The sequence below is a fragment of the Phalacrocorax carbo genome, chromosome 6 (assembly GCF_963921805.1).
Source record: "Phalacrocorax carbo chromosome 6, bPhaCar2.1, whole genome shotgun sequence".
Taxonomy (NCBI): domain Eukaryota; kingdom Metazoa; phylum Chordata; class Aves; order Suliformes; family Phalacrocoracidae; genus Phalacrocorax; species Phalacrocorax carbo.
The window spans coordinates 4,053,936-4,342,293 of record NC_087518.1 but is presented as its reverse complement, the minus strand read 5'-3'; the positions used below and the strand labels follow the sequence as shown (position 1 = coordinate 4,342,293).

At 42.1% G+C, this 288,358-nt stretch overlaps 1 protein-coding gene across 6 annotated transcripts; it reads left to right on the top strand.

Moving 5' to 3' along the window:
* The first annotated feature begins 125,336 nt into the window (after positions 1-125,336).
* CHL1 (cell adhesion molecule L1 like) lies at positions 125,337-268,935 on the top strand. Of its 6 annotated transcripts, XM_064453443.1 has the most exons (29): positions 125,337-125,411; positions 126,456-126,682; positions 159,738-159,818; positions 208,248-208,437; positions 210,463-210,568; positions 212,173-212,363; positions 221,064-221,186; positions 222,277-222,447; positions 224,199-224,246; positions 226,175-226,295; positions 229,347-229,531; positions 235,797-235,928; positions 236,557-236,694; positions 237,372-237,483; positions 238,195-238,361; positions 239,885-240,050; positions 241,217-241,341; positions 244,113-244,214; positions 244,428-244,625; positions 245,497-245,567; positions 248,072-248,294; positions 250,813-250,928; positions 251,096-251,300; positions 251,534-251,656; positions 252,970-253,149; positions 259,963-260,124; positions 260,829-260,960; positions 261,807-261,879; positions 263,794-268,935. In XM_064453443.1, the coding sequence occupies exons 4-29, from the start codon at positions 208,347-208,349 to the stop codon at positions 264,008-264,010; spliced, it is 3,678 nt and encodes a 1,225-aa protein (XP_064309513.1). In that variant the 5' UTR covers positions 125,337-125,411; positions 126,456-126,682; positions 159,738-159,818; positions 208,248-208,346; the 3' UTR covers positions 264,011-268,935. The 6 variants fall into 6 exon arrangements, with proteins under 6 accessions (XP_064309513.1, XP_064309516.1, XP_064309517.1 ...); XM_064453446.1 differs by lacking the exon at positions 224,199-224,246; XM_064453447.1 differs by lacking the exon at positions 259,963-260,124.
* The last annotated feature ends 19,423 nt before the right edge of the window (positions 268,936-288,358 follow it).

Here is a 288,358-nt window from a genome sequence, read left to right as displayed (position 1 = left end):
GCAAGAAAATTGTGCATAGGTAAATAATTGCAAACACAAATGTCTGACTGGAGTAGTCATCTGATGGTCCCCAGAAAAAAAGAAATCCTGTTTCACATGGATTTAGATTCAATTCAGTCCTAAAAAAACTAGTGGAAGAGAACTTTCTGCACAGCATCTGCAAAGCCACCCTAAAACTCCTATCTAAGCTTGGGAGAAAGAAACCCCACAAGGACTTCAAGAGACTTCTAAGTTACGCAGCACTTAAGCAAATGTCCAACAATTTCTTTGACAAACTGCTTTATGAAGAGCTTTCCTCAGTATTCCAGTTCCTGCTACCCATATGACTGTGTTGCCTCCTCAAAGTAGCTTGTTGTCTTTTCCTATCCATGTTTAAAAATAAAAGTGCATTCTTTTCAAGTTTTGATAAGTAACCTATTAAACGTGCTACATCTTGGTTTTTAAACTCTCTCATACTTCATAATCTCAGAACTCCCTTTGAATGTTACTGAGACGAGAAGAGGAGCTCAGCTGTACCTCATCCTCTGCTGCTGCCTCCCAGAAATCTTTTTAGGGAAAACTGCTCTCTGAGTTTCCTTCTTTGTTTTCCTTGAGGAAATACGAGTCAGTTCCCTTTATTCTTCTTCAGTGTATCTCAGCTGAAATGACATAATAAATTAGTATTTCAGTTCTGTCTAAAACGCAGGGGCTTTCTTCTTCCTTTGCCGCATCTGCTGCTTTGTATTTCTGTTTTCACTGGCTCTGCCATTGGTTTTTAACAATACAAAGATTCTAATGTTCAATTTTCTATTAAATAAAATGCCTCAGGTGTTAATTCATGCTTCACTGGTATAATCCTCTAGTTTATCAGTGCTAAATATGGATCATTGTCTGACTGCATCCTTTTTGATTAGATGGTTTATTGTTCTGGCTTGATTTGATCCACCTTATTGGACTGGAAATAATGACCACAGCCTGATTTATGTCTAAACCCAGACTACAAGGAAAACTGCTTGAACTTATGCATCCTAATTTGGATCCTAGAAATATTACTTTAACCATGTCTAACATTTCCAAATTGTGAACTTAATTTTATGTCGGAGCAGTTAATTTTCAGTGGAATAGAAATATCATTTCTACTCATTATTCCTATCTTATATTTTGCAGCTGAAATTCCAGGTTCTGCAGTGGAATAATAGACACAGTTTATTCCATTCCTTATCTTGCAGAACTAACTCCTTTTATTCAGTGATTGCCATAGTGTGCCCCCAATAGTACCTTATGCACTTTAAGTTACCTTGTACATAGTGCTGCAATTATTTTGCACCTTGTGTTGCTGCAGTATGTGTTACGGATGAGCAAGCATACATGGATCCTGCAGAGACATAATACTTTTATTTATTTGAGGGAAGTAATAAAAACTTGCCAACATAATAGTTGAGACATTTTATAAATATCACATTTTCTAAAAATAAAATCTGAAAACAATAAAAACGTGTTTTTAGGAAACCATCTGTTTGTCTAGGAGCTCAAATAAAGTTTCTCTCACAGTTCAGTGCTAAGGCTATCTAGTCTTTTATTCCAGTTTTACCTCTGATACTGGAAATATTCAAGCAGAAACAGTGATTTTATTCAGAAAAACTAGACAGTTTAGCTTTGGCCCACTACTGGTCTATAACATCTTTACTACAGAATTAATATTTGTTAGATAAAAATGAACTATCACCAATATTTCCTCTGATGTCAAGAGAAATTGCCCTCAAAAATGTCCATCAAGCTGTATGTCTTGGTAGAAATGTGCGTATGGGTACATATATTATGGAGGTACCAGGATTTTATGGTTGAAAATACGTTTTACAGCATTACCGTGCCTTCTCAGCTCTGGGGCGGTTCAAGAACAGTGCAGCTTCTGGACTAGTTTAGTAGCTAAGGGCCTGTTTTATCTGCTCTTATACAGTGTCAAAGGCTCTTTTAGATTTTTTCCATGTTATTTTATACTTTCCTTAGTCATCGAGTCTGTCTCTTCTGGCGTCTGACGTGCTCTGCTAGCGTTTGGCTGCAGGAGTCTGATGCAGCTCAGGAGGAGTGAGTTCTCCAGCTGGGAGAGCGTTGCAGCCACATGACACAGCTGGGCTGAGGGATTTGTAACGCTAGTTTTTACTAAAACAATGTCTTTCCGTTACTTTGGACTGAGAGTGATTTTTCTTTCCCTGGGCTGTTTACATGGGGAAAGAGGTGAGGTAGGGGAGTTTCTGACTGCATCAGTGACTTCTGCTGCTGATGCTGTAGTTGAGGGATGAGTTATTCTGCCTGTTGCTTATGCACGGTGCTCACCTGAACAGGACGGCGCTGAAGGGAGGGGACACCAAGCTGTCCGTTCATAGGAGGCAAATATATCACAAGGCAGAAAAGAAGGCTTTTCGCAGCTCTGACTTCAAGTTAGCGGTGCCTATGAAAACCTGCATCGCACAGCAGTTGCTGCACAGTAGTACCATAGCAGAGCTGCTTATTATTCTAAAGCCTTCAAGTATTTCACATAAGATAATGTAGGAAACAGCAGCCTTTGAAAGTGGCTGTTATAGTACAGCATTAGGGAGTTCCACTTGTTTTGATGCTTCCTAAAGTAGAGTTATTTGTTCCCTACATATTCAGAACATCCTCTTACAGAAACCATGGAGATCTTTCGTAATATTGCCTGAGAATTCACTCCCAAGATACACGCATTTGTATCAGCATATAGTAAGTGGAGGTATTAGGATGAAAACACAGACACGCCTGGCTTAAACAGAGTACGCGGTACCGAATTGCACATTTATGTTATACCCCCCCACCCCCGCCCCAAGTCCATCTGCTTTTGGTTTGGGTTTTTTATTTGTTGTTGTTGGGTGGGCTTTTTTGTTTGGTTTTTCTTAAACCCTTATCACATTTAGCATCAAAAGAAGTGCTTGTATTTTAGAATGCAGAGCCTGCATGTATTTAGCTCTTTTGAAAATCCAGCTACAAGAAGAGACACTGGTCTGTGCCTCCCAGCAGAGAGCTGTAACTCCCTGTCCACGAGGTCAAGTGGTTGCTCCTACACTCAGTCACTATATAAAAACTGGTTTAATCTCTATCCTACAGCTTTTCTAATAGTCATCTTGTCTTCCCTCTGTAGCACACACATATGGACACACCCACTCCATAACCAAGGATGTCTTTTCCAGTGACAGTTGTAGATTTCTCTTAAAAAGTTAGCTTGATATATCCTTGTTCTTCATTGGGCAAAGAATGCTCTCTGCTCCTTCCTTGCCCTGGGTACTGGACCGTTGCTAGCCTGGGGTAAATCAAAATGCTGACTTCAGCCTTTCTGAAAACCTAAACGGGAAAGTTCTTTCTGACAAGTTAACCTTTTGAAAGGCTAATGCAAAACATTTCCAATGGCAAGTTTCTTTTTTAACTACTTAAAGTTTTCAGAAGAGTCATCTGGGTTCATTTATGTGTATGTAAAATATTTCCAGCACATTTTTCTCATTTTTCTTCAACGTATTTTTTTTTCTTTTAACCAAGTTTTCTTTTGCTGGAAAATATAAACAGAACTTACTTTTATCTGAATGTTCTTTCCAAGACAAGAATCTCTATAAATAGTTACCTAAGAATAAGGCGAGTAATGATACAGTCAAAAGGGTGTGGGCATCAAGATTTTTACCTCAACACATAGCTAATGTAGAAGAATATATCAGTTTTAGAAAAAAGCAGTCAGGTTTTCAGTCTGGGTATTCATGGTAACAAGTTTTTCAATTTACTTTTAAAAATGGAGGACATGTAGGAATCTGGCTGTCTTCCAAAATATAGGGCACCATGTGAATGTTCACTCCTCTGAAAATGCTCAAGTTTCCCACAACTCTGCCATCTTCCATCCCATATCTCTGAGTGAAAGCACCGTGATGTCTCTATCCTGGGAGACAGGGTCTGAGGTAGCGTATCCCAGAGCCGCTGTGGTGACTTCATGGCAGTAACGCCTGCAGAGAGGCAAAGGAGCTAGTGTAGAACACCGGGCAGCCCTTGTGGTGGATAGGCAGTCCCCCGAGTTCATGTGTCTGTTTTATGGAGAGTATTGTGTTATTTTTGCGTGATCAATATCGGTATTCAGCGGTTGTCACTAACAGGTATCTGTATGATAACACTGTTGCACTTATTAGTAAATACACGTTCTGTAATAATCATGCTGAAATACCAATCCAGAACCTGCTGCACCGCAGGATGTGCTGAACATCTACTACAACAAACCTGTTGCCTCCCTTTTATATTTTTAAGCAGCAGAGAATCCTCTGTATTGTAGTTCCAGGCAATAATTAGCTTACATACATTTTGCCTGCTGGGCATAGTGTCAGTCAACAAATTGAGACTGCTGAGGAAGTCATCCTTCCAGGTGCTTTGATGACTGCTCTTTATACTGTGGCTGATGTGTTCGTGCTCTCTGTTAATTTCTTTGGAGAAGTAATAGCTTCTGAGAATCATCTGAAAGAGATGTCTTTGTGTTTGTGTATAGCTGCAGCTGACAGAATAATTTAGAAGCAAATGGGTTGCATATCAACTGCTGTGTCAATCAAATCCTTATTATGACCAAACTCAGTGTCAGAATGAAATGCCGTTACTCCTCTCCACACAGAAGTGCATCTTTCTCTGCCCTGGGCTTTGTTAAGTATTTTCTGCGTTTTTTGCTTTATCCTTTTATGCTTTATGTTCCTTGTCTCTTTAGGTGATGCCAGGGAATCGCTTTGTACAGGCACCACAAATAGAGTCCACAATAGAAAGAATGACTGTATTCCTGGCTTACAGTATAGATAAGATTTTGTCAAGGTAAAGTGTAAAAAGAGCGCAGGATGGGTTTGACGAGGAGATAGGACAGTGCTGTGGTTGCTCATCCCTTACAGGAGCGTTCTGAGATGAGCTATCTGCCCAAGTGGTTCGGGTAACTGGGCTATGATGCACTTCTCCAGAAATGCCAATGAGAAAAAGTGTCTCTACACTCCTGTGCATAAGAAACCAGATAAACCTTTTCTAGAAATCCTAATTCCTGAACCGTAGGTAAAACCATTATCAGGCTTCAGAGAAATCTCTGCTCCATGCCCTGAACAGTAATCCTGCTCTGTATCTTTACCTTAGAAATGTGAATCATACCTGCAGCTCCCATCGCATCCTGCAGACTGCTGAGAAGTCCTGTATATTTTCCTTATGACTGCTATCCTACGAGACCAAATTGCTTTAAAGAGCAAAATTCTGAGGCTTTAAAGCTTTGTTTTCACTTACAATAGCATGTTTGAAACTTTCATGGATTTAGAAGCAACCACAGGGAATTGCTTTCAACATTAATTAGTTTTCCAATTTTTGTTAAATATCCGTACTGCTCCGTGCTTTCAGCAGCTCCATCCTCAGCTGACTGACCTCAGTAAAAAAGCACAGACTTTAAAAACTTCTTGGCCAGCCGTGCTGCAGTGTGATGTGCAAGATATCCAGTGTGTCCTGGATGAAGCTCTCAAATTTGAGACTAGATTTGGATCATTTTCCAGGTTTACCACAGAAGATCTGTTGTTTCCTCCACTCATGCCTGCGAACCGCAGTGTGCCTGAGTAAAGGCTGGAGGAATGACCTGCTTCAGATACAGGCGGCAACCCTGGCCTTGACCAGCTGCCAGCTTCAACAGTTGAAGCCCATGTGTTAAAGCCTAGGTTAAAGCTCAGGTTTTAGAGCAGCTTTGACAGTCGTATCCTCTGCATCTCAGACACACTGGAAGACCCGAAATACAGCTTCATTAGTATTTTTCTCTCTTACCGTATGATTTTAGACTTTATGACAGATCTACAGAATCTGAACTCCGGTGGCACAATGAACTCTAAAGGGATGGATCATGGATTCAGGGGAAAAACTCTGCACCTTACGATGGACTTTCATACAGCTGTACATGTTTCTGTAGTATTGCATAATCTGTAAGAGATGCTCTGCGAGACAATACTTTTAATAACTATTCAGACTATTGTAACTCTTTTTACAGGAACACGCTGTGCTAAGTTTGGAACAAAGTGCCTTCCATAAATGATTTTAATAGCCAAGATAAAGAGCGTACTAGTTAATAAAAAACCTGGAAAACTGTTGAACATGAATGTCAACATTTTTAATGGATTGCCTTTTTTATTGTGTGCTGCATGCTTTTGTCAGGGGAATACGATAATTATAAACTAGTAACAATAACGAGGTTTTGAATATTCATAGGCAATTAAAATATGTCTCTGTGCATTTTATTGGTACCCAGTGGGAAATGTTGCTCATTTTTTCAGGAGTAACTGGTTCACAATCCTTGGTGAAAAATGCAGGACAGAAATCAAAACAGCAAGCAGGGCATAACAGTAACAAAGTTCAATTGATTGGTAAGGAAAAGCAAATGTTACAGCATTGATTAAAAACATATATTTGTAGTCCTGCCATCTCATTGACAGTGAATTCTCATGTGGAATAAGAATACTGTAATTTAGGTTTTAAAAGGTGTAGGTACACTTTCCACAGACTCTTCTATGAATATTAGGTATCTGTGTAGGATTAAAGAATAAGTGTAAAAAACCCAACCAACCCGCCAAACAAACAAAAAAATGGGATAACCCAGTAGGAGGCAAGAAAATAGTAGGGAATCTTAAAATTTTAACTAAATAACTTGTGGATGTATGCACTAAAAAGCTTTGAAGCAGCTTTTAAATCTTTTTCTCACAGATTTATCTTAGTTCAGCTAAAAGTTATTGTGTTCATCACGTAACTAAACGAACGAGTTGGCTTTTGTTATGTAGCTTGTCAGATTATTAGGAGATGATAAGGATTGTTTTGCTGCTGAAGATGTATGAGTCCATGTTTTTCATGGCTGTACCTACATTTTTCCGTGGCTTTTTATAACGTTATACTTATTTTTGAAACTTAAATAGGGATTACTTTAAAATTACTTCCTCTTGCCTTTGGAAATGTATTTCTCATGAGGTCCTTTTTTCTGATTCAGTGTACTGGAAATATTTATGGCATGTTCGTGTGCTGTGACATTGAGTTGTCATGAGACCAATTTTGTTGTCATGCATATCAACGCATAATGAAAGCGTTTAGTAAGTTCATTAACAACTCTTAGCAACTTTTCAAGAGGGATCTTGAAGAAAGAAGGCAGCATCAGCATGTACATTTTGGCAGAAATCTGCCTGGCTCCCAGCCTGACAGCCCCTATTGAAACGACACCAGTTTTCCTGGAAACAACATTGCCTGAATGGCAAAAAATGCAAAGGAAAGGTTAACCATGATATTACTCCAGTCTCAGATTTGATTGATGAGCCTGCAGAATATGTTGGAGAAGAGTTTTCCACAACAGTTGCTATAATCAGCTTTTGAGTGCTACATTTCCATTGAGGTGTGTTTAAAAACTATGCCCTCTCCAATAGAAAGAGGTGACTGCAATGAAAATTTGAGCATCCAGAAAAACAGAAGGCTGTTGTGAAAACTGATAATAAGAAAAACGTAACTTTCTAAAGATAATTAGAAAAAAAAACCTGCAGTTATGCCAAAAGAGTAAATAAGGTAGCTTTGTCTTGACTTTACAGCTCAGCAGCGTAGGGCAGTACTTGTGCTTAGTACTTCCAAGGTGATCTTAATTAGTCTCTTCTGATTATAGAGAGTTCACTGGCACCATGATGAGGCAGGAGCCAAAACCAAAATGACACAGAATAAAACAAGCACTACATTTTCTGCTATGAATATTTCTGACCTAGGCTCGCACTCCTACCCGAAGGCCAGGTGTCTCTAAATTGGGTCTCCTTGCAAGATGTGGGCATCTGTCTCTGTAACAGCCGTGGCCGCGATACCTGTATTCTGGAATACATATCCAGAATACACATCTGAATATCTGGAAACATGCAAGGTAGTGACAGTTGTACGGTGTCTCCCGTGGTACCAGCGGGAGAGCCTCAGGTGTTTGGGCAGCTTTTTATCTTCGTATTTTATTTTTACTTAGATAAATCCAATTTTAAAAATGAGATGCAGAGAGCTGAAATGGCTTGTTGCATGTGGCAGAAGAGTTTAAGCCTGTTCTTAAAAGAACTATCTTTTAAGTCTTTCCCACTGGACTGCTCAGACTGGAGCCAAATCCAGTTCTTCTCCAGCTGATTGAGTTGTAACTGTGCCTTCCTTAATCCAGGATGGACTTTCACCTAATATTTCCCCTTTTCCTTTTTTCTTTTCCCCATTTTGAATGAAAGACGTGAATTTTTTGGACCTCTGTTTGTGCTGCTGCCATGTGAGGGAAGTGAAACACTTTTTTTTTTTTTCAGTCTGTCTGCCTTTTGAGTCATACAATTTAAGCTTTTATTTGTCGTTTCTTTATGGTCAGGTTCATTTATTGTCTTTAGTGGGATTATTGTAGTAAGTTGCATGTGACTATGTAGGACAATGACAAATCTCTCAGCGCACAGAGGTAACACTGGTCCAGCAAACATTGCTCTAATATTTTGCTGTTTCTACATTAGCCTGAATTCAAAGTATGGATCCAAATACTTGTTAAGTTTGGCTCTCAAAGTATGGAGCTATATTGTCTTTATATCATGTCCATTTTTTTGTACCTTTTACCTAGGCATGTAGTAGGAAAAAAATTAATGTATTTTATAAATAGCAGATGTAATTCAGCTGTATCCTTGATCCAAAATGAAGCACTGGCATGGAGTATGAAAGCTTTTTTGTTTGTTTTTTTCTCTGCCATCTTATTTAATAAAGTACAGTAGGAATCTTTACACATCCAGAGAAATTTTAGTCAGTTCAAGCATTTTATTTAGAAAATAGTAGATCTATGTTTCAATATTTTTGACGCTTTCAGCATTGCTAAAGCAACGGATTTGTCAAAATCGATGTGTGTGTGAGATATTTTGGCATTGCCAAATTTGCACTTCTTGATTTGGCAATAATCAATAGAAAAGTATTCCTGGCTGTAAAGCCAATAGAGTAGCATTATCAGATTATTTTTTTTGTTCATCTAGCCAATTGTATGTTTGTATGTAAATAAATATTTATATATACTGTTTGTGTTTGTGTTTAGGATCCCCAGCAGTCCCTTTAGCTTGAAGTCAAGAGTAAAAATAAGTGGATCTAGGAAGCTCTGACCTGAGAACTGTGGAGGAAAAAAAACGCCACAGGCAACATAGATACAAAAATTGAATCAAACCAAGCTCTTCAGATATGTCTTTGGGGTTTGGCAGATTGTAATTTTTACTAGAGATGCCAGAACAAAGACGGAAATGTATTAACATAGTGCAGTCTGTGTACTGTCTCCAGCTTTCCTTCTTATTTTGTGATATATATAAGCAAATTATTACAAAAAATATAAGGCAAGTCCAAATACTGATAAACTGTTTTAATTTTGTTCTCTGTAACAGTTTCCATCATATATAAATAATAAGCCTAAAAGCTGTAGCCATTTGCTTCACAACTTCTGGGAAGTAATTTTCTAGCTCACCTTTCTTTGCCTACCGCAAGTCTGAAATCATCTGCAAAGCCAAGCTTTTACATTTTGCTTTAAACTTTATCCTGGATGCTTTGGTGAGGCAGCTCTGAAGAAACTCTCATTTTGTCAGCAGAAATGGTAGCGCTCTCTTAGGAAAGAAGCAGATACTTATAAACTCACCAGGGACTAATTTCTTTAATATATTATAATACATTTTTACATGCCACAATATTACATTGTTCTTTGATGTCCCAGCATGTAGCAAATGATTATAGTTTCATTGTGGCTGTTTGCAAGATTGTGAGTGATAAGGTAAGCTGTATGCTTTCTACTTTTTTGCTTCATAGTCCTTATAAATAATTCATGGAGCGAAATTACTGTCCCAGAAAAATGCAGTCTGTTTCATCAGCCCTTTCACACTTTATTGATCAGCACATATAATTTTTTAATGTGCAACATCACTGGAGTTTTGAATACTAGTGAGTTTCTTTCTCCGTTTCACAGAATGCTCCGGCAAAGGCTTCAAGAAAACTAGGGCATTTCCATGCAAATATTATTTTAGGCCAAAGAAGAATACACCCAGCACTAAAAATTATGCTGTTTAGGATCCATTTTACCGCTTCTTGTTCACCAGATAGTACAGTAACATAGGAAAAATCCGATGAAATGGAAAGAGAATGATAGAGAAGAAAATTGAGCTGTTTTGAAGAATAAGTGCTAGATTCGTAGCTGGTGCAAAACTTCACGCTTTCCGTACCCTCAATAGCAAGATGCTGATTTTTACTAGTTGTGAATCTGCCCAACTGATGTGTAAAAGTAGTGCGATCTGAGACGAAAACAGAAGGAAACTGTTGAAAATGTTTTCAAGTCATGCATGTTGGCAAGACTTTTTAATATGCTGTTCTTAAAAGCTGTTTCAAGGCAAAAGCCTTATAAGCCATTAGCTTCTGAAACTTGCTCCTAAACTTGCCCCTTAAATCCATGCTATGTCTTTTCAGCCATTCTGTTCAGCTTGTTTGAGGTACTGTTTATTTAAAGAGGAAGGTTTATATGCCGCTTTTATTTATATGGTTCCACCATTTACTAGGTGCAGCACAAATGAGTGAGATTGGTTCCGTAATACGGCAAACAGATCATGCCTGCTTTGCCCAGAGAGAGCAACCAAATCCAAGGCTCCTTACAGCAGCACCTGACAGCCTCGGTAATTCTGTGGATCTTCAGAATATATTCATTTTTTTCGTATTTACCAGGTAGAGCTGTATTTCAGTTATTCCAGTGGATCAAATTCTTCTACCTCTTATTTGTGCTGTGGCCCCTTAGCCCACAAATCATCAGTGGATCTCCTTACGTGGCATAAAATGTTCATTGTTATTAAAGGAAGAAAACTAGCTCCTTTGGGCTTCCTATGATTGATCATTGTGCAAGTACTGAAAGAAAAAGGTAACCTACTTTCAGATTGTTGCATTGTGTGAAAATGATAGGAAATGTTCTCCTAGGTATTATTCTTACCTCTACAGCATTCTTTTTGATGTGCTAGTTAGGAGCCTATTTGAAAGGAGATTTCAGATGCTTTGGGGTGATAGTTAGAAGGTTAGGTGTAAATCTGGTTAGAGATGTTTCGACAAAGTCTTTCATTGAGAAAGAAATGGAAATTTTGGAAGGGAGCATTCATTTTGACAAATATAAAATGCAAAAATTAGAAAAATCTCAGAAGTGTCAGGATAAATGTTTCTAGCATTTTCAAAATTAAAATAATCCATATCTGTTCTGGAACTGTTTTTATTTAAAATGTAAACTCGTAATAATATATACTAAAGAAAAAAAACCTTGGAATGGTTGAAATATTTTTCTCTGACCCAACATTAGTTTTTATTCTCTATTGCAGATTTTAGCAGAAATCTTAGTAGAAATATGACCATTTTAAACATACCAAATTTTTTTTACTGGTTACTAAAAATATTTCTCTCCAAATGTGTCAACATGCTTGAATATATGGAGCTATTGTGTTTACACTTTGATTTATGAACATTCAGAATATGGGTTATGGCACTTCCTTTACTAAAGTAAATACACTGATAGTAAAAATTAAAAAAAAAAAACAAAACCCAAACCAAAATCAGAGTCGTCTTCTCTTCAAAATAGTGTGTAAAGCGTGGATCGTTCAGTTACTGTAACGATGTCTTTGCAGCTCTCTGCTAATATCTCCATTGTGGAATCACTGCTGTAAATCTTTACATCAGCATGTAGTAAATGGGGAAAGGATGAAATTTTTATGATGGCTGGTGTAGGAGCAATAATAGAATGGTCTTGGAAGTTTCTTTCAATTCAAAAAGGGAAGGTATTCCTCATTAATACATTCAGTCTCTAAATGAGAAGGGAAGATATTAAAAATAAAGACCACAGTCTCAGGACTCAGTGCTGAGCAGTTAATAATTGCGCTCTAACTGCAAACCATAACATTTTATTTTTGGTAAGTTTCTAGTCAGATAATTTTTTGAAACATCTGGAAATAATAATAATTAGCTAAGGAAGACTTCAGGCAAGATAGATAATGCGTATTGCCGCTGTATCTTTGGCGTGGGTACTGACAAGAGGGTTAATTCCTCTAACAGGAACCCTTTTCCCGGGTGCACCAGAAGTATGTGATGTCGGTTTACTCTTGCCTTTTCCACTGTGAGCCGAGAAGAAGGTGCTGTTTCTCTCCCTGAAACCCAGACGGTCAAAAACCTTGGGAATAGAGGTTAACAAGGCTGCTTATTTTTTGTTGTCTCTGTGGTCCATGTGGGCATAGTCTGGGAATGACTGAAGTGCATTTACTTTCTGGCAAGCATAGTTTGATTGAGAGCAAAGTGCCCTCCTGTATTTGGAGTAAGAAAAAGCTCAGTAAAATTATCTGCAAAACTTGTCAGGAGTTGGAGGAATTCAGCTGATGGTACTCCTGACCCGGCTCACTCTGCTCACTGCTGCTTTTATCAGCCATGGGTATAAACTCATAGTCTGCCTCTTAGAATTTGATTAGATGGAGGTGCTGTTGTAGATTATACTGTAATATCTAGCTTTTGCACCACAGACAGTCACGTAATCCATAACGGCTGGTTGTCAATAGCATTACACTGCGTCCACGTTCTTCTGTAGTTACGTCAATAGTTTTGCCTGATGAAAGCCCCCCTCAAAAAATATAATCGTGACAATAAAGTGGTGTTAAACATTTCACACTGCGAAAACATTAGGGGCAAAAAATTGGTAGGTGCCAATTTGTATGGTGGATACACCACAGATAAATGCCTGCATACCTAGTAACATATTTGCAGAGTTTATTTCACAAATGTTAGTATTGTGATGATCAGAGATTTACATTCCATCAAAAAAAACACCACACAAAAACCAGAAACCCAACGCCTCAAGCATGTGTGGATTATTTTAGGCCTGTTAAATTTATTCTAAGAATCTCCAATATGTTTTTTATTGTGAGAACCATTTGCAGTTTTTCTAGTTTTATGTCAGTATCAAAATTGATACCCATTAGAATTTGATAGCAGACTGGAAGATAGAATAGAGTTGTGTCTAAGTAGTAAATTGGGCTATTAATTTAGTATTTATCATGGTATAATAAAATATTTTAATTTATTTTTATTCCCTTTGCAGAATCCATCACTAACAAGCAAACGTTGTGGGTCACTTTGCTATTAACAACAGTGACGTACTCTCATCCAAACTTCTTGCAATTAAAATTTAGTTCTTCAGTTTGATAAAAGCAGAATGAGTTGACTGTGAAATCCAAAGTTTTATGCTATCACCATCTCAGTAAAATTAATCGCAGGGTAGTGGAAGTCATCTTTATATATCTGTAGTAGCCTCAGTAGAGGTAAATGCTTGCAACGTCATTTTACAGGGTATATATAATCAACATCAAGAAGACAACTTTATTTTAAGTATACAAAGCCAAGAAATTCAAATCCCACAGCAACACTAAACCATCAGCCCTCTTTTTTTACTGCAAAAAAAAGAAAAAGTATAAAAATCATGTGTTACGCATAGCATGCTCTGTATTTCTAAGCAGAGCATGAACAAATTTGTAGTTTATTCTAGATGTGTTTAGGCAAGATTCTGTTAGTCTAAGACTTAGGTATTTATTTAGAAGAAAAAATTTATTCACTAGGACTTCAGGACTTTATAAAAAAAATTCATGTAATTCTGAAAACTAGAGAAAAAATCTGTGATTGTACTATGCATGTAATAGGCTTCTTGTGACAAAGCATCCGTCAGGTAATACTGTAACCCTGTGTCATGGTTTAGCCCCAGGCAGCCGCGTGCTCACCTGCCCTGGTGGTTGGGGGAGAGAATCAGAAGAGTAAAAGTGAGAGAAGTCATGGGTTGAGATAAAGACCGTTCAATAGGAAAAGCAAAAGCCGCGCACAAGCAAAGCAGAGCAAGGGATTCACTCCCTCCCTCCCACGGGCAGGGGGTGCTCAGCCATCCCCAGGGCAGCAGGGCTCCATCGCGCCTAACGGTGACTGGGGAGAACAAACACCATCGCTCTCGATGTCCCCCCTTCCTCCTTCCCCCAGCTCTATGTGCTGAGCATGTCGCCATACGGTGTGGGACATCCCCGGGGTCAGCTGGGGTCACTGTCGCAGCCATGTCCCCTCCCAGCCCCTGGTGCCCCCCCAGCCCCTCGCGGGTGGGGTGGGGTGAGGGGCAGGAAAGGCCGTGACTCCGTGTAAGCCCTCCTCAGCAGGAACTGAAACGCCCCTGGGGTATCAACGCTCTTTTCAGCACAATCCAAAACAGCCCCACACTAGCTGCTGAGAGGGAAATAAACTCTCTCCCAGCCAACCCCAGCACACCCTGTTGAAGCAGGCATTTTCTGAAATGATTAGTTACGTTGTGCTACGCTAGTTTTACTCAGTTCCCCAACCCAGTCTAATACTGCATCAATGAAGAATAGCAGTTCTACATATTCCTTAACTGTTGCCTTTATGATTCTGATTCTTTTTTTTACCATTTATGATTTTGTATCATATTTGTATCACATTCTACCCCACATCCCCCTATAAAATTTGTTTTCCTGAACATTTAGACAGCTGTTAGATTGCTGGTTTGGTAACGGCAATCTATATTACCTACTTAGGTCTTCATTTATTATTTCAGTGATGTGTGGGGTCTTTCCTTTGTGCACCTGGAGTTTCCTATAGTAATTAATTTCTCACTGCAAATTTATTTTTAATCATGTCAGGACACGAAGCAAATTAATGGTGTTTGCTGGTAAACAGCTGTATTCCATGGTATGTTGGATTGTCAGCACCTACCTTTAGCAGCACCTGCGTGCTATTGTTTGGTATAAAGTGCTGCTATTATATTTGATCCTGTTTAAGTAACTCAAAATTATAAACAGTTTTGAAATGTTATGGTAACTTTGATCCCCTTGCAATACCTAGAAGTGTTACAGAACTGTAGCAGGTCTTTGAAGACCTGAAGTAATTGGATGCTATGCACCACTTGTTTATTTTTTATTTACCTTTGATCAGGCTATAAAGGTATAATAAAATTAAATATAAATAAACCGCATTAAAGTAACAAATATTTGACATTGTGAAGTTCAGACTTGAAACATTTGAAAATCCTCTCAACTTTCCCTTAATGGGAAGGAAAGGCAGAATGGGTGCTTTCTAACTAGAAGACATTAGAGAGAACAGGTCTGCACTATGTGACGGCTGCTGTAATATCCTGCTTTGAATTAAGCCATAGCTTCAACTATCGCTTTCAAGGATAATCTCATGTTGAAGATGAAATTTTAGTATAGTGCATAATATTTGATCCCAAGTACAAATTTGTGTTCTTCCACTGACCATAACGTTCAGGCAGCCCTACTTATTACTGTAATGAGCTTTTATTCTCTTTTTTAAAAAAATTTCTAATGCTTGGGATTTTTTTTGGTATTTCATTAGCAAGCTCAAAAATCAGCCTATTTCTACTGAGGGGTTTAACTTTGTTCATTTTGATGTGAAATTGGAAATGTCTCCCTGTGCATAAACCAAATTAATTGCAAGTGAGCAAGACATTTCTGATTTTAGTAATGCTGTTTCAACTCAGACTTGAGTGGAAACATGGATTTTTGAAATCTTTTTTTATGAATTTTTTTTTGTAATAACAGTAATACATACCAATAGGGGGTTTTGTTCAAAGATGTCTTTCCTTTAAGTTTTGGATTTCTTCTGGGTTTAGTAATTATTAATTGATTTTGTCAAGGAAGAAAAAAAATTGGAAAGACAATTAAAGGTAGGAAGAGAAATAGAAGTAGTGCTATGGAACTGGTTTTGTGTGTTGCTTACATCTTCCTTTATTAGAAAATTGAAAGAATAACTAAAATTATATACATTTGCTGAAGATGAGCTGGCTGAAAATGAAATCTCGCACTCTGTCAGACCTGGTCAGATAACAGAACAGCCAGAAGCTGGCCAGAAAATTCTCTCATCATAATAACTATTATTCTCAAGAAACTCTTTTTGTAGTTCAAGAAAATGTAACAGGTATATAACATCATAACTAGTGTATGTTTTCTGAAGGGAAATTTTCCTGAACACTTATGCTAAAGACTAAAGAAGCTCTATAGGCCTGTTGTAAAAATCAAAAGGGGAAGTCTTTATTTGCTGGGGTTGGGGACCCTGATGATGTGAGTCACTAATGACATTCTAACTCAAAAAAAAAAACAACCCCTTACTAACGTTTGTAAGTGTGGTAAAAATTTGATGGCAAGGTTGCTAACAAGTAGTTATGACAATGTTTTTTACCTTTGGGTATTTTTTTGCTCCTGGTCATGCAAGGAGTGGACTTTAGTTATAGTGTGGGTCACTTGTGTTCTCCTGCCAGACATAAAAGTAGAAAATTCCAATTGTTGATGTAAGTGAATATAGCTCCATTGGAGTCAGTTCTGACACCCATTACATTCTGTGTTCTTTTTGGAACCACTTATCATACCATAACTGAGAGAGGGCATTGAACATCTGTAGAAGATGGTTTAAAGTCTTTGTAAATAGTTGGCTTCAGAAGGCAATTTTGGGTGAGCGGCTGGCTTTTTTCTAAGCTTGGGGGTTTTTTGCTTTTGTGGTTTGTTTTTTTGGGTTTGTTTTTGTTTTTTATCAACATGATTTGACAAGACCAATTCTTTCTTTGTGATTAGGTACATGCTAAATTAATTTTCAACTGATCAAAATTCCTATGGGAAATCAACTGTGTCAGAAAGTGTTCTCTGGTTAACGGATATAACTAGATCTCATTTTGAAATGCGTGAAATGTTTCAGTCCAAAACCAAATTAAGTGTATGGTGATCACATCTTCAGGTAGCATATTTAGTATCATATTTCATAAAGAGTGCTATTTTGAAATCTACTGCCGGTTTCAGAAGGAAATATAAAAGAATGAGGAAACATCTTTGGCACAACACAATTCTATTTAAATAACTAAATATATCTTAAATAGATAATGACTGCAGTTTAAAATCTGTCATGGGCTCATCTCTGTAACTGAGGGATGTATTTGGCTTCTGAAAAGCAATGGAGTAGTAGTAATACATTGCTGTTATAATGATCTGCTTTTTCAGAACAGCAATGTAGAAGGTTTTTCTGGCCTTAATTTCAGTTTTAGTGTAATCCAGTCCTGTACTTTTCTCACCAGAGGCTTGGTAGAAAGTCTGTGACTTTGTCTTCCTTCACCTCAGTTGGTGTAGCTTTTTGGACTTTCCTCTTCTCATCTTTTCTTCCACAATCACTTACTCTCATTTTTCTCTGCTGTAGCCCTGACCCGAAATCTAATTCTTAAGAACCTGCTGAGGAGGTTTTCTTTTATATATTGATTTATATATTGATGCTTATACATTGATTCAATTTTTTATCTGATAAAATTTATGTAATCCTTTTCCATGTGTATCCCTGATTTAATTCTGTCCTGCTGCCCTACTCATTCTTGATGTTCTTCAGAGCGTGTCAAGCCAGCAAACATAATAGTTTTTTTTATGGGGCGGTAACGTTTCTAGAGAAGCTTTGTCTGTAGCCCTGGTTAAACACGTTTCCTGCACTTGTGACCCAAGTGAGCAACTTCAGATCTGCAGCCTGCGGGGTGGGTCGGGGCAAAGGGCAGGCTCACCAAGCCTTGCTCCTCTGGGCATCCCCAGGTCTGTGCCGTTGCCCTGTACAACGCGAGCTTGCTTCACTACTGAAAATTTCAGAGCTCTTTTGTAGAGGATTGGTTGTAGTTTGGCAGAGAGTCTTTTATATTGGTTGTAAAGCACTACGTAGTGATAACGACCTGCTCAACTGTCACTGAGATTCTGTTTCATGTGGTTTTAAGATGACCATAACTGATCATTCATAATTTATAAAGTAGTGTTCAGCATTGGTGCCAGTTATGCAGGTTATATACTGGCTCAGTATTTCTAGCTATGATGACTGACACATTCATGCTTTAGCCATGCCAAATTACATGACAGTTATCCATCATTTTCTATTTAATTTGCTGCTGATCGCATGAAATGTTGGCATTTTTCATTAGTGGTAGCACTAAATTTGTAGTTAAATCAGCAATACAAGAAAACTACAGCTTTTCTTACTCTTAAAGTGATGAGAAAAAGAAAACTGTTCAAACTGGGACAAGTATTCTGTACAGCAGATAGAAAACAAATGTTTTCAAAATAAACGGATGACAAATCTCGTTGTGTTTCATAGTATTTCAGACCCTGAAATCAAAATTGTTATCGCTGGTGGTGTGGTCATCAGGTATGCTCAATCAGTACAGGGGGAAAAAAGGTCCTGTTTGGTAACTGAGGGTAAAAATAGGTAAACAGAGTGTACATATTTCTAATATAGGTGATATAAAGATTACCTGGCTTGAAATACCAAACGGTTGGTTTAGAGAAGTTTTACTTTTGAAGGATGCCGCTTACATATTTTTAGATCTACTGTTTCATCACTGTGTGAACAGGGGGGAGATTGTCAGTGTCTAGACTACATCTTCTACAAAACCACGTCTCTCTTGATTAACGACTAAAATCCGTAGGTGAATTGTTTGAATTTTGTCCTTGAAAACTGCAAGAGCAAGGTTGCCAGCAGAAAATGCTATTTCTTCCTGTTAGACATGATACTTAAAAAATCTGATCTTCTTCTGTAGTTACTGAAACAATATTTCTTTTGATTTTATTGCCCATTTATGCCTTTTCCTTGAATAAATGTGTCTAGTTCACATTTTTCAAGGAGAAGGCATAAATAGGTGAAGCACTTTTAGTAACACCTACCTAAAGTTGTACCAGTCTCATCACCGGACCTTTCACATGATCACCTCAGCCAGGCAGAGTAATCAAAGTAGCTATCAAATCTAATGATTAGAACTCAGGACATAATATTTCAAAAAACTTAAGATTTATTGAAGAATAAAATCCCTGAAGCTTCAAGCATATTAGAAACTGGTACTGCAATGGTGTGAAATGGATAAAGATCATGTTGCCACTGCTATCCCATAAATTAGTCTAAGGAATAGACCCTTCCTTGCAAGTCTCAGTTAATCGGGGTTTTTTAACCATTGCTTTCTCAATATACTAAGCTTTTTCAGCGAGAGTATAAATCATTCTTCTGATACAAACAGATTTCAGTTAAACGTCATGTTCAGACGGATTATAATGATCAATGAAAAATTATGCAATAGAAAAAACTCTGGAGAGGAAAATTCATATAATGAATTCATGCTAAGCTCATGTTATGAAATCAGAACATGAAATATGAAAGTTAACCTGTTCTTCATGATGGAAAATCTAGTATCATTCCAGGACACCGCAATGGAGTTGGTACATATAAATTGCCTAATCTCTAACCATTTACATACGAAGAAGGGAAGTCTGCATAATTCTACTACCACTGTTGTTAAGTAACGCTCTAGGGATGATTTGATTTAGCCTTGTCCTCAGAAAAGAACCAATTATAGCTTTTTTTTCATGGCAAAATTAACAGGCACAAATCAGTAGTTTTTAAGGGCTAGAGCATAATTTATGTTTGCAGTTGTGTATCCTGAAACTCTTCCCGGCTAAGAGATATTTCAGAATACAAGTAGAAATACTCATCAGTTCTGGCAAAGAATTAATTTATAGCTCTTTACTTATACTCTGATCTTTTATCACTGAAATTTCAAGTTAAGAGACTTGTAAATCATTGTACTGAGTATGTGTAGCAATAGGAAAAATTGCCGGAGTTGATGGTTTCTATATGCATGTGTGCCTCTGAGAACCGTTCCTGAAAACACTCCTCTGAGTAAAATCACTGAAACACAAATACAGTATCTTCTCTTGCTGACTTCAGTTAAGAAGTAGTAACAGATATTTTTCCAGGTATATTTGTTTTGAGTAACCTTACTGCTAACAGCTATGGGTGGAACATTATTTGCTTCTCACTTCTAGGGAGAAAACACTGTCCCACATTTTAGACATGATTATATTATATGTATTACTGCAGGTTTAATATATATCTGATAAAGAAGGGTCCAGGCAGATTAACACAAACACTTCTACAGATGTTTTGGTGTCAAATGTGACTTAGTCTTAGATCCTGTACAATCTACAATTCTTAGCCACTGCTCCACTCTAATTTATAGCATCTTTATAGTATCAATTTCCACCTAACAAACAGTGATAAAGCTCTCAGATAGAAGATTAATGAGCATAATTCATGCACTAGTGGACTGAAAATGTGAAGCAAATCTGGCACTTGGGTATTGCAATTATAGAAAGGAGAAGTTATAAATGTTCTTATAAATGTTTTCATCTGACTTACAAACTTCTACCAAAGTTGTAGCTCTTTCAAAAAGCATTTTACAATACGTTAATATTTCTTCTCATGGATGACATAGATCGTAATTCTCTCTTCTTAATTATACATGGGGGCTATTTTTGTGAATAAGTGGGGACAGTTATGCCTGCCAGCTCATTCCCTCCTGTAGAGATGTCCCTGATCCCGAGGATGGCGTTTGTGTGTGCTGGTGAGGCAGGACTGAGTGCTGACCTCCCAGCCCTACCAGGACTGCTTGGCTCCCACCACACATTAATGGAGCAAGCCGCTTATCTGGAGGCGTTTATCAGATCTGCTTTTCACTATTTCAGATTTTAAAGGGGCTAGGAAGATATTTTCCTGGCTTTTTAATGACGATTTCCCTCATTGCTCCTTATTTAGAGTAAAAGTTTGAGTCTAGATTTTAATAATCTGTCATTTTAAGTTTTAAGGATAAAATGTTGAAAAACAAGTGGGGAGGTCACCGCCTTCATGCTGGGTGAGCCACTGCTGTGCGAGAGGTCTGTTTTTACACACACTACCATATGCGGCTGGTTCGCCACATCCCTGCTCTCCTCTTCTTAGGTAGTCCTTTTCAGAGCCTTTCAGAAACAGAACACATATTACTTGATCCAAACCACTGACAGCTCAGTAGGTTGCAGAGAACTGCTGTGCATCCAGATGATTTATCTCCATCATTCCCAGTGCCACTTCTGGGTTTGTAACTATTTCCAAAAACTTCGTTTTGATTCTCACTGTCATTAACAACTAATTATCCTCTTAGGTACCACTCATGTCTTTAAAATATTCAAGTATATGTTTAAGCATATTCAGAACTTCTTAAACCTTTTTTTAGCATATTTGTATATGACGAGAGAGAGAGAATAAAAAGAGAAGGAACTTCTTTCGTTAGGGCTTAAAAAACCATACCCCTCCCTCCCTCCGTAGGTCCATTGGGGCACCTCTTGCTACGCGCAGAGGCTGCGAGCAGGCTGTACACAACCAGAGAGTCCGAGGCAGGAATTTACTGGCTAATTCTCACCGCAGAGCTGGGACTAACAGGCTGCTAGGCTAAATCTCTTATGCACACCACCTCCAGGAAGGCACCCGGGTGATCCTTGCTGGCCAGGCAGAGGTGAGCCAAGCGGGAATGGGACACAGTGAGTTATCTCTTGGAGCCGGCTCGTTCTCAGTGGTGGTAACCTGCTGTTTTCTGTCCCCTGTTTTTTTTCTTCAGGGTCTTGTATCTTTTCATCTCAGTATTTTTCCCTTCTGGTCCTTGAGCTGCTGACTATTCCCACCTCAATGACGTTTCCTCTGCCTGCAGTGCCACCTCTCCCATCTTCGTGGCTCTGCTCTCTACTCTCCCATGGCTCTTTCTCTCAAGTCAGTAATCTCCTCGGAAGCCTGAGCCAGGGTTGTGCAGCAATGCTGGATGAGAACCCGGCCTCCGATTGCTGGCAGCTGGACCCTGTGGGGAGGATGGAGGGTCAGAAACATTTGTTCTTTATTACATCGCTTCTGTGGATATCATTCTGCATTGTGACAGCCTATTTTCTTTTGATTCTTATTTATAAATAATCTGTCAAAAATATTTAGAAATCTTATCAAGGTTCAGTGGGTTCCATAATCCCATTATATGAGAATCATTACTTAGTAATAAGCAGACAAGCAATAAAGAAATCAATAGCTATTCCAGAAGCACAGGCTATGCTAAGAAAATATGCTTTTCCCTCTCATCAGACTAATAAGAATGGTGGAGTGTGTTTTGGTAGCTTTGTCCTGCATGTCAATTATAACCTTTCTGTGAAAGAAAAACCCACTGTGAAGCTTTCCTGTAATAGAAAGATGGGGAAAGGTGAGGTGTGCTCATCTAAAGCCCTCCCTGTTTACTTTTTGCAAACATTTGAACCAGCAGATTTGTTATTTTTGCATACAAATGGTCCGGAAGGTCTGCAGTACTATAAATGCTCACTGAGAGACTACACATTGCTTTTAGCTGGGCATAATGAGCATTAAGTGAAAAGGGAACAGACTGATCAGCATTACATGCATCTTCTCAAAGACACTGAAACAGCCACCCATTAAATGCACCTTTTTAAATGGCGGCACGGTTGGCAGTCCTGCCAAGAAAGAAGGTGTAGGAAATGGAAAGGAAACACCCTGAGAGCATCTTGTGTTACAGCCCTGGGGCGTGCGACCTGCCTGAGAGGGAAAGCACTGAGCAAGGGTTTCCAGTGACGTGGGAAGAGTCAAAGCTCTCCTCTTCTGCCTGCATGTGTTGTCTCTGTGCACTGAAGAGCAGCCATTACCTGAAGTTATGGCTTAGCTCTTTGTCTCACAGAGGAAGTTAAATTCATTTCATGTTATTCTTACATCTTTTTTTTTTTTTTTGGATGTAAGTCACAAATATATAGATGCATAGAAATTAACTTGATGTCTGACATAAAGGATTTGTTAGAAGCCAGTATATTTTAAGGAATACATAGTTTTAACTGCTTCATAAGAGAATAAAAAGGATATAATTATTTTCCTAAGGTTTTTTTTGTGTTGTTCTTGATCAAAATTATTTGTTGCTTGAAACATTTATATGTTAATTTATGGTTAGTTCCGATAGGGATGAAGTTTTTTCCCTTGTCAAAATAAAATCTGTTTTAAATAATAATGAGATTGTCACTTTTCCTATTTTCCCTTTGCTTCATCTTTTGTTACTCCTTTTGCTTCTCCAGAATTAATGTTTTCTGATACTATTATTAAATACAAAACTGAGCACACAGGGAAAAAATCAATCTCATTAATTATATGACAGCTTGGTCCTGAATATATTAACTTTAATATCTTATTTTTCTTTCTGCATTTTACACAGATTATTTGCATTCATGGAGATTCACCAACAAGTGGTGGCTGAGGTGGGATGCGTAATAGAAGTGACGCTGACCTTCTCATATGAAAAAGAATTCAAACAAAGAAATGGTGAAGTAGCCATGTAATGAGAAAACTGATCATCAGCCTCTGTGTTCAAAACTGGCAAGATATCTATGGCCATTGTCTTTTGCTTTGTCACAGCATTCAAAGGAATCATTTAGAGAACACTTATTTTGATACCTCTGACAAATTGCCTTCAGCAAAAAATAATCCTTTCTCTTGGTTCTTTTTTTTCTTGGTAGTTTTGGTTTTTTGCAATGATTCTGACCTTCTCTTTAAACACACAGGACTTGGAAGTTGTAATTAACATTTCTGTTAAATTAGTGTCCGTGTTCAGTTGAATAGTCGTGTTAGAGGTCCAAGCCCATTCTCCTAGGTGCCACAGCCACCGTCAGGATAGGTGGCTACAAATATAACACAAAGTGAATATCTATATCTGTCAATCTTATATCAGCACCACAGTCAGAATGGGGAGTTAATGGCTGAATCTTGAGTTCCGTTTTTTTGTAAAGTTGAGGACATTTCGCAAGGGTGATCTTTCTGATTTTCTTATTTTAAGGGACACGTTGCAGCACACAAGGACATGAAGCTGGTTTTATTCCTTCGCAGGGCTCAGGGAAAATCTGCTCTGGGGCTGATGAAGAACACAGCAGCTCTGCCTTAGCTGCCTGATCACCATCTCCTAATTAACTTATCAGCTCCAAATGTACTGACTTACACGGACTGACAGGTGTTTGAGTTCATAGTCTGAGGAAACAATTCTCCAGTGCTTCTAGGATCTATACTCTGGATCCTCTTTGGACTGAAATCCCAAGTAGAAAATTAATCTGTGTTTTGGGTTGGTTGGTTGTTTTTGTTTTGTTTTGGGTTTGGTTTTTTTTTTTTTTAAATATTCAAGGCATTCTAAGGCAAAGACTTGTCTTATGTTTGTTTCCCCCTAGTTCAGACGCCATTATGTTGGCGTTTGTATTTTTGTCCAAGATCTATTGTTCCCTTTTTCACTGTTTCTTAATATTTACTATACATCTCATGTACTATTTAAATTAATACATATTAATGCTCCTTTATTTTATTATTATTATATGTTACCCAGATATATGGAAAGTTAAAACCCAGTAAGTGGATATATTTTTGGTTCAGTGCTAGTATGATTGTGACATAAATGCTACAGATCCCATCCTGTAGTATCATCCATTTTCAGAAGCCAAATTCCATGGAAAAACACTGAAAATTTGTTCTGTAGAGCCTTTTGCAAAATAGCTCCAGTCATTATATCTTGTGCGTTTCCTTTAAACGCTTACTAGGAAGACAGACAAAATTCATACCTCCATCTTGCAAAGATGAGATTTTAGGTAACAATAATAATAATACTATTACTACGACTACTGATCATACATGTCCTTTCTTAAAAAGATTCATTTTTATTTGGCTATCTTCAAGTTCTTTGATCTCACGATTTACCTAACAGTGAGCAAGGTTAATGCTTAATAAAGTAGGATGCCCTTTTTATAATCACTTCATTAAAAGTGAGTAGCAAGAGGTACATTAAATTAAAGTGTTTGTGATATGGGATCAATTTTGTGGAATCCCAGAGGTCTCTGTGTGCCTCATAAAGAGCTCTCTACTTTGAACATATCTGTAAGTGACCCACTGAGAATTTCTGTTCTCTTTAATTTGAGAAATTTAAATTGCTTTTATTACCTGTAATGGTGCTAAGTACCAAATGAGGGATAAATTGTCCAGGAAAAGAATTAGACTGCAGGTCTACAGCTTTAATAATTCATACCCTCACAACATTTATAAAATAAACTACGTGTTACTGGGAAGAAAATTGATAATGATATACTTTAGGGAAAAAAAGTTTCCTTTCACCTCTTATAAGTGGTTAGGTTTTACAGGGAGACTGTAGAGGTATCAATGAGCATATTCTGGATTATCCCTGAATTGAATAGAAATATAGGAGCCAAGATTCCTTGGTCCACACTGAATCCTTACACCTTACCTCTTGGACCCAGGATCTAAAGGCTTTTAAGTGACCTGCTGTTTGCTGAGCAGGCAAGTTAGTGCCTTCCAGATGTTACAGTAGTTTTTTGACCTCTTAAGAGACATAAAATAAAAGCAAAACAAAAACACATTGCATGTCTGTGGTCATGTTGTGGTTTGTTGGGTTTTTTTTAAAAAAAAGAAATAGTAATCCACAGATTGATGCACACATATAATAGAATCAGTGCCTCTCTTCATAGCTCAGTTTTCAGTAAAAAATATGTTTTTTTCCTTGCAGTTGAATCACTTTTGGTATATGGAGCATTAAAAGAAAAAGCCAGAGTACAAAAGCATATCTCTTACTTATGGCTCTGTGAACCATGGAGTTTCTCAGTCAGGATTTGACATTTATGTGCCTTGAGTATATAGATATGCAGCAAGAGTTTTGAAACTAAGTAGAAAAGAGTGGACTGTAGTTACTCTACAGAGAGTCTCTCAGCTGGTTTATGAGCAAGTGCGATGGACCATTTCAGGCTCTGCTACTTCCGTGATAAACATTCACCTAATGCTGTCCTGTAATTAGTGGCATTATACGTACGTACAGCACAGTACACTTTCCATTCACAAAGGTAGAGGAATCTGTCTCGTCTGTTGTTGCAATATTGCCGTACCACAGCTCATCCTTATTTCTGTAATTAAAAGTACTTTAGATGCTCCCTAGTTTCTTCTGGGTATTTCATATTGGAAGGCTCAGATAACTAGACCTTGCTTTGGCCCTTTATATTTTCCACTTACTCATTTTAGTTATGACTGCAAGATGTAATTTATCAAATGCACAATGAGAGGTTATCAAACTCTTGTTTCAGTAAAGGAAAGAGGAACATTACCCTCAAGAGATAAATCTTCCATTAAACTTTACAAAGACCTTAAGCAGTTTCTACCCTATTTATCTTTCCCAGTCTTTTTTCTTTATGCTCCAGCTGCCGGTGTTTAGAAAGCAGCACAAGGCAGACAGCCAAACTAAGAGCTGATTTCCTAGCCAAATGGATAAATTTCCTCTTCCATAACTAACATTTGATGTCACCTTAGGAAAACGCTTTAAAAATTGCCTAACTTTCAGAATTTATCTTTTTTCATGTCATGAATAACTAAATTATTGGTCCCATACAGGCCCTTATTTTTAGGACACAGAGAAGGTCAAAGAAAATTTTTATTAGAACACTAAAGATGAATTTGGTGAGGAGTAAATTAATCTGATTTTTTTTAAGTTTTGTTTTTCACTTGTTGCACTTATTTGGCGATGCTTTAGGAACTTAATGCCTTTTGACATTTGACAGAGGAGACATTGTCTAAGGAATTATATCAGACAGCCTAAGTAGGTATGGAAAATAAGTACCTTCTCACCTACTCAGCCTCTGTGAAAAGCCAGTTCTTTTTTGATTATCAATGCTTTTTGAATTGCAATGTTTTTTTTTCCTTCCTCACTTCTTAAAATATGTTATTGAACAAGAAGGAAAATAAAAAAAAAACAAACTAGACAAAAGTAAGGATGGCAGAGGAAGCAAAATCATAGAGTTTGATTTATCCAAGTCCGTGGCTGTGATTAAATATGAATTTGCTGCTTCTTTGTAGAAAGAGGCAATATATTTGGCAAGTCCTGACTCAGGCAACACTAAAAAACAAGTTTTCTTTCAGGTCCAGTAAGTTTCTTCTCATCCCACGTTTTTGGAGGGGGCTTACATGACATCTTTTTACTTGCGAATTTCAGAGTTTCCTTGCTGTACTTTACACATTGACAAATTTTTCAGCCATGAGAAACTACACATACATTTTTACATGCACAAGGACGCACATATGTTTTACGTCACCTTATTTACTTATTGCAGTTAGTCTCCCAAACTCTTTGTTACGCTGGCCAGTGTCTGCTCAAAGGCAAAATGTGTACTGATATCACTAAAGAGTGACTAATGCTCTGTTTCCACCTTTGACTCAATCTCCTATGAACCCGAATAGTGGACTAATTCTTTTTTTGTGTGTATAAGCATTAAAGATAATATCAGTGGGGAAATGAGTACAATGTAAGCTTCATCAGAGACTGAGATACGGGATGAGATTGCTTCTTCTCGCTGGCCACAATAAGCATTCTTGATTTCCCATCAGAAATAAGACTTTCTGTACAGTTCTTCTCATTCTCCTTTATATATAATCCAAGGTGATTATGTTTGTGCGTAATGTGGATTGGAGTGAATTGCAGAGGGTGCCCTCTCCTCTGCTGCACTTTTGCCATGTCTAATTGGATACTTGATATGGACAATTCCCAAGCTAATGATCTTTCTTTGCAAAATTTATTTTCCATACTCTCACATAATGATGAAATATTTCATGGATCTGTATCTTCTTCTTTCTGTATGGGCTCTATAACAAGTGTCTGAAATTATAGTTGGCTGATTAATTGATTCTGTCATGAAGTTGTATGAAAAGAAACGTAATTCCAAAGTCTCCTTTTTTTTTCTCTGTTTAACAGTGATTTATTTAATCGCTGTAATGCATTCTGGCAAAATCCATTTAGTGTTGTAATATCTATATTGAAATTCTCTAATTTATTAATAAAAAAGAAGGCTCTCCCTCCTTCCCAAGCATTTCAGTCAGAAGACAAATGAAGCTTGACCTCTGCTTCTGCATTAAGCCGTTTCACAATCCATAATAAATTTTAATATTTAAGATGAGAAATGTTTAGTTTTCATTTAGGAAAACATTAAATAATCTAGCAATGGTTAAAGAGAGTAACTAACATTAAGCCATTTTCAGTACTGTAAAGTCCAAGCCAAACCGATGCCATACCGGTGCCCAAAACACTACGCTCATTTCAGCAGGAGGAATTATAAGAATCAGAAGCATCAATTCCTGAAAAGTTATTCTCAGGAACCTTTTAAAATGAGGCTGTTCAATGAGGTCTCTCTTACAGCATCTATTTTACCAAAATTCAGTATAGTTAAATTGTAAAATCGCAGGAACAGGTTTCTAGATTTGAGCAGCACCAGGTACAAAGGCGTTCTGCCGAGGGGCCGAGGTGCCCCGGGCGTGGGAGTGGCGCAGTCTGCCCTTATCGCTGCTGAAGAAGCAGCAGGCTCACAGTGCAAATTGGGTATGATGGTCTCGTCCTTACTCTGCTGAATATTTTGCCACTGACTTCACTTGGGAGTTAGGGGAGTTAAGCCAGAGCTGAAAACTGGGTTCCGAGTTGCACAGTTTTAGCGTCGAGTCCTCAGTGGGATTAGTTGTACCTTACCTTAGGTGTGGACTTGTTCAACCAAAGCAATAGGAGCGATGAAATAATGCTGAGTTTGTTTACAAGCAGTAGCCGCAAGAAAGGTTGAGATGAAATCTCTCACTTTATTTGTTTTTTAAGTGGCTTTAATGCATTTTTGAAAGTGACCCTAATTTAAAGTAACATCCAAAATAGCGTTTCTACTCTGACTCCCCGCTCTCCCTGTGCTTATCAGAATATACTTCTAGCTACTTTTTTATGCCATTTAGATAAAAAGGTGTGCTTTCCTCCATCTGCCTCTCTAGCTTGCCATGTTTACTGGACAATGCTTGTCTCCTGAACGGCATCAAATATTTTCTCTGCCATTTGTTATGCTCTGGAGGGACTCCCACAACAGAGCACTGGTTCCGCAGGCAGGGATGGATGCACGTCTCTTTATGCGAACTCATAGTGATAGTTTTAGTACTTTGGGAACAGACACAACGGTGGCATAATTTAAGGTATGTTTGTATGCCATGGCTTTCCATAATCTCAGTAGATGGTACTTTAGTAGTCGTTATTATACTTGGTTTGTCCCCAGGGAGTAAGAGTGAGGTTGTTGCGTTAATGGTAAGAGTCTGAGGAGCGGCTGGGGACACCCTACCATTGAGTCACGATGTTCAGACAGGACCCCCTTGCTTTCTAAACTCCTTCTCAGAGAGGCGTCTAGGTGCGGCTAAGTCCAGTCTCAGACTCGGTCAATGGTTTATTTTCTAAGGGTTGTAGAGGTAACCACTCATCAGAGTATTTGTTATTAGTAACTGATTTGCCAGATGCCCCAGCCGGTGGCATTCAATGAGTACCATTTATTAAAGCAACAGATTCACAGGTTCTTTGGATTACTGGTGATAAGATTGCTGGTTACAAGACACACAAAAATACTAAGATGATGAGTAACACTGCTAGGCTACAAAATGCATTAACCAAATATGAAGCATTGGAGATTTAAAGTGAAGCTGAAGAGAGGTTTCTAGGTTTTCCCGGGGAAACAGCTGGTATAACCAGATGTTTTGATCTTACCCAAAGGCGTCCCAGTGAGGGGGGAAGAGAGGCTCAGCCTTCAGTCCCAGAAGTCAGAGTGGTATGCAATGGTATCTTCCCCCAACACCCCCTTTCTCTTCACACGTTTTATTCTATTTTTTATCTTTCAGGTGGAGCTTGAGTGACTCTAATCATACATACCTTTATTATGATTGCTGTAAAAGACTGGTAGCACCGCTTTTGCCATCAGGGAGTGGTGAATGTGGAAAAGAGAGCTGGAGTGAGGTACAAGAGGCCCACAGAGCCTGGCAGTGGAGCTGTTAAATAAGGGGAATTTCTATGAATGGGAGGAAACAAATTTTGAAAGATCAAGTCTCTTGGGAGGCTTTTATCTACATGGTGGTTTGTTTTCAAATTCTTACAATGATCTAAGGCAGTGTGGTGGGATTGTAGAAAACACTAAGAAATGTCTTCTCTGATGCTTTCTCACTCCTTTCCTCTGGGAAGTCAGTGGCAAACCACCCCTGACTTCAGCTAAAGTCACAGACCAGTGCTGTGCTTTTGAAGGTTTTCCCCTAAGAGCCCAAGGCAGGTGTAATTCACCGAAGATAACTTTGTAGTTGGTCTTTGTGAAAAGCTTCCGTATATTTTCAAGTATGAACTAGACAGCAAGTAGTGATGCCTTGGCTGGGAGTCATTTACATAGAGGCAATTCCTGTTTGTAATGACTCCCAGACATATTAATTCAAAATCCAAGGACATTAAGGAAAAGTTTGCAGTAAGCTTTAGAGTGCTCTGAATCTCGTTGAGTAATGTTTTGCTTGAAAATTTGGTACTTGGAAACATTTTTCTGTGGAAATGTATGTATAAAAGCTCAATTTAAAGTAGTGACTTCTCAAAAGGAAGCTGACAAACTTTGTGTACCATGTATTTTTTTTTCCTTAGGCTGTGAAGTAATTTTTTAACTTGAGTCTTTTTTGTCTTGGTGCTGCTGCTATGTATAGTTCCCAAATAAGCTGAGAACAGCCTTATTAATACCTGATTAGACAGCTAGCTCTTGAGTTTGTACTGAAAAGACTTAACAAGTGCAGGAAGCCAGCAAAAACTTCAGTGGAGTTCAGAGAACAAGTTGAATGTTTTACATAATGAGCTTCTTAAATAATATCAGAGGTTTTGCCATTGTCAAATTAGGCCTTATTTCAAATGCAGGGTATGTAAAATATTGCAGGTTTCAATTACTGAGTCCTTTTCATATTCTTTTTCTTAAAAAATGGAGGGTGGATCTACCTGAAATAGGTTCTTTGGTTATAATTAGTTACAAGGCAACTGCCGCAAATCCACGCAAATAGAAGCACAAATCCATTAAATATTACCTTCAAAAGTAAACGACATAAACTTTCCCAAACTGCATTTTTGTGTACATCTTACTATTTTTTTAGTCTTGCAATGCTGATGGCATTTTTTATGACTCCTGTTCATTATTCCTTCAGCAGTAAAGACCTAGAAATGTTGCCATCAATTTTAACATATAGCTGATATTGTTGGAAGGAAATGTCTACATATACCTTTTTTAGTGTTTCAGATAGAATGGATGAAACTTGAATATTAGAAACCAGATGTCAAATTTAGTAATATTATGGAACAGATCTAAAAACCATGGAAATAAAAATATAATTTTAAGCCCTGTGTGCTAAGAGATTTTGTGTATATTTGTGTGTATCTATATTATTATTTCTTAATTTCGCCTGTCAATGTATCTCATTGCCAACTACAGAATACAGTGGCTTATACTATTAATTATGAAAACTGATGTGGAAGTGTGTGCTCCAGGACAGGGGAGAACTGATACTGAAGCCAGGGAGTGGTCAGGCTGGTAAGATCCTCCCCTGTATTTCTTGGTGACTTTTCAGGGAGGCCTTAATTAGTGATCATGAGAAAAAAAATTGCACACAAGCCATTTTTCAATGCTTGTGAATTGCTGGCTAGGTTTGTAACTCCTCCCAACGGTAAACTGAATGCTGTTCATTTTTTTGCAAGGTGGAATCTTAGACTCTACTTCAGGAAAACAAAATAATCAGTGTTTCAGAATATCGGGATGAGAAGGGAAACTTGAATACTATCAGGGCAGCTCCTCTGCAGTTCTTAGAGTATTGAAGCTCCTACTGATTATTTTTTTCCCCAATGGAAGCACTGAAAAATGGAAATACCACAAACTCCTACTTCTGCAATTTTGGCCTTAAGAGTAAGATACCATAAAGACACTAAAAACACTTTAATTTTTCACTTTAAAGAATTCATAAACATTTCTTGTGAAGCCCAAGAAGACAGATGAAGATGGAAGACCCAATGGAGTAATCTATGGGCAGCCAACAGCCTGATGGTTCAGAGTGGAAGATCATGCAGGAGGTGAAGTGGGTGGCTATTATTTACACATTAAAAATGTAAATAATAACAGTATATAAAATACAATAGAAAATAATGAAAATATATAGAATATAAAAAGTCATAGGTGCAAAAAATAAAATGTGACCCTTCGGAACACACTTTTTCTAAGCAAACAGTATTATGGAAATTTTAAAGGATAGTTATCCAAATAATTTGAATTTTTAAAAGTTGAGATGAAACAGGGTATAGTAGGCAAATGCTAAATATAGAATTCTTTCCCTTATATTCAATTACTTTCCTGTGATACTCAGAACTAGTACTTGTGCACCTGTCTTCCTTGGAAGCTGATAATCAGGAGATTAATTTTTATGTACTTCAGCTGAATTATATACTTTGAGATTCAACTTCGGCAAATTGCAAATGAAGGTGTAAAAGACCAATTAGTGAGGACTTTCCTGTAATTCTGCAGTGCTAATTCAAGTTGCAGTGTTTTTCCCAATGGTGAAATAATACTGTGTAGTACAGAACTGTACCCAAGAAAGAAAATGTTATAAAAATAAGAAGTCAAAGTAGGTTTAGTATGGATTCCAGCTCTGCAGATAGTCAGGAGGAGATTTGAGCTGGGTGTTTTACAGCATATGGAGACAGAAGCAAAATAGAAACATTGGAACCGGCTTAAAGTTTGGATCATTATTTCTGTCAGTATTTTCACATATTTTCTGAGACACCAATACGAATGTCAAGTGTGTATTTATTGGCTATTTCTGAAAGAGTTGTTTATTTTTCTTTTCTGTGTTTTTTTTTTTTTTCTTTCTGGGTATATCCATGATTACTTGTATCCTTTACTCTCATTTTTAAGGAAAAGGAGAACATTTTGGTGTTCATGGAGTTCACTTGTTAACTCACGGGTATTTGTACAATTTCGTGTTGGGTTTGCGTTGGTTAGATGTACATGAAAACAACATATCTTGCCAGAGGTTGTAGTCTCAGGCCTTCAACTTGCAAACCTGATATTCATTCTTAATGTGAGCATTCAATTGCATGCAAATGCAGGACTCAGTTGATGAAAGAAAGAAAGGTAAGAAATGTAAGGAATGTTGTGCATATTCTAAGAAATGATTGTGTTTAAGGATTTTTGATTCAGCTCTCTACTTTGGACTCTTGGTCTAGAAAGGTATATTGCCTAGCATGGCTGAGAATTTACCTAACACTCCCTGTAGCGATTGCCATGGGTAATGCAGACAGGGTTACAGATTTTGATTGCCGGGGAAAAGAGGGACAAAGAGACTGAAAAATGCATCTTTGGGTTGTTGGGTGCCTGGCCAAGAACGAATGGGAGAGCAGGGCAGTATCCTGCCAGAACGTGGAGGGGATGTTTTTTTTACCAAAATGTTTTCAAATCTTGGCTTGTTCTGCTGCAGAGCGAAAAACTGAAACTGCCCCATTTATGGAGCTGTTGTTTTCTGGCCATCAGTCTTCCCAGTGTGTTTGTGTGTGTGTTATGGCATCACAAAGGAAGAGTGCAGAACACATGTACAACACCCACAGTAACATCCTCAACTCATTCAAAACTGGGCTGTGTGGAAGCCCGTACTTTAAGGGTAGAATATACAGGCTTTCAGCCCGAGAGGAAATTTGGCCGTAAATCAAATTGCAGAGAGGCAAAAATTCCTACGGTGCATATTTAATTTTGGTTTTAGTTCTGTGCATGTTTCATGCATTATTACATAGTCTGCTCTTGAAAGCTACAGAATCAAATAGGCTCAGATTTTTGCTACTGCAAGATGCCAATTTTATTTGTCCTATTTTATTATGCCATAAATAATTTTTACAAGCAATTTAAAAAAATATAAACCTTGCATAATGTGCTTAACATCTATTATCTCCAATGAAAAGTTTACTGATTTGCATTATGGGGATTATGCAAATTAATATATAATCAATCAAAATCAAACTTCCGTTATGCCCTTCATGCAATGCATCCCAAAGCACTTTAGAGGATAATAAAATTAGTAGCTTGGCTAAGTAGGAGTAAGCTAGGTCAAACAAATAAGTCTTTAGCTTACACTTAAACAGTGAAATATGGTGGTCATTGAGTAGCTTAGGATAAGCTCTCTTATATTTATTTTCTACCATAATTAAAGCTCTCATTATAAAAGTCTTTCATGCTCGGAGACTAATCACACCAGAAACAGAGAGACCTAGCAATATTAATGCAGTGGCAGAACTGTCTTGAATTGCGATCATATTAAAATAACGGCTGCACAGCTGATACTATCTTCTGGTTTTGCATGTCATTTTTCATTTCAGTTCACTTGCGGTTCTTAAAATGGCATAATTTTTAAAAGGTAGTAATGCATGTAGTTATAAAATATTGCTAGAATAAAGTAATGGACCTAAGAATAGTAGCGTGCCTGTAAGCCCAGCTGTGCTGTCTAGACACTTTGCAGTTGAGCATAACTTTCAGTGGGTGCCTTAGTGCCATTACTTTCATGCTATTCAAATAGTCTTCACCTAAGTGCATTACTGTTTGGGAAGGATTGAGTTAATACAAGGTGCTTTTTCATGACTTGGAAATGTGTTGCATATGAAGAGAAATACTATAGTTGGTAGAATCCTACTGTTAGTGGGATCGTGCCTTTGAGAGGTTCTGCTTGTGCAGTTTTAGTCCAAATTAGAACATATCAATTGAAATTTCATTTATATCAACTAAACCTCCCTGACCTTCGAAGACATGACTGCTCAACAAATTTGGACCTGGAGACCTGACTCCAAGTCATGGTCTGGACATGTGTTTTATTACATAAATAATACCATGTGTTGTGATTTAAGATATATTTGTGGACCAAAATTGGTTTTTCCTGTTTTAGTTGGCTGAGGAACTTCTGAATAAAATCTTGGGTTTAGAGGTATAAGTTTGCTCTAAATGAGATAAGGATGGGGATTAGTCTACAGAGCCAGTAGAGGTAAAAACCCAAAATGCCTCTACTTGTCTCTGATCATCTTGATTTAAACAGTCTCAACCTTGTTCTTCGTACTGGGCTTCATCGATTACATCGACCTGCTACAGAAATGTGATGCTACAAATCTTGCAAATGTGTGGTTTGTTCTCCCTCTTGTGTTCATTCACAACCTGTTACTCTAGTTAGGTCAACTAAGTTAATTTTTGAAGCTGAAGTGCTATTCCCACTATAATTAATTTCAAAATTCCTATTGAAATGGGTAAGACAAATATAGTCAAATTCTTGGTGAGTTATTTACATTAAATAAAGTTTCTAAAACCGGATGTACAAAACTTACAGTAGTTTTCTATATTAAATTATTTTCCTGCTGAAGGAAAATAATATAAAGAAGAAACCAGAGGAAGGCATATTAAGAATCTGCGCTCATAAACACTTTCCGTCCATCTTTGTGTTTTTCACTTTGTTCCTGCACAAATAATGGTTTATAGAAATGAGAATTCGCATAGACGCTACATTGGGTACAAAGTCAGCAATTTGTTTTTGTTTGTTCTCTTAAGATATGTAGCTAAAAGGAATTTCTGTTCCTTCCCTCCCCCCCCGCCCCCCCGGCATTTATTGTATATGCCTTTTAGCTGGCTCGAGATACCATTTACTTTCTCTTCTTTCTCATTGCTTCCAATCTCCACGTGGCCAGCCTGGGAAGCACTGTGTAACAGCTCTGGAGTGGTCCATTGAGCAATGCATTAGATGTCAAGCATTCTTGACAGATAGAATTCTCCCAAATAGAATAATCTGCATTATTTCAAGTTTTCATTAATCATTTGGGATCTATGAGAGTATTACTTTAACCTGATGGTTTTCTCTCACAAAATCTAGCACTGTCCTGAATAATTATGGAAACGCAGCCTGATTAAAAAATGGGAGAGGAAAGAAAAAAAAGTGTGTTTAGTGTTTGGAACATTTTCTCAAGAGAAATAATATCTACCATATATATTGCATATTCCTTAACTGGAGAAGTTAAATCTGTAAGTTTTAAAAAATACGAAAAAAACCTAAATCAATTGATTAAGTGAACAAAACACATTTAAATTATTTCTGTGTTAACTGATGGTTTGCTGGATCAAGTGAAATTCTAGAAGTAATATAGGTACAAATAAGAAGCATTCAAATGAGAATTTTACTGTTATGCATGATAGCAAGTAAATTAGATTTCCAGGTGTAAACCCTGGGAAATTTTGTTATTTGTTTGGCAGAAAAAAAAAATAAGAAAGAAAACAGTTGTTGGTGACAAAGCTATTAAGCTGAAGTTGTATGTAATAAATGACCAAGAGGGATTTAGTACACGTCATAAAATCCTGTATCCGGGGCCCGTGACAAGGCCAATAATGTCAGAAGAATGAGAGGCAATAAAGCTAAGCTTTAATTTATTTTTTGCAAAACATCTGCTCAGATGTGAAGCATAAACCACAGGGCAGATGAATTAGAAAGTGTGTGGGGTGCAAAGGCTGTAATGAAAAGGCTAAAATTTGGTGTCTTGGATCAGCGATAAAAACTGTTGAATGAATCCCAATAATTCTGGGGTACGGCCGCTCATTTCAGCTTGCTTAAGATTGTAACTACTAGTGCTAAGTGGGGTCTAGGTTTGGTTTATTTTTAGGATTGCTAAATTCTTTGTTTCTACTATTTCCCTAGCATGACTGATAAATCTGGATGTTTACTCTCGTTACCTGTGTTAACGCGATCACTCAGGCAAAGGACATTTTATCTGAAAAAGAGGTATGAAAAGGTTTATAGGTGAGCACATAAAGCTTCCCCCCACCAGAAACAGATCAAGCATAGGACATAAACCTTTTTCATGATTTGTATGACAAAAAGCATCCACAGCAATGGTGCTACTCCCTGGCTATTATTTTACTCCATTGTAAGCAGGGTATCCCCTGCAGAAAGGACCGTGACAGGAGGCATCCTTGTTCAGGCACACAATGTGTTTTATTACCAAGCCATGAATTTGGACAGGATTTCAGGAAAATTTCTTATCTGGTCACACCATGTCCTGAGTGTAGTGGCAGAGGCCCAAAGCCAGTGCACTTGCAGGGTTTTTACTTTTATATAACTGCTTTAGACGTTAGCCTGGATATATTTGCATACATCAGTGTTACAGTCTGAATAGTGTAGGAAGTCCAATATGTAAATGGTATTTAAGAGCAGAATCCATCTCAGGTTGTTACCTGCTTTCCATAGCTGTATTTTTATGCTGCATTATTCGAGAGTTATGTAAATGTCACTGGAAACACAACGCGCATTTGAAAAGTAAAAAAATGGGGAAAAAAATATTCTTCAGCTGAAACACCTGAAAATGTTGTTTGTGTTAAATGGCAATGTTGAAATAGAGACAACAACAGATATTTTGGGTGGAAACTGGTTTTATTCCCCAGGTGTTAGCTGATAAAACTAAATCCTGAGTTTAGAAAAAATATATTTCAGAGCTCTCTATGAAAGGAGGCTTCTTAGAGCATTTATTTTCTTCTTCAACTTTGGGGGATCATGTGTTAAGGAGATGTTTCTTATTTCCTTTTCCCCCATCCTTTCTACCTATTTCTGTGTACTTGTTAGACTCTGGTGAATACAGTGCAGGTAAGGGAGAGAATTATCAAGAATTGTGAAGGTCACCTTTGGAGAATAATTAGTATGACAGTAATTGCACAATTTGTGCCTGGAGCAGGAATGGTTTGAGAAAAAGCAGTTTCATTTTACCGTGTTTTCCTCATTCCCTGCTTGCCAGAGCCTCTGAAGTTACAGTTTCAGGGGATGTGCTCCAGGAGCTGAACCCCAGCCTGAGGGGAAACATTCCAGAAATAGGAATGAAATAAAACCTTCCCTGCGGGGAATTTATCTTCCCCACAGAACTTCAGATAAAAACTCGTTGATTTGAATTCCTCTCATCCCACTCCACACGCGAAGGTGGACTTGTGGCAGTTGTAGGGCTATGGAGATGTTAGTTGGAGTCTGACCAAGGTCACAGAAGGTTTTGGATGGATGGAGAGCTTCAGCTGATGGGGAACCTCTTGATTACCCCAGTGGTTTTTTCAGCTGACAGATCAACCACACTTTTAATGTTGTGCGTCTAATTCCTGCTTTGATTTTCTCTGACTTTTAACTTCCAGCCCTCATTTATTTTCCATAGCAAACAAAGACCCCCCCCATAGGTCCTGCCATTTTCACCTCATGAAGGTATTTAAGTACCATGGCCAAATCATCCAGCTTCTTTTGTGATAAATGAACAAGACTGAACGTCCTTAGATTCTCCCTGAGAAGTATTTTTCACGTTCTTGAGTAAGACAGATATTAATGTTGAAGGTGGTACTTGCTGAATGGATGAATGACAATTTAAAATTCAGATAAGCAGGAGGGCACCTGAAATGATGATGGAAAATGACCCACCTGCCTCAGAGCGGCGGCGGCACGGGGAATACAGTTATTAATACTGTGGGTTCTGTTAGTTCGAGCTGTGTTTTTGTTGCTGCATAGAATCATCAGCAAAGACCGAAAACCAGATACTGAACATGTAGATCTCCTGCGAGCCAGCCCATTGAGCTGAAATCATTGGTTTCCCATAGTTTTGGCTCGCTGGGTGCAGGCAGCCCATTGCACCACGCGTGTGGCCCCAGGCCCTTAACCAAGCGTGCTTGGTCCCTAGCGAAAAGTCTGTTAGTAAACTAGAACCAGCTTCTCCAAATGCCCTCAGTACCTCTGGCGTAAAGTCAGCCTTACTGTGTTTTGAATACGTGCTCATGTAGTGCTGAGGGTTTTCCAGTTTATTTCTCCTTTCTCTGGAGATCATATGACAGTAGAGACAAAGAACATTACTACTTTTGAAACGTGGTTTAAAAGTTTAGTGCTCAAATCTGTGATTGTAAGTGACTTTTAAAATGTTGTTATGATTTGCACTTTGGCTATAAAACCCTGGGAAATCAGTAAGATTATCTTTCAGGTACCAACGTAGCAAATACAGAAAGAAACTGTAGATTTAAAGGCTTACACTGCACTAATTACTCTTTTTTTTTTTTTATTTATTTCACTTATTTTGGTTTAAAATACTTGCTAATGTAGAGATATTAAATGTTATGCTTAAGTTTGAGCTCCACTTTACATTTAAAATCTGACCATTTTTTTAGAACTAATGTTGGATGAATGCTATCTGATTAATATAAGTATTGTATTGTTTATATGTTCTTATAGCCCTTTCTTCAGCAAGTGGAATCTAAATAACTGAAAGCGATGCTCAAAAGTCTAAAATAACACTAGACTCCTGTGTTACTGCACCTGAATCCTGTATTTCTTCAAGTGTTGTTTTGTTAAGAGGAGGTTGATTTTCATAAGCCACACAGAAAACACCCCTGACAATAGAGGAATATTGCTCACTGATCACCAGATACCAATGGGTGCTGGTCACCCTGCATCCTCATATTTCTGTATCTTGTGTCTTCTGCCCAGAACAAATATTGCCATACAAATTCTGGCTAGCTCACAGTGAAATGGGATGGTCTTCCTCACATTCCTCTGTTTCTTTTGCCGCTCTCACATATTCAGAATTATACATAACATCATTTCAAAAGATTTTTGTTTGAATGGTGTCAACATGTAAATGTAAATTGTATGTAACAAGAAGCTGTGTTAAAAAGATACCCTGTTCTGAGCAGATACTTTACTCATCATCCAAATCTGAAAGGAAATGGGAAAACTTCAGGAAACACATCTTCCATACAGCATTTCAGGTGATATGGAAATGGGGAAGGGGTGCAAAGAGCTGGTAACGGTAACCTTCCGGTTTTCCCATTGCATGACAAAGGACAGGTCTATTAAAAAAACTAAAGATGTAATACTATCAGAGGAAAATGACCGTAAAGATTTATCTGTAAATATTTAAAAGGGTTCAGTTCACTGTATTAAACTGTTGGTCAAAAAGTCTTTACCATCTTTTTGGTAGAGAATAGTTTGGTTAACAGTTTAAAAGAAGTTTTATATAAACAACTGACAGCTCCTAGTATGCCCGTCCCATGTCACAGACATCAGTTAGGTGTTTGCTTTGTATATACCTGGCACGTGGCTGCTCAGTGCTTGTAGGTTTTCTTCGAAATGGCTGCTGTCAGAGAAGTTGGAGATAGGTAGAGAAAAATGGAAAAAGATGCAAAGATTACAAGAAAATTAAGAATTCTGAATGTGGCCCAGAAGAGAATAGATTGCAGGGGTGAAATGTAACTCAAACCGAACAGCATCTTGTTCTACAGTCTACAGCCTTCATCATATAAAATACTATTAAGGGTGATTTAGGGTATTGGCTGGTTGCCCTGCGCTCTTTCCTTATGTCAGTACATGAACTTCTGTAGATGCAGAGTCATGCGTACATTGCTTTTACAAGTCTTGAAAGATAAACATTTTTTCCTTCAATAGCGCTAATCCTATAGGAAGAGATAGCTGCTCTTACCCTGTAACTACCCTGTCATATGCCTTTTTCAGTGGTATATGCGCTTATTCTTATATCTAGTCTTGTACCTCTCAAAGCTGTATTTTATGATGCAGATACGTAAACCAGAAGCAGCTGTGTTTTCAAAGGATAATTGGGTGTTAAGATGCAGAGGTGAACTTCTAGGCAGCTGTGAAAAGTCCCGTCTGATGCTTACCTGCATTCCCTCTGCACCGAAACATTTTGAAAATCTACTCCATAGTAAATTGTACTGAGATGATGGCAGAATCCAGCAGTGAAAGTCACAGAAGGGCAAAGAGGAATATGTAGAAAACAGCCAATTCATCGAATTTTTATTAATTAAATTCTTTAAGAAAGATTTGCCATCCTGAAATAGATGTTTGACAAGCGTAGTATAGCCTGCCTTTATGAGGTTATTCTCACTCTTGCACATTGCACAGGCAGCTAATGACTACGTATTTCTTCTGGTTTCTTTCTGTAGGAGTTAGGGTGTTAGGACTGGTCTTGCCCATCCTGCCTGGTTTGGGAGGGACAGGAGGAGGATGAGCTTTTCCTGATGAATCACTGCTCCAGCTTGAGGAGTTATACATCTGCAGGTATAACACAAACCTGCATTTTTCTAGTCACTGATCTTATAGCAGAAGGAGGGAGGAGGGAGACACTAAGACTACAATGAGCAGTATAATCGTTCATATCAATGCGAATTTTAATTTCAGTGAGCACAGATCCAGCCCTAAAAGCTGTATGCAAAGTGCATCGAAGTCACTGGTCGTATTTTTGAATCCGTGTATTGGTATAAAGCCCTCAGGCCCAAGCAAATAAATTACATTTAAGTATTCTTATTATCTAATGTTGCTCCTTTTCTTCTTACCATCTCTTCTCCCACCCTCTCGTATTAATTGTTTTTCCTTGTGTCTTCTATTCAAAAGGAAATCTCACCAAGGAGAGCAGTAGATTTTTGTAAGGTTATATCTGCAGTAGACGCAAAGAAAGAAGTCCCCATTATTACTGAAAACAATTCCATACCATTTCCAGAGATCACAAGAATATTATTCTTAGATGTCACATTCTTAGTCAGTTCTGCACTTTATATATCTCTAAGTTAAAAAAAAACACTTGGCTTAAAAAGAATAAGAGGTATTAGCATTGCTGCTGACAAGGAGTGGGTCAGAGTTACCCCGGTCTGTGTGCCCGTACACTCCCGCCCCACCCCGCACGCTCGTGTCAGTGTAGAATTATACAAAAAGGGAAAGGTGGCCGTACACGTGTGTGCGTGCACTTATATTTAGATGCACATACATACAGCCAGGCGCTCAGCGCCTGAGGGCCAGGTCTGCAGGGTCTTTTCAGCAACAGCCATGATGACAACCAGTTCTAGAGGCAGGGAAGGGTTGATACCCTGGGGAGGGCAGAGGTTGTAGCTGTAAATATCAACACAGCCTTTATTTTTAGGTGGGTATAGGTACATTATCTCCTGATTTTCTGTGGTTTCTTCCCCTGAGGTTGTCAGAGGTTGCTGTCAGAGGCTGGACCATGTGCGTCAGGGATGTCAATGAAAAAGGCAGCTCCTGTGTTCCTCCCGATTCCAGCTGCTGTGATCAAGGTTATCCGCCTCCTCTTTGCTGCCAGTGGATTGAAAAAGAAGCCACAGGAGGGCATTTTTTAAATCCACTGAATCCTGACAGTTGTGTCGGCTCATTGCACCAGCTAAGCGGTGCAATTTAGTGCAGACTTCAGGCAGCACTATGCTGCACTGAACCACCAAAACATCAAAACATGCAAACACCATGCAAATGGGGAAACTATTTTTCTGAGGTTTTCCCTTAATTTACAGTCTACAACAGAGGAAAGCATATTACATTTCTGTTTTGCAAACTGATGAACTCTTTTCTTTGTTTTAACTGAAAAAATTAGTTTTGATAATTTTGAAGCATTTCATTTTCTTTTGCTATTCTCTTTAATCTGCCATTCTCCTAGTTAGCTCAAATTTTTAAGGGAAAGGTTGAATTGAAATAGGAAATCATATTTTAATTTTGAAAATGGCAAGATAGTCCAATAATTTTGCCACCTGAAGAAAAATTCAGACTTGCAGAACTTGTTGGAACTGGTCTCTTTCTGCGGGACGTTTTGATTTTGAGGGATCAGTCATTTTTCATGCAAAAAAGCTATTTATTTTAAAGCTCATTTCCAGAGTGGTAACTTCCATTTTCCTGCTGAAATGACAAGCCACGAAGTTTTAAAGAAGGGTCTCAAATATGGTTGTTAAGGCAAGTGGACATCAGAGTTTTAGCAGAGTCCAACTTCAAAACAAGGCAATATCTTTATAGTTTTTTCTACTATTTCCATACAGTTACCTGTTTTTTTCTTTGTTCTGGAACATTCAATGTACTTTTCAAACTCTTCACAACTCTCATCAGATTGCTTTGCAAAAAGAACTGAAGAACACACAGATTTTTGAAAAGGAAATACTTTCTCTAATTGGTGCTGCTACAGAAAGATCCAGGTTTATTAGCATATGATTGCATTTTGAAAGTCTGAAGTGCCCTATTAATTGGGAACAAATTTGACAAAGAGGAGGACAGACCCATTATCTAAATTAAGAAGCCTTATTTAAAACAGAGAAATAAATATACCCAAAACAAAGTACTGATGATGTTTATTTGTGGTAGGAAATACACTGATCACAACCTCATAATATTTCAAAGAAAAGGTATTGCTGAGAAGTACCAGCTACATTGCATAAAGACACTATTTAGAACAAATATCATGTTTCCCATAATATATAGGCTTCATAAATTTTCTTTTTAAAAATAAAATGTACTTGACCAGCATTGCTATCAAATATCTACTTCTCTGGCTGCTTAACAGGCGCAGTATGGATCTGTCCTCGCTGCTGAAATCATTGAAGCTATTGTTATTGGCTCTGTTGGAAGTATACCAGGACCCCTGCCTGGGTCCAGGGAAGTGGCTCCCACCACAGATGTGCAGTGGTACCCAGCACATGGGCTTCCTACGGAATATACCCTATGGAATCAGTCACAGCTAAAGAAAAATGCCCCTAGTCATCTTATCTGCTGGTATAAATCAATTGTGAACCTGTTGAAATCAATAGGGTAATACTAATGGAAAAATGGTGAGACAAGCTTTAAAATTAAACTGTATGGCCAAGATAAATGTGCCTCGAAACCTTGGGCTTTTGCCAGATGGTGTCTGAAAGATACTGTAGAGTTATCCTATGTGTCCAGAAAGATGAAATACGTGAATATTTTCCCTATAGAACAACACATCCCTGAATGTTGCCCATACCGACGGATCAGCATCCTAAAATAGGGTAAACCATCTCCACCACGGTGTTCTATGGAAAGCTCTTCTTCCGTTTCTGAGCTATGGTAGCAAGGAAATACATATAGAATATATCCTCTCATATATACATGTATTCATGTGTATGTATGTGTGTAAAAAAGCCTTCAGGAAAACTTCTCAGAGAGCGATTGAACTCTTCTGGTTTTGTAATTCATCACACTGGTAAATACAGCACAGAAAAACTGAGTATTCCTTTTAATATCCAAGCTATTTTGCTTTGGTCATACGAGTATTTTAAATGTTTGCTTTCCAGGCATGTCCAAGAAATCAAATAATACTGACAGAAATGGTGAGAAGCAAAATTCAGACTAGTCCATAGGATTATGGGTGAACTGTAGGGCAAGACTCAGTGTCTGTCAGACAGCTACAGTCTGAGGTTGCCTTTGAATTCAGCAATTCAGTGGCTTGTGCCATGTGTGGGACCGGAGTGGATAACCACACTCCCCTTCTGGTTTTAAAACTCCCTGTATTTCCGAGACATGCACATAGCCGCAAACTCTCACGCAAGGTTTCCTGAGTGCTGACCGCTGCTCATTCATTATTATCTGTCCTCCCAGCATGTGTTTATATACGTGAAGCCAATGGATGAACATGGGTCTGACATCTGCTGAGCCTGCGTCAGGTGTTGAGTCAGTTCTGGCTGCCCCGTTGGTTTCATCCGAGGAGCACACCCTGCTCTGCGGCAGTGTAGCTTTTTACTTAAAACCAAGTCAGACTTGATCATTTTGATAGTATGGGATGATGATGATGATGATGATTATTATTATTATTATTAAATTTTATTTCCTCTTGCAGAACTCCTCACAAAGGGAAAAGCCCTCACCAGGTACGGGATGCTATCCTCTCCCTGTCAGCAAATTCTCTGTTTCTACAGGATGCTGTGTATCATTTCAGTTAAAGTTTGTGCAGGTACTCTTTGATATTTACTATTTTTAAGAATTCTTCAGAATAATTTTTCTTTAGCTGCTTTCTCATAATATCTGAACACCGGAAAATTAAAGCCTAGTCCTTAGTTGTTCTTTCTCTGGACTGGAAATAGGAGCAAGGAGGGGTACAAAATATTTTTAATGCACTTAAGTATGCTGTTTTTCTGGTGTTGTCAAGCCTACAATATCCAGTTTGCCCCAGTGTATCTTCTGACTTCCCCTGTGAAACAGAGGTAGCTGCTTGCTGCAGTCAGCAGGACATTGGGCAGCATTTGTATCAGCCAGAGGTGCTCCTTCTGCAAGGTGAAGTTTGAAGGGAAGTTTTCATCACAGCTATAGCAATGGCAAAAGATGTCCTTAACATAACAAAGACATCTAATCTGTCATTTTTATTTTATACTCAGCTAAGAAGGGGTTCAAGTGTGACAGTTGGGTTCCAGTAAATCTCTTGAGAGGTTCCCCTTGATTTCTTTTGGTCAGGGTTTCATCCAAAATGTTTTTCTACAGCCAATGAGTTTATTGTTTACCAAAGTCCTTGGATCTAACCCCATTCCTAAGAAAAAAGAGCTTCCTTTTGCTCAGGAGGATGAGTTAGCTGCTGTTTCTGGCCCTGATCAGGGTCTTGTGGGAAACGTTTTTAATTTTGGTGTATTTGAGTGATTTAATTTAAAAAGTTAACTTGAAAACTGATTCTGATTCACCTTCTGTGTCCAAAAACAGACTCTAAAATTATCTAAAAGTAGAGATAATTGCCTTCTGCCTTTCCAGTTCCTGATTCATTAAAAGAATTGATTGACTTTGAGTGCCTGCAAAGCTGACAGCATGTAGTCTATTAATGGATTAACTCTAAAAAGGTCCTGCCCTCCGTTAAGTAACTACTGCTGCCATTTAATGGGACCTGTGGCCATGTCACTAGGAGCAAAAAGAGACCCTGGCAGAACAAATATCAAGTGAGCTCAGCATTGTGGTCTGCAAATCCAGTTATTCTGTACAAATGGTGAAGAGTCAACAGGCTAAGATCTGCCTGGACTAATCCTGTTCCCGCACTCACGGTGCCAGTGCTTTTGCTGACCAGGTATTGTGGGTATCGTTCTACACGCTTGTGCTATTGTATTTTTTACGTGGTGTCTTAGCCCAGTAAGGAGTAAGAAAATACGAGCAGTTGTGGAAAGGCACTCCCAAGACTGATTCACAGAGGACAGGAAGGGAGAGCTGCTTGCATTGGTCACCTTGGAAAAGCCAATGCTGGTATTTGTAGAGATGCCTACTATAGAGCTGACCCGCAAGGCAAGCTGCCGCACAGTTTTTTTCCAAGGTATCCACCATCAGATCTGGAAAACGTGCCAGAAAGAGGCTCACACATCTATCTTTGCCTCCATAGAAAATGATTGCGGCTCACTGTGATTTTGGAAGCCCACTGCTTGAAAATATCCTTAAATATTGCATGGGTGTTACTCCTGCAAGTGCCGTTAAAGCAGAATAGCATGGCTAGTAAGAGCCACAAGGAATTAGCATAACAGTTCCTCTTTGTCTTTTTTTCTGTGGGGTTTTTTTTGTTTTGTTTTTAAGAAAAGAAAGGTTAAAAATCTTCCAGTTACTCCAAACTTTGGAAAGTATGCAGACAGATACAGAATGCTTTGAACTTTTGTAAAAGGCGGCTGTTAAAGTCAGTCTCTGTTATAAATTTATTCTACAGTGGTGGCTGTGAACATCCAAAGCTAGACTCAGACTAGATTTATGCGTAGTCATACATTATGTATCAGCTATAAAAAAAAAAAAAAAAAGGCTTTATGATATAGCACTAAATTTTCAGAAAATAAAAATTCTGCTGAAAAAGGAGCTGTGCAACATTAAAAATGCTAGGCTTGTGATCAACACTTACTCCTCCTCTCAGCTGGCTTTTATACGTTTCTATTTAGACTCGTGCTAGTATGGGTTGTTAAATTTACATTTCATGTCGGAGTCAAAAGTCAACTCCAAAAGCTGTGAAGTTAGCGTTTAATTATGAAACAGTTAGAAAAAAAGTCAAGAGGAGTAGGATTTCAGTCTAAGTAAGTTGAAAAACTAGAATCAGTTATTGGCAAAACGTTGATTGACTGGATTCCATTGTGAAGACATTCAGCACCCAGAATTTTCCCTTCCATGAACATCTTTGATCCTTCGGTGTCTTTTCTGACAAAGATGTTTAATTTAAATTAAATGTTTCATAACATTTTCATTTAAAAGTTACTAATTGATAATGTCATTAAAATATTATCCTAAACAGAAACAGTTGAAGATGATCCATACTTGGATCAGATATTTCTTTAAGTTAAAACAAGACTAGTCATTTTGAACTTTACGGCAGAACTCAAAGCTGTAATGAGGTTTTGCAAGGGAAAAGCTGGATGTTTGGCTTTGGTTTAGAGTACCTAGAAATAAATCAGTGCTATAGGTCAGGTTTGACAGCACTAAAATTTAATTAAATTCTGTAATTTTCTTTTCAAATTACAGAAAGCCCCATAAATTGGGTAATTGTACAGCGTTTCCACTATGTTGATTAGAAATCTAAATACACAAAGGAATTTATATTAAGCTGAAAGCAGAAAACTAGAGAACAGTGGCAGAATAACAAATGTGAAATGTTTAGAGTTGGGGAGTAAGACGTGTGAGACCCAGCACGTGGCAGCGCGCCAGTGCAGCGTGGCTGTTGTGCTCTGCCGTAATCGTTTCCGCAGTGGCTTGGATCTGCTTGCCAAGACTGGCTGATAAGTTGTCTTACTGTAAATAACGCCACTTGATGTGAAAGCTTGAAAAAAAAAATTCAGCTTTATTCTAGAAATAAGCACCAAAAGTCGTGCGGTTTTCTCACTTGGTAAGCGAAACGGAAATTATTTGTATTACAGAAAAATAACACAACATGGGGATCTTCAGTCTGTCTGAGTGACATCGCTTGCTCCCCAGGCCAGTGTTTAGGGACAGTGACGGCAATTGTCCTGGTAGTCCCACCTTCTTGTTTCTTGAATTTCTAATTTCATATGTATTTGGAACACTGTGGCTAGAAGTTTCACCAAAAACACTGTAAATCAAGCTGCCAGTGGTTTTCACAACCTACATGGAACAGTCCCTGAAGCCACAGACGTTCATGGAAGTCATGGAAAGGGTGCAGAGATGCCTGTTAGCCTCCACTCTTCTCGGAGTGTTTCTGTCATTTCGTATTTTTAAGACTGCATGGCTCCCTGGTGTGTTGGTAAACAGCCATCTGTTTTTAGGAAAAAAACCTGGTGTTATACTGTTAGAAAGTGAGCGTACCGTTCGCTTTGACTGTCTGTCATACATTTCTTAGGCCACATGAGCACTGCTTTGGCTGTCGGATTGGGTAACTTTGGCTCTTTAAAGCATTGAGCTGAGGAATATTAATATGCAGCCCTTAAAAATAATGAATAAATTTGTTTGAAAGGGAATCTCTATTTCTACATTAAGCTGTGTCTTTTGCAAAGAAGGGTTGTTTCCCAAGTGTTCCCGTGAATTACAACCACTCGCACAAAGTCTTACCAGTGATAACGGCAGGCATGAATATCGATAATGTGAGCGCTTAGGATTTGAATGCGTGTGACTTGTTTTTGCAGCACCGTAGCCCTGAATAGTAGGCCAGGATGGTAGGCCCTCCTACCAGGGTAGGCCAGGATTTTCTCTGTCCTAAAAACACTTAGAAACATTAACCAAGACAGCAACCCTATAATATTATTACACAGGGAAAAAAGAGGACTGAAATTGGCTTTCTCAAGGTGATATTTCTCAAATATTTGAGTGCCTTTTCCTTAAAGATGTGTGTGTTTGGTCTCGGTGGTTTTGCACCTGCTTATTCATTCAGAAATATATAGAGGTGAGATTACAACCTTGGTGGCAGTGGTTCGTCTAAGCGTTTCCTAACTTTTTCTAGCTTTGAAAACATTAAAAAATGGAGAAAAGAAAAGTAATTTTGAGCCATTGCTTCCCCAAGGAAAAACATTTGCTTAAAAATATGGAACTACCTTAAACAGCTGGAATGAAAAATCGTTTTGAAAAAAAAAAAATCAAAATATTTCCATTGACATTTTAAAGTGGGTCTTTCTCTTTGGAAAACTCTTCAGTGATAAAAATATTTCAGTTCCAGCTCTAGGTTTTATTTGGTCTCCACAAACATGCCAGCTACCATCATTGAAAGGCTTTGGGCATCGTTGCACTGTCCTTAAAGGATATCAGCCACGGTCCTGTGGGCTGTTGTTTTGCAGTTGTTTCTGGACATGCGCTCCTCTGGATGCCTGAGGAATAGAGGTTTGAGCTGGATCTGGCGCGGGTGTGCAACTGTATTCCTTTCAGGCTAGCACAGGACACAATCCAGCCGTTACACCTACACGAACGTACGAAGATGAGCGGGCTGCAGTATGGCTATGAATGCCTGGTTCAGCACAAAGCCCGCCTTTAAAAACTTAATTGTTTTTGGAACAGGATTGAACACAAAGGTCAGCACTTTATATCATCTTGTTCTGATGATTTAGATTCAGTACTAACGCCAAAATCCACTTTTATGGACTTATCAACCTCCGCCTGAGTATCTGGTAACATCCAGGCAGCTTAAACCGGGAACTGCCAGACCCGTTTCGTCCTCACTTAATTTTCAGAGGAAGGAAGACCTGGGCCCACAGGAAAGGGTGATAAGCTGTCTCTCCAGAAGCAATGTTGGCGTTGCTCATCTGCTCTGCATTGCGCTGTAATCGCTCACTCTGTGCATGAGACGCGGGCACTTCAGGTAGCAGCAAATAGTTCAGAGGCGCCGATGAACACCTGCGCTTCAGGCCGCCTATCTGAAATGAAACTTTCTTTTTAAGCACTGGGTTTTATCACTCTTACATGAGAAGGCCGTGATCTTGCTATCTTCTTGCATAATTAATGTCTGTGCTGCTTTTGGATCAATTACCAAAGAAATGAAATAAGCATATTAGACCAATTTATCCACGCGTCCTGTGTGCGTAACAGCCATTGAGTGCTGCACGTGGATAACACTGGGGGGGGTCTCATGCACTGCTTGCATTTACATCCCACTGGATTTTAATATGGGTGGTATTTGCTAAGGATGTATTCTACTATTAAGAAGTGCTCAAGCAGTTTACTATGGGAATGTCATGAAAAAGAAAAGACGATAATAACCCAATAATGTTATACTTAGAAGCTGCCTTTCATGGAAAAGGGCTAGCAATTTTCTATCCTCTTTGTTTTACAAAAAGGAAAGTTATGTCGGATTTGCGATAGTCTAGAAATATAAACTAATGAAAATAAAACTGTAAAAAAATGTTATGTCTCATATGTACTTACCGGAAACCTTTATTTCATTCCTGCAGTTGTTGGCAAGTTATTCCAGAGGGTAATTGCTATATTGTTTAGTGGCTGGTTCTAATTAATTTTTACAAATTATGACTTTCTCAGGCTTTTCACTGGGTGTAACAAATCTGCATTGCTTTTTCTGTGCCCTATATATTGCAGCTCACATAATTACTGCTCCTCCTGCTGGGCAATTAGCGGGAAGGAGTCCCAAAATTAAACTAAATAGAACTTTATAGTTCCTCATGAATTCTGCCATGTTTCTGCAGCTGATATTAAGCGATGCCTTTCATCAGGACAGCAAATCCTTACACATCCTTAATATCAAAACTGTGGGCTGGCTCTTTAGAGCTCCCTTAATATATTTTTAAAAAACAGTGAATCGTTAGGACTTTGCACATACTGTTAGCAGCAGCATGCATACTTACACTGCGCAAAGATCATAATGTTTATGCCTTGTGTATATATACCGTGCAGTTTCATTTGTCGTGGTTGCGGCATTTTTCCATAATTGTGTAGAGGTCTGAGGTTAAGAGCCACTTCCTTTGCTGCCTCTGAGGGATCAGACTCCAGGCTGCCCTGCGTGGGTCAAATTGCTGTGCAATATAGTGCAAAAATGCGATAAGCCAGAACTGTCCAAAAACCGGTGCCAGACTGCTCAATCTCAGCCTCCCACTCCGCCTGCCTTATCCCTGCCAGCGAGCAGCCCCAGCAGTTTGCTGCCAGGGCATGGCTGATGCTGATGGACAAGACCATGTACAGCAAATCTGTCAAAATGGCTTTGCTGTGCACACGCGGAGGATTTTGTATCACTTCTGCGGTGGTTCAGAACCACCGCTCTGAATTCTGCGGCTCATGCAAACAACTTCAAACAGATTTCATGTGATTCAGCCTGTCACACGGGCTTGGGAAGAGTGGCAGCCTCCCTGCTTCCCAGAATGACCCTGCGGTGGGCAAATCTAAAGCTTCTGGATAACCCACTGAAATGCAGTAGGTGATTTTCCTTTTCTTAGCTCTGATGCATTTGAATTGAAGAGACAAGCAAGCAAGAGACAGCAAATTATTTTTATCGCCAGAGGTATTCTCTTGTTCTTCCCTTTTTTCTTCTGGTTAATAACAATAAAATCCTTACTTGTTTTTATCATTTCAGGTTTGCCTTTTTTTCTTAACCTGATTCAACCTGATTTGACTCTAACTGAAAATACGCTGTCCGGGAAAATATGTTCTAATAGATTTGGAGTTATAGTAATGAGTATACAGAGAAAAAAAACACACAAGGCTGAATATATAAATGTGTAAATTGGGTAAACTTTTTACCAGCTAAAACGACCTCTTTTTAATCTAATAGGCTGTTCAGTTTGTTACTTGCCAGCATTCCCTGAACAATATTGGAGATTGACTCACTGCGTCTCTTTTACTGTCCAGAGATTTTGTATGAGGATCTTGGATGGTTTTTACATCCTGTACTGTACAAAAATAAATACATTTATTAGATAAAAATAGATACAGAATTTCATTTTAATGTATCTCTCTAAAAAGCTTGTATATTCTTCCCATGTTTACCTTTTAGCTTTATGGTTCTGTTTTTCACAGTTTACTGGCTGATACTTCGCTGAACATTTAGTGGAAGGAGCTTTATGGATGCATAAAAGTAAAGCTAGACTATTTCTTTTGAACTGGTTATCTAAATAGGAGCGGGTATCCCCTAGAAGATCTCAAAAACTTACATTTAAAAGCACATCTGTGAATAGCTTTGTAAAATATATTCTCTTCTTGTATGCTATCAGTTTCATGATGTGTGGAGAAATACGGGTTTTCTTTTGTTTTATTACGTGGTTCAATTTTCTACCTGAAAGCCTGATCCCCATTTGTGGTACTTAGATTCCATGTTGATATCCCAGATGGGGAATAATTTTAAGGTGAGGTGTGCGTTCTGAAGAAAAGATGAACTCCACAGTCCAAACCTGATTCTTCAGTCATTTCAGTATTAAAAGACACATTAAAACCCAAGAATATTTTAAGGTAGTAACTAGAGCTGCCAAACCCATGGCTGTCTCACTTTTCCTGGCTTTCTATAATGACTTCTGCATCTCTGCCTTATAAGCCAACACATCCTGGGTATAAATTTAAAGTATGCTTTAGGCTTTATTAAAGCCAAGCTCTTATTTTAAAATTAAAGTGGTTGACTGATACTTGCATTTGTAATACTCACATATTTGTCATTTATTTCAGTGCAAGCCCATGTATGAAAGTACATTTATAAGTAAATTTAAGTAATTTATAAGTAAATTCATATTTTTTCACTTCTAGTATACTGACATTGGCTTTTGCTGTTTCTGGGAGTTAGAAAACATGGTGCCGGGATTCAGGAATATCCATCTGCAAGGGGAAGTGGCTGTTACAGAAACTTGGTGTAAGGACCCTTGGAACACGCTGATGGAAACCCATTGTAGATGCTTATTGTTTGTTCTCTGCTTCCTTTAACTCTAACCCTGGAGGTAGCAGCCTCCCTGCCTCGGGGACACGCGCACCGATCGTCCTGCCTCGGAAGGGCTTTTCTTTGGGGTGGTGGGTGTTCTACCCGATACATTAAAAATTCCTCATTCTGGCTCAGGGTGCCCACTAATGATCGCTCAAAAACAATACACAAGGGTCTCAAGCAGTGATTAGAAGAAATGTGCATGTTTTTGTTTAATCCCCCTTGAAGACCCCTGATGCTGGGGAAATCAGGATGTATCTGCTTCACAGAGAAATACTGGGGAACATAAAATGCGACAGCCGGTGCAGCACGTAGAGGCTGTCAAACAATGACAAAAAAAACCTCAAGCCAAATATTCCTCTTGCTTTTGAAGAGGAGTGAAGAGGCACACAGAGACACGCGCGCGAGGTGATGTAAAACCCGGGGCCAACTTACCTGGTCCCCCGAGCCGTGCGGTGCGTGACAGCAGGAAAGGCTGCGGTCGGTCTGGGCAGCGTGTACTGTTTGTCACATTGAGCCCTCAATTATCTGAAGTCAGCTCCTTTGAAATTGCCTTATTATAATAGGAAATTGGCTTGTTATTTCACTAATTTTCTCTGACAAACTACTTTGTCTAATGAAAAGGATATGCTTTCTCAGTTACAGGGGAAGTATTAATAACTGTAATTGCCACTTATTAGCAATTTTACAAGATGCTGAGCACATAAGTACGCTTTCTAAGTTGTAACAGTCTATAAAAAAGAACAGCATTAAAGATAATATGATCACTACTAATCGTTTTCTGGCTGGAAAACAAGATTTTTGCAGAAATAATTGAACATTTCACATATGGTTGTACGGTGATATGGAATGAGATGAAAGGTATTAGTATTTCCAGGACAGGAGGAGAGTGAGAGGAGTCGTTTGATATAACTAAAAATTCTCCCATTTAAGCCTTTCTGCATCCTCACCTGACTCAAAGCTGGGACTTGAGCGTTGCCCCTCCGTGTTGCCTGGATGCTCTGTCAGCCCCTGCCACTGGAATCTAAACAACATGCTCTTCTTGACAGAAGCAGTAGTACAGACATAAACTGAGGTATGATCATTTTAAAAGCAATTTGGCACACATTTTGCATGAGCATTTTTTTGCAGGCTAACTCGCTCAATAGAGGTTTTTTTGTTATTTGGGGATATTCTGCTTTTGTTTTTTTTCACTACCAGGTACCTATTTCTTAATGACAATTCTGTAACATGCCTCTGCACACAAAACTTACCTTTTATAAAAAAGTATTTTATGAATTGGATAAGAGTTGTGCTTTTCAAGTCCAAATGTCTATTTTCTAATAAAATATATGGTTTTGTGCTGGAAAAAGGAGATATGCTAATAGGAGTGCATGTAGATATATACACTATATCTCTCTCTCTCTCTCATAATACCAAGCTCTACAGAACAATATCTTCAGTGGATGAATAGATTCTGATACAGATCTTTCGTAAATGGATTTGCCTTTGCAGTAACACCAGGCATGGAAAATTTCTCTAGAAAGTTATGAGCATGAAGAAGAAAGTGTTGTAATAGACACTAAACTGTGCCTCGCATGCGTCTGCTGCCGGTGGAAGTTGTATATCTGCTACTATGATCTACGATGGTTCAGACCCGCCAATTTATCCCTTATGGCCCATCAAACACGATATTTCTGTACACAAAGTTTTGTGGTCCTTTTAAACGGATATGTCCTTGGCTCTGATATAGCACTTTGTTACCTCTTAGAGTCATACTGGAAGAATTGTTTCATTCAGAGCCTTTTGAATAGAGCACGTCAGTACAATCCTTTACGGTCCTTGAGAACTGATAATGTGGGAAAGGATCCTTTATGTCAAAATGTTATGGCTGTATTATCATTATAGAAAAATATATTTTCCAACATTGATTCAAGTTGGAGAACATTTCAGGAAATGTACTTACTCCATCAGATGAATAATTTATTTTATACTGGCAGGGTCGCATTAACGTAGGGAATTTCAAAGGGGCATAAAGGAGGTAGGCAAGCAGTCAGAGAGCTGTGTGCCTAATGAATTTAGCTATTCAAATGTCCAGAAGTATATTAATGGGTTACTTGCAAAAATCAGTAGTGCTAGTTGTACAGATTGATAATAAATTATGTTTCATTACAGTGACCGGTATTTTAAGATTTAAAACTAAAACTGATTAAATCAAGTACAATACGCGTGTAAATTGTCATTATGTAGATGGATACACCTCACTATATTACATTTGGATTTTATATTTGCTCCACACTTTATTTTGCACCCTGTTTTTTATGATGGTTCATTCCTTCCACATCACAGATTATAAATTCTGCTGTATTTTAGTTCATGGTAGGCTTTGGACATAATGGTTGTGGGGGGTAAACTTTGTGTCTCTCTTTTTTTCCCATTTTCCTGTGTCAGTATTTTATACAAGGTCAATAACAAGCTTCAGTGTGTTTACAATTACCAAGAGGATGGGATTTGTTATTGTGCACAGACAAATGTGCTGATGCTTCCATTACTTACGGATAGGAGATAAAAATCATGCAACGTACTGAGACAAAAGTAAGGTGTATGTGTTATATCTATATTTTTGATGAGTTCTCTTAATAGACATCGGGCAATGCATGGCTCTGTGACTGTGTAATGTAAATTTTTCTTTGTAGTAAAGCTGTCAAAGCCTCGTGGGGGTTTTTTTGACTCACGTTTACGCAACTTGGAAGTAAACATCTTGCTTCCAATAGTATTTAACGCCAGGACTGATTGTTTTGAACCGCCTGCAGTCCAAAGGGGTGTGTAAAAATAGGACAAACATATTCCCTTAGTACAGAGGGCATTTTTAGGAAACTTTTGCTATGAGAATTGAATTTTTTATTTTAAAAAAGGGATAATTTATGTTAAAAAGTCCCTGAAATGTCCTCAAAATCCATATTGCTGAGGTCCTTGGGTCAGCTGGCAGTGCTTAATTACAAAATGAGTGCTTGGGAAGGGCTCTTGGTGAGCCCCCTTGGGCCTGGGGGAGGTGAGCCAGGAGAGGAGCAGAACCCCGTATTGTGCACGGTTTTAGAGCATCCACCCCGGAGAGGGATGTGAAACTGCTGTGAGTTGGGTCTCAGTCACCTCCCTTCCCTGCTGTGACAAGGGGGGATCAGTATCTCCTGCACTGGATTCCTGTCATCTGGGGTTTCAGAAGTCTCTGTCGTATCACTGCTTGTCTTTGGGTCATCTCAGGGTCCAGCGATGAAACAGAAAAAGTGCAAATTCTACCGTTCAGAAATGGGTTTTCTTCCAACCAGATTGCATTGGGTGTCGATGCAATAGCCCTTTGCCTTACCTTGATCCATCCCATATGATGTTAACAGGTTTATTCTTTCTTACTTTATCTTTCAATCCCCACTGTTTTCAGCTGGATGTTAAACTGGTTTGACAGTTCTGTCTCCACTAATCAGTAACCCCTAGAGGTGCCAGGGCAACAGGCATAAATAACAGGGGAGTATATTTACCTCCTATTTGTAGGCAGGTCTTACAGCCATACCTAAAGTTCACAAAGAGTCGTGATAGAAAATAACCCTTTATAATTGGTGGAATGAGAGGGGTTTTTCTCCAGGAGAAACTCAGAGCACCTGCCTTAGATTTGCATTTTGAAATGTTCCCGGGGGAGTCTCCCTCCCTTTTCCTGTGAACTCAGGGGGAACAGAGAGTGCCTTGTCTCCTGCACATCATCGTGGCCAGAACTTGGGAGGTATGAATCCCTTCTTGTATGTCTGTGTGATGAACAATTGTCCTTTGATCTGCAGCTTGTAAAGTAGTTAAGAGTGGAAGACTTATTATGCTGTGATTGCACAGCTGGGTGATGTTACTTGAATATAGATCTTTCCCAGAACTGAGGATTTGTTGCTTTACCTTCCTCCTGCTCTTATCGCAAGCTGCTGATTAGATCCAAGCAATGCTATTCTTTTTGTCTTTATTATGATATGTAAAGATAGAATCTAAATCGTTCCAAATTTTTGTTGAGAACTTATTTTGTACTACATATTAGCAACCTGTTTTAGATGAAAAATGTTTGAAAGTGTAATTTTACTGAGTTTTGCTTTGTGTTAAATTCACAACACCTTACTTTATTCGTTCTTTAGCTAATCTGAATAGTGAAAACTAGACTGACTTCCAGGATCACACAAAATCTCTTTTAGACTGTAAGCCATTCTTGAGTGTTATCTCTCACAGTGGAAGGTGGAAAAGGAAGAAGACATCTTTCTTAAGGCAGGGAGAACATTTCTATAATTGAGCAGCAGCCTCTATTGAGAGCTGGATGTGCTTTCGGCAGAGTTGTTTTAAAGATTTTGAGAATAGCAGAATTTTTATAATCAGATCGTGACTGTGCATTTTGCCTAGAATAAGGCTGTTTATATGCCTTTTTTTTCTCTCATGCCACTGCTAGACATAGGCAGTAATTATGTTTGTTTTAATACTGCCAAGCTATTTAAATTTTCCTTTTCTTCATCTCCATCATATGTGCTTCATATCTACCTCAACTGGTAAATATACTATGCAAGAGGGATAGCATAGTTTCCTGGTCACTCACTCAGCGTTGTACTGAGGGCATCTAAACGGTTCCTGAAAGCATGTACCTGTCCTTCCAGACCAGAAAACAATCAGCATTTAAATACCTTCTTAATAATTTCTATATTTTTCTGATGTTGGTCTGGTGTTAGTGGGAATTCTTTAGCTAGGTTCCCCGCAAAACAACCCCAGAATAAAAGCTTACTAAGGGAACAGGTTGCCCAGATGGGTGGTCGATGCTCGAGGTCAGGCTTGGACGGGGCTCTGGGCAACCTGACCTAGCTGGGGATGTCCCTGCTCGCTGCAGGGGGTTGGCCTGGATGGCCTCTAAAGGTCCCTTCCAACCCACACCTTCTATGATCCTATGTTTGTAACCTTTATTTCCAGTAAAATTTCTCTGTTAATCTCGGTGCCCCTGCAGAAGGGAGGAGGCACAGGGAGGGTGATGGTCTCAGGTCTCTGCTGCTTCAAAGGCATCTTTGAAGCTGAAGGTTGTGTCCAACCTACAGTTTCGGTCGAGGTATGTTCTCCTTGTATTTTTGACCCACAGAATCGTTACGTTCCTGAAGTCCCTGTAATAAAGGTGTATCTGGAAAACTGCTGTTACTGCACTGCGCTTCCCCTCTACCCAGGTCATCGGCACGTAACTCCGTGTAGGATACACCACCAGCCACGGTGCACAGGGAGACACTTAAACTCTACCTTGTGTGAAAATGAGCACAGTGAGGCTTCTGTGGAGTTCTTTGGTGGTTTGGTTTATTTTAATCCCAGTTTATTAATGCTCAGATGAGGCTGCGCAACTTTTATGTAGCCCAACTCTTAACCTGTCAGCTAAAATATTCGTGATATCTGTGATGATGGTCTTGAAGTGTAGAATAGAAAATAGGTATGCATTTTTAGTCTGATTTATGTAAAATCAGTTGTTGGCTTATAACTTCTAAGGTAAAGTTAATTCTCCTTGTTTGGTGCAGTTTCCTAGAAGGAAGGTTAATTTTGGTCAGTTGAGTTTAAAGCACTGATTTTTTATTTTTTAAAAGCTCAGGAGGGAGCTCATATCTGGCATATCCATTCAGCTTTTGCTGCATGGACTCCGCTTGGGAAATACATGAAGAACTGAGCTATTCTCTTCAAGATCCACTATATCCAGGTAGAAGATCAGACTTGCATCAGATCTCTGATATGTTTAAGGTTTACTAATAATTTTCTGAGCTACAAGTAACAACTGTAAAAAACATGCATTCCAATAGGGTATTAAATAGTGACATATAAAGACCTTATTAGTTTTAGAATTAGTGGCTTATTCTATTCAAGTTTAACTTACAGTATGGGAGTGAAATATTTCAAGTGGAATAAAATCAGGTTTGAGTATTGCTTCTTAATAATATATTCAGTGCATTATTCACAGGTTTAACTTTCTGACTACCGTATAGCCATTATATTTTATTTTTGTAATTACATATGAACATAATCTACTCAGTAAAACGGGTGCACTCAGTATTTCAAATCTGCCTTTGGATATATAATAAGGAATGTAATAACGACGGGAAGAACATCGGTGTAGCTTAACTTTTACTATTTGTTACTATCTTGTTATTTTTACCTTTACAAGTAGCAACCTTGTAATGGTACAGGGTAATTCCTCTCTGGTTATCTGTAATCACAATAATTGGAAAGACTGTACCGTCATCTCACAGGTAGGATCTCGCTACCACTTGAATACGTACCTTTCTACTTGAACTTCAGTGGTATGGAGGAGTAGGAATTTATCTGATCCCTTTGTACTTCTCCAGCCTGCTTTTCCCACATCTCCATCCGAACCGATATTTTCCTGGCCCTCTGCAGCCTTTGGGGGTCTACAGGAGCAAATCTGTTTTCAGAGCATGCTGTGTTTAAGGTCTTGTTGATCAAAATGGTTGTCAAAATGCCCATTGAGGTGAGGAAGCATAATAAAAAGGCCAAACACAGTAATTCTATGTTTCTTTTTTAGAAATCAGTGTGAAGGCACTACATTTTCAATATGCTTCAAGGCTTCTGAACTGAAAGCAGAAAATGTAGGAAAGCAGCAAGAGGAGGGGAAAGGAACCAGAGATTTTATTCACTGGGAGAGGTAGCCTGAAGATTAAACAAACAGTAATCATTATGCAAGCATTAAACATTGCTAATTACTTAAATCAGCATCTGGAAGAGGCCTTGGATAGAATATATCAGTTTGAAGGCGCCTCAGCTGGTCTGTGGTTCTCCTTCGTGGCCCCGTGCTGGGTCAGTGCTGCCACGTGCCAGCCACGCGGCCACTGCCACAGGCAGGAAAACACTCCTGGAAGCTTTATAAATCACGGCCTACATCTTGCCTTACAGGTGTGGAAGGGTCGCCAGAGAATAAAGCTAGAAACTTGGATCTAGTAGAGGCCTGTATTCTAAAGGCTTTAATTCCTTTTTCTCACTTCATACCTGGAGGGCTGTGTGTCGCTTTGCATAAGCGGTAGAACACTTTCATGTGCTGCTGCATTTTGGATGTGTGTTTTAGACATTCCCTTTAAAATACATTTCTCTAAAATAAGTCTGTCCATTAACACGCACATTTCAGGCACGTGCTTCTGTAAAATTCCCAGTGAATACTCTAAGTGCGACAGCTTCATTTTCTTTAATTTTTCCTTCCCCTCTCAGTTCCAGTTTGTGGCCAAAGCTCAAGTTTCACTCATTTATAGACTGGAGAGATGTGCTGTAGAAACCCCCAAAATTAATATTTTCTTCCTGTTCCTAGAACATATTTTGCTTATATATTCATGGCAGAAAAAAGTTCTTGGTACTGGAAGTTTTTCTTTAAGGTTAATTATTTTTCCTTATTTATTTATAAATAAATGAACTTTGAGTTGTTACTTTGTAGCATAATAGAGACGATGAAAATTAGTGTGACAGAAAGCAACCTTCCTTTTATAAGACTTAAGAATCTGTCATCTAAATATTTTAGTAATTTAGAAGCACATCCTCAAACTGTCAGTCGTTCTTGTGTAGGTCTGTCCCATTAACACTTAAATCCAAAGTTCATTTGAAATACCGAGGGTATTCCCATTAATTTTAATGGGTTTAAACTGAGATACTCGCTGGCAAATCTCCTGTCTGTAGCTACCTCTGGCTGTTGCTTCTTGCAGGCCCACTCTACTGTTTCCTGCCCTGTATCTAGAATTACAATTAGTGCTAGACAATGTGTACAGTGTTTTCCCTCGCTGAGATAGCTTTGACTGTGGAAGCAGTCCTCATAATGGTACAGCCGCGCGTTACTGACGGAACACCCGAGGAAAGCACGCGAAATACAGGTGACTTCAAGTCTGCTGCAGTCCTCAAAAATCATTTTACCAGCTCATCATTTCTTTTGTTAGATTTGTGGGAGTTTTTTATCAGATTGAGTTTCCAATCAGCCCTCACACCTGGTGAATTATTTAGCTGCAGCTTATATTCGGCAGGGTGATTACTGTGTAAAGCTTAGCCAGCTGGTACAGCATTCACTGGGAGCTTTACCTACATTAATATACCTAAAACAGGCCAGCATCTCTTCAGAAAATGAATATGACACTTTTTTCATAAATTTTTTCATAGTATCAGGATCTCATTCTCCGTTAACTTTCTCCGTTATGGTGTAACTCTTTATGGCGGTCAAAACTCTAGTGTTGATATTTTGGAAAGGTTTGGGCAGCACTAGAGGTAACGAAGCAGTATCATAACCAGAAAATAGATATTTTTAATCTTTATTGCTCTTCCATTTGTGAATATTTGGTTGAAAATTAAGGGTCAAGCTGAATTAAACAGTGGTCAATGATAATGCAGAAAAGATATGTGTACCTGCAATTAACCTAAATAAATAGTCAGGATAAAAAATGAGACCCGCTTGACTTGTTAACGGCTCTGCTTCATGTTTAAAGAAAACAACCAAACAAAAACCTGAAGAAAGTCTGTAAATTACTCCTCAATATACAAATAACTATCCAAATTCTACTTTTGCTGAGCAGGGATGAAAAGGGCTCTTCAAAGACTGACACAATTTTTATGCCTTTCACTCTAGGAAATACTATTTATTATTGAAAGACATTTATATTTTTTTTGCCAGCATTGCAGCAAAAGGAAAATGAGCTTCTTTGGAAAGCAAATATACTCTGTAATAAAGATCATTACAACTATCTCATAATAGAAAGGTTAGTGACAAAGTGCAAGAGGTTATAAATGTATGCTTACAAACTTAAAAAAATTAGTCATTCAAGCATTTCCTTGTCACAAGGAAAGCAAACTCCTTAAATTTATAGAAGCAATTCTTCTAGTAAAATGATGGTTTAGACCTGCCATCAGTTTTTCCTAGCTATTTTTCAAGCCTGTCACTTTGTGCTGACTCAGATGTGTGCAATGCAGTGTTGCTACTGCAGAGACAGTTAAAAATGCCTTGGGCTGGGTGGGTGGGACGACAGCCTAGTAGCATCCCAGGGAGAAGGAACACGAGCAGCGTGCATTCCTCAGTCGGGCAGGCAGAGCCTACCTGGGACTGGAAATGGAGTCCTGTCTTCCTGCTTTGCTTTGTTGTGAATTAGATGCCAGGCAAGCCCTGCGAATCCTGCAGAGCCTCCCATCCGTCCTGGGGGTAGCAAAGAGTTTGGTACCTCTCTGTAGTAAACCCTTTACTGGTGAGTAAAGGTGGAATAACAACTTTGGAGAGAAAAGTCTTTTTTTTTTTTATTCTGCACATCTGTTACATCATTGAAGCTTATGTGGATTCAGGAAAACAGGGAAATTATCATTGATCTAAAAAGTGGATCGAAATAAAATTAAGAATACAGCTACACTTCTGCAACTTCCCCTGGCAGCCTCGGTAGGATCTTCAGATGCATATATACTAATATTGTCATTAGAGTGATTTTAAAAAATGTGTGCTCTAGAAATAACTTAGATATGTGGGTGTAAAACCAGAAAATGTCTGTCTTACAGTGCTGGATTTGCAAATGTTATAGCATGGTGATCAATCAAATTAAATCATACAGTTAGATGACTGACTCATCCATAAAGAAACCTAGTAATTATAGTCTTGAAGTCAATGGTACTGAAATCAGTCGCATGCAGCAACCATAATTATAGAATATGATGCTCACATGATGCTTCATCATCAGAAGAAAGTGTCCCCTCCTCCACCTCCCAGAAATAACAGGAAAGTTAACAGAATAAAATGCAGGTAAATTAATGAATCTTTATCAACCACTTACGAATCATTTTATATCATGCTCACAAGGTCAACATATCTCTCTCACAAACAGTATATTTTGTAATGCCAACACAAATGGGCTGGAACTTCAGAGGGGAAAAAAATCAGTTCTGAAGCAGTGCGAGATATCTGAATTATTCATACCTCAAGACATGTGTTTGTGAATTGTTTGTTTTTTAATGCAGTTCACAGATTCATAAACTGTCTTAAAATCCAGCGATTTTTTTGGTATGTCAAAAGTGGTCTCAAACTTGGCCGAGAGCCTGCATTACTGGGCCTGACAAAAAGCCTGGGTAAGAGCATGGACATTTTGCACAGGAAACAACCTGCGGGAAGCAGAATAAAGGGAACAGAACATGAAGAACCTTCTAAACATTTATGAGACCGCATTATGCTTTTACAGCATAAAAGTGATAATTTATGTTTGTAATTTATCCTCATTGTAGCTGATGGATTACAATGTAGCTTTTGGGTCAATCCTACCATGTTTCAAATACTCTGGACTAAAAGAGAGAAAGAAAGAAAGAAGAGAGATTATGATAGATGTATCAGTATATTGTAGGACAGGGAGTTTGAAGAAAATACAGGGTTGGACTTGGATCAGAATGAAAAAGTTTTGGGTTTTTTAAATAGCATTTCCACTTTCCTGTTGAAATAGGTTGGACCTGAAAAATACCTTTAACTGCTTTTTCTGGGGAAGGCTGCTGATGGAGAGGTTCCCGGGCAACAGCCCTGCATCTGCTCAGCATCGGTCTCTGGTCTCCTGGGGCTCTGCGGTGGCAACCGCCCCGTTGGCGGGCTGGTGGCAAACTGGGCCGGCGTTTGTACCAGGCAGGCTTCCCTTGGGTCTTCCCTCCCGTTTCCCTCTTTGCATTTAGCCTGACAGTTCCGTAATAGGGATAAGCTATCGGGCAGAACGTGGACAGCCCTGTTGAGAATTCAGTCCTGTGAAACCCGTGCGACAGGCAGGACTGTTCAGCAGGGGTCTTCTGGTGGTTCCTTGTATATCTCTGGAACATGCGGACCTGAGGACTAACCTTAACCTTTTCTCAGGCCTCAGCCTTGATATTAACCTAACTCAGATGTTATCACAGCAGTGATGCTGGAAGAGAAGGGGTGACAGCTGGGAACATGCCTGTCCCCGCCCAGCTCCTGGAAACTGCAAAATGCCAAGCACCATAACACTCCTCTTCCAATGGCAGTGCAGTCCCTAACGCAGACCCGAACCTCCCATCCTTCTAGGAATGCATCTGTAACCGAAAAGACACAACAATTACTCCAAAGCTACTAATTTCAGACCCTGTGGCTCCTCCCTAGGACATGTAAACTGCTGCCGTCATTCTGCATCTGCAGTCTCTGGCTTTCACAACCCCCCAACAAACCCAAACCCTTGCCTTACCCTCAAACCTGGGCTAGTATAATAATACGTGGCTGCCAAAAATTGAACAAAACCTTAGGAATATTCCTCAATATTGAGAAAAAAAATCCTTCAACAGAGGAAAATGGTGGTGTTGGGAAGAGAGAATAACTTGGAATGTATTGATCAATTGGGGAGTTGCAAATATCCAGAAGTTATGAAAAATGTGCAGTTTTCCTAATCCTAACCCAAACGATAAGCCTAAAGGGGGAGCCTAGGTCAGCCCAGGGCATGCTGCTGCCTGGCGGGAGGAGATGGGAGCGAGGGGCCCGCTTCAGCCACAGCCAGCCATGGCAGCTCCCCACAGGGTGCCGTTAATCCAGATCGGGAGTCTCTGCTCCTGTACTGACGACATCTAGTACTTTGTTTCATGAAACACACTCCTATTTCAATTTCCCATCCCATATTTTGGTATTTGTTTAATTTACCTGCTTTCCTTCTATTTTAAGTTGACATGCAGGTGTGTTGGGGCTTTTCTTCTTTAGCTGTCTAGTGCAGCGGGACCTCTAGATGCTGCTGTGGCGTTTATAAAGAATAGGGAATAGTAAGAGGAAAGATTTAATATCTGTTTGCCTAGCTCGGGAAAGACAGGACTAGTAAAACAAAAGAGGATCAAGGTAAAATGTAATGGAATGTATTTGATTTCCCAAGTCCAATAAAGATAAAGCCGTATCTTCCTCTTGATTTGTGCTGCTGGAGCGGCTCTAGTGAGCTTGTTCTAAACGCTTTAAATCGGAATTCTCGGTAAATACAGGAATGAAATGCGGACAGAAGATAAGATCTATGAAAAAATGGGGATTTTTTTATTACTATTTTTTTTTATCAAAGCCCTGTGATGATCCACCAGTCCAGTCCCGGCACCGGGAATGCAGACAGAGCTGTTCTCGCCTGGCATCACTAGAGGGCACTCAGCAATTGCGTTTCGCTGTTCTGTCATCCATTTCAGAGGCGTTAAATGTTTCTCTTTAAAATAAAAGACAATACGCGTATTAAATACGAAGGTTTCTCAGGCATCACCACAGGATTTATTGCTGATAAATAATTCTCAATAGAAATGTAAAATAAATGTTGTGTATAAATAGCGCTGTAATACAGCACTTTGGGGAGCGAAGGAACTTTTAATTCCAAATAACAGGTATTTATTTATGTCTGATGAGAGATGGGATGCTCTGAAGTCATCCTTCCATGATGACTCCTTCCAAACATGCTTGTAGCTGAGCTGGGCAGGAAGCAACCCCGAGCAGAATATTCTCCAAACAGAAAAATGCTGGTAGAAAAGAGGTTTTCTGTCTGCTTCTGCACTGGAAGTGTGCGGAGGGAAGATAAGGTGAGAGAAGAAGCAGGCGGGAGGGTGGCATGGCTGCAGCGCTGTGTGCCTGGGAGCACCGCTCCCCACAGCGGCTCATGGACTAGCCCTTCACCTTCAATGCAAACCGGTTAAATATAAACCACTCCGGATAACAAGGGCAAAATTAACTTGCGAGCACCAGCCAGGTGCCGTGCTCGTCTTCCCTTAAACCCAAGAAGGACGGGACCAAAGTTGTCTGGACAAAGGCTTGATTTTCATTGTGTGGCTGAAGTTGTGCGTAACTTGCAGTAATGGTTTCTGATGGGTGGGGAGTGCTGCTGTTCGAGGACAGCTCGAACTCTGGCTTCCTGACTTACAGGTAAGATACTTATTGCAAATGCAGGCTGAGCTGTCATCCTGAGCCCAGCTGCCCTCAAGCACCGAGCAGGACTCCAGAGCAAGTCCCCTTCCAGGTTTTTCATAAGTCCACATCTATTTTCTGGCTAAGAAATTGAGACCGAACTGTTTGGAATTTCTTTTATCTCTGTTTCCATATGCCGTAAGCTTGGTGGTGAGCTCTGTTGTTTAAATTAAGCCCCTCTGTTTTCACCAAAGGCTTTCCCAGGGCGAGACACGTGTCCTGGCGTTCTCCTCCGTCCTCCTCGGAAGAGAAGTCCTGAGCAACGAGGTGCGATCTGAGCGGCCCTTCCTTCTCCGCTATCATCAGAAAACACAATATGCTTAGCAGGCACAGGGCTGTGAAATTGCCTCAGCTATTCAAGCCTGTGGCAGAGACCAAAAGCCAGGTACAGGGACTCTATGTCTGCCTCTGAACTTGGCTTAGGATGCTTTTGGTGATGCCTGGTTGAGCCCTAACGCTTTAAAGCAAAGTCAAAGGCATAAATGCAACATTTTTTATATGTAGGGGAATATTATCTTCTTTTGTTAAAAGTCCGTCATTTGGCCGCTGCCAAAATGGATTCTAATTTTTTTTTTCCCCCACAGGAGGCCTGTTCTAAGAGAAATGCATTCTTCAGATGAGTGTATTATAAAAAGACAGATATTGTGTGTAATCTTCTGAAGGCGCTAAAAAATATGTGTGCAAGCCCTGACCTCAAAATGAGAACTATCCTTTTCCTCGATATGCTTGATACTTTCAAGTCAACTATATTAAAAAGATGTGGTTTGTCTTTTCAGGGAAGAAAGGGGAGCTAGAACCTCATTTATATTGAATTGTGTTAATGGCATAGAATATTTTATATCCTTAAATGCTGTAAACTACACTAAATCTGAGTGAGTGAAGGGCTGCAGTATTGTTTGAGGTCTCAAACTTCTATTAAAATGCTGCCACTTCATCTTGTGCCATCCTAAAAACCACAGACCTCTGCTCTGAACAGCTGCAATGACATGGAGAGATGAATATACGAAAGATGTTGGAAGGATAAGCTCTCAAATAAAAAAATTTTCTTGACAAAAGTGCATATATCAGTGGTTCCTCTTCAGATCAAAAATCACTGTGGCTGCAGCTAAGAGTTGCCAGTGCTGAGATGAGTTTATTCAAATGAGGTTGCTTCATACTAATGGAGGATGTGTCTCTGCTCGGGAAAAGAGCGAAAGGTCAGGCAAGTGTTTGGAAAGAAAAATCCGAAGTGCTTAGTCATTTCGTATTATTTCCGAGAGCAAAGGCATTCTTCCCTGGTTTTGTAGGTATTGTATAGCCGAACATCAAACACATGAACCAAAGGACAGGACTGATGAAAACACAAAGGTAGAGAAATCAGGTGCTGAGCTACCAAGAAAAAACCTCATCCTTTTAAAACGACATTTCTATGACTGAGTTTTGTTACGATTTTTAACTGAACATAATGAGAAATAAAAGGCAAACATTTGAATTGGCCAGCGAGGCACAGCATCACAGGGCTTGAATGAGGGCCTGGTGTAGTTTGTTTTAAAGGGGATTTCTTTTTGTGACAGTGAGAAACACTGGAGAAACATAAATTGTTGGGTGGGGGAGATTAATTCAGACCATTGTGGTTTTCCTGAGAAAGGGTTCAATAAGAGGTCGAAGGTGGGAAGGTAAAGAAGAAAAAATTTGAAGGTTTGTCCCCAAACTTGGTGTCTCTCAATATCAGAGAGGCCGTAGGTGTTCAGCAAGCAAAGTTCTTAAAATTTGGATTGTTGCATTTCATCCGTGCTCCGTAAATCTCCTTCTTGAGATTTCTCTCTTGTGCGACATGCAGTAATAGATCAGACCCTCAACTCTCTCCAGTTATACCTTGTCAAAAGCTGGTTTTCCCACCTGCTACAGTTAATAATCAATAAAGGAAGACAAATAATTTGATTTGGGAAAATGCCTCATGGAAAGAAATCTTATTTAGGGATCTTGTGTCTGTCTCTTCTACGTGGGCTGTAGCTGCGAGAAATAGCAAGGTAGAAAACTAATGCCATGATATACTAATGAAGTTTTCTTTAGCTTTCCTAGGTATCTCACCCAGGGAGCAATATACTCTCCAATTTGACTTCCATTGACATAATTATAGGTTGAGGTCTCGTAACAGCTATGGTCACAGCGCTTGTTACATTAGCTGTTATCTGGGTGCCTGATGATGCAGTTTGACAGCTTCGGACACAGCCATGGGAGCTGGCGGAGGCGGCCTGTGCCAGCCTGACTCGCCTGTATGAGGTAGATACCTAAAAGGTAGACTTTCTTACTCCAAATATTGACAGATAAACAGTGCGTTAGATTGATTTAATAACTGCTGCAGAAAACCCAGCCATCCTGCTGCCTTAAATCAACCTGTGAGCATTTAACGCCTTCAGAAATGAGATCGTTTTGACTTTGGTACCTGTATGTAGATTTTAGGAGCCTGACTTTAGGTATGTGGGCTTCAAGACTTTGGTAATTTCAGATGAGTAATAGCAGATAATTTAAAGGAATGTTTGCGTTTAAAGGAATGCCTCATTATATTGTGTTTTGCATTGCCACAGCAAGAATTTCCAGTGTGGCTGCAGTGATAACAGCAATGAACTAGCGCAGAATAGCATCTCCTAATAAAGATCAGAGAAATTAAAAAGACAATTACTTCTCTTTTTCTTTTTTCCCTGCATCCTAGCATGATGTGAAAATTCATAGTAACTTCCCTACAGAGAAATCAAATCTAATCAATACATTTGAACTGCAGTCCCAGCATCAACCAAAGCACGTTTCAGTGTTAATTTTTTCAGCTCTGAGATTCAAACAGACTTCCTCTTTGTGTTATGTATTTCAGTATGGAAAATGTTGTATTTCAATAGGAACTGGATTAATTCATTATTCAAGTTAATTAAGATGGGTAATTAAATGCTACAACTAATGTATTATGTATTTTACTGTTTATTTACATGAAAAGTGATTTTTAAGTACAGCATAAATGAATTATTTGATATTCTAAATCAGCTTTTCTAACTCTCTTTCTGGACTCCTTCTAGTCCCCATCACACCAGTATTTCTAACTTTGACACAAGAATCAGAACAAGCATTTGTGGAAACCAGCGCGAGTTCACAAATTTCCAGTTACTTATTTTAGTAATGGTATTTTAATTCAGTATTTTAGTTCACCCTTTTTCAGTTGCCCAATATACTGTAAGCAAATTATCTGAAGCGACTTACCCATATTTTCTAATTCTTCCCATAAGCATCTTTTTATATGCTACTGATCTTGGTTTGGGTTTTTTGGGGTTATTGGTGGTGGTTTGTTTTTTTTACTTCTACCTTTACTTTTCAGAACAGAGCAATTACCTGGTTTTTCTTGTAGATAAACTATTAAGAGTGTTACCGCTGTCCTCTCTGAGAAAGGAGAGGTCAACGTCTAGCTCAAGCCTAAAGCCATTCTTTACTCAAAGAATAAAGGAGTAAAGGTTTCAAAACAGCATCGGAGGGAGTGAGTGTGAAATCCCAATGACAACGTGATGGGCAAGTGCCATCGTGTCACCTTGGGAAGAGTGGGTAGCTTTGGGTTCATCTATTTCTTAATGTCTTTTTCTCTTCCTCGGCTGTTTGAGCAAGGAGACTGGCCCGAAGTGCAGAGTTTCAGGCAGGCTTCTGTTTCTGGCTTCTCTTTGGCACTTGCTAACAATGAGTTAAAGTTTAGTAACTTCCAGCCAGATCCAAGGTCTCTGTGGCTACCAGGGGCTCAAGCTGTGTTCTAGATACAATACAAAATTGGAACTATGAAATATTGCAAAGTTTCCTTGTGTTATGTCTTGTATGTAGGACACTGAAATCCCTTCACTAAAGAAATGAGAAATGCTTTAAATTTTTAATAAAACCCCCTCAGAGATCAAAGTTAGGCTGGGATGGGGGAGTGGTACACTGAAGGAGGAACGCTCCCAGGATCCCATGTGATAACAGAAGTATCTCCTGAAGTTTCCTCCTAGGATTTTCCCACTCTATCACAAAACTGTCCCGTTTCCATAGTGGCCGTTATACAACTGCCAGTAAACTGGTCTTTGGCACATGGCATTTATAACGTATTTCAGGAAGAACATAGGAAGCCGGGTGCTTTAATAAAAGGAATCTTTGTAGATGTTGTAAGACAGGTTTCAATGTACTTCACCGCACAGTGTATCACGGCAAACATGCTCTCCTTTTCTGCCGACAAGGATGTTTGCTTTGCATTGTACAGCTATCACCCCCTTGGCTGACAGAAGCCGTGGTGACAGTATGGTGCCTATCCAAGTTTTAAGGCTGGAAAGCAAGGCTGATCTCTTTTTGCATGAATTGGGTTTCTGTTTGAATTTTGGCCCACTGCAAAGTTGGCTGCTCATTTTACTAAACCAAACCCGGAATACTAAAAAGGTAATTAATTTATGTTCTTTGCCAAGAGTCAAAAGGCACTGTTCACCAGGCATTGAAGACCGGCAACAAGCTTCATGAAACCAAGCATATAAAAAATATATGACTAGTACATTACTAAAATTTGTATGCAAACTACATAAGCAAATATTACTATGATATTCACATTTTATTAGTGCCTATATTTTTCTATTTGCTTGCTTTAAAATGTTCTTTGTGGTTGCAGTTGCGTTTGTTAATGGGCTACAAAGCACTCAGATGAGGTTGGGATGTCTGTTTTACTTGTGCTAGAGCAGTTTCTTTCTTGCAAGTGGAAGAGAGTGAGGCAGGCAGCATTAGGAAAAGACACTGACTTCAGAGATGTAATGAATGACCTGTGTGTTTTCTTCCTAGTAAGATGAACCAAATCATGCCAGATTGCCCAAAAAACCCTTCTCAATCCAGTCTTGACTATTTGTTCTTGGCTGTATTTTTCTGTTGTGAATCTGTTGAAGGAGAACAGAGGGGAGAGCGTCTCTGGCCAGGCAACTGTTTGGAGAACTGCTCCTGCCTGCTGTGGGGCTGCTCAGAAAGTCATGAAAAAAGGTGAATCATTGCCAGTCAAAAAGAGGAACAATTTAAAGAGCCGCAGGCAAGTTGGCCAGTAAGTGAAGCCTTTGGGAGCAGACCAGGCCTGCTTTGAGCTACATGATGAGGGGAAATCTCAGGCTGATTCTGGCCAATGCATTGAGCTGAAGAAGTTACTTGCTCTTCCAAGTAAAAGAGTGAACTGGACGTTTGAAGAGGTGCTAATAAGGGTAAATGACCTTATTACATGGCCAGAGTTTGTAAGTTAAGGACTCCAGTCCTCTGAAATGGTAAATTAAAGACCCCAGGCTGAGGGAGGACTTCTTGTCCAAGGCACAATGTTGTGATAAGATAATTAGGTGGTTTCATGGAAAGAAACTCAGCCACTTGGTTTGATTCCTCCCTGAACTGGTTTTTCTAATGAAGCACCCCAAACACCTGCTGGCTTTGTGCTATCTGAGTTGTTATATGGCCATCAGGCATACAGGATTAAAAGGACAAAAGACAACTGGAAGTCCTAGCTCTCTGAAGTGCCCAACTTTCTGCAATATTTGCCTCAGCTGGGAGAGAGGTGCTGACAAGACAAAGCCTCTTGGAAGCACAAATGATCCGAGAGAGTCTGTACAACGTGGCAGTTTTTTTCAGAAAAAGTCAAAACTAAGAAAACTCATACTTTCCTGCTTAATTTAGGTTACAGGCTGCTGTTTCTTGAGGGTGTGCTTCCTTGTGCTTAACACTCAGGATTATTTTGACATCCTCCAAAGTGTACGTGCATATTTTTAGTACCGTATTTTTATCAAAAAGGCTTTGGCTGTAGTAGTCATCTGCAGGCACCCTGGCACAAACTCCAGTCAAAAAGAAAGGCAAAGGAGATGCTAGAAAGCAGCGAGGAAGTAGCAATCCAACCCAATGTGTTCGGGAGGCACCGTTATTACAGCAGAGAAGAAAGTAAGAGATGAGCCAGATTTGCCTTAACATTTTAAAGTACTAAATGTTGAGGAAAAGTTGGCAGCTCTCAATAAAAAGTGCTTTCTATTTCACATCGTTCATTCTCTGAACTATATGTGCACTAAAGTATTTATTAATCTGCCTTAATAAAAAAAAAATTGTTGTCTTAAAACATCACTAAATATCTGAGGGAATATACAAACTAAATTATGCCCAGTATTGATCTAAGCTTGTGAATATATACTGATGTCCAGTCACTTAAAATGCATATAATTGACTATGTAAGTGCCAAGTGCATTTCTGGAAGATAGATTAATGATCTGATGAAGTGATCAAGCACTTGGTGGCTTTTGGCTGATAAATCATGTCAGCTCTTTCATATATCTGACATTTAATTATGGTCATTTAAACCACTGTTTATTGTTGTGCCATTCTACAAACTCAAGCAATCAAAGCATTAACTCAAACGCATAACAGAAAGTTATTGTATCCACAGCCTTATAGTTTCTGTATGAGCAACGCTGCCAGTTAAATCAGGGCAGATTTGACTTTTGGAGAAGTTCAGATTTTACATAGAACTTGTAATTTTGATTGGCTGCTAGTTTTGGGAAAATTCTAAACTTTCTACCTATTTCTCTGCACACAGAGTGATCTTCCTGTTACAAGTTTATGCAAAAATACCCAAATGAGGAATTGAATAAATGCATCCTGCACCCACTGGAGAGGCTGTGAGGAATGGCTTTCCCACGGAGCTGCAACCCCTGCAGCTGTGCTGGTGTCCCACAGCAGCTCTCCTGCAAGTGCAACCAAACCAGCTGCTGCCTGGCCACTCAGGTATGAATTTGGAAATATTCCCCCAATATTCTTCTTCTGTAGACTGAGAAATCTTGCACTGGAACCAGTAGATTAATCAGTTTTAGCCCATAAATACTAATTCGTACTTATTTTTTCTTCCTCCTGGAAATCACTTTGATCTTCTGCGCAGCACAGAGCTGGTGGCAGGTTTGGCCCTTCCCCAGGGAGGACCTGCCTGTGCTGGAGATAAAAAAATCCTCCTTCCTTACCCATTTCTTAATTCATATTTGGGAAAATTGCATGCTGGTTTAATTTCACTGCTTGTTTTCTGCTAATCTCCACCTTGTAAGAACGTGTAATGTTCAGAGGAATGACAGAGGTTTATACCACCGGTGTAAACTGAACAGCCTCGGGGTTTTTTTTTGTTTTATTTTTGTATTGTGTAGATAGTAAATGAGATTAAATATGGCTGGTGGCTGCGCTAGCAGCTCGGGTGGCGAGAAGCCAGAGGCAGCCTGGGATGCTCCACTTGTCGCAGAACACTACCTCTTTATAACACCACCTAATCATCAGTGTTTTGATAACCTTGCTTGAGCAACCTTCAACCGGCCGCTCAGTGAATCAGGCATTCAATTATTCTGTCCCCTTTTTTGTTTTTTTAGAAGGAAAAATCAGAGTAATTGCTGAGGCTAAATGAGATTATTCCACCCAAAAACTGCACCGGCACTGCTGAAATCCACTTTGAAATGAGAAAATGTTATGTAATTCTCCTGGTGTTTTGGGGAAGGGGGGGGAGATGGTGGCGGTTGTTTTTATGGGGCTAACCCAGATGCCAGTACAGCCGGTGGGAGGCTTTCCACTGACTTAAATCACTGTTGGAGCAGGCCTAGGAGACTCTTGCCCATCAGTCAAGGACTTCCTGATGGCTCCTGATATCTCTATACAGCCAGTGCCAGTCGCCTTCAGCAGCCCCAGCTCCCTTTTGTTTTTGTGCGGTGGACTCGGGTGAACCGCAGCGGTGTTGCTGTGCTGTCCCTCGCCTTTCCACGCCGGCGGGAGATGGGCTTTCCCTCCACCTTCCCTGTGTGTGTGTTGGCAGGGCATCTGCTTGTTGAACTCATCTCCGCAGGCAACCGAGGGAAAGCAAACGCTGGACTTCTGCAGTGAGTCTTCGAAGTGCCTGCTAATTATATAACATTTGATTTCTTATTTTCATATTCTTTTCAAAGTGGATATATATATATAAAAATAAGCAAAACAGGCAATGCCACCATGAATTCTTTGGTCTTACTGAGTCCCCTTCCAGCTGCACCCAGGAGTTGGCCCTGAGGTTTGGAGGGCACCGAGGAGACCACGCCAGCAGGGGAGGGAGGCTCTTGGGAGAGGAGGGGTCTGGCAACGAAGCCTTGAGCTGGGTTTAGCTGGTGCTGTCTCGCATTAAATCGTGGATTGCTTTGCATAACCTTTTGCTGAATGTGCCCTTATGCTAGGAATCTGCACTTAGCACTTCAGGGCTGGTAATATAAACATTATCTCTGGTCCTTCTTAGGTCCACGCAGAGATACCTTCATGTGCAAGCTGAACCCTGCTCCAAACCCTGCTAAAGTTATGTGCCGAACTGAAGGATTACAAATTGCAACTGAATATTTGATGAGGGGAAAAAATCTCAAGGATTGGGATGGACTAAAATAAAGAAGGCCAGATACGAATGAGGGGCTGTCATATCTCCCTTTCTCTTGCTTAGGCCCTTTCATGGCTTCTCTTACATGGGCTCTTACTATTAATTTCTGCTGTAAGCAGGGGGAGGAGCTGTAAAAAGCGTGGCTTTTGCTAAAATGTCATCGCAAGCTGTTACTATTAAGCAAGGCTGGAAGAGGAACGAAGGGAAACAACACAGTGGTGGTGTGCAAGGCACTGCAATGCTTTTGTTCTGTGCTAGCGCAGCTTTCTGAGCCGAAGCAGAATTTCAGCCATGCTGCGGTGACATTTGTAAATGAGAACATGGCAAGGCCTTTAGTTTGGCTGGAATAAAATGCTCTTTTTAAGGGGAGGGAGAGGGCGTGAAGAAAGAGTCTGGCTTAATGAAAAAAGGGAATCAGTCCAGGGGAAGGGAAAAAAAAAGGGGGTTTAAGAAGCAGAACAGAATTTAGAAAGAGCACGCAGGCCAAAAAGTGAGAGTAATCAGCACAGGAGAAAGGGCCTTGCGGAGGCAGAGTGCATAGGGCTGGCAGGGGAGGGACAGCAGAGAGGGGGGAGAAGGCTTCTGGAATGGCACAGAGGCTTAGAAAGCTAAAATGAAGACAAAAGGCCAAGGGGGAACATTCAAATGGATATAAGGAAGAATGAATGGCTGTAAGGCATCCCAAGAATGTGTGTTACAGTCTCTGAACTGAGGATCTTTTTTAATTTGTTTGTTATGAATTTTATCCTACATTCTGTTTTGCTATTTGATACGAGACTGTTATGTGGAAAATACAACCCCCATTTCAGGGAGCTGACATTATTCCCTTGAATTTCATGGGTCTGTAACATTGCTTAACATTTCCTTTCATTTCACTGGAAGGTGACAGATTGATTGTGGGCATCTTTGACCCCCTGTTTGTGCACAAGGTCTCTCTCTGTGCTATAACAAGTGCAAACTGTAAAACATATAAGCAAATTTTTAAAATGGCAGGCATTCATTTAAAGACCAAGATGAGCAGCTCCCGTGTCCCAGTAATAACCCAGCTGGTCCCATCTCGCTGGAGACGGGATAAGGAGCAGCGGTGGGCTATTACCTTTGCTTTTTCCTTCCTGACTCTTGCTGCCTCTTGCCTAATGAGGCACTGGCTATTTGTGAGCGCTGAACTGCTCAGGCAGAGCTTGAAGTCTGCTGCAGAACTGACTCTTATACATAGCGGTTGTCAGTAAAGTGTGGAAAAGGCTATAGAGGAATGCCAGCACATCCATCCTGGAGGCAGGGTAAAACTAACCCATTAGAAATAACCCCTAAGTTTTACTAGATTCCACATCAAGGGGGAAAACACCTGAGGCTTTATTTATCCTTGCTCTCAGAGGGGGTTTGCAGCCTCTCTTCCCGTCAGCAGAGCTCCGCCAGATGAGGTGCTCGCCCTGTGGGCACGGCGGAGAGGAACTATTTAACCATCCATGAAATGGTTCTCGAGTCTCTGTCAGATTTGCTGCTCCAGACATTCGTGGGTGACCCCGGCTCCCTGGTCCTGCTGTGCTGGTGGGCCACGAGATGCAGCTTTAGGGCACCCTGTGTGACCCGCATTGCTCCTCCATCCTCCCAGGCAGGTTGTCCCATGGGAGAGGCTGGAAATTTGGGTAGAAACGGAGTCCTTGGAAATTTTTTTCTGTCTTAATGAGGGTTGGAAAACATGTCTTTTAACACTAAGCCTTACAAGTAAAGGCTTTGACTGTCAATATAATAATAGCCTGAATTGATTATCAACTTATTGCATTTTTGTCGGATTGTGCTTTGATGTTTACTTACAAGAGCCGAACGTGTCACTGGTCTGCGCTGGCCGGGGTTTTTGTAACCAGGTCTTGCAGTTTCACCACAGAGATTTACACAGTCACCCAACAATACAGTGATTTCATTAAATACGAGCTTTCAGTAAGCCTCCAAAATGAAATTCGTCTGCTCTGACATGGGATCCATGCAAAAATGGGGCACAAGGAAAACAGTACATGAGATTGGGCTATTAAGAATAATTAATACTAAATTTAATTGTCAATTACTTAGCGAGAGTGATATTTGGCTTTAAAAGGCCATCTCTATTTATGGTGCTACACAGTACAATAAAAAATAACAATCTGTTTTACTGAGATGAACATAAAGCGGTAACAAATGCAAATGTTGGTCTCCTTTTATCTGCAGGCAGCGCTTTCTCGCTGAGCAGCGCAGGTAGAGGGTGGCTCGTACGCGATGGCTGGCACACGTACGTTAATCAAAACTTCAGAAGGCATCTTCTAATTGTTTCTGCATCAGTACAGGCTGGATTTTAATTCTTTTGGGAAAGGAGGCAATAGCTTTTTAGGCTTGGCGGTATTTACATATAAAAGATTCATCTGTTCGTGTTAACAGGCTGTGTAGCGTAATCGCTTATCCACGGGCAGGTGACTCATATAGGCTGTGTATACACATACATGTATATTCTTTCCCTGTTACTTTGTGATGCCTTCAAGTATTTTCTATGTTGCTTCAGTGTTTAAACACCGATCCCATACAACCTCCTTTGTTCCCATGCTCACAATATTGCTCCCGAGACACTACACCTTCCAGCACATCACTTTCTTACCCATTGGCTCTTTTCCCCTCTGTGAAGCGTTTAGGTATGGGTATAAAGGAAAGGAGATAGAGATGAACAAAATAACTAAAGAATATGTAATGGAATGTATTTTAAAGAAAAACCCAGCACATAAGGGATCAGTAACTAATGAGTAGGAAGTACCATACAGTATGTCATTCATTTAGCCCTCTCTGTACAGGGTAGTACCAGATGGTGCCCTGAGGGACTTGGATGTTCCCATCTATGCTGTAACGCTACTAAAGAGGTGAGATGAGAAAAGGGGATGAGATAGATAACACCAATCTGCCCAGCAGAAAAAATGATTATGATTACATAACTAATGACCCAGGGAATTAGACAATATCAAAAATAGGAAGCATGCCAATTTGTGCCGTGACACGTCTGAGCAGCAAAAGCAGCGTGAAGAAGGTGCACAAAGAGTTTATTTGAACGTATAGTGGTTAAGAAAAGAAAAAGTGGCGGGTGTCTCCTTGTAAAGCAGTCAAAACCAGTCTGTTAATTCGACAGCGATTTCTCTAGATGTTAGCTGATGAAACTCCACTGTTGTGTGTTGCTGCAATAATAGTAACGAGGATGCGCATTCACATGTTCTGTTTTTTTGCGGTATTAAGTTCAGCCGGGAACTTGTTAGAATCTGATTTTCCTCCAGTTCCGTTAAATAGTTTCCCTGTTGAACGCAGGAGTAACAGGATTGAGACCTTAGCGCTGCTACTGAGGAAAAGCAGCTTGTGCCTCATCTGTACGAGAACTGCCAAACTGGTTCCTGCTCTGCTTTATGGCAGGCAGTTTAATGCTGAGGCTCCTCTTCCTACAGGCTTTGTGGCAGCAGGGAATAGCTGGAGGACTGTGTGTCATGGAAGTGTGCCTGGTGTAAGCGGAGGTCTTGGTCGTAGACCTTAGGAAAGGATGGGGTCACGGCACCACAGGCAACTGAAATATTCCATGTTGGAATATTTTGCAGAGAAGAATATCAGATGAAATTTTAAGCTGCTCAGAAAAAGGCTTTGTTTAACCAATTTCCCTCCCCCAGATGTTCTGATTTTTATTTTTTTATTTTATTTTGATGTCCGGGAAGGGGTTGCAAGCTCTTTGTTTCTGCTGTAGCATCCTGATGCTACGTGTCTAAATACATGTCTATCAGATATTTTCATTTCTAAAACTAACTTTGGTGTGCAGCCCTACAACACGGGTAGATTAGAGTCTGGCTATAAAACGTGGAGCAGTCCAAAACGATATAAAATGCAGCTTTTTACCATCTGTTGGAAAATGTTAATGAGCTGGTGATCTCATTCCATATTTTAGACAGGTGTCCACATCCCCAAAAATGTGACTAGAAATGACATCTTTGTTGACAGTCTCATCAGATTAATTGGACTTCAGGACTGAGCTAATTCTCACATCAAGAGGCTTGAGAACATACTGTCGGAGCTGTGTGAAGAACCTTGAACTCCTGTTTCTTGTGCTGTCGCCAGATCATAACAGCTTTGATGGACTGGATTAGGAAATCAATATACACACATTGACATGCTAATCCCTCCAGGGACACTCATTAAATAACATTCAGATAAAGGGGCCATAACAGCACGCGTAGAATCAATGACTGCGGCAGAGTATTAGATATTTTTTGGTTTGGTTTTTTCAAAGAAGTTAACATAAATGCATATAAAACATTAAAAACACGTATTAAACACCTGAAAGCATGAAATTTGGCATTAAAATGGACCTAAAGCATGAAAAGTATGAAAAAGGGTCAGGATTTAATTGTACATATGCATTAATGTGAAGAAACTCCTATGAGTGAAAGGGATCTGCTGGGTCACGAGTTCAGTTCTCTGCTATAGGAGATATCCATGCTGTGTAATACCATCCATAAAGTGATCAAGCACCATTTTAAAACTAATTAGAATTTTTATCCCTTGGGACTCCGCTCTGTAACCTTTCTCCAATAATGGGTAGAGACCTTCATCTAATTTCAGACTAAATTTATTCCTGGCTAATTTATATTAATTTTTTCCTCTTACGAATCCTTTCTTTGTGTTGTTCACGTGGTGTATTTACAGGCAGGGGCGTCTACTCTCAGTTTTTGTTCCGTAAGGCTGAACTGGCAAAACTTGGTGACAGTTGCCTCATCAAAGCGTTCCTGTACCTCGTTCATCACAATCGTCCTTTTTTGCACGTGTTCCCGTAGTTCAGCCTTTCTGAACATCAGCGATGCCACGGGTTTTTTGTGCTCCACATGGCACGTCGCCATCATACTTCACCATCTTCAATTCCTTGCCTTGTACAAGGCACCCTCATTTTTATAGGTCTGCTACAAAACGAGAGCTGAAAGACCAGACCTCTCCGGTAGAAGGCAAAATCTAAACCCAGGGTTTTAGGCTAAAGGCACTGATGTCTGTTGAGCCGGGGGTCCGGGATCCGCAGCTCCTGCCAGGGTCTGCAGGTCAAAGCTTCCAGCCTTGCTGCAGGACAGCAGGTGTTTCTCCAAGGAGCCTGCCAGGGAGGTGGCTGAAATGCTGCCAGTACAAGGGGTTTGGTAGTGCTATGTTTGCCCGAGGCGTTCTGACTGCAGTGAACCAACATTTATCAGTGGGGAGAGGGAACAAAAACCAAATCACTGAAATACTCTGAGTAAACTCTCATTTATATTTTAATTTTTGGACTTGATTTTCAGTCTGTCATAAGCTGCTGACCCTGTATTTAAATAAATAGAACTACCTTAGTCTAATACCATTCTAGAACTTGCAGCAGAGATTCAAATCATTGTTAATATTTAAATATTTTGTAAAGAAGAAATAAGCAGCATCAGATTTTCAGATGGGATATTTTAGCCCCTCAAAGCATGCATTTTCCCCCAGCCCATTTATATGGAAATGACAGTGTGTGTGATGCTGAGTGTGTCAGTTTTACTCGGTAAGTTACACATAATTGATATTTTTTTCTTTTTCCCGTGGAGAACACTGGTTCTCATACAGCTCATCTGAAGTACCCAAGGTGACTGAATGCCATATTTTGGAATTTATTAAAGGTTGCTGACCAAAGCCCCAGGGTGCTGCTCTTAGGTAGGTGTATGTATTGGTCTTATCTAGTGACTTGCTTCCTGTTAGGTAATGATAACTGCGAGTCCCAGCTAAATGAAAAAAAAAAAAAAAAAGGATTTAAGATGCTTTGGGAGCCAAACAGAAAAGGAAAGGACAGAAGAAAATTTGGAAGTCTTCATTCTAGTTCTTTACCCAGTCTCATGCTCATAATTATTGCTTCGAATATACAACCAACCAACAAGGCTTCTGTGGCGTAGTGTTCCACACCTCTGTATAGCTTGAGATTAAAATGTTGTAATGACTAATTATTCTAACTAGGTAAAAAAAAAAAAGGTCAAATGTCACCTATTTAGGAGAAGGCAGGGTATCCCAACACACAAAACCCCCAGATGTAAAGTGAAAAGGGCCATAACGTTTATTTCTTTGTTGCATATGCACAGAAGCTGCACTGTTCTTTGTAGCTGCCTTCCATGGTGAGAAAGACAAAACAAGATCTTCCTGAGCTTACAAGATGAAGTAAAAATGAGAATATTTTAATTCTTCTCTCTCAATTGTTAATTGTTGGACAAGGTCTGATGATAGTAACATATAATGGGGGGAGGGTAGGGAGGGAACAGAGAAATAGTGTCAGGAGTCTGAGAAAAATAAAGAGCTAATCAGGATGCTTTGGCCATCAGCCCCGAGCCCCCAGTTCCTGGGACCATGCTGTGTACGGTGGAGCATGTGGCTCTATCTCTTCATGTAGGCGCTGGACAGTAAGATCCTGCTCTTACAGACCCCGCTGTGACTGAGGGCTGCAGCCAGTCCTGCACCTTGAGCGAGGCACCGGAAGGCTTTTCTCAAGTAGGAGAGGACCAGTCTCATCCCTCCAGGATGCTGATTGTTCCTGTTCTGTGGGATTACATTATCGGTTTTGACTTCAAATAAACATCTTACAGAGTTTTCCCAACTGTAAATTATATTTTTTTTCCTTCATTTGATCTTTCCACTCCTCCTTGATCCTCAAAGTGGGCATCACATGACTCCATTTAATTGATTATTTTGCTGTTATCTGTTTCATCTAGCATTATTAGCAAGTGCCTTCTTATCTCATTTTGGAAGGTTTGTTAACAGAGAGATCAGCTGGATCGATACCCACATAATAGAGATGCTAATTACTTCATCTACAGCTATGTTCACTTTTAGTCCTCCTTGCCAATCTTGCACGCCACTGTAGCGTGAACTTCTGATAGACTCTCACATACGTTGCATATTTTAACTCGCTTTGTTGCTGTATATTGTATATGTAAGATTTAGCCTCAACTGAGACAATCCCCAGAGTTTTGGAGAAAATCTGAAATTTTGGGGTTCTTTTCTGATATAAATAACAGGCTCGATCTGCTGCTGTCTTGCCTCCTGTAGTACTGAAGTGTTGCCAGAGTGTTATATAGAAAAATAGGTGATCCATCTTGCACTCTATAGTTCTGCCCACTCTATTTATGCAAGTTTCACAAAATTGTTTTTGTAGGGCCAATGTAGTTAAATCATTCTTGATGGCTATGTAAATCGTCTTACTCTGGGTTTAGGAGTGACTTATTTTAATAAATATATAGAAACTTGCACTCGTTTTCAACCTGATTTAAACTAAAGTATAAGAACCTTCCTGCATGAATTATGTTTAAGTAATTTTTCTTTTTTTAGAGTATATCTTAAATGTAGTTCAGGTAAGGTGGGCGAGGAAAATTGTTCATAAAGTTTCTAGCAGCCTGCCATGTAAGTAGTAGAAGTTCACTGTTAATCCTGGTGAGATGCATTAATTTATGAAAGACAGAGATTATTTTATTTATCTTTTATTTTATTAAGGAGAGATTTGTATGTGGTGAGGTAGAATATTTGGTAGAGAAAAATAGTAGATTATTTTAGGTACAGGTGACAGGATGACAGATGTTATAGAGAAAGTTGTGTAAATATTAATGCAGGTGCAGGGAAAGGAATAGGAAAAGCCGAACGGAGAGTCTGGAGGAAGAAGAATAGATAAATGGGCCAGGTCAAGAGCGTGACAGCTCTTACGTGTGGTGACAGAAATTTTTTTAATGTGTGGAATAGTAAATCACTGGTGAAATCAAAGAAGAGGTGATAGAACCGCAGGAGAAGGATGTGACTACTTTGTCAGCTCATGTTTTTTTATTCATTCTCTTCTTTTTATCTAAATCTCTCCCCTTTTACACTAGTTGGAAACTCATCAGTAAGGAGTTTAATTCTGAAGTAAGGGAAGTATTTTGTTATATTAAAAAGGATGGATCAACTGATTATACTACAGGTCTAGGAGAAAATAATAGAAATCCCTACTTAAACTTGAAATATTGCAATATTATCTCGATACCATTTGCGATGATAGCTTTAATTGCGAAGTGCCTCTACCTTGATCTTGCCTCCTCATAACACACCTGGGATCTCTGAGTAAGTATGAATACAGGGAACACTGTCTTTTTTAGTTTGTGTTGTGTTTAAACAACTTGGTTTTTTGCCTTGATACAGAACAACAGCTAGCTTTTAAAGAGGGCAGAGAAAGCCGCAGCATTAGCTTTCCTCCCTTTCCCTGTTTTCTCAGGCCTTAGGTTTGAATAGAAATGTGTAAATAATTGGTCAATGAAAGGGAGGAGGCGCTTACTGACAGTCACGCGTAAGCGGTCTTTCAAGGTCAGATCTGGAGAACAACTAAAGAGATCTCCTGTGAAGTTTGTTATCTATCTGTTCCAACATTGCGCTCTCTACTAATTTTTTACTGCCCCAGGAAAATGGCAGATGTAATTTTATATATAAACATGTGTGCGTATTTGTGCAGCGCAAGGCTTGTGTACACGTACGCTGGAGACAGCGCTGAACCAGTGATTGACTTGATAGACTGTATCACAAAACACGTATAAAACACCCCTTGTTCTTGTAAATTATAATTGTTTCTTTTTTTTATCTACCCTGAATAAATTGTACAGACACAAAGTGTCATTAAGTGCTCCTCTTTTGCAACTTACCATTTTCACATGTCCAAATTTCAATATTAACATTGTATTCCTTTGTGAATTGAGCTTTTATTCATTACATTCCTTTTTAGTCTAATAGTTATTATTATGCTGCTCATACTTATCTTCAGAGCTAATTATAGTCTTTGGCTATCTCCTTCTGGAATATAGATACTGATAGATATTAATAACACGTACCTTGCTCTCCAGCCAGCACTTAGTTCCCAAGGATGCTGTGATTTTTGTTCTCTTACACTGCTTAAATGTCCCAATTCTTTTTGCATTATCATTTTACCATACTGCATACATAAGCATTATCTACTAGAAATCTCTGCAAAGAGAGATCACAGCCCCTCCCTTCCCCCTGTCGTTGGGAATCCCTTAATATAGCCATGTACTGTCAACTTGCACATAATGAAAATGTCAATAGTCCTCAGATTGGAACAGTTAAGGTACTGAACCAGATGTAGCCCAATACAAAATAAATCTATGGAGCAGATGAAGAAGGAGATGGCTTGGTCACACAGTCATCAAAAATAATAATAAAAACAACCCTCAAACCTAAATTAGCCATGACAATCCCACTAGCGAGATCACATTGCAAACAAAGCAACGCGATAGACTCGGGCCCAGAAGAGTCTCGTTTAGTGTGATGCTGCAGCTCGGATCCAGAAGGATCGAAGGGAATGAGATCTTAGTGCCCGCCCCTGCTGACGGATGGCAAGCCTTGTAATTCCCATTTCATTTCTCAGCTCTCCTGACCGGAATACAGGAAAGGGTTATAGTTTTGTTCAACCTTCACCTTTCTAAATCCTTTGAAGGCAGGACAGAAGTTAGAGAGAGAAGCTCTGGTACACGTGCTAATTACGGGCACAATTCTAGTAAAGCAGCTAAGAAATGTTTAGATAAAATTATTGAAACTGTGGGTACCACTTTTCTCAGTGTGTATCCCTGAACTGTGAGCAGGAAAACCTAAGCTTGTCCTTTCGGATAGCATTCGTGCTTTTGGATTAGCTTCTTCGCATTAAGATGGTGCTTAATAAAGAGACAAGGTCAACACCTGAATCTGCTTGGAAAATTTAATACCCTCTAAACAATGTTTTGAATTTTCATTTTTTTCCTATCAGGTCTTTGTAGATCAACGTAAGTAACACTCAATTGGCTAATACTTGCAAATAGTTACAAAATTACCTGAAAGCTGCTGTTCAATAATCAGCGGACAAATAGCTCCCATTAAAGTGCCTAGAAGGTCACACACATCCCAGGATTTATGAGCAGGGTAGTATTCACACAATTTATGCAATTTAGAAATTTCAGGGAGTACAGAGAAGACTCAGAGAATGGTAAAGTGGTTAGAAAATTTGCCTGTCAGTGGGAGACCGCAGGTGCAAAGTGAATACTAACAATTCACCAAATCAGTCTCTGCTTTTCCCTATGAGGACCCAAATCTGGATAATCAGCTACTTTCCAAAGTTACTGTAAGATGCTTGTCAGGAGAAAAAAAAAAAAAAAGTCGTGGTCTTAACAGGCATGGCAATTAACCTTTTCATCAACTGAATATTTTGTGTGTATTTTCTCTCAATAGTGATTTTTTTTAAATAAAATTATTTCACCTCCTGCAAGGCCTGCTTCAGCTCAAGCAAGGATTCATTCAAAAGGCTTCCAGGGCCAGTATTAGCCCACGAGGTAAAATTAATGACTAGTGTAGATACCATCGAGGTTTCTAAACTACTTGCAGTCCTACAGAATTTAGCAGTACTCATGAATATAGTGAAGGTCCTTCTGGAAAGACATCCTATAAATTCAATAGTATCTGAATAAAATTGTGGTAGGAGGCATTGCTCGTCCAAGTGTTTACAGCACATGTGTTATTTACTTGACAGAAAATAGCCACCATCACTAAGGATCTTCTAAAACAAATGTATCTCAGGCTCACCTCTTTGCAAGTACTTAAAATGAAAAGGGAACGCTGATCTTGTTTTTCCGTCATTTCCTAGCTCGCCTTGCCCGCACACGTGCCCCGAGATCGCGATTTTCCTCAAAGTATCCACTCTGAAATGACTGAAAACTATAGACTGTTTGTATTTACCTTCTCAATGGCCGTTTCAGGCCACATTGTATGTCATATTTATCTTTGAAATCGCTTTTAATTCAATATCCTCATCATTCTATTCACGTGGTGACTGCTTTGTTTTCCTATGAGCTGTGCGGCGTTGATATCCTGCAAGGAGGTCTAGGAAAGACACAGGCCGTATCTCTATTAATGTGAGGTAATCTTATAATGAATTAGAAAGAAGTTGTTCAAAAGGTAACAATTAAAAGACCAGTGACACTATAAAGAAGTGTAACAGCATTGGGGAGGTTTTCTTGTTGTCGTCTTTTTGAAGAGTATTTACAGGACTTCTGGGTAGCAGTAAGATTAAGTGACTCTACCACCAAATATTTCAGTTCTGTGGATGGTATGTGTTACTCATGAGTGGCATTCCTGTAAATTAGTCTTTGCCAGATGCTTTGTCTTGTGGCCTAAATTGCTGTAAAACCCATTAAGATATATTATGCACATAAAAGGGATAGAGTAGTTGCAGAATCATTGCTATAAGGGATTATACGTTACTTGATTGCTATCCATTAAACAAAAAGAATTTCATCATCCCACTTGAAGCTTGCTTTATAGATGCTTGTGTTCGAATCCGCAATGAAGATTAAAGGCTATAGTCACAATCTGCTAATGTAATTCCTTGTCTTATATTATTGTTCATTAACAGTGGTTATTCCTTTGTGGTTTTGTTTCTGTAAAAAGGTATCACGGAAGCCCTGAAGTATCTGCACCCATATTTACATCAGACGTATCTGTGCAAGAGGGCAGCTGTTGCAGAAGGGGGTCCTTGACCGTGCCCCCGACCCTCAGACGCTGCCCTTGCCCCTGCCTTCACCCGTGCGGCTGTACCATCGCCTCCTCAATGAAACACACTCCAGACTAAGCAGGACAGAGCTTATTTATTAGCAGATCAAAATGATGTCGTATTTACTTTGAGATTCAAGGCTCCAGTGTGGCCTACGTTACATGTCTATCACTGTTCTGCAGGCACTTGACTGCAAGCTGGTGTAGGCTGGCATTATTTAGAAATTACTGGGACTTAGATATTCTCTCAAGAGCTGAGTCAGCCAATAACACTGCTAACCCTGGGCTTGTGTACAATAAAATTGTAACCCAGCAACAATATGACCTTAGCACATGCATCCTGTCTTTTCTTTCATTTTTCTTCTTTTTTTTTTTTTAAGCTACACTATTTATTTATTTACCTACTTGGTATAGATTGCAGTAGTACAAATAACATTTTTAAAGTAATCTTAAAAAATATTTCCCAGCATAATTTCTGCAAATATCAGCTTTCTTCCCTGGGAATCCATGCTAATTACTTCCTGTTATGTTAGGTTTTGAGTCCTTGGTTCAGAGTTAAAAACCTCAATGAGTAGGAGAACATGAGTGAGTTTAACCCACCTTTGATCTATTTGCCCTCGTTTTCCTTCAATTTGTTTTCACTTGAAGGTCTGCAGTTTCCTTCCTTATCATCCTGGCATTGTTTAGCTCTGAAGAATGCCTCTGGGAATGGACAGCGGTTGCTTTTGCAGGTATTTCAAAGTATCTTTTTTCCGTGTAAACGGTGGCTGAACGTTTCACCAAGTGTTTCTGAGTTGCCACCAATTTGGCTGAGCTCCTGCAAGGGGTGATGTGGCTGAGAGGGTGAAGGACTGGACCCTTCCAGGCTGTTTCTGCTATGAGGCAAGTCACTTCTTTCAGTAAAAGAGAGCTTGCAAAAACTCACGGGCTCAGATTTAACTTGTTCTGCAGATTCTGTTTCTTATCTGTTTCGGAAATGGTGGAAAGCCACATTTCCTTGTTTCTGAAGGATGACTGAACTCTCCTAAAATCAGTGTGGGACTCTCTGGGTCCAGCTGGGACGCTTGGGCTGCTTGGGTTCCTAGATAATTCAGGTGAGAAGGATTCAGCTTGACTAAAAGCCACGTGGTCAGGTACCTGATCGCATCATCCTGGCACAAGTAGTCCCTTTTTCTCATGAAACTACTGCTCCGGTTAGTCTGAAAGGCAGATACTGCCTTTAGCATCCTGGCTCTGTATATCGGTGTGTCCAAGGAGGATGAAATCTTCCTTTGCCTTTCTCTGTGGTTCACTTTTCCCCAACTAAATTTTCCTTCTCTCTACATTCTTTAAAGAGAAAAGTGGCAACCCTACACTCGCTGGGGTACCTGTAGGGCTGGGACTGTAGATGGGTGCCAGTGTCACACGTGTGTCCTTGGTAATGCAGCCTCAGCAGTGTGTGAGTATTAGATGTGATGGCCTTGTGTCACTGCACACGCTAAGAAAACGCTATGAAGAGAGTGTAGATTGAACCACTTTCCTGTCCTTTCAGGTAGAAAGCAGATAATACCTCAGGGCTTTATTGTTATTCCATTTTTCTAAGAACAATATACTAGGAGATGTCTGTATCTGCTGTAACGCACCTCCTTTCAAGTTCAGTCTTGGATCTCTGTTTCTTTGGGGAGAAAATGAAGGTGTGGGGATTGGTTTTAATATTAATTTATAATCTCAATGTGGTTTCTTTTCAAACAGAAAATAGCTCTTATGCTGAATGATGCTGAAATGCACGCAGGGTTCAGAAAACAGGCTCTGGTTTAAGTTTGGAAATGGGAAAAAAAATTGAGAAATGACGACTATGTAGATTTCCTGAGTCTTTTTGGCATGTAAGTCCCTTAGAAGATTAGATGTCGGTGTGATTTCATGCTGTGTAATATCATGTCATTGGCAGGGCTTCTTTTTGGTAATAGAATACGGATTTTATGAAGTACAGCAGCTGCTAAATCAGACTGCATGAAAAGCCAGGTTTTAGTGACACTTTTAATAGTGACACTTCAATGAGAAGCTTAAAAACTCATATTAAAGGTAGTGCTGCTGCCTAGAAGTGTGTCTCAAGCTACAAAACCATGGGACAGAACTGCCAGTGGAGGAAAAATACCTTAGAAATAAAATCTGGTCACTTAGTATTTATACCAACTACATCTATATGCAGCAGGATAAGATCCTTTCACTCACACGTGAATAATTAGGAGGAAAAACTGGTGACTGCTCTTTCTTTCATTTTGACTCACTATTAAAAGTCAGCTTTCCTAGTACAAACGTAACCTTCTTTGACTAATATTTTGTGGGCTCTTTGCAGAGGTAATTTTTACGTCAGCATTTGGGGACTTGATGATAAGTTCCCATTTGTGGGAAAATATAGGTCACTTCAACTGAATTTTTAAAAAGCTTGGGAACTGTACTGAACATGGAGACGGGATACATTTGTTTTCTAGGATAGCACTTTTACTGAAACAGTAGTGAGATCATTGCAATTATTCATTATTATTTTTGGTTATGTGTTGATTAAAAGCAAATGCAAGCTTGCATGCAAACAACTGCCTAAACCTCCCAAGTCTTAGGGTTTTTCCACCAAAGAGTATTTTACAATGTTCGCGAGTGAGGAGCTGAGGTTATTTGTGCATGTGCTGAGGACGGGGTGATTAGTCGGAGATCCTGAGTGTGACCCAGTTAGAAACAGATGAAGAAAATGTGACAAAGAAAATGTTCGTTTCTGCCATTTTCAGGGAGATGGAGTTTAGTCACCTTCTCTTACAGGGAGAAAAAAGCCACAAGCTGAATGCGACAGGCTTTGAAACATTACAGAGATGAAATAGTTGTCCCAGACATACCCAGACAGGACAAGTGGATTCATGGTGGTGTTGAGCCACTTGGTGTGTCTGATAAGTCAGGCTGGCAGAAATGCTGCTTGATGTGCTTTCTATTTACGTACCTGAGGTTTCTAGGCTGGGCACATATAGACTGGATACATGCAGCTTTAGATTTGGGTGTTTGTTCTTGGGATAAATATCTGTCGTGGATCCCCAAGGCCTCAGCCTTCTGTTCTATGCCAACTGCCTCTCATTAACCAACGATGTAGGCTGAATTAGCGTTGTTATGCTGGTGCTGTGATGATACACATCACCTGTATTCATTTTACTTCCTCGCTCAGCCCAGGCCGTTCGGTGGTCCTGGTCCGGCACGGGCTTTGGGCTCAGCAGCACTGCTCACGGCCAGGCCCCTGCAAAGGGTGTTTGTGCCGGCAGTGGTACCTCTTCGCATCCTCCTGCGTTGAATTCGAAGCAGGAAGCCTCGCAGACAACAGGTGTAGAAGATTGTTGTTTCTAGGATCACCAACACTGTTTTATTTTCATATGATGCTGCTCAAGCTAGAGGAAGCAGTTCTGTGACTCTGTGCTGATGCATGACTTTTGCCTGAAGGTATTCTTCTCTTTAAATTTTTATCATATCCTGCAGATGCTCGTATGTGCTCTCAAGTGGGTGGTACAGGCGTTTTCTTACATTTATGCAGAGCTTACGTGCTGAGCCGGTCATTGCTCTCCACAGCAAATGCATGTGACCGTACTTATCCTTACGACCTGCAAACAAACCCATTGAAATTCTTGGGACCAGTCATTTAAGTTGAAATCATTCATGATCCCCTGCAAGACTGGCATTTAAATGTTTATGTAGTGGGCTGAAACAGAGGTTTTCTAGCATATAGAGTAACACTTGTGGAATGATGGCATGCAACCCCTGCCCTGACTTGAGCAGAGGAGTTGAGTAGGTAGGCAAAAACCTGAGAGCAGGATGTTTCCTCTGACTTGGTAAAAATGATGCTGACCAAGGTAATAATAGTGTGGTCGCATTTTCTCGGGCAGAACCCTGCTTCACCGGCCTGGGCGGGGGATGCATGGAAACTGCAGCTGCCTGGGGACAGTTTTCTCTTCAGGATGTCTGAGAGCAAGTAAGTGCAGAGCTACGGCAGGTTTGGGTGATAAATACAAAGCTACTAAAATACTTGTGTTTCCTCTTTCCTCCTTGCCTTTCCACGATAATTTCTGAAGGACTCTGCCGGCTAGTAGATGAACTTCTTGTACTCTCTTAAAGCCTTTCCAGCTCTTTGCTGGGAAGGGGGGGGATGAGAACTGAGGGAGGCTGTGGTTCATTTGAGGTGCCCTCAATGGGCACTTACAATTAACAACTGAATGCATCGGTTGCTTTAAATAGCCTGACTACAGTCATTCATAAGAATAACAAAAGGCGGCGGACTGATTAACATTTGGTGGAGTTTGAATGTTGAACTTTTTTTCAGATTTATGGGGGCGAGTTAGGAAGTCTTTCTCTCTCCCACACACACATCTGTTTGCAAGTTGGGGATGGCTATTTAGGAAGAGTGACACGGAATTTTGCCCAGACTGCTCAGTCCAGTAAGCTTTTGGCTGTTTTATCTGCTTTTATTTGGAACTGAATTATCAAAGCGAAACGAGCAGAGAGCAGCAGCGATCTGGATTTGGGCACTCGCTGGTACCCCTTTCTGGGGTAAAATCAGTTTGAAGGAACTGGCCCATACTTAGAGCTGTCGAGCTGTGGGGAACAGCATTGAACAGAAATCTCAATTTTAAACGAGCTTATACAGGACAGAAAGGTTTCATTCAGTGGGAGAATGTGGATAACAAACTTGCCCTATTGGCTTGCGTTGCAATCTGTGGATTAGATGGACTCCGTGTGTGACTAAATATTCGCATATGAACGGCGATGGTCTGAAATCAGAATCCTGCTCAAAATGTGACTACATCTGAGCACTCTCTGCAAATTCGAATGAAGGAGGAAATGCAGCCGTGCACTCGGGGCATGTACTTGTTTACAAATCAGACTAAACATAAGTAAATAAATAGCTTATAATTAGGTTTTGATGAGAGGGGTCCTTTTAACACTGCCTGTGAACAATTTTGGGGATTGTGTTGCTACATTTCCGGTGATGAAAGTGCTCGTGAACCGAGGCAATTTTTGAGCATGATCATTTATTTCAAATGAACGGATTAAAAAAGCTTTAGGAAAGCAGAAGGTGTGGATTTAAATACAGAATGTAGGAATCGCTGCTGTGAAATCTACAATTCAATCTTGGTTTATCATCCGAAGCAAAAGATGGATTTCTAGTAATGGATTGTCAGCTTTAAACTGCACCTGTGTCTTTTTGTAATAAGCACAAGTAGATTCTTGTCAACTCAGCATGCAATATTTTTCCACATAAATGTTTTTCCTTGTAATATTCTGTACTGGTACCTGTAAGTTTTAACAAGAGATCGCATTTTGTGAGGGTATTTGCTCATATCACCCATCATGAGTGGAGACGCACTGGACGTAAAATTCTTTTGCAATTAAATTTATCCAGTTTCAGTTGAAATCTTCTTTATTTATGCAGGGCAGAAGATTATCATAATTTATTCAGCAATTTCTTTTTTTTTGTACCTGAAGACAGGCCTTGCAAGTCAGAGGTTATAACCCTGGAAAAAGAAGCCAGTAATTACACCTGCCAGCATCTCCCTCTGGCCACGGGTACAATTGCCCATCAAGGATAATTGACAGCTAGCTAATAGGATAAGCTTTTGTTTGTTTGGGTTGTTTTTGTGTGTTTTCCCCCTACTTAACAAAGGGAAGCTATTAACTGGTGAGGCTCCATCAGGAGTGTGCTCATGGGCACAGTATTTTAAGCAACTTGAGAGGGAGAAGCATTTTTGAGGAGCCAGGACAGAGGAAGAAATAAATGTCTTTCATCTTATCTTTGACATCAGAATTCCCAAACCACACACTGCTGCACATGGCTGGAGCTTCCCCCAGAGGAGCAGGCAGCCATATGTCCCCCACCTGAGCCGGCTGGGCTGAGATGGGCAACAGGTCATCTCAGGGGCCAGCTCAACAAGCGCCAGCTCTGGTGGTGGTCTTCCAGGGTGGTGGCGACAGCAGTAGTTGTATTCTGTAGAAAGACGCAATGGTGAGACAAGATGAGACACCCTAACCACTGCCTTGCTCTGAGAAGCATAGACTCCGCATCCCAAGAGCTCAGGGGTGAGGAGGAGCGTCCATCATCTTTAGCAGAGGTCGGTTCACAGCCTGTTCGGAGCAAGCAGCACTCACTGCTTGCAGTTGTCACAGCAAAGGCTGCGAGTCCCAAGGCCAGAAAAAGGGGGGAAGTCAGAGAGAGAGAATAAATCACGACTCAGGGCACTCACTAGGACATGGGGGATCAGGATAGCCAGCTCCAGCATCGCTGACTGGGTTTCCAGCTTACTGACTGGAAATACGCTCTCCTCTGATGTGTGTTAGGTCCTCCGCAGGCAGAAGGGGAAAGGGAACATGGAGCTTTCACTTCTAGAGGCCAGCAGCCTGTAATCAGATTCACAATCTGATTACAGATTCACCAATCTGATCAGATCCACACCAATTTCTCGGCATTCCAGTCAACCTCTGAATATGAAACTGGCCCCAAAACCGCAAATGCAAGGGGCATCTTTCAGAGTGCAGCATGAGTTCGGTCTGTGTTTAGTGGCTGCTGATGGATGACTCAGAAACCACATTTTGATCAGCCTCTGGAAGTTTTTAATGTATTTTGCCAAATGCCTGATTACCTTTACGCACCTTCACTTCCAGAGCCTACCTCTGGCGGCTGGCACCGCAGTGAAAGTGTCTGCATCCTTCATCGACCCCCAGCTGCCTTTATTCGAGTGTAGCTGTGCTCTCCAGATCTACTTCGGGACTCTCCTAAGTGGCCCATTTCTCCTGTGTCTGTTCACTAGTGATTACAGTTTTGTTCCATTGTAATCTTTCCTGCACAGCTAGATGTCTGTCTCTCAAGGTACATTTAAATATCTGAAGGGATATTATTAACTCATATTATTTGTATTTAAAATATGCAGACCCATTAACCCAAATTACCTGCTGTTTTCCTGCTGAATTTAGTTTTCAGAACAAATTCCGTTACCTTTTGAAAGAGCACAAAAAATTGCGTTCTAAATAGCTTCTGTTATAAAAATTTAAAACTATGAATAAGGATGTTTTTAAACTCTTTAAACCATCTGCACGCTGCCAGCTTACCTATTGTGCTTTAATTTAAAAGGAATGCTAAAATAAGTGCAAACACTGAAAATTATGGCTCTGTGTGGAATACTAATCCGCAATATTTGCATGTTTCTGACATTTTCAAATTCCCCAGACTCTCATTCTTCCAAGTTCCCATTACGGCACTTGTGAGGACGTTTTGTAGTTACGAGTAAGAAATGAAAGCTAGGAGGATCTCATCAGGGCTGCGCCATGTGACTTTGAGAATCTTATGTAATTTTGGCATTCATCAGATTATAATCAATATTTCTTCTGTTAATATTGAGGAAGCCTATATGAACTGTCATTCCAGCAGGAATGCAATAGTATTTTCTTCACTTGTTCTCTTTCTATGTCCTGATTCACATCACCAGTGAAAAGGCCATTTTTCCTACAGCCATCTCCTAAAACCAGAAAGACAAACATGGTTCTTTCAGATTTTGGGTATCATCACCTGCCGTCAATATTTTACCATTGGAATTTTATCGCCTGTCCTACCAATGGCACACAAATGAGAAAGGCACGCATCCCCCGCTTCTTGAGAGGGCGCTGAGGAGTCAAAGCGAGCACACCTTCGTTAGGTGACTGATGTGGTTTGGAGTTGTGAGGCTGAAGGCAATCGGGATCGGGCTGTAGCTGTGCTCAGCTGTTTGGAAAATGCCGGGATAGCATTGCCTGGAGACCATGAGGTGAGAATTTTCAGAAGAACTTGGGACTTGTATTTGAGGCCAGATTTTCCACGGTTTCTTCTGCCTTAGGGCACTGTTGGCTACAGAAAGCACGGGTTTTGTAAGAGTTTGCTGTGGACAGAGCCTTTCTAAAAATCGGTGCTTCCAAAATTTCCTCCTGAAATATCTTTAGCCACATGCAAAAAATAATCCTTTTGGACTCTTACTATCAACTCCGTGTATCCTGTATCTGGTGTGCAGGTCGGCAAGGACCTTGGCTAGACGTTGGTTGGTTGGCCTTGCTCGAAGGTAGAGGTCATAAATTTGCATAACTCGTTTTCTGAGGAATCCAGGGTGTATCATAAAATGCAGCATATGAGGAAAGGGATTACACTGTCATTCTGGTGTCCTACTGTGAGTGTGTTTTGAGGTGTGTAGTGTAGCGCGCACCTAGCGTTGGTCCTGAGACTGCTCGAAACTGTGTTATATGCAGAAACCAATTATGAGAACAACGAAGTGGTATCAAGCCGTGTTTGGCAGTTACGCTGGCCCTGCTTGGCTGGAGTGAGGTATCTTGCCTGAAGAACAGCTTCCAAGTTGGAATAGAAATATTTATACCTGTTCTGCTCTCACTCTGCATAGATGTAAATGATGATAAAAATGAAAGGCAAAACAGACTCACTGTTTTGGAACTCGTTCTAAACACTAAGTCCATGCGGTTGCAAATATTCCTCATTTTACCCATTTATTCCCACTGCAGAATAACCAAGGACTAGAACTTCTGCTGTCTGAAAAGACAGTTTATTAGACCTTATCTTCATCGTCCTCTCCGCTAGTTCAGAAGGATGTGACTATAAGCAATTAACATCTTGATGCACTTCACGACACAATTGCTAGCTTTTATTTTCTTCCCATTAAAATCATTGGCTCAGTTTACAGATGGTTTGGTTTTTTTAAAATCTGGTCCTTCATATTGTACCAGAATCCATTCAATTAACATTGTGTTGGGTGGAGGGGAATATCAATTATTAAGAAATGCCTATTTGCACTGGCCGAACACGGAGCAGGGGTTGCTTTTTGCTCTCTTACAGACAAAAAATTTTGAATTTGATGTTGTTAGGACTGAATTCTGTGAGCAATCCAGGTAAATAATGAACTTCACTTAGCTGTTGGTGTGGGTAGTCTCTGAGTCCCAAAAAGACAGCTTGGCTTTGGGTTGGGTTTTTTTTTGGAGGGGGTGTGTGTTTTTGTGGGGTTTCATTGTTTGGTGGGGGTTTTTGGGGTTTGTTTTTATTTTTCTTTTTGGTTTCTTCGTTGAGTCAACCTTGTTTTGTATAGCAAAAGCACCACAGAGAAAATGTGTTTGAATTCTGCAGCACTTCATTGTGAGTAAATGAATGGCATGAAAGAATAGCGCAGAAACCAGTGAACCTGAGGTGGACTTGAACTTTCTGGACATCTTTTGTTGTGGATTTCTTTTCATTACCATGGGAGGCATCTTACTGTTGGCGTATGTTCCTGCAGTCATAATAACCACCCTGAATAGGCTCTGTCACAGCACTTGAGTGGAATCAGACCTTTGTTAACACTGGAAGGAAAATATTCATAGAATTTGACAAGGATAAGGAATGTTCCTTCCCAAGAGTGAAGGAAACACAGGAGGGGAATGCCAGCCCTGGGAGATGCCTGGGGTTGGGGCACAAACTTTTAGGGGGTTAGCAAGCCTCCTTCACCACTGCTACCTGACAGGCCGTCTCCAGCTGACTCCCTGTCCTGTTCTTTTTTTTCCAGTCACTTTGGAAGGGGTGAGGACCATGGCAAATGTCCTCTTTTCATTTTCCTGTAGTTCTCCTTTGCAGAGCAAGCAAATCTAGCAGCTCAGGTATTCTGGTACTTTGGAAAACAGAAATGTAAGAGAGGGGAATAAATTTGCCCTGCCTGAAATCTTATTTCAAAACAAGGTATTGTCTACCGTTTTAGTAATGACATGGGAAGGATGATATTTTTCCTGGGGAAAAAGAAAACAGCAGACAAACTAATCAAGAAAGCTGATAGTATAACATAATGCAAACTATTTTTTGTTTTCAAAAGTCCTGTTCAAGCCAATCTCAGCGCATAATTTGGAACAACGTCACATTCAGACCAAACACACAACTGGTGTGCGTTTCAAGAGGAAACCACACAAAATGGTTCCTATTTGTAAATCGTAGTAAAATCTGGGGTGAACATGAGCTGATTTTCAGTTTTTTCCATACCATCACATGGGCTTGAATTTTTTGGTTGGAACGTTTCGTTGCCAGAGGGGAAAGGGAAAAAAAAAAAAAAAACAAACAGCTTGTTCAATTAAAATCAATGGAAATTTTCCCAGTGACTTCAATGAAACCTAGCATGGGCACAAGATCTGTGGAGACGACTAGAAATGGTCTGTGGAGAATTTTAAGGCAGGCAGCTTTGAACTGGGTATAAAATAAATGGGCGACCAGTGCAAGTGGCTGCCAGTGGGGCTGCGATAAGCAAATGTGCAAACACTTCCTCTGATAGCACTGGAATTAGCTGCAATTAAGTATGATTTCAGTGAGGAACACATCGCATTTCCAGCTCATCGCAGCGAGAAACGTTTGTGTAAAATGACAGCTGCAGCTAACTGTTCATGAGTGTCTGCAGGCGCTTCCTGAAGTTGGTGAGCTAGTTTATTTGTGTGTACAAAGCTAGTGGAAAATCAAGCTCCCAGCAATGGGAAGAAATTGGGACACACTAGAGCAAAGCCCAGTAGACCAGAGCGCTGTCTTTAAGTTCAGAGTGCGCTCATCTGCCCTAGTGCACACAAGGTAGCCTGGAGGTTATGCAGATGCCTGCACCCAGCCAGCCCTTTCACCTACCCACGACCCACCTGTAATGTTTTTTTTTTCACTAAAGCTTGGTGAAGGCTTTAGAGAACTAGAGGAACATCCCTAATAGAGGCATCTGACTTCATCGGTCCTGCTTTTGCATGTATGCTTTTTTGCCCCCTATTATTATAAAAGTAGAAAATGGCACATCGGGAAAGCAATACCTCAGCTACGGACCTGGACCGCAATTTTCCCCACAAATGAGGTTGATGAGAACAATGAGAAACTGAAAAGTAAGGAAGTGTCAAAACCTCTGTGAGAAACAGAAGAAATGAGGAAATACGGAGGGCTGCAGACTGAAACGTGGCAGTGTCCCAAGCCAACATCTGTCCTGGGCAGATGCTGTTTGTAGGGCAGCCACTGAGGGACCTCACTGGTGTCTGTTTTACTGTTACTTTCAGAATTATGCTCTGGAATAGCATATTAACAGAAAAATCAAAGATTTGACCGAAACAGGTAGGTGGGTAGATGCGGGAGCATTTCTGTGCGCTATAAAGGTGGTATGCACTGCAAATACGGGACTACAAGAATAAGACTTTCATATTTCTTCTCTCTGTGGCTTTGTTTCTTCTCTTTCATCCCTATTATCTATTATTTTGCTGTAGGTGGGATGGTGTTTTGCCTCACTGATTTAACAACTGCTCTGTTTGCACGTTTCTGCTTATGCAGTGCTTAACTTAGGGGATAGTATTGATCCCATAAGGAATTCCCTAAAAGGCAACCTTAATTAATGTTACCAGCTGTATGGAAATGTATCTGCCCCTGGCAATGTAGGGGAATGATGCTGAACGGTGACGTTGTCCTTCTCTTGAGCATAATAACTCCTGATCTTTCCTGTTTCAGCACATGGAGGTGCCTGTCTCGTAACGTAGCTACACTGCGTGCATTTGCTCACCCACATAAATTATATCTGTACCAGTCATTTTCTCAGTAATTGTGCTTTGGGAAAAGGTGAATAAGTACAAGCACACAGTAACGGCTCTAGACCAGAAGCATGGTGACCATCAAAGGTGTCCTCATTTTCCTGATTTTTAAAAAGCCTTACAGAAACTGCGCCACGGCATTTGCAGTTAGAATTTCATAGAAATGAAAGCAGTTGAAATATATAGCATGAATATAGCCAGGAGTAGCTGTACAGTGTTACTGGCAGGATGGCTTATCAGCATAGGTGAGTAATAGCAGGGGAAGCTTGCCCAGCCGCTGGAACTGATTTCTGCCCTCAAGGTACTTGTCAGAAAATATAGTCAGCCGGTTGCACTTTGCAATGACAGGATTTGTCTTCATTCCCCCAAATCGTGTGCCTGCGTGTGGGCGCGCGTGGGTGTGCGTGTTTTTAAAACAGGCTGGAGAATATTTTATTTTGTCTCGCAAATTATTTTGGTTCATTGGTTTCGGTTTCTTTTTTGGAAGAAGATGGCAACAAAAATGATGTTGCCTAAGTCCAGACTAAGCCTCTAGATGTCGGGTATTTTGGAGCTGAGCTGTGACCACACAGCAGTCGAGTTTAGGTTTGAATGAACCTGCCGACACCGGGTGATCTCTTCATGTCCTGTGGTACCATCGGCTGTTCACTCCGTCTCTGCTGCTGTGACAAGCTTGTTCACATGTGGTGGTGCTTTTATTCACGGGTGGCTTTTTGTTGAGAATATTTGCTGTTTTCTGCCTCCTTTCTCTTCCTCTGGCCTCCGACAGCTGACTCACTAATGCTGTTTCTTTTTCCTTGCCTTTCCTAGCCATAGTAGTGCCTTTTCCTCTGCTTCTGTTGTGTTATGGAGATGGGCTCCGCTGCCACTGTCGATTAAATGGGGATTGATGCAGACTTCCCTTAGCATTAGGCTGGACGTTTTTGTGTGTGAATAAATTGTGGTTTTACTTTAGCATTAGTGCTTCTGCAGTCCAAACTGTTCCAAAGGTGGGGAACAGACGTATGGCAGTCATAGTCTTGGCAGGGGTTTACCTAAGCTTTAATTCTGCGTACCACGGAAGCCCTAAGGAAGCTGGAGGTTGGGTATGTCATATGTACAGGTGGACACATGTAAATCTGCGTGTTTGCACTGGCAAAAACCTGCACGTGGATGTAGTAATTAGTAAAAAGTAATTAATTTGGGCAGCTTAAAGCTACATAAACTGAAGTTGTTTCCTGGGATGAGCCGTGCCTGTGCTAGGAAGGTATTTTAGGACAGTTTTGTAGTTTAGACAGCCCTACATGGAAATGATGAGTTAATACAATCCCCAGAATTTCATGCAGTCATGCGCACGATTTAATCTACGATTTATGGTCTGATCCCAATCCTGCAGCAGCTGCAGACAGTGAGAAAACTTTTGTTTCAACCTTCAGTGAGCTTAGGAGTTGTTTAGTGCTTCCCTTTTGTAACTCACCGGTGTGAAAACCACTGGGGAAAGTTTCATCTATAAATAGCTGGAGAGCAGCGTGGTCGCTGCGTGGTGACGCTCAGTGGTGGCTCTTAGTTTGTCTCTGCAGGAAGGAAGAAAACCAAAACCCCGCGCTCTGTGCGGCTCAGGGCGACAGTGTTTTCATGACTTGCTGTAAAGACTTATAACTCCTCAGTGGAGATATTCAGGAGCTTTATAACAAAATGCCTTTCAGGGATACGTAATTAGGAGCTCAATCCCACTGCTTTGATTCGGTGAGATTACTCAAGTGAGTAAGACCTTCAAGATTTATCTTTCTTGCTTTTCAGTGACAATATAATTGTATGTGTGTTTTGGCAGATCCATGGAGTGACATTCAAAACAGGACCATTTTTCCTAGGCTGAAAATATCTTGGCAATAATACTAAAAAGAAACAATAAACCAAAACAGGAAAATAATAAATGCTGACATTCTCAAGTTAAAAAAAAACCAAACCACGCATATTTTCGAGAAATCCTTTCACCGAAGCCATGCAAGGTAGCTCTTTCTTGAGAGATACTCAGCATGAACTCCTTGTCAGGAAACTGATTTTTCTCAGGAAATGTTGATTGCCTTTTGAAAACGGTCTTTTCAAAGTGTCTAAGATAAGGTCACCCATTAAAATCGGCAAGCTGGCACCGTAATTCCAATGCACGCCATGCATGCCTTACTTCTCAGAGAGTTATGTTCACTCTTCCTTGGTATTTTTTTTTCTCAGTGGAAAGGCGACCCCCAAGGCAAGCGGTGAGGGGTGGACATGCATGGGCTATACTATACTGCTGGGACGGTCTTGTGCGTGACTTATCTACGGCAGGATAAATTACACGTCTAGCTAATAGGGTTGCGTCTGCCCACCAATGGGAAAAAGGTACAGTGGCCGCTTTCTCGAGAAGACGGATGTTAAATATTGATGCCATTCCTTTCATGCTGGCAATATTGCATAGGAAATCGTGTTCAGAGCCAATGTTCCTCATAATGAAGTTCAGCGACAAAGATCTGGATCTCTCGCAGACAATATTATCAGCCTTTCTCGGAGGGAGAGCGTGCTGCATGTCTGTCTTACAGCAGTATTTCCGTGGTTGCTGCTCAGTGTTGCTCCCCGTGAGATGTCCCATTTTTGTCCAAGATTGCTTAGAAGTTTATGGCAAAAAAAACCCCAAACCGTAACATCTGATCATCTGGGGATGAGAACAGGTTGAGTGTTTGCTGTGTAAAGTCACAGCACTGCTCAAAGTCGGCTTTTACCAGTGCAATACTTTTTGATTTGTTTAGAATGAGATTAATATGAAAATACTTTTCGAGGGGGAAGATCAGCTGGTTCACAAAGCCTCAGCATTTGGCAGTACAACAATTTTTATTGGTAGCTTCGGGCTACCTATATTTTTCCTTGACAATTTATATGCTACTCAACCCAAAGTGTGTGACATAATCCGTTTGTAGATTCATGGATAGAAAGAAAAGTTGGCTTCAAACTGTATCTCAGGGCTTCACAGAGGACACTTCCTCTGGTCTGGTGCAGTGTTTTTCATTTTATTAGCAGATCTGAGCTGTAAAACTCTTGGTTATAAGAAGCATTACTTAAATTCCATTTTCACTGTTATTTATTGCTGTTTCTAATGCTATTATTCGATGCATAGTATGATTCTTACTTTAGACAGTCAGCAATCCTAAATACCACTGACACATCTAAGCATGAAAATGTTAACATGCAAATAGCTTATACTGGCACTGAATATGTATGTTTAAAACAAAACTCTTTGATACACTTGATAATCATTACTCTTAGCTCTAAAACCTCCAACTGTTTAAAAGACAGAGTTCATTAAGTTAATTACAGTTTCTTGATGGCAAATAGTCTTGTTGGCAAAGTCAATCTCTATAGGAAACCTAAACAGATGAAATGTAATCAGATGCTGCTACAGAAAGTGGTTTAAAAAGGCAAAGTGATTGAAATTAGCTCATGTTTAGACTCGGGGCAAAGGCAGTGTGTGCCAATCCTGGATTCTCTGTGTCCTTCCTTTTGTCAAAGAATTGATTTTTGTGTATTGTTTTTAAGTCGTCCAGTACAATAGGTAATTCATCATCACTGCGAGATATAAACTCAAGCAGTCTTCAAAAATAATTGAATTTTGCAGAATTCTCTAAGGGGGTGAAAAATCCATAACAACCATTAAGTTCTGCTCTTTGTAGAAGGAATCTGAAATATTACAATTATGATCAAGTAGAAAAACCTCTTTAATTTTAGTTGCTGAATCTAGCAGGAATAATTTGGTGTTTTGTTATGCTGTTCTACTGTTTCACTAGAATTTGTATGAAAAAAATGCCATAGCACATATCAAAAGATGTAATTTACTCTGGGGGGGGGGGGGGGGGAAGCTGTTTACGAATTCCAGTCTGACAAATGCAAGAGATTTTAGTCGTGATCTGGAGCTACGCTCCTGTCTGCACCTGAACTGGAGAGCACCTTGTTGCTACATAAATTAGGAAGTGTTTTGTGCCTGCTCTGTTATTTCTTTTCTGTGGGATCTGTCATTTTTAGAGCATCTCCCAACCTTCGTTAAACTGTGCCTGCCCAGGTGTGGTTCCCACAATCAACCCCTTCATTACACAACCTCAGGCCATGTGAAAGAGCAACGCTCATGTTGGAAAACCCATCTGCTCTTGGCAGCACCACGCTATAGGAATGGCACAAAGACCACGAGTAGGATTTAGGTTTGAGCTCATTATCAAGTACATATTTCAAGGGTAGAGCAGGCATTATGGAAGAAACTTTCCAAAACACAAGAGGGAATTAGGACTGCATCTCCCAGGGATTTTGTTCCCTTCCTGGTAACTGTAGCATTATGGCTTGCTCATCATCCTCAAAGGTGGATGAAGATTCTTATTAATGCCAGTGTGCATTGTTAAGACTTCAGGTCTAGTGGTCATATACTGAACGTTTGCTATCCAGGAGATAGAAAACGGACCTGTGTTTTTGAAAATGGACTTACATTGGCATGGGTTAAATGGGAAAGTAAATAGATACTGTAACATAAATATATGCTGTGATAATTTATTACAAGATAGTTTTTTTTAGATATGCATAATAGTGTGCTGTAAAGTAATAGATCATATCAGATGAAGCCGTAACATGACAAGATGGATCATTTAATATATTAAATGGTGCTGTTCTGTGTACTGTTGTTATCCAAAGTATATTAAAAAAAAAGTATTAGACAGTATATTTTTTCCAGTCACTCTTGTATGCTTAGATCTGGCTTAGTAAATATACTGCATCATTAGCTTCTGCCTGAATTCAGCTTTTAGAACTGTAAAGCATTCTGAAACCATTTCATCGTAAATTGACATTTTGCTGGTGTTTGTTAGGGAAATAATCATTTGGGAACAAAGGAAAGAAGTGACCATGCTGTTTAATAGGATCTGCACCTAAATCTAGCAGGAAAATGGTGTCGTTTCAGTTTACATACAAAGATATGATTTTGTGTTGGTTATCGAGATGCTTCCCCTGGCTTCTGTGAGGGTTTTCTCTCTGTCGCCTCTTGGAGAGGGGAGAAAACCACAACTGTGTGTGGGGCAGGGCGGTGGCACGCCGCGGCAGCGCTGCAGTGGGGCGCCTGGCCCGTGCCAGGACCCGCCGCCCCTGGAGGAGCGACAGTCCCTTTCCTTGTCTTCTGACCATGCTCCATGCTTATTTCTCAGTGTAAATGCATTTTTAAAAGCATGAAGTCAGGGGCACAATACTCCGCTTATACTCGGTTCCTTGGGATAACCTCGCAAAGCCCCGCCCGTAACCTCACTGCTCAGGGTAGTAGATGAGGGTTGTCCCAAGCTCATGAGAATAAATGGCATTATTTGAATGTTTCTGATCATACCCCTTACAGCAGTTCTCTGGACGTTAATGTGATCCGCGTTGCAATCCGTTCTCTTTCCACATGGTCCCATGGCAGTAAAAGGCAACTTTAAGTCTTTGTAACATATGAAGGTGCTTATCCATGTTTTCCTTTCCTGGGCTAAAATAGAGCAAGCAGGTTGCTCCAGACCTTTCCAAAGCACACAAAATGGAGTTCTTAATTTTCTTCCTCTGCACAGCTCAAGCCAGGATCCGAGATAATTCAGTGTCTGTATTAAACTCCAAAGACACCTTAGGATTTTTTGTTTCTACAAAGGTGAAGTAGAAAACAGCCTGGGACCAGACATGGAGAGGGAATATTACTGCACCGCTCGGGGGCATTTCTAAATGCCTACGGAGCCCCTGAGGGATCAGGAAAGGTGTCGCTGGGTCGGTGAGTGCGGTTGCTCACTTGCAGCTGAATTGATGCATCCCTGATGCCTCCTGACAAGCACACATGTGCCCTGCGAGTCACTGATTCCCTTTGTGAGCTATAACTTTTGCTTCCACATACGTATGGAGACGAGACAGCCCTTCTTACTGAGCTGGGTGATGAGCAAGCACGCTTGCCAGGTGGGAAGGAGGGCAAGGAGAGAGGAAGAGAAGACAAGCTGGATGTCCAGGGGTGTCTCAGGTGGCAGCTTGCAGCCCAGGGAACTGAGAAGAAATCAAGACCACATAAAGTTTGTAAAGGGGCTATAGGTGCCCTGAGAGAAGTGGCACAAAGGAAACCTGCTCAGGACAGAAAACGGAGAGGCTGATTTGAGAAATGAGGGATGGAATGAGTTTTCTAACGGTTAACGTCTGATTTGGGTTCTTCATCACATCTGACTTTGCAAGTTCTCTGTGCAGCTAGTCTCTGATTCTTGGTGGGGTATTAACTGATGGCCTGGTTTAAGGCCAAGCTGCATTAGCTCCTGCTCATCTCCATTATCACCTCTGGTAATATTTAGCTGAGACACATTGCTGCTAGTCTGCGCCCGGATGTTACTGATACCTGAGGGCAGGGCCTCTGAGCTGGGTATTGCTGTCACCAGCATAAAGACGATGCCACGGTGGATGGTCGTGGCTATCCTAACAGTTTGTTTAACCAGTAGAGTTTCTGGTGTGAAAACAAGACTGCGGAATTATTTTTTTTCACAACCCACTGGCAACTGCAAGTATTAGCTGTCAGAATATGCCACAATATTTAATTTAATTTAGACCCAGCCTTATTTGTATGGTAGCTAAGACAATATTCACTGAGTTTGGTATTAGCTTCCCAGCCTTTCCCTAATAGTGGCCCTCAGTGCTGTTCTGGAGGGACTGTCACAAAGGGAGGTTCACTGAGCTGCCCTCCTTGCTGCCCCTGGTAGGAGAAGGGGAAGAGCGAGTGCTAGTAATACCAGTGATTTTATGAAGTGGAAACATCCTTAGTCACAAAGGGCGCGGTGGTCATAAATTCTAGGCAGTGCTGACGGAGGAGATGAGCTGAGTTAGTAACCTGAGGGTAGAAAGCACTGCGTACTTCTGGCTATCCAATACCCAACTGAGCTTGGTTTTAAGACAATGAATCTTTTCTCTTTAATAAAGCTATGAGCTCTTATTTTTGGCTTTTTCCAGTTATTCGATGACTGCCTTGCCCTTTATTTTCCTGCTTCTGTCTTATAGCAGTTTGTATATCTGAGATGCATTATGAGAGGCGGGATTGTCTTCCACTGAAGAATTACCTACTAGCCAATGTTGAAAGAAGGATATAGGATTTCATGGACCAGTGAACTAATACGATGTGAAATCCTATTTTCCTATCTTCCAAGTGTCTACAGAATTCCAAGTTAATGTACTTTATATTATATGGTTGCCACCTGTTTATATTATCAGTAGTTTGAATATTTAAGCATTACACACTCCATTTCCTAACAATTTGTCTGTATTTCAAGAATGGTTTCTCCTAGTGTTTCCATAGTTATTTTTTTTCTCTCTCCAAAATGAATATTGTGGCCTAGCATGATTACATTTAAATTTTCATTAAAAAATTATATAGTTCACAGCACAGATTTAATTGATCACACTCTTACCTGGTGTAAATCAACACAGCAACATTAATTCTAACAAGATTTTTCACCAGCTGAGGATCTGCTTCTGTGTATTGTTATTCTCAAAGCTCAGATGAGCACATCTTCAGAAACTATCTTTGAAGCTGGTTCACTTTTAACAGTTCAAAATCACATTTCATTATCAGATGCACATTTGAGAGACATCATAAATCTCACGTAAACAGCCTATAGTTTCAGTGCATATATTTAAATATATGATGATCCAAGGTCCTATTGCATGCTGGCGCACAGACGTGTGGGTGGGTGTAAACTCATCGACTCATAAGGGGTCGTTGGATCATTTCTGCATCTGGACTAATAAATGGCAACTGCAGTTAATGGAGAACAATGAATCTTGGAACAAAGAGAAAAAATAGCGCATCTGCTAAAAGGAAAGATGTGTTGAATACTGATGAGGAAAGAGATCTGGGAGTTGTTGTAGAAAATCTCTAAAGCATTCAGCTTAATGTGCAACTGCAGTGAAAAGGGCAAGCAGAATGCTGGCTTGTATTGCTAGAGGAAGGCAATATAAATCAAAGCAGCTGGCTTTGTTACTATCAGGCATTGTTTTGACATCACCCAAAGAACTGAACTTTATTTGCTGTTGGCCACTACAGCTTCAGAAGAACGCATTTTTTTACTGGAGGGGATCTTCTGTAGAGCAAACTAAATTACCATCTTCTGCATTTTAAGATAACGCAAATGAAGGAATAGAAAAAAAAAACCAGCTCATTAAGAAGTAAAGTGTATACTCCGATTGGCGCAGTTGTTTGTTGCCAGCAAAGAAGAGTCTGCAGCTTGACCCGAGTTTCAGTTTCAGAAAAAAAGATGTGGAAATATTACCTAAAACATGATGAATTCAGATTAATAAATAAATGCTTTGTTAAAAAAACCTCTCTTTATGACAGCTCTAAAATGCTGTGAGTTATCACTACAAAGACAGCAAATGATGAAAATGTGACTGCTAGTGAATGAAAGGCACAGGCATAATGAGCTCAGCGCACTTATCAGCTTACGAGCATTTGAATTTTGTTATGTTTTAATTTTACAAGATTCTCACAAAGACCGGAGGAGGCGTTAGGCTTAAAAAAACCCGAAGGAACACAAAACTTAGAGCAGAACCCGTTGCAGCTTTTATGGGCTGTTCTCTGTCAGCATTGCCATCTTGGTTCCCTGCATACAGAAGTTGATGATTCAGCCATAAATAATCACTGCTCGTTGGAAACCTGGTATGCAAAAGCCTAGCTAGAATAGAGCCATAGAGTCTGTAAAAAGATATGTAAAGGAGGAATTCTAAACAACAACAAAAATTTGTCACTTATATTACATTCCATGGGAATAACTGAACCTCTCAAAATATTTTTATTGGATTTAGAGAAAAAAAAAAAAAGATCTGGAAGGTTTATCTACTTTCCCTCATTATACACTGGGAACTTGAAGTTCTTCTCATGGGATTGTTAAAAATGACTCCGCTTTCTCCAACGCCTCTAGATTCAGTGGGAAAAAGTACAGGCAGGTCAGGACCACCCCCTCTGAGCACCTTCACGGTTGCGCTGTGTTTGCAGCGAGGCCGTGCGAAGCACGGCAGCCCTGGCTTGCTCCCTGCTCCCTCCTTAGCTTTTCCCATGGGCTGTTTCTAATCAGCCCCAAACGCTGTCAGAACAACTTAATATCACCACAAGTCCCCAACATGCCCATGAAGGGAGGTCGAGGCTTTTCGGACCGCGACACTTCCAGATATAAACCTATCCCTAACCGAAAAGGGACAGGAGAAGGAAAAACAACCTTTTTGCATAGCGAAGTAGTTTCGTGCTTGCTACTAACAGGCTTCGCATCCTTTTCCCTGCAGATTCCGGAGCTGGCTCTGCGGGCAGTCCCGTGTCCGTGCCTCTTAGCCCTGTGCCACCGCCGTGCTTCATCTCGGCATTTTTTCTGTGAAGGTCTCATGCGGTCGGGTGGGTAGGAGGCTGGGTCTGGGGTAGTTTGGTTTTGTTCCTCGCTCTCTCGCTGGTTTGCTGTTTCCCCAGTGCTACTTCTCTCCCTTGCACGGTAACCAGTGCAAGTTTCAGCAAATTGTTTTGCTTCCCAAAGTAAACATTTGTAAAATCTGGATTAATATTTACTTGCTTTGGAAAGTGCTTTAGTGCCTTCTGATGAGGAACACTGCAAAACCAGGGGTTTGTAGATACTAAGCGTGTAGGCAGGAGCCAGCTCTTACAATAAAGGCTGCACCTAGTTCTAACCGCAAACCGTATGCGCGCACTTGTTACGGAAGGTTTTCTATAGCACGGGAGTGGGCACGAAATACCGGCTGGGTCAGCTGGCACAGAAAGTCCATCATCTGTGTCCTCAGGGCCGTGAGCAGAAGTTCACTCAGTTCCCAAATCTCATTCTTTTCTGGTCTGAAAAGAATTCAGCAATAATATTTTCAGGCTGCGATTACCTGTCAGATCAAGTGAGGTGATGATAGTTAAGAAGGATGCTTTCTTATCTTTTCCATTAGCTGTACCCAGCTCAGGACGGGTGATGTTTTCCTTCCTGCTATGCCTGTGAGAAGGTGATGCAAGCTGATAGCCAAGACCTAATCTTGGGAAATCGTTCCTGTCCCTTGAGCCTGGCAGAGTGCAGCAGCTCCTCAGGTAGTCCAGTGCCAGTCGAACTCTATGCCTCCAGCGTAGCCTTCCACACTCCCCCTTCGCTTGTTCGCCGGCCTTCCTATTTGTGTCTTACCTAATCCTTACCTTGTTGAAATGACTTTTTAAAGTTTATATTTCTGCATCCCTGATGGGCTTCCAGAGTGTTGCAGATGCTGCTGCATGTCGAGGTAGTCCTGCCAGCACCATGACTTGCTACGAACAGTGCGAAACCCTTTTCCTCAAGAAATTTATGCACTTCCTAAGCTATAGGCACAGGAATAGATCGAACGCCAAAAAACATGGGAGAACATATAGTTGTTCGCAAGGAATCACTGAGCAATGGCTTCAGGAAAGCATAGGAGGTTCTTCCTGCAGTAATTTTAGTGCTTAAATAGTTATACGTATATTTTCTCTCCCAGACCAGTGCAGCTTCCCGAGGATGCAACCAACTTGGCAGCAGGCAATGTCATTCTAGCGGACGGGTGTGAGGGCAGGTAGCAAAGGAAAAGTCTGTGTCAAGGGTATTTGCTGAAGACGGATTCCCCGCTGGGAATTTCTCAGCACGTGCCACCCTGGGTTCGGGGAGGGGTGGGGGGGTATGGCACTACTAACGCAACGCTGAAGCAGATCTACTGTCCAGAGGCAAAATCAGTCTTTCACGGCCATGTGGCCCCGACGACAGCCTGGGACCCCAGACCACATCTGTACAAAGCATAAGGGTACACGCAGCCTTCCTAATAGGACACTTCTCACCTTTCTGACTCCTCGTCCCGTGCCTCAATTTCTAGATCAGATGCGTTATTTTGTAGTTATATTCCACTGGAACTCAAACAACAAGAATACATTAGAGAGAAGTGTGGTGAGCTGAACAGTTTTCACTTTAACAGTATTTTAATAATCAGGAAAGTCACCCATGTATAGTAATGATAAATTGCTTTGCTACAGGGTAATATAAACTTTAACAAGTATAATAAATATTTCTGCTTAGCCAAGAAAACTGAAATACTGGAAACTGTTTAAATATGTGCATCAGAATGAATGAAGATGAAAAACTGGTGAATATTTTAAAAATAGCATATGTTTTTGTAAATTAAATCTCAACCTGTCTTTACAGAAATTTGAGGCACTGGCATGTTTATGGTCTAGCCGAAATCAATGAGATTTTGGTGTCACATATCTACAAAGCTCAGATTTATTTCTTTTAATATTGCTGTTAAGTAAAATGGGATTAGAACATTGAAGGTTATTCAAAGCAAAGGCGTCCATCTTAGATTTTTAAGCTAGAGATTTGTTTGTGGCAAACTATGTTGTTCAGTAAATAAAACCGCTTTCTTTTTCATAGGAAAGCTCCTTTGCTGAGAGTTACAGATGTGATCCATGCCAAAGGCACTATATGTCAGTGATACTGAGACAGAATGAGAGTTTTATAACAGCCCTGCAAAGTTCCCATCAACACCCAAGGGATGAGGGCACTTACTGTCATGGGACCATGAGCCAGGAATAGTTTGTCTGTATGAAAATACAGGTTTTAAAAACAATAAAAGGTAATAACTTTATTAGGCCCTTTTAGCCCATTTGTGATTAGCGGAAAGTTAACAGGGACCACAGGGAGAGTTCTGCACCTCTTAAAAACTGGGGCATCAAGCGTGCTTCAAGCTTTGTTTTTGGTGCTTGTGACACCAGCCTTTCACTCATGCTGTAGAGGACATTTTCTACCTTTATTTAATTTTCTTTCCCAAGTTGTTATATTTCTCTCCCGCTAAGAAATGTCTAACTTCAGCCAGAGCACCCAGCTGCAACAGCCTGTTTTTCATCTTTTTTCCTCATGGATATTGTCAGTCAGTTCAATCTCGGCAATCCTTTATATCAGGCCTGTTTTATCCAGGGTTTCCCAATAGTTTATAGAGGTATAAAGTTTTTAATATTACTTTAGTATAAATGCCCGGGCATTTCTGCATCTCTCTGTGGCTGTTCCCAACTTGTTTTTCTCTTTACTGGCTTATACTGATTTTCCCCTGTGCATCTTTTTAGTTTTGCTTTGTTGGTAGGAGCGTTAGATGGGGGAAAGTCAGATTGCTTTCCAGTTTCTGCATCTATTTGAATTTTTTCATTACCTTTTTCCTACTTCTTTCTCTTTGCTTCCCAGCTGTGTCTCAACAGGAGTGACGAGCCGTCACCGGGGGTAGATGTCACCGGTATTTACACTTCCTCTGTGAGGGACAAATGTCATGGAAACAGGTGCAGAATAATCTTCTGACAACATCATAATCCCTACTGGGGCAGATCACTGCGAGGTCAAATTATAACAAAGAACATATATAATTTCCAAATCTAGCCCTGGAGAAGAGCAGCATAATTCAGCCTATCATTACTGCAAGAAGAGCTGGAAACTTGAAGTTGACCTTTTGATCATCGGGCTGTAAGTTTAAAGTAAAACCTTGCTGATTCTCTCTTCCAATTCTTTTTTTACATTTCTTTCTGTGGTCTCCGATGCATGGGTGTGACCTCCCGCGCTGCAATTCGTGCCAGGAAAAAGCAGCATTCTGTCTGCATCAGATAAAGGGAGGGTTTTGGATATTGCTCTGTTTTGGTTCCCTACACTGTCTTGTCCTGGCTTTTCAACTCTGCTGAATAATTTCACTCATTTCTGATTTGTGTACACACTGTGGACAAAAATGACTTTCTGAGACACAGCAGCTTCCTAATTCCTGGGTGGCTGCTGGGTGGTTTTATAGCGGGCATTTCAAAATGCAGGCACTCCGGTCTTGGTGGATAAAAGTAAAAGGTTTATATGCTGAGGTGAGCAACCTGAATGAAGTGGCACTGCAGCCGTGGGCACGGGCTGTCTTCACTGACTCCTGTGTTATAAGTGTTGTGGGTACACAGCGCTCAATATCTTTTGTAACTCAAATTGACTTGTGCGTATGAAGGAGCATATGCAGGAGTCTAATATAAAACTGATTAAATGAAATGCTGCGACCCACTCACTCCTTCATTTTTGTAATAGTACACATAGGCGTGAAGCTTGATTGTCAGGGATGCTCAAGAGCTACTTCGAGCAGCTGTAAAATTGCCTGTGCATGTCACTGCTGCGATTGGGATCAAACCAGCTCCTGGTTCATCTCCAGGCAGTCTGAAGGCGGCTGCAGGGCGAGCCAGGAGATCCTGCCAGGTGTGGGGCAGCTTTGGTGGCTGCTTCTACCCCTCCAGCCGCAGAGGTTACCCAGCTCTCTCCTGCTGCATGCCTCGTGAGCGGTGGTAGGTGACCCAGTGTTCATCCATCGGTGAATTTTGGTTTAAGACAGATTTGTGAGCCTACATCAGAATAAAGGGGATTTACTTAGAACGCAAAATTTAGCTTTTTCTTTTAGGACAAGCTTATATTTTTATGAAGTTCCCACCTGGCATGAAACATTGGGATCTCTGTATTTTTTCTTGGACAAGCTATTGAATTCATTGCTCAGAACATCCTGGTGGAAGGGGAGGCAGGTCGTACACCGCTTTCTCTAGAAAAGGCCTGGTATGTGTTTTACAATCGTTTTTCTGCTTGAAGCGGCCATTTTGTTAATATTGCTGGCATAAATTCTGCTGTATTCTTGCTTAGCATAGCATAAGCATTTCCTGACAGGGCCGTAACAGGTTCCTACAAGAAGGAATTTGCAACGACCACCATCCGTGTTGGGAGCACCTTGTGTCCCTTCTCCTCTGTTTGCACAGGAGAATTGTGCAGGCGGTGGGGAGTAATTAGGATTGATTTCTGCTGTCTCAGTCGCACACATGAATTCTCCTATAATTGAGAGAGATTTCACTGATAGGATTGAGCTGATTAGCCTGAACAAAGTAATGTTGCATCCACATGCATCCTGCCTTCATGTAATTATAATTGTTGGTCTTCGAAGAACAACTGAGAGCAGAACACTGTGAACTAAAGGACTCTATTGATGTGTAGTAGGAGATAGTTCCATCTCCAAAGTACTGCCAGTCTAAATTGAAAATTAAAAGGTAAGAACAGCAAGAGAGAAAGAAGGAGGTGAAGTAGTTTGCTGAGATTATATGGCAGGACAGTGACTGCACTGAGTAGAATGGAAATATCCAGGGTCTCTGATACTGCATTTTATCCACTGGATCGTATCCAATGTCTTTCCAAGCCACGTAGTACAGGCACCTATTAATTTTTTTTGTTTTGGTTTGGGTGGTTTTTTGTTTGTTTGTTGTTTTTCTTTTTAAATAAGCTCTGTGCCTTTGAAAGCAAAAATAAATCTACCACCTTGTAAAGGGGGACTTAAAGGATGCAAAGCACTCCTGCAGGTGCCTCCATCCCTGCATGATGTCACCTCTGTTTTAAAATTAGCAAATCGTCAGTGGATACATAATGGAAGCCTTCTCACACAAGCACATGCACACAAAAAATGGTATTTATTTGCAATTCACTGCTTAGGAAGATGCTAACAAAGCCCCTTTTTTTCCCTGATCAGTGCTGTCCCTCATCAGCCCCAGACAGGTGAAATCCCATTGCAAACCTCCTTAAAAGAAACATTTATTTTTTGTTCTTCATGGTTTATTGAGGTATCTGAAAGGTTTACTGTAAAAGGACCTCTGCCATCTCACATTTACATAAGCTGCTTATGTCAGACAATACCTTTGTTTGTTCCTGAATACACCATGTATTTTTCCTCCATGTTTAAATTTGGATTCACATTTAGGGATGATAAAAGGGTTTGAAATTAAGAGGTTCCTGAGTTAACTGCAGCACCTTCTTTCAATTAGGCATTCAGACATTATAATAATCCCTATTTTGAAGACTATTCCATGATGTAAATGAAAGATTATAAGCAAGAATGCCTGAGAACTGCACCTCTCCCCTACCCAATTAATAATTTATCCTCTGGATATTTTCATGGAACACCTTTCGACCTACTTGGATCTAGTTCTGCCTTTACCTCACTAAGTCTCCCAAGTCTTGCACACTGATTAAAATCAGTGCCCAGAAATTTTTTCAAAACCGTTGGTTTTTGGTAAAATGTTTCAGTCCTCAACAGCACCTGGGATACAGAATTCTGTATGATGACTTGTTAAGGCAAGCTATACAATGAGCAGCTGAAGAAACGGTATATGGTTCCCTGAGGACATTTTTGCTTGATCAGTATTTTCTGGAAAATGCTCACGCTGATTTTACTGTAAGTAGAAAAAGGGGTTTACATGCAACACTAGCCTGTGTATCCAATTTGGTTTAAGTCTGATTAATAAAGGCAAAAAAATATGTATTTGTTAGAACATACTACCTATTATTCACGGCATTGTAGAGCCCGGTGGAAAGGAAAAAAATGCCCCGTATCATCTTGTCTTTCCTCTTTGCCAATTTCTTTTTTTTTCTGCATTCAAATAGCTTTTGCTGGCGCAGCTGTAAACTAGAGACTGTCTTTGCATCTAGTGACTGGTGTGCATGAGGCTGTGCGTGCTCGATAGCCATGTACGGCCCTGAAGTAGAAAAAAAAACAGTAAACCCATGAAACGTGCTCATGCTGAAGAGAATTCCTCGTGGAAACTGAGGGGTGAGTTTGTGAGAGCGAGACCTGAGGAGGCAGCGTGAGCCGTGGGGAGAGGATGAGACTCTGCTCTCTTCCAGGTGTCTCGCCGACCTGCCGAGCGGTTGCGCGTCCCCCGGCATCTGCTGCACGCTGACGGCAGGACATTTCTCCTGTGTCCTACAGACACGCTGTAGAAAGACTGAGGTCACTTTGTGCAATCAATCAAACAGCTATGAAATTATAAAACACTGTGCATTAATAAAACACCCCCTCATCTTACACAGCTCTTCTTTCCCACTCTTTGGTACTTTTTCTCAATACCTATTTAATGTCAGCTTCATCTGTTTTAATTCATTCTGGTACTCCAAAACAGCAACAGCTGAACCACCCATTTCTCCAATTAGTGCAATCTTGCTCCTGCATGATAATCTTTCCCCCAAGCTGCTGCCTACTAGTTACGGTAACGTTCTTAGCTGATCACACCAAATCTTTGTATCTTCTCAGGAATGAGAATGCTGCCTGAGGAAAAAAGTGTCTGCATCCTGCAGGTAAGGGCAGAAGAAGTTGGCAGCACCTTATCCTTGTGAAGGCAAGGTCTTCTCTACGTTTTATTTTGTGCCCACAAGACCCCTCTGTCACCGATGGGTACACTAAAGGTGTAATGTGTATGGGCTGATTTATTTGGGAGGCCCCCCCCGTGACAGTAGCCCAACCTGCAAGCCTGTGTCTTCTCTTCGAGAGACTCCTTCCACAAGCAGTCCCTTCCACAAGGCCTACGAGGGGGAAAGGGTTTTGCTTTTATCTACGTTGGCCAGTGCAAAGCTAGCCTTGAAGAAACCAACTTCAGATCAAAAGAGTTTATGATAGCTAAAAATCTGGGATCATTTTACGGAACAGAACACATAGCTATGGTACTTCCAAAGCAAATTATATGCCTGTGTGTCACTGCAGCAGTGTTCATTTGACTGGACAGCCTTGGCAGGGCGAAGCATCTCCTGCCTTTACTGACACTACTTCTCTCCCCGTGTATGAATTTTGCTGCTTTGAATTTGGAGATTATCCTAAACACCAACAAATTAATACCAGTATCTAGTGTCAGTCTACTGCCAGTAGACCATACTGGTGATTCCACTGCTATGGAGGAGACCATGGTGATATAGCACCAGGAGAGGGCACCAGAAGACCTGACTCTGTTCTAGTGTGCCCCAGGACTGGAAGTGCATGGCAGGAAGTTTCCTACAATGCAGCTCTTTTTCTCTTCTGAACATTTTCCTTTGTTCCTAGGTTCAGAGCTGCTTCATGGTCGAACTTGAAAAGACCGGGGTTGTTTTACCTACAAGAGCTTGCAGCGCCCTGTGTGAATTAAATCTTTCTACAAGCAATACTGAATGGACAAATATTCATACACAGAATGACATTCAGAGCTGGCATTATCTGGTACATTGATTAGCAGCTTTAGCAAAGATATAATTGGGAGAAAGAGTGAACTGCAGACAATCTCACTTTTACTGCAAAGGTGTGAGGTTCATTAGTGAAACAGTGTTGGAGAATTTGTCTTTCCTCTTTCATCCTGTGGAGACTGTGAATTGGCTTGTGATGGTTTTGTTCCGTGCTTAAATAGTGCTGTCTGATTTACAGACTTTGAATAGTCTTAGGCAGATTGCACAGCTGAATAAATAGAGAGGGAGCAGTGAGTGAACCAAGAGTGCTTGGGGGAGAAGCAGAAAGCAGCTTTCTTCCATTGATGGCCTGCGGAGAAGGTGGGGTAGAAGGCCCACGGAGGGACTAGTCATCTCTTTTGACCTTTTTGCAATCAGACACGTTTCCCTGGCGCGTTCGCTTGAGTCCATGCATCTAACAGCTGCCTCTTGCAAGTTTATTCCTGAAGGAAGTAATTGAGGTTCTGAAAGAAAACTGTCTTGGCTCACAGGCTGAGAGCATCAGATTGACTCTACAAAGGACTGTAGCTCCAAAAAGCTAGTCTGGTTTGCCAAGCAAGGAATTGGAGGCAATGGCTTGGATGATGCACGTCATCCCAGCTGAAATAACACACTTGGAATTATTATCTCCAGCCTTAAAGCATCAAGAGTTGCTAAATTATGTCAGGTGTCAGACCTTCTCCTATCTCCAAATCACCACTGTTATCCTGGCACAGCTTTATATCTTCAGGTCTTTGCTCCTGCAACCTCAGGTTGGATACAGCTTTGAAATTAATTGGAGAAACATAAGGAGTCTTTTAACGAAATTTGCACCAGGTACAATTGTCTCTGGGTATAATGAGGTGTCTCCTTGGCAATCAGCACAGCAATGCTGTACATGCCTACAGGTGGTTACAGAGATTCACACCAACCTGCTTTCTTATGAACATTGCCATCCTAGAAATGCCTCCATGTTAGGGCTTTGACTATCTGTGTTTATTTAATATATATGTAAAATAATATCCAAATCTTTATTCATCATTGAAACTGCACATAGTGATCCCCTATCTACCTGCCTTCGTTGCACATCCAGGATTCAGAACCTCAGCATCCCTTGGACAGGCTGTTTCCATAACAACAGAAGAGAGAAAAAATCTGAGAAGTACTCTGTAGCTGCATGCAAGGCTGGTCCGTGTGCCCTCCGGAGGTCCGTCAGGCCCCCTGAACCCCACAGCTTCCCCCAGACTCAGGGGAGACCCCAGAGACTTCCCTCTTCCCCAGGCTGAAAAGTCCTCTGAAGAGAAAAAACAGCCCCTCCAGCTCCCATGAGGGAAATCTAAATTCTGTCATTGTCCAAACTGAAATGAGAAACTCTGCTCTGCAGTGCAGATCCACAGCATCACACAAGAGGCTAATGCCTTTCGGCTCTGTCAGCTGATTTTTATCCATTATCTTTTTGCTGTGCATCTTCTTTCACCGTGTTTCCTGAGGGCACCAACAGACTGCCCTGAGCAGACTCACCAGGACCTCCAGTCGCACACCGTCTCCCTCAGGACCCAGGAACCGTGTTTAAACTCAGCCCTGGGCACCTAGGCGGGGTTTGGGACATGGCACCAGTGTGGCTGTGCTCCGTTCCAACTCCCATGGACCCCCCTCACTGACCAGTGAGCCGTGGACCTGTGCTATGGGTATCTTGAGGAAGGACCCGAGTCACCCTCTGGGTAGCCTTGTCCAGTCTTGTCCTTGACGCCATCTCCTGCTGGTCCTCACTGTACCTTCTGCATGCCCCAGGCCTGACCCCCCGTCTCACCTTGGGGCTGTCCTGGGCCTGTCCCTACCCCCAGCCCCGCTTGGGCACGGCGGGTCAGCATGGTGTTGGCCCAGGCGGTGTCCCCCCTGGCACTCACTTGTCATCCGCGCCTGCCCTGCTCCCATCTTACCCTTTTTTCCTCCACACGCCTCTTCATTTTTTGCCTCTTCATTTTTCTTTTTCGCTTCAAAAGAGCCCTTCCCCTCCTGTCCCCGAATTCCCCTCCACTAGAGACAATAGCCCAAACCAGCCATTATAATGTTACGGTATGAAGGGATGAAACAACTTCATATTATTTGCAAAAAGAAAATGCAAGAAGAGCATTAATCTATGAAGCATACGGCCCGGTTGCCGAACTTCCCCATTACATTGTCATTGTTTGTGCCATTCTTTGTCTGATTTCTATCTTTTCCTGTGTTATCTCAGGAGTGTGCCCACAGCCTAATATAACACTGAACCCATAGCCATTCCTGCAGTAGAAGTAATGATAAATTATTCGATGAGCAAAACAAATCCTGTGCAAAATCATTTGCAAAAGTTGTTTCTCCAGCAGCTTTAATCTACGGGAGTATTATGTTTCTGTCCTGATTCAGAAGTGACTTTTGACTTAATGAGAAGGGGTCTCATTCTGATCACATTTGCTCCTGTTTCACAGAGGTATCACTCCACTGCTCATTGGCATTACTCCTGATTTATACCAGCAGTCAGAACGCGCCCTCCTCTTACTCTGTCGTCTTTTTTTTTTTTATTAATTCCAGCTTGTCTTTGCCCATTTTGGGATCTATAACTCCAGCAGACACAAGCGAGAGCACTTATACAGTACAGGTGAAATGGCGGCTGCCAATTAAAGCCCCATTATTCATTGTCATTCCTACACGAGATAGAGACAACACCGTTAGAGCAATCCATCTTATCCACTCTTTGGGTCACAGTCCAAGCCACTAACCTCATCAGCGTAAACACCCGTAAGCCTTCCTTATCCTCTTCATCACAGTTTAAGCTATATTTTACACTCTCTTGCCTTTTGGTGGTTTGCACGCTGAACTTGCAACACTGCTTTCTCCATTGCCTTGCACAACCTATCGCGCTGACTTACGCGCCTTCCAGGTGAGAAATAGTCTTTGTCAGCCTGCAGAGACAGGGGAAATCTATGGCCTCTCGCATTTCCACCTAATGACCTTACCTGCTTTGGTGGACCAGAGCAGCATTTTCTGGGAAACACGTAAGTAAAGTTTCCCTTGTCACGAAGGGTAACGCGCTTAGGATAAAGGTTAACTGTGTATCTTGAAGGCCGAATACTTGCAGAAACCAATGCCATAGGGAAAAAGTGTTCTTTCTTCTACACCACTGTCTGTTACCGGTATTATATTCATGCCATTGGTAATGAGCTAATACATGTCACAACATATTTTAAAGAGACAGCATTTCGTATTTAAGTCTATTCCATTTTTTAACCACATTAGTCTATTAATATATTAGTAACCATAATAGATGCCCACAGGGGTTATCTGGTGTGCTTGACTTTATTACAGAAGTATTTAAAATCAGCCTTGGCGGAGTGGTCTGTGACCATATCTAGATCAGCTGTGGTTTAAAAGAGGCTTTGTCAGCACAGGGCTCGTCACAGTATTCAAGACTCTCTCTGAAGATCCACAGCCATAAATATGCTGCGGCTTGCTCAGTAATTTAAGTTCAAATAGTGTCTTTTGATGAGAAAATGCTAGACAAAACACACAGTAATACAAATATTTCTCACTGTTTTTTATTTCCCAGCGAAGCACAAAGCTGTATGAACCAGCGACAGCATTCACACCTTCAGCCATTGCTTTGACGATTTCAGTGACTTTTTTTATTTGAAGACATGATCTTTTTTCTAATTGGAATATCTCTCAGCTGCTCTTGACGAACATAACTTGCTAGCCCATTATACATTGCAACATCGAACATTAGAAGTGCTCAACTCTTTATGACAAGTCAATACTGTCTCCTCTTTAAAATGCGACTAGCTTTTTAACTCTTTAGGGTTTTTTACCCAGCACTACTAATATTTAAATGAGCAGTCAAATAATATTAAAGAGCAAAGCATTCCCTTGGGCTGTATGCAACATGCACAACCAGTGCATCACCTTCAGACACACGATGACACCCATGGCAGGCCATTCTGTATTGTCAGACGAGGACTGCACAGCAGCGTGTCCCACGTATCACTTCATGGGTGAATTTACATCTCCAGCCTAGGCACTGTAAGAAGCTGACACATAAGGCCCCAAATCTTGCCAACTCATTGGTCTTTCAGTTCCTTTTCTGAGAGCACGGGCTCGGAGATCTGCCAGAATGCACTGGTAACAGGATAAATTAAATTCCACGGCGCCCTTTCACCCATCTGGAAACAGCCATTCCGGCTGTTTCCCATTGACCTCACAAGATTAATTGGCAGTTGATAGCCTTTATATTCTAATTTTCCACCTAAGGGCCCTGTTAGATTTCCACTGCTGTGCCTGAAGAAATGCATCTTCATGTAGAATTAAAACTTTTATGGGTGCAAAAGCTGATTGGAGCAGGTTGTGCCTATTTTGAAGTCTTTTTCCAACCCTGCTTACTCCCGCCTTGGTTAGACAGGTTATCTTATAAGGATTTCATGTTATTAGTGGTTTGTGTTAGGGTTTTTTTTGCTTTACTTTTGCTGCAGTTGCACTCTTTAACATCCCTCTTTTTATTTTCAGTCAGTCCAATCTCTTGGCAGTCATCCTTTTTCAACAGATACATAAGACTGTATCTACTGACTATTGCGAGAAGAGAAAATACAGTCCCTTCTACAAATTAGGGGATAAATTAACCAATGAATCCGAAGAATAACTATATAGATTGGATTGATATGTAGTCACATAGGAAGAAGTAAAATTTGAAACTGTTATTTGTTACAGTTTGAAAGAAAATGGTAAATTCTTCTCCCTTCCTGCTCCCGCCACCAAGAAAGCGTGAAAGCCTTTTAATGTATTTCAGCGCCTCATGGATGGCACTGGGGAAAGAGACTCATTCTAGCAAGGGTAAGAGAAATATAAACAGTTTGGGCGTTCGCAACTTGGACAGAGGCTTGAATATAGCTTTCTAGAAACAATTCCTTTTAGAAAAGTTCCTTTTGTACCTTGGCGATTACTGTCATCATGGCAAAATGATGTCTGACTTGCATTCCTGTCCAGAGTTTGAATGTTGGCATGGGGATTTCTTTCTTCGGTGGTTGTATAAGGGATGTGTGCGACTCTTCAAGTGTGGAATATATGCTAGGCTGCGTTCACGGGCCTTGTAAGGGGTTGGTTTTGTCAGCAGTCAGTGAATACTTTGCAGAGAAACTTATTCCCCAATGCAGATGTATTGGCTTCTGCTATTTTTTTAGTCACTACGCATTTGTGATATAAGTACATTTAACTCCCAAATGAGGCAAGACACTTTAAAAATATACTTTCCGTTGTGCTTTTCACTGCTTTAGTATGTTCTACAGAGTCACTGCCAGGGAAACACATATGAGCCCAGCAAAAAAGCAGATGGCAGAAGGACTGAGAAAGCAGTTAGAGCTGTTAGAGTTGATAGATATATTTAGAAAAGTATATAGGATAAATTTTCAGCTGATGGAAAGTGTCACAGCTCCGTTAACTTCAAGGAGCTGGAAGCCACCTCAGCTTGAACTTCAAGCGAAACTGTGATAATTCTATATCATTACATCAGTATGCAACATAGCACACCCGCATGAATCTAAATACAGGTGAATTTGGCAGCACTTTTTCTCTGGTATTGCTTCCCCTCAGGGTTGGATTTAACATCCAGCCAAACTAGTATGCACGGGACAGGCAGGTGACAGCGTAGGATAAGCCTGTGTAGCCTGCTACAGCTGGAGCCACTTCACAGCTAGACAGGGCTCAAAACCTGTTTCTTTTTCCCGACGGGACTTGGATTAATTGGTTTCTTTTGAGGTCATCTTCACAGCCGTGGTTCGTTGCAGGGTCCTGTTGGCCTGGACCTTGCGCTGAGTTGTGCCTTCTTCACTGCTGGGCATCGGCAAGGGCTGCAGAACAGCCTTTGTGATCAGCTATCATGAATTTCTTATATAATACATCCCTGATTTGATATTTTTTCTCAAACTAAGAAGTATTTTTATGAAAAACGTGTAGTCTTGGTGTTAGAATGGCCCATCGTGAATAATTTACCACAGGAAAATTTTGCCAAAGTGTTAATGACATTCACTGTTTAGAAAAAAAAAATTAACACACAATTTTCTCATCTGCCAGTCATTAGACCTTGTTATACTTTTTCAGCTGGATAGAGGAGCCCTCCGTTACAAAATACCTATTCCCTCTGGTGCCACAGACTGGGATCTAATCACCTCTTAACATGCTGAATTCTCATTGCTCACTGTAAGATGTACTTGCCAATGCTGCAGTTGTTTGCCTGACTCCTTTCTGGATCCGAGCGAGGGGTTTGCTATCCACCCGGAGCTGCAGATGGTAGGGCTAGACACTTGAACTCCAAAATACGTACCAGCACAAAATACGAGAGCAATAGAGACTTTTTATACCTACTTAATATCCTCTGCTTATACAGCTATGGATTTTGTAGCCCTCCAAATAGATGAGGTTCAATGTACAGCTCTTAAATCCCTCTCAGACTTAGGTCCCACTCAGAGTATAGGTTCTCAGTAGGGATCCCAACGCTTGTTCCTCGCTCCACCACATTGCATTTACTGGCTGTCCTGAAAAAGTGTACTGCGTGCTCACAGCCTGCTCACCAAATGGCTCCGGTCACCCTGCACCTCCATTTACTGTTAGTTTTGATTTGAAAGTTTTGGAACTATTTATCCTTTTAATTTAGATACTGAAAAAAAACCAAAACAAAACCAAACCCACTAAGTATTGCCTGTACAGTCTACTAAAAGTATTTGGGTATATTATCAGGCCTTACAAGTATAATTCTGGCCGTTTTGGTAATCCCCAGGCTTTAAAGAGAGGCCTTAGTTTCATTCCTGTAAGAATGTAAATTTTGGCTCATACTCATCACCCTGGCTAGTGACAGTATTTCCAATATTTACTGAGTGATGCTTATTTTTAATAAAATTTCCAGGGTCTCCATAACATCAGTTTTTATATATATATACACATAAAAATAACATATATATATGGTTGAAGGGTAAGGTGGAAGTATGCCTGTTTTTACAGTGTTTTCCCAATTATTGTATCTGATATTCACAGTATATTTTTTTTTTTCCTTGAATGTCTTGTCTGAAGGACATTGAAGAGGGATAAATCATTTATGTACTCTGTTACATGAGAATTGCCAATATTTTAGGAAGAAATCTTTTGTTGGTGATCAAGCTATTGCTTCCCTGCTTGCATTAATAATTTTGTGTAACTGCTGATAGCTTGACTGTGCAAAAAAAAAAATTGCTTTAATATAACAGTTATTTGTATGCTGTTGTTTCCTAAGCCTTCTACTCTTCATGTAACTTTGTTTGTCTGGTAGAATCTAAAAGCAGTCTGAAATGTAATTGGAAAATGTGTATCATACCATGTAGTATTTAGAAGCAAATTGTCTGGACTGAAAATGCTGATGCAGGTGACCTATTGAACACCCTGCAACCCCCCAGTCAGATTAAATTGGTGAAGGAACACAGGGAGCACCGAATGGTTCAGCAACAACTCCTCTAGTGTTTTGGTTTTGATTTGGACTTTAATGTAGGTTATTTTAATAAAATCGGTTCACTAGATGGACATAAAAAATGGAAGAATACAAATGATAGCATTAGCCAAGACCACTGTTTGTCCCTGTCTTAGGAGATCAGTGTCATTTCTTCTTTTCTCATGAAAACCAAATGAATCCCTCAGTAATCATCTTGTTCACGTCTCTGCAGAACTGGGGAGGGGGGGTCCCTGGCAATTCTGAATTAGGTCTTTACATTCATAACTGTGACTGGTCAGTTTCAAGGGTAGCTACAATAACTCTGTAATGTTACCTGTTATTATGATCCAAAGGTGTTTGACGCTCAGTGGAAAAATGTGCGCCAACCATTTGTCTAAAATACTGGGTTTTATTTTTGTATAGGGGAGTACAGATAATCGGGTTGTGTTATATGTGTGTAGGGTTTTGGCGGCGGACATTTGGTGCAAATTATGCCAGTTGACCGTGACAGAAAGCAAAAAGAAAGCATTTTATTCAGTGGTTGGTGAGCGATAGGTCTCGTATAAATCACTGAACACGCTATGACTATGTTCACGGGTTACCCAGGCAAAGGCTTCGTTCTGCGTATCCCACCTCCACACTAGGCAAGAATAAGAACAACCATGGGGACCTCCTTGCTGATGTTTTGCCCAGTGACTCGCAGTTACTGTTCAGGAAATAGAAAATCTCTATTCCTAGGCCTCTTTAATCTCTTACACAAATGAATGAGATCGATGCCGTTGTCCTGACGCGAGTCACGATTCCATTTCTCTAAATGTTGTGGCTTGCTCTTTCTGGGCTTCGGGCCAGTTCAGCGCAAGGACCAAAGATACATTTTCTGATAGCATTTTGTTGTGAGTATGGTACTTGCTTTTCTTTAGAAATGGACTTGTCTCATTGTGTGGTGGACGACCGGGCAGGAGTCGGTCTGCCATTCAGGCACAGCCTTTTTGTTTGACTTACAGTTCTGTAGCTTCATCCCAAAAACGGGTGTACGCCGGCTGGATAGCTGGGCAGGCTGCCAAAGGAGAAGGTGTCCACGGTGGAGTGGCCAGCCAGACTTGACACGGCAGACCTGTACTTTCACTACACGAATGTACTTGAAACCTGTGCTACAGAGTGCTGCTTTGGAGCGTTGTATCTGGGAACGTCACTACTGCGCAGTGCAAGAAAACCTCCCAAACCCAACCCAACCCAAACGTAAAACCTGGAATGAGAAAATTCTCACTTAACAAGCGATGACATCATATATGGCAGATTACAAAGTTATTGTATTATATCATATATTCATTCAGAAGGAAGCTTTTGGATGGGTTCTAGGATCTTTAGTGAGTGCTTGAAGGAAAAAGCATGAATAGTCTGTTGTGGCACTGCTGGAGCTCAAGCCTTCCTTCCACAAATGCCCTAGTAAAGGTGAGGTGCAGTTTTGCTCCAGGGGAGGTCCACTGAATCTTTAATTAATTTCTGCTTGAAGAAATATGTTCCACAGAGCCCAATTTATCTCTGTCCCAGAGTGTAGTACAAGCTCGTGTGGAGCTTTCTGGTACAGTTTGGAATGAAACCTAAATCCCCATCTCCAGGCTGAGCTCTCTCATCTCTTGCTGTGCCTGTTTTTCAAAGAAAAGAGACCACAGCCTCTTTTTTTGATGGAAACTTATGGTTGTCTTCAAAAGTGAGTTCTTACAAGCTGGCCGTAGAAGGTGCATGGGTCAGCTTGCGCAGTGACTTGATACTCCAAGGATTGGTTAGTTTTCACCGTGATCTTTGGATTTGAATCTAACTATGGGGGAACCCACTTCCCTAACTTGGGTCTTTAAGATTTATTCTGAGATTCTTGCTCCTAAATTTTGTAGGGATTGGGGTTTTGGTTTGGTTTATTTTTTTTTTTAATCTAGGCCTTACTGATTCCTTTCATAAGAAATGTAGGAAACTAACTGGAAAATAAGAACCAAATATTTCCCTGAATTTGATCCTGAATCTAGTAGTGTTTGCGAAGCAGATAGGCACCTCGCTGTATTTCGGGGTCGTATTTGTTATTATGGATTAGATCAATTGACTAGCCACAGTAGAAAACACTCCCCTTGCAATGCACTTAGTTGTGAAATCATGTACTCAGTAGTGGGGAAAAAAGAAAGACCTCCATAGCCCCTTCAAGCAATCAATTTATGCCCTGAAGCATGAGATTTGATTACCACTGTTATTATCTTAGCTTGCATAGTTACAAATGTTATTAGCAGTCATAAAATTATTCAGACTTCGAAAAATTATCTTAAGAAAAAAAAAATCCCAGCATTTCGCTCCAGGTTCTTCAAAGGCTAAATTCCTGGGATTGATTCGAACTGTGAAAAGTGGTAGTTCCTTTAATTCATTTTAAATTTGCTGTCCTTTGATCACGTGGAGTTTTCCTGTATTCTCATTATGAAGGGATAGATGAGCATTATCTTGCATGCCCGTAGCTTGCTTCTCTGCTCCGGTCAAGACCCATCTAACTTTCCACATGTCAAAGCTAAGCGTTGATGATGTATGCTCAGATACATGTTTAATACACCATTGGCAGGACATGCATCACACTCTAATCTATGTTTTTCCCTTTACAGTTAAAATCTTTCCCTCTGAGCTGAAACTTTCTAATGCAGTCGAAAATTTCTAATGCAGTTTCTATTGCAGCTTTTGCAGACAAACAAACAAAAAGCTTTAGATTTGCATATCAACCTATTAAAAAAATTACATCATCTTTATTGACGAGCTGTGGTGGTGGGATATGTGCTGGCAATTGCAAGGAAAATGAATTTTCTCTGAAGAAAATCTGGCCAATCTGTTCTTTTGTCCCGAGTATTTCATGTATCTTAAATGGCATTTAGAGTAAGGCTGGAAATCTTCTGAGCCTCCCATCAGGCTCTGGAACTGATTTTCAAATGCTAGGTGTTTCTTGAGGGAGGGACATGCAGTAAGCTGGGTAGCAAGTTAAAGTTGCAATAGGCACAAACACACCCTCTATTCCTTTTGATTTCTTTAGACCATTCCTGAGAAAACGTTCTGAGTTTTTTTTCCTCACACTTGATTTCAGACACTACTATGCGTTTAGCATGTCTTTTAAACATGGGATCGGGAGCCGCCTAGAGAGATTTAATGCAATATTCCAATGTTTCTAGCAGTGCTGCTCTCTCATTCTCACATCAAGTCGCGGGTTTGATGAAAAGGCTCCTTGATTTTCAGCAGGAAATCCCAAAATAAAGAGCAGTTCTGTGGAGACACAGGGAGGACCGAACTGTGCTTCTCTGTCTTCATTTTTGTTCCGTGCAGACTTAAGTGCTATGACTTTTGCCCTGTTTCATTACCCAGTGAAATCTAAAGTGCACTGGATTATGTCTATTTACACTTTACTTAAGGCACAACTTAGTCTTGGAAATAGATGTGATTCGTGCCGTGTCTTACTATGAACGTGAACACATTTTGGTTTGGAAGTGTGGAGCAGTTTTTGGTAAGATGACTTACTTTGACTTTTCCAGCAGCCGACTTCCTAGTGGAAGGAAAACTATCTGCATGATTCTGTGGTGAAAATTTAAAATAATTTAATGGTTTCCATATTATGGGCTGAAACCAGAAAATGTGAGAAGATGCTGGGGAAATCATGTTGCCGGGGAGGATCTAAAAGTTGGGCCAGCTAGGCAGGGAAATGAAAGTCTAAGAGGTCGCTGCATTTTGCAAGCCTGGCTTCTTTCTGTTTGTGGCACAGAGTATCCGGGTAGTGGATGCAGCGACGTAGGTATTGGGCAGTCTAGGAAGTTGACTTTGGCAGCAGCCCTGCCTCAGACAGTCACTGGAGGTAATTAAATTGTTGTCTCTCTTCTTTATGCCAGAGCCCTGCAGAAATCAACCTGGAAACTCCTGGTACAGCCGAGGCATCCCAGGAGGGGGATAGTATTGGCCAGAAGTGGGTAAGAGTCATTGCCCCCCCTTTTTTCATCCTCTTGGCAATGGCAGGAGGGGCAATGCCAGCTCTCCCCGGCTCTCTGGCCAGCTCTGTTATCTCTGCTCCCAGGCGAGCAGAGCACTGCTTCCCACCCTTGGCGTCTTCAGTTTCTGCCAACGCTTCAGTAAATCTCCAGGCATCTCTGGATTTTGACTCAATCTCCGATGGCCACGTTTATGCAGGGTCAAACGGCTTTTCAGTACGTCGGCAGCCCTGACACGGTCGAGCCATTCCTCTACAGCTGTCTCCTCTTCCCTTTACTTTCAGAGGTTTCCGCTGCACGGGGGCACAGCCCTGTTGCTTAGCTGTTGGTTGCTTTGGAAAGCAATGTGCTGTAAATATAGCATTTTACTGTCTTTGGATGAAACAGTAAGTCAATTCAGGATTTGGCTATGAGAGCGGGATTCAAAGGGAGAACTCCCCTCTCCTTCTGTGTGTGCTGGGCTGGGCCTCCGCTGCACAGAGACCCAACGTCAGAGCTTTCTAAGCAACCGCAGCGCGCTTTCCTTACATAACAGAAGCTTTTCTCCATGCGTTGGGTGAGAAGTTTGGCATTTATATCGACGGAAGTTGACTTAAACGTAATTTAATATGAAAATTGTATCTATGAATTGCCTTAGTTCGCATGACTAAAATATCGAGCATAACATTACTATAATAGAGTTTTGAATTTGCTTTCTTAACACGGAACAAGTATATTAAATTATTCTACTCTTTTCCCTACTAATTTTCACATTTTTTTTCTTTTACTACCACTTTAGTCTATAATACCTTTCCTTAAATTTAATTATTTACTTCCTGTCCAGAAAGCAAGCTCACTTACCTAAATCTGCTGGAGATGAACAACACGAGTTGGCCACTACATCAACAAATGCTTATTGCTACTGTCCGAAAAAATCTTTAACCCAAATGATAATAATCCCCATGAGTGCAAACTGTGATTCGGTAGGGTGGTTTTATGGTTTAATGTCTGTGAATGCCTCTTTATGATTATTGTTCATTGCATTAGACAAAGCTCAGAGAAAAGAAAAAACACCCAAAGGTCAGCAGCGAGACAGAAAACTGAGAAGTCCGAGCCCTCATGAAAATGATTATGTCTGACCTTCACCACCTCCCCACGGTGTCTCTGGATGGAGTACTCAAGAAAATGACTGGCAGTTTTGAGATGACTGTCTTCACCGATCGCTTAAAAACTTAGCCCGTTCTACAAAGGGATTGCAGAAATAAACCATTCAGGTAAGAAAGTCCAAGCGTTCAAGCACATGCACAAACCCGATCTGGTTTTGTGGTCGCACGCGCGCCATAGAGCACATGCGGAAAAAAAATAGGAAAAAATTTGCAAAAACTGAGGGGAAGATGGATTTTCCAAGGTTTGAATATATAAACCACTAGGTGCTGTGATGATGAATGCGTGGGATTTTTAGCAAGGGAGAGCGCAGGGGTGGACAGGGCGGGGAGGGCCATCCCCATCTGAGGTTTTCTGATTCCTCATCCTTTCCACTGAATAGAAATGACACTTCTGCACCCCGAGAGAAGGGTAAAACGGGGGCGGGGGGATTGGTGGGTTTCCTGACCGCGCTCGTTCCCTCCTTTACCAGCCTTCGGAGGCCCCCGCCACCGCGCCGAGGGGAGAGCCGCGGGGGGTCTTGCCGGTGGGAAGTTCCCCCCAATTCGACCATGTCTTTATCCTCTGACCCCCTTTGGCACTCGGCTGGCCGGGAACCCGGCGTGCCCCCCTCTCCCCATCCCGGCACCTGCCGCCCCGCCGTGCCCAGACCCCCCTGCCCCAGCCTGCGGGGCCGCTGCCAGTGCGGGGCGGGCGGCGGCGGCGCGGCCCCCCCGGGGCGGGGGGCGGGCAGGGAGGTGCGGGCGGGCCGGGCCGGGCCGGGGCTCCCCTCCTTCCCTCCTTCCCTCCCTCCCCGGCTCCCTCCCCGCCATCCCCAGGTGCCGCCCGGAGAAGCGCGGCGGGGCGGAGGCGCCGCTGGCTCCCGGCGCTGGCCGAGGGGGCGCCGGGCGCGGCAGGTGGGAGCCGCCGCGGGGGCCGGGCAGGGGCCGGGGCAGGGCCGGGGCCGGGGCCGGGGGCGGCTCGGCCCCCCGGGGGAGGCGGGCAGCGGTTTGGGGAGGCGCGGGGGCTCGTTGCCATGGCTCCCTGCAAGCTCTGCCGGAGGAGATACTGATGCCAGTCACGGAGGGACCCCTCTTCCTTCTCGTGGGTGTGGAGCGGGGCTGGGTTTGGGAGGGTTTTTTGCCCCCCCCCCTTTTTTTTTCTTTTTTTTTTTTTGTTCGGGGCGGAGCGATTAATTTGGAGCGCCGGGACGGGGCTGCGGAGCCGCCGCCGCCGCCACCGCGACCCGCAGCTCCGGCCGCCCCCCGCCGGCTCTGCCCGCGCCGGGCTCAAGGTAACGGCGGGGGGGGGTCCCCGTCCCCGTCCCCGTCCCCGTCCCCGTCCCCGTCCCCGTCCCCGTCCCCGTCCCTTCGGGTCCCCCTTCGGGGCTGCCGGGTGGTGCGGGGCGCTGGGACCGCGGGTACCCGGCCGCCGCCTCCGCTCGCCCTGCCTTTTTACCAAAAGCCTTTTTTAATGATTTTTTTTTTTTTTAAATAAATAATCCTTTTCCCCCTCCCTGTGCCGCACCTGGTCCCGCAGAGCCAGCGCCGGGCTTCGCCCTGCAAAGCAATGAGGAAACGGAGCCGGGCTCAGCCCCGCGGAGAGGCGCGCAGGTGCCCGCGGCTCGGGGCGCAGCGCCGCGGGGGTCCCCGGGGGGTTCCCGGGGGCAGGTCCCGGTCCCGGCCCCCTCCCCTTCCCCCATCCCCGCCGTGCGGTCCGGGCTGCCCCCGGCTCCGGAGCCGCTCCCGGCGCGTCGCGGCGGGCGGAGGAGCCGGGGAAAGTTTGCAGGGGGGTGCGGGACCCTGCGGAGCCCGGGGAGGGGGCGGCTGGGGGGCGAAGGCGGGGTCGCCGGGGGATGGAGTGCTCGGTCTCATGTTGATTTAGGTGGGTTCAAGTTTGCGAGCCCGGATGTCATCCATCTGTGGCAAACACTTGTTTCTGCTTTCCTTCCTAATGGTTTGGGAGAGTATTTTAATCTTTTTTTCCCTGCAATCCCTAAATAATTGGAAGCGTCCCCAGTTGTTTTGTTTTTGGCTGGGGAGGTGACGTGATTGTGTTGCACTCCAGGAGAGCTGTAAGATCCCTTAAACCTCAGTGTCGCGTGCTGTGCGTTATCAATCTGTGTTGCGCGATCAGAGCATCAGGGGCCTCAGCTACATTTCGGTTTTCATAACGCGAGGAGATTCTGGTTTCTAATAGTCGGACACAGTAAATGTAAATAGACTTTTCAGCTATCGCTTCTATGACTAATGTTAATTTGCTTCTTATTTTTGGGTAGTAAAGGGCTGAGCCATGATATATTGGGTAACATGCAGGTATTCAACCATAACTCAACAGATATAAAGCGAGTGAATTGCTTCTCAGAGCTACCTAGGAAGAGTTTTTCTTGAAATGTGTTTTGGAAAATTTCACCGGACACTTGACAGGTGGTATTTGTGTTTGACTGTCCAGGGTTCATCTGATGTGACTGAGTTAAATACCTGCTATGTGGCTCTCCCAAATACCATTCCATAAGCAATAAATAATAAATATTATGAGTTTGGTACACGTCTGAGGGAAGGAGATGGGGGAAAAACCTGCACTTTAAAAGGCATATGTAGTTTTTGCCCATGTATGACACTGCTTTGTTGGAGCTGTGCAGATGGTCCTTTGGCTATTGCTTCCCATGATCCTCTGCTTGGCTTTTTCTGACGCATTAGAGTGCATGACTCCTACTGAGTGAACACTTTTCTGTTGCTTAAAAATAATGATTTTTTTCTTTGTCTTTAAAAAAAACAACCCAAACCCCACCCCAAACCCAAACAACACCTCTTTAGTAAAGTAGAAGATTCTTGTTAGCCAGTTTCCATGGCCCTTACTTAGGCCAAGCATCTGCTGCCAGTGGAGTTCGGCTTACAGAAGAACTACAAGACCAGACTATGTTACATTAAACTAAGATGCAAAAGATAAGGTGCCAAGGGTTGCAGGAGGCAATAGAGCTCCTTCAGGAATATTGCACGATATACATGAAAGTGTCATTAAACATCTTTAGTAAAAAAAAACCAAACCAAACCTGTCGGCAGCCCAAGAGTTGTAGAAGTTTCATCGTATGCAACACATGGCTGTGAAACGAGTTTGTTCTCTAAACTCTTGCAATTCATTATTGATTTTTTTATCAGAATAGGAATAAAATGAACCCTGAATATGAAGCTGAAATGAAGAGACTGTACTTCAGCTCTATACGCTTTGATTACATTTAACTCACTCCCAGTGTGAATGAATATAATTATTATGGACATTCAGTATGTGTTACTTCAGTAATTAAACTTAATGAATGAAAATATAACAGTCCACTTCCTTATCCCAAGAAACCTAGTGGATAAACCTCTGTTTAAATAGAAGATTACATTATTCACACCACTTATGTGCACCTCAAGTGGCTGGGATTGTAGCCATCTTGTTTGCCAATAAGAATATATTTTATGGCTTATGTCTGGAAGGAAAAATGAAGAAAAGTTGGCCATACGTTACATAAAACGATGTTGTGGACAGTTGCTTCTGTGATAAGGAGGGATCCGCTCCTTTCCCCAGTGGGAGAGGACAGGGACTACTTTAAACACTACTAATTAGTTCAGTTTATCTTGCATGCGTTACAATGCTGTAGTTAGTTAATTATAGCTTTTCCCATTAGAACTACGTTAAGACTAATGAATTAACATATCACACAGATCAAAAGAACATCTACAAAGTTTATCTTGGAGGAAAGAAAGTGTTATTGTGCGGCAGGAAGTCCCCGTGGCTTTCCCAAGGCGCAGATTTGCTGGAATTCCTGAGCTGGTGCTTCAGAGCCTGATGAATGACTTGAATTGATCACAAACAAGTGACACTGGAGCTCTCAGTTGCTTAGCAACCCTCCAAGATGCCACAATTTCTTTTGGTATATTTCTCCAGTAAAGTAGAAATTCTGTTTTGCTAAAGATAATTTTTATTTTGCTAGCACAAAGTTCACCTTGTAACCAACTTAGCTTACGTATACTTAAAATTGATGCCTCAGTACAGAGTCTGGGGAGTAACGCGGCTATGAAGAAAAGGGCAGGAATCTTACTTGTAAACCATATTCCGGCGGCGATGCGCTCAGTGCCTTACAACAAGTTTCAGTTGTCCTTTCTCGGTTAGACTCCTCTTCAAAACCCGAGATCATTAGCGGCACAAGTGAGTCTTAACAAAGACGGTCACCTACCAAATGCTTTCGACCAGTTCCCCTCGTGCTGTCTCGAGGCGTGAGATCCTGCGAGGTCTTGTGGCGTTACCCGGCGCTCCGTTATGAGTAAATGAAACGCGACGTGGAACGTGCGGTTTGATCGCTGCCCGAGTTGCGTCGGGGCGGTCTGGCCCGTCCTACAGCCCATGTGGCTGGAGAGCTCTGCTACGTTGTCCTCACAGGAGGTACTGGTTTCTTAACAGATCTATTCTGTGTAAGGAAATATCAGGCTTAGTACTCAAAAAGCACAAGGAAGATAAATGTTATCGTGGTGTTATCTACCTAAAGTACTAATACTGGTTTTAACCAGGGTGTGGCATCCTGCATACAGTTCATACGTGCTGAATTATATTTTTATGTCAGTGAACTCTTTATTGTTACCCTTGGGTACACGTGTGCTGGCATCTTAGTTCTGGAGTGTCTCTTGAAAGGGGATCTTGCAGTCGTCCCACCCCCGCTTACTGTGCTTCCGTTTGCGTTACGGGGAGACCAGATTAATTTCGGGTGACCCTAAGCCAGAATATCTGTGTTAGGAGTGTACTTTGTGTCCTTCAGCTGCCGGTGGGCTTTTCATGCATGGCCTCCTGGCTAGAGCTGAAGCGATGCCTTTGCAATGTGTGTGGGTGGATTTGGGCTGCCCTGCACCGTTTTGCTCTACTTATCTAAGCCCTTTTGAGCTCTGCTACTTGCCAATATGGACATATCCTTTTCCTTCTAAAACCGTAACTGAGAAAAAGCATACGGGGGCTAGGAGAGCTGCAGGCTGTCATGGCTTCTATTTTACTTCAATAGTAGTTGGCATTCTGGAAGATTTCTTCCTCCCTCTTGGTGAAAAGAAGGAATCCAGGTATTTCTCTTCTTTCCTAGACAAAGAGCTTGGATGTTCCGTGGTTTGCTGGTGTGTTGGACTGGAAGGGGAGGTTGTAGCAGTACCCATAACAACTGCTGCCATATTTGGGCCACAGTGAGCCAAATCTCAACTCATTGTCAGTATTCCTAGGCTAGGATTATTATAGTTCATAATCTGTGTACTTGTTAATTGCCTTTCTAGGCTTAGACAGACTTAGGGAAAGATTTAAGCACACGTGAGCTTGTTTGATTTTGTTGTAGCAGTTTTTTTTCGCTATTGTTTCTACGTAAGAAAGTCAACGCCCAAAACTCAAGGTGGTTGTGTTTGGGTTTGTTTTGTTTTTCACAGATACTCTCCTTGTATCTCTTTTATGCATTGATTTCTGTAAGTGCATTTGCATACCCAAATGCTGATTAGTGCTTGCAGTGGTAGTGGTTGCCTCTGCATTATAAATAAGTGAAGGTACGTGGTAATATTTGGTGACTCGGGTTTATCATCCCAGCATGTGCAGGCACCCCGTACGAAACGCACGGTGTAGAGCTGTGACGGCCGTGGTGATGTGTTGTTTTCTGAGGGTGCAGCATTCCCTAGCAGATGTTTCTGTCTTCCTTCATTACACCCGTGTAAAACTCCACAAAATGCAGATGGAAAACAATTTATCATTAAAATTAGTGTTTATTGTTACAGCTGAACTAGTGTTAGTTGTTTGGAGTGTGACCCCCAGGTACAGATCCTGCTCCAGGTAAGAAGACCAAGATTTATGTTGCTTTCTTCGTTAGGGCTTTTAAGTCTTCATAATTTCTTTTGACCCTCGCTAGCCCTCCCTTTTCTCCATTTATCAAGAAAATTGCCAATTTCTCTTTTCAGGTGTTTTTCTCCCTTTGCTGAGTCAGCAACAAGATGAAATTAAATTAGAGGTGCGGTGGGGATATGACTCAGGTTAGGGAGGGTGAAGGGGAGATTGGGGAGGACAGGGATGAGCCCACTTGGATTCATCCTCGTCTTTGCTCCTGTTCTCCTGCACAGAGAAACAGAGATGAATGGATCCAGCCCTGAGCAGCTGGGGGAGAAGGTGCCAATGGGGGAGCCCGGGCAGGGCTGTTTCTGTAAAAGCGCAGCTTCTGAGGGTATTTTCAACAGATGGTTCCTGGTCTGGCTGTGGCTGTAACAGCCGGTCTGTCAGCCAGGCTGAGCTGCCTCGGGGGCAGCCCCACGCCGAGCTCCCGACGGGTAACCTCCAAACAGCCGCTTTCCCTGTGGCAAAAACGAGTGTCTCATAGTGTCCCCATTTCACCCTCCCCACGCTTGCAGTCACGGAGGTGGGGAAGGGCGACCCTTGTGGATTTGCCACGGACTCGGTTCCCCCTGGCTGCCCCAGTGCAGCAGGCGGCTCAGCACAAGACGTGCCCGAAGCCTTCGCGTCGCGCCGCAGAGGCGCTTGGTCTTCAGCCTGCGCCCGCCCGGCGATGCTCCTGTTGCACCCGCCGCCGCCTCGCCGGAGCGGGGAAGGCAGCACGTGGGCGGTGCGTTCACACGTGCCGGTGGCTGCTGGTCTTTTTTTAGAGGTGGACAGGGCTGTAACTTTAAGGGTGGGATGAACCCATGTGAAGGGGGTCTGTGATGGCTGGGAAGCCTCAGTGCCCTCGAGGATGGAAAGGGTAAGTATTAACAAGCCAAGCAGTGAAAGCATAAGGCTCCAGTCCCAAAGAAGTGAATTGAAACATTTGATTGAGCCAAAGTCCTCCTACCTCCCAATGTATTTTAGTCAGATGCTTTTAAAAATCTCATTTTGAGTGTCTCCATTTTTTGGGAGACCCTAGAGAAGACTGTGAAAGGACAGCAGTCCCTATTCAGGACAGCCTCCCGGCTGAAATCAATTGGTTAGGCAGTAATCTCCTAAGAGGAGCAGGGAGAAATAAATTGCAGAATCGGGCCCATCCACCTTTCAGCCTGTGTCTCCTTTGGAGACTCTTGGAGTGTGACACAAGCAATTCCCTGTCAGTCTTTCCCGCTGGCTGACACAGAAGAGGTGGCTTTGAATGCTGCCTGCTGCGCTCATCTGGCACTTGAAAGGGAGAGAGGGCTGCCTCTGAGGGGTGTATTCCCACAGATTTAAAGTATATTTGAAAAATGCATCGTTCCGTTATGTCGTGTGTATTACAGCATTAGAACTGATGGAAACCTGGAAGACTGTTGCTGTAAAAAAATGGCTGGTGCCATTGCTGTATCCCCAGTGCTTGAAATGAAATTAGTCTTGATGAAAGATTGCTCTGCTTATAAGAAAAGTAAAATTATTATTCCAGAGCAGATTTTTCTGTTAGAAAATACCATAACAATGCTTTCAGCTAACAGTAGTGATTAACTCAATGGCTTTTTTTTTTCTCTTAAGACTCACTCACAGGCTACACCATTTTTTCTGCAGTTTACTGAAATCAGAGAATTGTTGATAATAAAAGACTGTAGGTTTTGAAGCATCTCCATTTTTTCCCCGAGTGACCTCATGGCCCAGTGTGGTCTGTCCCATCACTGAAATCCTTCCCTATCGCTACTGGGGTGGTTTGTATTGGTTGATAGAGGTCTGTGTGCGTGCTTGTACCCATGTCTGTGTGGCTGATTTTGTTGGTTTTACTTTTTCATAGGCAAAATACGCCAAACCGCAGTACGTTTGCTGGTTTCAGTGAAATTGGTAACTCAAATTGGGGGTACTGCTCAGGTATTTTACTGGATAAGGGCCCAGGGCTTCATTTTTCACAGGTTATTCTTTCCTATTACTCCACCAATGACTTTGTTCTAGTAAAATGTCATCGTAGGGAGTAGTTTTTAGAAGGTTTCTATTTTGACCTGATATGAGTCAGAGAAGGTCCCATATGATCTTCTTAGTCGTGAGACGGTTTTACAGCTGAATAAACTGTCCTCAGTGCTTACTTTGTATGGGTTCTGCTGAAACACCGATCAAAACCCTAGCTATTCTGGTAATTAAAATCCAAAACCCTTTGGGATAAATATTTCTTTTGTTACATTTGAGCAGAAGAACATCACACAGAGCTGAACTACTACTATCTGCAAGTACTAATGAAAGATTTTATTTAATGTATTTTTAGGAAAGTAATACACCCGATACGCCGTGGTGACTTTCAGGATTAATATTGCACACGAAAACCACTGGTGAAGTCATGGCGCCACTGAAATAGATGGTCAAACTCCCACTGACCTCAGCAGAGCCAGGTTTTTGTCCCAGGAGTGATGAAAATCTAATTTACAGCCTAACCAGTTTGAGAAATAGGCGTAATGGCTCAGGTCCTTGACTGATACAAATTACCGTGGTGCTGCTGAGGATGATTGAGTTACACTGACTTACGCCATCTGGGCTTCTGGAGAAGCGTGTCCGACGCCGGCACAGGCTTGTCGTGTCCGTCAGCAAGCGTGTTGTAACAGGCTGCGCGCTCGGGCCCGCTGCAAACAGGCACGTTAGGAGCTTTATAATGGTGTCTCCTATCAAGTGGCGTATTCTTGTCTCCTATTTTGACTGGAAACAAATAACCAGGAAACTGTAATGAATATTCTTGTTTTCTGAGTCATACAAATCACAAATGTACTGTAAGCTATAGAGTAACAGCGATTAGAGGACTGTCCCAGCTGTGCAAAGCTAAGGCATACCTACTTCATTAAATTTACAGGGTTACCACTGAAAGCCACAGTAATTGCTCAACCTTTGCTACCTGTGTGTCGAATGCATCTTTCTGTTGTCGACCGTACGACGTTTGACTTAGGCTTTCACCTAAATCTGGGGGTTTTATTATCTCCAGTTATCGTGTGGAATTGCAGCATCCCCGCTGTTTGTGTCTCTGCAGTGCTCAAACAGTGATTTTTGCCCACCCTGCTGGCAGGTGCTTTTCGGCTGATACCTGCCCAGGCGGTGCCTACCTGCTGGGAAACACTCGGACTCGCCTTTTCGGCTTCATGTTACAGCCCAGGGAACTGCTGAAAATGGAGAGCTGTTTGAGCCGTATCATGGCACAAAGCTTTACTGAAGGGCGGTGTGGTGGCACCACAAAGTGATACAGCTGGTCTGGTTGTGCAGCCCCTAAAGAGAAGGAAATTTCACCCATTTATTTCCACGTGTGCAGGATTCTACCTTTGGAGTGTTGTACCTAATTATCCTACCAGTGCAGCAAATTTTCACTGTCAGCCATTCCCCCTGTCAGACATCGCTGTGCCGTGAAACCTCATATAATTCCAACTGCACAGCAAGATGAAAATTTCATCTTTGGTGCATAAGAAATATGCCTCTGTGTTTGTTTAAAAAAAAAAAACCCAAAACCAACCCCCAAAAAACCCCAACAGGCAAAAAACATCAAGGGCTATTCACTAATCTTAGCATGTATATCACAAAAAAAAAATTGGAATAATCTTTGTATTCAGCAGATAAGCAGCATTCTCCATAAAAACCTCTTCCACTGTCATCCTCCAAAATGTATGCTAAGCTTGTCTGTGCACAAAGCTCCTTGTAATGGGTGGTGGTTAGACTGAATTTTTTTTATCCTTACATAGGATAGGATGTAGGCAGGGGAACTATATATTTGCAGTGGTAATTATATCATGCACTCACTGAGAAGACTAACGTATGCAAACTTTTGAAGCTCAGGCAATGGCAATCCATTTAACCATTTATAGATTTATGTATTTTATAATCCCCAAACCCAAATGTCCCCGGAGAGGGAATGCGCCCTTAAAAATGTTAGGCCTTTATATTAAGTGAATTTAAATTCACTCATTTGCATACTTTTTTCTTTGTTCTGCCTGAATGAGATATTCAGTAATTGAACTGTAACTTGGCTACAGGTAAATAACGTCAGACAGCTTATATTTCAAGTGCTTGACCGCATTAGGGTTGTGTGGTGCTAATCCGGCAATTTGCAGCGTACCTCTGAGAGGAGACGGTGTCCAGTCCACTTAGGATCACCGAGCGCTGGGCTGGTGCTTGAAAGTTCAATTAATGTGTGGTGCTAAATGTGCTTCTCAAACAGGGACTGGAAAGGGTGCTGTGGGGTGATGAAACAGGCATCCCTGGGAAAAAACTTCTTACTGAGGTAATATCATATAGACAGGCCACAGCTGAATTCTCCTAAAAAACAGATTTTACAGCTAAAATATAACACTGAAGTCTCTGAAATAGCTTCTGTGAGCGGGCTGTGGTGAGAGCCTTTGTGGTCTGTGTTGTTCTCCGGGCCTGGATTTGCCATCTCTGTACCTGTGCGACAGATGAACTGGGACGGGTGGACAGAGATGGTGGGCGGGAGAGGCGAGACTGATCAAAGCGATGAAATGGCTGTTGGAAAAAGTCTTGTTCAGTATCTTTGGAGAGGGTAGGGTGATATATCATACAAGGATGACAAAGAGTTTTTGGATCCGTTATCCGATGCGTCTTGGTGTACTGGGGAATATTGGAGGAGCCCACATACAAAGAGGGAAAGCAGGAGGAGGTAGGGGATGATTGTCTGGAGAGCTTGGCACCAATCCCAGAAAAATAATGGATAAGTTGATAGAGGACTGAATTAATATAGCGTTAAAGACTAGAGAGATAATTAAGGCCAGTCACCACGGCCTTCTGAAAAGGGAGCCTGTTCCTGATGGGGTTACGGGTTTGATGGGTACGGGTAACTACGTGTTGTGGCAGAATTTTTGAGGTGTTAGATTTGGTATCTCATGAAATCTCAGTTAAAAAGAAACAATCCTAACAAAATTCGTATGTAGAATTAGTAGCAGTCCTGTTTAATGGATTAAGGTATTTGCCTGTGGGGATTATCCATTGAAAGATGTGTGGATTTAGTGCAGTCTCACAAGAATTAGAACTAGTCCTGAAACTGCTTAACACCTCTGTCTGTAATCCGGACACAGAAATTAAATGACTGCTGCCAAAATTGTGGATGAGGCAATATCCGTAGTGTGGAATCAATAATAATGAGTTATATGGAGCAGAGTGACCGGTTGGCAAGATGTTGCCTCCTCCTGTCCTCCCGATACCCTGTGCCTTATCCAACGCACTGGAAGAGGGTATCCTTGAGAAGAGTTACCATGAAAGGGCATGGAGGGGTCACAGCAGGCAAAGAAAGGAAGATGACTTCCCAACGGGATGCTATGGCTGAAGGACCGGTGGGATCCTTCGACACAGGGTTTTTATCTGACTGCATATGAATGCTGGAAAGCTATGGCGAGCTGAAAAAAAGTGTTTATGAAACTGAAGAGTCAAGAAAACAGCCACAATATTGATTTGAAGAGTGGAGAAAATTCCCCGCAGTGGGAGATTTAGAGAGCTCAACCTGCTTAGCTCGTCAAAAAGAGGATTGACAGGGGACTTGATTACAGGGACAAGTATTTTCATGGGGAAAGCATATCCAGCTTTTTAATCAGGAAGAGGAAAGAAAAATAAGATCCAATAGTTGGAAGCTGGAGCCAGACAATTTTAAATTAGACATTAAACACAAGTGTTTATCTGTGATTACCACTGGAATGAACTCTGATGTGTTCAAATCGAGACTGGATACCTTGTGTGATATGATCAGTCAAACACAAGTTACTGGGTATGATTTGCAGGCGATAGGGAAAAGCACAGCTGCCTGTGATGAACGGAAGGATGCAAGGGCCTTCAAAATCTCTGAGCATTGAAAGGGCAATCAAGGGAAGAAGATAAGAAAAAGGAGGAACATACATGGGAAGCACAAAAAGGAGAAATAGAAGCACAAAAAGGGCAAAGAACAGAATTTCATCTAGAGAAGGAGCTTCTGTTTCTAAATATGGGAGCATATGTCTCAGCAAAGTGAGTTTTGGCATTGGAAACACCTTGAACGTTGGCAGAGCTGGAGTCATCTGTTTTGTAGTCAAAACAGCAATTTTGGATTCTATGCTTTGTTGATGATGATAAAGAAACCTCCTATTTGTGGTTTGGGCTTTTGGCACCATTGGCTCCCTGTTGTGCTGCTGTGAGAGAAGACAGCGCGTTCAACCTTGCTTAGACGTGAAGGAGCCGAGGGCTATTCCGGCCGCGAGAGCCGTGCCATGATGCCCACAAGCGAAGGGCACGTCATGCATCGCCTGGGCTATGGGGGGATTTACCTTTACTGTGGTCTCCTGTGTGCCCTTCGCTTCATTGCCATCAGTGCTATACATACAAGTTTTAAAAGAAATCGTGAACCTTGTATTTATACCATTAAAACCAAGTTTTTTGGGAAATCCAGCAGGGAAACCTTAAGTGGTCTCATCTGTTTTTGATGACTACTATTTGTGTATGTGTTTGTCCTCTTGAAACAGTTTCACCAGGCAGGTTAGTGCTTGTGTCTTCCTTTTGTGAAGAAGAGACTTACTATATTTCAGGTGCTCACAGTGCCTAATAACCAGCTAATCATTAATTTAAATGTAATATTGTGTTCCTTCTGCGGGGAAGTGCAGTGATTCAGTCAAGATCATGGTCCAGGTGAATTTGCTGCTGTTATTTTTCTGTGGATCTCCACTTACGATGGAACTGAAAGGGATGCCTTAAGGACTGTAAGTCACTTTGCTGTTGTGGAAGGTCTTTTAGCCAGGACTGAAAATCACTTTTCCAGAAAAATTTTCAAAAGCGCTGCGTTACGACCACAGTAGAGAATACTGTTGTAATTGTTCTGTGGAGGGAAATAACTCACAGGTGTTATTCTTTACAACTCCAACACAAAGCTATTACCTTTGTTTAGCAGCATTTCCTGACTGTTTTTGGATTTGAGGAGAGTAAGTGTTTCAGGATCTTTTCAAAGGAAGTTGGCAACATGTGTCCTTTGGGCCGTTTAGCATAAATGTAAACTCCTTGTGATCAGTCAGAGCACCCAATTACCTGCGGCTCTGCCTGGGTCGACTGTTTCTGCCTCGTATGGCCGCAAACACTTTACATGGCCAGCAATGCTGAAGGGCAGTTTCTGGCTCCTGGGCCAGAGTCTGGGTATTTTCAGGACTGAGCTAGAACCTGAGCTTGTTATGGTGATATTCTCCTTGGGATGAGGAAGACTGATAAATTGTAATAAATGGTTTTCTTGTAAAAAAAGAATATCATGCAAGAATGTCTGTGCTGCCTGTAATAATTGACTAACTGGACATAATTATTTCAAAATACTGTCGGAAGTATATTGACCTTGATGATCGTTTTCTTTCTCAATGGACATCTGAATAATTGCCTTTGCCTAAGGATTCCCTAGAAGCTGTCCTCAAATCAGAGCAGCACTTCAGCATTTAACTCGTGACATCCATTAGGAACACAGGGAGGTAGGAATTACCCTGTTCAATCTGATTAAAGATCCAATTAACTTTGAATCTTATCTCTGTTAGTAACTAATACTAGATGACTCAACACCCTGGGAAAAAAAAAACCCAAACCCAGCCCACCAAAAGAAGCAACCCCAAACCTTCCTCCCTTCTCCCCTGAACTCTCATTACCACAATTAAGGAACAAAGTGTCCCTGAAAGAATTTCCCCCCCACGCCGTCCTGCCTTCTTACCGAGCACTTGCTGCTTGGCTTCTGTCCTGAAACATGAGATCAATAGCCCTTATAAATTCTTATCCTGGCTTGGAAAAGAATTATTATTAGCACTTTAAACATCTAATCATTCTCCTAATCATTCTGCCCTTTGTATCAATAACATTTTTGTGTCAGAGAGTTCACAAAGTTAATTATTGTGATTTTCTTTCCCATTTTAAATTTGCCGTCTCTTAGTTCCAATGTGATCATTGAAGTGACTATTTGACCTTGTTTCACCTGTTTTCATAAATACTTATGTCATGTTCATTCCTTGAAACACTTCATCTGTACATGAAATGCTGCTAATTCTTTTCATTCCTTTCTTAAAGGGACCTCTGATATTTTCCTTATTTTGAACCTGTGTAGTCCTATCTATTTCTATAATTTTTGAATGCCCTTGGAATGCAGTTATACTTGGTGTCAAAGGTAAGAATTTATCAGCAACACATCTAAATTGCTAATCTTGCGCCATACTTATTTTTAGTCCTTTCTAACGCATTCCGTACAGAACCTCCCATCTCGGTTGCATCTTGACCACCTTGGCCTGACGAGCAGATGCTTTCTATTGAAGTGATTTTTCTTTTCTTTTTTTTTTTTTGTAGAAAGAAAGCAATCCAATATAAACGCTATTCTCTTTTGGCCTTCCCAAGGCCAGGGGCTATTTGGTGAATTTAACTTCAGTTAAATAAAATGAAACAAATCTATTCTGACCCTTTGAGAAAGTCTGATGTTTTAGATCATAGGCCTTTTCTAAATATAGGGATCGGAAATTAATGTCTCCCTGGATAGATTTTTCTGTAACTGCCTCCTGCAAGGCTTTCCAACAGTTTCCTTTGAACTGGGTGTCCTGGCCGTTTCTTGAGAGAGTAGTTAAGAGTAGCTAAAACGTTAAGATGATACGCTATAAGACATATATATATATATACACACACAATTAGTCAAATTGCCTACTGAACACGTATGGCTTTGAATGGAATTGTTTAACCATCGTGGCAATTCATGGAAAAATGAAGATCATTTGGGGGGGAGAGAGCTATATATAGCACATATATTTTTCTAAACCATTTTGTGCAACGGGCAATAGCTTTTGCCTTGGGCTTTTGAATCTGATATGACTTTATCTTCCCTGAAAATAATTGGAGAACCAGCAACATCTCATGTGGCTGAACGGGAAACAAACAAAATCGAAGCAGCTCAACAAGGAGCATGTAGAATTTTTAGGTTTATTCCAGAGACATGAATTTTCAAACTTGAAATTACACCCCTCTAACGCGTGTGTGTTTGCCCGAGTGTACACCTACAAGTGCACGTATACCTTCTGCCTGTAGATACGTATGTGCGTAATTCAGAGCTTTGCCGTGCGCAGGCACAGGGCAAGTGCTGGAAGCTCATGTATTAATGCGTATTGGTTCTTAATATTTAACAGCTAGGTCTTGTCACAGCTATGGAGAAGTGATTCAGTTTCCTTCTATTTGGGGGGGATTTCTTTTATTTGTGGGCTCTTCTCTGGAGAACATCTTCCTGTATTTGGCTGCAGACACTTGCTGTAGCAGATGTTATGACTCAGAGCAGACAAGAAGATTCTGATTTTTTTTTTTTCTTTTCTTTTTTTTTTTTTCATAAGTGACTTGCCCCCAGGCATGTTTTGACAGGGAGGATATAATTTCAAATTAAATGTGAACGTGGAGGCTTTCCAAAGCTACAAATTGCAGAGATTTCTCAGCGTGACTCAAAGAAAAAAAGCGTTGTGCATGCTGATCATTTGCTGCGGTGGGAGGGGGCTGCTCTGGCGTAGCTCTCCTGCTGAAACCCATCGTTTACTGCCTTGTTGCAGGTCTGGACGCAAGAGGGGCAGTGTCCACGAGTGAGCTGCTCGGGGTTCATTCCTCTCATAACCATCTTCCACTTTCCTCTGAAAACTTCATAAAGGCCAACACAGCAGAGCTGGTTTTCCCCTGTTGCCTTCAGGCAGGCCGGGTGGTGGCTGGTGGTTTAAAATCTCATTTCCCCTGCCTGTTTTAAATGGTCAGGTGAATCTTTAGCACCAGTGAGCAGGAGGTACTTTTAAGAGGACAAAGAATTCGGCCTGAAAGTGGGCAATCCAGAGGATGCTTCCTGCTAAAGACTGCTGGAGGGCCACGAAGGGCTTTTTGTCTGTACCAGGATCATTGCTTTTCCTCTTTTGTATGGGGAGAGGTGCAATGAGGAGAGGAATTCCTTTTAATTATGGTGGTGTTTTGTTTTGTTTTTTTTAATATTTCAGGAAAATTAATGGAAGGAACATCTATAATTCTGAATACTATCCCATGAGCTACTGGTATCTGTGATCCATGTGTGTTCTGAAGTAAGAGACCATAATGCTCCAGAGCTCTGACATCTTAAAGTTTTTCCTGAGTTTCAGAGCAGAACTTTCTTTCTAATGAAATAAAGCAGAGAAACGCCCCCCCCCTTCTTTTTTTTTTTTTCTTTCCTAAATCTCCAGATTTATGGCACAGCCATAACGAAGGACAGATTTGCATTGTTTGAAGCCGGCGCTCTTTGTGTGGGTTCAGGCTTTCTGAGGATTTTGTGTCTTCTCAGAGTTTGTCTTTCCTTCTTCCCACCTTATTCTCTTTTCCACCTTTTGTTCCAGCTGTTGACCCATGTTTCATCTCTTTCTCTGCTTCTCTTGCTTTGGTTTTCCTCGTGCCCCCACTGCCGGGTCTCGGGGCAGGCATACTCTGACACAAGGTGTTTCTGCAGCCTCCGGAGCTATCCTGAGCACGGCATTTTGGTGTTAACACAGCATCAGTAAAAGGAATGACGCTGATCAAGGACTGCTTTCATCCATGTGTGACTTCAGCTGTGATCTGTTAAATTACACTTCCCTTGGAAATCGGTGGAATTGTGGAAATTTGTATGCAGGCAGGACCTGGCCCTCTGCCTTGGCTGCCCTTGCCCCAAGGTCTGTAGCATCTTACAGTCCCTTTAGGGAGACGTGGACATGAGCTTCCTTTGTGTTGCCATGTTGCAGGGTTTTTCCTTCTGTGCTGAGAATACAGCGTAGGAAAGGAACGGGAGCGAACTCTGATAGCTTTAACCCGTAATAAGTCTGATGTCCTCGGGGAAAATGGAGATTAAAGATCCAAAATTCTCCAGGAGATTGTCACTTGGCTAATGATGATAGTAGCCTATGGCAGTCGGGGATGATATGGCTAATACTTAGCAGGGGTTGTGAACCAATTAGTCTGCTCAACAAAATACTTGGTCCATTGGGTGCAAGTGTTAAGAATATTTATAGGGCTGGCTGTGGAGTCAGCTAATCAGAACTGGAGAAAGCTACTTAAGAGGCTGTCCCGGGCTCTACAGAGGCTCTGAGATTACACAGCTGACAGATACACAAATGTTTACCCATGTAAATATTAGGACTTAAAGATTGTATTTGAACTGTTTTTCCATTTCCTAGCATTGGAAAATCAATTAGGGGTGCTTAAAACACGTTAGAGCCTGCTTCCCTGAGGAGAGCTGACTTCAGGGTGGCCGTCCATGGGTGATCTCCTGCAGGTTGGCTTCCTCCAACTTTGCTTTTGGTGTGTCTCAGATGGGCCAGGTAAGAGCCCGTTTCCATGATAGCAGAGGGTGCCACGTAAGCTGGCCCAGGTAAAATGGCAGCAGCACAATAATAATTCAGCATATACTAGCATGTTGGTTTGCATTCATTAACAGCTTAAGCTCTGAGTATTCCCATTAATTCTTTAACCTACTAACTTGCTGAGGTATCAAACTATTGCAAATCAGCATTGGTATCGGAGCCTGGTCCGTATTAGTGATGTCCCGTCCGTTATACTAGTGGGGTAGGGAGCTGGTGCTTATGTGAGGTCTAATAGTACAGTAATGCAGTAATTCACCTAAATTTACAGGGTGGCTTAAAGGTTTATAAGGGTTTCTTTCTTGGCTTGTTTATTTATTTGCACTTCAGGTGAAGTGCAATTAATAAAATACTTTTTTTTTTTTTTTGCCCCTGTAGTCGAAGGCATCACTTGGCAGAACCCCTTCTGTTAAACAGGTAATACAATGAGAAAAATCCACAGGCTTCGCTGGGAAAGCTTTTTGAAACCTAAGAATATTGATTCCTCAGATTTAAGACATAAATGTGGTTATGCATGTTTTTACAGAGGGTCTGCAAATAGAAGAACAGCTTCTAACCCTACTGCTAAGCTTCTGATCAAAATATTCTGCCTTGCTATTTTACAGCTGTTATTTTGCAGGAAGCAATCAGTTTGAAATACAGCCATTTTGAATTTGGTGATGAAGGTGGCTTTCTCCAGTACTTATCTGAAAAATCAAATGTTAAACTGGGGCATTTATTGTATTTGGCAAGCTCTGCACTAGGTCTTTACTTACAGAAGAATAAAATATTAATAAAAGTCAGGTTGCAGGTTGTTCTGGTAAGCACTATGTGATTTTATTTTTTATTATTATTATGGTTTATTACACCCCCCTGTGTAAAAGCTTTCTTTGTGCTGCTGCTATTCTGGCTGTAAGTGGTTTTAAGTGCAGTGGGTTTTAACATATAGATGTTATTTCTGATGGATCTTATATATTGAAAATGGCATAATGTCTTTTTTTGATCCTGAGAAGCACAGTGATTATTGTGTTAATAGCTTTTTTTTGGTGGTTTTTTTTTTGGAGGGGGGGGTGTAGCTTTTTTGGGGGGGTGTTTTTTTTTTTTTCCCCATACGTGTATCAGAGATGCAACATACTGGCAGCTAAATTAGGTAAAAATGGTCTTTTCAAGAGGAAGATCCAAGTCCGTGGAGACCCTCTGGGGATCTCATTAAAGTGCTCTTTTCTTAATATAGTGTTCTGCAATAACGGCTATTAGAATCCCCACAGTGTGGTTTCCTGATAGGTTAGTTTACACAGAATTAATTGTCTAATTTTGCAGCCAACCAGTACAGTGCACATTGATTTTTATTTATTTATTTATCATTAGTCTGTTGTGTTGCTCACGTGGATTCTGCTTTGTATTTTAAGATAGTTTTTACAATCCATCTTTACTTGTGCTACTTTGTCATAGCACATAGTATGTAGGAATCATGATTTATTCTTAGCATTATTCTTTTTGTCCTTCCATATATAAGAAATGGTGTTAATTTAAGCCGTAAATTTTTGCATAAAGTGTTTTTAAACAACACAAGTAGAAGGATGCATCAGAAAAGCAGATTCAGATTTTATAAGGGTTCCTTGGTTTAGATGCTCCAGAGACCAATCCTGAACGAGGAGAGCCGGTTTCCCATGTCCTCAGAGGCCAGCTTGCTGCTTTGCCAGGTACAAGAGCAGCAAAGAGGTGGTGAGCCTTACGCAGAACAAAGGACCGGCAAGTTGCAGTCGGTTGATACAGAAGCATAGACAAAGGTGGGTGTTTGAATAAAATCTCACAGGCTGGGCTAAGCATTTGGCTTGAAGAGGATTTTAAATGTATTTGGAGGCTTCCTTTTTAAAGTGAAGTTCTTTAAATATAATTTGCATGCACACAGAAGACTTCTGCCTTACTACCTGTGCTGTTTAGCCGCATGAGAAAGATGGGGTTATGAAGAATATTCTTCAGCTTGGTTTGGGCAGGATGGCTGCTAAACAACTGCTGGTCTCAACCAACTGCTAAAAACTGCCTTCCAGCTTGACTCGTCATTGCTGCTGCCCTCCGGAGATGACTCTCCTTCCCTTACCTGCTCAGGTGCATTCGGGTGGGAAAAGACGATGGGCTCGTGCTGATTCTCGCCCCTGGACCTGGCTGTGTTCCTGCAGCCTGCCGATGTTTTTACCCCGAGGAATGGCTTTGCTCTGCAAAGACCATTGCAAAATGCAAACATCTCTGCTATGGCTATTCACTTGCGACCAGCACGTTAGCTGGAGGAATTGATGACTCTGTCCTCCGCTACTGTAAACTGGAGAAGTTGTACGAGTAGCTGAAAGAGCTTTCTGCCTGCACAGAGTCTGTAAGCAGCATAGGAGTCAGGGAGTGCACATGGGCTGAACATGAGCTGGAAGAAACATGGGAATCCAGAGACAGCTGGAAGAGTTGTAGCCTGAGGAGACTGCAGAAATAAGAGAACAATCAAGATTCTCAAGCATCTGCATTTGTGGATGCTCGGGTACGCACTGTCTTCATGTGGTGGTGGGTTATTAAAACACCTCCTCTTTCTGTAGGATGAAGGGCTGGGTGGGGGAGGGAGAGAGGGGTGAGGGGTGGTGCAGAAGAGGGTCAGGTCCCCGTCATTGCAGGTGGGAGTTCAGGAAAAGGGGGTCCTCCATCTGGGAGTTAAAGGATGCTAAAGTGAAACACCCTGATTAATGTAAGTGAGCTCACTAGCTCACCCACAGGGGAAGTCAGAACAGCTTATTGGGGGGGGACACACACGACCCAAACCACCAAAACAGGTTGCAGAGCATGCGCTTTGGAAGCTATGTGTTTGTCAACACTTGAATTTTGTCTTCCGTTTCTCATTTACACACATGAAACATTCTCCAGGTGAAAACGATGACTTTTCCTGTAGGAAGTGAGCACTTTACACAATGCTGCCGCCCTTCTTGCCAGCATGTCTAGGAGGGAGAAATAGAAAGGAAGTCAGTGAAAGGTGGGAGTCCTTTGCCTTCTCATTCATTGCCTTTTTAGCTCTTGCCTCTATTAAAGAAGTTAAGGTGCAGGTTAAGCTGTGGATTTATAATGCCGTAGCTATTCCAAACTGGGATTGTATCTTCCTGTTAGACTTTAGGTATGGAAAAGCCAGCCTATAGGCTGCAGTGTGGATCCAGCCCATCAAGCAAATGAGAGGTCTCCATCACACTGGCAAAGTACAGCTGTTCCCAGTATTGCAGACCATGTTGTGTGCACTGGGCTTGACCAGACATGAGGCCGTTCTCTGTTGGGAGGCACCTGAAACGTGACTGTGCCACCATCCAGTCTTGTCCTGTGACAGGGATTTGATGGCGTGCAGAGCCTTTGAGTGCTGTGTCCCATCCTGGCACCGTTGGTAATGTGCATGTTGTTCTCGTGTCAGTTGTTATCTCCCAAGTGTTGACATCATATACTAAATAACACTTAAGCAGGTCTCTTTCCATTAAAAGATGAATTCCCGACACAATTGAAGTCAATGGGGCTTTTGTCACTGACTTCAATAGGCCTCAGCTTCCACCTTACGACTCCATGGGAAGAAGAATAAATTGCTGCTGAAAATGCCACTGTCTCTGGCATCCAGTGGGAAAGGATAATTAGCAGTCAGTCATGGAGCTGCCATCGTGGTTGTCTGATGAATAATAGAACTGAGTACAAGTGAATTTTGCCTTCCGAGTGGGTAGAGTGATTTTAGCAGATTAGCATGAGTGTAAGCAGCCAAGAAATATGGTATGAAAAACCAAATGTGAGATGAGTCCTAGACAGTAGACATCAACTTTTCCGTCTGTCTGGCCTTCGAAACATACCACATAGTTTTATGTAAACACTAGAAAGGGAAGATGGTGGGGATCAAGCAGACAGAGTCTTGTGTTACCAGGCTTTTTTTTCTTCTTATGTTGAATCTGGTTCATGTTCAATGAAACATTTCAATGAAAGCTCTTCTCCATTCGTGCTTCTTGTCAAAAATACCTCTTGAACTGGTTAAAGTGCTGTTGGAGCTCTGTTGTAAGGATGATGGTACAAGGGTGAATGGCCATGTTTTATGGACATGCACAGCTTCCATGTGTTGAGGAAACACTGGCTTGGAAACCCTGATTCCTAACAGAAAGACAGTTAGAGCAGCTGGTGCAGCAGGTTGCTGGGATGAAGCACAAAGATAGGTTCTGGATTTGCAGATCTATACCCTTTGAGCAAAAAGAACCACAATTCAAGCAGAAGCCGGCAAGCCCAATGTAGTTTTAATCATTAGTTTCAGTTTGTAGTTGGCCTTAGCACTGCGTGCAGCTTTGTGAGAGCATAAAGACGGCACTGTAATGCCGCGGCTTTTAACTAGACCTGTTTATGTATTGTGATTGGTGAAGCTATTGACTTCATATTCTTTCATGTTCTTTATGTTCTCTTCTGTTTTGATGTTATCGTGCAGTCATCTTAGCTACGTCTTAAACAAGACACTACTTCAATATCAAATGATCAAAGGGGTAAGGGAACACAGGGCCATAAAGAATATATGGAGAGCTCTGGGAGAATGATAAGTTGAATTTAAAGGCTTTTTCAAGCTGCTTAATTCCTGCTTAGATTTCTGGTGCCACCAATAGGCAACAGTCCCTTTCTTTAAATCTTTTACTAAAGATTGACTGGCAGAATCACGGTTTTACATGGGGTTTAGAGAGTAAAAGGCCACCCTGAAGGTCAAGCCCTAAGAGATTTCCTCTGAGAGCTCATTGATTCTACTAGATTTTTGACTTGAAAAAAGTCCACTCCTTCCTAGATCCGCGGCTTGGATACAAGTGCCTTAGTATGTGCCAGCACAGAAGGCAGGAGCAAAAGTGTAAGTGCAGGGGAAAAAAAATAGAGAAAGATGCTGTCGGGCAGACAGACAATGATTTCAGTCTCTTGCTTATATGAGTCAAACTGGTGACATTATTAGCTACTGGTCCATGAAAAAAAGAAAGTATTATTTTATAGGTTTCAGAAATAGATTATATTAACAATGAAATTGGGCAGAATAAAGATTTATGGTCACATCCTCAGCTTGAGTAAACAGGCAGAGGACCTCTGCTTGTAATGGGGATGGAAGGGCTCGCTGCAGCTGAGGAGCTGGGCTGTAAATACTGTGGGTCTGGTTTTCTTCACATATATAAATGAAGTCATGGTTGCTGGGAACACATATGCATGTAAATGTCTTTATTTCTGCACAAAAATTAAGATAAGCATGTTTTGCCTCTCTAACCTCATTATAATATTAGCTTTGTAAGTTGCCCAGTGCTGTGGTAGTGATTAACAAAATGCATCTGAAAGCCTACCCCATAAGCAAACTCTGTATTTGCGCTATTACCTACTCCTGTGATATTTCAATCTGATTCATTAGAAAAATTAGCATTTTTATGGACTAATTAGGGGAAAATGTTGTTTGTACTCCTTCTGATGTACAGAGATTTTCACAGCTTGGTAAAGCCAAATAGAAGTGAAACATGATTTCTCTCCCCCCCACCCCCCAAAAAAACCCCAAAAACAAAAAAAGAAAAGCAAAAAGATTACTCAAATTAACTCAGAAGATTGGAGAGATTGGAACTTAAAAATATAAAAGAAAAAGAATTAAGAGAAGATTATATGCTTTTGGCAGTTTGTACAGTTTTTTGAATTCAAAATTCCAGATCTCTTTCAGCTATTTTGGTTCTTCAGGCATAAAAATATTTTAAAAGCTGTCAGTCAGTCACCATATTTTTTGCAACGGTTGCAAAATGAACAGTAATGAGAATGAATGGTAACGAGTGCATTATTCAGTATCTATAAATACCAATAGATTTTCATTGTAAGTTTATATATTTCAGTTGACAAACATTTTAGTTTTTCTCTTCTTTTTAAAACCAAGCTCAGGTTTTATTAGACCATAGCTGTTCATTCAAACATGTCTTAGTTATTTTTTCTCAAGTTATGGTAATGAAGCAGTTGCCTTTGAAGTTTAATTGTAAATATGCCCGCGTGTCTCTTGCTCCTGCTCCCATTCTCCACTTGCCAGGAGGGTAAAAATGGGTGCCTGTGACTAAACATCTGAGGTCATCTTTTTGCAAAGGAAGTATTCTTTCTTCTTGGAGGACGGAATACCATTATTTTAATCAATGCAGGCATCTCCTGTTTTGATCATTATGTTTTGATAATGATCTTGATTTACGGAGACACAGAGCAGTCAACCTCTTGTTTTGGGCTTCTGTGGAGAAGGCAAAAATCTCAGTCTTGCACAGAGGGTAGAAGTTCAATTAGGCATTTTGGTGTCATGGGAGGTTGATTGTGCTTTAATTGGCTCCAGCTGGCTGGGTTTTAGGCCATGATATTCTTCACCTGCAGTTGGATCTTCTCAAATATGTATGGAATATGTTGCAAAAAGTCAGAATAATTATTTCCAAATGACACTTCACAAGTGAATGCCCTATGGTAAATGCAAGTGAAGGAGAAACCATTAAAACTGTAGAATAATTTAAGTTGGAAGGGACCTTTGGAGGTCACCTGGTCCGACCTCCTGCTGAAAGCAGGAGCGACTTTGAAGTCAGACCAGGTTGCTCAGGGCTTTGTCCAGTTGAAAGCAGTAATTAGCCTTCTCTTCTTCAGGCTGGACAAACATGGTTCTCCTGGCCTCTCCTCACACGTTATGTGCTGCAGCCCCCTCATCATCTTGGTCCTCTCTGATGAGTTTTTGCCAGTTTGTCAGTGTCTGTTTTGTAACAGGGAAACCAAAAAAGGACACACTGTTCCAGATTCAGTCTCACAAGTGCTGAATAAAGAGTAATAATTGCTTCCCCTGACCTGCTTGGCTGTGCTCCTGCGAATGCAACCCAGCGTGCGGTTGGCATTCATCACTGTTGCTGCTGACTCCTGTTCAACCCCGAGGCTGTCTTCCCCAGAGCTGCTTTCTGCACCGTGGATTTCCATTTGCAGAGCTTCGTGTCTGCCACGGCTGAATGTTGTAAGCTTTCTGTCAGCTCCCTTCTCCAGTCTGGTGAGATGCTGCTGAACGGCAGCACGTCACCTGCTCCCTACTTCTGGTGGCATCTGGAAACTTGCTGTGAGTTCCCAGCATTAGGAACTCTCATTGTCTAAGTTGTTGGAGAAGATATTAAGGGGTTAAAGAGATTGCCTTGAGAGGATTTGTTCTGTAATCTTCTGTGGGACTGAGGTGAGGGTGACCAGGTAGTTGGATGCTGGGGTGTGTTGTTCCTTCTTGCCCTTCTTGAAGATGGCCATGGTGGTTGCCTTTTCCAGTCATCAAGAAGATCCCTCAATCACCACAATATTTCAAAGGTACAAAAAGCAGCCTCAGAATGATGTCAGCCTGTTTCTTGCACATTCATAGACCTGTGCAGGTCCAGATTGATTAAGCGGCCCCTAACAAAATCTTCCTCTACCGTAGAAAGGACTTCCCCACCCCAGAGAAAGACATTAGGAACAGGGAGCTGGGCAGCCTGAGGGCAGGCCTGGCCAGTAAGACTGAGGCGAAAAAGTCACTGAATGCCTCATCTTTCCTCTGTACCCTTGGTCAGTAGTTCTTCTGTTGATGTGTTTGGGAGTGACACACATTTTTATTGGTCTTTTGATGCAGAAGTACCTATGGGTGAGCCTTTCTTGTTGGCCACACTATCCCTTGCCAATTTCAACTCAGTCTGGGCTTTGGCTTTCCTAATTTTGTCCCTGCAGTCTAGGCAAGGTTTCTGTAGTCCTTCTGGGTAGCCTGTCCCCGCTTCCACCTTCTGTTCACTTTCTTTTTGTGTTTGAGCTCAGTCAGGGATTCCACGTTCAGCCAAGTCAGCCTTCTGCCACGTCTGCTCCGCTTCCCATTCATCAAGGTGGATTGTTCTCATGTTTTGAGGAGGTTTTCCTTGAAGATAGAGGAACTCCCCTGTGCCTTTCCGCACCCCAGGGCAGTCATCTATGATGTTACACCTGCCGGTTCTCTGAGCAAGCCAAACTGCTCCCCTGAACTTCAGCATCAATATTGTCTTTGATGTGCTCATGAAATCTCAGTTGCTTGTGCACCACCAGCGGCCATCTTAGCAGGTATCAGGGTGCTTAAAGTCCCGCAGATGACCAGGGCCTTTGACTGCGAAGGCTGAATAAAGCTTTATCCGCTTGCAGCTCTTGATAGGGTGGTGGGCAGCAAACACCCGCCGCAGTGTCCTCCCTGTTGGCCTCCCTGATTCTGACCCATAAGCATTAGCTCTCAACAAACCTATCACCTCTTTTACAGCAGAGCTCTATGCAAAGAAGTCTGGAGAAATAAATCTGGCTCATTAGCCTCTTCTGAGGAAAATTCTTTTTTCTGAGCATGCGTTTTAACAGCTTTTAGTCTTATACCGTGTCTTTTCCAGCTGAAACGTGTATATTTTTTCTGATAGACAAAAAAACCCTCTCGAAACTCTTTCGGACTCTAAACACGTGGACTACCATAATAACTTAACCATACAGTTAATAGCATTTCTGGATGGAGGATTGTCTGGTATAAATTCTTTACGCATATCTGTGGACAGAAGGAGTTAATAACGTGCTTCAAGTCTTAAGTGCCAATGTGAAGCACTCATTGAATTGATGTCTTTTTTTCGGTTGCACTTTTCTCTTTGCACTTTCAGCAGTTTAAAAGTTGCGATACTGAAATCGCCCATCTTGACCTTGGTTGTCTTCTGTGTTAACGAAGTGCCCTGTGCTGTTGCTTCTTAGTTAGGCCATTAGCCTGGGACTCGGAAGTGTTATTTCTGGCTCTGCAATTATCCTACTGCTGCAATTTCCCTATCTGAATTGGGGATAACAAAGCTCTCCTTCTTCGCAGAATGCTTTGAGATTTGATGATGAAAAGTGCTATATAAGGGTTCGATATTGTTATGTGAACAAATATCACTTTGTTTGCATGGCTTGACCGTCTTATAAGCAAGTGGAGAGCTGATGACCAGATCAAGATTGGAATTGAACAAATGAGTTATAATGAACTTCAGGCTATTGACTTTATCTTTTCCTTCTTTTTTAAGGTCGTTAACTTTTGTAAGTTGGTCTCTGGGGAAATTTTTAGTCTGTAAATCATTTGCCAGTTGGGTTTAGAAATCTTTTAGGTTTGCTTGTTTTGTGGTTTTACTTATCATTTTAGATGTCAAATAAGTCACTGATTCGTTTGTATGCTCACTAGCAAGCTGAAAACAGAATTGTGTATTATAAGGTTAAGTTTCCAATTTCAGCATTGGATGTTTTTCAAGTGCATTTAAAAGGCATTTCCAGGAAAAAAAAACCTCCCTGAAAATTACAGACTAACAGTGAAAAATCTTTACAACAGGGGAAGAAAGTATGCCTTCATTAAAACTGTACTCTGAATCTGTTGTGAACAGGGCAGCAACAAAATTGTTTATTCAAAAAATAATTTCCAAAACCTTTTTACATAGTTTCACTTAGACTCACGGGTTAAGGCCTCCTGAACTTTCTGAGTTCATGTATCACGGCAGTTTGCATATGATTGACTTTTGCGTCAAAGAGTGGAAAAAAGCATCCTCAGTGACATTTGCATACTGCACGCATAAAATTTTTAACTGGGAAGCATTAGGGAAATAGTTTGTCAGGTGGTGTAAATAAAAGTAACTTCAAATAAACCTATGCTGGTTTATCCCGGTTGAAGATGTGCTCCACAGTATCTGAGAACAACTGTGTGTTTTGGCACATGGGTGTGAACGGCTGAAATCTAATTTATATCTGGAAAACACAGAACTAAGTTTTCTGGCTGTGTTCTTTCCTGGAGTCCCAGTATTGCAATAGGAACGCATGGGCCTCATGAAAAGTGGTGGGTATTTTTAGCGGGCTTGTAGATGCTCACGATGCCGCCTTACCAGCTCAGGATAAATCTTCCCAGCGCACGTGCCGTTCGGTTTGCAGGTACTCCGTGTTGTAGAGCGCAGGGAAAGGTTGTAAAGCAGAGTCGTGGTGCGCGTTAGAAGGTTATTAAAATCAAGTGAAAGTGCATTCTATACCTTGGGGACTTCAGATGCAAAATCATTCTGACTAATAAGCAGACGCTAAGTGTGCCAAATTTTACCCCAAGGTACGCACAGGCTCCTGTGGTGGTGTTGGTTTTGCTCGCTGACTTTTATTGACTATCAGGATTTATTGACCCAGGAGGGAAGTATTGACGGAGGTGATTCTTACCAGTCACAATTTCCCTTAAGGGACAATAACACCTGGTGTTCACTGTAAATCTGAACTCAACGCGTGCATGTATGTCATGGCGTGGGGTTTCACCGCTGAACGTTTACCCGACGTGATCGTGTGGCAGTGCTGTACGTGAGACCTGAGTGCTTTTGCACAGACCTTGACATTTTCTTTAGGGAAGAATACCTGTGATGTGCCTGGCTCGTGACAAGCCTAAGAGAGAGAGCGTGTTTGCATGTGCATTAGCCTTTCTATATACATAGCCACGGTGATTTTTCTTCTGGTAACCCTTATGACAGTTTTTCGTGCCACACATCCACGTTGCTAAGTTTGCTACAGAGCTGAATTATGTACTGGCAAAGCTCCTATAACATTTCTTATGCCCAAGTAATTGTGGACCAGAATCTGACCCAATATGCTTAATTTAAAAAAAAGCTTGTTCATGGCTGCCTTTTATTGGTACAGTAAATCACAGATACTGTTGGCTGGCCTCATGTGATGGTCTTGGTTACGATTAGTGTTTCAAGGCTCACTTGATAGTCCAATAGCCCTTTCAGTAATAAATAAACAGATATTTGAGAAACTTGCAACATTGTGCTTGCAGTATTATGACCCACCTTATTCTAAACGTCAGACTGACCTGAAACATATTTTTTTATTCCTTTTTTCCTGGTGGGAAAAGTGAAATATTGGCAAAGAATGTCAAATAAACTGGACACCTTATTTTTTTTGCTGTAAAGTTAGTACTTTCCTACTGTTGCTAAAAAGAAAATAATCATATTATTTAAGAAGTAGTAAAAGCGTTGTACTTGCTTTTTTCAGCAGCACTGCAGCTTTGTTGGGTTGCGTTCATAATGCACATGGGTAAAATTACACCTAAAAATGCTTGTTTCTTTAATAATTAAGAGCTCTTTTTTGCTCAACCCATGTTAATTTTAGGTACTTGGTACTAGTCTGAAGCTGTCATTGCAAATACTCCCTTTGGCACGTTTGCTCTCACATGGGATCCGTAAGCTGTAAGGACAGCAACCTTTTGCTGGGACTATGGTTTATCTGTTTCATCCTGTGCTATCTCCCAAACTGGTAAATACAACTTTTTATGGTTTGTCAGAACTTCCTCCTCGAAAAACCTTCTGCTATTTGTATTTGCACGAATGATGCTTATTCCTCGTTGGCAGTGGTGCTGGAGCTGGTGGGAGCGCTGCCCAGGCCTGGCTGCTGGCACCTGGGCTCCTTTCATCCCTCCGCCACCCACGCGGCGCACTCCGCAAGGGGATGAACGTTCAGGGTGTGCACCGCAAGGCAGAGCCGCGCCTCGCGGGGTTTGATGGGCAGAGCCCAGCGCTGCGGGAGCGGGTTGGCTTCAGCAGGGCTTTGCTGCGGGCGAGTGGCCAAAGCGGCATCGGAGCCTCCTCCTGGCTGGCGCTCCCCTTTTGATCCTGTTCTGCTTTGTCAAGTCCTCCGGGCCAAACCTCTTAATTATATTCCTCAGCGATGTGGTGATCTGCAGCAGGCACGGACCAAGTAACGTTTAAATATTTAGTTTCTCATTTTTGGAACGTTATCTGAGCCTGACTCGGAGGTTTGTAGTTCATCAATTCACGTATCTTTTAGAGACAAGTGGATGGATGAAATGTGAAGGTCACATTGCAGCAGGGACCGCTCGTCCCTGCTCCAGTCTGTTCTTCCTCTGCAGTCAGTGGATGGAGTAGCCCGGGAAGCCGCCCGTACCATCTGTGGCATGGCCAGAGGCAGCGGGTGATGCCAGCCCTGATCCTGGCTGCAGCATTTGCTCCCGGTTCCGCTCAGAGACCAAGCGGCCCCTGGGTAGCTCGACAGAGGGATCAGAGATGTCTTAAAGCCATCTTTGTTCCCTGCTGCTTCGCCCCTTCTCTGCGCTACGTGTAACTCAGCTGAAATACAATGTCAAATTCAGTGAATGACCGGCTGAGTGAATAAAAGTGCGAACTGCGTTCCCTCACTTAGAAATCTGTCAGCTCCCTCTAACCATTTGGAAAATTGAAAGACCCCAAAGTGACTGTACTTACGGAACATCGTAACGATAAAATGCCGTTGTGAAGCAGGAGCAGCGCTGGGAATGCAGACACGCAGGCGCTTTGCCCGTAGCTGCACAAGAAAAAGATGATATTTTTATTTCTCATCTTTAAAAATCCCAGCAGATTTACAAGACCAGGGCACGTAACCGCTTTGATTCAGGCCGTGAGGTCTCTAGGACAGTTGTTACGAATCCCAGTTTGCAAAGTTGCAGATTTTTCCCGTGTGGTGTGCTAGGCAAGAAAAACCAAACAGCAGGTTAAGTTTGGTCTGGGAGACAGGTTTTTTGCGTTAAGACATGCATTGTTTCAGTAATTCTTTCTTTTCCAGTGTAGAGCTAGATGAAATCTTTCTAGACCTTTTTTTGCAGGTGCACGTTTTCTGTATCCTAGAAATGGCGATGCGGGTACTTCTGGGCACAGTAATAACGGCACATAGCCCAGAGTGCCACAGATCATCTTCTGAGCCCTCTGCGAAATAAGCCTCCTGGCTGATTTTTAAACTTAAGTAGCTTGGTTTGGACAGAGAGCCATTTACCTGAGCAAGGGGAGCAAGAGCCACCTGTGCGTGCTGCATAGCTGCTATGCGGGAGGAATGACTCTCGTTTCCTACTGACAGCATCACCCCAGATGGGAACACCTGGGCCATAGACCACAGAGTCGTAATTCTTCCTTCCCGTTACAGAAGACACTTGGGCAAAATGATGGACAACCTTCACCAGGTGAATTGAGTTGCTGGGAGCTTGGACCACCTTTCCTGGGGAACCGCGGCATCACTGCATGGACTATTGGATTTGGGGTGGAGCAGGACTGTGGAGATTTATGGTCAGCTTAGTTCCTTCAGCAGCCCGGCCCTGAGAGCTCGCTGGTGAAAGCCTGAAGCAATACCCTTTAGCAGTCTTGAGTTGAAGCTGCGGCAGGTGCACTTGAGCACTGAAATCGGCTCTGTTCCTACTCTGCCTTTTTAATGTTAAACTTTTTTTAATGTTTTGAGGGAGGGATGAATTCTTACTGTCTGTTTATGCTGTGCCTGAAACAAGAACTGCTATAAATTGGCTGACTCTGAGAAACCCAATAAAACCACCCAGCCATACAGACTAGGTTACTAATACTGTATCTTGTAGGTTTTTTCCAAAGTTTTCCTATACTTTTCACTGGAAGTGCTTTTGATATAAATCTTTTCCTTCAGTCTGAGAGCTCCATTTACCCTTCCTCTCTCCGTACAGTACTCTGATAACTTCAGTCCTACAGACCTTCTCTCCGGGAAATTCGATTAAGATTTTCTTTTAGCAGAAGTGAGTAGCCCTTCAGAAATCCTTTATCAGGTCTGCTCTTTCCCGCTATGGTTTGTCTCTGCTTTTTTTTTTTCCTTCCCATGGTTAGCTGTAATTTAAAGCTTACTAGATCGATAAGCCCAAGATGCACAGCATAAATGGGGGAAGCAGACAAACAGCTGGTAAAGATAGGAGACAGCTGATTAAAAAGAATTCAGCTATAAAGCTTTGGAGTTACTATTCTCTGCTGTGGTTTTTGAGTTGGATTAAAAAAAGGGAAGGGGACATACAAATCGTAATTCCCTCCTCTTTCTGATTCTCTGATTAAAATAATGGTGAACTTCCTCTTTTTTTATGTCTTTAAATAAAAAGCAGATTTTTTTAATTTGAAGTAGATGTTTTAATCAGAAGTGAATTGGCTTAATATAGAGGTAGCTGGGGGGAATGTAATGGCAGGAAGCGTGGACCTGACGGAATAGCGGCATCTTGGGTCTTGAACTCTCTAAATCCAGTCCTGTGATAAACTGAAATCCTGCGAATAGCCTCTGTTTTACACTGATTCATGGCATAGGGATTTTCTACTCTGCTTTGCAAGCCCTGGTGATTGTGTGTGGGGACCGGGATTGGGTTTGCTGTGCTCTCTAGCTGAGGCATGCCTTGCAGTCCCTGGGCCAGGCTGCCACAGCTTTGTTGGGTTATGCCCAGCTGGCGCAAGCTGTAGATCAGGCAATTTGCATTTGGCATTACCAATTGCAGTTACATTACTTTGTGAAGGTAAATACGCCATAAAAGGCTGAGCGTATTGCCAGCAGGAGAGTAAACATTTCTAAGCTAAAGCCTCAGTAGAAGTCAAGAAGGATTAAGGTACAGCCGAAGGTAGAATTGAGGTTCCTAAATCACTGCAGAGCTTTAGAAAATGCTTTCTGTTCACATCAGAAACCATAATTTATTGACGAAGGGGTTGAACTTTAAAATACATGAGCTAGTGAGTTGTCTTTCAGGAAATTACATACTTCTTTTGACGGCGAGGCTCGTATAAATGTTCTGTGTGTGCCCATAACCACAGAAACCCTTTGAAAGACTAGAGATGTGTGTGGCAATAAGCATGTACGTTGTATACATGTACATCTGCGTGTGCTGAATGCGGCTGTATATACACACCAAAATAGCAAAGAGATGTTGCTATATGAATTTGAAATGCTGTGGGAAAGGAGGTATGTGTGCACATGTGCGCTTTGGAGGAAGGATTGGGTCTGTCCGTGGGGAAATAAGTCTGTCTGCAACTGGTGAAATGAGACCAGATAAAGAGATTATCAAGTAGTGACAAGAAAGAAAATAGCTGAATTTCTCTTTATCGCTTCTGTTTCCCTTAAGACATCCCACTGACTATCTTGTCATTCATACAGAGAGTCTTGAAAGAAAAGCACTTTTAAAGGTGACCCACAAAAGAAAAAAAGGAAAAACAGTCCTGAGTGCTGCTTCTGCTCCTTGGCGGCGTAGGGGCATGCCCTGGCATTTACCCTGTGTTTGTGTGCCCTCTTTCGGGAGAGCAAGAGAAGTGGTCTTAAAGCTCCAAAGTCTTCCCATCGCCTTCGCTGCTCCCAGCACGTAGTCGAGCATCCTGTGGGTACAGAGCAGGATGCTGAACAGAGGCTGAAGGCCCCGGTGCACCTCGGCTCAGCCGGGAGTGCATATCGAGGTGCTAGTTCAGTAGCAGAGCTGTATCGTGTCCGCGTAAATGAGAGATGGGTAAAGAAATGCAACCCTTTGTCAGCGTGTTTGAAATGGGGGCAATGTTATTGGAAAAAAACCAGTTTTGGAATTTGTTTCCACTTGAATAGAGTTTTCTTTCATGGGTCTTTTTAAAATTTTAATTGAAAGCAACTATTGAAAATAATCATGTTTTACATTAGTGGACGATAGGAGGGCAGTAATGTACGTGGTGGTTGATAAAATTTATTGTTTCTGGTTTTGTGATATCTAGCGATTATATTGAAACCCAAATCTTATCTGTTTGGTACTATATAAACACTTAACAGGCTTTAGAAATCTTCTAATCTAAGTAGACAAGAAAGGCAAAGAAAGAGAGGGGAACCAGAGGTGCAGAGAAGTGACTCATTCCAAGGTCACAAACCAGATTTAGAATAAGAATCAGATCTTCTCTCTTCAGCCCATTTTTCTATTCCATGGGGAGTGTTGCTTCTGTTATTCAAATATGGAAAAGCCTGTCCTTTTCCAGGCAGATGGAGGGCAAAGAGAGCAAGATCAGACATAAAGTCAGTGATAGAGGGGGAAAAAAAAAACAACAAAGGAATTGTACTGATAAAGGTGCTATTTTTTGGTAAATCAACGTATGACATAGCATTACTAAAATTATGAATTTGTGTTTCTCTCTAGATGCAGTAAAAGGGGGAGAACGATTCAGATGTAAAACTGCAAATTGGCCATGCATTGATGAAGAAGCAGCTGCATGTACTGGTTAGAAATGAATTTTTTTTTAAAAAAAGAATTAAGTATTTGTGTTTTGGATGTAAAAATTATTTGCCTTTATTTCTGACTCATAACGTTTTTCTATAAAAGCATAAACATGTGTGTGTATACTTATTTGTGCATGTATGTATGTTCTGGAATAATTCCATGTGATTTTAATTACTTGAAGTATGTGAGCGTGCTTTCAAAGTCTGAAAGCTCTCTAATGTCAGATGGGAGTTGTTTGTCTTCTCTTTTCACAAGTTAAGCAAACAGTGATTTGTTGTTATTATGTGTAGCTGAGCCCTAAGCTAGGCTTTACCCTGTTGTAGCATCTAATGGGTAAGGAGCTTGTGACTTTACATTTTAAAAAGCCCTCAAATCCGTTTACTCCTTCAACCTGTAGGAAAAGGTGCTGCAATTATTCTATTCTGATTATTTCCAAGGAAGTCTTCCATTCTGCTTTCCAGCCGGTGGAGGTGGTGGTGGCCACTGGGGCAGTGAGTTACCCCAGACACCTGAGGGGTTGGATCCAAAGTGGTGGATGGACCTTGCCTTTCTTTAAAGTACCCCTGGGGCACGTTGATGAGAAATAGCAGAAGAGCAGGGCTCTAGTGGAGGCGTTGCCAGCAACTAGTCATCAGTGAAGAAGGGTCTTGGAGCCATGGAGTTGTTTATGTCTTGGGCTTCTCTAAAATAGGTTGTTACTAGGGGATTTTAGCGCCTGTGCACCCTTCCTGTAGTGAGATGTGTGTGGAGGAAATAATCACACTGGCAAGGGATTGCTATCTTTTTTTTTTTTAAATCCTATTCATTAAAAAAAACCCCTCTTATAACTTTGTGTTCTGTTTCTCATTTGTATCTGATGAAAAGGGAGTCTGTGCTACCAACATGCGAAGTTTAAATATGCGTTTCCCATTAACTTCTATTAATAGGAGCTCTAAGGCTAAAGCTTTGTGTATAATGGGAATTATTTACACCATAACTTTCTTTTGAGATACCATTTATTGGAAATTTCTGTATTCTGCTCACTGGCTTTGGCTACCGTGGAGAGCAGGGCTGAGAACATCGCTCTTATGTATCTGCAGCTGAATTTCTTTTTGCATATTTTTGTGGCCTGTAAAATTCACAGTGACAAAGTTATTGATAAAATGTAGTCTGCCTGAATATTGCTTTAACTTTTTTTTAGTAAAACATTTTTAAATTCTTTTATTTTACCCACTGATTACATTTATTTTTCCTTACAGTTTCAATTTAGTAATTTCTGGGCAACCCCAACTAATCAGGCAGTGGGACTCATACACTGTGTGACTCTAGAGCTCCATAAAACCTGGATATATTTTGATTCATCTCTCTTTAGGAGCAGCTCTGAATGGAAAAGCTGGCTTTCTTGTCAGTTTGTAAGTTAGCTTATAAACTTCCCCCCTTTCAAGACCAGCCATCTGGAAAGGTGACCGTGTGAAGACTGGCTATTTTTTAGGTATGCATGAGCAAAAAGAATGAGGATTTACTCCGCTTTTCTTGCAGGACACTGTCTTGTTTCTTCTTACATGACCCTCAAAATTGCATAAACTCTTTTTTAAATTATTTTTTTTTATCCCCCCCACCCCCATTCTGTGCTCTCTGTGAGAGTATCCCCTGGGCTGAGCTGTTCCATCTCAGGGGAGAAATACTGGAAATGTAGGCATGACATTCCAAGGGTAGACTTGAGCAGATTTCTATACAGAAACAAGTAGGTTGGAAAAGACCCTTAAGATCATCGAGTCCAACCATAAACCTAAGACTGCCAAGTCCACCACTAAACCATGTCCCTAAGTGTTGTGTCTACATGTCTTTTAAATACCTTGACCTTCTCCCTTAGCAAGAAAGGTTGCAAGGTGATGCAGCCTTTATAACCAGCCGGACGGTTGGCTCTCAGTGCGTCAGAAAAGTGTACGTTTGGGAAACGGGCTGCTTTCCTCCCTTTGGTTCACAACTTTAAGTGCACCCAATTTTCCAGTTAACATGCAGTTTCTTCTCTGACTGAACCAGTTTCTCGGTGCAGGGATTGGCTTCGTGACCTCTTTGCCCTGTGTGACCAGAGGATGAACCCAAAGCCATTCAGATGGGGCTTCAGACCTAAGTTAATGTATGCTCCAATGTCTCCCCCACAAATAACTGCATTTACTCAGGATCTTTTTATTTAAATACATTTCTCCTCATTGTCAATAGGCAAATTGTAATTCAGGCTTCATTGCTTTTAACTGTGTGATAAAGTTCCTGTATTCAGTGTTTGTGAATCTATTACGTTTTAAAAGATATTTGGCAATGCGAAAGTTTGTACTTATTTGTTTTCATTTAAAATTCAGGGCATGATACGTGAAGCTGTGCTTAAAAGGAGGGTAGAATGTCACGTCATTTTCAACTTGCTTAAAAGCCAAATAACTGGTTAAGGAAGCTCCTGTCCCGAGGAGAAGAAAGGGCTCATTAAAAACACTAGCTGATCTAGAATAAATTGAGCTTCAGTGCCCTGCATAAAGATTATAATAACTGTAATAATAAACGAATTAATAATGCATTAAAGGAGAATTCTTCCAGTCAGATTGTCACACGCTTATCTCTGAAAATTGACTTCAGCGAGGTGTGTCACATAAGCTAATGACCTTAACTGATGGATTCTGGATTTTTCCACACTCCAAATCCACTTAAATCCATATTTCTGTACTTTTGACAGTTAGTCTTCTGGACAGACGGGAAGCAAGACCATTTGGTGTTGCACGCCAGGGGGTAGCTCTTTGCCGAAACAAAACGATCTCTGGTTTTAACCTCAGGTAGTCAGAGTTGGTTAAATCCCGACCTCTTGCAAGGCAAAGCCAGGTTAGCGACGTGGCGCTGCACGGCGACACCGTGGGCACGCGCAGCTGGGGCCGCCCGGTGGGGCTTGCAAAAGTTATACCGCAGAAGCTTTTGGGTGAAGCTCGCGTTTATATGTAGCACCAGCAAATTCTCTCTCCCGAAACCGCAGGTGACGTATCGCCCAACCGCTGCTGTGTGGCACGGCGGGGCTGTTCCTGCGCCCCGCGGGAGGTAACGCAGCCCCAGCGCAGCTCGGACTGGCATCGTCCCGTCCGCTTCCGAGGCGGCTCAACTGGGAGAACTGGGCATGTTCCAGAAGCGCCTTCTTAGGTGCTAAATGTGAAATGACCCAAAATAGTGTCGTATCTGAAAATCCCGCTGAGGTATGGGTTATAAATATCATGAGAGTATCAGGATTTAGGAATAAATGGCCAAGTTTAGCACTGAAATACAGGTGTCAAGGGGTTTTAGCAGTGGAAGTGTAGGTGCCCAGGCATATCACTAGACACAGCAGGAAAGTGAGGGTTTGGGGGTTTCTACTGTCTCCCCGGGGTAAGGGCTGGATTTACGATGGTTATTAGGCACCTGTGCTACGCAGGGGAAAAATTGCAGTAAGGGAGTTGATTATCCAGGCATTGTAAACCCATGCTGGTTGTAAACTGCATCTTTAGGCGCCTAGTTACCTTTGAAATGAATCCATTAGTCACTTTGGAAAACCAAAACGGCTCTGCTAAACCCAGGTACTGCCAAAGATGGAGTTTACGTGAGCCGTGAGGTGGTTAATTTATAGAACCTTAAAACGGTTGAGGTTGGAAGGGACCTGGGGAGGTTGCCTGGGTGCTTCGCTTTGAAAAGGAATCGATGAGTTCCCGATAGAGGTTATGGGGAACACTTGTCCTTTTATTACATGTCACACTGATGCTTCTGTGTGTCCCCTTTTATACCTGCAAACAGGTACTTGTAGGTGTTAGTGTGCATGTGCAAACACTGAGCTTTGCCTGTGAGTGTGAAAGCAAAGCAAAGCATGTGATATGAAAGAAAAATTCCTTCTGGGATGCTTTTCTGGAGAATCATTGAAGCCTCTTCTTTGGCTGGTTTGTTGTTGTGTTTTGTTTTGTTTTGTTTTTTTTAATAAAAATCTCAGCACAAAAACGCAAGCAGACAACATCAATGGGTTTCTTACCAGTGCTTTGCATCATGTTAATATTATATAACCAACAGTATATTATGTAGGCATTATACTGGAACAGAGGAAATTATAACAGGAGTTTTATTCCAGAAGACTTTGAGTTTGCTTGTCAAGTCACACAATATGTGGTTCACTTTATTTGCTGGCTAATGTGAGGCTAGCTGAACAGTTGCTCTAGCCTTCTCTTCCCCAGTGCATTGCTTTACTTTGGTAAATTATTTGATACACCCCAGAAAAATAGTAAGCTAGCCAATAAAGTAGCACACGAGTGTACCAAATTGCTATGGCTCAGACAAACGACCGGAGGATTGCCTGTGCATCGTGTGAAGTGGTCACTCAGGGAGCTGAAAAGCCAATTTTGTTCTTCATCCCTCCAAGCAATAAAAGACACAGCAGCGCTGAGGATGTTGAATTTTGGAACAGAACAAACCGGTACCTGCTAGGTAGCCACTCAAATAGCGATAGCCTGGGGCTGGCAGCGTGTAACAAGGGAAATAGAACCCTACCTGCCGGATTGGATCTGCTCCCCCATCCTCTCTAGGATTTCTGTATTGACTGCTGTCAGAGCCAGCAGAAAGGGCTAAATGCTAAGGCTATTCTTAAATTTTTAGTAACAACACTAGGTTCATTAGGGTTCCCATCAAATGGCTTTCAGTTACTATCAGTCTGACTTGTATTTGAATTGATGACCTTGAGATGAAAGGCTTTTTATTCTATTACCCATCTCCTGAGCCATCAAGTCTTTAATATGCCGTGTAAAATCAGTTTTCAGAGGGTATTTCTTTTATATAATATTGTCATTTATTATTAACAACGTCTGATTTTGAGTGCTACTAGCTATAATTGTGCATAATACTTCTTTTGTTATTCCTATTATTTCAAATATATCTGCTCTATTACTATATACCGCTAGACGCAGAGAAAATAGATTGGTAATAGACTGTAATTCAGCTTTATATGAATGAGTTAATAAAATCACATAAAAACACAAAGTTAAAATTAATTCAGCATCAGCAAAGCTCATGTATTACTTCAGTAAATTGAAATATAAAATTCTGTTTTGATGCTGAAATAAGCTTTCCTGCAAAGTACTGTGTGGGGCTACCAAGTGCATAGTAAATTAAGAAAAATTAATAAGAATATGTAATACAAACCATCACAATGAAGGAGGTATATTACATGCCGCCCTTTTCCTCCTGAGTGGCTTTTTCCTAAGGAAAATCTAGAGTACACCACGTTAAGAAACCAACGTACGTAGGAGTGCTAAACAGGAGTCTAACAAGGTAGCTGCTTCTGTTTTGGCTCTGTTTGTACGTATTTCTTAGGAAAACCTGAAACTGGCAGCGCTGGGATAAAGAGGCGCCTCTGGGGACAGATTCTTTGCAAACTCTCAAGTATGGGTAGCTGATCGTACATATTTGATCTGACTTGCAAGTATGTAATAGGAATTTAAAATGAAGATATTATGAAGCTGGTGCTGTGCTGAGCAGCAGTAGTCCGTTGTGCCGAATTAAATGAGTCTTTTATCCTTGTTTTGTTCCAGGGGAGATAAGGTTCCTATTAGAAGTTATTTCTTGGTTTTTGACACCAGAAGTGTTAGAATACCGATCTGACACAAGTTTTTACGGGGTCACCCAGTTCAGCCTGCTGGGCCTCACTTCTGTCTCCAGGCGAGATGTTTGTGTCACGGTCTTTTCAGAGGCTTCCAGTGACGGGTCCCAACTGCCTCCTTGGAGATAACATATTAAAATGATTAACTATCAGTATAGCTCAGAAAGCTTTTCATAATATCTGTCCTTAATTTTCCTTTCCATGAATTAAGCCAGCCGCTACTCATGCTCATGAAGTACAACTGATTGTAGTTTTCTTAATTAAAACCTGTTATGTGTTGGAATATTGCTGCTATGCCTACTTATCAGTCCTCTCTCTGTGTAGAGAGAAGGAATATCCTTCTTTCTAGGTCATGTTTCCTAAATCTCATATGAACAATTACCTCCTGTGTCCTGTGGTTAACATCTGTTAATATTCCCCAAAACACCACTTGTCTCTCTGGCAGCAGACTCGCGTTGCTGACTCATGTTGAGGTTTTATCCTCGCTAACCTCCCTGTTCCCTCTCTGTTGCTGCCTCACTGATAAAGCAGTTTTGGAAATAATCAAGCACAAACTTTTAAATAGGTAGGACTTTGCATATCTTTTTATTAAGTTGCCTTCATAATTTCAATGTGTTTTCCCCCCCCCCCCAACATGTTGAAGTAATTTGGTGTGCTAGTGCTATTCTCCAGAGCGCTTGCAGATCCTCCGCACTCCATGTGACTGACGAAAATATGGGCCCAAGTGCAAAGACTTGTGGAAGAGGCACTGGTGTGTTCCCTCAATTTGGAAGTGGACAGCTGAAAATTCTTCTTTGAGTGTGTTTGTTGTTAGTCTGAAATAAGTAGCTTATAAATCTACCGTACCGTGATAGTGGAATATGTTTGTTCAAAATGCATCACACCCAATTCCTTCTTATGATAGGGTAATTATCCTGTTTTGTTTTTTTTTTTTAAAAAAAAAGATGACGGGGTTGACATGATTAGTTCTTCACAAATACATTTTGGCAGTTTCTTCTCACTTCATATTCCTCTGGGTGCTTATAATTTCATTGTTTAATCATTTGTTCCTGGGCCTTTCAGTGTACTGAATGTAGACTGCGTAGTCTTCCTTTTTCCCATTTCTAATAATAGCTGCTGTGTTTGACCATCTCTTACCTTCGGGGACCTCAGCCATTCCCTGAGAGTACTAAAAAGTAATTACTAATAGTTTAAAGAGAACTTCAGCTGATACCTGAAGTATTTCAAAATAAATTTAATCCCTAATGACTTATTCAGCTGTATCTTACCCACGCAGTCTTTAACTCTCTGCTCAGCTTGTGTTCCAAGCTCCTAGTTAAAATGAATTATATTGAGAGTCTGGTTACTGTATAACATCTTTTTGTGAAGACAAAAGGAGAAAAACGCATTAAATATGCCAACGTTTTATATGTGGAGTGTGGCTTGCTATTCTTTCCTTGTTAAGTAATGGACTAATATTTCCCTTTATCTTTTAAAGCCCTTTTTGCAGGCAAGGTAGGAAGAGGGGATCTTGTAGTCAAAAGTGAAAGGTTCTTTAGTAAATTGCCATCTTTATTTTTTTGATTAATTACAGTTAATTCAAATACTTCAGGGTTACAAAAACCCATTAAGATTGGGAAGTATTTCTTATCGCTTAATTAGTCTTCATTAGTTGAGCCAGAAGACTTGAAGATTCCTATTTTTGGATTATTCAACAAAACCATGTTAACCACACAGCATTAATATAGTTTCCCTAAGAGCACCGCGGTTGTGGTTGTGTTCTCCTCTTGCATTTCCTTCCCAGCTGTATTGTCAACACCTTCTTGCAGTCCTGGTATCTGATGCTTGCTCTGGCAGGGAAGGTCCTGCTCCTGCAGCCTTGCTTGGGTGATGGTGAGCCACTCTGAGACGGTGCTTCTCAAGTCTAGCAGCAGTAGATCAGAGAGGGATGAGGAGTTGCTCCTTCAGCAGCCTGAGCATCCAGCACACGGGTGTTTGATGGGTGAAGAGGGTTAAGCTGTGAAAAGTCTCCTAAACTGGTGTGCACTGGGTTGTTTAGAGGCTTATAACTCAATAATACCGTCATGGTTTTTCAATGCGATGGCAAAGGGCATGTCCTTGAGGCAGGTGGCATCCTGTGCTGAGTTTGGAGGGGAAGGGAGACAGGGCACTTCCAGAAAAAGGGCTTAAGGATTTGTAATGTGTGCAAAAGAAAGCAGTGTACTTTTGCTAGTCTTCTCCCTAGGGAAATGCACAACCATTTTGGTTGAAATGAGTTGAAAGAATCTACCCTAAAAATACCTCAAAACTCTGAAAGACTATTCATTCTTTAAAGAAAAAATAAGAGAGATGTGGTGGGGGAGGAGCAAGTCCTCAGATGTAGAAAAGGCAAACGTAAAGGTCAATTCCCATTGCAGACAGGGAGGAAGGCCAAAACTGTGGCATGAACAAGTGAGGATGCACGTTGGAGAAACTCTCGCCGGTGACCGAGCCAGGAAGCCCTGCCCGAGGCTGCCGGGGTGGCCGCTGAGGTGGCCCCAGCTGCTGGGAAGGAGCAGACCCTCGGGAGGAACTTCCAGGAACAACAGAGCTGTGGCTGGGTCTGCCAACAGACTGGATGACTCCTCGAGGTCCTTTCCAACGCTCTGGTCTGATGAGATAATGAAAAGTAGATTGGGGCCGATTCTTGAAAGAGAAAGTTGTTACCAAAATGAGCTCTTAAAGTGCAAGGTTTGCTTTGTGAGGGGGTTTTTATGTGTACAATCTTGAGACTTTACCACAACGCTATGTATAAATAGGGATGTAATAAATTAATGCACTGGTTGCAATATTAGTTATAGATCTGGACAGTGTGTAGTATAGAGCTGCCCCCCGATGTCCACTGTAACACAGATTAGTAGAGAGTAGTGGAAGAATAAATATACGGTAAATATAATAAATATATTAAAAAAGGTGTGATAAGCCATGTATTAGAAGATTCTCTTGAAAAAGTACAGCCTGTTTGTTTTTTTTTGTTATGTTTTAGTAGTTTATTCTCTTTCCAAGTCCTGCCCCCCTAGACTTGAACGTTAATGTATTTCAGTTTGCTGTGAAGAGTACTCACCTTTTCTGCAAAGGCTCCTTTCAGTTAGGTATTTCTGAAGGCAGATTTGATAACAGGGTGCCTACAGTCCTGTACTGTGGGATAAAGGAAATTAATAAAAAACAAAACAAAAACCCAACATAGTACCCTCCATGAAATGAAAGATAAATTAATTTTCTGAAAGTGACTGCGCTATTGAATTCCTTTTCTAAATTCATTCTTTGACAGAACAGGATAAGTAAATGCTAGAGAATGGAAAGTGATTAAAAATGTAAGAATTAATAGCAAAACATAGATAAGCAAATGTTATGCATACAGATTTGCATCGGGTGGCATAAAGAGGATTAAAGAATTAATTTACTACTGACATTTATTTTGGAAAAGTCCTAAGGCCAGTTCACATAAATAACACTCTTAATGTGTGAAGACCCTAATGAAGTCAATGGGGCAAAACCAAAAGAGTCAGTTGAAGAAGAATAGGAAAAGTCTATATTAATTTTTTTTCTCATCAGGTAAAATACTAAGTTAATTAAAACTAAGAAGCTGATCAGAGTAGAAATTGGAATTACAATTTTCTCTGAATGTCGTTTGTGGTGACTAGGAAGACTTTGAAAAGTGATTGCATGAAGGGATACGAATTGTGAACCGAATTATTACTATTACCTATATTTTATCTTGAGGCAAGAGTGACTCAGTCTTTAAGTGATGAGGAATTGCTTTATTTTCTGACAGTCTGAGAACTGATTCTGACACCCTGATCCGTCCTTGATTGGATTAACAGAACTGACATGTTTCCAGAAAAGAACAAACAAACCACACGGCATCCGCCCGGTGATGAGTCGGCAGAGGCGGTGTTCGCAAACCCCCTCCTCGTCAGCCCGAGCCGTGGCGACGTGCCAGCTCTTGTTAGTATCAGCCCTGCCTTTCTCTTCCCAAACCACATATGCTTTGCAGAGTGCTCGTGTCTCCCATGTATGACAAGTGCTTAGGGTAATAACGGGAAAACGTTTGCAGAAGTTCATGTTTGTCTGGAAGGACTGCTGCTTTCTCCTCAGCCATTTTATCGTGCATTATGGATGCATGGTATGTGCCCATATGGATTGTTGTTTTTTGTGCCGCCTGTGTACGCTGAGTAGACTTATGAAATTATATCTTAGCTGAGCAAATCAGCTGCATTTTAGAAACTTAGGCCTTGAGAGTCGTTGCAGCTCCAATTTCTAAAAGCTGATGTCTCGTTACAGGAGGACTTGCGTGCCTGAATCGGGCTTGACAGAGATGTGATAAATTACTTGGGGATTTTCCTTCACGCTGCTATATTATTGACACATTTCCTCAAAACCCATCCTGTCGTGCTAGATCAAAAATTGTTGCAGTAGAGTGTATTTCTGTGTAGCTGTAAGATAGGTGGTTGTTCAGTTGCACTGACAGCACGTGTTTAGCGATCTGTTTGCTTGGCTGTACCATCTTCCTTGGCTGGGTAGAAGTAGGATTACCAAGCGGGCGGGTATCTCTTGGAGGTATTTCACTTTGCGTATTTTCTCACTACTACCTTTGAAAAAAGTCATTTGCTTCTAAACACTTCCCTGCCAAGCTTAGCATTTTATATCCTGCCAAAAAAATTTTGCTGATCGTGTCTGAATACGGCAAAAAAGGAAAATGAGTTATTCCTAAGTGGCCTACCGCACCTTTTCCCCTCTAGTGTAGTTGCGGTTTTGTCCTTGCATACAGGGCTAAGGGTAAGTACAGTATACCAGCCATTCAGTGCCTGAAATACTTTGGATGGAATTTATTATCATTAGCATGCAGAAAGGGCAAAGCCAGTTGCCGCATGAGTTCATTACAAGGGAATTATTTCCTTCTATACGTTTAGTAAGAGTCAGCCCTAAGTGATGTTGCCTCATTAAATTCAAGAACTTGGATACTGTTATCGCTCTTCCAGATTTAATAGTCATGCTTTTTTTCCAACGGGTTGCTTTTCTATAATCTGCTGCATAGCATGCAGACACCTGACAGATGCTCTGTAGATTTCTGCATCTGATAAGCATTGGAGCTTTGATGAACATCGAAGAAGGGCTGTCAGAAAGGCCTGAGGTGTGAGGGCACAGGGATGCTACCGCGGCAGATTTTGCATGTGCTGGGAGCTTGGAAGAGGCTGCTGTGAAATAAACAATTTTTTTGTTAGCTGGTTACCCGACAGCTTGCGTTGGCTGGAGGTCACCGCGTGGTTTCTGTCGTCACACGAGAAGTTCTGTCTCCGAGCGGGGGGTGAGGAGGACACCCACTAATAAGGGACTCAGCGTTAGATCCTCAATGTGCCACGCTGGAAGACAAAGGGACACTGTCTATGCTCATAATCCCTCATTTGAAAATTAATGAACAAATGGCAGGCTGCAGACGTGATGGCTATGAAACCTCTTGTATTGGGCAAGAAGTGCTTTCCCACTGAGTGCTTTCTGGTTAATGACTTAGTTTCAGATTTGAGTAAGTCTTTGTTGCTGTGCAGTGGTTCCGGGCAAAGTAGTTTTGAGGGAGGGATAGACCTTTTGAAGGATGCTTCACGCCTACATTAGGAAAACACGTATTTTTCTTAATTCTTTCGAAGGTAATATCATGAAATCATGCAGATTAATGAAGCAAAAGGCCTTTTTGATCGTCTGTTTAACCGCTGTGTCCCTACAGGGTGGTTGTTTCCATTAACCAACTTTGGTTTACATTTCTACAATTCAGATTTATGTAAAAAGTTAATAATACTCATAAAGCATGAAATAACAGGGGAAATAATTCTCTCCAGGTAATTAAAAACCGAGCCTTTCTTACCGAACAAGGTATTCTGTAACCTGGGAACCTAAAAGCCTGACTTGGTTTCCCAAGCCTTGCATTCCCAATTTCTCTGCGTGGGGCAGCACTCATGCATTTTCTGTCTGTCTTCCCCAGCAGGCAGGAGATAACACTGGGTTAGTCTCAGCCTATGCTATGTACAGGCTAACTGGCTTGCCAGTAAATATACCGAGTTTTGCTGCTCTCAGACAGAATTTACAATGTCTTTTTTCTCAGTAGAGTCACTTGTTTGAGTTTCTTTCCTTTAAACTTCCCCGTTCACCAGTGACTGAGGGGTTTGGATGGACGGGGGAGGCTGCACAAGTGTAAAAAGCCTCATTTTGTCAACAAGCTGACCCAGAAAAGAGCCTTTTTTTTTTCCTTTGCCAAGAAAAAAAGTAGTTCTCATTAAACCAATCTATTTCAACATTATAACCTTTATCTCCTAAATAAAGATGCACAATTTTTGACAAAACCCTGCTCATTACACCAGTGGTAGTGCAAGGGTGGTGGATGAATTCCCAGGAAGAGGGGGTGTATGTGCGTACGCAGGGTCCCCCAACACCCCCGGGGGTGCTCCCATCCTGTCCCTGGGGCTGGTGGGTGAGGACGGAGTCAGCCCCCGCTGATGGGGGATGATGCACCTTCCCTGGGGGGGAGCTGGAGGGAGAGATGGGGGCTACCAGGGGGGTTTGGATAGCTGAGCATTTTTCAGTAAGACTCTGAAAACCCAGCCTGGCATCCACTGAATAAATTATAACTTTGCCCTGATGATCCCATGATAATCGAGGCATTTTACTTTTTAGACCAGCATTTTGGGAAGCAGTGGCTCTATCGAGGGCTTCGGCACGTTAGTGCTGTCAAGGCACTGGTGGAAGCACTGAAATAACGATATTAAGAGGGCACTTGCAAAACGTTTTGCTTGTCGCTTGCTTTGTGACTAAGAAAAACTGAGGCCAGCTCTTGATGCCACTCATTATTAAACGCTTTCTTTAGCAAATGGGCTTGAATACAAACATAGTCATTCGTCTCCCTCTAAACTGCTAATGCTTTTGACATATTTTTTGAAGTTCCCATCGTGAGCTGTAGCCTTTGGACTCCCTGTGGTTTTCTGGCAATGTCCAGACCTGAAACTTTATTTTTGCTTCTTGCAGTAAGTATTAAAAATCAGCGAGAAAAAGTTGCTTGGTATCAGGATTAACTTGAGCTTCAGCTTCTCTTCGCTCGATTTCCTGCTCGTTCTCACACTTGCAAATCAAGTGACCTGTCATTTAACGCAGTGTCTGATGGAGAAGTGCTGTAGTCTGATGGGAGTCGATAGCTGCAGTCCTGCTGGTGATGGGAGGATGATTGTGCCACGAGGCAGCAAATGAGTGTTGTGCCATTGCTTGGGGAGAAATATATCAAAAAAAGGATGGTGTTTCTGTGAAAATAGTAAGAAGTAGAGTATAATATTTTAGATGACAGGTTAAAGGAATTGGATTTATTTGGGATTTTTCTCTGTGCGTGTGAAAGGGCAAGAGAGTGTTTTACTGTAGACTGGTAGATCTGCAAAGAATAAAGATTTTCTGTCATAAGATATCTAATTAATGTTATTGATTCCTCTTCTTGATGTGAGTTAAGTGTCCTTTAGAGGTCATATATGGATATCATATATATATATTTATATTTTTACCCATATGTGTGATAGAAAGAATAAACACTGTATTCTATATTACCAGGTAGCGAGCGCTGACATCTAAAGCACAGGTTACCGCCCTGCACCTGATGGACTAAGGAGGTGTTAATCCCTGCACTGCTACTGTGTGTATATATAGGGACACTATTCTGGCGTTAATCTCCTCGGAGTTCCAGGACTGGTCATCGTACCTCATTTCACTGACAACAAGTAATCATGGCATAAGGTTATAGCTTAATAAATGATTACGAGTTGTTATTTTTCCACTGTGTCTTTGTAGATGGTCGTTCAGTTCCCTGATGAATTGTCCAAATTAGTGATTTGGATGCATTAGATAACACAATTTACTTGTTTTTTAGTCCGAGACAGGAGATGAAAGCTCTTTTCTTCCTACGTCCAGTGATAAAATCCTTGGTTTTAGACAAATTGACAGATTTCTCTGACTCAGTTGTTTTAGTCTGTCTTGAAGTCTGCCACTTTCACCCATCTGCAACCCATCCTTGTTGTCTATTTGAAAAGAGAGCTAAAAATACTTACCGGCATTATCTCCGCAGTCGGTTGGGTTGCAGAGAGACAGCAATTTGTTGACGTATCAAAGGCAGGTGCGCACTGACATCCGCTAGAGAATTTCGCATAATAACAAATAATTCACTGACTGAAAATTTAATTTAAAAGAAAAGGTGACACATCTCATAAATCGGTAGAGGTTCTTCTGGTGAATCCTGAGATCTCCCTCAGAGGAACCTGATTGTCTCTCTAACAGAGATTTGCGGCCTGGATACGTTCAGTGTAGAAAAACACACGTGTAGAAGGTCCTTCCATATAGGTCTAAGAGAAATTGTGTTAGAGGCTAGCATAGCCTAGCTGGGCTTGCTGGAAGTGATCATACTTGAGTAGTTTTAGTTACTTAGACCCTACATGGAGCCCCGTGGTACTTTCAGTAGTTTGGCTGTATAAAATTTATTGCTAGGCCAACCGTCCCAGTTTGAAGCTGACCTTAACAGAAACCCTCCTAGAAAGCGAGTACAGATGTAGGTGATAGGATGCTGGTAGCTGCGAAAAATAAAAAAGAAAAACATTGGAACGGCTTGAGATTGCTGACAGCCAAAGGCAGAAATGAGCTGAGTTTGGGAATACATTTTAAAAAGAATTAAAATGTAATTTGCTCAGCTGTAATGCGAGACAGACTTTCAAATCTTCCTTGTTCAAGTTCAGCTGAGTTCTTTTAAAAGAAGAGTTCAATGAATAAAGGGCAGAAGGAGAAACCCAGATATTTTAAGATCAAGTTTTGCAAGTACCACATATAGGAAAACATAGTGCTAAAGGCTTTCTCCTTGACAAATGTGGTTCTGCTGTCGTATGATCCGTATTTCCAGCTCTGGGATGTATCACCCTGAAAATTGCAAAACTAAGTATTAAGAAATATGCCTTGAAAATGTGCCAGCCGAGTTCCTTAAAAGGATCTGAGAAAGGATGACTCACTACTTAAATGGCCATTCATTGCATCTGCAGAGCATTTCAGGTTAAATTCTCTGAAATAGTCATGATTTCTTGTAGAAGCTCCTTTGTGTTGCAGAGCCAGTGCTGCAGCAGCGAGCCGCTGCTGAGGCCCTGGTGAGGCGGGAGGAAGGGAGGTGGCATCAACCTGGAAGAGGGACCGGGGGCCGAGGGAGGCACCTACAGCCATCCTGAGCAGTGAGGAGGAGGAGGAGCACCAAGGCTACCCCTAAGCAGGTTTGAAATGTCTGAGTTGATTAAAAGCTGATCTAAAGCAGGTTTTGGGTGCCAAATGGCTGGGTAACCACTGGGGTCACCAGAAAGGAGCATATGTGAAATATTCTCCTCTTGTTCCAGCGTGTTGCTTATGGTGCGTGAGGCAGGGCTTGGGCATCACAGTGAGATATCAGACCACTGTGAAATCTTTGCAACCTGCTGACGCATGGACTGTAGTTCGTGTTTCATATCTGTGTCTGTCTCTCCACCTTCATTTGGTCTCTTTGCTGTCTTGTGTCACAGAGCCTTGATTACTGCACATCTCAGTGTAAGATCAGTTGGTTTTTTTTCTATTAAGCCAGTATTTCTGAATTTCTATCTTAGGCCAGATGTTTTCTAGGTGTTTTTGTTTGCTTTTCTTTCTTTTTCTTCTCTTTCTCTCAGTAAAACCTGCTTTCTCAGTCTCTCGCTGCTGTTCCCCTGCAAGCAGCAGGCGCTCAGGGCACAGCTATGCCTGACATCTCTTCATAGCTCAACGTGCCGATGGGGCAGAGTTGAAGTGACAAATGTTGAGCTAGCGCAAAGCTGAGACACCTGAGTTTATTCTCAAGTGACTGGTGTTTTCTGCTTGTTAAAATACATTTAAAATAACCTTTACAGGAACAATTCCTTTTAACATTTCTGTCTGCTCGGGCATACCGGAATTTGATTTTTGCCAGTTCTTTTCTTTACAAAGTACATTTCTGGTACGGAGTGCTTCAGTTTTGCAGAACCTAGATTCAGGTGATGTAGGAACTTACCTTTCAGAAAACACTAACTTTGCCTGCTGAAAAGCAGATCCTTTAAAGCATTTGTCAGATTTTTAGAGTATCCTACTACAGCCATTTGCAATCCTGAACGGTCTCAGCTGGCACGGGTGGGTAAAGCCACCAGGAATGCGCAGGCGCCCGTGCCTAATGAGCTCCGTGTTTAGCTGCCTTGGTATGTGCCAGGTTTTGACTGACAGCCTTTTTTGCCTCCTTCTGAGTGGAACCAGCTTCTTTCTGTCTTTTCAATAAACGGAGAGAGCTGCGCATCAAGGCAGTGTCTTTTGTGGTTGTTTCTCATATATTCTGAGCTGTATTTGAGGAACCTCTACCGAATTTTCCTATTTGTTTGGGTGCACTGATATGTATTTGCTTCCCCTGTTCAATTATTAATTTTTCTTCTTTGAACCTTGAGAGAAAGATAAAACAGGAGGAATCCAGTTATGTGTGCTTCTGGTTTTTGAAGATTCATCAGAACTGTGCTATAGTCTCTTGCAATTCCTTATGGAGGATGGATCCAGATTCTGCTGAAGTCAACATGAATCTCTTGCTAACTTTTGTGCTACCTTAGTGATCATTCTATGTTTGGCTCTGTATGGACACTGAGTAAAAGTAGATGTCAATTATCTTTTCAGACCAAGGTGCCTGTAGAGATACCACATTTAATGGGGCTGTTCTAGGTTGTTGTCATGGAAGCTCAGAATAAAAGAACTTAAATAGACATATTTCATTCCTATGACTGGAAAAATCTCATGTTAAGAAGTTTATGGTGGGACAGATGGAGAGGACAAGGGAAAGAAGGATGAAGTGGGAAAATAATCCATTGTTTAATGGTGGTTGAAACTGGGGAGGGCAGAAAAAATGCAGAGAGCTAAATGCATGTGAAAAGAAAAAAGGACATTTACTTTCTCATAAGCATCAAAATAGGAATTCAGGTTGACATACTGTCATCTAAATCCCAACAAATTTGGGTGAACTCTGTTCTTCTCTAGCATGTTTTGTGGCAGCCAGTATGAGTAAAGTTCTCACTTTATCTGATGTCAGGCAGAGGGACAAAACCCTTGAGTACATCCCAGCATGTTTTTTGGGTTGCAATAAGAGGATGTGCTGGGGAAAATGTATGCTGGTGAATATTATACATGTTGCTGTGAGGGTCAATACATATTACTTGTGTATGAAACTGTAGAAAATAGCGTAAGTTTTCTCATGATTTTCTGTTGGGTGTGATTGAATAGAAGAAACGCTGTGATTTATTTTACAAAGTTTCTATAATATTTGCCCTGAGTTTGGGAAGGAAGGGAAATATTCTATTTACCAATCACAGAATCAATTTTAATTTTAGGTACTGATTCCTTTGTCTCTGTAGAAGTGTGTTGTATTCACGTCAGTCTCCACCCTGAAATCCAGGCCTTTATGTGGCACATGTCTGTGTATGTTCCACAGGTGTGTGTTTTGCAGCGGTGAACCCATGTTTTCCTTTACAAAGTACAAGCAGAGCGATTTTGCCTCAGGTAAATTCTTTCTGCGGGAAAACCCATTCAATAATGCTTCAGGGCTTGTATCTTAAGACGAAACAGAAATCTGTCTTGCTGGTGAGATGTGAGTAAATTTTCATGTCTATGACAGCTGAAAGAAAATTAGCAGGAAAAAAAATTATGTTCTGTAAGGTGGGGGGAAAACAGCCGAACCCTCAGAATATAGATATTTAGCTCTTGATGTGAATTTCTGTCTCCTGGGGACTGCAGCTCCCTCTGGCCCATCTTGAGCCTTTCCCTGTTTTCCTGCTGGATAAACCTCCCAAACCTCTACCAGATTTCTTCCTCTGCCTCCTTCTCTCAGCCTGCGTGAAGGGACAGGGCTACGGCGAGGCTGTTCTTCTTGCTCTGGGGTCTGAATTTGGCAGTGCCGAATGATGTCGGGGTTTAGGGAGGGTTTTTGCCTGCCCTGGGGTTCCCCTGGAGCGGCGCAGGACTCCCACGTGTGGTGCCCAGACTGTTCTGCTGTGTCGGACGTGTACATTAACTAGTGGGAATGGGGGCATGCTGGTTCTCTATAGAAGGAAAAGAGACATTTATGGCGGTGAATTTCCTTATTCTAAGGTAGACACTGTGTTTTCGAGGTTTGACTGTTAGAGAGACAGACATCTGAATTTCTTTTTTTTCTTTTTTAATTGTTTTTTCAAATGTAAGGTCAGAGGTTTGACTAAGCTGCAAGGTACACACCTGACTTCTTAATTTATCAACTGTTCTGATAGTTGCATTCTTTTTGTCACTATATGGTATTAATGAGGTTTTGTCTTTCTCCTTACTCAAAGCTGGAGGTTTGGTTTGCTGTGGCTTTCCAACCAGCGTAGGTGCCGGGATGGCACTTGGGGCAGTGTTGGTCGGAGGTGGCTGTGCATCAGCAGCAGAGCATGTGACTGGCTTATAATTAGTTTGCATTTCTTTACGGCTCCTCTTTTAGGCGGGGGAATTGCATAACTTAACGAGAATATTACTAATTATTTTGGATCTGTCATTGCACAACTGATGATGAATAATGCAGATACTGCTGTGAAGCTAAATGTAGTTGTTGGGGATTTTTTGTCTTTTCTCCTCATCATCTGTCTTGAAGTATTGTGACATTGGATGACACAGATAAACCTGAATTCTGTAATGAATTTTTATTTTAACGATCCTGGAAAATATTCAATTTTGCATGTTCTCGTAGTTTAAATGTGGCTTAATGAGTCTTCCAGCTTTCCTGTCTGCTTAATACACTGCTGACATTTCTCCATTTGGATAACAAGATTCAGTAGGATAAAACCATCTTCAAAATGCTCCTTACTGGCATATTTAGGTTTTCATATTAATGGAGATATTTTTGTGCCATTAGATCAATGATTTCTTTCCACTTATTTGTGGAAGGCCAGCTCAGGCCTATGGCTAAGCAAATAGCATCAAAAAGCAAGCGGGGAATTTCAGGGGCTAGGAATTTGATTTTTCTAAAAGAATTCACCTTATTTTCCATGAGCATTTATGTGATTAAGATTTTTTGTACTGCCACTTCCAGAAAGCAGGCATTAAGCCTCCTTTTACAGGCTTTTGCATGTGCAAAAAAATCATATTTGATGAAAACAATGGCTGAAACCACAGGCTTCTCCACCTCCTCGCTGTAAACTGTGCACAGAGTCAACTGAGTATGTAGCTGTAAAGAAAAACCTATGGTAGGGTGGGATCTTCTCAGTTCTTCCCGCAGTACACCAGCAGAGCTGCTGGCTGCCTTGCTAAAGAGGAGGCAGTTATGTGTGTTGGGGGAGGTATCTCTGTACATTCAGCTCGGCCGTCTGAGCTGCCGCCCGAGTTATGAGAGCTCTGTCCATACCGTGCCCAAACTGGGATATTTCTAGCGTGAAGTCGATTCCCTTTAGGCACAGAAACTTATGAATTTAAGTGTCCTTTTTATTATTATTATTTTCCTCCCTCCCCCTCCCTTTTTTTTCCCCCTGTGGCTGTTTAATATTAAAAATACTGCATCTTTTGGTAGTCAAGTCAGCAGGGATCCTCCTGCTGCAGAGGAGAGCTGGATGTTAATTATCAGCGGTACAGGGTTCCCAAGCCCCTCGCCAGAGCACTGCCTTTGAAGCGGCCGAGGCAGCCGGCGCGGTCGCTGTGCCTTTGCACCTCGCCGCACGCTCTCAGAGGGTTTCGGGCTCTCCAAGTGTGTGCACAAGCCCTGTTGGCTGTCACAGGCTCTGCGAGTTTGTCCTAGTGGAAAAGATGCCCCAGATTTGCTCTGGCAGTACGGAAAGCTTAGCCTAGTTTTCAGAGCTGATTCCTGGAAAAGGAGAACACACTGATGGCCAAGTCTCTCCCAGATGGAAGGTTTGAAGGATGTTCCAGGACTCCAGAAAGGTGATTTAATTCAATCTTAGGCTTGGAAGTAAATCGGAATATATTTCTGTTTTATCCAGCTTTATCAGAGTGCTTGGGAATGTGAATGACACATTTCCAACCACAGTTTTCTTCCTCAACTGCAGCTGGAAAGGCTATGGAAAAGGACTAGGAAAAAGATTGGCCGTTTGATGGTTCTTGCTGTAGAAGAGTCCTTTGAAGCTCACCAACTTAACTTCCCAAAGTCACGAGCCATTCAGGGGTGATGTGTGTTGCCGTACAAACCAAGTTGGTATTTCCAGAAATTAATTGAATTCAAGACATATTTATTAGCTCTATGGCTTGAATTCAAAGATCTTCAAATGAGAAGGAAAGTGTTCAGTTTTCCCAGTAGAAACATTTATAACGGGAAGAAACACTTTGAAAGATTGGCCTTTAATTTCTAGCCTAAGGCCAAGCAGAGCAATCACATATAGAAGTGTCAGATGTATTCTATGTATAGAATGGTAGAAAAATCTGTTATGAAGCATCAGTTAGCACTATCACATTAGGATATTTAGGTATGTAATTACAATCATGCTGCATTTAGCAAGTGTGAATACTCACATTTCAGTGATTTGTTATCAAATTGGACATGGGGCTTAATTTAGATTAAATTCAGAAACTTTGTGTTGGAAAATTGCTCTGTACTTTATGCCTTGCAGGCATGAAGTGCGGAGGAAAAACATGAGAAGATTGAGAGGAAGTAAACACCCCATTTCTGGGAACAATGATACACTTATTTTTTTTTTTAATTTAGAACAAAGTCCATGTATGATAATAGAAACAAATCAGCTTGATGTAAATCCACTGGGAACCAGAGGTGCACTACCTGTATCAGAAGGGAAGATTAAGCACCCTAACCAGAGTCCTGTGGAAGCTGTTTTTTGGAACCGATTATTGTGAGGCTGAGCCTAAGCAATCAGCATGAAATATTGATTAGGCTACTGGTATATTATGAAATGAAGGTGTTTTAGCATTAAGAAATGAAACTGAAAAAGATTTAGAAGAAACATTTCAGACTGTTTTGTGCAATGGGCTAAAGCAAATATTGACTCACTAGTATGTTAATGCAGATAAATTAAATTATTAGGAGTTAGTGACCAGTTTAGTTTGTAGTGAATCCAAAGCAGAAAGCTCTAACTCTTTCACTAGTCTTCCTCGACTCTCTAATCTTTGGCTGTAGCAGCAGTCATGTCTATCTTCCGCACTGAAGCACTAGTATTCTCCAGGGATGTCTTTGGCCAAATTAGTCCGTAATCTTTCATAATACGCTCTCCGGAGGGTCTTACTACTAAATGCTCTTGATAAGTAATAGTATATGCAAAGTAGGTCTGCACTCATAGGTCCTGTCATGTAATAAATGAATGTGAAGTATAGCGGGGAAGTGAGCTGTAGTAGAACCTCTATTAGCCGAACCCAAGTTAGTTAAAATCGTTATAATCTGAAATTCAGACATGTCCCCCCAGGCTTGCTTATCCACAAAGCCCTCGATTTTCAGCAAGTCAGGACCATTCCCCAGTGGCATGTCGTTTTTTGTTGCCTGGGCCCTGGTGGAATGAGAAGAGGGAAAAGCACCAAAGGAGTAAAAGATAGTGAGCATTTTTGCTCCCTTTGGCAGGGTGAACTCGGTAAAGCGCATGAAGAGGTGAGAGGGGTGAGGAGTTGTGCCGTGGAGGTGGGGTGTTGGACTGAGTCTGGTATTGGTGCTATCGATGCGACCCTTTCATGGCTGTTAGACCGTGGTGGGAAGTAGGAGGAAGGAATCACGGGAGAACTTTGGGGTTTTTGTCATTGCTATTGCTTCCTCCAGAAAGGAAAATGCTGGATTTTCTCTCTGTTGTGTTTTATTGCACGTCGTTGTAGCTCCCACCAGCCGCCTCCAGACCGGAGCTGTGACCAGAGCTCCTCTGTATGCCCCGAGTCCCCCCAGTTCCCTGGTTTTTGTAGCAGTGAGTGTCAGGAACCCAAGTAGCAGTTACTTTCACTCATATCCTGCTTTCCTGGCATCATTTCGTCTGCACTGGAAGGCCTGCTGAGTGTGGAAGCTGTGGGCTCGCAGCACGGCGCCGGAGCAGATGGTGTTCCCCGCTCTGCCTTTACAAAGCGTTGCATTCCAATAAATTCATCTTGCTGATTATCCTGGATGCTTATTTACATTACCTGGGCTTTGTGCGCTTTAATTCATCACTATTACAGGATCACAGGCATTGTCAGTTCTTCCATTAAACCTCCATGCAACTTTTATTTACTGGTACAGGGCTGATTTAGGTATCTTTTTGTTTGTCATTAAAGGCCTGGATTTCCTGGCAAATTTGGAATAAACACACTTCAAAATAAGGCTCGGACAGTACCTTCAGGCCATGATTTTAATGTATTGTTATTAGAATAGACCCGTGTATCCCATGGGAGGTCCAGAGAGCATACTCACTGCACACAGGTCCCATCCTGAGAAACTTACGCTATGAAGAGGGGAGGTGTCCAAAAGGTGGAAGGAGAAGGTACATCCTGGCCAGACTCAGAAAGGTTTAGAAAGGTCACATGTAAAGTCTGTCAGAGTTGGGATCTGAATTTCTGCCTCCAGTCCAAGACCACCTCCTTAATTAAAAGCACCACAATGACTTGGGGAAGCAAAGGACTGCACTGACAAGGTCAGATTTGGCACGATCCTTTTCTGAACTCGCGTTCTGCCCTCACAAACGTTTCGCCGAGCGCTGGTTTGTGTATGAAGCTGGCAGAGCTGAAACGCAGACTGACGCCGACCTCAGCTGCCCGCTCCCGCCTGCCCTTACCAAGGAGAGCCTTTGTTTACGTCCAGCAATTTTCCTAGCGCGCCATATATATCATTAGGAATCACTAGCTTAATTTCTTGTTTCATTATGGATGACAAAATAAAACATTAATAGGTTTTTTAATATGAACTGGAAGTTAAATATTCATTATTTCTTATGACTTCGGTGTCAGTAAGCTTTTAATATGCTGTAACTCAAAAAAGTCCTCTCTCCGCTCTCTACTTGTAACATTTTAGTTTATGAGTGTAAAGGTCATCTGAGCATTGCTTCTGGCCCATTCCATTCCTCAGCAGCTCCCAGCTGTACGGCATGTCATCGTGTGTCCTGGTCGATGGCTGCTCGTCTGCATCGCGAGCGTTATCTGGTATGCACTTTGGCTTTGGGCTAACCTCTTCCTAAAGCTGGACCGGTCCGCAATAACTGCTTTTTTGGTATGTTTCAAACGTGTGATGTATTGAGGAATGGCCGTGTTAGGCTGGGGAAGAGAAACATTGGGCCATCCAAGTACACAGAGTGTCCCGGAGGGATTTGCCGTATGGCATTGTGGTGGCCGGGGATCTGTAAGGGGAATGTCACCTTCATAACACAACAGTAGCCGAGGTGAGAGGGACTGGCTTGGCAGTTTCTCTCTTAAAGCTATTTGTGTCTTCCCTTTCTCCTTCACAGCCCCTTTTTTTGTTGTCTTGTTCCTTCACCCTTCCAAGCCAACCTTCATGCAACTTTCTGTGTTAAATTCTCTCCTTCAGGTTTGATTTCATTCTGATACAATGTGTTTATGTTTCTAAGTGAACACGCTGAAAATATTGACCGTCCATTGTCCTTTAATACCAAGTATTTTACATAAAAATTGCATTTGAATGCTGTATGCATTTTTGGGGCAAGTTTCCACAGAATAGGAGCAGTATCTGCATAGACATATATGAAGTCTTCCTTGTGTCTTAGTCTCGCTCAGAACCCAGTCATAAGCAAACCCTGTTGGTTAACACCAAAATACCGTAATCATTAGTTGTGTAAGTCATTGTATGTCCCTGTAAGTAGGGTCTTAATTCTTCTGATTAAGATAAGCAGCAATGTGAAAATCAGTATTGAAAAAGGAGTTTTAAGATGAGGAAAAAGGTACAAAGGTTGATTTTATTTAGAATGGAGAACCAGTAAGTATGATAATGGGATAAGTGGGCCTGTCATTCAAGCTTCTTGTCATACAAGTTGCATCCTGTGAGTCTGGGGACTGCGCTTGCAATTGCTAGAGGACAATAGCACCTTTGCAATCCTAAAAGTAGAGCTACCTGTGAGCGCGTAGTGCAGCTCCTGCTTATGGGTCCTGGTCTCTGCCTGCATCAGCACAGTCCTCGATGCTGAGTGAGCAGGCTGCTGCCCTGCCATTACTGTCCTTAACACCATGAAATTCCCCATTGCCCTTTTGAGTTCATCTCTTTTGCATTGCTGAATGCAATGATCACAAGACCCGGGGACAATAACCGTTTCATTTCGATAATCTAAATGGAGTTAGTTGCAATGAAGCTATAATGACGCATATACTGCGATGTTATGGCTTTATGCTATATTGGATCTGGGCATTTTCAGGTAATAAGCTCCTCACATCCAGGTTAAAGAGAATTCTTTATTAGATACATGATCTCCTCTGAAAGGAACTGCACATTTTGCTTTCTGTATGATTAAATATTTTGCTACAAAATAAAGCAAGCTAACAGCTGAGTTTGTACAATCACCTGTTGAGGTGACGTTGCTGTTGGCTGATGGACTGGATTTTGCCTCAGCAGTAGCATGCTGAGTAGTAAAATTAAGTTGTCACTGGTGATAGAACCTTAGAATGAAAGATATTTTTTTCCTTTTCATGCAAACAGACTTAGAAGTCCAAATTTCTGATACAGAAAAGATACAAATGCTAATTTCTCACTATTGGGTGCCATGTTTACTGCCACGAGCAGGACCATGGATGATTTCAGCATGGGAGGAAGGAGCTGGAATAGCAATAGTCCTAGAGAGAAACTCCAGCACTTGATGAAAAAAATAATACAATCAATTAATAGATAATCAAGTGTTAATAATTTAAATGAACTTGGGGATGAATGTTGTTAATATTTAAACATTATTCTGACAGATTAAGATTAATCACAGTATTACCTATCTATCTGGAGGCATACTGGGGAGAAATTCAAGCCTACCTCCAGATACAGCAGATCTCTATAACGTGCTTCAACATCAGCTTATGTTTTGTGATTCGAAAGGTGTTGGACTATTTCCTGCGTGTTATCTACATTTTTACAAGCATTCAGGGAAAAGAGCCTCAATACCTCCAGTGAAAGGGAATTTGTTTTGGAGGGGCAGGGGGAGAATGCAGAGAGTGTTGCTTTGTTACTGCGCTACTGTGCCCAGGGCGCTGCTTCATGCGACGCGAAACCTGGCCCCGGCAGCGAGCGCAGGCGGTGTCGGGGTGTGCGACCTGTGCCCCAGCTCTTCTGGTGCAACATCAAGGGCTTCTGCTGCAGTTCTGGTCCGTGGCTTCGGACAGGAGACTTTTGCAGCTGACACGCTCTTTGTGCCAGGGTTACCCAGACTTGCTGTGACGTTTGAAGTCATAAATGAAAGAAAAGCAAATCTACATGAAGGCGCTGCTTCAGGTGTATGAACTGATTACTTTAGAGAGAGAGTGCTCATGCTGAATTTATAAAGTGATGCCTCTTGATCGCTCTAGGTATTTCTCCAAAGGTTCGTCAGCACACGCCCGTTTTCAATTAGTTTTCTTGCGGTATTTCAGTCCTATAAATTGCTTCAACTAACACTGCAAAAAGCCGGATGATTACAGTTTTGTTGTATATTTGATTCGTAAATCCTGAATGTAATAGGATGTTTGAATTCCTTACCTGACTGTATTTTTTGCTAAGGGCAATGTCTGTTATATTACAGGAGGAAATGTTTCATCTTTCTTGATCTTTCCCTTTCCAGCCCTCTGCCCTTTTCATATCATAGCTACAGCTGCAGATATTTTTATTTTATTTTATTTTATTTTGAGATGCAAGTGAATTCCCTCAAATAATCTGTGGCATTGCAGATCAAAATGGTTATCGCCCATTTGAAATGGCAAGAGAGAGAGGTCAGGGAGGTTGAGGAAAGAGCTGAAATGCTTTCGGTGTAATAAAACTGGGTGTAACGTTAGCCTAGGTGGATCGAAGTGGTCTGGGGAGAAAACGGCAGATCGAGTTGGCTCCATGCAGCAACATATGAACCACTTCGGAAAATTTAATAGTTACTAAGTCACCAAAGGAAGCAGGGCACAGACTGCACAAGATTATCTTGGAATAAAGAATGCAGAAGTCTGGACTCGTAGCCATGCATTAATTTGCCAGGTGATTCTAACCTCTTAGGTTCATAGCAATGAATATATTTCAGTTTTGAAGCATGGTAGTTCTCCAGGTCCTTAGAAAAGCTTGTTTCTGTTGTAATCCCATTTCACAGTTCACCTTCCAACTCTAAATGCAAGAATTTATTGACAGCATTTTAGATGCCAATAGTTAGTGCTTTATTCAGTGACTCTGGAAGAGAGGCCAGGATAAAAATTTGTACACCTGAGAGGATCCAGAGATTCCTCACCATTCCTGACAGGTTTTTGCTTTAATTCGAATTCTTCTGCTTTGAGGCACCAGATTTTTTATGTTTTATGTTATCTGGGGTTTTGCTGTAGTTTGCTCCTGTAATGGGTACATCGTTTGCTACAACCCCCACCACAACCGTATATTCTTTGCAAAACACACCGCCACTCTCTCTTTAAATGCTCTGAAGCTCCATCATCTGGAGTTAAGGTCATCTTCACGTCAGGTCAGTGTTAGAAGAAAGTTAAGGTCTTGGGGGGAGTAAACCCTACGAGCAGCAGATTGCTCGTGACGCAGTAGTACAAGTGACGGTCGTTCAGGCTGATTCATTCCAAAATTATAGACTTGCAGACACGTGAACATTAGACAAAGATAAGTGGGTTTTTCACATCTTTAATTTGTCATGGCCTTACATGCTAGAAATGTTAGTTGAATAATATAGAATAAGATACTGAGATTTGGATATATCATATGAAGAATAAGATTTAAATGGTAATTAGATTAATAGAATCTTTTAATTACTTGTATCATTTACTTAATCATCTACATTAGATTTTGAAGCAGCTCTAAACCAGGAAGCAGGTCCTCCTAGAAGATCTTGTTGAGATAATTGAAACAGGAGACAGATTTATCACAGTCAACACTACAAAAAGGAGAGAAACAAAGAACGTTTCCTTTGAGGTCGAGGTGCTTATCTCTCCTGCTTTTAAGATGCTTGCATGGAGAGCAGTTTCAGGGCCCCAAAGGCTGGTTTTGTGCATGCTGCAAAATTCAGATGTGGAAGAAAGTCTTTTTATCAGTGGATTTTGAACAGGAATTGCTCAGATTTGTATTCCAGCACTTGCTGGATCTGGCTGGGGAGGCGCGGGGGGAGCCACAGTCGGCCCCTGGCTCTGCCAGCACACATAGGGTGGGAAAACATTTGAATGGCTTTTCTTCTTCAGAGCTCACTATTATGTACAGAGGGTTCCTGCATTTCTAATAGATACAGAATTACTTTGAGGGAAGTTCCTCGTTCATTTGTGCGCATGACTTTTTTTTTTTTTAATGGGTTATGATTTTTACTGAAATGCACTTGATTCTTTCTAATTTTACCAAAATCCCTGACATCCCATGGATCTGTAGAGATGAGATCAGTGGAATATTGCCTTATCGGGACAAGCAGTTTGAAAGGTCTGTGCTCACGCCGCAGAGGGCACTGCTAACCACAGAAAGGCCTGGGAGGGGCAAAAGGTAAACCTGGACAAAGCAGAAACGCTCCTGCGCGTTGCTTTTCTAGTGAATCTTCCTTTAGAGAGAGATGCTGAAAGATAAGGTGCGGCTTCTGAGAGCGCCGTGTTCCCGATGGAGCATGCTACGACCTGTGAATCAAGAGAGGTGCTTATGGCAGCTCTTCTAGCTTAAATATACTGACCTTCCTTGTTTTAGGTGTTGTCACCTTACCTTAGAAGAGTTGCTGACACCGAGAGGGTGGAGACTAGGCAGCAATGAACAGCAGCGGTCTTGCCTGACTGAAATCAAATCTTTCTGGTGAGGACGAGTGGAAGCGGAGGAGTGTGCTGCTGTCCACCTTGGCCTCTGTTTCACGTTCATGCAGATATATATACACCTACACACATTCATGCTTATATACCTACGTGTGCATGTTTGATGCTCCAGGAGCCTGCACGCACCCTAGGAAGAGTACGGAACGACTGGAGATATTGCACCTACCTGACAGCCTCGTGCCCTTACCGAGCTGTGTATTTGCTCCCAAAAACACCTGCTCTGTCTCTCAGCTTCCCACCTACCTAATGGGGAAGAGCACTGCGCTCTCCTAGCAGTGCTTTTGAGGACAATTCTATGAAGAGGTGGTTGGAATAGTTTGGAAATGAGGCGTGTGGCCAAGTGGGGAAGGGATCTGAATCTCTGGAAATAATTCTTTATCGAATGGCTTCCAGTTTTGGGGCTTGCATCTTCATTTTCTACCCTGACTTGTTTTAATTTTTTTTTTATTGGTGGGGGTGTGTGTGGGAATGAAGGTAAGCATTTAATAGACGATAAACTGTATAATGACTGTGATTTCCCATCCCTGAGTTACCTTCTGTGAATGTTAAAAGACAGCTCGGCAAGTCTAATAGACGCTTTCCTGAGTGGGTCTGTTTCCTCAGTGCCTGGGGAGAATACACAAACCAAGAAAAGAAAACCAAAAACCCACTCTGGGATTTTCAAATTACCCCTAGAGATTGGACACACAGATTGTTTATGGTATTAGCGTGAAGAGCGTATCCAAATCCCTTGAAATATTGGTCTCAGTCATGTCAAATGCCTGGAGGACTTGGTGTCCTGGAGGGCACCGTTTCTGCAGAGCGTCGGGAGTTTGCGCTCCTGCTCTGGGCTTCAGCAGCTCAGAGGTTTCGGGCTGTTGAGTCCTAAGGTTTTAAATAAGCTGTGCTGAGTAAAAGCCCTAAAACTGCGAGTGAAATATGAATTAGGGAATGTTTCTTGCACTCTGCAGAAGCTGTACTAGTGAACTGGATGGGATCTGATATCTAGACGGCTTTTACCAGGACTGGCCCCGTTATGGTCGTAGGCTTATACAGAAGTCACCTCTGATCTGTCTGTCCTGTGTACATCATTTGTCAAAGCCTCTGTCTCCTGGGCATCGGTGCCCTTTTGGACAGATTTATGTCATACACTATACTTCCACTATGACCAATATAATATGAAACAATGCAGGAAGCAGGTACACGTGTTTGGTTTTTTTTTTAGTGCAAAAATAATTTCATTTTTCCCTTTCATTTTTCTTTTTATTTTTTTTGTTTTTCCCCTCCAAGAACAGGTCCCTCCCTGTTGTCTTTTTTCTTTTTCTTGTTACCGTAATGGGCTGTCTCAGCTCTACAGCCATTAGAAATCTTGGTTTGATGAGGCTGCTATGAAACATTTAAAGGTTTAAGTCATAAACTCAGAGTGGGAAAATCAGTGATGCATGATTAGTTGAAAGTTTTAAATATAACAGTCGTATTTTTCATATTAATGGGCAGAAATAGCTTATGTCAACTATAATGTGACTTTTAATACATATTAATAGACTCCGTTACAATACAGATGGTTTGTACACCTTTTGGCATATGGCTGTGGTATTGGTCATTTAGTAAAAGGAAACAATTCATGAGCGATAAGGTCAGCTCTGTTCAGAGGTGCAGTTCCAGTGCATCGCTCCTGCCACCAAAGGAATTAGAAGCAGGATCAAATTTGCTGGCAAAATTAAAGATATTCATAGATAAATTCCTATGTCAGAAAGGAGCTCACTGTTGTTACAGCTTGTCCACGTCCCCCGCTGTGTCTCTCTCTTTTTGCTCCTGTCTTTTCAGAGGTCAGGCGGTGCAAAGCCAAGGCCGTGGCACAGCTGGCCCCTGGGGGGGTTGGAGCGGAGCAACACCTCCCGCACGGAGCCCCGCGGCTTGGCCGGCTCAGGCTGCCTCGCTCGACGTGTGTAAGGCGGCGAATAGTCTGCCTGAAGGCTGATGCAAAATACGGAAGGGGTTGATGGCCGAAAATTGCCTCCTTTTTTTTTTTTTTTTGTGCTGTTCAGAAAACAGAGTTAGCAGGCGGTGAATCTGCGAGTTCTTTAAGTGTGTTGCACTTTTCAGGTAGTGGTCTGACAAAAGATATGGGTTTTGGAGGAAATTCACTTTAGCAAACACTAAAGGGGGCTCACCTCTGAGCCGAAACGCAGCAGCTGCTTTGGCAATTTATTGCCGCGCTCAAATACCTAATCGAGTCGATTGCAATGGCTTTGGCTGGTCACCTCGGCATCGCTCAAGTGGCCTATAAAGAGATATTTTTTTTAAAAAAAAAAAGTCTGTGTTTTCTTTACTGGAAATCTTTTTGAACCATTCTCATTCCTTAAGTTTTCAAAAGGAGAGGCAGTAGCTTTTGGCTTATGCTTTATCAGAGTGATTGTCAGGGGACTTAAGGAGCCTTGTGCCAGACCAAGTGCTTTAGTAACATATGTCTCCAGCAAGAGCCTTGCTCCCGCCGGCTGGGCACACCGCTCCTCTCAGCAGGCAGGCTGCGTCGCCCAGCTTAACTTCTCCGTGTAGCATGCAAATGTCTGAAGACACCCATTTTGAATCAGAACTTATCACTTTTGTATCGACCTAGTCCCTTTGAACAGTTGCTTTGTAGCGAAGGCAAAGTGAAAACAGTTTCTAGCGCAAATCACAGGGTGCGAGAAAACTGCCTGGTTTTACTAGTTGGGATTTTTTTTTCTCTTTAAAAGAAAGTACAATAAAATGCGCTTTAATTCTTTGAAAAGTATTACGAGATAAGGTGGTAACTGCTATTAGTGCACAATAACTGCCTGACAGGTTTGCGCCGCGCGCTGACATGTCGTGTCAGAGTTGCTGTAGATGAAGCCGAGTTCTTTGCTGGGGATGTAGCAGTTGCAGATCAAGTGATATATAATTTACTGAGCTGCTTGTTAATTCGATGAATGTTATGAAATCTCCTGGGCATATAATTACTACAAATGTTTACTTGACTTTACCGCATAGCTTGACATTATACTGTAGAAGTTTGTACTCAGCTTGACGTTATACAGTAGAAGTTTGTACCTCAGTAAAACCACGGCCTAGCTATTAAATGCAACTATTAGGCGGCAAAATATTAAAGTATGGATGAGACTAAAGGCATTTTAAAAACGCTTTCTACGGCTTGGAATTACAAACATTCATCCCATCTCCCGCTGATTACACACTTTGTAATAGCTATTGTTTCCACCGCTGGGGTTTAATTTTCCGCAGCACATTGCCGGCGCTGCGCTCCGTGCCGGCGATCTCAATAGCAATCCTCCCAGCAAGGCTGCGAGGGCTGCGGGGAGGACAGCGGGGAGGCAGCGTGATTGACAGATATTTTAAGCCTTTTTGTGGTTCAGGATTAGTGAAACCCTTACAGGCAGGCCTGTCTGAGAGGGTAATACATGGGCTGGTGGCCACGCTGGGATCCTGGCACCCGCGGGAGGCTCCGTTGCCTGTAGGGGGACTGGGATGACTTTGGGATCGGGTCGGTGTCATTCCTCCCTGCAGGTTACGTTTCAACCCCTGACCTCTGCAAAGCCTGGAGCAAAGGTAGTGCCAGCTTTCTGATCAAACTTAAAGCAGCTCTCCTGACTATTCATTGCTAAATTGCTGCTGACAGGCTTTCCAGTTACGCTGGTTAGCCCCTGAGTGGGTTTGAGCTGAGCATTTCAGGGTGTATGCTTCACCTTCAGCTATTTTACAGCCTGCTGACCCGTCACGTTATGTGGGCATTGGGTTAGGCTTAGTCTGCTTTGCACTGGGACGTGTTCTGCAGCGCTGGTCCTGTCCATACAGCAGTCTGTTAGGTCCAAAAAGAGATGAGCCGCACTGCGTGCCAGTCTGGATGCTTTCAGGAGTCCTGGATTGTCTCTTCCGAGAGGGAGAAGCTGTGCAAGAGATAACAGCCAGCTCCTGGGATGGTTCATCCTGGCCTGGAGCTTGATGGTAGCAGGCCCAGGGCTGATTTTGCAACTAGCGAGCGCCACTCCCAAATGTCTGGGACGCCCAAACTTGTCCTGGATTATAGAGGCTTAAAGTATTTGTTGAAAACACTGATTTCTTTGAGTGAAAGCGGTATGCCTCATGCCCAGCAAGTTCACGTGAGCCCTTTTAAACATTAGACAAGTTGAGAATGAAAATGACTTTCACTCTAATAAAGCAAAAGTTGCAAAATGAGAAACGCTGTTACAAAAGAAAAGCAGACAAAATTAGGAAACAGAAACTTGACACTTACCTGGGGCGGGTTAGCAGCTGCCAAAGGCGTTGCCTCCAAATGAGGAAACTTGTTTGTCTTTACTTCGGCGCTTCCAGCCTGATAGCGCTCAGATTTTGGTGAAGACTATTAGAGGTGGGAGTCTACCTGCAGGTTTCGCTCTTCTTTATATTTTTTTTTTAATTTTCTGACTACTCCTAAACATAAGAGGCATTTTATAATAGCTCTCAGGCTCTCCCAGATTCCTCTGCTGATTTGAAAGGCCCGTGTGTGTCGTCAGTTTGCATTTACCTGCCTGGCACCCAGGAGAGTGCTAATGAACTCGGGTTTACTGGCGAATGGAGCTGAGGAAAACAGAGGGACTTGGGATACTGCCTTTGCCTGTTCTTCTCAGGAAACACACTGAATTGCAGTTATTTGGTAATGTTTTATAAACCATATAAATCATATTAATAAATCCCCCCAAGAAAAGCTTTCCTGAGATAGGTAACAGAGACTGGCCACAACCCAAGCCCAGCTTTGCTTTACTAGTTGCTTCTGTTAGCTTGAAAGACAGGGAAGAGATCTCATGCGTGAGGGGGATTCGATAGGTTTCCCATAGAAACAGAAGACCAGATTTTGGTGTGTGTTTTTTTTTTTTTTTTTTTTGCCAGTGAAGGTGATATCAGTCAGGAGCATCTCTCCTGACCTCAGAGGATACAGAGTGGTGTGGAACGGAGTAAGCGAGGGCTGAGTCCTCTTGTGCCTGGGTACTGACGCAACAGAATGCCTTGTACAGTCTTGTCTGTCTTCGTATTTCTCATTTATATATAGATAAAGAAAAATGGCTTGGTGCTATTAGCCTTTCTTTTTGAAATAAATTCCAACTGTCTCTCAGATTGGAGAGTTTGGGCAGGTTTGAAATATTCTGTCAAATGAAGAACTCGCTGTTGTTCTCTGCTTTGGTGAGCGGCTTTTCTCCCTCATCCCCGCAGACCGCTGTCGCGGGATCTCCAGTTCCCTGCTCAGTGCTTTGAGACCCAGTCTCTCTTTCATTTCTTCCCCAGTGAGTTACTGTTCCAGCCTCACGAATTCTCCCAAGCCCCTGCCCTGCCTGTCTCCGCACAGCACGGATCCATCCCTCATCTGCATTCCCTGCTATTTTGATCCTCTCCCAGGATCTGTTCACTCGCTCGTCTACATCTAACGGCAGCTGCTTTGAGGCCCCGCGTAGCTGCACCAGGCTTGGCGGTGTCTGCTTTAATTTCCTCATGTACTCCTCTTTTGCCTCTTTCATCCTGAAACCCTTCTTTCTCACCTCCCTTTCACCCTCCGGCTCGTGTGCTCCTCTGTGCGGCTCCGCAGCACTTTGCCAGCGCAGCTTCATCCCTTGCTGCTTTCTCCGTTCTGCACAGCAGGGTACCGCGAGTGTCCATGCCCGCCTTGGAAACATCTTGGCTCAAAAAACATTTACCTTATGTTTTTTTGCTTTACCTTTCCTGCCTCCAGTATCAAACTGGGTCTAATGGATAGGGGTTTTTTCACAGTAAGTTGGCTCTGTTTTTTCCAGTATGGAAATAGGTGAGAATCTCTGAGCACACTTAGACCAGGTAAAGATGAGTCAAGCCACACATCTGCTTTGAGAGATGTCACTAGGAAAGCAGCTTTTTCCTGAGCAAGTCAAGCCTTTGCTGGTATTTGGTCAACCCCAGTTGCCTTTAATGCTATTCCCAGGGTTACTTGCTGGGAGGAGCACAGTGAACAATTCTGTTAACGCATATGGTAGAGGAAACCCAATGCCTCGCTGATTCTGGCTGGGAAATACCATAAAACATCACAGAGGCACTGCTGTATCTGGCTGCACACAGGAAACCGCTCTGCTGGCTAGGAAGAAATTATAAGAGAAAGAAATTTCTAAGAAACCTGCTTGAAATCCATATTTCTCAAGAATTCTCTTATTCACATTGTGATACTCATCTCCATTTCCAACCTCTACGCAAACCAAGATGCTCAGGGGACTGGAGCATCTCCCTTATGAGGAAAGGCTGAGAGACCTGGGCTTGTTCAGCCTGGAGAAGAGAAGGCTGAGGGGGGATCTCATCATTGCCTATAAATACCTGAAGGGTGGGTGTCAGGGGGATGGGGCCGGGCTCTTTTCAGCGGTGCCCAACGCCAGGCCAAGGGGCAACGGGCACAAGCTGGAACACGGGAAGCTCCCCCTGAACATGAGGACAAACCCCTTCCCTGTGCGGGTGCCAGAGCAGGGGCACAGGCTGCCCAGAGAGGCTGTGGGGTCCCTTCCCTGGAGACATTCACCCCCCGCCTGGACGCGGCCCTGTGCCCCTGCTCTGGGGGTGCCTGCTCCAGCAGGGGTGGGACGGGGTGAGCTCCAGAGGGCCCTTCCAACCCCCACTGTTCTGGGATTCTGTATGTGTTGCGATATCATTTGCCTGATCTACTTTTCAGTTATTGGTGGGAGAGAGGGAAGAGAAGGAAAAAAAAATCAATTTGTGAAGTGCTCTGCCAATTTACTGTGCCATAAACCAGATATGCCATAGTTATTACTAAAGTCTAATTATGTAAATTATATAATTTAATAATGATGATTAAATCCCAGCAAGTTTTATTTCTTTTTGTTATTGTTGATGGTTGTCCTTGATAGCAAATGTCACACTGCATATCATAAAATTAATTTTTGTGGAGACTTTGCATCATTATGGGGGCTTGGATTGCAGGAGGCCTTGCAGGGGGAGGCTGCTCAGCAGACCTGTTACCTTTGCAGGAACAAACGTTGTCCACAAGGATAGCAGGGAGGGGAGAGAAAACTTGCGCAGCAACAAATATTTCATTAAAAGAGCAGCTTGGGCCGACTAGTCGTGGAGCAGCTGCTTAAACAGAGATCTGTTCTTTAAATAACTTGAGCTAAATAAAGGGAGAAAAAGGAGAGTGGAGGGATAAGCTCAGAGGGCATGTACTGTAATGGCAGACGTGGTTTTCAGTTTTACATTGCAATGTCTTTAGTAGCCACTAGCTCCTTCTCTGCCTGTTTGGAAAGCCAGGATGCTCCAAGCTCTGCAAGTTTTACACGGCTCCCAAAAAGTGGAGAGGGGAGCGTCAAGGAAGTCAATACATCACCCGCCAGCTCCCGATACCCGCCTTCTAGAGGCACGAGGTCTAACGAGGAAGGCTTCCATTCATTGTTCTGCCACGTAGAACTAGACAGAATTTCATAGGTACAGAATTAATTCTTTTCCCATATTCACTGGCTAAATGAGTGCGTGTGTGGCTCCCAACTGCAGCAGGTTTGGCCTGTGCCCTCGTGCCAGGGAGCTGCCCCGGCTGTGGGCATTTTTCTGCATTTAATATCAGGCTTTCTGTGAGTTCCCTTTGCACCTTCTTGATCTGTCACACTGTGACCTGGACCTGCGAAGAATCCATAGTATTCATTTAACATGAAATAGTATTTATAATAATAGAGCCACATTTTTCAGCTAATACCTGAGAGCATCCATCAAGCTTCCAGCTGCAGTTCAGCTATAGAACAAATGATGTTGTTTGCCCCGAGGGGGTGAAGCTAATGGACACACCAATTGGGCTGGACAAGCAAGAAGAGCGTGGGGTGTAGGTGCATTTGTATGTGTTGGGGAGAGCTGTTTGAAATGCTCGGATCTGTAAGGAGTGAAGCCAGGCAGCCAGTCTTTCCCGTGCTCTGGGGACCTTTGTCGGCTCACAGCTGGCTGCGGGGAAGCATGAAGAAGCACAAGATAAGTCAGAGATACTTGAGAGTACAGCATATGAAAGGTATTGTGCAGTTCTTGTCTTTTTAATAACTGACTCTTCTCTGGGGTTTTCTTAAACCATTTTCTGGTTAGTCTTTCCAAGGTGCATAATCAGTTACGTGAGATAACGACTAGAGGGCGGTGAAGTGGATCTACCCACATGATGCAATATGCGAGATAAAAACCAGTATGACCAACAGTATTTACAATTTCTCCTTTTTTTTCTTTTTTCTTTTTTCTTTTTTCTTTTTTTAAAGTAAAAGGTAGAACTACACGTGTGATGCTATAGAAGCCGTGTATGAAGTGTTTAATACGGTTTTCGTGTGTGGCATGGAGAGTGCTTTTCCCCAATGTGCACGTAATTGATTAGTACGATACCTCTGCAGGCGGGCTGGCGAGCAGAAGTCACACTCATTCTGAAGAACACCATGTTATGTGCAGAATGGATAATGAAGACCACGGTTCTGTGTGTTTGACATTTAACTTTAGGATTACAGTTTTATGTAACTTTAACCGATTTTAATCATTCAAGCAGAATTTTCCCTGCCTGATGTGTGTTGTACTTCTAATTTCCTGTTATTTACTTTCATTACCAGCAAGGTGGAGTCCGTGTTTTTCCAAAACTAGGAGAAAATATTGTGTGTTTGTGCTCGGTGTTTGTACAATCACATCACAGGGAACGGGCAGCAGCTCCAGCATTTGGAACGAGGACTTAGTGTTTGGTGTTGTAGTTTAGGTGCACGTGTTTTACTGTCCCATGGAAAGCAAAACACCAAAAGCAAAGAAAAAGGAGAAGTAATGATGTAACTAGGCTTGTGTAATTAGTGGGCATTACCTCCGGGTTGGTTCTAAACCATACTTCTGTTTGGTAAAGTATCTCCCAAGACCAAACTCCCACCAGATGGCTGAAGAATGGACTTAGTTTTGCCCAATTTCCTTCAATACTATTTTCTCCTCATACTTAGTAAATAGGTGAGTAATCTTATGTATTTCAAGGCTCTCTGGCTAGTGTGTGCTGCATGTTTTCCTTCCTTGTTGCTCTCTGCTCAGGCACCTAGTTGGAGTCAAATTCTATCTCTAAAGATCAACGGTTCCTTAAAATATAGCATGTGTGTATGTGATCGGTCTAATCGGATATCTTCTGTGTGATCACCTGAAAATAACGCAGTCACTGACAACTGCTTTTCTGTGTCGTGCCAGTAGTGAAAGGGGTGATGAACATGGATCCAAGGGAGAGAAAAGCAGAATTATGAAGCCTTTTCCCTTCCTTTCACAGCTACAGTAGGTATATTCAATATATTGTCAGCTAACTGTCTTCAGTTTAGCTGAGTGATGTTTTGATTCAATGCTCCGGAAAAAGGCATTAATGGAGAGAAGCAACTGTTGTAGCTAAAAAATCATTGGGATCTGGAGCGTTTTGAATGACGCTTTTCTCTTACAATGATAAAATGACATGAGTGAGTACAGAAAACTGCTGCCCATGCTCAGAAATAATCTCCACCTCATCAACAGCTCAGTTCCCCTGAAAGCCTTGGTTCAAAACGTTTCTGCTAACAGAAGCTATTGAAACATAATGATCACTGGATAAATAGCAGCATTATGCTACTTAGAAGAATGTCTCAGGCTCTTCCATTAAGGTTATAAACCCTTTCCCTCCCTGGTGATCCCAGCCAAAAACTTGTCCCATCAGTTCCCATATGCCTCTGCTGAGATTGTAACGGCTCCTAGGGAATATATAGGTGAAACAAGAGCATCTCACATATGTGGGCTGGGCTTTCGCGTGTGCGTTTTTCATTAAGCTTTTTGGGTTTTTTTCTGAGCTGTAAAGCTGTTCATGGAGAAAGGAAATTACTGTAGGCTCCAGCATCTAAGGTAAACACAAGGGATGTAGGAAATGCAGAATCAGGATGAAATGTCCGTTCCTCTCTTATGCTACCATGTTTGCTCTTGTGCTTAGGCTTCCTAATGCGTAAAGTAGGCCAAATCCTGCACTTATTGCCCTAAGTAAATTCCTCCAGTACTTCTTCCTTGGTAGGCTGCAAACCCCACTCGTAAGCGGGGATCCTCCTGTAGAAGCAAACCGGGAGTCCCAAACTGAGAGGAGCTGCTCCCTCTCCAGGCAGGGCGTACCGGGATTTCAGAGTGCTTTCATGCAGTATCTGTGGTTAAATCATTACATTTCACTTCTTTTTTTTTTTTTTTTCTTTTAAGTAATCCCTTGTATCTCTGGTAATGTGGAAAATGTTGGAAGCTTAATGGCCTTGACTTATCAGAAAAAGCAAGCGTTGTGAGATCCTCCATGAAGCTGGATGAGCTAATCTCTTTTATTGTACAGAAGGAAGAAAAATCAGAGGAAGGCAGAAAGTACACAAGATTGCTTGCCGTGAAACTCTCCGTTGTCATGAGTCACTGACTGCAATTTAAATTAGAAACACAGCGTCCCAATGACTTTCACCGCCTCGTAGCGTTATTGTGCTGAGATACAAGAGTAACATTGATACAGAAGGAGATTTGCTTCACTTTTGATGTTAGTTTTTCTTTGGTTTTAAGATTTCATGTGTGAAGCCTGCCAGGATTTTCCTCTTGGGATCTTGGGAACATGCTGAGCCTCCCCTGAGCCTGCGAGGTGGAGAAGTGCTGTGAACATGCATCTTGCATGGCGTGGATGAAGTAGTGGGCTCAGATTTAGGGGTTTTTGATATTTGACAGTATTTGCCAGTGTTGTACATTGTAAATGAGTTTACCTGTCTGGGATGCACCAGGAAAAATGGATAAATGGATCCCTAATGGATCGAGTGGGAATAATAGCTGTTTTCTGCTGTTTATAGAGGTAATGAATTTGCAGTTAAGTACCTTAATTTCCACCCCACCCCCCCCACCCCCCCACCCCCGTTCATATTGTCACCTTGCTATCAGCACAGGGACCTCTCAAGCAAAGACAGACCCATGCTGTGAAAATCACTAACACAAAGTGGAACCCTCCTTGCTCCGCAGTGGTTTCAGTTGCCGGATGATTTTCCTGGCCATGGGGATGGCCCCCGCACCGCGAGCACACCGTCCTCTCGAATGGAGCCCATCAGGTGCTGGGTGCTGTAAATTTCCCCCCCTTCTTTGCTACCTGATAGAGTGCAGAATTTCTCCCATGGCAGCCCTTCGAGGAGCCCATGCGTATGCGTTTGGGAGGGGGATATGCTGTTTTCACTGAGCTTTATGCTGAATGAACAACCTCATTAGACTCCAGGCCTGCAAGGAGCTCTGCCTGGTAGATCCCCTGCCCACATTTCCAATTCAATAGGGCTCTGCCTGGCTTTGTGTCCGCTGAACAATGTGCAGCGGAGCAGGAGCTGGAATGGCTAAAACTCACTGTGGCATGAGCTGGTTTTCAAGGGAGGATTTCAAGGTGAGGCAGGATTTCTCCCAGGAGGTGCTGCTTTACTAGAACACGTTTGTTTGTTGTTATTAACATGAGAAAGCTCATGCTTTTGCTATAATTTTGTGCTGCGAAAGAGGGAGAAGGGGTGCACAAAAGAAGAAAGCGCCTTTGCCACAAATTCATTTTGAAATTCATTTGCATTGCCTCCGTCGGAGGAGGCTGTCATTAGCAGTCTCATCTGAAAACAAACTGCAACCTGCTTTTATTTCCTTTGTGCGTGGCTGACACGCCGTCATTCCCAGCCATCCAGCCCCGTTGCTGCTGTACTTTGTTTTATGCTTCATGCTTGACCGATGAGCTGAAATGCTAATCACTGGTGAAAATTTCAATTAATATAAAACTAGTTTCAGCCAGAAATGTGGTAAGCTCATTTAGGAGATGCAGTGTCTCAAGGAAATATATAATGGCAAAAGCCTCAGACAATAGTTTAATTTTTAACCAGCTGGTGTGCTCTCAGATGTATCTGCAAAGCTCAAATCTGTGCTGTTTTGTTACTGGCAAGAGGGAGTGATTGCCATTGCGTATTTCTAGGTCTGTGAAAAAGCCATGCTTGCAACATTCCTCTACTACAGCGTTATCTCCTGATGCTGGAGTAACTTCTCTGATTTCATTGGTTAATAAAAAATGAATGAGCGCATGGCCGTATCTTTAATAAAAGGAGATGCAACAGATAGACGTGGGGGGGGATTAGGCTGCTCTTACATCTGTACATGTGCACATATATATATATATGTGTAAAGCCAGGAGCATTACTTTATGGTGACTTGTACAAGTATTATGCAAAGTACACGTTATAGTACAATGAAGAAATATAACCTAAAACTTCACCATGGTATTTTTAATTCAACTTAACTTTAGATACCTTAGAAACTTGCTAATTAAATAATTGTAGATTTCTCAAAAGTCTGCAAAACATTTGCACGAGCTATTTATGCTGCAGGATGTGGTATACACACCTCAAGTACACTATCTTAAATCCCCTGAGAGAGAGATTGCGGCCGCAGTAGGACTGGAAGAAGACTAGAAGATGATGAATGTAAAGATATGGACTGGTTCCCACTCAAGGAAGCACTAAGTTTTTGTCTAGAGGCCTAAACTGACTTGTTACAGGAGCTGCTGCAGTGGCCCAGTGCTCCCACTGCTCAGAGTTGCTGCCCAGTTGACCTACTCCAAAAGTGAACTGGGGAAAGAACAATTTTACGTGCAGTGGGGATGGCCAGAGAAGCAGGACCTGAGCCCAACCCAGGCAGCTAAGTTACCCCAGTGCGGGCACACGCTCTGCTTAAGCTGGTGCTCTGCTGGGGTTCAGTTTGGTAACGGGATGGCAAGGGGGGGACACGGGGAATTGCACGATCGCAAGTGACGCGGAGGGGAGGACCCGTAGGAAGTCGAGGAAAGCCAGTGAGGCTGTTAAGCAGCAAGTTTAACGCCGCACATATCGAGGGGCTCCTTATCTCAGGTGATGGAGGTCAACGTATATCATCAATTTAGAAAAAAGAAAAAGGTACTTAAATTTATGGAAGAAAGGCCCATTGGGAGCTATTATGGACAAAAGGTTAGAAGCAGCATCTGGCTCAGAAAGTCCCCAAGCAGCTACAGGAGGTGGGGAGGGTGTATGTACCAGGAAAAGGGTCCTTCTGCACTCCCTCTGCTGCTTGCCTGCGCCTGCCCTGGCAGGAGGGCTGAGCCAGAGCGGCTCCGGCGTGCCCTGGTGTCCTGCTTGTTGTTAAGCACTGTTGCTCTCTTTAAATCAATACAGATACTTGTAATCATTCCCATATTTAAGGACATCCATAATGGTGGAATGTGGCTGCAGGGTATTCAGGTTTATGTGCTCCTAATGGTAGGAATAACCACATCAACGGTTATCTCAATTTACTTGTAAGTGCTGTGTCAATAATGTTATAACTAAGGTTTAATGACGTGTTCATCATAAAGAACGTACCGTTCAGTTAACATTTATTTCTTTGGTTATGAAAAAGCTAAACCAGGTATTGATTTCCACGCTGGATTTTATTTTGAGCCTTTATTACAAGAGCTGCTCAGAGGCGTTTTGAGCTTACAGCAGAGCTGACCCGACGGGGCGGGCAAACCCGGCCTCCCGACCACCTCGCAAGGCTGCTCCTTTCCGAGGTTTCCAATATGAATATCCACAGCTGCAAAAGTGAACTTTATTTTCAGCAGTTGTGTAATTTGTATTAAGTTGGTGGCTTTGCCAAATGTTCCTGGTCTAAAGCTCACTTATACAAATTTTCACAGGAAGCAAATATAGTAGTGGGGAGTTTTAAAGATTGCTTGACTTAGAGTTTACAGACGATCCTCTGCTGGGCTAAGCCAAGCCCAGTTAACATTAGATGGGTTGAGCAGATAGACCAAAATGGGTACTGACAAATCATTTATAAATTTTAAATATCATGTGTTGCCAGAAACATCTCTCAGTTCCACACTGTTTTTAAAAACCAAATTCTTGCTGACTTGAAAGAAGCCATCCAATAGGGCGTGTTGGAAGATATAAGGAGAAAAAGAAATAAATGACAAAAAAAAATCAGATAATCTAGTTTATATGAATGGTGAAATGGCAACAGGGAATCCATTTACTTTTTTTTTTTCTTCAGGAAAACCTAAAGACGTCACATTCTTTGGCAGCGAGTGCCTCCAGACCCTAGGAAGGAGGCATCGCATTGGCAAAATGGCTGCAGGCAGCTGAGGACAAGCAGCTCATTTGTACTGATTAGAAACCGCATTTCTTTAGTTTTCAATCATTGTGTGTGTAAAAGACATGCAAGACTTTAAGAAATATGGTCCTTGTACTCCGTGATTTAGTAGTACAGTGCTCCGGCTACTAGATGTATGAAACAAATCAGATCAGGTCTGTCAGGTGCTGTGCCATTATATGGGCAGAGTGACGATCGAGAGAAATCGTTAACCATTTCTAGCTAGCTTTTAAATGGTTTGAGAGCACAGGGTGCAACCTACTGAGGCTTCAGGGGGTTTGCATTTTAGGATTTTGTTGGGAACAGCTGGGACTAGACAGAGACTATTTGCAAAAATGGATAACTGGAGCTGGCTGCCTTCTCCCGGGGGTCGGGGAGATGCTCGTACAGCTTTCCAGCTTCCCCTCAGCTCAGGGTAGATCTCAGACAGAGAGGACATAAATTGAGTTTCCCCACAATCAGCACGAACAGTCAAACCGAGGCGTCGGTCGCGTCTGGGCGATAGCAGACCGGCGCTCGGGGACGGGTGCCAGCCGTCACCCCGCTGCGCCTGCTTGGCGGGGGAGATGCCCTGCCCAGCCCACGCCTGCCTTCTCGGCCAGGAACCAGGACCTGACACGCTGGGCTCCCAAAATCCCGACTTATTTCTTAAAACCTTGTCCCAGAGAAATTCATTCTACTACTTACACTGTTTATTGAATCAAATGTTTTACTGCTACTTGTGCTGCATTAAAACATTTCACAGCCTTGTGTACATATTTCTTTGATTTATATTCATTCTGTCACATTTTTAGAGGTGTTTTGTGGTCTGAGAAACCGAAAGACTGATGGATTACGAATCTGGGGAGGCATAAGAGTTGCAATCATATTTGAAACGCATAAATTTTGTGAAATAATGTTGAAGTTCTTTAGCTGCGCTGAAAACTTTTACTTTACATGTGCTGTCCAATAATGTTTATAAAGTCCTTGGCAAGATAAATAATACATAGGCTTCTCTCGCTAAACCTCCTGAGAGAATTGCATCTAAAGAAAAAAATGTTCATGCCTATGTGCAACAGTCTATTTGGAAATATTTTAACATGGAAGGAAGACATCTTCCTGATTGGGATGATTATTTTAATCACCTCCAGCATATGCATCAGGGGCTGCTTTTTCTGAGAACTGACAACATCCAAAAATAGGTGATTGGGGTAGAGTCAAGTGAAGGTTATCTTCTCCCTGCTACTAACAGTGGGATGTCAAAAAGCTTTTAGAAGGGAAAAGCCGTGTATAACGTTGACACCTGAAGTAAAACGATGGGCCCTTATGAATATTCCTTCTCATCTTTGCCGAACAGGAGTGACTGCACGTGGGGGGGATTTCAGGGGAAAAGAAAAAGAACCATGGCTGCATAAATACTGTTGCTGTAGTGTTACATTTAAGGTTTCACGAGCATAAATCTCAACCTTTCTTAGCTAATTAGTGAAGTAGGGAGGTATTCCTACTTGTGGCGTGGAAAAGCGCAGAGGTGATTAATCCCGCGTGCTCCCTGGGGCTCTGCCTGTATCCCAAGGGACCGCGGCCCCTGTGCCGGGAGCTGCTGTGGGACCGCTTTGTCCCGCGCTGAGCACATTTCCTTGCCTCGTGGGTGTTTTGTCACCCGCTTGCTGGAAGGCCCTGCAGAAGAGGGGAGAAACGGCCTTGGAGGCTCACCGGGGTGGAGATGAACACTTTCTGTGCAGAAGTCCTTGTCATTATAGGCGTCACCTGCAGTGTCCCCTGACCGAGGGTGCGCCGCGCGGAGCCGCGAGGGTGGGAGCAGGCAGGCGGAGCATCCCTGCCGCCCTCCGCTCCCCAATTCCTCAGCACCTGAGGTCGCTCACTATGGTCTTTGATCGAGCCTCATCTTCTCCGGGTTTCATGCCACCGGCCTCACCAAAGAGGCGTTCAAAGGTGGCAGGCGAGGGTGGGGGGGTGCCACCCCGGCCGCCGGGTCCTGGCGGGGCGTGGGCTGCAGGCTGTGCAGGGGTGGAGGCGGAGGCGTCGCTTCTGGAGCATCGGTGCTCACCGGGCTGAACGCCGCCCGCGCCGTCGGGGGCTCGCCAGGACGCGGGCAGACGTGACGTGCTGCCCAGCGCGACCGTCAGCCCTGGGTACGAGGCAGCCATCGCCCTTGGCTGGGCAGGGACCGCCGCGCTTTTGGGATGCGGGACGTTTCTGGCTGTGTCTGGGATTTTTTCCTTCTTCTGTGATTGTAATCGAGAATGAGTGAGAGTAGTTAATTAAACTCCCGTGCCACATAGTCACTTGACTTGCAACATAAGGTGTAATTAAATAACAAAATTTTTGTTTCTTATACAAGGAAACAATTTTTTTTGAGAGTTTTGTTCTGTTATTCTGTAACCGGGGCCACATGGAAGGCTGTAATTTCTAATTGCTGATTACTTTCATTTAACAATTCTGTTATGTATATGTCACTGAGAAATTAGATATGATTCTAGCTAATGAAAAGGTCAGCACAGAAATGTGCCAGTGTTAAGCTGTGGGAATCCAGTGCTTTCATGAATATTTGTGCTGTACAGGACTTATACAAGGACTAAATCTTCCATATTTTAAGGGGAAACCAAATAGCTGAGAGTGATGCCATATTTAGTAGTGCAATATAATGTCTCTTGGAAGCAGTAGACCAGTAATCTGGGAATTTTGGCTGTCATCCTGCTACTATTTATGAGCAATCTTAATGTAGTAATTACATATAGGGAAAATTGTTCACTAGGTTGATGAGATAAATGGAAATTTAATTTTTTTTTCTTGTTTGGTTGTCCAATATTTTTATTACATGCTTCTGGAAGCAATGGTATATAATAAAAGATTCTGGAACTGCATTGCTCCTTAGAAATACTGATATTTTGAGAGATTTGCTCGCTGTAAGTTAAAGACATCTCATTAAACAAACAAATGAGCTGTCCTTAGAGCAATCAGTATTTACTATTAACTGAACAGCACAGTAGATAATGAATTGCAGGTAAGGAACTACAGATAAGTATTTGTAGTGAATTCAAATTACTTGACTTAAGCCTGAGGCGGAGAAAAGCGAACATAAAGATAGAAACGGAGGGAGGAGGGATCGTAAATGTAACATTTGTTGTAGTGTACATGTTCATTTATTGTGCCGGGGAAAGGTTTTCTTCAGTAATCTTTTGCCCCCTCCCCGGTGCCAGGGATGCTGCAGCCAACTCCTCGAGAACAGAGGAGGATGTGGGATTCCTGGGGAAAAGCAGGGGTCCAAAGCAAGCTCTGAGCCTGACCCAGCACACTGGCTGGGAGAGCAGAGCTGAGGGCTTCACCAAGGTCAAGATTTCACAAGTTACTCTGGGGCACTTCCTAGACCCCAGGAGAGGGTTGCGCTCCGGCACCAGTGAGACCAAAACCTGCCCGTAGGTGCCAGGCACCTGCGCAGCTACCTCATTTATTTCTTCAGATTACTTAAGCAGTTAAACTGTTCATTTGCTAGGAACGGGCAGAGGATGAGAATTTTTGGTTTGGAGTTTAATCATCATAGGAGCGAAAGCTCAGGCTGCCTGATGTTTGGGTATGCAGCTGTGTTTAAGGCTGGGACGGACAGGGTGTCTGGAGGATGCCTGATGTTGCTCATTTAGGAAGGGGCTTGGGATTGTTTGGGTGCTGGAGGCGAGAGGGAAGGTGGGTGATTTCATCAGGGACTCTGCAGCTTCAGCTGGGCTGTGGGCCTGAGGCTCGGCAGGAAAGCCGAACGCGTGGCAGCCATACGAAACACCTAACGCTTGGCAGCCCTGTCTATACATCACCTTAAATAAGGTTAATCGCTTGACACGGGTCTCCTTGCGGGGAGGACGCACGTCTCGACCTGTCCGTCTGCTGGGCACCGGCACTGTCCAGAACAGGGCACAGAAGAGCGGCCAGCTGAGCGGGGCACGTCAGGGGAGATGTGCAGTAAGCGTCGCCCTTCCACAACAACCGCTGTCGCAACCAGCCCAGCCAGGATCACACCTCTGCTACTACATTAAGGGTGATGTATATCACGTATGAACAGGACACTTATCTTGCCAGACAGTTATCACCAGGTAAATACCTCCGCAAAGATACTGGTGCTTCATTCGTGTCACACCGGGATTGTAGCTCGTGGAAACAGCCACAGAGTAAAACGGCAGAGGTTAAATGCAGCTGCAGGGAGATTTCCAAGTGGCCCTTGGAAGTATCCGATTGCTGTGCACAAGTCCAGTGCCATCGGTCCGGAAGAGCTCGCTGCTTCCAAATGCTGGTGCTGTCGGCCCCCTGCATTAGTATTCAACACAGGGAAGAAGAGCGAGGCGCTAGACAGACCGACTAATTACAGCAGCCTGCAGAGGCAAGTCGTGCCGTGCCACATGATAAAGGATATCCTTTTTATTTAGTACATTTCTTCATTTCTCTCTGTCGCTTTATTAAAAAAGGAAGAAAGAAAGTGTGAGCTAATGGGTTGGGTTGAAGAATCAAGCTGTTTTCCTGTTTTTTCTTGAATTTAATCTGAATCTATATGATGCTTCGTAACATTTGTATAAAAAGAAAGTTCCTACTCCTCAGTCTGCACCCTTAGCAAGCTTCACACCTTCTGTAATCTTAGCTCCCCATCCTCTGGCTGTCATCCTGATGCGGGCGGCTCTGGTCCCGAGAGCTGTCAGCAGATGGGGAGAGACGAGGGCTTCGCTACCACGAACGTACCGTCTGCAAGCAGCAACGCAGGTCAGATTTTCATGCGCCGAAATTGCGGGCTGCGTGGCTAGAGGGTTTGCTGCCAGAGCATCTGTTTTATCATCGATGACACAGATAGATCTGGAACTGAGTGTCTGCCAGGACCAGGTAAGGCAGGGCAGGAGAGCCCGGTCCTGCAGGGGCAGGCAGCGGCTGGCTGGGGCTGCCCCGTGGCTGTGGGTCGTGTGTACCCCCCCGTGCTGTGATACAGCCCAGATTTTATTGGACTGAGGTCTCAAAGTGTCTACTGCTCACAAGTCAGAGCTAGGAGAAATAAAACTGAGGGAAATAGCGGCTGCCACAAACAGAACTTACTGGTCTTGCCCAATCCTGCCTGATTTGCACCCAGATACAACGTGGGGGTGGTAGGTCAGCCAGCGGGTCCCCATCCCCTCCAGTGACCTCTGTGCCATCCCCCTCTGTGGAGCAAGGCACTAAGCAGATTAGTCAGCTTCTTCCATCAGCAAACACTTGGTGCCTAAGATACTTATAATACATCTGTTTTTAGCCTCATTTCTAAAGAAATGAGGCTTATGTGATTACAGTGTCTGTCTCTTGTCCCCTTGTTGGCCAATTTCAATCTTCACCCAGGGATTTTGGTCCCAAAGACATTAACTTCCAGAAAGTTGTCATGAACTGGTGACCGAGCGAACAGGAATTGTCCTGCTAATGCCGCTGGAGAAAGGGCCACAGCACGAGCTGTCGCGCATCTCCGAGAGCCGATGCGGGAGGGAGCACGCCGGGTAGAAGGGAAATCTCTGCCTCATGCCTGGTTTTGTACAGGTCCGGCCAAGCAGCCATCAGGAGCAAAGCACCACGGACTGGAGGGTGCGGGCTGCGCGGCTCGCTGCTGTCTCTGCCCCAGCTGCAGCCAGCTGTGCCGGGCAAGGGCGAGCATCCCCAGGTCCCGCCTCGTGCCTGCCCCCGCATGCCAACTGCTCTCGGTGATCCCGGGATTGCTTTTCTGATCCGTGGATTAACCGGGTGGCATGTGCAAAGATACAAGAGCTGCGCGCGAGCCAGGCTTAGTCTGCAAATGTACTGCCGTGGTCGTACAGCTCTGCTTGTGGGCTCAGCGGCTTGAATCAGAGCTTGCCATGCTGCGCAGGGCCGGGCTGCGGGTGGGTTGGTCCCTACCTTGTCTTGAAAATTGCTCTTGCAAAATCATCTTGGCAACCGAGGTCTAAATCCTCTTGAGACTGATGTCCTCTAAGTGCTATGTGTTAGAAGCTGCACAGGTACGAAACGTGTTTTGTACCGCCTGATATTTCGCTGAGATGCTGTGAACGATGCTGAAGTCTGAAATCCTCCCTACACCCATGTTTGTAGAATTGTCTCCCCTTTACTCCTCTGTGAATTACACTTAAATGCTCATTAGAGCTGAGTGTGTCTCCTTTTGGCAGCCGCCTGGCATTTTTGCCTCACAGTGCAGAACCTAAGGATGTGTAATGGATTGTGTAAAACCTATGTAGAGTAGTTCTGAGGTTATGGAGGAAAAGCAAAGGTTTTGTGTTCTGGTCCTTATTAATGAACCGAACTACATTGTCTCCTTTTTTAAACATAAACCAAAGATGAAAGACAAATGAGATTTATGAACAAGGCCATTAGCGTACCAAATTTCTCTCATTAGATGTGTTACATTACTTTCCAACTTACACAACTCTCATTAGAAAAATTTATGAGCTGGAATGATTACAAATATACCGTCTTTTAAACCATCCCTACTTTTAATTGCAAAACAAAAAGTAATTATACTTCTGTGCCGTAATGGATTTGTACTTTTGCGCGTGTATTTTTTTTTTTGTTAGAAATGTAATAGAGGACCTTCCCGAAGCTAGGGAGCGGGGGAGAGCGAAGAGGAAATTGTACCACTTAGAGCAATTTGCAATTTAGCTGCAAATGCTGAAGCACTGCTTTAATTTAGTAACCTTGTTAGAGCCAAGTTAATATTGCAAGCTAATATGGCTGTTTCTTCTCCTCGCTAGGCTTTCAATTTCACATCCTTACATCTGATTTGAAGTGACGGTGAGAGGAAACATAAGGTATCTCTCGTTCTGTTTGGACTCCTTGTTTACAGAAGAGTGATGGAGATGCTATTAAGCACAAAAGGCATCACCATATGCCTGTTTTTCTTTATATTGAGTTTGGCAGCAGCAATTGAAATACCATTATCAGGTGAGTTTTAGCTATTTACTGAACACCTTGCTGGCTTGTTTTGGTATCCCCCCTTTTTTTTTTTTCTGTTGTTTTTAACCTTTCCCCAAAGGGAAAAATATTAAATCCTGCTTTTCAGTTGTTCCATTTCGAATTTAATTCTGCTAGAACGTGGCCTTCGGGAAATTCAGATGTGATAAAAATGTAAGCTACTTTGTTTGGACCTGTTTAAATGTAGCAGTAAACTTATCTAATAAGATATATCTGTGTTTGCTGTCCAACACACCGCTTAGCTCCGAGGGTTTGGTTTTGTCCTTCACATAAATTCCTCATTTTGGCTCTGAATCTCCCTGAAGCTTGTTTGATGTACATATACCCTTGCTTACTTGTCTTGCAACCTGCTGTTTCAGTCTGAAAAAGGAGCAGGTGTATGTCTCAGGGCGTACATTGGTCCCCAGAGAAGTATTTCCTATGCCTTACACACCGCCCTGGGGAGCACCTCCTTTATCCCTCTCTGCCTACGATGCATTCAAACTGCCTGTTTTACACGGTTGGTGTGGTTTCAGGACACGTGTAAAATATGGGATGAGGCTCAGAGGGGACAATCCAATGAAAGCCAGTGGACCCCACTGCCTGGACTACAGCCCAGACCTCCCAAGCTTTGTGTTTTTCAAATATAAATGGACAAGAGGATTACAAACTACAGGGTGGTTTTTTTTTTTTTTGGGGGGGGGTAAATAAAAACCACGACAAAGCAAAACTCAACAATATTGGGTTTTAAATGATTTATGGTGGGGATAAATAAATAAATCAATACATAAACTTAAGGAAAAAGAAATGTGGGCTCTTTGCAGGGCTTTGCGTGCTGCAGGCTCAGAGCAGGACTCAGAGCAGTCTGGGGCTATCGCGTGGACCTGCTGTGAGCTGTTAGCACTCTGGTGTCTGCCAATAGCCCTGGCTGCAAAGGAGAAGGCAATCAAGTAGGTTTATAACATATTTTTCTAAAGCTATCCAAACTTCTTTAACAGCATTTGGAAGTAGAAATTTTTCAGAGGAAGGTACCGCAGTGGTTCCTCATGTTTAAATAAAGCAAAAGCGGAGCTGTGCCTGTAAAGTGCAGGACAAACTGCTTGGGCAGCCACTGCTTTTAAGTACCTGCACTGGGGAACCATCTAGCCCTTAATTTCCTTTAATGAATCATTTTATATTTTAATAAAAAGGAATTATGTCTGATCAGTGAAGCTGGTGGGCTTGGAAGTGCTCAGCTTTGAGACCACATGGTATGGCAAGGCCCCACGTTTCGCTCCAGCTTTGAGCTTCCTGGATTTAAAAGAGAAACCAAAGAGCGTGTTAATTTTCTTCCTGGCTGTTTATAACAATGTGATGATCCTATTATCCCCAGCTCCACCGCGGGGAGCGTTCTCCCTCGTGCAGCTCTGTTACACAGACTCTCTCAACACTTTAATTCCCTTAGGAAAAAAAAAAAAAGTTAGTGAAACATCACTGCATGACCGTGTGGCTGGTAACAGCTCTTCCCATGCTGTACCCTGGAGGGGGTGTTAAGTCACCTCTGCAGTCCATGGATCTCCTGGCAATTCTATCCAGGATGGAGACACCAGTTTGCTACTTCATGTGTGTGCCTCTGTGTTTGGATTAAAAAGCCACTTATTGCCTTCACCACTGAATAAATGTCCCAGTCCACACACCCGTGCTTTGGCTTCAGCTTTAGCATGGCCCCAGCTCTCCTCTGCCCTGGATGGGCTGGTCATACAGGGAAGCGCGCACCGGTGGTGCCCCTGAGCGGCTGGCCGAGCACAGCCGGTGCTGTCAAGCCCTCCTCTGCCTGCTGAGGCCATGACAGCGTTCAGTTTTGGGAGGAGAGAGTAGCGTCGATGCCAGGAAGATGATGATCATCATCCTTTTCCTTAAGGCAAGCCTCACTTCGCAGGAGTAAGACAATCCTGGCGCCGTCCCTTTCAAAGGAAGGACCGGAGCGGAGCGCAATTTTGCTTAAACGGCATTTTAACCCGGTACCTCTTTGTTCAGTTGTGCAGCTTCCAACAATCACGGAGCAATCTCACACCCAGGTTGCCTACCCTTTTGATGAGGACTTTACAATTAAATGTGAAGCTAGAGGAAACCCACAGCCCACGTGAGTACCGCTTTCGCTTGGAGAAGCCAGCAGACATTGAGTTTGCTTTTAGCCTTTGCCAAACACTGCTCTGTTTTTGAGGAGGGGAGGAATAGCTGCCGGGCAGTAACCTGCTCATCGTCATCGCAAAGCGAGGTTGAGGTTTGGGTTTCTATTTAGGCCATTCAGGTTTTGTTGCTCGATCTCTGGCACTCAGTGAACAGATATCAACATGCCTTTTTCTTGCTGGGAGATGTTCCGCTTCTCTAGCATGTGCTACGTCCGCCCCGCCATTTGAAAGAGCTTGTCCGGGCTGTGCTGCAAAAGATGGGAGGTGTGTAGCGGTAATCACAGGGTCCCAGCTGTTCTGCCTCTTCCACAACCACCCTGAAAATACCAAGCACATTAAAAGGTGTATTCAGAGATCACATTTGCATTTGATCAGATGCCTTGTCTGTACCTCACATCATCATGGCCGTGGTGATGGTAAAAATATACACATAAGGAGTTATTTAAGTAAATATCCAAAGATAAGCTTTATGTCTTTTACACAAATGAGAAAAAGAAAAAAGAATTTTTTTTAATTGAAATGCAATTAAAAACATGTATTAATAACATAATAAAAGCACCTCCTGGGACTTTTGCCACTGCAAGGTGTATGGGCTAAATTAATAGCTGGTTTGTATGTCATTTTTAGTCTTTAATTCTTCTTTTCTTTTTTCTCCGCAACAGAATTTAAACTTGTGTAAACTAAGCAATTGTTATTTTTATATCAAGATGATCCGGTCAGTTTTAATTGGGCTCTGAATGGAGATTTGTAGTTTTCCTTTGTTTCACTGTTTGTCAACTGATCAAAGAAAAGTTTTCTGGTATATTTAAATGTATGTGATGGAGATGGTTAGGCGATAGCACCCATATGCCTCTCCATACAGTCACGAGTGAAGTGCCAAAACATACATTTCTATTACCTGTGTTTTATTCTCTTAAAACATTGCAAAACATTGAAAAAGGTATGTGTTCCACTGAACATGTTATACTGTAATTTCAAGCTGTCTCTGCTTTTGAATCAGTTTAGCCCAATTTCAAGCCATCTGAGAGCTCCAGATATGTAAACTACGACCAATACGTCAACATTCACCAAAATCATACCCCAGTAGCATCAAACCTACAGGTGATTCTATGTCAAGACCAGGAGAAACTCAGTGGAGTCATCTCGGTTTCTCCTGGGTCCAGCCGTGGTATCTCCTGTCGATCCTTGCCAGTCAAAAGTACCAACTCTCCTATAGACACGGCCTTTTCGCAGACCTCTAGCTCCTTTCACTGTGTGGCTCTTGCTTTCGGAGATGTTCTCCCTCATTTACGACCCTTGCCTAAGCTTTGTACTCTTACTTCATGTCCCAGTCTGTTATCCAAAAGCGAAGTGTCCAGCAGAAGAGACGTGCCCAGCAGCTAACACGAGCCGTAGTAGCACAGCGGTCATTTTGCCATTCAACCCTCCGGTCCTACATCAAGCTTTTCCTTTTAGTTTAATAGCACGCTATTGGACCCGTATTTACCACCGGTTTTGCACCATAGTGCTGTCTGTTCTGTGACTTGTCCTTTGTAACACTTGCGTTACTTTTCAGCTTTAACTGGACTAAGGATGGAAAACCGTTCGATTTATTATCTGACCCGAGGATAGTTGCGACTAACAACTCTGGAACGTTTGTGATTCAAAATCGAGGCATCATCACTAATTTTCAAGGGAAATATCGTTGCTTTGCATCTAATGTGCTGGGAACTGCCATGTCAGAAGAAATTGAACTAATTGTTCCAAGTAAGGGCTTTTGCTTTGCTTTTGTGGTGTTTTTTTTTTTTGTCTGTTTGTTTTTGTTTTCTTTTTTGAGATGAAAACCAGTGTTTCCTCAAATTAAATGGAGAAGAACTAGCAACTAATGGGGTATGTGTAAAACATGCATTGTTTGTTATTCAGTGAATACTGGAAGGAAAAAAATTTGAGTGCTTCCCGGAATCATTTAATTTCATGCCTGGTTTTGAGGACAGAAATCTAAAGGACCAAGTCTGAATGCAGGGGTTCAGACAATACCACTGGACTACCAAGCTCTTACAGGTTTCCAAGTGCTGATCCTGACCCTCCTTACAAATTCAATTAAGACAAACACAACTAGGTAGATTATGAATATGTTTTCCTGGATATATTAATTTGGAAAACATTTAGAGTTTACTTTTGCTTTCTGAGTATCATGTGCCCCGCTTTGCCTCTAAAGGGTGGGTTAGTGGGTAGATCAGTACAAACTTTTTAATAGCCATCTCAGGAGAGCTGGATGTTCAATGACAGAAAACTATTATTTGCTTTGATTTGACTATTTAAATGCCTTTATAAAACACTTGCTTTGCCTTTGCCATAAACCCCATAAGAATTATTTTCTGATTTGTATTTGGTTAGAGCTACTATTTGCTCTTTTGATGCTTCCACTTCAAATATGTTTCTCTTTCTGTAAAGAAGAAAGCATAAATATTGATGAGAGTTGGAGTCTAGTAAATTCTCTACCTAATCTGGGCAGGGACAATTTGTTTCTGATCTAATGCTAGTGCAGACCATGGAAATACAGAAATTAAAATAATTGGAGAGATAAAAATAGCAGAAAAATGGCAGAGTAGCCATCTTACAGTTATTGAAAGTAAAGTTATTGAAAAAAATTGACTGTTCATGAAAGACAGAAATAATGGCTTAGATGAGGAAATAGCCTTAGAAATGTATTAAAAATTAAAAATGTAGTGGGCATTAAAGGACTAGGAAGTCATCATCAGAGAAAACAAAATTGGTTTGAGTCAAATCACTTCGGGGAAGCGTCGTAAAAGACACGTGATGAGTTTGGGGAAACTCCTGAGCTGAAGTTGGAGTGATCTCTCTAACCGTGGAGAAATTTAATTGCTAAAGAATTAGGAATCATGTGATGCTTTCACTTTCCAAACATCTTACTGGAAGGCAAATGCTGTTAAGAGTCATAAGACTGTAATATTTCAGCTTGACAAGCATGACTGAGTGCCCAGAAATTGGGAGGACAATATGGTCTCCATCTCACAGCACGGAACATGAAATCAGAAGCTGGGGGGAAGGATGGGAGAAAGGGCAGTTTATTACCACAAAACAGCAACCGATGCAAATTTTTGAAAGCTCAAGGGGAAGTGATCCAACCAGCTGGGAGTTCATTAGTTTGATGTCAGTAGCGTTCAGGGTTTGGTATAAATACTTACCGGGAGAACGTTAAAGACCTGGGACTGAATGGAAAATGAGCTCAAAACTGTAGTAGCGATCCTAGAAATGTGTCTTTCCGTCATTAGCACAGATGAAGGGCAAAGAAGAAATGGGTGATTTTGAGGATCAGGGTTATAAGAGTTGGAAGAAATTTACTGATTCAAAGTTCAAGGTCGTGATTAGGGCAATACATTTAAGCCCAGGTAGTTTGGAAGTAACACAGACCAATGAAGATACAATTAGTCATAAATTCAGCATTGAAATATATGACATTAGAAGAGGAAAATTTGAGGCAGAACCTTCCTAGTGGGAGCAGGAAGGGCGAGAGACTTCACTGGACGCATGACGGAGCAGGGTGAGAACACGAAGCAGAGTGGGCGATGTAGCTGAGCAGCACAGACGAAGGGGAGAATCGGCAAGTGCCGTGGAGTTTTTGTTCAGACTAGATCCTGCATTTCGAGGTTCCTACAATATTTTGTTATCAAGGGATCTGAAAGCACTTTGCACACGTGGAACTGGTGTGTCCACACAGGGGACACGTCTCCACAGTCTTCTCAGCCTTTGCAGTGAAAGAAGGTGGCCACCTGACCACAAAAACCTACTTCTAGCAGGTCAGCGCAGATGAAACAGGCTATGAGAAACATGCGTAATAATTTTTGCCATGTTTTTATCATAGGAGATAATCCTGAGAAGTATTTTAGGCACAGCCGGGGTGGGAGAGTTGTGGCACTGCGGTCACATTGCAAGTCGTACACATCGCAGGGACTGGGAGAGTTCCTGGGAGAGGGTTCCTAAGGATGCCATGTAAATGTATTGTGATGAGTGTTCCCCATGAAAGACAGGATTTATTTTCCTTCCAGCCAGTTTTATAGATTTTTTTTTTCCTTGGGAAATTTATTTCACGTTGCACTGTACTGCATAGTATTCCCTAGTGCAGCAGCTTGGTGTTTGGTGAGGACTTACCGAGACTGCATTTGTTCCTAAACGTTTAGTCTCTACCAGCCTGCGGGTGCTTTAGGGGAAGAGCATTCCTTTGCAGAGAACTGCACAAAGTTTTGGGACGGTAATTGAAGTTTATTGACCTAACGGTGTAGGTTGGCTCCACAGGTAGGGCAGTGCAGCTGATGCCAACGGGAATTTCCGGCAGGAACTGGAGAGCGATGCAGTTACTCAGAGATTTAGACAAGGCATAATTATTTGCTGGGGAGTCTGGCCAGGGCAGTGGGGTTAATACGACTTCTCTTAAGCAAAGTGTCTCAGACTCATTAATTTTCAGAGGAGTTCAAGACCTTAGTGTCGTGTTTCAGTGAAGGTGTATCACCTCCAGCAGCAGAATATTTTGGTACTCCGTTGCTACTGAACTAAAAACGATGCTTAAAAATGGAAAAAAACCCAAGAATGAGTTGATTGTTGAATCTGTACTCAGGGCAGATAATTTTTGCTTTTAATGAAAAATTGTCTCTACTAGCTTGAGTAGACATTAAATATACTGGGGGTAGTTAGCGACAAATTAACTGAAGTTACAAGCATGTGGTTGTTATCAAATGCGAGAGGAATTTTAGTGCTAATACATGCAAAGTCCTAAACCAGAAAATAAATAAATGGTACAAATAATACATTAGAGAGATTTACCCAGCTCCCCCACCTTTTAAGGCACATTTACTTTTATTCATACTCTTCTGCCATAAATTCTTTCATTTAATGGTGCAATGTAGATGCTGCAAATCAAATCGGGATTCAGAGACTAATAGAAGACACCTTTGATTTTCTAAAGTCCTGTATAGTCTACAACTGTGCTCAAGTGAAAGGGAGCTCCTGGTGCACAGATCCGCCGTGAATTAGGCAATCACTGACACAGAAGGGTTTGGGATAAATTGCCTCTATTCACCCGCAAGTTTTGAAGCAGAGACTGGTACATGTGAGATCACTATGTGCATTCATGATAATGATGCAGAGGTGGCAGTGCTTTGCCAGCTGTATTCAAGTAAAATGTAAGCTACTTGGCAAGTTACTATGCCAAGGAAGGGAAGAAAAACCCAGCAAGTCAGAGTAGGCCAGTTTTTTTTCATAAATTACATTTACACTGCAGAAGGAGAATACTGGGTCTGGAAGGAAAGTAAGGTTGCTGCTGAAAAGGAGAACAAAAGACTGTTTACTCACAGTAGTCATTCCAGGAAAGCAATAGAAATGTCAGCAGAACTGATCATTAAATGTCACCTACATAATGAAAATACCACACCTCCCCCGTATATGATGACATTAAGGAGAGTGGGGAAGAATGGGGTCTGAGGATCTCTATATGTTCGCATTGTTTACAAAGTCCAGATCGGCACAAGATACATGCAGCATGAGAATGAATTTAAATGGTGAGAACATAGACCTCAGCTACCCTCCTCCTGTATTTAGGGAATCTGTTGCTTGAGTTAGTGAGTAGGCTCAAAGCCAGAGGAAGAAGTACGGTTTAAACTTCTTTAATTAACTGTAGTGTAAAAGGCTCTTCATGGTAGAGTGCATTAAGGTTTATGCTCAGTATTTCTAAAGCTGTTTCTCTAAAAGGCTGAAGATCTGAGGATGGAAACATAGCCTAAACGTTAAATTGTCCACTAGCACACTATGCTACGCCAATGACGTTAGTTCTCGCATTCCCAAAGAAAGCAAAACCTGTATGAATATTCAAAAAGCCCAGAACTGAATATTGAGAGATCATTAAAAGATATCGACCCGATACTGAAATAGGAGGCCTCAGTAACACACTTTGTAGAGGTGTTCAGTACAGCCTTTTTGGAAGAGAAAACAAAAGAGGGTAACTCACCAAGACTTTGCAGGTGGTGGGAATAAAATTCAAACCTCTTACCTCCTAAGCCAGTGTCCTATACCTTCGACAACTTTTCTGGCTATCTAAATCGTAGGGATCGCTCTGACTGTTGCCAATGGCCATCATTTTGGAAAGGTGTCTAGAGAGAGATTTACACTGAAAAAAAGACTGTCGCTGATTCCATCACAGAAGCTTCTTTGAGAGTGAGTGGACTGACAGCCAGGCTTTCCTAACTTTTTCAATTTAATGCAGCAATTAAAAAATCCATAAATAAGCAGGATCATATCTCATAAACAGTTCAAAGGCTGCAATGAAAATTGCAGATTTAACTACTGCATATACTACATGGATCAGAATATCAACTGATTAACTGAGATGAGTTCTGGAAGCTGCCCAAGCTGAGTTTGATACAACTCATGTGGCTGGTGACTGGAAGACATGTTTATGAGTCTTTGATATCTTGGGCTGTTCACTGCACGAGATATAGATCTGTATAACAAATCGGTCAGCTACTAATTAAAGTGCCTGAAGAGCTGGGAATTTCCAGGATGTAAAAATTTCTTGTTTCCGTTTTCCTTCACTTTTTAAGAATTTATTTGCGTGGAAGAACTTAAGAATACCCATCTATCTAGCCCAGGACACATCTCCAACGGCCTCCACGGAGAAGGTTATAAAAACAGACCTATTGTATAGTGATGTTTTCCTACAGTAGCTTCCAAAAATGTTTGCTAATTGCTGATTTAACGTAATGAGTTGAATCCCATTTTACACCAGATAGTGGTAGAAACCAGACACAGGCTTCTCAAGGACTTCTACAGTTACCTGGCGAAACCTTTGTCCTTCAGTTCAGTTTCTCAACACTTTACCCAGGAACATGTAAAATATCAGATTGAATGGGCTTCATTATCCTGTAAACTGGTATAAATTCCATATTTGATACAGTCATAGCTGTGTGGAGTCAGCAGTAGGACAAAAACTAAGCCGTAGGACAAAGCGTGCTAATAGGTACCTGAGTAAACCCGAAGCAATCCTGCTGGGGACTGGAGCACCCCAACCCTGGTTGCTGTATTTCTGAGTCTATACTGCTAAACTCAAATTCAGGTTTTATATTGCATTGTATTGGTCTCCCTCCTCTTTGCTTTTCGTTGAGATACTGCATTTTCTGAACCAATAAGAAGTAGGAGGGAGGGACCCAGCCTGCTTTTTGCAATTGCTCTCAGCCAGCCTAATTTGCCAGTGGTGTTGTAGCCTAATCTCAAGTACAGTTCAGCCATTAAACTTTGAGTCACCCCAGGGGTTAACCAGAGCCTGGTTCCTTGCACAAATTATTCTGGACACTGATAATCTTCCATTCCCATGGTTTACACACTGTCAAAACACTGTGATTCTGGCTTTTGAGTGCTGTACAGCATTCACAGTATAGCCTTGTCAGGAAATAATACTTTGGCAGTGAAGCTTTTCCCAAGACTGTTTTGAGAGCTTTATATGTCATGGTGGGCTTTTAGGCGATGTCTCCATAACAGACGTCAGGTGTGCGGTTTTTCATCTTCCCTGTGGCTGTTTCATACGTGCCACTTGATTGCTTGTGTCGCGAGAGCCATCCTGCCGGCACTTCAGCAAGCCTTTCTCAGAGTCGTTAAATAATGTTGTTCTCCCCTGTGTTATGGATATGTGAGAGGTAGCACTTGGAGCTACGCTGGATTCTCTGTCCCCTCTCATTATATCTGTGTGTGGGGAATTGCATGAAAGATTGGCGTGACAGTTTTAATGGTATCGCTGCAAAGAGATCAATTGGTTGTAAATTTGACAGTGTCCATGTGCTGCATTGATAACTCCATACAGTATTAAACACTTTCCTGATAACAATTCATCTTGTAGGATACTTTTGAGCTGAATTCCGCTGTGATAGTTTCTGTGATCAGCCACAAATCAGTAGTGATTGGTTCTGGAATATCCTCTAATTAAGATGGAGGAACACTGCAAAAAAAAAAATTCCTACATATACATACTGAAGACAAATGTACAAGAGCCAAATCTAATGTGATATTAGCTTCTTGGTTTTAATAAATCTCCTTGTGCAGAATTCAGAAGCAGCTATTTTTCTAGGCTTTGAGACCTATGGGACCCCAGCAAGAAAATATGCTTGTCAGGTTTGGTTCAGGAATTTATCGTGAAAGTTGAGTTTTCCTCCCTTGCAAAACTGCAAGGGTTCAAAACACTTCAACTTCTGTGTTGAGGGGAAAATCAATTTTTTCCTGTGTTTTTCACAATGAACAAAGTGAAACAAAAGAGCATGGAGGAGCCCGAAAGCCCCAACCACCTGTAGTTCAAGTACATGTTAGAAATGGTGGTCACTGGGGTTCAAGTCGCCGTTCCCCCATTGGGGACCGAAGGCAGCCATCTGGGCCATGCACTGGGGATGAACGCCTGTGCTGCCAGCAAATGGCACCGAGACCATGATTTTTTGCTGTCTCCTGGTGGAAATTGCTACCTTTTTGTGTAATTCTGTAATTATTTGCTACAGAAATTGACTGAGAAGACCAGTGGTTATGGCACCCAACTGAGGTGTTGGAGACCTGGATTTAGTTGTGCCAAATGAAGCAGAAAATGAGTTTGAACAAGAGTTTCCAGTGTCCTAGAAGATCTCACTGTTAGTCTACTTGATGGTTTCTTTGGTTGTCTTAGTTAGAAATCCCTTATCCTTCACCTGATCCAGCTTTCTTAATGTTTTGCTGAGAGCGATGTGCTTTTGGAATAAATAAGCTTTAGATCTACAAAGCGGCTTTTTTTCTACTGGAAAATGTTCCACCTCTCCAGCAACCAGTAGATGTATTTTCCAGTGCCTGAAGGCTGTAGGCTATTGAAAATATTGGAGTTTAGTATACAGTTTCCTTCATTATCTGAAATTTCACCTACCTAGTGGGTAATGCTCATTAGCTCCATTTTGCCCCTCCTAAGAATTCCTAATGTGTTAATAATCCTCCTGGAGATAAAAATCTACGCAGAGTCTGCATTCAGGCAATCAGCTTTATCGCGATTGCTTCTTTGCTATGTTTACTCTTCCTACAATGTATAAAGTCTCCTCAGAGTCCTGGCCTTGCCTTTCTTACCCTTCCTCCTTCGGTGTGACTCCTGCGATGGGACACTGCAGGTATCCCGTGGAGCCACCGGACCACTGACGCTTCAAATTGTTTATTTGCTATTGGAGTTCCCTGTCATAACTTGAACACCGGGTTGGCAATTTTTGCTGTGCCAGTTTATTCTGCACAGCCAGGATGCTTTCATTCCTTAGCGCGTTAATTGCTGTTAATTTTGCTGTTTAATGCAGTTCCCTGAACTGAAACTTTCGCTAGTTTGAACTTGCCTAGAATGAAAGCAGAAAACAGCGTCAGCCCTGAAACTCTCTTAGCTAAATTCGTTTAAGGAGTGGTTACATTTTGCAGACTAATTTCTTCAATAATCTCTGAGCTGCAGCCTCCCAGTGCTTGGCTGGGTTTGGGCTCCAGCCCAGCTCTGCTCCCCCTCTGCTGGATGCGCTCCGGTTGCATTTTGGGCTGCCGAGGCTGGCCAGGATGCCCAGGTTTGCCAAGTGTCGTTCAGGCTTTGAACAGTCTGCTGGCATCAGTGCTGATGCTGTAGGTGAATAAACAAGTCCTTGAGCCATTAATTATTTAATCGATATTTAAGCCCAAATAGTGCAGCCTTTGTGCAACCCTGTGTATTCTCGTGTGCAAATCCTGTCTCTGCATCCTGAAGGACAAGCTTGCTGGGGAAGGTTTTACACCTGAGGGGGTGAGGAGGCAATATAGTCTTTAAACCAGACTTCTGCTCCCTCTGATTCTGGAGATGGATAAGAACTGGGACAGCTCCAGGCACAAGGCAGAAGAGCTGGCTGCTGTCTGTCCTCACCTGCATTGACTTGCAGTGGCTTCTTGGGAACCACCTTTTAGCCAAGACTTCCGAGAACATACTGTGCTCCCAGGCCGGTTTCTGATCTCCCAGGAACAGCCTGGGACCCGTCAGTGCACGGTCCTTTACGCCGATCTTAGCCCCGCGCTTCGGTTCTGTGTGGCTTTGAGGTGTCCCTTCCGGACAGCGCAAATAAATGGACTCTAGAAAGCTTTTGAAAATAAATGCATTAAAATGAAGCCTAAGAAAAGCTCATGGACATCACAGGCTGCACCTCCGTTCACTTGCCTGACTTTCAGTACTGTGGTCTGTGCACTTTAAGAATGAAGAATGCTGGCAGAGATTTCTTACTCTTAGTAAAAAGCGTTGTTAATCTGTGTCACTTTGTAAATAATAGTAGTAGTAACCAAAGGCAGAGACTGTCAAGGGTGATGCTCAAGTAAATATCTTATCAACAGTTATATTAAGGGGGAAACAAAGGGCAAAACTTCAAAAGGTAACAATAAAAGAGGAACTTCTTTGGTTTTGTACAGGTGTACCAAAATTCCCAAAAGAAAAAATTGAGCCCCTTGACGTGGAGCATGGTGACTCTGTGATTTTGCACTGTAACCCCCCAAAGGGCATCCCGCCTTTGCATATCTATTGGATGAATATTGGTAAGTAAACAATTTTTACACGATTCATAATAGGAGACTCAAAACATTTGTCTTCTAGAGCAGTTTCATTACAGATTCATAATTGATGGGAATGGTAATTGTGCAAGTGCTTAGGAAAAAGATCTGGATATTGAAAAACAAAATTGAAAAATGGAGAACGGAGATCTGTTTTTACATAACACAAAGTTAAATTGTAGAGTGCATTGACACAACATGTTATTAAATATGAGATATCAGAAAGCTTGCATATCAGTGAATGAGTCTACCAGTAACCGGGACTGCTGCATTTACAGAAGAGAGGATAAAATGTGTCAATATATTATTTCTGTCATTACTATTTTCCTCTTTTCATAAACTAATGGTTGATTTATAATACTAAGAAAAAAAAAATCTGTCAGGTGTGTATAATCAGCTCCTTGTGGGTTTCTGCCACATTATTCTTCAGCATTTGTGTTCTGCAGGATTTTCTGGCTCTTGGGAAGCAAAATAACTCAGATTGCCTCCATGCCAGGAAGGGTTTGTTTCTGATGCTGACCAAGTCCTTCCAGAGACAGGGTGCCAGATTAAACCTCTGATCTTACAAGGCAGCCTCTCTGCTCCTGACATAGGTATTTAGCCCGGACCTGCATTTGGCCGGATCAACAACGAGACAGTACGGCAACCTTAGCTCACGCTAATGCGCCCCTGCTGTAACCTGGAGTTAGGGAAGCGCAAAGTGCTTGGGAGACTGGCCGCGGGGGGCGGCTGTAAACGGTGACCTCCGTAGCATCGCTGCACTTCTAGCAGGGTGCTGGAAATTTCCTTTGGCCTGAGCAGAATTTTTTTTAATTATCACTTTTTTCCTTATCAATTATTTTTCATCTACTTTACATACAAATATATTATTATATAGAATATGTTTATTGCCGATTATCAATCGCATGTCGAATATTGGTAAATAACCCATTGGTTATGCTGGGCCTTCTGCCTCTTTTGCATCAAAGTTGCGTTCGGTATCTGGAAGCCAACAGACGACAGGACAGCATTAGTAGTCATACTGGTGAAACAGCTCAGTATCATTACCATATCATAATTATTTTTTTCTTGCTAGATTTGCAGCACATTCCGCAAGATGAAAGGGTCTCCATGAGCCTTAAGGGAGATCTCTACTTTGCAAATGTGGAAGAAAATGACAGCCGAAGTGATTATTGTTGCTTTGCAGCATTTCCAAGGCTGAGGACGATTGTACAGAAAATGCCAATGACGCTGAAGGTTTCCCGTTGTAAGTCTGTGGATGAGTAGTTTCTCGCTCTCTATTGTTGTTTTCCCTCTTTTTTCTTTTCTAACTCCCTAGGCATCAGCGAATGTAGATGTGCGTCCTGTGTCTCTGGTTTGATTGTCTCTGAAGAAAATGCAACTTACTGGGCTTAATCCTGCATTATTAACCTTACTCTAAGGGCTAAATTCAACTTACAACAGCTTTTTGCAGCTGTCGGGCCCCAAAGGTGCCTCCTGTTCTCCCCGCAGTGAAAGCCAGTGATGTACTAGGGAAAATCTGTTTCTCTTGCAGTCCAGTGGATCACCGATGGGTCTTGAGGACGTCATGTGTCCACCTCCTCCCTGGGCCCAGGCCTGGTTTGGTCGGGATGCAGCGATGCAATTGGGAAGGATGGGGCTTTCCAGGTCTTTGCAGGCTTCCTTGAGCATAAATAGTGACACTCAATGCACTTTCCATTTCCGTAATGAAATGTTGAGTAGGGAACATCACATTGTATTTATTTTGACATCTCTGTATTCCTGTAGGCTGTGAGGGTCTTATACAAAAGATGATTTCAGGGAATGCCCCTGCATCTGAATCTCCCTGGGGCACGCTGGGTTTGCTGTCCCATTGCCATACACGTGCATATGCTCAGTGTATGCTTAACACCGTGGTATCAAACTGCTAATTCAAGCTCTGTAAAGCCACCGAATACAAGCAGCGTGCAGGTATCGATGTCAGAAACAGAGGAAAAGAATAGAAATATCCGAGAAAAAAAAAAAAGCAGCCTTCTAGGGCACATTCTCAGCTGTGATAAATCAGCAAAGCCCAACAGAAGCCCATGGAACTAAGGCAGCTCGTACCAGCTGGAGATCCATCCCGCTTTGCTTGAATCTCTTTTGGCTGTAATAGCTTCTGGTATCACTTGTACCACTAGCTGAGGCTGCCTGTGCTTTAATATCAGTCTTCTGTTTCACTAATACTTCTGACCTTTTGGGCTTATGCAGCCCAGAAAGCCAAGGAGATTTTTCTTCATGAATGAAAGCCTAGTATTTAATATATGATTTTGAGAGTTTTCTCATTGGGATAAAAAGATAAAGGATTAGTAGTGGGTTTGTATATCTTAATACTTGCTTAAACCATATCTTAGGATAATAATGTGAGACAAATATCAAAAAGAATGGTTGCTCTCCGTAGCTTTTCTAATGGGTCCAGCCTCCCCCCCCGCAGCTTATGGAAATGGGAGGTGGGGTTTGACTGGGGGGCTGCTGATAGCCCTGGCAGCGGCCCAGCAAAACACTTCAGTGCGTGCACCTTCCACCGAGGCCACGAGGCTGGGTGCAGGCGAAACCTGAGGCTCGTACTTAAAGGCTTTTGTAAACTCAGCTTGAGACTGCCCACTCCTCTCCGTGCCAAGTCCATGTTGAGGGACTGTATAAAAGAAAAACAATACGTAGAGAAATGTAGGCAATAAGAAAAAAGAGGCTGGATAAATTTTATAAAATTTCTTTATAGTGGATACTTAGGGCTCAATGAATTTTTTTTATTATACTAGGTAGCTAGGACGGAGTAATGCTTATATCACCCCTGGATTTTCTTTGTATTTTCAGAAATTTGTTGTTCGTCTGTTGCTTTACGTTACATTTTCCTTTGTTTCTTTCTTTTATGGCAGAAATTGGGGGGGGCATGTTTTTGTTTTGGTTGATTTATAGTTTCTTTTGATTCTATATCAATTATGCATGTCTGTGTTTGGTTGTCGCTTTTATTTATTTCAGTTAAGCATGCTAATGACTCAGGCTCACCTAAAGCTGCAGTTACTAAGGGTGAGTTGAATGCGTCTGTTATTTAGCCTTTAAACTGAGAATCTACCAGCTGAGAGGAAATGCTCGGGAAAAAGGAGGGGAAAAAAACCCAACATAAAAGCCTTTTTATTGCAATGGGATGGATTTAAGTGGTCCATGGAGTACAATTTCCTCATCTTGTACTTTTTGACAGAAATCTGAAGGGTTTTTGACAAAGAGGTAGTTTTCTTAGTGGAGAAATAGCGTTCACATTTCATAATGTGATGTAAGTAAGGAGGCTGACGTCCTGGGTTTCTCGTGTTATCAGTTCGGAGCAGGAGCCGAGCTGGATGCTCCGAATCTCCCTCTGGCAGTTAAGAAGATGCTGGTGTTAGGTACCCATGGTTTGGAACCATGAATTCATGTCTAAAGGGGGCTGCGTTACTCCAGGGTGAGCTCAAGGTGTGGCTTTACAGAGCTTTCGGTGCCCTGCGTTAACCGTCCCCGTGTACCGCCGCACCTCGCGGTGGGTGGGAGGTGGTCCTCCCTGGCTGGACGATGCCCTGTCTGACACGCACTACAGCGAAGCACTTCTCATCCTGGGGATTCACGTCTTCCCTCGCTTTGTGTTCCCCTCTTTGTGGAGCAATGTCCTGCGAATATTCTGCTGAAGTTTGTGCAGGCAATGCGGATAAGTCAGAAGGCAGCTGGTGACTGTTCTTGCAATTCTCCACGCAGTTAATTTTGTTTAAAATATTTAAAAATTGTAGTCTCGGGTTTTGTATGTAGCTCCTGACTCTGATTTATTTGGTTAAATTGCTTCTGAGAGCCTCTGGTTTTTGAAATGCCCAATTTTAAACTTCTGAAAGACCTAATTTTGCTGGAGGAGCACAAAAGTTTGTGAAAAGGGGTTTTTCCTCCAGTGTTTCGGGATGGATAACTTAAAGCACTGATCAGTCCTCAAGCACTGGCCCGCAGAGGCTAAGCCTTGTGAGCAGAACAAGCGGGACTTATGCGGAGTGACAGACAATCAAAACCTGATTTTTTTTTCCCCTCAGAGAGATGTCTGAACTCCTGTCACTGCTCAGGAAGGGGGACTGCCCGCCTGTGGCAGCGGGAGGTGGAGGGCAGATGGAAAACGTGCAAGTATATCCAGAGGCACCAATGTGTTTTGCTGCAGCTCTGAGCACTTGTGACACAGATCTGTGGAGATACAAAGCAAGGGGAGGGCAAAGGGAATTAGAAAATGGTTCAGAGAGATGCATGCAGTCTTTTACCAAATCATCCGTAACTGACTATTTTTGAAGAACTAGTACCATTTGGGGACTTATTCATTACTGTGCTAATTGTTGTTATAGTGATAACCGGGTAGCCATTTAACTCTCTGCATATTTCATCATGAAACCATTGTTTGGCAGGCTGGAACAAATGGTCCGTTGAAATCAAATGCAGGTCAATCTTGTTTTATTATTTTAACAGTCTTCCTTACAAATTGTATCTCCATTACTGTAGATTTAATAATTGTAGCAGGAAGGACAATTCTGCGGGATATTCAAGTCAGGAAAGATGGGGGTTCATCTGAGATTTAAAAGATGGCAGAGAGCCAACGCAGAAGAAAAGTGCTAAGAAAGATGGTGTGGAGCAGAAGATCAGCGCCTGAGCAGACCAGTGTACCAAGGCGGGCTGCGGTGCGTGATGGAAGGGGCCAGTGCTTGGATAGCTGCGCATGAGACTGTAGGAAAAGGGGCTTCGCCGATACTGCTGCCTGTTGTTATTGCTGTCGCCATCTTCTGACTCTTATCAGGAGAAATAAGAGAGGCCAGGATTAGTCTCAAACCATATGAATAGAAAAGAAAATTTACAAATTGATGTCCAAAACCTTCTGACAGAAGTGATGTTTGTGGCATTGTTGAAGGATGAACAAGGCTCTAAGATTTCATAGCTAACTTTTATTTTATTTTATTTTTTAGCAAATTTTATCAAGGAAAGAAAACCCAAACTGCTGATCCCTCCTGAATCCGCTGGCAGTAGCTCATCAGTCACTGTCATCAAGGGAGGTGTCCTGCTACTCGAATGCATTGCTGAAGGGCTGTGAGTAATGCACAACACTGCACAAACTTAATCACTTTTTGAAATAGAGTTGATGGAAGAAAAGGCTGTGTTAAAAATTATACAACTACAAATGAATATACCTGCCTGCCCAAACAATTTTATATCGAACCTCCATGCAGAGTTTTTATATAGGATGCATGCTCCTTGCGAAGCAGCGCAGAGCTAACATGCAATATTCATGTATTTGTTATTGCTGTAGCTTATAAACAGGTAATTAAAGTCATATTGTGGTATTGATTTTTTTTTACTGTTATATTTAAAATAACTATTATGGAACTTTTTTTTGGTAGAACTATTGTTGAGATGTTGAGAAACTAAGTAACATCAGAATTCAGCTTCTGTGGTTTGGCTCACAACCTGCAATGTTTCTTTTCTAGTTTTGCCAATTCAATTTTGGTTCAGTGCTCAAAAATGATTCAGCATTTTTCCAGGTGTCAGACTTCAGGTTTTTAAAAGCAAAGCTCTTGAGCGATGTAATACAAGGTATCCATTAAGGAAATTCCCTGTTGAGCGAAGCCGGTGGTCCACCTAGCCCCGTAGCAGCGGGAGATGCTGGCTCGGGAGCACGTGTAGATCTGGCCGCTTCCTGTGATCCGTTTGCCAGCATCCAGAATTTCCATGACAAGGATGTTCCTTCCATGATCTTCTCACAGATTACAGCATGTTGAGGAACAAAATCCACAACTGTGTTAAAATACAGAGAACTGGAGTCAGCCGTGTTGGTTTGATCCTGCTAAAGCTAACAGTAACGGGCCAACTTCAAATTTAGTTCCAGTCCCATGTTTGGGCCGGTTCCTATGCACGCCTCTGGTGTGTTGTGCTGCAGGGATGTCCCGAGCTTCTTATTGCTTTTAGCATTTACGTTGGAGCACTGCTCGAGCTCTAGTCATGGATCCGGCTGTACTAAGCATGGCAGAATATCTCGACGAGGAGATGCCCAGTGTAACAGTATAGGGAAGGGTTAAAGTAGGTGGTACGGGATGGGAAATCAGGACAATTTTATTCCTTATTGTAAATAACACAGGGCAAAATAAGTGTAAGTAAGTAAAGGGGATGGCTAAATAAATGTGCAGTCCTCACGATGAAGCTGTGAATACCTCTCTCAGGCCTTGTTCCTGCTGCAGCAACTCAGACAGGCATAAGCTCCACTTTGGACTCAGTCCAGTTTTCCAGTTCTTACTATGTGCTTGTAGATGCAATAGTCTGCCCCTGAAGAGTTGCCACCAGAGAAAAAGGGAAAATGAAAACCTCTCCAGCCACTAAACCCACAATGAAAGCACAGTCACTTCTGGTTCATTTGTGATAGAGCTTTTTGTTGAACAGAGACTTAAATCATGGTCTTCTCATGCTGTATGGTAGAGCTGCAGGCCTGTGAACGCGGACTGTGGTTAGCAGATAGGTAATTCCTATTAAAGGCTGTGCAATTATACCCCCTCTATAAAATCAGAATATTTATCTGCCTGAACAAACACGTTCAGGGTATTTTGGTTTTCCGTGTGGGCTTGAAAGGGCAGTGCTCGTTTGAGCTGGCAGGATTATGCCTCTGCAGTTGGTTGCCATTTCTGAGAGAAGGTGAATTGCTTGTCTCTGTTGGATTCACTCCAAGTATCTGCAGTGAGTTTTAGTTCCCTGTTGCAACACTTCCTTGTCTAATTCACTACCCATCAAGCTAATTCGCAGGCGCGCAAACCTCCTCCACAAGTCCACAGCTATGAGCGTACAGTGTTTTCAAGGTACTTAAAAGGCAAATCATCTTGGAAATACACACATGAATTTTCATGTGCAAGAATTAATATCGTGTACAAGAAGAGAAAGTCAAAAAAGGACGCTGTTTGTTTGGGGAAAAAAAGTTTTAAAAATATTTTTATTTCACTCAAAATTTTCCAAGAAACTTTTGTTTACATTCTTTTTCAAATAAAAAGTGGGATTTTTTTAAAGTAGTCGCTTCTCAAAGAAGACTAAGTAATTCTTTGATCACAAAAAAAAATGTTTTTCACTCAAAGCCTTCAAGAATGCAACATTTAGACCAAAATAAAACAACATTTAACAATATTGTTAAAATTCCCATTTTCAGCAGAAAAATGATCAGCTTTGACGATAGCTCTGCCAATCTATCCCACCAAATGTCCACAAACCACAGAAGCGGATAGACTGAGCCAGATTTCAAGTAACTAAGATCAGGGGCAGCCAACTGCAAAATAAGGAATTAAGTACATTTCCAATCTGTCATTTTTGAAGACTTGTATTCTGAGTAATGGCAGTGTCAGGAGGGCATTGCCTCAACACAACACCACGGCAACACAGTGCCTGACTTTGGTACAAGAGCAGGGCAAGGGCTTTTGCGGGAAATAATAGGATACTTGCACGGCTGCGGTCACTGCTCGTGGAAAACCGTAATTTCATGGTACCTGGGACTTTGAGTAGCTTGTGCCCGGGCATTTTGCCACAATAACAGATGGACACAAGAGTAAGCAGATATGACACTGTGTATTTGCGTCGTGTATGGTGGCGGGGTCGCGAAGCCCAGCTGGGAATGTGCAGACAACAGTCTGTCCCGAATTTCTGTGTCAATGCCGTTTGCTTTCTGAAAATGTAAGGAGCATTTTCAGCCATCTCCAATGGCTGCCCACCTTTCTAACCAGGCAGAGCACCGAGTGAAGTCACTGTAATGAAGTCTTCACCTCCTTGTCTGTCCTCAAGTGCCCTTTCAGAGTAGGACGAAATGAGCTCCGTTCCCTCTCCCGCAGGCCGTGCCAATATGCTCGCAAGGAATGCAGCCTCATGCCATGGCCCGGTGTTGGCTGCGAAGAACCTATTTGTAGGGGCCCTTCAAATCAAGAAGCAGTATAGACTAGTTGTAGTCTATAGTATAACCCTTAGTATAGCCCCAGTGTCTTAAAAGGGCTCAAAAGACTCTGACAACTTCACCTTGCAAACCGTACGCGGCAAGTCCAGCAGCTCTGCTAGCATGAAGCGTTACAGCAGCCTGGTATTCAACTCAAAATCTTTTTTGTTTTTCTTTGCTATTAGCCCAACTCCTCATCTAAGCTGGGTCAAGGTCACTGGAAACTTGCCCAAGGACGAGCCAGAAACAGAAAATTTTGGGAAGGTGTTGAAGATAGACCAAGTGACTGCAGCCGATGAAGGAACGTACCAGTGCACGGCAAGCAACCCCATGGGGAGAGCGAGGCATGAGTTCCACGTTCACGTGGAAGGTGCTGAGTACACTTTACTAAGCTTATTGATTTTGAACAGAGAGCTGGTCAAAGGGAAGTGAACGAGGACCTTTGCTAATATCGCTCGGTGTAATGCATAAATTCATTCAAGTCTATCAATTTGTGCTAGCCAAGGACCCGCCTTATAGTTTTGGGAAGCTTGCAGAAAGTAGCTCCTTTTTAAAAAAAAAAAAGAAAGAATGCATTTTTTTTCCTGAACCATGAAGGCTCTACAAAGTGGTGAACAGGAGTATAAATACATGAGCAGATCCAGTACTCTAAAGATGTGAGTTAGTCGAGCAGAGATATTGATGAACTGTCTTTTATTAATCTGAATGTCAGATCAAAAGATCTGATTTTTCTACTTGCTTTTAAAGAGTGTGAAAATGGCTATACTGGGCCAGATCCGAGGTACATTTAGCTTCCACCAAAAGTGAATGCCTAGGGAGGACTGTAAAAATGCAGTGAGAAAACACAGTACCACCCCTCTTTCCCTTCCTTCACATGCTCCCTTGCTATCATTTTTGTATAGGGACAACCTGAGCTAAGAGTTGTTTCTATAGCCCCTGAAAAATATCATACAAACTTATGAAACAAAGTAAAAAAAATACTTTCTACTAATACTAACAGTTTAAAAAACCTGAAATATGACCCTTTTTGTCACCCCACTGAGTATCCAAGGGCTGTTCCCAACCTAGGCTGCACGCTTGGAAGGGCGACCGATACTGTATCAGCAGCATTCATAGATTGTCTTGGGCTTAGACTCGTGCGTATCACACGCTTGTGTGCAGTGGTGCATCCCTGCGCGTGAGCACACACCCGGGTCGCGTGCCTCAGCAGGGTCAGTGCTGGCTGCTTGTGCTGGACTAGCAACACGGAGAACCTGGTGTGTCTGTGTGTCCGTCTGGTCGTCGTCCATTTATGTTGCTGCTAGAAGGCGGCAGATTAACGAAGCCAGCCAAGATGCCTTCCTGACAGGCATCTTGCAGAGCGCAGATCGAGGCGCACGGTGCCTGCTCTCCCTCCCTCCTCCTTTCTCTCTTCTCCTACTCCCCGAACCCTGAAGGTGTGAGCCCTTCACACGAGGCAGGTGCAGACGCTCGCTTCCAGGAGCAAAGCAGCCCTCCGATGAGACCTAGCAGAGACGAGCAAGCCCTGCAGAAGTATCACCATCACAGCAACTCTTTCAGCAATTCTGCCCATAAATAGCTACAAAATGAGAATCCTGAAGCACAGCTGAAAAACTTGTTGAGAACATTTTCTCTTTACCGATGAAAAATGCTCCAGCCTTTGCTCTGCAGCATTAAAAAAAAATAATCATAGGCAGTATTAAACTGTCGGAGTCTGCCAACGGCTCCATTTTAGTCTGTGCTGCTTCTCACTCCATGGTCACCAGGAGACCTGACGGGAGGAAAGGTGCTTTCAGCTACCTGCTCTGTGTTTACTCATCAGCTGAGGAAAAGCCTTTTCTCCCAGTATGTGATGAATGATCCCCATTCACTTGACGTAACCTTGTGCCTTACAGTCGTCTTTCCCTTCCTGGAAGTGTGGCAGAGGGGGATACCAGGGCATGGCAAGTTTTCAGCTGCAATAAAGGGGAAGTGCTGACTCCTAGAAATCATTCCAGATGGTTTGGAGCATCTCTGCTGTAGCTGAATATTTTAACAATCTGGCTATGATTTTCTCGGCTGTAAAAATTGAATCCTTCAAAGAAACTGCAGGACCTGCGAAAACTAAAATACTGGAGGAATAACATTAATTAAGCAGTTCAGAATATTGACCCCCCTTTTTCCCCCCGTCTCTAGAGGGAGAAAAGGTTCCAGGCAAGTTGTTGTTCCTGCTCATTAACAAACAAGCACTTTAAAAGAAAAAAAAGAAATAAAAAGGAATAATCCCACTCTAGCCATTGCAAGGTAAAAAATACTTTTGCAATTGCTATCAAATTAGTTTCCCGTGTGTGTAACTAATGATGGCTACTGTCACTAGCAGGGATTCTTCCTATTAGGAGTCACCTCACATGCAGGGTATCAAGGTAAAATTGAGCCCAAACACCATCGTCTTTTAGAATTTCTAACCAGAAAATGTCACTACCATTAATCAGCGCTCGACATGTTCATCGTTCTTGCAGCAACTTCTGTGTGCGCACTCAAGGGCAGATCTTGAGTTGGTGGATGTGAGCATTAATTCCCGTTGGTTTCAGGGAGGTTATGCTGACGTGGGGCATCCTCGCACCTGACAGGCTCTTCTCAAAGGACGCGTGCAGGGAGGAGAAAATTAAACATGGAAGGAAAATTATCTCAGCTATTAACTGCCAACGATTAATCTAGTGCTGGTGTATAAATCAGGACTTTGCATTCGTTTCTGCACATTTTCGGGTATTTGAGGATCTCAAACCAATACCCCAACCTTCTAAATAACAGTCTTAATTAATGATATTTGCATGCAGCCCACTTACTAATCCTACAGTAGTCTGAGGGCAAAGATTCAGGCAATTATTACCAAGCATATGAAAATATTCAGCTAGCAAATTGCTTGACAGTTTGAGCATTTTAATCTCTCTTCGCAAGGAAAGGTGTAGCCAGGAACATTGGAATAGGCACAAAAACCCCATTGTTGTTATTAGAATGAGAGAGAATTATTAAAAAAAAAAAACAACAAACCTAAAGCGAAGCAAGCCCACAAATTGTCTTGACTTCAAATGTTTGTTTATTGTATATAATCCCCCCAACCCAATATAAAAGGTACATATAACCTTAAAATTTGTCACTATCCCAGTGCCTGATCTCATGGTACCTTGATCTTGGCTGAGGCTCCTAGACTGTGTTTAACAGAAATAATTATTACAATATAATGATTAATTATAGTAATGGTATAATAGCTAAGGGCCTTTGCAGTTAAGTCTTGTGATACTTCCATTACTCAGCTAGAGAAGAATAAAACAGATGAAATTAATGTGAGGCAGAAACATGGCTGGCTGGTTTAATCAGGCTCAACTGTAGTCCTGTGCTTCACTGGAAAGCGGCTTCAACGCGGGGGAAGCAGACCCCAAGGTGGTAACCGCGGCTGAAGCTGCTGCTGCTGCTGCCCCCAAGGTGGGAGGGATTGCCAGCCCTTGGGAAGACGTGAGGAGAATTTGAAATGATCCTGACAAATTCGGAAAATGGTCTGGAATAAAAAGGATGGGCTTCAGTAAGCACAAGTGCAAAGCAAGTCTCATTAGGCAGCACTAATTGGCTTCATAAGCACAGGATGGAAAGCGTCTGGTTAGACTAGTCTGGAGGATATACTGGATCGCAAGCTGAACAGGACTTGGAAATATTAGTCTTACAGAAAAAGCAAAGAATCATCCCAGAAAGTCTAAAGAAAAATGTTGTTGTAAGAGAGACTACTGAGGACTGATAAGGCCTCACATAATTTAACCAGTTTTACATCGTACACTTTATCAGCGCTGGGGTTAACTCCAGACAGTTCAGAAGGCAGCAAGGGTAGCCACAGAGCTCAAAAACATGGCATTTGAGGAAAAAAATTTGCTAGATACGTTTAATTTCGGAAAGAATGAATCTGGGGAATGCATACCAGCCTTCAGATGAACAGAAGTTTCTTCACAAAGTGCCCTGGGGATAACGTAAGGTGCAACAGACTGACCTTGCAGCAGGGCAGAAGTCGGTTAGTTGGTCGTGGGGAAAAGCGTAGTGCTGCCGTAGACAGCATGGGAGGCTGTGGTGAAAGTTTGGATCCATCAGGAGCATTTCAGGTGTAGATGATCCTGCTCCATTGCAGAAGGATGGACTAGATGCCCATTTTAGCTCCCTTCTATTTTTGCACCTGTCATTATATTCCCATAAAGACATAAACCTCTTAATCAGGAGCCCCACATTTAGCCCCGTATACAAGAAAGGTATATTATGCAATGAAATATCTGCCATACCGTATTGCTCACGCAGATTAATTATTTGACTGTCCAAACACTGGGCTTTGTAGTTGCCAAAAAATACGAGTATATTTTGTTATTCGTACATATTATACACTTATAAGTAGTATAGCCTATCTGCCACACAGGAAAGAGGTTCTTCAGCCTTTCTGTGAAATTACCTTTCATACTTGGCGAAAATCTCGTTGCCTGTGGTGTCGCCGCTGCGTCTCTTCCTTGGGGCAACCACAGCAAGGGAGGAAGGAAAGCAGTAGCATAATATACCTGCAGCTCACTTCCAGAGCGTATGCACGGCTGAACGCAGGAAGGGATCGATCGTGCAGTTTGTATTCAGTCAGTGCTTGGTGTCTCACCTCCTCCGATACAAGGAAATACCCTGTCTCAAGTACTGTGTTTGCGGCAGATCTAGAGGGGAAAAAAAACCCAAACAAACAAATTAATCAGGACTGTTACAGAGCTTTTCATCTCTATGCCTTTGACCTGTCCTTAGAAAAAATGTCTTTGCTGCAGGAGTGGTCAGACCCTGGCACAGGCTGCCCAGAGAGGTGGGGGAGTCGCTGTCCCCGGGGGTATTTAAAAGACGTGCAGACGTGGCACTTCAGGGCATGGTTTAGGAGACATGGTAGTGTTGGGTTGGCTGCTGGACTTGATGATCCCAGAGGTTTTTTCCAACCTTAATGAGTCCATGATTCTATGATTTTCCTGATGAAATCGTAATGTATATGAGAGGGGGAGAAGGAACAATAGCTGCAAAACCAAAATGCTCTGCTGCTTGCAAGAGCTTTTTTCCTGATGCCAAATACGAGGAAATGTAGCAAGTATGGTCACGGCACACACTGCGCTATGGGGGGGCCCCAGCCCTGCGTGAGGAAGGTGGTAGAAGAAACCTGTACCGTGTGAAGGAAATCTGAAGATGTTATAATTTTATACAAGCTTAAGTATCTTGAATTTTACTAACGTCTTTAGATGTTGTTTAACAATATCCCTTCATGAATGCTCTGCTGTGGAAGTGGTGGACTGTGTGTAGAAGCTCTCGTGTATCCAGGGGTGATTTTTTAATATATCTGCGTGAATATGAGCAATGATGCTTTGTTTTAGCATATCACACTGATGACATCTGGACATGTATTACCAGGCAACAGCTCTGTTAATCTTCAAAGCGTTTTACCGGCATTAACTAATGAATCTTCATGTTTCCCATACATTAGCTCATCTTTTTCAAATAGGGAAAGAGGCCCAGTGATCTGCCCAGCATATGCAGAAGAGGTAGTGTCAGGCCTGGAATTAAAATTTGGAAGTTTGTTGCTTCTCAGGGAGAGATAATGATGAATTCAAGGCTGTGTTTTGGATTGAGGCTGCCCACTGAAAGGTAGGCAGGCTCAGAGACCTGCATTCAGCCTGTAGAGAACAAAGCATTCATCAGATTAATTCTCCCCCCACCCTTCCATCCCTCCCCTCCCTTATGGTTGTGTTTTTCCAATGAGGTGTGGGTACCTGATGCTCAGGGGCTGATCTGCAGAGGAGAGGGTGTCCCTAGAGCTAGTCCAGTGTGGCTGGCAGTGCTGGGAAAGAAGAGAGCCCAGGGAATGCAGCAGCACACTGCTGCTCCTCTACCACCACCCTGTGGGCAACCTTTCCAGACCACTCCTCCAGGTGATGGTTCTCTCAGCCCTAGTGGTGAGAGAATATTTTTCATCATTGCTAAATACCTTACGGGTCAGCCTCTCATCGGAACACATGGTGGAAAACCAGAATACCGAAAATCACGATGCATTTCCTCAGCAGGCGTAGATGAGCAGACGGAGGAGCTGCATGCTGTCGTGGAGCTCCGCTGCATCAGCGTACTCTGCCCTCCAGCTACTCCCGGGCAAGTCGGTGGAAGCCACTTGCTCTTGCCTAGTGAGGGGGATTTGAGCTGGATGGATATTTGCATCTTGCTTGAGTTGCTGAAATAGTCTCACTTCATTTCACAGACCACAGCCTCATCTCCGGGGGTGCTGGTGAGAATACTGACCTGTTCAGGTTTACCTCCTTCCCAAGCCTCTCCCCTCCCATTTGCATTTGTTTTTCACTTGGATAAGCACTGCCCATTCCCTACACTCTCTTCCTGACACGTTTCACAAAGTCTGAAGGACAGAAATAGATGTGTGCTGATGCTAATTTTGCCTTTTGTAACATCAGTTTGTAAGAAATACAATACAGCTGCACAAAAGGCTGCTAGGAGCTGGCTGGGAACTGTTGGCAGCGTTTGCCATCTCCTGGTGGAGCATAGCAACAGCAGAGTTAGACTTGCCTCGCTGTGCACCTGATACCTGCTATGTCCCTTCTCTACAGAGCCTCCTCGGTGGATAAAGGAGCCCGAAGGTGGTGTTTACAGTGTAGGAACAAATCTTGTGCTGCTCTGCGAAGCTATTGGCAACCCAGAGCCAACCATTCAGTGGAAGCTTAATGGGATGCCCATCGATAGTAAGTGCAAGGTCCAGCATCCTCCTCGAGGCGGTGGTCGGGTGGGATGTGCCTGCGTTATGCCCAGATAGAGGGAACACACCACTCCTAAAGCACTGAGTGATGTCTGGTTTGCCATCTACTTAGACATGAGTTAATATTTATTTGCTTAATAAAGCTAACATTTAAATATGATCTTGAAGAGAGTAAGGGTGAGAGCTGCAGGGCCGTGGAGTGGCGGTACCTGTGAGTTACTGCCTCTGCCTCACCCTGTAACCCTCCCATCTTTTGGAGATCTGGGATAGCTTATGCTCGTTGAGGGCTCCTGGTCTTTGTGCTTCTGAATGAGCACAGATGGCAGCGTGGCTGGGCAGCTCAGGCCCTGCTCCCCGGTGTAGCAGTATTATTACTACCATTTTAAAAGGTCTGTGTGGGGATTTTACTGGAAATTGGTGCTCTAGAGCACTTTCTTTAGGCCACGGGACTGCTGGCAAAGGCAGTGCTCTGCAACTTGCTCCCCGGCTGTTGAGCAAGGTCCTGGTTTCACCCTGAAGGTGTGCTTTGCCTTTGACTTTCAAGCAGTAAGGGGAGACTGTGAACTCCACAGTCGTGTTGTCTCCATCTCCTGATATGGTCTGGGTCTTTCCAGGTAGGACCTTCAGAGGGAGAATCTCTGCCAGGGAGATCAGCCTCACCAACCTTCAGCTTCAGGACAGTGCTGTGTTCCAGTGTGAGGCCAGCAACAAGCACGGCACCATCCTCGCTAGCGCCAACGTGAACGTCCTCAGTGAGTAGCCTCCCAGCCGTTCCTGTCCGTGAGAAAAGACCTGACGCAGTGTCCCGTTCTGCTGATTGAATGCTTCAGAGCAGCTTGGGGATTGTGACCATGTCACTGTTCTTTTGCATTGGCCCCAGATTTTAAGAAATATATTGTCCAAACTAATGCAACAAGCCTTATCATGGCCAATATTATATGCTTAGCATAAGCGTTCCTGAGCTTTGATATATTCTTTATTCGAAAAAGTGGTTGTGGTTGGCCTCAAAACCTTTTGAATTCAAATATACCAGAACCACTGGGGACAGAATTGTGACCACAACTCTGTTTTTGAAGTAAGTGTATTGTTAATCCTTAATTTCAGTGTGATGCTCAGACTGTTCTTTGAAGAACGAGAGTGATGGGAATTTATTTAATAAAGAGGTCTCTACAGGGAGCAGAACCGGGTCTGTTTTCTCTCCTGGAGCACATTGATGTTTCATGTTCTGACATGTCCAGCAGTCAACTACTATAACCTTTGCCAGCGAAGCTTACAAGAGCTCAGTTGCTCAGTGCAACTGGTTCCAAAACGCAGTGAGATTAATTGGCTCAGCCTTTGACCTTTGCTGAAAAAGGGGCTGATGCAGGGACAGTATTTATATTCCCAGTTCTGAAATGCGGCGCTGCTCATTTTGCGTTCTCTTCTGCAGATATTGCTCCCTTAATACTGACCTCGGATGGTGAAAACTATGCCACAGTTGAGGGTTACAGCGCCTTCCTGCACTGTGAGATTTTTGCCTCGCCTGCAGCAGATATTAGATGGTAAGCCACTGAAAATGGATATTTTCATGTGAAACAAGTTCATACAGGCTCCCCAAACATTGAAAAATGTTTGTTATAATGCTAGTTATAGTTTTTATGGAGTTAAAATTAGAATTTTGTAATGAAACTGTATATAAGTATTCTGTGTTTAAATGCACTTGCAAGAACCCTGAAGAACTGGTTTATAAACAAAGGTTAATGAATGTCCTCAATACCTGCAAGAGGCGGGTGCTGGGATATCCATTAAACCAGGCCACGGTGTATATAGCCAAATCCTGCTACAGCTTCATCGGCCTTAGGTTAATGTTGGGAACTTTTTAAGTTTGGACACATTATTGAGGTGGAAACACGATGACTTACAGAGCATATTTACCTGGAAATGGTTCCATACGGTTGGAAATCACAGGATTGTCATAGCACTTGACAGGTGCCATAAAATTGCAGATGACAGCTATAGATTAAAGACTCAGCCAGACTAGCTTAAAGACCTTGCCAGATGATGTCAGTGTGGTTTTGGTTTGCAGGAAGCTTATGTGCCTTTACGATTTGCTGCACGTGGGTAAAGTGACTTGCTAACCTTGACTTGATTGCTCAGTGGCAGAGCTGAGTCCGGCTCCCAAAATTCTTCTGTCCCCTGCAATATCTGCCAACGGTGAAATACCAGTTCCTGCAGCCCTAGGAATAGCCCATAACTATTATTATCCTCTTTAGGACTAAGGATGACAGTATAGAGCCACTTTCAACATTACGCTATGAGTTAAATAAGAATGGCACCCTAGAGATCAAAGAAACAAAGAAAGAAGACTCCGGCTCGTACGCTTGCTGGGCTGCAAACTCTGTTGGAAAAAGAGCAATCACTGCTAATCTGGATATAAGAGGTAACGTCTCACTTAGGAATAGAAAGATATTTGACAGCTGCTAAGGTTTTATATTTACAAATTTTCAGTAAATAAGTAATTAATAAATGCTCAGTCGAAGACACAGATTTATTCTGTGAGGCTATAAATTCTCTGTACACTAGGACCTGAAATTGTCTCCATTTTTCTGTGCAGTTTCTCCACACTCACATATGAAGTTTACTTTCTTCCTGACACTTTCAGAAGCTGCACAAGCCACCAAAAACTTGCAGCTTACTTCCCAGATCTGTTACCTTTATTATCCTGAAAGTTTTTTCCCTCCTCCTTGCCATCAGCCCTGTAAACACTCAGAGCAGGTTCTTGGCCGGCCCTTGGGAGCGCAGAGCCCTCCCTGTGCTCATGGGCTTGGTGGGGTCCTTGCTGAGCCAGACCAGGTCCCTGCAGCTCCCACAGCCGTGGGCTTCCTCCTTCCCTGAAGCTGTTTCCCACCCGTTGATCAGAGGGTACATCCCAAACTGGCTCAATATCCGCAGCGAACGCCAAGCGCGTTGCAGCAGGGTGAGGCAGGGGATGCTGCTGGTTTGAGGGCTTTGCAGTGCGCCTTTGCCTAATTATCAACCCGGCAAACGTTTGTGAACAGAGAAGAAAGTTACTGAAATACATTTGCTCCCACATTTCAGATATGTGCCTTGTGCTCTAATTCTGTTTTAAGGGGTTTATTTGGCTGGGCAGGAGGGGTTTTTCCCTGGGAGGGGGTGATGGTAGCGGACAGCTTCTGTTGAGTGCACAGGTTAAATTGAGTGGGTTACAAATTTATGTAGGACTTAGGGCTTGCTAATAAAAAAAACCCCTTCAGTACCCTATTAGCAGAGTCCTCAAAAGGACGTTCAGATGCAGGTTTGCTGTGACAAACTTAAGAAACACTTTTTGTGTTCTATTTCCACCTACTCCCTTTGCTCTGTAAATTTTACAGTGATAATAAACTTGAAAATGTACAATGAAATTCTCACAGAGCAACATTTCACTGTAAAAAGAAATTTATCCAACTGCTTTCTTCTTATTTATTCATCTGTTTCTGCATTCAGAAGAGAGTCATTTAAAAGAACAAATTTGACTGCAATAATTTTTTTCTCACTTGACTTTAATAAGCTTGTAATTTTTCTTGGAGAGTTGCCAAAGCCTATTTCAAATGACAATTGGACATAAAAATCGTATTCAAGCTTTTTTTTTTTGTCATCAATTTCATGACAGTCTGCTAACAAGGATTTTCACCTGTGCCTTTTTTTAGTGTTTTGGGTTTTTTTTTTTCCCCTGGAGCTCTTTGGTTTGGAGTAAATAAAAAAAAGAATTTTTCAAGATAGAAAATGCAATCCTACAAATATCTATTTCAAAAACAACCATCCTTCGCTTGAAATGTTTGTATATATAACAAAAAAGACATGATCATTGCTCCTAAGGTTGATTTTTAGATATGAAGTGCTTGGTGAAAATTTGATGTAATAGTCTCTCTCTCCTAATCAAAGTGTTTTTCTGTGATCAATCAGATGCTACAAAACTTGTTGTTACTCCAAAGAACCCCCGAGTGTTGAAATCCCATTCAATTTTATTGAAATGTCAGTCTGAGTATGATTCACACTTGAAACACAGTTTTAAATTATCCTGGAGGAAAAATGGAGATAAGCTGCCAGTCAACAGCACAGAAGATGGCAGGTAAGCAGGGAAGAAACAAGAGTTTTCTTGATCTCAGCTGAATAAAGCTGTACGGTGGGGAACATGAGTTTCAATAAACGCGGGTCTTAATAGCTCAAAATGCAAATCTATGTCTGCAAGAATTCTTCGTGCGATATATGAATAGATCTGCGTTTTATATAAATATAAATGCACCTATATGAGTTTTGAGACGTGGCTGGCAAGTGATTTTGTTTTTTATTAACTCTCGCTCCATCACAGCAGAATATTGCATAAACGTTGGTTCAACTCAAGAAACCAACCTCAGCCCCAGTGCAGTCAGCTGGGGTTTTGTTTCTCCACTTCACTGGAACTATTATTTTCCTGTGTTTTATACCTCTTTAGCCGAAGCAAGTCCTTGTTATGGTAAAATGAACGTGAAACAGATTTCTGGGATTCTGCCTAAAATTGCGCAGGTTAAAAGCAATGAGTTTTCCCTACGTATGAGTTTAGGACTTGCAGGCGCAGGCTGAACGTTGCCCTACTCCTGCGTTTCCATTGACCTTAAGGGGACAGCGCTCAGCCTTTATTCCATATGAGGGGTCCCACAGAGGGCAATCAGATGTCTTTATTAATTACCACAGAAGAGAGATGGTTTCCTAAATACTGCAGTGCTGGAGAGGTTGAAGATCCTGCTGCGGCCACGTAGTGCGGGGAGGTAGCGCCAAGCAAGTGCCATGTCTGCAACAGAACCCATGCGCCTGGGTTGATGCCAGCTTCTCCTGGTGCATTGGACATCACACAAGCGGGTTGGGAATGCTCAGTTTTACTCAACCCTTTCAAAAATTGGGACATAAAGCCCATGTATTTGCCTCATTAATGAGGTGCCAGAATGCTATGTTCCAGACGCTCAGCCGATGCATATCAATGTGGCTCTTTTCAGACCGGGAGAGACATGCCAACTTCCAGCCGTGGAGGCTAAATTGCTACAAAATACAAATAATAGTGCACAGCACAGTGTATAATACAACCACAATTACGTTTTAAAGTAATAGGCCTAACGTGCAATTATGTTATTCAAAATGTCCTGGTACCAAGTTTTTTTTATGAGCAGATTTTCGGAGAACAACAGTGTCTGTCAGTCATAGGCTGATCTTACAGATTTATTTATTTCTGATTTATATGTACCTTTTTTTTTCCCCCCATAGGATAATTCTGGACAGGGATACGCTGTTCATATCAAGCGTGACACTGGAGGATCAAGGCGTTTACACGTGCGTGGCTAGCACGTCTCTGGACAGCGTCACGGCCGAATCGGAGATAATCGTTCTTGGTAAGAGGCTATTTTCCCGGTGTGCAGACAGGTCCGCGCGGCACGTAAGGCCATTGCAGCACTTTTGCTTATTAGTTTCTTTTGCCCAATTCGGTTACAGAGCCTCCATAACCCACTTTCACAGAGGCGCAATGTACCCCTCGCTCGCTAACCTCAGCTGTGTTATCCTTGCATCTCTTGGAATGGGGATGCTGACGCAAAGTTTTCAATTATATTTGATCTTTGTTACACCTAAGATGAGGCAGCCTTTTTTGCTCGGTTCAGGAGTCACCCACGGTAGCTGTAGGAGCTTGCCCAGGCTGGAAGGTGTAATAATATATTAGGAATGGCTCTGCTTCTGCTTTGAAGTCCTTGGTCAGCCCTTCACCCCACTTCACTAGAGATTTGCGCGTGAATTACTGCTTGGGCTAGGTTTTGAAGAAGAAAGATGTAAGGCCAGTGTTTAGATGTCCAACTCCTCTGAAGATCAGCGGAATTTTAGCACCTAAAAGGATTCATTAACTCTCCGAATCTCAGCATAAATTATTACCCGGTGGCAAAGAGCAAGTCCACAGCGGAGAAAAGCCTTGACCCACAGTCTGAAGCTTGACCTTGTGTGAGCATCCTTACAACCTGCCTCCCTTCCTGAGGGCCACTTGAAATTAAGGGGGTGAACTTGGGGAGCGATGTGTAGTCCTTCAAATACCCACCTCAGGGCATTGACCTATAGCTAAAATTCTGTTCTGAGGACAGTTTTGCATCATTTTAATTTAATTAAATTTTGCTTCATTTTACATTTTTATTTATTTCTGGCAGTGATTGCAACAAGAACTAAGACAATCTGACCTTCAAGATGTTGTCACACTTTAAATTAATGGTATTTTTCATTAAATAGTACATTAAAAAGGTGCTATGCACATTATTTATGGTACTGTGTTCTTTAGTGTTGTATAATTCAAAATGTTTGTAGACTATTCATTAAATTACTTATAAAAATTTCATGAAGCACTTTATTCCCTTTTAAAAAGGTGATTTGCAGAAGAGGAAGAACAGTCTTGTGCTTTTTCCCCCTTGTTTATTGCATATAAAAAAGGTCTTGGTGGATTAACAATATCTGTTATTTTCCAAATGACAAATTCAGGCTTCTTTTGCAATGAAAGGCTTGTGAGATGGCTGAAGAACTAAATATTGCTCAGATGGAGATATCAGAATATGGGCAACTAAGACCAAAAGTAATATTCACTTAGAATACTTCTATTTTTTCTATGATTAATGATCAGATAGAGGGGTGAGTATCTTTAAGATATACCATCGCCGCCTTTAAATTAATATACTGAATTTTAACACCAGATACGCTCTAAGAATAGAACAACAAACTGCCTGTAGTTTAAACTGTGCTTTCCTGATTTTTCCCAAGTGCAACAGAAATAGGGGAAAGAAATGCAAAGAAAACTAAACCAAAAAACCCAACCCAAATATAAACTTTTTAACTTTTTGATGTACCTTGAGATAAACAAGAAAACTTAGTATTGCTATTTAAAATATTCAGTACAAACACAATTTCTTTCCCAATGACAGAGGCAGTCTCGGTGGTTGAGGTAGCTGGTTTTTACTATAAGAAACGGCATCGTCAGCCAAAAGTGTAGTTGGGGCATTGGGGCAGGAGGAGGTCAAAGACCCAAAGTTATGCAATCTCATTTCCTTGGTCTGTGCATTTTTCAGATTTTGAAACACCAGCCTTATGTTTAAGGAGGGGGACTCTGTGTGTGTGACTTTGGGAGGATGAGGAGTTACCATCAGCCCCTGCAGTGAGAAACTGCTCTCTCATATCTTTTATATCAGGCCCTATACATTTCAGTTACCAAACTAATCCAATGCAATCAGGCTGCAAACTGTCAAGCCAGACAGAAGAAAGATAAACGTCTGTCAATCTGAATCTGCTAAATTTGAAAGCGTTCATTCAATTACGGGCAATTTGGTGAACAACCCGTGCCACAGATCACCGCTTCTGCCCCTGATGCTGTTGAGAAACCAGGTCATGTTGCAGACGTGTATCCCCCCTTGCCGCCTCCCAGGACTGTGGGGGGGAGCAGCCTATTTCAGTAGTGCTGATAACCTCGGCCCTGGTTAAGACGCATCCCTGACAGTGATTTCTGACAGCAGCAGGGTGGTCCTGTGCTCGGGGCTTGTGTAGTCCCGGGAGGTGCAGTGCAGTTATCGTACCAACCACCACCAAACCTGATATATTCTCCGGACAGCATTAGTTGAGTTGGCAGGTAATGAATTTTCTTGTTTCCTTTTAATATAGATCCCCATGGCTGGGATAATGAATGTTATCCTTTCACTCATACTCTAAAAGGCCAAGCTCGATAACCATCGGAGCCGAGTCACCTTCTACCACTCTGGTTTGCACCAGAGTAAATCACGGTGATGCCAATATAACTTTCTGCTAAGAGCAGTGTCAATATCTATTAATGATTAAATAGATCTTAGTGTTGATTTGCAAAGAAAAATCTGTTGCTGCAAGCACAGTAATGAGAGCGGGTGGAAATGAACTCGAGGTGGATATTGCATTTATAAGGGGGAACGCAGGGCCAGACCGTTCAGCTTGGTTTTCTCTAATAAAGAAGGATATTTAAAAGCAATTCCCATTTTCCTCATTTTGCCCACTTTGAAATCAAAAGATGCTTTATCACCTTCTCCACCGAACTTGCTATTCCAGTCTTTTGGACGATGCCAAGACAAGCAGAAATAGCTTGTCGTGCTCCTGACACGTCTTCATTATTTCTCAGATGTTCCTGATCCGCCAGAAGATCTTCGGCTCTCAGAAAATCAAAACCGAAGCGTTCGACTATCCTGGAAAGCCGGGGCCAGCCATAACAGCCCTATTAATGGTATGGAGGGTTTGAGTAGCATCATCTTGCACTGCTTAGCATTATGGCACGTCATGGCCGTTAGGAGAAACAAACCATGCTCACAGCCATACTTAAATGGGTTTTGCTATGACAGTTAATTTGTTGACAGTTAATTTTTCCATCCTTGTGATTTATAAGCCATTTATACAGGTTCTGCCTTTTTTCTTTTGTTTTCTTTCTTTTCCTGCCCAGAGTCGATTATAGAGTTTGAAGAGAACCGGTGGGAGCCGGGGAGGTGGCAGGAGCTAACCCGAGCCCCGGGGAATGACACCACAGCCCTTTTGTCACTCACCCCATATATGAATTACCAGTTTCGCGTCGTGTCTGTGAACGCGGTGGGAAGGAGCCAGCCTAGCAAACCCTCGCTGCGCTATGCAACACCTCCGGCTGGTAAACACTGCCACCTAGTTTTCTGAATATTAATATTTTTAGGGTTTTGCTGGGAGTAACAGTGCCCTCCTGTGCTTCAGAGGGGTGTAAAGGAGTCAGGCACGCTTGTCCTGCTTTGGCTGTTCAGTGGCAGCCCAGGGATGCCACAGTGAGGAGCCTACGCTGCCACGGTTAGCGGGGTGTTTCCTACCTGGGTACCGACAGCATACGGCTTTCCTGAGCTCGGCTGATCTTGCACATTTAAAGGCCATTGCAGCCCTTTATGGACGAGCAGCTGCTGGACACGATCCCTGAGGTTTACGGGGAGCCTTTCAGCAGCGCTAAGCTTGTCAAAAATCTCCATTCGCAGCACATTTCTCACTGTGACAGAAAATATTGTGTCCCTGAAAGTCATTCTAGAGGCCAAGTGCTCAGCGCAGCATTTGCATTCCCTGGCATCTTTCTTTCTTTCTTTCCCCCCCCCCCCCCCCCATTTACTTCAATTTCAGGTCCTCCTTCAGCTTTTCAGCTGTGTGCATCCCACTAATGATATACCTTCTGTTTACTATCCCCATAGGGAGAAAAATCTCTTCTTCATAATCCCCCTACATCTGGTGCTTTGAAATCCAAAAGTCACAGTTTCATGTTAGCTGGTGGCTCCAACTAACAAGGGCACTTAGGAATCAAAACTGCATAAACAATGTGTTTTGGTCACAGCAGCTTTGCTGATCCAAGTAATTAATCTCTGAACGTTTTTTGTTTAGGTGTCTTTCACTCTCAGTAATATGGAAATAAGAAAAGTTATTTGCATCCTTTCCCCCCCTCATTTAAATAATAAATGTAAATAAACCCCAAGATATGGAAACTAACCTTATCACCTGTGCGGTTCCAGCTCCAGACAAGAACCCAGAAAACATCCGAGTTGAAGCTTCTGAGCCAAACGAAATGGTGATGAAATGGGAGGTAAGGCAAACGTGTCTGTCGGTGCTACGATATCGGAAACAAGTCCTCCCTTCGAGGAGCAGCTTCTAAAGCAGCATGGAAATGATCAGGATGTTGTTTTAATATAAATACATTAGAAATATACTCGATCCCTTGACTTTATCTTCCCTTCCCCTACCTTTGTTTTTTAGGAAATATTTGCAAATTCTGTAGGTGGGACCCTTGATGCTACTGAAGTCAGAGAAAGTCATTATTGACTTAAATGTGTTCTGGATTTCCTCCCCTAGTTTCATTTTGATTCAAAATTCATTTTTTTTACCTCTAACTTTGCCGGTTATGAAGAAATATGGAAGTCCTATAAAGCACAGTGAGAATCCTCCAGGGTAAGCCCTTCTTCTGTGCATCTTGCATACAAGAAAGCGCTTAAAATAATTGTGGTCTTACCCTGCTCTGCAGGAGGAGCAGCCAGGCCCAGGGAGGGGGTGGTTTGCACATAGCTTCTGCCCTTCCAGCCTGGAGGTTTAAAAATGACACAGATCACTCGGCCAAGAGAATGTGAGATTGAATTTTTACACCAAGGGGTGTAGATAAGGCTCCTGAGCATGTGTGTCAAAGGAATTGTGCAAAAGTCTTGAGTATGGTTTCCAGTCTTCAAATTCCCTGGGTTTTAAGCTTTCAGCTTCCAAGCCAGCAGTTTAGAGAGATATATATTCCTTCATTTAACACAAATTTCAACAACGGTGAAAGGACGCAATTTTTTTTTGTGGCTGGAATTAAACACAATTTATGTGAGATTTACTTCTCAACCTGCCGCTCGCATCAAACAGTAAATGTTTCCCCAGTGTGAATTCATGGTTTAGGCTATAATTTTGCTAAAAGGAGATGGGCCTCTAGATCTGTTGACTTGGATTTGAATGGGGATTTTGCTCTGCTACGTAGCCCAGGGTCAGGGAAGACAGTCCTGCCTCTCAGAAGAAATGCAGAGTGGTGGTTACCAGCAAATGCTTTGCTGAACAGAGAGCAAGCGCTCCCCCTCGCCGCGAAGCCCGTAACCCACTGCTCAGACGGGGCAAAAGTAGAAGGGAAAACTGAGACTGAAGGGAGAGAATGGGATGGACAGGCTTTGTTAAAACTTATTGAATCATTTAAATATCGTAAACAGGGTATTCATTTATTTATGGTGTTCCCTGTATGCTTTTCAGAGGAAATGCTAGGCACTGAACATGCTATTTCTGGCAGACAAAGGCTGCAAAACGATGTTAATCTGCCTACTTTGGATTAAAAGACCAGATGAGCGTTAGTGAGTAGCTTTTCGGCCAAGGATTTGCAGCATTAAGGGAGATCAAAATAAGATGCTGCAATTTAACTAGACAAGAAGTTATTTTTTGCATAGGAATTTTTTACTTCTTCAGCTTCTCTTGCAAATCCTATTCCCTGGGATCTTTGCCGTGGAGGTGATTCTCCCAGCAGTGCCTGTTAGAAAGCTGCCCAGTCTACCGGCTCCTTGGCCATGGTCATCCCAAAGGGCCTCATACCCTCAGAGCAGATAAATGGGAATTTCTGCAGATCCTCCAGACCTACGTCCCCCCATACGTGAGGACGGGTGGTCAGGCGGGCCGATGGGGCCTCGCTTTCTGCTGGCACTTGCAAGTTGAAGCCGTTTCGTTGCAGACCTCTGTGTGCATCTTGGATACACATCGGTTATTATATATTTAATATGTACAATATGTAATTTAAATATTACTAAAAGTAGGCTATGTGGTGGGAGATACCCACAGATGTTTCCGTGGACTGAAAAAATACCCCATCATTTCTGGTAGTGCAGGTGACCTGTCAAATTTATTAATCAAAAATAAGTACATTTTCAGAGAAATTAACTCAACTGGAGAACATCTCATGACAATCCATTGTTATACGTCTTCTAATATTTTACAAATTAACATTAATTAGATGGGAACCATGCTGTGATGAATTCTTCAGCTGAATGGTAAAAAAAGAGTAGCGCAGCAGTTGCACATTAAATGTCCAGGCAGAGTTTCAAGCATTTGGTGCATATTTAGAACAAATCTAAATTTTAATGACCCAACTTGCTGTGCTACATAAAATTCTAAGATAAAACACAGATTTTAGCTGTACTGAAAGGCACACACAGCCTTATGCCAAAACATGCATTTATAGGTGTGCTAAGAGGCACGCGGCTTTACATCACAGAAGAAAACAAAGAAAACATGTGGCAAAACAAAAACTGATGTATGTAGTGTGCAGAAATATGTATACTAGCAATTAATCTGTTTCTAATCCAACTGTTTCTCTGCCTTTCACCCACCTTTCTCTTGAAGTCATGCCATTTTTCTTCCAGACGTCTTAAACTTGACAAGACAGCGAAAAGTTAAAGCTTTCTTTTTCCCCCTTTTCCATCCCAATCTTATAACACGCTCTCCAAAGTTATTCCCCCCTCCCCCCAGCTGCTGTTTCATGATTATTGCAACAAAGGCAAACAGGATCTCTTTTAACTTCTCCCGCAGCCGTTGAAACCCGCGGAGAGGAACGGGCCGGGGCTGGAGTACAAAGTCAGCTGGCGGCAGCGGGGAGTCGAGGCGGACTGGAATGAGGAGATGGTGAAGAAGCATTCTCTGACCCTGCGAAATACCCCCACCTTCGTGCCTTATGAGATCAAAGTCCAAGCGGTAAATAATTTAGGATCCGGTCCTGAACCAAACGTTACCATCGGATATTCAGGAGAGGACAGTAAGTAGCGGAAACTTTCATGTAAAAAGGCGCTGCGTGGGGGATTCTTGCGATGCAAAACGATCGGATATGGAGTGATGGATTAGGCAGCCCACGGCCAAAACTACTTAAATGCCAGAGCTCAGTGTGGTGGGCCGAATGAGATGCAGATAGGAGTGATGCTGGGTTCTGTGGATGCCAGCTTGCTGGAGTTTGAGGGGTTTTTTGGAAAGGTCACTTGTGCTTTCATTGATCGCAGATACTGGCTTAATCTGGATAGTTGTTGGAAGGCCACAGTCCATAAGAAGTCTATGAAGTGTAGCAGTCGCTGTGTTGTACTTGGTGGGAAAAAATACGTTTAGCTTCTCTGGGGCCTGATTAAACAGTTTAACATTGTCAGAAGTCAAGTACTCTGGCAATTAAGTACAAACACGCAGGCACTGGGCGTTGTAAGTGAATTTATAGATGATGCCACATGCCCCTGTATGCTGGGTATCACCTCGCCCATTGAGTCTCCAACGAACAAGTCATCTTCTCCAGCCTGGGTTTCTGTCCAGCGGCTTTCCATGGCCCCCGGGTGGCACAGCCCCCTCTCAGGCCTTCCTGTGCCTTTGGAGAAGTCTTCCTCCACTGTAAGGCTTTGCTTTGGAATTACTCCTGCTCCAAGCCCTCTCCCCAGGTCTTCTCAGTGCCTGCCCACCTTTGATTTTGAACTCTGCCTGGCCCACAGTGCCTCACCCCGGCTACATCAGAGAGGCTTTCTTCCCTTGCTCTGAAGTCACAGCAGCCGCTTGGGATACCCCACCCTTTGCACATGCTCTTCAAGCTCCAGCTTCATGGTGGGCTTTAATAACCATGTCCCATTAGAGACGTGAACATGCCGGAGGATTGCCCTGCTAATAAAATTAATGCCAGTGCCGCACGGGATGCGGCAGCCTTGCTGTGTCCGTGGGACACTGGATAACGTCACTGCTGAGGCCACCCCAACATCTCTGAACAGCAGCCTGTCCCCTTTGGTGTTCACTGCACGGCTACAGAAGATATTTGGAGGACTGGATATGTACCCAGCTGCAGTAAAGAAACGCCAAGCCTCACTTTAGGAAGTTAAGCACTAACACCACCAAAAAAGAAACAGAATCTTTTTTGCAGGAATTAAGGATTTAAATTGGCGAGGGAGTAAACAGCAAGGTGGCCAGCTAGCGTGGGGTGCCAAGCTTCCCTGATCCCAAATAAAAATGCTTATTGCACTTGCAAACGCTTAGCAGCAGGGGCTGGGAGCTGCTGGCAGAGAGGGGCCAGGAGGGCCAGCAAACGGTCCGTGTGTCAGATCTGCAGGTTCACTTCATTAGGTAAAATCAGACAGTCTCCATCCCATGCAGGATCTGAAGCCCTTCAGCTGTTTTCATAAGAATGAGATAAACTGACCATTTGAATGGCTTTTGAAAACTACAGTGGATTAGGCAACTAAGACAAGCATGTGATTTGCTGCTTATTAAAATCACCGGACAGCCACGTCCTTGATTTAACCACCACATCCCGCAGCAGTCGCTCCCCTGTAGCGGTAGCATAGGTGCTGCTGCTCCCACCTCTCCCCTTGCTGCAGCCTCTCGCAGAAGCTATTATGGACTATCATCATCCATGGTAGGTGATATGAAACAGTCGGTAAAGTTACTGTGATAAGCACAGGCGTAAAAAATGGCTTTACAGAGGGAAACAAGTGCTAAGGCGGGCTCTTGGAGCGAGCACGCCGAGATCTGCATTATCAGCCCCAAATGGACCAGTCTGATGTTCACAACCTGCCACGTGCTTCCTGGTGTTTCACCAGCGTGAGGTCTCGGTGCTGGGAATGGTCTCGGTGCTGCTCAGACGGGAGAACGCCCACCGCACACCCAGAGGTGGGCGACAGGAAGGTCTGGTAGTGCGTCTGCTCTCCCCTGCAGAGTGTGTGGCAGAAGAAGTGGGGAACGGTGAGAGCAGAGAGGAAGAAACCCCGCAGCACGTTTACTTTCTTTGTGTCTCTGTGATGAATCTAATTGTATATCTGTCAGTGGAAAACCTTCATTGCAATTCAGTTGTCAATGGATCAAGGCCTCTTTTTTTTTTTTCAGGTGCTATAATAGCTCTCTGTGTTGTGTAGTGATTAAAATCCTACTGTTTAATGAGCTTAGCTGTAAAATGAAATTGATTATAAAAAACCCTTCATGATTGCCTTCTTGAGTGCTGTGTTAATAATTTTTTTTTATTCTTCTCACTGCTGTAAGCATTAGTTGAAACAGGAAATCATAAATACTGGTGTAGAAATTCATATGCCCCAGAGCACCTGTATTCCAGCCCTCAGCAGAAAGCCCTGATATGGCAAAATAATGTTTATTGGCCCATTTCGCCCACTGGATGCAGGTGGAATGGCTTTTTTCTTGCCTGCAGTAGGGCTGCGTGAACTGCCACAGCTTGAGCTGGAAAGCCAAGCCTTGGAGCTGTGAACAGTGTGAAACTGAGCTCTTGTAAGTGTCTTTAATATGCAGCACTTTTATTTTTACAGTTCCAGATGCCGCTCCTTCCGGCGTATCGGTGGATATCGTGAACAGCACGTTGGTCAAAGTCTTCTGGTTTGGAATACCAAGGGACAGAGTTCGTGGACATTTAAGAGGCTATAAGGTTACGAATTTCTCTTTAAATAATTGTATACAGTCAAATAAACTAGCAAATGAATCCCAGATCAAGGGTAGATTGCAGTCTCTCATTTCGGGGTAGATGAGAGAAATCAATGCTGTGTTCAACCCCATAAAACATAATTTGTTATAGAAATGCCAATCTCAATGCAGGTCAGTTGGTGGAAAACAAGAAGCATACTGGATGGGAAAAGGCATCACCCAGAGAAACACTTCCTAACGTTTGTAGGAGACAGAAACTATGGGATGATTCCTGGTCTAGAGCCCTTCAGTGAATTTCGCTTAACTGTTTTGGCCTACAACGCCAAAGGAGATGGCCCGGAAAGCTCCCCCGTTGTGTTTGAAACTCCGGAAGGAGGTAAGATGAGATGAGAATATGGGATGGAAGGACATAAATAGAAATTGTCCATGTCACAAGGCAAGTTGATTTCCTTATTTAAAGTGATTGTAAAATCTCCAACATTCATAAAACCCATCACTAGAAAGGGGAACTGGAGGTTTTGAGCTAAACTATATCCTCATTTAACAAGTCTGTGTAGAGACGGCCCTATTCAGTCGTCTTCTCTGAAACCTAATCCCTGTATCTTCCAGTCCCTGAACAACCACGTTTTCTAAGGATCCTGAACTTTGACAAGGATTCCATCACTCTGTCGTGGGGACTTCCCAAGAAAGCAAATGGCCACCTCACTGGCTACATTTTGCAGTACCAGATAAGTATGTGCTTGTTTTACTTTGATTTTAGAACTTAAGCATTATTAGTTAAAAAATAAAAAATCACAACCAAAATAATAATAATAAAAAAAAAACCACAAAAAAACCCCCAAAACAACTAAACCCAGTGCACAGTTATTTAAAATAGAGGCTGATGAGAAGGGCTGTTTCTGAGATTCCTGTACAGCCGTGGCACCAGAAGAGCACGTTTCGAGCTGCAGTGTGCGCACAGCCTGCTAGAGGGCAGGCCAAAGTCATCTTCCAGAGCAAAAAGTTTTCCATGCCCTGTTCTGACGTAAGCTCACATCGCTGCCATGCCCTGTTCCGCATTTATGCACTAATTACATTACTTCATAATTGCAAATTATACGTAATGTAGTAGGTGCAGGAATTGTAGGTGCGTTTTACTGAAGCGAGACATTGAACACAAAGTCATTTGTAACGAGAGCCCTTCAGTCAGGTTTATTCAGAAGTTCACACTGTGTCAGTGAGCCCCTCCTCCCTGCGCAATGCCTCAGCAGAAATGCAGACAGCTACCACCGAGTCATGTCAGGGAGTAATGCCATTGAGGAAAAAACTGCAAACCAGGGGTGTCGCTTTCCTTCTTGCCTGTGGAAGACCTGAGTAGCTGGACTTGGGGCAGGTAACGCCAGGCAAGATCCAGTATTGGTCCTAGAGTGCCACAACACCAGCTGTGGGGCGTGGTGACAGTTCAGGGTGGTTTATATCTTCTTTGAGGGTGGGACAAGATTAGACTGTGTCGTATTTACAAAAAAAACCCCGCATACTTTTCACTTATCTCTGCTGATAACAGAACTGCCCGGTTGCCTTTGCAAGCTGGGTCCTCCCCTCGTTTCTGGTGATGATGAGCAGAGGGTGGATCCATCTATTTAGGCAGTTTGGGAGTAGCAATCCCTCCTTCAGCGGCCAACTGTGCTAGGGCAGAGTGGAAGAAAGCAGAACAACCATCCGTTAACTTGCTTGCAAAAGTTTGCAGATGTTTGGAAGCAAAGCAAGAAGCAATTCATATATATTTAATGATCTAGGAGACAGTAATTTTTACCTCCCACTCAGTATGTGCATATCTAGAATCAGAAAGCTCTCTGAGAACAGTAATAGCTCACTGAGTAGTTGGGAGATTGACATGGATGCGATAAATCCCATTTAAGTACTTGGCAGGAAGGTGAGATATGCTTATTCAGACTTCGTCTTTCCTGCGTAGTGCAGCGTGCCTCCCTTGCAGGAGTGTTCGCGACACCTTCCATGTGCGTAGCCTTCGGCTGCTGGATCTGACTCAACTGCCTCTTCCCTTTCAGTAAACGAAACGCATGAAATCGGACCTCTGAACGACGTCAGCGTGACCAACCGCTCCACGCTCAGCTGGAAGCTTTCAGGTCTCAGCTCCAGTACCAAGTACAAATTCTATGTAAAGGCTTGTACAGTCAAAGGCTGTGGGAAGCCGGTCACAGAAGAAGGACTAACGATGGCTCAAGGGAGTAAGTTAATAGGCAATATGTTTTTATGTGGAGAAGCTCTAACAATAATGGGAAAACCTATTGAGAATATTCCAGGCTTGACATTTCCTCTGTAATTAGAGGAAATAAATTTGTTTTTCTTTCCATGAGAACAATCAATGAACTTTTTAATGTAGCCATGCAGCTCTTCAGAAAAGTAGAGCTTATCTGTTCAATTTTGCTGTACAGTACTCTGTTTCTATTCCCACTGGTCAACTCTTTAAGCCGTACTAGAACAAATGAATTGCATTTAGTCATGAACAGAAAGTTGAAGATCTAGATAATCTGTTCTCAGTAATATTATGAAAACAAATTCTGCCCTTGCATGAAGATGGGGGAATGGCCAGCAACATTAGGGGCGGGTATTTGACATTGAAAATCCAGATGAACATAAAACTGACTGCAGCGCATTTCATCCATTATTTTATTATTATTTTATCAGAGACTGGAAGTGAGCATTTGTGTGCCACTTACACCCTATCCTAAACCACAGATGTTCAGTGATTTAAAGGAAAATCGCAAGCTCTATGTCATAGCTCATCTTTCACATTCAGCTGAAAAGAAATATAACAAAACATACTGTGCTCAGCAAGTCCGAAAACTCTACAATACCGAGGAACAGGTCCTTGCTATTAATCAGAAACCGTTGCTCTGCACTTACCACCGGGAAGGCAAAAGAGAATGTGATAAACTAAAGAGTCCTGGCTCCATCATTTTTAGCAATGATAATAGCCTGGAACACTGTTGTTAGAAAATAGAAAAATGGTCCTTGTTGCACAACATCCTATTGGACTTCCAAGTTGCAGAATCTCTTCAGTTACTGGTAAAACAAGTAAAAAGTACTTTAAACTCATCACGACCCAGTTCAGGATCCAGTCATGAACTACCACCTGTTTTCTCAAGTAACGAAACTCCTCAGTGTCTCGTAGCCTCCAGTCTCTCTGTAGTTTACAGGCACTCACGCGGTAGTAACTATCAATCTACCGGCGTGCTTTAAAATTTATTCTTCATTAAGGAAAGTAAAAGATCCTTTTCTTTTCCAAGCTAAAAATATGCAATTTCACCTCATTTATTTCCCTTTTCTGGCCTTCATTGGGCAGCCAGAATAATGTGTTCTGGCCACTTGAAAGTCTATAACTTCTTTGAATAACCTTGTGAATTTTTATGAAATACATGAAATACATTTATGAAATACCTGATATGCTTAAACGGATGATAACGTTGCCATTCATTTTGTTCTGGTTCTCGTCTTTCCTAAGGCTTTGTTTCAGCAGTGACAACAACCGATTCTTGTGAAATGCTTGTAGAATAGAGTAGAATAATTAATGCAAGCTGCAAGGGTCCAGTTCCGCGATTAATGTGTGCTCCTTGCTGGTTCTCAGGCCACCCGGAATTAGGACACCGCGTCTGTCACTGAGATGCCGTTAGATTTTTGTGTCATCATTTTCTGGCTAAATCGTTCAGATATTTTCCAAGTAAACATGATAGGCTGAAAAAAAATCACCCTTTTCAGTGACCTTCTTGGGGTTTTAAGCTGTAGTATGGGAAGCAGAGCGATTGCTCAAAATTAAAACAATTTCTCTTCTTGAAGAAAGGGAGTGATTTTGAAAGTCAAAGTTTTTAATTTAAAATGAACCACATAAATGACAGATATAAGATGTGGTGCCCTCTGAAATGAAACTCTGTGATAGAGCATTCCAAGTTTCTTTGGGTCTTGATTCAGTGATTCTATATCCACTATGTTCCGGTTTTAGTAATAAAAACATAAAGCTCTCATTGTTCATTTTAAGACTTTGAATAGCTTCCACTGCTGTAATATAGCCTTTGCAGGCTGTGCCATGGGTATTTCAGGATTTCACAATATGTTCTGCCCGGAAAGCGGAGATGTTGATGTGGAAGCTACGTGATAAAATTCCCATTTTATCATTGATATACTTGATCCGCATTTTGCTATTGCTTTCATTGATTTGCAGTTATCCCTGCCACTATAGTCTGGAATCAGAAAGAAAAGCCAATCTCTTTCTTTGATACGTACATATGCCTGTATCACTGCTAAAAACAAGTCTGCGTAGGGAAAATTGTTGTGCTGTAAATGATAATTTTGCCAGCCTGTAATTTATGTGCAACCCATTTCCTGACGATGAGTTTGCAGTGGCATGAATCACTGCATTTAGTAAAAGAAAGTTTACCTCAATTAAATAAACATAACTCCCTGCATAGATAAATGAGTAGATAATACCCTTTCTCTGCAACTGCAGCATCTTCCTCTGTGAATGAACCGCTCAGATTTTTGTCAGGAGTAACACATTGCTTTGCGTTAGCAACGCTTTACCAAACGGTCAGTGAGTGGACACTGGTAGGAAAAGACCATCTCGTGCTCACATCTCTACTTCTTCATTCTCAGCGGAGCAGTGTCACGGTCTCCACCCTGTGCGTGCCTGGCAGCGGCGGAGGTCGAGCCCTCTGCTCTGCAACACGGCCTCTGTCAGAAGGGGCTGGTTCTGTATAATTACTTGCCAGAAGAAAACCACGCTTTAATATTTGCCTCTAAGATTAAACGCAGGCCCACTGGAATTAGTGAGAAATAGCAGTAGGCTATATAAAAGCTTTCATTTATGGCATCCTTGCTGCATGACCCAACGCCACTGGCATTAGCAGCTAGTACAAAGTCGATGAAATAAAAGGCCTCTTTCTTATGAAAGATCTTAAACATAGCCCAAAAAACTCAGATAGAAAATGCTGATATACAACCAAAAGTCTTTATCAGTTGTTGATAAAATACTGTGGACAGTCATGAAGAACCCGGGCAAAGGGACTTTTGCATTGTATTGGAATATAAATAATAGATTAACTTTTGTGGCTTTAATTTGGCTTCACTCCACAGAAGAAGTTGTGCTGTCTTTAGAAAATGAGTTTTACCTCTACTTTTCCATTTTCAGGCAGTATTTCTTAAATGACCTACGAACTAATTAATTTTCCCATTGAAAATGTCGATTTCCCAATGATCGTTAGCCCTCGGAAGCATAACACAAAATAATGTTCTTACACCAGTGAAAAGAATTAATTTAATACAGCAGTCCTTTTTTAACACAAAGATTCTTTTCATCTAGAGTTGCCAGTGTTTCTCAAGGATTACTAAACACGTATTACATGTTGAGAATGATTACTGTGTGTCCAGAAATTCAAGCCCTAAATGAAAAATTCATCCAGAGGAAGCCGTACAACTGCAGTTTTATTTTTCAGAGAAGCCAGAGAGTAGAAGTTCACCAGTTTCATTATATTTCAATGGCAATTGGCACGTAACTCCCACAGGCTTTTTGAAATCCTTATCCGGAGGGTACTAACCTTTGTGACCCACTGTAAGATGCGGAGAGTAACTATTTGTAACAAAACCTATGGCTTTAGTTCTCTTTTGCCACAGGCACAGTGAAAAAGGAAAAACACAACTGCCTTAGCCATGTGTAACCACCGCTACTGTGACCAGCAACCCCCCAAAAGAGACCCTATTTGCTCACAATCCAAAGAACCTGTGGAATCTCGGTGTCAAATTTCTTTTTCTGTCGTTTATGCCACTCCACTCTGTGGCTCTTCTTCGGCCGGGGGACCTGTAGCCCATCAAACCCCGCTGCTCGTGACAGGCAGTGACATGTCCCGCCAGCCTGGGTGCTGCTCACTGGCTGCGTGGGAAAAGGAATATCTGATGTATTGCTATTTCAAACCCCTATCACTCTGAGCAAGAACAATAGGCGTGATAAATACAATATGCTAAATACATCAGTCTCGGGAGTACTTCAAACAAATTTGTAATTAACTGTTTGTCTTTGCTATTTTTTATCCCTTTTCCTCTTCTATCAGCCTGTGTAACCTACGCAGAGAGCTAAAGGGAAGCAGCAAGAGATGAACAAGCTATAACCTGTCGTCTTGTCCGAGCTCAGATTTCTCCTACAAATCGCCATCAGCACAAATAGCCGATCACTAACTCACCTATAAATTCTTCTCAATAGGCTTTACACACAGCAGGTTTACTAATCTCTGTAGCTTAAAATAGTCCCAATTTAGCATGAAATACCTCCTGCACTAAAAAAGCCCAGAAGATGAAGGATACCTGTGATGCATATTTATGCATTTTTAATAGCCAGGCAGTTGGGGAAAACTAATGAAAGTTCAACTTTCCATTTATTGCAGCAGATGTATTTAGACAGGTTTGGTTATAAATTAAGATGTTGCTCACAATTAGTATTTAGCTATTAGGCTGCCAGCTTTTTATATAAGTATGTTTTACAACAGATGTGCTAACTTTTGGAGAACTGGCACTCTTGTAAGTCTTTGGGGGCAGTTTATATTGTTTTTCCCTTTACACCATAAGCTTCTATAAAAAATACGTGTTCTGTTGTTCTCATAAATCTCAGAGCCCGGTAGGAATATTGTAAAATTGCAGTTCAGTGTTTAATGTTCATGCGAGTCCCATGGTATGGCTGATAAATAGCGGGGGAAGAGGAGAAGTGCTGGTGATACGCCTTTATTACTAATGTTTCTTCTCCCTTATTGTAGATTAAAAACCTAACCCAACTGCTTTCAATTTTCTGAAGCTAATTCCTGCAGCTCACTGACCTTTCAGTATGTTGAGCTTTTCCTTATCTGTATATCTTTGCTTTTATTTTTCAGGATGCTACACTGCTTTTTTAAAAATTTTTATTCCAGCCACCAAACTTGCCCCAATTAGCAATGCTTTCTCCTCTGTAGGTGCTATATTGAGTGTGTAACACAGACCAGAATGAAATCGCATGGAAAGAAACCTCATAAACACCCATCACTGGACACCAGTACCGAGTTTTAAAGGAAAATATTTGTTTAGTGTTTTGGGATAGGTGATGTTAACAGCCTGGAGAGCCGATGGCAAACCCCCGGTCCCAGGTCAGGGTGGGCTCTAACCCTCATTGCAGTACGTGCATCCCCATCCGGCCGGCTTCATCTGCCTGAGAAAGAGGGGTTATTTTTCAGCCATATCAGTTCCCCCCCTTTCTGCTTCTCTAAGGGGCTGACGGTTCAAAAAGAAGAGGCTGACACAAGCTGGAAATAAACAGGTGATAGATATGGAGTGGTTAAGATGGTTTGAGAAAAATGCACAACGAGCCACAGCTGTGGGCTACCGCTGAGCTCGGGGTTGAGCATTTTGCTTGCCAGGAGCTCCGGAGAAAAGCTTCCTAAGGAGACCTGTGTTGTGTGCAAGCTGGGCCACGTGGTTAGCGTGTCATGCATAAGTGTTACGTGGTCTTTAGTGCACAATGGACTTAAGGTTTACATTCATTCTTGTTACTTTACGGATACTGTTTCCATTAAATATGTTTTTCTGATGTCTTGATTTTAGAACATGTAATTAAAATGTACCTGTGGTATCTTGTTGCTTAATTTGCAGTTTGATTAAAAATTATAGCTCAGTTTCACATACTTCATTTAGCAAAAATTACCGATAGATGGATTAATTTATGCTAATAAGCTGTGCTTCAGTATCAGCAGTATTTCAGCTTTATGTGTTCTCTCTGGGTCCCAATGGTCTACTAATTTAACTGCTTATTGTAATACACGTATAGTTGCCTTGGAAAACTTATCTTGAACTGTTGCTTTGATTGTGCTTGGATTCATCTTAATCTTTTTTTTTTCCTTCAGCTGTCAACTAAGCCTTAATCTCTGAAAGCTTCTTGCTTTGCTTGTTTACTAGTTTAAGCATAAATGAGCATTATCAGTGCTAATTGGTCAAGTAGTTTTCAAATTATACTGTGTTCTCAATCCTTAGTTTAGACAACTTTGGATAAAGCAGGCAAATTAGGCAACTGAACACAATTAAAGAGTTATATTTAAGTGCATCCCCCCCCAAATGCCTCTCCTGCCATCAAGGGTGGGCACAGTCCCATGTTGTACCCGTTGGTTGACTAAAGAGCTCCTCTGTGTCAACCCGCAGTTCTGAATTTGTTTGCGTGAGCAAGCTTTTCGTGTTCAGGCAGTGATTGCCAACCTCTGTAGATGTCCTTTTTGCTGTTATCCACAAATGCTATTTTAAAAAAGCTTATTTAATACCCACCAATCTTGATGCAGACAGAAATTACAGTAGGTGTTTTGCAAGTGAAAAGGCTCTAAAACTAGGGCTACTGGAATTGCCCTTCTACCTTTTAATCAAATATTAAACTCATCAGGTACATTTAAATGCCTAAATATCAATTTAAAAGCCAACTCAGCTGTATCTAACACAGTGTTTTATGCGGGCATTGTGGAGTTTAAAAGGACATGGAGAATCTCTGTCGGGAGAGAAATGAGTACAAATCCCAATGTTATTTTTCTCCATGAGACACATAAGAATCCATTTCCAGATAACAAACTGTCTGTGCTTCCCTGCTGAGCTCTGTTCAATGGTAGAAGCATCAAACCTCCGATTATCTTTACAAAGGAAGCCCATTTTCAAGTTGTAATTTTTTAAGCACTCATCAGTTAAAGCAGAGCCATAATCCCCCGTCAATATTAACTTTCATCCTGGGAAATGTACAAACCTCTTCATAAACATCAGGATTACTTCAGTCTGATGATTATTTTATCTGGTAGAATATTAAAAATCAAATAGGGGGAATGTTTTTCTGGTTTATTGCCTGCTTTTGAAAATCAGATTATCTGACGATAAAATGTTAAAAATCCTTGTGTGCCATATTTGTGTGTTACTTACGTTATTTGTAACTGTGCATTTCATGGGCCTTTTGTTCAATGAATACAATTAATCAATATGACTTGAATGTGTACATTCCATAGGTAAAGGGATCGGCAAGATTTCAGAAGCAGTAAACCCCACCCAAAAGTTTCACCCCATTGAGGCGCTTGAGCCTGGAACTGAATATACAGTTCGTCTAGTGACTAAGAATTGGGTTGATAACAATAGCATTTTTGAAGATGTAATTGAGACAAGGGGGAGAGGTGAGACATGAAAACCTTCAAGGTGCTAAAGATTTATTTTGAATGTAAATAACTGTTGAGGTTACATCTTACCTTGTGCAGTGAAAGTGTACCAACCCCATAATTTTGTTCTGTGATTTATTTGTTTGTTTTTTTTTTTAAGTTGACCCTTGCAGTTGAATCCCATGGGAGCATAAACGCATCCGTGGTTCTCGGCTGAGTCTTATGCTTTACTTGACGCACCATAGCCGGGAACTGTTACAAACTTTACAAACCCGTTTTCCCTCCTATGCGATTTTGAGAGGGTAGTGCTGTGATGGAATCCATCTTACGTGTGCCAGTCCAGTGGTTTGCATGTGCCGGGTGTGCTTTTAACTCTGTTTCTTTCGCAAAACTGCTTTTGCATGAGAGGCTTAACAGTTCTCTGTTCAGCGTTCCTATTTGGCATTAATCTTGTGAGTCAACTACTCTCTCTCTCAGAATTACCGTTCCAAAATGTCTGTATTGTGCCGTGTGGACCACGCATTCCCCTTAAGCCTAAAAATTTCCCACTCTGGACATATTTCTGTCTTGCATTTCTTTAAGCTGAACTCAATGAGTAGCCATAGTCTGATTCAATTAAGATTCACTGAAGAAAATGTTAGGTATTTGTGTTATAGTAACGTGATACCCTTTTCCTCTGATTAATTTTATTTTTTTTCTTACTCCTCTTCCGTTTCACAAAGCCTATGCTGGCATTTACGATGGAATTTCCACCCAGGGGTGGTTTATTGGACTGATGTGTGCCATCGCTTTGCTCACCCTGCTGCTGCTAACTATTTGCTTTGTCAGAAGAAATAAAGGAGGAAAATATTCAGGTAAATGGATTTATCATCCTGTCGCTATGTTCACATGTTAATAACAAGCATCCTTCAGGCTTTTATCTCTGGCGGCTGCAAAGCCGCAAGCAGAAACATCCAATTAGGATTTGTAGTTTTGATAAATATCTGCAGAATGGATTCTAATGAATATAAGTGAAACTCTGCTCTCTGGGTGAGATAGTGCTGTGTGCTGGTCAGAGATCTTGCTAAGGCCTTTGATAGCGCTCGTTGAAGCTTCCAGTATTTAATCCATCCCTAGAGCCCAGGTCCTTCACCAGCTGCACCTCTGAGCCTCCGCTGGCAGGGCTACCTGCTCGCTTTCCACCTGAAAACTGCTACTTGACATACTGACTGACACACTTCCATGGGTACCCGAGCTGCTTAACGACAGAGTATTTTGCTAGCAGTAATTCTGTAATTTTCAAAGCAAGAAGTAAGGATTTAAGCATTAAATACTGAAGTATAAATCTGGTTGCCCAGAGGGGTGGTCGATGCCCCATCCCTGGAAATAGTCAAGGCCAGGCTGGACGGGGCTCTGGGCAACCTGATCTGGTTGAAGATGTCCCTGCTCGCTGCAGGGGGGTTGGACTAGATGGCCCCTAAAGGTCCCGTCCAACCCAAACCATCCTATGATTCTGTAAACGCTATCTTTCTTAAAAAATTCAGGAACGGCACCAAACCCTTGATGGACGCGTGCTGGTTGTGTCCAGCCAGACACGCAGCGCACGCTGCCGCCCTCCACGTTAGGCCGTACGTGATGACGGTTTTCCCATTGCACCTGCAAAAAGAAAAGCCCATGGCGGAACATGGCGTACAGATCTGTGCTTTATTTTATTTGTACAGTGAAAGAAAAAGAAGATTTGCATCCAGATCCTGAAGCTCAATCAATAAAAGATGAAATCTTTGGGGAATATAGGTAAATAGGACCTGCTTTGACAAGCGTTTGTGTTTGTTGGGGTTTTGTTTGTTTCCAGATGTCATCATTATTTATGACATTTTTATAGCATGCAATTAATGCTATTTTTCATTTTCAAAGCAAACCTCATAGGAGTGGATAATAGTAGGAATATAAAGGTATATCCAGTATACTTAAATCCATCCAAGTTGGGATATAAGTAAATGTTGATGTATCATTGGTTATTTTTCACATGTTTGGTTGGTTTTTTTTTTAATTTAGCATTGTATGAATAATGTAAATATATATGATAATTTGGGTTCCTGTAATGTCCACTGAAGCCAATAGAAAGACTTCTATGTCTTCAGTGGGTTTCTGAAACCCAGTCAGGCCGAAATCGTGTAATACGGGGAATGTTCATTTTGTGGAAGGAAACAAAGAAAAGTTTGAAATACAGCCAGAGATGGCAAAAACCCAAACAAGCCTCACTACAGAAGTTTCTGTAGGAGAATTTGAAATCACTTTGGCTGCTTTAAAATAACTAAATCTTACAATATTATGTAACTGTCATATGAAGAAAAATACATCATTATAAGAACCATGCTGGAAAACTGGTGTCGCTTGCCTTAAAGGCAGAAAATTTCCGTTGAAATCCCTCTTATATATACTACATTATTTGTACTGGAATAGGGTTTTTTTTTTCTGCATAATTTCATCTTTATTTAATTTTTAATGCTTTCTAATGGGACAAATATTTAGAAAGGTAAGAAAGTCCTGAGGTTAATAACTTTGACCCCCTCCTTTCCCCCCAAACTCCACACTTGTCTTTTTTATAAATAGAAATGCCACGTGTAGAAAAGCAGTGAATATTTTTACTGTATTGATTATATTCTTTATTATACGCTGAAGCGGTAAAGTTCAGGTGCATTTCTCTGTCCTTCCTCAGATGACGTTACCAAACCTTTGACACTGATTTGGCATTAGCAAGGACCATAACTGAGTAATTGCGTCCTTAGTTCAGAGGCCTGATTTGGGGTTTTTTGTAACCTTTTAATCTGTGTTTCCCGTCCCCCTAAATCAGAAGTCGGGCTGCTTTGGTTGTTCTTCTGCAGTAGCATTAGGAAGAACGGCCAGTGGAATTTCCTTTTTCTCTTGATTTTTGGTGGTGGGTCCGTCCTGTTTCATGAAGTTGCCGTTGAACATAGCCTGCATGTGAGCAGATGCGGACACTCTGATTCTGCTTTGGTTTTTCCCTGTTCCTTCCCTTTAGCAGAGAGAATCTCCATCAGCTACAGTACGATAACAGCAGACCAAATGAAAGAAGGGGGAAAAAAACCCCTTTGTTAGCCATCTAAAATTAAACAAATGCTCACAAAGCAGTGAGATACAACCTACAGCTTATGGCTCGTCCCACAGCTTAACGTCAGCTCACCCACCCACCTCAAAAGAAAAAGGAAAGAAACAGGCCCCGAATATTGCCCACTGTTTTGTAGAATGAAAATGTCTCTTTCTGTAAGGTGCCGAAGACTCGACACCAGCACTGACCGCTGGAGCCGATCCCTCAAATCCCTTCCAGCGTTCGCTTCTTCCTCCTCTTCCCCCTTCCTTGTCTGTCCGTTCTGTCTGTCTAAGGCAAAAAGGGAAAAAACCCCAAAGACGTGTAGTTTTCATTGATGTTTGCCTTTCTTAACCAACTCCACTGTTGTAATAATCACAAAATCATCTATGTGGGAATTCGGGTCGGTGTAAATGACCTGCCTGAGGTGCACCGGACGAAGCAGGACTCATGGGGGTCACGTCATTCCCAACGTACACCCCACACAGAACTGTTTCCCTCGCTCTTCCCTCCTGCTGCTTGCTTTCACAATAAAAGAGCAGTTTCCATGCTTGCGATTAAAAGATAGGTTTTTGGAAAGGCATTTCTTTGTTTTGTAGTGACAGCGATGAAAAGCCGCTGAAAGGCAGCCTCCAGTCAATTAACGGGGACATTAAAGCCACCGAAAGTGCTGATAGTCTGGTAGATTATGGAGAAGGGGAGCATGGGATGTTCAATGAAGACGGTTCATTTATTGGAGCTTATTCTGGATCTAAGGAAAAAGGATCAGTGGAAAGCACTGGGAGTTCTACAGCAACTTTTCCTCTCCACGCCTAAAATATTAGCAAGAATGATTCATGTTTAATTGTGATATTTATCTTGATTAGCACTCCACAGTTACCACATGTGATTGGAAGCAGGTTGCAAATTGAGCCAGTCAGGAACCTGACATCCAGGTAATATAAAAATAAGTCACTGCCACTAAAAGATGATTTTTCCATCGTAATTTCTAGGTGTTTTCTTCTAATTAAAACAAAACAGAATTTCTCGGTGTAACATCTGTATAATTAACTGTTATTCCACGTGTTTCTTAGGTTTGGAATATGTTTCTCTGTAGAGTATTTTTTTTTTTTTCTTGTATGGCTGTTGTCACTTTGTGCCTACGTTTATATGTAGTGTTCCCTCATGTACGGGGACCTCAGCACTGCAGAGGTTGCAACACAAGAAAATCAAACAAAACCGGCGGGTGGCTCCGCAAAGTGACACAATGCACCCTACTGAGAAAAATGATAATTTAAAATACTGGAGAAATATATTCTATATATTGTATAATTCTTCATAAAGAAATAAACTCCTTTGCTTATGATACTCTAAAATTATTTTAGTGGTTAGAGCTGACTGCAATTACCGATACTTAGAGATGCAACTTTATCCACAGAAAAATTGCTCTTAGAAGAAAAAGCTCTGGCCTTGTGGATGAATCTTCTGTCCAGTAGCTGGCACTATTTCCTTAAATAAGTTAAGCTGCAGTATCTTTCCTGTGGCGAGGCAAAACAGGGTTCCCATCCACCATCATTAGAAAGTATTTTAATTTGTTTTCCCGAGTCTCTGCAAGCTGCATTTCTAAGCAAAATGCTTGGTGTCTGTCTCATATCTGTATATTTGTGCACTAGCATACATTTCCTGGAGACGTTGTACATATGATATTAATATTGACACAAGTAAAAATCCGCCTTGTTTTATTTTGAAATGAGACATGTTGCTAGCATGAGTCTGTATAGCTGCGTAGGAATGAATAGAATTGCTTCTTAAAATGAGTTTGGACCAGCAAAACTAGCTTTCAGAAGGAGTTGTGTGTATCCCAGTCCTATAAATCTCACGCCTTTCTAGTACCACGTAAGATAAACCTACCCGACTTTCAAGAGATCACTTATTTTCAAGCTATTCATCGTTAAATAAACAAAAACGAAAGCAAAGAAAATATTATGGTATAGTTTCTTTTACCCTTTGATTACTGAACGCTGGTTTAAATCTGGTTCTTTTCTTTGCCTCTCCGCCACTAACTCAGCAAAGCTGTACAGCACATTTTTTTGGTCTTTTTGTATTGGAATCTCACAAATTTCTTTAAAAGCATTTGTATTTTTGAATACGCTTATACGAGTAGAGTATCAATTAGGCTTTATTTCCTCTTGCATTTACAAATGACTGTCACTTCAATTGTATTATTTTTTAAATAGTTACTATGGGAGGAGCAGGTCCTAAAAGCCATTTTGCATCCTGGTAGTAATTAGGCAAATATCCCCAGCGGGTCCTTCATGATCTCCATTACCTCAGTGGAAGAAAGAGAGGAAGCAAGAATTACATGGTTAGGAGTTTCCAGTAATGCCTACAATTAAGACCCGTTAGTTGCCCACAGGAACTCAGGTTGTTACCAGCAGAAAGGCCGTGGTTCGTGCGCAGCTCCCCTTACGCCTGGGCTGAATTCTCAGTCGTGCTCATCGATTTCTGAAAGCAGTAAGAGACCTTTGGGGCTCGAGGCTGCTGCATATCTGTTCCTCTTTTTTTAATTATTTTTGCTTGTTAAGGACCTTTTGCCTAGCCTTTATTTGGGAAAAGCAAACCCCAAAGAGCCAGCCTGAAACCCCCAGCGATGCTGTGAGCGAGTATAAAAAGACGAATGGAAATCTGCCCCGAGTCAAAAGTCAGCCCGCTCTGTGCCAGTGACCCCGTGGTGCGAAGGACTTGCTTTTATTATTTATAAAGTTTGATTTTCCGTGTTTCTCTCAATCCAAATGCTAAAAAAGTCCAAAGTCATTTTCATTTTTATTAAAAAATACTAATTTTAAAAGGAGGGAGGCCATCATTGGAGAAATGTGAAAATTGGCATTGGCGCCTCATCAACAGAGACGTTTCCCACCAGGACCTTTATCTGCTGACTCTTGTCTGCTGCAGCCCAAACCAGGTGAAGTCTAAGAACTGATTAGGCTTGTGACAACCTTTGTTGCAAGCTTCGGGCTGTTTTTAATGCATTTCCTTTAGGAATTATCCGCACTAGCCCGTGATCAAGGGGCTTTGAAATAAGAACAAAAGCAGGGAACAAAATGGGGGTGGGTTCCCCCAAAGCCTCGCTAAGCTCCCAGGGCAGAGGGCTGGGGAAGGGCTGTCCCCGAGCCCGGCAGAGCTCTCCCAGCCGCGGGGTCACTACCCGGGGCAGAGCTTTGGGCAGACGCACGGGGCTGAGGCTGGATGCGAGCCGTCCGCAGACACAGCCATCCATTTTCTTGTACTTTGGGTCGCTGCAGATCGGCCAGACTCATTGTCCCAGAAAGCGCCTATATTAAACAGACACAAATTTCAAATCATATTAGTGAGTGTCAAATTATCGAGTAATGAATATAAATCCCCTGCGCTATCACTTGCTCTGTTGCTGCTAAGAGATGTTTATGATGTTCCTGTGATGTGCTACTCGTCTGTGCCGGTATGAGCGCTTTTTTCTATTAAAATTTTAATTCAGATCCTTAAATCTTAATGTTGGTGTTTCATGATGCCTCAGGGTCTAAAAATCATACAGTGACAAAAAGATGTGCGATGGAATTTGTACAGCGCGCACTGACTTTTGAGGAATATGCCCAATGAATATTAAACAAATGGCTGAAAATCCCAGGGAATCTCACTCACTTGAGCTTCGTTCTCTTTCCCAAGCATTTCTTTTCCTTTTATTTTTTTCCTAATGGGGTTTTATTTTCTCTGGTATGGGTCCCACTCATGCAGTGTACCTTGGAAAGTGCAGGACGCTAATGGTTTTGTTAGAGATTTGCTTTCAAAAGTAAGCTAACAGAGCAAGCTCACATTTTGCTGAGCAGTTTTTTGTCATTGTCACTGCATTTTTTTCTAGGGCGGTCTGTTACGGGTGAGAGGAATTGTGGCCATGTAGGCTGAATAAAAACCATCACCAACTGTACTGCAGTTCTGGAATAGGCCATTAAATCAAATAGTGGTTTTTTTTTTCACTGGCCAGGAGTATTTATTAAAATTAGTTGATGGAAATCTGTGGTGATTTCTTTAATTAATACCTAGAAGGGAATTTCAGGCTGCCTGCTGGGAGGAGGGGGTTGAGGACAGCCAGCCGTGCGAGCATGCAGACCCTGTTGGATAGGGGATTATGAATTACCTGGTGCCATGGCTGTTGGTTTGGTTTCATTTGGTTACGATATGCCGTTACATTTGGCTGGGAATACAAGTGTGAGAGGGGAAATGACACTTTCAGATTTGATATCTCAGTCGACCTGGGATGCAATTTCACCGAGCAAGGAGGAGGCAGTTCCCTGGCCCCAGGAAGCCTGGCTTGCGGATTTAAGCAGCCTCCTCTGGCACAAAAGAGGGGCGGATGTTTCTCAGAAACTTGTGGGGTTTTGACTGTGCATAAGATTAAGAAAATAAAATCAGCTCTTCCTTGCTAATGGTAAAAAGCTCTCCTGTGTGCTAGCTCCCGTGCAAGTGAGCTCTTTGCGTTCACAGAGCAGCTTACCATTGATTTGGTATCGGTTGTGATCTCAAACCGAAGTTTTTATTAAAAAAAAAAAAATGTATAATATAATTGCACAATCAAGAACTTGTAGGAAGGGCTCCAGCTTCATTCTCAGGCAAAATTTGGAGTCCCGGTCTCAATAAATCCTCGCTTGCGCCTGACTCTGCTCGTCAGCAAGCCCAGCGGTGCTGGGTACCAAAGCCCTTCTGGGGCTGGAGCTGTGGGAGGAGCAGAATTAGGAACCAAATCAGAAAATGACTTTCCCCTCTGGATAAAAATGTGTGTGTATGTATAATAAATTAAGAAACCCCTTCTTTGTAACTCAAGTTTTAAATTGATCTAATTAGCATATCATTTAATGCTTTATGATATTTGTTCTGTTGTGTTCTGTGTTCTTATTTCACAGATTTTAACGAGCAGCTCTTTTTCTGCTAACTACTTCCACCGACTGAATGGGTCAGATCCGATGCATGAGAGGTTTTAATAAAAATTTTCAGGCCGATTTTATTTTTGAGATGAAAACAAGTAGTAGCACAATCTTTCTATAGAAAAAGGTGGGGTTTTTTTAACAGTAATTCCACGTGCAGTTTTGTAAACTGAAGTTAGAATAACATTCACTAATCCTTGCACGCTTCTGAAAGGAAATCTCACAGTAATTTTTTTATAGTCAGTATTTTGCGGATGAGCGGTAAATCTAGATTATTTTATGTACCCGTAAGAATGGATATTAAGAGAGGAAATTCTTCATGACAAGAGAATTGCCTTTACTTGACAATGGATCAAGCCCTCAGCTGCATCTCTGGTAATGTTTAGTGTTTCAAAATCAGGCGTATAAAGCGTGTGGGAGTACAGGTACATGTTTACATTGCAGCTCCGTATCTTTCATGTAAAGGTTTCAAGTGATCTGCACTGATTTGTTCCCTTTTCAGGCAGGAACCGGTAGGTGGGTTTGAGCCAAAGCATACGGTCTGTCTTGTTTTTTTGTTTTTATTACTTCGAACAAGATATTTTGTAATTTCATGAAAAAAAGATCAAAGCAAATGTGGCGTCACTGTTCCAATGTTACTTTTCGAGCTAAATGTTAGTGTGCATTTATTAAAGTTTAGAGAAACGTGTTGTACTGTAGTTGCTGTTTGTATCATGCATATGTGCACGTATGGTTTTAAAAGATATTTTCGTTTTACATGAAATACAACTTTGCTAATAAAAGTTTGACTTGATGTAATCTTCAAAAGCCTTAGCTGTAATCAGCAAGTTTTTCTTTTGTTTTGGTTTGGGTTTTTTCCTCCTGGTGCCATTTCTTTGTTGGGAATTTGTTTCAATTGTCATTCCTAGCCCTCTCTAGCTGGTGGTCTGTGGTGGGTTTTCGTGGCCCCACGCCGAGGTCGAGCCACCCTTGGCTTTCACTGGGACTGTCAGACACCACGGACAACCAACCACCTAGGTATGATCTACACCAAAGCAGGGATGAACCTGAACTGCAAACACCCTGAATTTAAATGCCTCATTTATTTCATGGTATGGTTATCTCCTGGATCAAACTATCGTCCTACATCACGTTAACATCTGTAACATGCTATATATACTCTGATTGTGTGGGTTAACATCACATAACCTCCCAAGCACAAAGAGCTTTAAGTTAAGTGGCATGTGAAATACCTGCAAAAATAACATTATCCAGTGTTAAAATACACTTAGCCACGCAATGGAAGACAAAAGCTCAGCATACCAGGCATGAACAGAGGTGAAAGGAGCTGATCCAGCTATATACATGGTAGAATGTAGCTATAAAGATTGGCAGGGTGAATTTCTACTCCTGCTCATTAAAGATCAGCAGAATAATGGTGATTTTATAAATATCCAGGCACCTAGAAACCCAGTAATACTCATTCTTTTCTTCTAATCCCTTAGTGAGGGAAAACTCCACCTATGCTAAAAGTCAGAAATCGATATGTATTCATTATACAGAAATATAACAAATGTTCTTTCTTTGCCAAGGAAAAGAGGAAAAGACCAAAATACCTCGGTTCTTTTGTTACTGAGTATTAAAACGGTCATCCTGTCTTCTCCCCACCCCCTGAATATTCAGTGTTATAGGATTTATTTAGCTCTACTCTGCCTGTCCACGGAGAAAGGTTAAGCAGGCGGGGCCCACGCGATGCACACGGCTGCACCGGCCCAATACCTGAAACAAAAACTGCAACTACTAAGGACCCATTAAAAGCCAGCAGAAAAATCCATGGCAGCTGATACTGCTGCCAAATCCATTTTTTTTCAAAAAAAGGTGGTGTTTAACAGAAATTTGGAAGACCTAGGCAGTGTCCAAGTGCAGGACACGAATTGCTCACGCAGGGCTGGCTGGCTCCCGGGCTTCCAACCCCGACTGTCTTTTCTGTGTCTCAGTAAAGGAAATGCTCTTGTATATTTTTATTTTCCCCCTCATGTTTTTAGCTACTTTGCTTTAGCAGGAAGATTTCAGGACTTTTTGAATGCATTCTTCCCCTGCAAAAAACCTTGAATACATTCAGTGCAAATGCAGAAGCAAGTAAGACTGCGTTAACTAGAATTCACCTTTCAGGAAGGCATCAAGGGCATCCCAAGTTTTTTTTTTATTATTATTCATATTCTGGAATAATGAGATTTACATTTTTCTCAATACCAGAATGGAGAGGAAAAAGGCTTACAATCATGTGCTTCACTGGAGTGAGAATAAAGATGCTGTTGCCACTGTCAGGTGCACGGGCTGCAGATCCCAGCTCGCGAATTCCCACAACCTCAGCTGACACCCAGCTGACAAATCCCCGAGCAAAAATCTAAGGAGAAAGTATGGGACTAATATACTTCTGTTTGATATTTTGCTTTTAATACCAGGTTGGCATTATTGGCCCTATTCTGGGGGCAGAGCATTATTTCTAATGTTCAAACATTTCATTCTGTTCTTCAATATTACAATGAAATGTCATCACTTTTGGACTTTTACAATCTGCTAATAAGCTTGAAATGCAGCAAAGTCAGTCAGTCACCCAGTGGAAATACCAGCAGTCTCACTTGTTGGAAATACGTAAGCTCTGCAGATTTATAAGCCTTATTTAACAAGACCTGTGCATGGGTTTTGCCACGCTCGCGGCCCTGATGGCATCACTGAGGCCACCTCCCCATCTGATGTGGCTAAACCCATGTAGGAGGGTGTCCTACCCCCTCGCTGCTTGGAGATATGGGTATTTCCATTAATAAAATGCCCTGTCCCACTGCCTGGCCTGGCAGTGCCCAGCTGGCCATTCCTCCTGTGCTGCTTCCTTTTGCTGCTTCCTTTCCAATGTCTCTGTAGGCGCAGGAGACGTTGCTGCCCAGTGCAGGACCACAACCCTCTTTGCATTTCAAAATACACCCGTAGGGTTTATACTGCTAGGCTGCATATCCAGCCCAGCTTGGGGGGTCACGGCACGGTCCTCCCCATTTGCTTGGCACATCAGGACAGGGACATTTCGAACCAGAATATGTACAGCAGTAGGTTTTGTTTAGGTTTTTGGCTTGGACAAAACGGTCTTGTTTTGGGGTTCCCTGGCTTTGTGTTGTTATGCTTTTCTCAGCATGTTTGCAGTACCCTTATGGACTGAAACCTCTGGAAGCTGGTGCCTCTGACAGCTGCTCTTCAGCTGGCACAGAGGCAAGGAGCGTTTGGGATGAGGAGGAGTGGGAGGGTGTGAAACCTGGGCAGCTGTGGCTGGCACAGGGCGAGCTGGGAACCACTGCCCCATCTCACATCTGCTGGGGGTCACGTGCTGTGCACCCTCCTGGCTCATTTTCAATTGCTCCTCCTGAAGGAAATGACATACAGGTGCTACTTCTTTACTAATTGTCCTGGTACCAAATTAGTAGCCTTTCTTTCCTTTATGACTGCAAAGTATCTCCCTCAGCTCTTGATGGGTGAGAAAGTACCGGAGCAGTGTTACAGCTCGTTGCGTGACAGCGGGACTAGGAGGTGAGGCTGCATCTCCCACGTGTTTGCTGGGCTGGGGATGAAGCTGGAGGAGCAGGAAGCTGCATGGCTGTGGGGAGGCGACCCAGGCACCCAGGGGAGAGCATACTAGTGCTAGTGAAATGGATTTGCTACTGCTTTTATCCTAAAGAGCAATGTGGGAAGGTCGGGAGGCCTTGCTGAGGAGCTGTACGGGGCTGTGATCCCTGCCAAAGGGCTGTGCCGCACTAGGGCTGGTTTACAGGGTGTGCTGTGGGGTTTTCCCCCCTTTCTCCTGGCTGGATGATGTGGCTGGTCTTCTGTGCTTCTTCTGGAAGCAGATTTGTTGGTATTCTTGAGGCAGCACGGCTGCCTCTCCTGCACAAAAGTTATTTTCCTCTTCTTCCTGACTCTGTCAGGATCTGTATGTATTGATTCCCCCAAATCCCTGGTCCTTGGGCTTGGGAAACTTCCACCCTGTTTGTGTCGGTGCTGTAGCCGTGCTTTTTCCTCACCGCCTGTAACCTCCCCTACCTCTTCAGGGTGAAAGAAGTGTTCCACTTACAGATGCACCTGGGATTTTAAAAGTCTGTGGATGACCGTGTCCGAAGTGTTTTGGGGGATGTGTTTTGGTGTGTTGGGGTTTTTTTAAGTTAAAAAAAAAAAAGAGTGGGATTAATCTGCAGATTTTAAGACTTCATGTAACAAATACTCATTTCCTTGGAGAAGAGAGACTCGAAGGGTGTGTGTCCCGCGCCGCACCCCTCACGTGGGACGCGCAAACCTGGGGAGCCCCGAGGGAACGTGGCTCCCACTGGAAAGCAGCGGGCAGAGGGCTGATGCTGAGCGTTTAGCTGAAGATACAACAGTTTGTCCGGAACGGTTCCCGCTTGCTCTTCTGGGTGATGTAAAGGTGGTCTGCGCTGGTGTCGAGGTCCTCGCCAGTGTGTTACTGGTGCGGAGACCTTCCTAAGCCCGGTCCTGGTGCAGGATTCAAGCTGGGAATGACTCGCGTTGCTCCCTCCTCCGCCCTTCTGCCACGCTGCGTCTCTGCAGGTGGCTGGACACACGGTAATTGAGATTACTTATGTTTTTAAGTGAGTTCTTTTTATGATTATTTATTAAATAATTAAAAGCACAAATGCATTTTCTAATAAAAATTAGCTTACCACGTAAGAGGGATGTTATCCTTTATGACTTCAGGCAATCATCATTCTAGGCATTTATTTTCCTCTAAGTGGCAATTTATACAAAGCATGCACACGAAAAAAAATTACCGGGCTATTTAGACTGACAGTGGAGTAGCAACTTCCAATGGAGCGGGAGTTCTGGTTAATTATTTATAATTTTAAAAAGTACATTTTTTCCAAACTCAGCATGGAACCAAGAGGCCACTAAGTAAATAAATGTATATAAAGCGCAGTGAAATCGGATCACTTGACAGGCTAATTCACATAATGTAAAAAATGTAAAAAAAAACCCCAAAAAGTTCTTGAGGGGAAAAATAATTGTTGCAAAGAGTGGTGTCGGCGAAGGGATCTGAAGGCAGCAACAGCTGGTGGGGACGGAATAGCTCTGGAACGGTGGTCTTGGAGTATTGTGTGGCAGAGGGAGGGAAGCATCACGGTAGCTGTTAAAGGCACTTGGTTTTATTGTTTCCTCATCAGGAGTAACGCAAATTATTTCTGCCGCAAGTTTGGGGAGGGGGGACTTTTTTTGGTGAAAAACGTTTGGTTTATTTCATTTCCCATAGCCATCGCGTGTGGAGGATTTTCATTGTTCTCAATACATTCCTTGAAAAATTTTTACTTAAAAAAACCCAGCCAAACCCTATTTCCTGTCGTTCTTTACTGCATTTTTTAACAGCTCCAAGTATGCAGATGAGATGATGTTTAGTGATGTCATGGTTGATGCCACAAGGCCTCTTAGCCGCCGTGTTTTACCTGTTTTTCTGGCTTTTTCTTCCTGCAGTCGGTGCTGAGCTCTGCTAGGCTCGGCAGTGCTGCTGCCGGCAGTGCAGCCGTCCTCCCCGGGCAGCAGGGTCTCCGTCGGTCTGCCTGACCCTGACTTTTCTGAACCTCCAGCTCCTGGAGTCCCAGGACTGCAGAATTAAGCATTTTGAATAGGAATTAAGAATAACAGGGAGAACTTCACTGTTCTGCTTTCAGATTGTTTCAGCAGGACCCCCACACACACAGAGTCTACCTCGAGGGAGTAAGGTCAACAACCTCAATCTAGTCAATCTATGATTTACTGAGAATTTTACATTACTTTACATTATTTTTTCTTTAAAGAAATAGTAACGAAACAAAAACCAACCCTCTTCACCAACCTTGTAGAGCTCTGAAAGCTCCATGAACCAAAAGGTTCAAAAATCCACGGTGAATGGAAAATCACAGTAGTTCTTTAAATACGCAGGATTGTGACTCTGTGCCTGACTCTGACTTTCAAAACGGAGAGTTTAAATGTCTGGACGAGAAGCTCATATTTTGACTAATTTTGGCAAAGCTTATAAAAATATGCATTTCTCAGTCCTATTATTTATGAGTTTAAATTTGTCTACATCTCTCCTTGCCAAATGTTCCGAACATTAAAATTGTCTCACATCTGCAATTTAAGGTTCCACTTAAGGAAAGGAAACTTTAGACTCGACTGGCTCGTTTCATCAGCGCCCATTGTATTTTCAGGTTTCTGTCAGTTTGACAAGGCATAGCTGAATCCGTTTCTTCTCATAATCAAGATAATAACTACTAAAAAATGATGGATTTTGCTGCAGTTGAAAATACAGACTTAATTCTTGCCATAATTATCAAGTCTTTAAATGGTAATTGCACACTGTTACCATCTATCTGCTGTCAAATTTATTTCAGTAATTGACCTCCTAGTCCAGGAATTAGAGACAGACTTTGATTATTGGTTCAATTAGTCTTAAAGCATCATGTCTCTTTTTTTTTTTTCCCTTTTTTTAAAGGTATTTCAGTTATCCAGCCAGTTGAAGAAAGTGCCAAGAATGTTGCTAAATATTTATCACTTTCTATCAGTTCTTGCTGTGTCTCATTTTAACCAGCGTATATAGATAAGGGTTTTGATGAGAAAGTAGTGACTGGGTTTGTGCTTTTTCTAAGTTTCAACCTTTGGTGATGCTTTTTTCGGGCACGGGGCTGGGTTTTACTGCTGTGGCATAGCCCATAGCTATTTGCCGACAAAGACAGCGTGTTGGCTGTTTCTGAGCGGCGTGGTGGGGCCGCTACATCCCCAGCCGGACTGTTCCCATGGGGCTGGGGTGCTGCTCCGAGCAGTCTTCTGCTTTCCTTCCAGTGGGGGAATAAAAATAGGTCCCTTAGACTCCGCTGTACCCACACTTTCTGATATAAGGAAGGCAGAGAGAAGAATATATATTTTCTAAGATCATTATTTCAAGAGAGTCTTTCTCTGCAAAATGACCAGGGCTTGGTTTGGGGGAATGGAAGAAAAGAAATATTGTGTTCTTGACATCCACAGCCATGTGGAGATGGAGAAACATGTGCAGCTTTATTTGTTCCTTTGTGTAAAACAAGAGTAGTGCCATGGATTTAAGCAGCAGTTTCTGGTCTGATTTTACTCACGTAAACGAAAGAAATTGCATGTCAACAAGAGCCAAAAAAAAATCTGTGTTTTTTCTTTCTTGTAACTTATTAACTATTTAGGCACCTTAATTCCATTTTGTCAAGGGGAAGAACTCCTTTATTGGCTCCCTGACCAGGGACCATGCTGTTTTCTGTGGCAGAGCTTATTTTGTGGCTGGGAAAGGAGGAGGGAGAAAAAGATAAGGAGAATAAAACTCACTTCCAGGTGAAGTGTCTATGCAAACACCGCACAAGTCTGTCTTAGACTTTCTGGCCAAATTAATCACTGTATGTGCAAGGGTGGATTTTAGACAAAGCCATGCCTGATAAGTAGCTGAAAGGGACAGGAGATCTGAGGTGGAATTAAATCAGGTATTGGACCTGATTTGTCATGGAGGGAGGAAAAAAATTGTTCTAGTGGTCTTAAACCTGTCCTTCCCTCCCTTCCCCAAGCACCTTTCCCCCACATCAGCACATTCTTGCCGCCCTCTTGCACCTTTTCCCCGTGGAAATTCAGCATATTTCATCAGTTTGTCTGGGAATATATTTTTCTGCTTTTGTTGCATGTACACAAAGGTTCGTGCAGCAGTGGATGAAATGAATGAAATAGAAACATCTTTTCTGGTTTCCACCCTAAGGTGAACAGTAAGCAGTAAAATAAAATAAAAGAAACCTTCCCCTGTATGTAACAGATATGTGATACAGGCTTTTAAATTATTTCTTTGCAATGACATTTTATTCTTAAAATTCTACCTTAATTTTAATCATCCCTGTGAGGCATCCCTAAGTTACGCTTTACAATCCCCTTCCCTCCAGGCTGGTAACGAGAGCAGCGCAGCACAGCTATCTTTCATGCAGCCGTCTTCTGCAGACCGAAACATCTGCTGGTGACGCGAACGAAAGTCACGCTTGGCTTTTTAATTCCAGATGATCATCGTTTGATAACTCTTTTTCATAAGAGCAAACGATTGCTAAATATACACAAATGCAGTCTGGAATTTCATATTCTGCAGTGTTCACCTGGCGTTTCTGCTCCCTGCTATTATCCCAAATCCATTCTGTTCGTTGCCAGTCGGAGCAGAAAAGCAAGTGTTGCTGTGGTTACACTGGGGAAATAGGCAGATGCTGCAACATGCATGATGACTCTTCCAGGAAATGCTTCAAGATAATTACAAGTAGCGATTGTGCCAGGGATATTGCTTGTTCCTGTGTCTCTTCAGATAATAACTTTTATAACCTCCTTGGCTGTGTCCTCTGGAAGGATTTGAGGACACAGTGATTGGAAGAAATCACCTGAGATTATTATTTCCCTGTGTCTTCTCCCTCCTGGACTGAATGACAGCCTTCCCTGCACCTCAATAACGTGTGCTCTAATTCTCTCGCCTCCAGTTCTTGAGCTTTAACTGTATTTCAGCATCTATTTTTTTTTTAACTCTTGAAACATTTGCTGCCTGAGGATTTAAGACTAGACCTTCGGAACAGCTAAAGCACCCGAGTGCTTAGCTGCTGCCTAAACTGCAAGTGCTTGACAACGGTGGGTCTATAGGTACAGCTGTAATTTAACACTAAATTTTACCACCTCCCTGTAGCTTCATTCCTGGGTGTGCATACCCCAAAGCTCCTGCTCTTAATGCTGCAAAGAAACCTCGTGCCAGAGCTGAGGGAAGGATTTCCAGTGGGGTTTGCCTGTCTCCTCGTGGCCTCACTTCTGCAGGTACAACCAGGGCAGAGCTAGCTGGATACCGAGGGCAGATGGATAATGGTGTATATTTTCCTTCAGTGTACCTGTGCTGGTGGGACTGGGCCTCCAGCCTGGTAGCCTGGGGCCCTGTGGCAGGAGGTGGGACACAAAGACCTGACTCACCTGAGGCTGGAGGATCCTTTTCTGATCCTTTTCTACCTCCAGCCAGTGCAGGTGGGCAGCAAGGATGGGATGCTTTAAATAAATCAATCCCATAGCAAAAAAAATAATCCTTTAGTCTTATTTCAGCATTAGTTGCTACTCTTGCCTAGTGGTAAAATGCAAAAGTTCCAGAGGGGCAGAAGGCTTAAGACACTTGAGCTTCAGTGTTCCCTGTTTACTGGGACCTGGCTCCTACCAAGGCTGTGAAAGGATGTGCCTGGATCTCTCCCGATGTGTTTGTGAGGAGTCAAAGCATTGTACCGAAGCTTGAGAAAACAGCAGTGGAAGCACCGTCTTTTCCAAGTCATCTATGAGAACTGGCCTTCAGTCAGTTCATTCATCACATTATTAAAAAAGCATAAACAGTTGGGGAATTCGGCATTTCCCCTCTCTGTAACTTAGCCATCGCACCAGACTTACCAAATATATATACATTCCCCCCACCCACCCCCCAATACAAAAAAACCCAAACTTAGCCTCTTCTGTGAGACTATTAATTTTCACCACATCAGGAACTTATTAATTCTTGATGAGAATTCAAGCATTAATCAATTCTTGATTGAATTGTCCCCAGAGGGAAAGGGGAGAAACTGGGCCAGATTTGCCTTTTGGCTGCTTTGAGCTCTGTCTCTGACTTAACTCACATGGCAACAGTGGTATAATCAGTCTGCTCAGCTTCAACTCCATATCAAATGCTTCTTCACAGCTAATGGAGGACTCTGAAGACAATCTCCCTGCTACAGGTACTGTCTGATGAGAAGAAAGTAGCCAGAGCCCCTGCCGTGCTTTACCTTTGCAGTCCTCCTGCGGCAGCCGCAGCAGGTAGCAGTGAGAATAGCCTGAGGGTTGCTCTAACAGAGGTCAGGCATGCACAGAGCTGCAACAAGACCAAGGCAATTAAAAGAGGAGGAAAAAAAAAATTAAAGAACAAAAAAACCCCAACCAGCTTCCTTCGGCTGGGTGTCGTGTGTGTACCTTGGGGTCTGGCCAGCAGGTAAGGATGCAGGAGCGAGCACTGGGAACCCAAGTCATGTCTGGAGTCAAAAAGCCTCAGCCTTCTGCTGCTCACTGTACTATCTGCATTAAGGACAAATCAAGCCAGGTTTTTAAACCGAGATTGCCTCGTGTTTTCATTTGGTCGTGGTATACTGAGGAATTTATATTTAGATTTATACAGTTGACCTGCTTCCTTGAAACTATGTTTTGCAGATGAAGGAAGTTTCTCTGTATGATTTTTAGAGCTGTTTAGGTGAGTTTTACTTGACAACTCCATGTCACTTAATTTATGACATCCTTGCAATGAATTAGAAATAACTTACCATTGTGCTAAGGTTTTGCCCTATTTTCATAGGAAGCCACACTTCCTTTTTCCTACACTTCTCACGAAAAGTAAAATGTGATGACTTCAATTCCAAGGTGAATTAGACGTGGCACAAATGCAAGAGATGCCTACAAAATACTTGATCTGCACTTTCAGCGTCAGCTTGTATACCTCTCAACTCAAGAGCGTGTATTTATTGGGTTTTTCCAGTAAGTTTAATATTGTTTCTTCAGAGAAGACTTTTGCTTCCTCCCTGAAGATAGAAGTCCAGTCAGACTACATTCATAATTGATAAATTTCCAAATTCTAGTGTTTACATTTCTTTTTTAACTATATAGTTATAGTTATAGTCATATAACTATGTTATAGGTTTTTATATATATATATATATATATATATATATATAGTTTTACTCAGAAATTTGGCATGGCATGTCAAGCAGAGACTTGCATTTCCCTGACAAAGTGAGTGTCTTGGTACAAGCTCTTACTAAAGGAAAATGGCAGGTGGGACAGGAAAGGCAGTTTTCTTTCTACGTGGCTTCCTGTCCCCAGCAAGCTGCTCTGGTATCTACAGCTATAGCTGATGTAGGTAGGGCTGCTGGAGCTGACAGCCATAGCTGGTGGGTTTTTGCAGTTACTGCCTGTTTCTCTTTACAAGAAAACCCAGGTTTATGTACTTTTCCTTTGCGAAGTCCTTTGAAACCTCCAGGCAAAAGTGATTTCTAAGAACCACCGTTGTTGTTTTTCTCCCTCGTTCAGGAAAGAAAAAATAAAACATAATCTTACTAATATGTCAAAATGACACAAGAAAAACTCTGTTCCCATTAATTACAAGCGGATCAGTTGTTGATGTCCCCGTTGGTGGCTGCTCCCCTCACCAGGGAGTGCGGCGCAGCAGAGGCATGGTGAGATGGGAAGGAGCAGCGCGATGAGCATCCTTAGCGCGGGGTACCTTCAAGGCAGCCTTCTGCTCTTGCAGAGAGGCCAGGCTGCTCTCTTCCTGCGTGGTGTCTGCGCTGGAGCCGGCCGGCGGCACGGCACGCACTAACCAATTCCTGGGCACAGGCTCTGAGGATGGACCTGCAATGCTCAGCCCCGGTGGCTTGTTCCTTCCTCCCTCCTTCATGCTCGTGCAGTTGAAAATAGCGTTTCATCCTTCAAAGGCAACCTCTGCCGCTTTGAAGTGACTGCAGCTGGAAGCTGCATTAGCATAACCCCACTTTGAGCGCGAACTGGCGGGCGTGAGGGCTGTAGGAACCCTCCTGCCCGACCCAAAGAGAAGACAGGTTCAGAAGGGAATCAGAGCCTGGGATAAGGACAAAGTGTTTGGGAATTTCCTCCGGGCCTGGGCAGAGAGCTGACCTAACCTAAAAGAGAGTTACCGGAAAGCCACAGAAAAGAAGTTGGTTTTAAGCTGCTTAATTCAGATTTTCAGGTTTTTGAATTGCAATGGAAGCACGGCTCTGGGAATGGGCTGAGCTTTAACCTTGGTGCCGGAGGGCTGTCGGTGGCATGGGGAGGAGCAGCTGCCCGCCGGTCAATCCTCTCTGGTTTTGGGCTTAAAGTAGCCGGATGTTTTGCTGTTTGTTTGCACTTTGGAGAACGCTGCAGTGCTGGGGCAGTGCCTGTCTCAGCAGGCTTCAGACACCCTCCACCGTGACGATGATCATCTCTGAGGGTAATGGCGTTGAGGCCTCTGGTTTCATCTGTGAATGGATCCAGCGGTTTTAAATGGGTGAGAGAAATGTCCAAATTTTCTTCTCAAAGGCCCTTCATGCTCTAAGCGTGAAGGGAATTACCCTGGCAGTGATTGCGCAAAGTCGGGGTTTGGGTTTTATGGATTGCTGTCCTGCCTCTTCTGCAAGGAGAGGACCTCTCGTTCAGCCAGCCTCAGCTAGGACAGCGTGAAAAGCTGAGTGGGAAAGGTACAAAAGAGCTTAAGAAAAAAAATATCTTTAAAAAAGGTCAGTAGGGGACTAAGGCAACACTTAAATTGAAGATGTCAGCAATGAAATGGAGATTTATCAATTCTAGTGACCTGTATAAACAGATGAGAGGAGTTGTAGCTGGTCACTTATGACCATGTAAATTTAATTGAATTGGTATTGCTTGCAGGAAATAGAGAGTATTGAATATAACAATTAATGACTTTTTCTGTTTTTCTTTTGGAAGAAGTAGGCAGAAGGCACAGGGAAATGGCACTTAGACCAGAGTGCCTTACCCTTGTCGGTCACAGGCAATTAATACAGATAAGCCACCAGTGTTTGAGTTCAGTTTTCTAATAGCTAAAATACAAGATGGGGCACTAGGTCAGGGTCTGCCAGGAAAACAAATCCCCCAGGATTTTTCTTACTCTCTGTTTTGCAATGTGTGTTTGCAGGGTGGAAGGAGGTGGGTTTATGGGAGGAGCAAGAGAACGACTGTGGCATCGCTGGGTCCTTTCTTCTAAGAAACAGATGCGGAAGGTCTCAAGCGGCTAGTATGAGATTGCCCTTGGTGGTTCTTAAAAACTGTGGTTGACATTTCCCTAACTCAAGATGCATTGCATCCAACGGAAGGGAGCTCTATATCAGACACCATTTCCCTGGCAAGAGAGTAATTGGTCACCGAATGAAAAGTTAGTGGTTGCTTGGTGCAGGGAAGCATGGTTTGATTACGTCTAGTATGTGTTAATGGGAAAAAAAAGTCTCAATAATTTATTTACTGTTCTCCGAAAGATCCAATTTCACAAAGATGAAAACAATAAAACTCCCCTAATTCCTCCCTGCCTCCCCGCCCCTGGCAAAATACTCCATATCAGATGGTGAGTGGGGTGATTAGGAGCATATAGCAGAGAATATAAATGAGGTGTTGAGCACGGTAAGATTGACAAGCAAAAGAGCATGAGAAAATGTATGGCCAGCAAGTTTAAACCTATTTCATCGTGTCGTTTAAATATGACAAGAGTGTAAAGGAGTTTAACAGTTGCACCAGACCATCTGCAGATGGAAACAGTGCTGTCAGTGCGTCTGTCCTCTCCCCGGCGGGAGGGAGGAGGGTAATGCTGCTGTCTCACAGGAGGGAATAATTTATGTCCCAGCAGTGATTAAGAGGCAGTTAAAAGGCAGCTACTCCTGTCGGGCTCTGTTAAATCAGTAAGTCTGTGTAACTGGCACCTAAAATTTTTAAGAGCCAGCTGAGCTACTCTTTGGATCATTAATGTTTATTTTTAATAAGTCCTGGATCACTGGGGAAGTTTCTATAGGCTGGAAGAAAGCTCGCGTTCTGCCATTATTTAAAAAGGGTAAATGGGATGACCTGAGTAATTACAAGCCTGTCAGATGAGCATTCAATCAATATGTGTTTCATACCACCAAATGTAAGGTCATATATCTAAGAATAATGAATGTAGCTGGTACCTGCAGGACAGGAGATTTTATCCCGAGAAGCAGTGTGCAGTAGGAGAATACTGAATAGGTCTGGGGAGAAGCTCTCTTTCTCTCTGTCACGGGGGAACTCCATGCAGCAACGCTGCTGTCCTGTTTTGGTGTCCACGATTCATGAAGCTGCTTGGAAATTCAGAGGGAGTTCAGGGAAAATTCACCGGAATGATTAAAGATTTTGCAACCCAGCCATATAAAACTAAGTCTGTTTAAGCCACAGAGAAAAGGCGAAGGGCTTCCCTGATCGGTCTCTAATGATCCGTGCTGGGATAATACTGGCAGGAAAAGAGGTGGCTGCAGCTCAGAGCCAGAAGGCTCAGGCTACAAACGATGTCTGCAGTGCTCATTAGTTACTGACCCGATAAATTAGAATCGTGTCAAATTTCCACCACTAGATTTCTTTACAATAATCTCCATTTGTCCAACCATTACTGGTGGCCTTTGAACTGGAAGAGCCCTTGGTTGGTCCCCCTACGAGGCAGGCTTTGCCTGGTGCACAGGGTTGCAGGGCAGAAGGGTTTTGCTGTTGGCTTTGGCTGAGGGCGCGCAGAGCGGGCTGGGGCACGGTGGGGCGTCGGCATGGGCACAGCTTTCAGCAGGACCTCAGGAGTCGGAGCAGCCACCCTGGAGGAACGAGAAACAGACGTCTGCAATAAAATATGAAACTGACCATTGACCCCTGAGGCTGCCAAAATGTGTCTGACCACCGACCTCAGAGGCCATTCCTACATAAGCTCTTCTATTATTTATGGCTGTCTAAATAGCCGTGCAGGCTACAAGACTATTTATTGAAGGGGCAGTGTAAATCTAAATTGAAGCTTATTTTTAGCACCTCTCCTGGAGGTCAGGATGTGCACAGGGGTCTACGGACTCCGCGAAAGCTAAAACTATTTTCCAGATACAGTGGGGTTTTTTTAATTCTCTTCAGAAACTCATGATCATCTTGGTTTTAAAGCAACCACTGAAACCTTGTGCGGTCTGGATTCTTTTCTAACTCCCTTTCACCTCTAATTATCTGATGAAATTAGCAACAGCACCTGCCCTGGTTTTCCCCTTCATTTATTTTTTGGATCTTCTGTATGAAAATACTGTTGCGTTTTGGGGAATGACTTGAATTCTACATTACCTAAACAATTTGTACATTTATGTTGGGTTTGTAAATTTTTGATGCTAAAAAAGAAACTGCCAATGCCTTTAGGGAGGGGGGAAAAAAAAATCATAAAAATCCTAGACTCCTGGAGGAACTTTGTTTGGATGGACTTCTGGAAGTTGCAGAGCGCTTAGCTCATCTTGGGTACTGCTACCCTGATTTTCCACCAGGAGTTACGGAGATGTGGAAATGCAATAGTGTTGTGGGAATAAAGATGCTTTTGACAAATTTCCCTGTTAAAAACATATACATTTTTTAAGTATTGTTAGACTTTTGTTTAAGTGAAGAGTTGCATTTAGAGGGTTTAAATGACATTTCGGTTTGGAATTTAAATCAATACCCTATATTTTTGAAAGATTAAACTTAAATGAAGTCCTTCAAATTGTTCATTAGGGGAAAAGTCCAGGTCCCAATTTCTTTACTACCATTCCCCTCTCCTTTTTACCATTCTCCCCCAGGCTGAGGTTTTTACCTTTCATTTAATTCCTAGGCAGGTAAAATTTAATATTGATATTTCTCACAAAACAGGCCAATATTTGTTTCCTAGACCTAGGAAAAAACACTTCAGGAGGTTGAAGTCCCTCAATGCAGCAGACAATCATACCGGTACACGGCTGTTCTGGAAGTATGAATGGCTCCGAACGGCTTTGGCAACCCATCCGCCTCACCCCTGCTGTGCTGAGGTTACATTTTGCTGCAGCCTCTAGAATATATTTGTTTCCAGAAATTCACAGTCTTTCCTCTGATTTTCTCTTTCCCTTTTCTCATAATTCCAGTTTTCCTCCTCTTTCTTTAGGAAAGTAAACTTTTGAAGGTTTCTCTGTTTATTAGTAGTATTTGTAAGATTATTAAAATATTTATTGGATACCTTCATGTACAAAATGTCTATGAGGAGGGCTACTAGAATTAACATGTATCTGATTTGGCTCTTCCTCATGACTAGTAGATCAATTTCTGGTCACTGGAAGTCGATGAGCCTGATTATCAATTTCCTCTAGCAAGCAAATGCAATTCTATTCATTTGGGTGGAACCACGTCAAATTTATAAGTTAAGTTTTAATCAACAGAATCTAACTCAATATAACTGGTAGGATAACATCACTTTCAACCGAAAAGAGTTTAAAAATCATTCTTCCCCCCCCCAAGTATTCACATCTTAATTTAATGGTTTTCTTAATGTGCTGTGTATGTCTTTACTGTTAAAAATAAGAAAGAAAAAAAAAAGCATTATTTTAATTCTCTAACAGTGGTTGGTTTGGATTTTTAAATGAGTGCTGCTTTGTTTATATCAGTAATGAAGTTACTGGCAAAAGGTAGTGTCTTTGTAACTGCATTGTCCAATGAGACCAGCAGTGGTCAGACTATTATTGACTGACAGGCTTTTGTCAAATAGTAGCCAGTTTGAGTTATTGTGGACAAAAAATTGTTCTCGGATCAGCTGACACATTGTCCTCAGCTTCCAAGTCCTAAAAAATCCCCAAAAATCTACTCTTCAACTACTTTGATGTTTGCAAATATGCTTTCCATAATTGAGCAAAACCAGAATCAATGAGCAGCTAACATCCAATTTTTTGTGAAACATATGGAAGTCACTTTTTATAGGGTTTCTAATGAAGTCTTCATTATTGTAATATGTACATATTTTGAGTGTTGTCGGGCTGTCTTTCATTGGTGTTAATGCTAACGTACATTAATTGGCAAATGACTATGAATTACATGGAGCTTTAATTTCATTTAGGAGTTCTGGTTCCTACTTGCATCACTTGGGAGTGAATTATCAGAAACTTAATATGAAATTTTGATCACACACTGTCATTTGTTCCTTTTTCTTTTTAACCTCTTTTGTTCCTTTTTTTTTTTTTTAGCATTATGGGCAACTATAGCCAAGGGAAACAAATAAAACAGAGATTACTTCACAGAGTATATTGACCACCAGTAACTGAGTTTTAAAGGAGTGTCAGTCACAGAGAGCCCCCGCAGCATCTCTGTGTTGTGGCCTCTGAAACCATGGTATTTTGGAGCTATGAATGGAAGATTAGGGGAATGAGTGGAGGGAAGGGGGTGTCTGTGTACTGGCAGCAGCATGTACCATGATGGGGTCCTATGCTGCTTGCTGGGAGGAGTTGGGGGTCTCCTCTGTTGTGTGGAAATGATGAAACTTGTGGTCTCCTTCAGTGAAGAATGAGCCAAGAAAGAAACCTGGCATTAGGAGGAGGACGAGCAAAGAGCAGAGTCCCAGCCCTGGGATCCTGACCCAGACTCTGACTGAGGTCGGTACCGTGTTCATCTCTGGCTCCTCGTGCAGGCGATGTCTCCCGGTGAATGCTGCGCTGGTGACCAAAGCACGCGCAGTGGGTGTGCAGCTCGGGTTCAAAGGCTCTAGCCGTGTCTCTCATTTGTACATTAATATATTCCTTATATTTTATTCTCCACTAGTTATTTTTATTGTTCCTCTTTTCCCTTGAGGGTGGTAATCATTTTATATTCATGCTTCATCATGCACCATCAATCGATTCATTATCATTGATGCAATAACCTGATGTTCTGTAGCTTTGAACGCTAAGGAAAATTTCCAGTTGGGACACCTCTCTTGTACAACACCTACCTGCAACCAACAGAACTGTGATGAGAGGTGCCATGCGTAGGCACGTGTTTAGTTTTTGGTTTACTGTCCAGTGGCTTATTTGGGCTGTGCTCTCAAGCACCTCATGACTGCTGTTGCGCAGCTAAAATTATGGTGCATCCTGATTTTCAGGTATGCGTAGCTTTGTTTCACCTGTATGCTAACAGAGACTTTACAGCCTGGGACACCTGGGGACAGACCCTCAATCTGTGCTCCCATGAAAAGGAAGGGTATTTTGTGGAGATCCCACTCCTGCCTGACCAGGAGTGGGTTGTCTTTGGTACCTGTGCATGTATGTGGTCAGACTGATCCTGCAGTCTTGTTTTCTGGGTCGTGAGACACTTGATGCTGATCCAAACCTTCCTGGGTTATCCTCACTTTTCTAAAATATCTAGTGCAGAGAAAATCTCTTTATGGTAAGACAAAGTACTTTTGGGCCCCTCGGGACAAGAAGGGCCTTGAGGGGCTGGAGCGTGTCCAGAGAAGGGCAGCGGGGCTGGGGCAGGGTCTGGAGCACAAGTGTGCTGGGGGGCGGCTGAGGGGGCTGGGGGGGTTTAGCCTGGAGAAGAGGGGGCTGAGGGGAGCCCTTCTCGCTCTCTGCAGCTGCCTGAGAGGGGCTGGAGTGAGGGGGGGGCTGGTCTCTGCTCCCAAGTCACCAGTGACAGGACGAGAGGCTGCATCAGGGCAGGTTGAGGTTGGAGATTAGGGGAATGTTCTTTACTGCAAGAATGGTCAGGCCTTGGCCAGGTTGCCCTGAGAGGTGGGGGACTTGCCATCCCTTGGGGGGGGTCAATAATTGTGTAGACATGGCACTTCAGGATGTGGTTTAGGAGACATGGTATTGTTGGGTTGATGGTTGGACTTGACCAAGAGGTCTTTTCCAACCTTAATAATTCCATTAATTTTTCAGAATAACTTTTTTTTTTTTGGTGGTAGAGAGCTGCCATTGCAAGGCTCAGCAGTCATCTTCATACAGATTCAGTATCCACAAATATGGGACAAGGAGGAAATACCAGTTACTTATTTCCAGCCACTTGTTTCCAATATTTAAGCTGAAGTATGCTAACAGAAATATTATTGATTAACTTTCAGGGTAAAAAATTAGGTATGCTTGCACAGATATGTTCAGCATCATTGTATATTGACTAAACGTATTAAAGATAGATAAGATACAACTGTGATAGGCATATCTTCTTGTCTGAAGCAATGGCTTTCATTAACTTTAATAATAAAGGGAGCGTATTAAAACTCAAGTCCTAGAGCCCTTCTGAATACGTACCTGGGTGATCAGCATTTGAATCTTACAGTTTGCTGATATCTAATTCATGTTTTCCAACAATATAATCTTCAGTAAATATGTTTCATGTTCTTCTGAGAGACAGTGCATTCAGACAAACACAGTGCAGAGAAAGAATGAAGCTACTTGCCAGAGCAATTTTGACCAAACATGAGAAAAACGTGTTTCTTTCACATTAATAATCTATTACGTTCATTTTCACAATTGGTTTGAAAATATGAGAATCATTTTCCAGATAACCTACTTCATCCGCTATTTGCTGTGTATTGCTTGCGATCCAAAAATGCATATTTAAGCAGAGGTGATGTTCTCGCTGGAAGAAAATGAGGATGAGCTCACCCTGTGGTCGCATTTGCTGTGTTGCACCGAGGTTGCCTGGGCCAGCTCCATTTATTGTAAACTTCATGTGCAGTGGAATTCGACTAGTTACTGTGATGAATTAATGGGCCAAGAAGATGAAGTGCTTTAATCATGATTGCATGATCATGAGCCAAATTTCAAGGCAAGGATTTAATATCGTTAAGTGCAAGAGATAATAATGGCAAAATTTATATTGTAAGGAGTAATTTCAGTTCGTAAAATCATTCTGAAAAGGCAACCCCACCTAACCAAGTAATTTGTGTAGCTACATAAATATTCTCTGTGTTCCTTACAGCATTTCTTTTTCTCCTGAAGTCTGCAAATTACACTTTTATGAGATGCTGTACACACTAACTACTATATCTATTCAGAGTATGATAACATCTCCTTGCCTTTGAATGAAGTATTTGGCCCTTGAGAACCTGGAAGTATCTTTCCTCATGAAACACCTGAAAATTGAATAAGAGCTTAAGCTTTATTATGTACATATAATACTGGTACCTGTGGGATTATGTGTAGTAACCTTATTTACAGAACCTTAAGATGTATTTGCAGAATATATTTTAGGCTGGGACAACTCTGTAACTTGTGTTTATAATCTCTTCTTCTTCTGTGACTTGATCTTGAAAAAATCCCAAGGGTCTTATCTCAGAAAAAGTATACGGGTCCCCAGAACAATCTGAGTATAACTTTAAATTGCAACATTTCAGAGTAGTAGGAGTAAAACGTGTACCTGATGCAATATAATAAGGCAGTCTCTTGGGCTACGTTGTTTCTAAGTCCTTTGTGCTCAAAATGCAAAGAAATCATAAGGAAATGTAGCATTTCTTATAAGAAAAAACATACATCATGGATGCTGTATCCAGAGAGAGTCTTCTTTTGGAACTGGAATAGGGCCATGAATTTTCAGGTATCAGAGAAATATGTTAGAGACCTAATACTGATGAAAAGTCTTAACTTTCTTCTTCCAGAAGTGCATTTTGTCTACTTTGGAAGCAGGACTTCCTCTGATAAAA

Excerpts from the sequence above, each read along its gene's own strand:
- CHL1 (XM_064453443.1), top strand. The coding sequence starts at position 208,347 with ATGGAGATGCTATTAAGCACAAAAGGCATCACCATATGCCTGTTTTTC. Across the intron at positions 237,484-238,194 it reads CCTGCAGCAGATATTAGATG|GACTAAGGATGACAGTATAG; the intron begins GTAAGCCACTGA and ends TATCCTCTTTAG. Across the intron at positions 253,150-259,962 it reads ACTAACGATGGCTCAAGGGA|GTAAAGGGATCGGCAAGATT; the intron begins GTAAGTTAATAG and ends TACATTCCATAG.